The 245,000-nt window shown below is 40.5% G+C and overlaps 1 protein-coding gene across 1 annotated transcript; it reads right to left on the bottom strand.

Annotated features, from left to right (window-relative positions):
- Nucleotides 1-89,303: 89,303 nt before the first annotated feature.
- Nucleotides 89,304-215,651, bottom strand: antxr2a (ANTXR cell adhesion molecule 2a). The gene is made up of 17 exons (XM_074671183.1): nt 215,174-215,651; nt 208,651-208,722; nt 201,702-201,773; nt 199,299-199,380; nt 199,104-199,211; nt 198,952-199,020; nt 195,284-195,364; nt 188,572-188,632; nt 188,235-188,330; nt 183,644-183,713; nt 172,527-172,605; nt 168,937-169,032; nt 158,958-159,008; nt 155,945-156,034; nt 151,880-152,050; nt 151,464-151,544; nt 89,304-91,527 (listed from the first exon to the last, which is right to left on the bottom strand). The coding sequence occupies exons 1-17, from the start codon at nt 215,338-215,340 to the stop codon at nt 91,489-91,491; spliced, it is 1,485 nt and encodes a 494-aa protein (XP_074527284.1). The 5' UTR covers nt 215,341-215,651; the 3' UTR covers nt 89,304-91,488.
- Nucleotides 215,652-245,000: the final 29,349 nt, after the last annotated feature.

The following is a 245,000-nucleotide window of genomic DNA, read 5'->3' as shown; positions in this document are numbered from 1 at the left end:
GTGCGTGCGGGGTAAATACCTCAGCACCTGCATGTTGCACTGATTTCACCCAGCCCTGACAGATGGTCCTCACCCTCCACTGCACACACACTCCGGCACCTGGGACGCTGGGGAAATCCTCGGCGCTCTCGCCGCGCCGTCAGCCAGCACATGCACACGTTACAAACACAGATGCATCGGCATGTTGTGCAGGCGTGCGCGGGAACGCATACATGTGAGGAGGAGGAAGAGGAGGAGGAGTGGGCGTGAAGAGGCAAGCGGTGATCGCTTCCACGTTTGGACACAGACTCAGTCAGGTGTGAAGATAAATTTAATGTGATGAGGAGACGCTTTGCACACGCTCAGAGACGATTCAGGAAGAGAAACTTCTATGTTTACAGATCAAACAGCTCCCTCCATAACCAGAGCAGGAGGAGTTTAATCTCAACACATCTCATCAAGTGTTTTTGTCTTTTTTTTGAGTAAAATCTTTCCTTTGTTACTTGATATGAGCCTCATTTAACTGCTCAGTCCAGAAAATGTCTTGTGTTACAGGTGGAGGTGTTTGTTGACCTCCTGCTCTCCTAACGAGCTCTCACTCAGCTCACCTGTGCTCGTTGCTCCCAGCTGCTCCTCATCAGCCTGAGGAGTCTATAAAAGGAGGCTCTGTCCCTCAGTTGGTGTGTGACACCAGAGAGCCAACACCTTCAGTTTGTTTCTCTTGGTTTGTGTGATGAGTGTTTGGGAGTGTGTGTGTGTTGAGGGGAAGAGGCCACCAAGCGACCCCACTTTTCTTTAAGACCTTTTTTTTTGTTAAGGCCTTGTTTTTGTTTTGTACTAAGGTGCAGTTTTTTATTTAAGACCAAAATGAGGTCTGAAGTGATTGTAATAAGTAAAGAGAAATCTGCCAATGGAAAAGGGGAAAAAAAAAAAAGAAAGAAAGAATTTGCGTGAAACTAGAGAAATGTTTTTTATAAAAGTAACTTTCTCTCATCTTCTCTTACAAGCAGTTCAGACCTCATTTTGTCTTAAAAAAAACTTGAAACCAGATGATTTTCTAGACTTTTCAGTTGAATGTGGCTCATATTGGCTCCTATTTATCAAATGGGTGTATGCACAGATTGTATAAAACATGGACGAAGCTTCTGCGACGTCACCCTGAAACCGTGAAATGAAGCAAATCCACAAACGCAGCCACATCTGATATGACGAGTTTACTTTCAAGCAGCTACAGGGCGCTCATCAGTCACATGACCTGAGCTTGTGCCTCTGATTGGAAAATCAAACAATCCTAATAACTTCTAAACCACAGAGATAGAAAAAAATTCACTCACCGTACAGTGTGTGAAGATGGTGAAATCAGTGTTTTAGACCCAAACTGTTTTTGAACCAGGCTGTGAATATGTTTCTTACGCCATAAAGTCCATTTTAATGACTGGGTGTGTACGTGACTTCCTGTCTTTCTGCAGCCAGACTCGAGCAGATTCTAAATGAACAGCGACTTTTAGCATTTCAGCATAGGCTTCATTTTTACTGACCGGATGTTGCCCCTTGGTGTACGCTCCTTTCCAACCACAGCTCTGCATTTATTAATCTGAGCGTGGGCGTCAGCTACGCTCAAATCCCACGCCAGGTCTAAGTTCGTGTACGCAAGTTTCATATCAGTGGGGAGCGAGATGCAGCGAAGGAAATACGTCTGTGGAGGAGAATTATTAGATCATATGAATGCAAAAAATGTTCAAACGGTAAAACTGATTTTCCTAGATTAATATTTAGATTGTTAAATTAGATTTGAAACCAAGAATGTTTCTAACGTTTCACTCGTCTTCCACTTATCTGTAAAAAACGTTGCTATGAAAGAGCAGCAGCGTGAGCTGATTTCTCCGTATGACAAGCATGTTTCCTTTATTGATTTACTTAAAAAAAGAAAAAAAAAAGAGAAAAATAGAGAGACTGTTTTCAGTTTTTAAGACACTCGTGTCCATGATTAAGGGCGTATTCAGACCTGGACTGTTTGGTCCACTTTAAACGGACCAGGGTTCGTTTCCCACGCTGGTGCGGACTTTTCATGCAGGTGTGAATAGACACAAACGAACCCTGGTGCGGACCAAACAACCGGACCCAGACCCACTTTTTGAGGTGGTCTTGGTCCGCTTCCAAACGAACTCTGGTGCGGTTCTTGGTTCTCCGGTGCAGGTCTGAATACAAACCAAGGTCCATCCGAACTAACTACAGGATACATGCTCCTTTTGGGCCTATAAAGCCACCGTAACCTAACCGTCTTTGGTTCATACCTGATCCTCCGTCTTCTGTTTAGCCACGCTGTAGCTAGCATGTTGTGGGTCAGGACACGCAGAGCATAGCGCCTCCTTGCTGCGATCATTGGTCTTCCTGTTCCTAAATTGTAAACGGTGTTGTTAAGCTGCTTTGAAGGAGCTGCTCTTGAAACTGAAAATGATTTAGCAGCTCTAATAAGAGCACAAACACACATGTTTACCTCCATTTCCAGGTCTGTACTCTGTGTGCCGCCCTTTGTCAGTGCTGTCCAATGACAGTGGACCAGATGACTTTTCTGCTCTGAATACAGACTAAGTCTCTGCAGAGAACATTCAGAGGACACTGGATCAAACTTTTAGTACAGATTTTTTTTTAAAGGAGCTGTATTGATTACAGGATTTACTGTGAAGATGATTTTTTTTACAAAAGATGTTCATTTAACCTACGTGATCGTCTCGTGGTACGTATTATCATACAACTCTGGTCTACCCGTGTGTAATTGCACAAGAGCACCTCACAGCTTGTCCAGGCACCAAAACAATCCCATTAACTTCATTTGTGCTCTGACACATCACAGGTTGGTCTGTCCCTACATCACTTCTGCCTGAAACTGACGCAGACGCAGTGGGACCCACTCCCTCCTCAGTCTGTGACAGGTTCAGGTTCAGGCTGGAGTCTGCAGCTTCCTTCAGAGCTCAAACACATTTTTGAAAAACAACTTTCCATGTTTCTGGACCTGAACAGAAACGATAATATTGTGACTTCTAATAGTCAGACATCACAGATTAATTAATGTGGGTAGAAACGAAGGATGTGTAATACCAGGCGGACACTGTACAATTTCGAGGAGGATTTCATCACGATTTTGCTGTCGCAGACCACACTGTGTCATCGTGGAAACATCGTAGCGTCGTGATGTCCAGTCAGGAGGTCGTAAGCCGTACAGTGTGAGAACACTCACGAGGAAGGATTAATTGCTGCTACGTTGTAACGATAATGCTGCAACCTCCCGATCAAACTTCTGGCATGTCAGAAATTTTCGCCGTACCTTGAACGTGTGTGGACACGATTCTACGTTCGCACCTGCGCTGAAGACACCGGTGGAGCTCTAAGCAATGGCGGGCAACCCCAACTTCAGATATGGGCAGTGGACACAGCTGCTAGAAGAGAGATTAGTAGAGCTGTGGAGAGAACACAAAAATCTTTCACCATTCACCTACCCAAATCCTTTTCTTCTTTTTTTAGTTTCAGCGCACACAACTGCAACAACTTGCTGCCATCTTGTTGTCAGGCACGCTGTGGTTGTCATAGGAGCTAGGAACCTTTGTTTTTCGTTAACACTCGAGCACGTCGTGCCGTCCCACGCCGACAAGTAGTTGAGGTTGCCTATAATCGTGGCTGACAGCAGTCGTACAGTATGAGTACACGTCGTAGAGTCAGAGTACGAGTGACAAACCCGGTTGTGCAGTGGGAGCATTTCCCTGACAGTCAGATTTCTAAAATCGCACAGTGTCCGCCCGGCATAAATCAAATCTTTAAAACCCTGTTGTGGTTTATTTTGTCACGTCCACGCTGCTGAATCTTGCAGACTAGTTTTTTCTGACGCGCTTCAACGCCACTTTTCCGGCTGAAATAACCGAGACGAGCCGTCCCACTTTTTGGGACCCTTCCGTATGGGTGACAGACTGAACCGATCCACTCTCAGAAGGTGGAGCTACAACACTGCAGACCGTTGATTGGTCAAAAGAATCATCACTTACCCCGACAGAGGCTGCATTTCTCCTGCTGGCACACAGACTACTGATGGAAACTCAATTCTTTTTACTGAATCGGGTTTAAATGAGTCACTCACCGAAGTGAATCAGGTTTTTGAGTCACTCGAGTCAGTTACCCAGAAAGTGCATAGAAATCTATATTTCACAGAGATTCATAGGTGGCAGCGGTGCTGTTTTAATGAGATCAGCATAGACAGGAGAATAAAATGCGAGATGACAGCGATATGGCGAGACATTGCAAGTCGGAAAAGTTTGCGAACTCAAGTGTCTGCGCCAGCGGGAGGTGAGTGAGATTATGTGCTGTGAGTCGAGCCGTGCAACGTGTTAAGCTATTGAGTGATTCGTAACTCACGGGGAGGAAGGAGGTGCGTGAGTGACCTGTACGTGCTTTGAGTCATTCTGTGAGTGAGTTAGTGCGACCTGTACATGCTAAGATTCGAGTAATGCTAAGTTCGAGCTGGCGAGTGACTCGTATGTGCTTTGAGTCATTCTGTGAGTGTATTAGTGATCCATATGTACTGTGGGTGAGTTAATGACCCGTATACACTGAGTTGAGCCAGTCTAGGTACCGGCCATTCTCCCGTGATGTGAGTGAGGGGCTGAGCTACCGTGAGCTTTGGACTGAGTCAGTAAATGAGTCTTTTGGCGCGAAGAATCATGATTCTCGAGTCAGTAAAGTGATTCTCGAGTATTGAACGATTCGTTCATGATTTGCACAACACTAACAGACTTCTCTGAAACAAAGCTTGATTGTTCTTTGTGTCAAAGAGCTACATGCCAATCACAGAGAGGACGAAATGCTGCCTGTCTTCCATCGTTGCTTTTTGTTTACTGTGTTGCGTTTTTCTTCTTCGTTGGATTTATTAGCGGGATAAACTGTGTTGCGCTGCTACGGCGTCACGCTGTTGTTTAACTGCTGCGGCTTTAGGCACAGTTTGATGTGGAAATGCGAACAGGATCAGGCTTAACTGGACCAAACCGTGCTTGGTGGAAACGCGGCTTTAGAAAAGGGTTGTGACACATTTTTCATCAGCGGGTTTTTTACTGATATTTAAAGACTAGCTAACACAGTAATGGTATGTTTATAGATTCTTAACACGATCATTTAAAAAACAAAATTAAAGAAATATTTATCATTTTCCTGATGAGTTACGGCCACTACTCATAACAAACTCTGGAAATCATCTCTTAAATCCTGGATTTATTTTTTCACTGAGACACAGAAACCTTTTGTTTGACTAATTTAATCCCACCCTGCTGTCTTTCGTCATCCCTCTCCATTATATTATGTTCAAACAGATGATCTCTGTGACTCCTCCGACCTTTGACCTTTCCTTTGACTTAGCGATGAGAGAAACTGTCACAAACACTTTCTATTCCTGCCCCCAAAAATAAAACAAAGAGCTCTGTGTGTCAGACCTGACCCCCCCCCTCCTCAGGATGATGATGATGATGATGATGGTGCAGATTGAGGAGGAGGGGCAGCAGATTAAAATCCTAATCTATTGACCCATAACTGGAGTGATGTTTGAGCTGATAATCTGCTGCTCTCGTGGTAAGTGAAACCCGCTTTGTTGGATTCAGAGCGTCAGCAGACAAAAGAGGGGATCGCTTTAACACGGCTCCATGCTGGGCAGGTGGGAGGGAGGAGGAGGAGGAGGAGGAGGGGGAAGGAGAAGGAGGAGAGGAGGAGGGAGGCAGCAGGAGAGACCAGACCTCGCTAAACTGAGTCCTGAGTTTTGGCGTGTTCATGTAATCTGAAGTATTTCCTCTGAGGCACAGCGATGGAGCTTCGTCTTCTTCACCATCTTCTCCGACTCCTCCTCATTTCTCCTGCAGCTCCTTTGTGGAGCAGAGAGGAGGAGGAGGAGGAGACGCTTGGGATTGAGGCGGTTTCATTACAGCGAGTCAAGCTGTTTGAGTTCAGATCCAGGCCTGAGAGCTGAAACATGGTGAGATGTGTTAGAGCGACTCCTCTCCACGCCGTGTGATGCGTCCATCTGCTGTGACCAGTGTTGCAGAGCGCGCTGATGTCCCTGCCTCCCCGCCTGCTCCCTCGCCTCCTCCTCGCCTCCTCGCTCTGACGCTCTGCAGGTTGTTTGAGCGTTCAGACGCTCGGCGAAATCATTCTGGTCAGAACAAGAGGACAGTTTGTTTCTGTGAGGAGGGAAAGACGGCGAGCTCTGAAGTAAAAACTCAGAGTGAAACAGAAACTTTTGTGTTCGTATCTCAAGGCCCAAACTTTTCTTTCACTTTGTTTTTCTTCGAAGAAGTTTTCTTTTTGTGTTTTCTATCCAAAAAGTAGAAACAAACTTCATGACAGGCGACTAAACGAGGATCTTTTTGACCTCATTCTGTTCAAATGTCTCTGAAATCACCTCCTGAACTCTGCAGCTTGTCTTCTGTTGACGTCGTCGTTACGTGTCTGTTTGTTGTTTATGATCTCTGATTAACTTACATTTCTATTGTGCATTGTACAAATGTGCGTTGGCGACAGAAGTTGTTGCAATCTGGCCAACAGAAACTGATTGTTTTTAAGATCCTGTAAAAAAAAGTTTGTTTGAAAGAATTTGTTTGATCTTCAGGAACTTTCCCGACCTGCAGGTCAAACAGATTTGAGTCGTGAGGCGTTCAGGGAACAACGTCTCAGTTAGTAAAGAGATAAAAACTGGAGGTCCCTGACTCATGCAACCTGTTTTGTTTTCTGTGTTTGTCGCAGTAAAGGGACATTTCAGAGTTTTGAAAGAGGGCTGGTGTGAGTTACAGTCAGGAGTCCCCCAAAAACCAGTCACACTAACACTTTCAGTGAGTAAACATCTCTGCTAACATAGAAAAACTTATTCAAGTCTCTCCGAACAGTTTCTGGACTGTTTCTCGCTTGATGGAGCCCAGAAACCTGATCGTTTACTGATCGTCAACGTGAACTTCCTTTACAGCTCCCAGAGCAAACCTGATAAACAGCATCTGGTTAGCATCAGCATCTCTGACAACAAGACAGAGGATCAGTGTTGGTCAGGACCAAGGGTCTTCGACCTGTGACTCTGGAGCCTCATGTGGTCTTTGACTCCTTTGCAGTGGCTCCTTTCAGCTTTGAAAAAATATTAAGATAAGGAATTTTTGTTTTTCTAACAGAGGAAAGTGATAATTGAAGACACTGAAAAACATGTGTTGACATTTTGCTAAACTAAGTTTGCATCAGATTTTGCAACAAAGTTGTATTTTTTTTATTTTTTGCAGAATTTTTTTTTTTTTAAAACCTTTGGCCAATATTTTGGATTCAATTTTTTTTGACATTTTTGCAATATTAGAAAAAAAATCAATTGTTTAGTATTTTGCAAATTTTTAGAATATTTGCAAATTTCCCGTTTTTTATAATTTCTGCAAGTTTTTGCAAATTTTTAAAATTCCACTTTTTAAAAAATTTATGAAATATTATAATTTTTTATTTTTTTTTAAAAAGCAAATTTTTGGAATTACTTTTTTTTTTAATTGATGAGACCATGGCAAATTCTTGAAATATCAATACTTTTGAAATTCTTACACATTTTTGCACATTGTTAATCACATATTTTTTTAAACTTTCACGAATAAAAAAAATGGAAATATTTGAAAAATGTGCACATTGCTAAATTACATTAATTTTGCAAATTTATGAAATTACAAATTTTCTACTTTTTTTTAAATATTTGCGGAAACACTAAAAAAATCTGTGTTAATATAGAAACACTGAGGGACTGAAAAAACTGTAGTAAGCATGCCAGGCCTGTAGGTGGAGCTATAACTGTCTTGTCCAGATGCAGCTTTTGGTAGATCTCCTCTGAAGTAAAGTTGGCTTGATCTTCTAATGTGTTGGTGAATACTAATGCCACATTTCCACTAAAAACATGCAACGGTGTCTGAAGCATTTTAGAAATACTCCAGTCTGGGGGCCGTTTTCAAAAGTTAGCATTTGAGGTCGCCAAAACGCTGTTTCCATGTAAAGGACAAAAAGAAACAATACTTCCACATCACTTAGCCATGCTTTGAAAGTGTTAGTCTTTTAAAAAGACTCAGAGGAAAAGTAGAACGTTTCCAACTCTTCAGGTTTTGACCTGTGACCTTTGACCTGAGGCTGTGCAGACTGTTTAAACTTTAAACAGCTCTGTTAAAAGTAATGACGTTGATCTGTAGCCTCACGTTCTGCTGTTCTGCTGTAAACATGTGGAGCTCTGCCGGCCTCATTTCCCATGCAGCGTCTAAAGGGTTAAACTAAAAGACGTGACCCACTTTCACTTCCCCTCAAACTGGCGTGGATCCACGGCTTTAAGACGACACGTACCGCCTCATGTGTGATCCTCCTCACTCTCCCAGCACCAGAACACACACTGCCCAAAAGCAGAGCGTGCGTCCCGCCTCCCAAGCTGTCGTCAGGAGCGGGAACAGACTGGATGTCACCTTCAGACGGGGACTGATTCACGTCCTTCACACAGATCACCGCAGCAGGAGCATATTGATGCTCTTTAAACGAGACGCCTGATCCTTTAAACCCTAAAAACAAGACCGTCATATTTCATATCTACATCCATCACTGAGGATCTGTGGCGGGAGGGGGCGGGCCTGGCCCCGCCGAGGTTTGGGGGTCGAGCTGCAGCGTCTTACGGGCTAAGCTCATACTGAGACATATTGAGACACATTTTCATCTCCAGGATTACTCTGCTCTCAGGATGGACGCACAGACGACGGAGGACAGATGATATTTGGGTTTATAAATAAACAAACACATGTCACTGGGTGGAGGGGTGAGGACTGGAGGAGGGAGGAGAGCAGGAGGAGGAGAGGGGGAGGACCCTGAAGAGCCTCCAGCAGAAAAACGAGAGAAGAGACGAGTTTCAGTCTGGACTCATCAGAGAGGATAAAACCAGCAGAGATCAGAGGATCAGAGGGTTTCTGTTACAAAAACTGAAGAAGAACCTCTCCTTCACTTCCTCCTCCTCCTCTTCTTCTTCTCTGTACGATAAACTGGGAGCAGTGATGTGGAAATAATCTCCTTTATGGAGGAGCTGATGAGACAAAGAGCAGAATAATGACGTTAAATCAGCCGGAATAAAAACAGGAAACACCAAATGGTTCAATCTACAGTTAGTCAAACAGCCCAGATCAGATCTGCCTCCTCTGTCTGAGCTCTTTGAAGCTCCATCTTCCTCTTCATCACTCTGTTACGTCGATGTAGTCTCTGTGACATCACCTATTTGCTATAAATTCAGAGTTTCAAACACTATCCTTGACTTCTTTTAAGTTAAACTCCAGGAACTGCAGTTTAAAACCCTTCATCACAGGTTTTCACATCTTCAGACCAGAGGCTGTCCTCTCTGTTTCCTAAAATGTTGAGGATTATCTGTCGTTATTTGATTTTGACCAATCAGAAGCATTCTTGTCATAATTTTCAGTCATGTGACAGCACAGAATCCAAAGGGCGAGTAGACAGAGGTGTGGATTCACAATTTTGATGACTTTGGACTCGACTTGACAGTATCATCAAATACTTGCAACTGGACTCGGACTTTGACGTCAATGACTCTGGACTGGACTCAGACTTTAGTCTAAATCAGGGGTCTCCAACCTTTACCTTCATAGAAGCCATTTTTCCTCAGCTCAGCTGGATTAAAGTCATTCAGGAGCCACAAAATCTACTTTCACTTCACAATAAAGACAAATGTATAAAATTCTAAACATAGCAAAAATCAGGTGATTAATTATCTAAACAAGAAGTTTTTGGGTTTATAGATTCTACATTTGATGTCTTTGTGTTTAATTTTTGATAAATTTGCAAATATTATAGAAGTAGGAAAATTTGTAATGTCATGCATTTAATAAATTTGCAAAATCAATGTAATTTAGCAATGTGCAAAATTTTAAACATTTGCAAAAAAATGTCTTGTTAAATGTAATTTAACAATGTGCAAAAATGTCCAATAAATCCAAAGTTTTGCAATCAAATAAATAAAACTAATTAAAAAATCTCCCAAATTTTTGAAAAAAAAAAACAAAAATTTGCAAAATAGTTCAAAAAGTGGACTTTAGTGCATAAAATTTTAGTTAAAAGTTATCCAAATGAGAAGCTTTTTGGATTTATAAAATTGTAAAAGTGATGTTTTTAGTTTAGCTTTTTAAGTAAATAAATTTGCAAATGTTTTGAATTTTTTGAGAATTAAAAAAAATGCATACATATATGTTACAAAAATATTTTGTTAAGAAAATTTTTAAAATATTTGTTACAAAATTTTTAAATTTAAAACATTTTCAATTTAATTTAAATTTTTTTATAAGAATAAAAATTTTAAATTTTTAAATTTTAAAAATTTAAAAAATTCATTAATTTGCAAAAATAAAGAGAAAAATCTTCAAACTTAATCAAAACCTGCCAAAACTTCTAACAATTTTGAAATTTTTAAATAAACAAAAAATATTTCAGATTTAATTAATTTAATTTATACTTTTTGAAAAAATACTCAAATGTATAACTTACATTGATACTATTGCTCAACAAATCATATTTAGTTGTTTGCCTACTTTTTACATTTAGTATTTCAATAATATTCTTGAAAGCTACAAGGAGCCACTGCAAAGGAGTCAGTGATACGCATGAGGCTCCAGAGCCACAGGTTGAAGACCTTTGGTCCAATGTCTTAAAAATACTTGTTTTCTTAAGAATAGAATCTGCTCCTATTCAAAGTATTTGCGACGGTAATTTTGTCATTTCAGGATGACAAATTTTCCCAAAGAATTTGCCTCATTGAACGCATCTATTAACATCCAATCTCGTTTGAGAACAAAAACAATGAGTGTTTGGATTACGTTTCTGTGGGCGCCAGACTGCTCGAGTGGCAGTTACCCACACCGGGATGCTACCATTTCACTTTGACACATAACTTACTGCATGAAAATAGTGGGGGGGGGGTTTAAAGAGTAATCCTGACTGAATTTAGATATGTGTGGATGCACTGAAAGTTTTGGGTGACACTTCTTTATCAACAACATCATTCCCATGATGTTAGTGTTTGGGCTGAGACCTTTCCCTCAAACTGTTTCTGGGATAAAACTCATTCTTTTAACACTAGTTATCAGCCAACAGAGTCCGGACTCTGAATCTCTGATCCCTCTTTCTCCATCAGCTGAGCGCCTTATGTCACAAAGTGAGACAGGAGAGCGCCACGTTTCATTGGCTGCTGTAACGACACAAACATCAATCAGTGTGAACTGCTGCTTAAACGAGTGTGTAACCTTTATGGCCGTGTTAAAGAGAGACGGATCACTCCTTCATGAGGAGGAGAGGATAAAGGACAAGTCTTCCTCTCCCTCGTTTTTCCCTGTTCAACGTGCAGACAGAGAGTTCATGTTTGTGTTAAAAACAGGAAACTGATGAAGACTTTGAGTCTAAAAACTCTGAACCTCAGCCTGAGAGCTGTAAAGATTGATCTTTATGAAGCTCTGACTGCTCCACATAATGGGAACATTTAACAGAGTCTCCTTTATGGCGCTGGAGCCTCTGTAAAGGATGTGATTCAGGAGCAGCATCACGTATACAAGAGTTCAACTCCTTCATGAAACATCTTAATGAACACTGCTGGAAATAACAGTGTCAAAATAACAGCATTTCTTAAACCGTTACTGTTCTAAGCCAATCAGAGCCAGAGTTCAGGTTGGAGGCTGTTAAAGAGAGAAAACACCCCTCCACTCACTCAGACAAACAATGAACAATTAGTTACAGGCGCTATTTCTCAGGCTGCTGTTGATGATTTTTGGATACAGAAAGATCACAGATCATCTTTCAGTCACCAAAAGTCTCTTAAGTCCACACTAGGAGGATGTGTGAATCATTTTATTGTTCAGAAGATCGATAAAAAGCTTCAGTTACAGACTAAACAGCATCTGGTTAGCGTCAGCATCTTAGACAACAAGATAGAGTTTCAGCATTGGTCAGGACCAAGGGTCTTCAAAATATCATTGGAAATAAAGACTTTTTTTTTTCTAACAGACAGAAGTGACAAAGACACCGACGCTAAAAAGTATCGTGTTAACATTTTGAGAACGAAATATGCATCATGTTTTGCAATAAAGCTTTCAGTTTTAGGGGGATTTTTGCAGATTTTTGAAAAACATTTTGCCAGTATTTTGAATTTCTTTTTTTTCTTTTACATTTTTCCAATATTAGAAAATATGTTCCCAAATTTTAAGGTTTTGCAATTATTAGATATTTGCAAGATTTACAATTTTCTGAATTTCTGCAAGAATTAACAAATTATTTAAATTTCACTTGAAAAATTTTGCTTTTTTTTTTTTTTAATTTTTAATGAAAAACAGCACATTTTTGTAAATACAATTTCTACTACTTTTTGCTAATTTATGAATTTATGGCAAATTCTTGAAATTTTAAAATTTGGGGGTTTCTTGCACATTTCTGTACATTGTTAAAAGACATTACTTCAGAAACCTTGTGCATTTTTTTAATTGAAAAATTTTGCACTTTATTGATTTTTTTTTTTAATTATTTTTGATATTACACATTTTCTTGTTTTTTTTTTTATTTGCGGATTTATCAAAAATAAAAAAATAAAAAATCAACAATTTTGTAAACACTAAAAAAATCTTGATTAATAGTTATTTACTAGATTTTTCACTGTTTAGACAGTTTTTTTGTCTGTTTATGAAGATAAAGTAGATTTTGTGGCTCCAGAATAACTTTAATCTTGGTGAGTTTAGGGAAAATGGCTCCTATGAAAGTAAAGGTTGCATAAATATATCCCCTGTTTTACCATCTTTACCAAGAGTGTCTGTTAGTTTGGAGCTACAGTATTTACACATCATTCAGGACTTTTGATAATCTTTGTTATCTCAGCTGTTACTGATAAGCTAATATAGCTAAGCTCTTGAAGCTAACGTTAGCTTAACTAGAGCCCTTTGGACAACAGCTAACAATGATGTACGATCACCAGAGAACAAAACAGGCCAATGAACTCCCAACAAACAAAGAGACATGATGAACAATGCAGCTAGGAGCTAACGCTAGGCTAGGCTAGAAAATCCCAAAGCGTCCATCAGACTGCAGTGGTGGTTCTAGTGGTAAAGATAACTTTATTTTTCTCTACAGTAAACACAATGCCAGTTTATCTTAGAGCAGATGGAGACATCCTTCTTTATTTGATTCACACAGAGCTGATGTTGTTCTACTGCAAAACTTTATCCAAAGAAGAGACTTTTCTCTGTTGAGACTTTGACCAGTCTCTCAGGACAGCTTGTGTCAGAGTTGCATGTGCACTTATGAACACAGTTTGACCATTTTTAAACTTAAAACCTCAGAAAAATTTCATCAAACTGCAGAAAAACTGACTTTCTGAAATGCAATTTAATGGACGTCCATTGTATGGGAATGGTGGTATTGATTTATGAAACCACTGTGTTTAAAAACTCATCCAGGAACCAGTTTGTGACCTTAGTCAAGGTTCTGCTGAAGCTAACAGCAGCAGCAGCAGTACGGCCAGCCCGCGGCGTGTGTGTGAATATGCAGAGCTCCTGTGTTTTTATCTGTCCTGGTTTCTCGTGCAGGTTTGGACATGAAAACATGAAATCGTTTGGAAACCTTTCGCCCGCTGGCGTCTTCACGCAGAGGAGCCGCAGAGAGCTGAGCTCTGCAAGAATGTTTGATGCTGCAGCCCAAGCCGAGCATATGCCACATTCTGTTTCCAGGAGCCTGTGTGTGTGTGTGTGTGACTGTGTGACCATGTGTGTGTGTGCTTACAGCAGGCCGGTCAGGGACAGCAGCTGTCCAGCCCTCTGTGAGCATTATGACACGCATGACCTGACCACAAACACAAGGTAAGCAGAAACACGCCAACAACACGGCTACACACACAGATTTTACCTCATGTTACTGTGTGTGCTGCACCAAGCCTCCACACACGCACACACACAAACACACACGCACCTCCAGGTCTTCATCACACCGTCTGAATAATGGACGATGCTACGCTGGTTTTTGGAGCCAGAAATGACCATATTTGGAAAAGAGGGAGGAGCTAGCTCATGCTAAGATATCAAAGCTCAGCGGTAGCCTGTGGCTAACTCATTAGCTGCTAATGAGCTCCTTGGTGCTTCCTGTAAACTGAGACTCAGTTTGTTGTTGTGGAGAGAAGCTTTTTTATTTATTTTTGAGAAAAAAAGAAACTCAGAGAGCTCATCTTTATGTTTTTTGAGTCATTTTCTGTTTTTGTTGCTCCTGAAAAAATGATTTCAGTCGTTTTACTGAAAGTCTCAGGAGGAACAGGAACACCAGCCAAATTTTAAAACCAGACTGTGACATCAAACTCTTTAAATATGTTTTAAAATGAGGCTCTATGGGGACTGATTACCTCTAAGACAGCCTCTAGTGGACACTGGAGGAACTGCAGCTTTGATCCCCTCCACTCTGGCTCCTCTTTCCGTGAGGGTCAGCGGGGTCACAGAGAAATATCCCAGCAGCCAGGAGGAGGAGGAGGAGGAGGAGGAGGAGGTTTAATGGAGAGATCAAGAGAGAAAGCGGCAGCTCATGGAGGGAGGAAGACGCAGAGGGGAGGAAGAGGAGGAGGAGGGAGGGTCTGGGGGGCAGCTGGTGGTCATGGGCAGGGGTATGCTGGTGCGTCCGCCTGTGGCGGTGGTATTGATGGACATATTTCCCACAGCTCCGTGTCACGGCGGGATCATGGCACATGATTACGGGGGGGATCAGCGTGATCGGCTGTCGCTGATTTGGCTGACATCTGTCGCTGAGGTGATATGAGCCGTGACGACGATCGGCCCAGACATGAAGTCTGCAGCGGCGGTTGAAGCACGGAGAGCGAGGACACTTACTGTCTGAGCTGTGAGGACGAGATGTCCTCGTGAAGAGACTCAGATCCAGGATGAAACCACAAAGTGAGTCCACAGACACAGGAAGGAGTCACCACGTCGGTCTACACACCTCAGAAAACCCTCTCTGTATGAACGTTAATGCACAGGACTCACGAAATCATGGGAGCTTTAAGTTATCAGCAGACCTCACCATGACCGCAATTTGTAGCTCAATAAGATACCTCAAGCTCAGGGGTCAGGGATTTTACCTCAACTCACCTGAATAAAAGTCATTCAAGAGCCACAAAATTTACTTTATCTTCACAATAAAAAGAAAAAAAAAAGTGTTTTAAATTCTAAGCACAGCTCCACATTGTCATGTATCCTCTGTTTCCTCATTATTATTATCATTTTTTTATAAATAATCTTAATTTTTTCCCCTATATTTTTAGTATATTTGTATATTTCAAATCTTAAATTTCTCTATATTCTATTTTATTATACAGAATGTACAGCAGGTAATTCTGTATTATTTTCTTGTTAATTGTTGGCGCCAACGAACCAAGTAAAATTCATTGTATGTGCAAATGTACTTGGCAATAAAACTCAATTCTGATTTTAATTCTGAAATCTTGTAAGTAATTATTTAAACAGGGAGTTTTTTGTGTTTATGAAATTGTATATATGATGTCTTAATTCCATAATCTTTAATAAAGTTTCAATTTTTAAAAAAAGAAAATTAAAAACTGTCATTTATTTCATTAATTTGCAAACTTTATGACATTTCAATAAGTTGAAATTAAAAAGAAGAACAAGTGAAATCTGGGGAAAAAAAAAAAAAAATCAGAAAAAAACTTGAAAATGTACCAAAACCCCCCAATTTTTATATTTCAAAAATTGCTAAATAAAAAAATTGCAATTTTAAAAATTTGGTTAATTAAAAAAAAGCTGTATTTATATTTTTTAAAAACTGCTAAATTAAAAAAAAAAAAAAAGGAATTTAGAACATTAAAAAAAATTGCAGAAATTAAAAAAAAAAAAAAAAATTAAAAATGTACTAAAATCCCCAGTTTCTTAAATTTCAAAAAATTGCAAAGTAAAAAATTGTAAGTTCCAAAATTTGCTTAATTTAAAAAGTTTTACTTGTATCTAAAAAAAAAATGCTAAATTAAAAAAAGGAATTAAGATAATTCTCAAAAATTTGCAGAAACTTAGAAAACTTTAAAATATGAAAAAGAGTCAAAGAGCCACGTGAGGCTCCAGAGCCACAGGTTGAAGAGCCTTGCTCATGTTAATCACTTGTGTTCACCATCTCAGCCCTGACCTCATCACATTTGACAATATATGAATTTTTGATTCTGCAAGGTCACAGATTAGTAAAGAAAGGGGGATGAAAATGTGCTTAATGAACTACCAAAAAGTTAAAATGACCTTAAAGACCTTGTGCGTGAAATATGATGAATCTCGATCTCTGGATTTAAAAAAGGTTAATAAATAGTAGAAAATAACCTCAGAAAAATGTAAAAATGAAAAGATGTGAAGCAGATTTCCATCCTTTCTTGCTTCTGTCTGAGCTAAGGTTAAGGTGCAAAAAGCTCTTAAAGTTACTGAACATGTTTACTTCCTTTCTGAGCTTCAGAAAGTCTTTCAGCTCCATCCTGGGACATAGATTTTGTCCAGGTGTTACCTCAGACTGATTCACCCTCATCTTGAGCAGATGAGAAACTACAGACTGAGACAGTTAGCATGTTAGGATGAGGAGGATATCCACCAAAATATACACCTGAAGAAATACAGTAAAGTAAATTGGAGGCTGTCGTGCATCATGGGAAATGTAGGCATGGTCTGACTCCTGGAGGTCCAACATGAGCAGCACACCTGACCTGCTGCAGAAACACACTCTGACCTCACAGAGACACACACAATAAACACACACACACACAGATATGTAATCCAGTGATGGAGCATCCACTCCCCTGAGCGCCCAGGGCCTGCAGCCTGCAGAGGTGGATTACTGTTCCCGGGTTAAGTAATTGCATGGTTCATAACAATGACTCTGGGATTAAGGAATTCATTATGGTTTGAAGCAGAGCACAGCTTGTCTACAATTACCTCTAAGTCCATCCTGAGAGATCAGAATCATTTCCTCAATATGGAGCTCTGGACCGCTTTGATGTGACCTCAAAGCCGCTCAATCCTTCCTTCATTTCATCCACATTCAGGGAAATTCTTAAACATATGGCTCAGATTGCTGCAACGGCTGACGGTCATCTGGGGCACAGGCCTGAGCCCTTTCTCATTTTTTTTGAAGCCAGGTCCCTCTCTGATTAAATGTCAGACGTTCAGCCTCACATATGCTGAAGGAAAATCCATTTTCTCCAGGGAGGAACCTGACGATCTGTTCTGAGAAATCCAGATCTGAGCAGACGAATGCTGGAGGGAACCGCTGCGTGCGTCCACATTCAGGCTGCTGCTGCTGGTGTAATGGAATGGGGGGTATTTTCTTGGCTCACTTTGGGCCCCTTGGTACCAACTGAGCATGGTTTAAAGTCCACAGCCTAGCTGAGTATTGTTGCTGACCATGTCCATCCCTTTATGAGCACAGTGTACCCATGTTCTGATGGCTACTTCCAGCAGGATAACGCTCCATGTCATAAAGCTGGAATCATCTCAGACTGCTTTCTTCAACATGACAATGAGTTCCCTGTACTCAAATGTCCTCCACAGTCCCCAGATCTCAATCCAATAGAGCACCTTTGGGATGTGGTGGAACGGGAGATTCTCATCATGGATGTTCAGACCACAAATCTGCAGCAACTGTGTGATGCTATCATGTCAATATGGACCAAACTCTCTGAGGAATGTTTCCAGGACCTTGTTGAATCTATGACACCAAGGTTTAAGGCAGTTCTGAAGGCAAAAGGGGGTCCAACCCGATACTAGCAAGGTCTATTTAAACAGATGGACTATGGATATCACACAGAGCAGTACCACGAGACACAATGGGGGCAGTGTTGTTGTTACTACCCAGTATGTAGCTCTGGTGAGACCCGAAGAAGAAATAACAATGGTGGAACTTTTTGAAGAAAAACTTCATGAGTCTGCTTCTGTTTTTGTCTTTTATGCAAGAAGTTCATCAGCAGCACCTCCTCCACAGTCACCATGTTTGTTTTTGAGTTTTTTGCTGTCGTAAACTTTTGACTCTGGGGCTCTCCCCCTAGTGGATGTATTGGTTAACAGCAATGCCAATGTGAAAGACATGGAATTGAATTGAAAAAACTTATCCCAGAGGGGCAATTAAGATGTGTAGAGCAGTCAACAACAAGAACAGACAGCAAACAGGCAGACCATACTGCACATCAAACTCAAATCTATTGTTTAAAATGCAAAAATACTAACTTCAAGTCGTCTTCAGTGATATTTTTACTTTTTTTGCTCCTGTGTTTGTCTGGAGATCCTACATGTAACCATGGCTGCATTGTTTACATGTGAAATCAGCTGTTAGCAGCCTGTAGCATGTCAGTGCTAACCGGTGCTAGGCCAGATGTTTCCTCACAAGGTGAGGAGAAGGAGGTGAGGACGACGTGCTGGTTCTCAGGTGTGAGCTAAGAAGTGACGACATGGACCTGTCCTTCCATCCATCGTTATTGGGAACGTAAGATCTATCTCCAATAAGATGGACGAGCTAGCTGTGCTAACCCAGCAACAAAGAGAATATCAGAAGGCTATTCTATGCCGCAGAGCCTTTGACTGACAAAAGCCTGGTTCAGATTAGCGAATTCATTCATTTTAAAACCAAAAAACACCCAAGAATACGTCAGTTTATCAGGGCAACTTAAAAAAATAAAAAGAAAATAAAGTTGAAAATTTGTGACTTTAAAAACTTAACTTAAAAATTTCTATTTCTTTTTCGAAAATTTATTTAATCATTAACTTTTTTTAGTGGCCCTAATATGCTGTCATTCATGATAAAAACAAGGGATCTAATCCAGCCATTGTTCTCTGCTGAAAAAACAAAAGTTTAGTGGAATTATGTGAATGATTAAATTAAAGAATTATTATTTTTTATGTGGTGACATTATCATTAGACAGAGGTTGAAATAAAGTCCTCTGAGTCTTTGTTTTATTTATTCAGCAGAGAATCTTTAAGGCAACAGTCTGATTTCTATCTTCAAACATTTTTCTGACGTTAATTGATCGTCTTATTTCTAAAAAAAAAAAAAAAGCTGTATACCTCTGCAGTTATCATAACAATATTTAACAGTGAATCTGAAGTTTAATCCGCTCTGCAGGAAGGTTTAACAGATTAATGTCTTCATTTAACGGCTCGTTTGAACAAATGATTGGATTTAATTATTATTCATGGCTGAACAACAAACGGGGAGCTGAACTGTGAGGAAACAACATAAACTGAGGATAAACACGGTTTGATAAATAAGGTTTGATAAACGAAGTAAAGAGCGACGCTGACATTAAGTGAGAATAAAAGCTTTTATTTCGCGTATTTACAGACTGATCTGACTGACTTCCTGCTCCGTGAGGACTTCAGAGCGTCATCTGTGTGCGGCTCTCCTTTGTGTTGTTTACGGCGTCTCTCTGACCCGTCGTTTACATGAATAATGTCCGCTCGCTCCAGCAGCAGGACTGTTTATGACAGATTAGAGGCCGGCATCCAACTGCATTTTCATCCCAGTTATTTTTGCTTTAATGCATGTGTGAATCAATTAATTCTGTCATAAAAGGCCACCATAAACTGTGTGCACAAGTTAATGAGTCCACACATTAGCACATCATTACACCAGCTGGCAGGACGGAGCATGTGTTGTTTGTCATAATATATGCTGCCAATGCTTAACACACATAAATCGTTGGATTGGGAAGTTTGGGTTGTGTTTGATGACAGAGACTGAGAGGTTGGAGCGCCGAGAGCACAGCAGGTGTGTTCACGTGTACACCTGGACGGACAGGTGATGTCAGGTAGATCAGAAACATCTAGATATCTCAGCATCCTCAGACTGATCGAACTCCTGATCAGACATTTAGACATTTGATTCTGTGATCATCCAGAGGTGGGACTATAGTTTGGACACAACCTCCCCTGATACATACTGCAGGGTCCTGTTTCAAGTCCTCTTAAAGTTTCTATGAGGTTGATCTGTTTTAATTGCACTCCCTCGCCACCTTGTGGCCCGGAGTGTCACGTACAGTGTCGTGAATTACTTCCAGCGAGATGTGTGTGTGTTTTGGAATTAAATGGAGATTGGATCAAAACAATTTTTTTTGTTCAAGACAACTTTTTACTGGATATGACCATAGACTGTAAAAAAATGGACATCATCTCGCTCAGCTTGAAGTGAGGTCTCCACAAAAACTGCTCCCCCTTGTGGCTGGCTGCAGTATAGGTAAAGAAAATCCATCTCCCCAGTCATTCCAGATGGGCTGTGGTCAAACTTTAAAAAAAGTTAATACACCTGGTAGAAATGTTTCTCACGTCTGATTGTTGTGGTGATTTGAAGATATCATTTGACTGTCTTGAATTCAAGTCCTATTTTCTGAAAAGTTTTATTTTCATTAACTATTAGAGGTTAAAAACAAGGCTTTTACGTCATGTTTAAAAATGATTTACAGCTAATGTTCTTGGGAAGAGTTGAGAAGTGATTAGACCCTTTAGAGAAAAAACAAAAAATATCTTTGTCACCCAGCTCCTCTCAGATTCTCCCAGAATCTCTCACAGTCTCTGCTGCGCAGACTCTGGCTGCCAATGGCTGCGCCTGTGATGGGGGAACTTAATGGTGGAGCCATGTTGTCCACTCTATATACAGTCTGTGGATACTACGTGCCATGGTGAGGTATTTATCAGTACAGTTACGTAGCTCTACGGTTTGAAACGTGACATCAAGCTAACGTTGTAGTAGCTGGCTATTTGAGCGCTATCGGCAGCCCGGTGCTCCGACGTATCTCTAGGCTAACGTGACAACAAGTAAACACTTTCAGTTTGCATATAGTTTTGGTAGCTGTTTATATTTAGCTCAGCTGACAGCCCGGTGCTCTAAAACGTGTCTGTAATGTGTAACGTTAGTGAATTCTGGTTCTGTCCTGCCAGTCATCGACCAATCAGAGCTAACGTAACCTCACTCTTCATTTTATTGATAGACTCTCAAGTTTGAACAGACCACTGCAGAATAACTGCTGACTGTGGGTTGGAGCCAACATTAGCACAAACAGATTAGCCCTTTTAGCCTTTAGCTCATGCTCAGCATCTTCACAGTCCACCCTTCACAATAAAAGCACGTTTCTAAAACCCTCACAGTGAGTTCCTGCTTCTCTCTGACTCCATCCATCCATCCTCTCATAAGCAGTCTGCAGCACAGCAAGGGGGCGGAGCCTGGCCCATCTCAAGGTCACCGGGCCCTTCACCACAGAGGCATGATGGGTAGCTGCTGCCAGTGCCAGCCAGGCACACAGTCAGAGTTACCTGACTGAAAAGAGGGAGGGGAGGGGGAGACCTGGGGCCCCCCCACAGCTCCGTAACTGGTACCAAATGGTGCCTCCCCCCTCGGGTCCTGACCTGAGAGCGGGCAGAGTCCCAGGACGCCTCAGAGCCGGCGTGCAGGACGGGCAGACAGCTGTCTCCTGTCAGAGGAGCGGTGGACCTCAGGATCATCTCTGTCTGCACACACACACGCACACACACGCACACACTCACACACACACACACACAGAGCAGAGCAGCTGTAAAGCCAGAACTGTACTGAAGAGCCCAGAGTTAGTTCTCTACAAGGTGTGCTTTCAAATATTTACATAAAAAATAAATAAATGGATAAAACACATGAAATATACAGTTTAGCTTTCAAAACCCAGAATTTGACACATTAGCCTCAAATCTGCAGTTCCCTGACTGTCCACTAGAGTCTGTCTCCAGCAGTGAGCCAGTCCCCATAGAGCTCTATGTAAACAGTGCTGTGTCTGAGCTGAAGGATGTCAAAGAGGCGTCGTGTTGTCAGACTCAGGATGAGTTTCATAAAGTAATAATCCGTCGCTCCTCTCTTTCTGTTATTCTCTTTAAAGACGTTTGAAATCCACTCAGAGGAATAAATCCTCTCTAATTTCCCGCCGACTCGTCTCAGATCTTTGTAAAGAAACAGAATATGAAGTCCCTGTCCTGTCCCGTCCTCTCTCTGGTCCCTCAGAGGAGCTCCGTCCTGCATACGCTGACGGGGAGAAGCTGCATAATTAATTTGTATATTCTAGCGTGACAGATGTTTGATTTTGGCCGTAAAAGTAATTAATAAGAGAGTGGAGGGAGAGGCAGATTGCTGGAAGATTATTTATGAAGACTCCTCACAGAGCACAGGGCTCTGTCTCCGTCTCTCTGTTTCTCTGTGTGTGTGTGTGTGTGTGTGTGTGTGTGTGTGTGTGTGTGTGTGTGTGTGTGTGTGTGTGTGTGTGTTTGGTGTGTGTGTGTTGCTCCTGCCCTAACATCACCTGCTCCCTCTGATGTCCCAGCTGTTAGCTTAGCTGCTGCCTCCGTCCCCTCAAACATTTGTTTTATCGTCTCCCTGTGACGCTACAACAAGTCACCTCTTTGTTTACCTTCCCCAAACCTGAACATGGATCTGAAGTGAGAACGCTGGATGTTCAGACTGAGCATGTGCAGATTTCCAGACCTCCCTAAATCTGTAAACTGGTCAAATCACTCCATTCTAAAAATAACACCAGATCTCATAACACGCTGAAAGGGCAGGGCCTCAAACACCAAGGTCTGAAAATAGATGCTGACAGCTTGTCCATCATTGTCCAGTTCAGCCAGCCTCCACCTCCACAGGGTCCAGGACTGAGCTTCTTCAGCAGTCTGTTCAGTCTCTGTCTCCTGGATCCTGTCTGCTCACAGCAGGTGAAGCTCTTCACATGTGGCCTTGGTGTCTGTTGTTAGCTCTGTTAGCCATGTCTGTGAATAGCATGATGCTACTCTGCCCTCTGGTATTCCCTCTGTTGCTGGGTTAGCACAGCTAGCTCGTCCATCTTATTGGAGATAGATCTTACGTTCCCAATAACGATGGATGGAAGGACAGGTCCATGTTGTCACTTCTTAGTTTGCCTCACCTCCTTCTCCACACCTTGTGGGGAAACATCCGGCCTTGCACCAGTTAGCATTGACATGCTACAGGCTGCTAACAGCTGATTTCACATGTAAACAATGCAGCCATGGTTACATGTAGGATCTCCAGACAAACACAGGAGGAAAAATAATAAAAATATCACTGAAGACAAAACCAGTTTGGAGTCCACGACCAACAAATGAGCCAAACAAAGTAATGATCCACTCCAAGAAGATTCATCCCATCTTCTAAACTTAAAGTGCTGTACTTTCAGGTTGAAATACTGATATCTCCAGTCAGTCTGACTGTATCAGGTCAGTCAGGAAGTAAAAATCGCTGATGAACTGTTTTGTTATACAGTGTCTTGAAGTGGTTCTTGTAGTAGTTTAAGTTGTTCGGAACCTTGCCATCCATGAGCCTGTATGCAACGTTTCTTTAGTTTGCCTGCAAGTTTACAAAGACTTAGCATAAAATATTTCTGTGATGAAAGTTAAAAATTCTATTGTGAACCAAAGTTATATGGATGTATGCTAACTGCTAGCATATGAATGCAATTTCCCATATATGTTAGCATCAAGCTAGCACTTTTTTTTTGTACTGTTTTTGGTAAATAAGGAGATTTATGTCATGTTGAATGTCTTGAAAAGAAATTTCCCACAAAGGAGAGTTTCCTTATGAGTTCAGTAAAACTTCAATCTGAAAATCCTGAACAAAAGTTTTCTTGGGAAACGTCAGCTAACTGCTAAGCTAAGAAAGCTGTGGCAGAGTGGTTGACATAAGGTCTGGCAGCTCTGGCATAATGTAAAGAATTGATAAGGGAAACGTAGCATAAAAGCTAACGATATCCATGGATTGGAAAGGAAACCACATTTTTCTTACAAATGGACGTGTTTCAGTCAGAACCTGGGGACCAGGATGTGGATTCTGTCTGATGAAGAAGCTGAGAGTCTGAATATCTGGCGCTGTGTTTTTCTGCCGTGTTGCTCGGAGTAAACCCTCACATGCTCGGCGCGTCGGAGCGGCTGAGGAGGAGAAAGAAAATAATTAGAAGCAGCTGAGTGTTTGCAACAGCAGGGACGGACAATTTATGCCTCAATCTCTGCACAAACTTGGTCTTTCCTTTTTTCAGTTTTATTACCGAGCTGCACGGCTTCAGCGGATAATAATGAAGTGTAATGGATGCCAAACAGTGAGGACAGGGAGTGAATGTAATTTTCTCAATGAGGACATAAATCTCTGACGGAGGCTGCTGCTGGAGAGGCCGGCTGAAATTTAAATCTGCTGCTGTGATTGAAGCAGTCACGCTCCATCTCGGGCTCTGTGCGCCGACAGAAGGTGAGCACAGGTGATCTGACACCGTGTGAGCGTGCTCAGTGCGCTCCTAATGCTGTGATTAGTCAGCGCGGGTTAAAGAAATAAAGCTGCGATAGGAGTGCTGAGGAAAGGGGCAGTTTAATCACCTCCTCCTCCTCCTCCTCCTCCTCCTGTCCGACAACAGCTCCTCATTCACTCAGCTGTGGAGACAGGGTTTACACTCACCCACAGCAAAGGATTATGGGAATAAAACATGATCTGAATGAAGCTGGAGGTGGAGAGGAAGGTGGTCTCTGTGGTGATCATTTCTCTGGCTGCAGCTGCAGGTCTGACTGTACAGGTGATACACACACTCACCTGCAGCTCTGCACCTCTGATAGACTTTTATTGATACTTCTTCCTGACATGCAATCCATTTTTCTTGCATTTGCACAAAATAAATTTGCACAAATAAAATGTGGAGAAAAGCACAAGGAATGCTGAGAACAATCATGTTGACACGTCTGTAACAAAGAGCTGATGCTAAAATCAACTTTTCATCAACAAATCTCACACAGCTTCCTGTGTGTGTCTGTGTAACCTCAGTCAGAGAGGATCTCATGTAGCGTCTTTGGATCAAACCAACTCCAGGGAGAGGGGGGGATGCTTTTCCAGGTTTGAATGTAAGGCACAAGTAGCCAACTTGTTTCAACTTGAAAAATATCAGCGATGACAGAACCAGACTTAAGAAAAAGGGGTCAATCTAGTGAATTTACAAGTCGGGAGTGAAGCCAGAGACAGGGTTAAAAAGTGGGAGAATCCCTCTTAAATCAGGAGGACCTGGATCGCTCAGCCAGACACGGGACAGGAGCTGCAGATTTAACATGAGCGAGTGCCGAGCGGTCTGTTGGGTTAAAACTGGGGTTTTCAGGATGGGAGTAAAGAGACACCACTTCAACGTCAGAGATGGAAAAGACAAAAACAGACATGAACATTATGTCTCGGAGAAAAACCTGCTAAAAATCTGACTTCTTTTAAAATTAAAGGTTTCTCAAAAAAGTAGCACAATAATTACGTTCCCTGGTAACTCACACACGGCCGAGCGCGGCTGTTTCGCTGTGAGTCTATTATGGCTGGAGTGCGCTGCAGAAATGCGTCAATCTTTGCAGAGCAGAACGTACCAAACAGGAAAAAACGAGGCACAATAAATTAGGCAATATGTTTATCAAAACTGTCCGTCTGGCACATGGCCAGAAGTATCCAGCTGGTCAGATCCATATGATATACAACCTTTTGGATGATTAAAAATTAAATCTTGGAGGTGAAAAACTTCATAATTCTATAAGACACAAAACAATCTTTCTATAAGGACACAAAAGCAAAGGAAAAGGCATGGACTGAAGGCGCAGAAGTTTAAGGAGGACCAGATGAGTTCAACATGCTAACTAATCACCATGAAAGTACGTTGTCATGGATGGGAACATGTGGTTCTCCTGTGATCTTGCGATCTTGGGTACCTAGCTGCTTTTGGCGCGGACCTGTGCTGTGTGGCGCAGCGCTCACGCTTTATGGGTAAATGCACATGAAAAACTTTCTCATGGAACACAGATGGCCTAGTGGTTAAGGTCGTGCTCCATGTTCACCCTTGCGCATTATTTTGCCCTTGTTCAGATCCAGTCTGGGGTCTCTTCCCTGCATGTCACTCCCCACTCTAACCCTGTTTCCTGCTTTGCCCACTGTTCTCTTTACTGTCTAGATAAAGGCATAGAAGCCCCCAAAAAATAACTTTGAAAAAAAAGACAAACTTTCTCATGAGTATGCAACTGCAACAAGTTCTCATAATAATGAGAAATTTCCTCCTGGGTAAGAGTTGCAACCTGAAGTGCATGAGCACCATATTTTTTCTGCCTTTTTTCTGCCGCCTGTGTCTCTTTAGGACTCCATAGATGACAATATTTAACCGTGAATTCATGCAGTTAAATTTGTGAAATCCATGTGGGGATCTAAAATGTAAACTTCAGCTGTTTACTGTGTCTGTCCTTATTTCACAGTGATGAGTTTACAGTTCTACACTTTCATTTAGCAGATTCTTTTGTCCAAAGCAATGTACAACACAAGCAAGAATTTAGACAGAAGGAAAACCTAGTTAGTGCGACAACAGCACTACGAGTAATTTTGGCTACAAGTGCTGCCAGAAATTGACTTAGTGTTGAGTCTTAGACCTTCTGGATCATTCTCCCCCTGAGGACAAAGAGGAGAAGGCTCAGATTAAGGGTCTAAGTGTTCCCTGAACAGATGAGTCTTCAGACATCTCTTAAAGTAGAAAGAGACTCTGTGGATCGTATAGAGTTAGGTCATTCATTCACCATTTGGGAACAACAGAGGAGAAGAGTCTGGCTCGAGATTTGGAGCCGCGCTGGCCTGGGAGCACCAGGCGTCTTTCACAAGCAGAGACCTGGATGAGAAATATGTAAATTGTGAGTTCAAACAAAGACAAACTTTGTATTTTAATGTTAAATCTACAAAGCTCTGACGCTTTTCACTGAGCAGAGATCAGAGCGACCTCGTCCATCCGTCCGTCGCTCTTTGAAAGTTTCCTCTCTAATCTGCTGCGTCTGCTTGTTTTTCAGTCCCACATTTTTTAAAGAGCTGCATAAATGTTGGAGTCAGGAAGTTCTGTGTTCACATAAAAACATTAGATCAGGTGTTAAATCTCCTCAAACACTAGTTTGACCTCGTCTGAAGCGCCTCTCTGGCCGTCCTTGATGCTGAATGGGCGATAATGCAGGATGGACGGCTCGTAAGCGTACAGATGTGTCTGATTAATGGCTAATGTATCTGAGATTAATTACACAGCCATAACTCAGCGCTCAAAAAGGAGACAAAGTAAATTGAATCTTTCTCTTTCTTGAAGGATAAATAGAGAGATGAGATATAATGAAGAACCATCATAAAGAAATACATTTGCATACTAATTACAGCGCTGTAATAATCCCCAACTCTGTGGACTCAAAGAAGTCATTCCCACTCCCAACTTTCTGAGTTATCGTCCTGCAGCGAGCTTTCCTCCTGCTCCACGCTCACTCATTAGCATTCCTCTCACAGACTCAACACAGGGTTAAACGTCCTCTCAATCTGTTAATTGCAAGACTTTATAATTCAAAGGAAGAGATCCAAGAGCGGTGATAAATCAGGCCACTCCTCTCAGGGAGGTAATGAATTCCTCCCCGTGACATTGCAGGTAGTTTCATCTAACCTGCAGAGTTTCACTCAGAGAGCCACACAGCTCACCTGCACGCTCAGGTGTGTGTGTGTGTGTGAGAGTGTGTGTGTGTGTTTTCAGGAAGCTTTAACGTCTCAAACGGAGCAGCTGCAGAGCTACATTCAGCCTCGCCGAGGAACATATGCTCCCGCTGACAGTTTCCCAAACACAACCTGTCGCCTCCTCACGCTCACACTCGGGGAATACACACCTGCAGGAGACAACACCTCACCTGTTTAAAAGCTGCAGAGGAGGAGGATGCTAAAGATACTCCTGTGATCAGTAAACAGTGTGAAGAGCAGCGCTGCAGCAGGAGGAGGCAGAGATTTAACCTGATGCTGGCCGAGCAGGAGCAGATCTTCAAACTCTGTTTCTGCAGTAGCGAAGGAGCAAATGATGTAAATAATAATCAGCTGGAGTTTGACTCACACACATCTAGACTTTTGAGAAAATTTCAGGACAACCTGCCCTGGATATTTTCTCAACATGTTCAAACAGATTCTTACAGAAGTCGTTTGGGACCAGAGTCTCAGGAGGAAGGATTTTATAGAAATATGAGGATAGAAAGGATGCTTCTGAAGTCAACCAGTGTTTGTCCTTGTTTTCTTCTTCTTCTCTTTTTTTATTTTCTCAGAGATTTTTTTACCTCTTGCATTCTCACATCATCTCACCTGACTTCCTGCTCAAATAGTGGCTTTTAATACTAGTTGAGCAAGACATCCATGATTTTACCTTTTTTTCTATTTATTATGGGGTCCTCTTTTGCTATTTATTGTCTTTTGTTGTTTTTACTGTTTTTTATTCTCTTTTAACACATTTTTTTATTTCTATTTTTTTTATTTTATTTTATTTTTTAAAACTTGCTTTTATTTGACTGTGTTCTAAGACTGTGCAGCACTTTGGTCAACCTTGGTTGTTTTTAAATGTGCTATATAAATAACGTGATTGATTGATTGATTTATGGAAACAAATAAGGGACATTATTATTTGAACTTAAACAGCCACTGAATGTTAAAAACTGAAATAAAAACACCACTGACATTGAATTATTTTGCTTTTAAAACTGTGTATCTGAATTTATTTTTATTTTATTTTAACTTACAGAATGTAAATTTTGGGATCTGTATTTTTAATAACTCAACAACAAAAAGATCTGGGTTGCTCAAACTCAGTTTGTCAAATTTAGATCTGAAAAGTCAAGTTGGAAAAATTCACATCGCAGCATCTGGGCTCCCCAATATATATGATATGATAATTGTTTTTTTCTCTCTTTTATTACAGTCATAACAGTAAGATCTGTGTTTCAGATGTAATTCTGATGACAGCTCTGGTAATGGTCAAGCCTTTGTTTTGTTTCTCAGTTAACTCACACACCCTCCTGTCGGTCTCTTGGAAACAGTCTCTTTGAGGACAAACTTTTCTTTTATGGTTCAGATTTTTTAGGTGAACTTTTTGGACGTGTGATCTTCAGACATTACACTACAAAACTCACCGTGCCTCTCCATTTCTCTTCTCCTGTTCATAGCTCTGATAGTTCCTGTCACTGCGTCTCTACTGACAGGTCACTGCAACCGCTGTGAGGTCACTGGCTCAACAAAAAGTTGGAGTATTCTGCTGTTGCAGTCGTGTGGGGACCCTGAACAACAACCAGCATGTGTCAATGGTTAGACCTTGATTAAACCAACCCCATTATTCTACATTATTTTCAACAACAACAACAATAACAACAAAAACGTTTCTTATATTCATGTCAACATGGTATATTGCCTTTCATGTCCTGTGTAGCCTGGATAGAATAGAATAGAACTTTATTGTCATTGTAACAAGTACAAGGAAATTGAAGTCACAGCAGCAATCAAGAAAACCAAAGTAAGAAAGTGTATAGAAAGTGTAAAAAGCTCCATAAGAAAATAGACGCTAACAGCTTGTCCATCATTGTCCAGTCAGCCAGCCTCCACCTCCACAGGGTCCAGGACTGAGCTTCTTCAGCAGTCTGTTCAGTCTCTGTCTCCTGGATCCTGTCTGCTCACAGCAGGTGAAGCTCTTCACATGTGGCCTTGGTGTCTGGTGTTAGCTCTGTTAGCCATGTCTGTGATAAGCATGATGCTACTCTGCCTTCTGGTATTCCCTCTGTTGCTGGGTTAGCACAGCTAGCTCATCCATCTTATTGGAGATAGATCTTACGTTCCCAATAACGATGGATGGAAGGACAGGTCCATGTCCTCACTTCTTGGTTCACTTTGTGGGAAACATCCGGCCTTGCACCAGTTAGCACTGACATGCTACAGGCTGCTAACAGCTGATTTCACATGTAAACAATGCAGTTGTAGTTACATGTAGGATCTCCAGACAAACACAGGAGAAAAAGTAGTAAAAATATCACTGAAGACACAAAACCAGTTTGGTGTCCACGACCAACAAATGAGCCATACAAAGTAATGACCCACTCCAAATACAAAGATTACAAAAGCTGATAGAGAAATGATCTATTCAGACTGAAATCTTGTTTTAAACCAGGCTGTAAACATCTTTATTTCTGCTGTTAGATCAACTTTTTGAATGGGTGTGTATGTGGTTTCTGCTGTTTCTACACACAGCCTCTAGTGGACACTCCAGGTACTGCAGCTTTAAACATCATCTTTTTTTTTTTTTTTTTTAGTATCTGAGGTTTCTGCTTGCCTTAAAGTTGTCTTCCACAAAGTAAGCCATCTTTTTCTGCTCTGTTTCTACAGTAGCCTTGAATGGACAAACAAGTAAAACATGAACTTTACTTTTCAAAGACTATTCAAACATCTCTGGAGCTTCTTGTCCTCACAGGCTTCCATACTTTCAGCTTTTAGCTTTACATATAACCCTGACAGGAGCAGCGTGTGCGTGTGAAACAGGAAGTAGGTGTGTGTTTATGTTTGTCAGGCTTTATAAGATCTACACTCACCTCTCTCCCTCCTCCTCTTCCTCCCTGAGTCCACATGTCGGTGAACGTGGCTTCACTGACGCTCAGAAACTTTCACTAGTTCAGATTAAATAAATCCTTCTGTTAATTTCCCGGCCGTCTGTCCCTCATCTGTGGCCGCCTGGAGCGGCGCAGCGCCCTGGGTCCCAGCGGGTAAACCTCTCAGAAGCAATATGTAATTAAACTCAGAGAGCATATTCTTTAATCCTAAAGGCTATTATGGATTTATGGTCAGTGCATTGTCTGAGCTGCACTCTGGAGGATCCTGTGAGCTCATATATGTTCTTAACTGGGTAGATAAAGGTTTTGTAACCCTTTTAAAGCGCCTGCTGTAATGGGAGTGCTACAATGGCTCCCTGCCCTCAGCACTAATACGGCGGCTTTGGGTGGAGAGCTTTAAAGGATGGAGGAATCTGTGATTATAATGCACCCGGCGTCATCAATGACATATTTCTGAACCCAGCAGCAGAAAGAGTAATTATTCTGTATTCATTTTAAGCAGAAAGAGTAATTATTCTGTGTTTGTCTGAGCTCTCAGGGATTAAAGCGTGGCCTGTGTTTAATTGTAAGTGTTCTGTGTTTGAGAAGAGCGCAGCCCGATAAAGAGCGACCGATCCCCACGGTGCACGCTGCTCTGAAACCACGTTAATACTTTACTTAATTGCTACTTTTATTTGGACTCAATCTACTAATGAGGGCTGTAGGAAGTGAGGGGTTTGTCCCCCAGGGTTTCATCTCCTCAGTCAGGATGAGACTGGGTTAAACTCACATGTGTTGTGTGTATTGTGTCCAGTTTCTTGAAGTAGTTCAGACCTGGAAGCTTTTGGACAAATGAAAAGCTCCAACTTGGAGTAAAACTGTTGTGATGAGCTACATTTGTTCCCAAAAAACACTCTCTTAGATAACTCTTTAAAGAAAAACTGAACCAAAACCTCACCAACCCAACAGGATCAGCCTTTGAGTTTCAGCTATGACCCACCAACCCTTGAAACTCACTGAGTCGGGCCAGACCAGATAGATCGGTCTAGTGAAAGGGGCTGTGAGGAGTTTGAAAGTGGTCTTGAAAAAGTCTACTTTCTAGATAAATGCCCGAAACGTAACCCACACTTTAAAATGAGATTATCAGCGCCAATGTAAGTTATTCTGAAATGCTACTTCGTAGATTCTTCTTCTTAGCTTCACAGGGCTGATGATAGCGCTACATATAGCTAGCTACTATAACGTTCACTTGTTGACACATTTCAATTTGTAGCGCTACATAACTGCACTGTTAAATACCTTACCTCGATGCGTTGTATCCAGTAAAAAGTTGACTTTAACAAAGAAAATGTTTCCATCTGATCTCCAAAACAAACACACACCTCACTCAAGTTTTACGATAGTGTATGTGAGACTCCAGGCCAGAAGGTGGCGCTGCAGTCCAGTTAGAACACATCCTCCTCACAGCATCTTTAATCCTACATCCCTGTGAACAAGATAACGACATATAAATGACCTAAAAGAAAAATAATGAAACAGAAAAAAAAATACAAAGAAACACTGCAACTACATATAGCTGGCTACTGAAGTACAGTACAAACTTACAATGTTTGCCTGCTGTCACATTTCAAACAACAGCGCTACATAACTGTACTGATAAATACCTTACCTTGTCGGGTTGTATCTGGTAAAAAGTTGACTTTAACAAAGAAATTTTGTTCCAAAACAAAAACGCTGGGTTACAAGTCAAATTTTATGACAGTGTGTGTAAGACTCTGGGCCAAAAGGTGGCGCTGCAGTCCAATTAGAACCCATCCTCCTCACAGCATCTTTAATCCTACATCCCTGCTAACAAAATAACAACAAATAAATGACCTAAAAGTAAAATAATCAGACAAACAACAACAACAAAAAAAACAACAACATAGAAACGCTTCAACTACATATAGCTGGCTACTGAAGTACGATACAAACTTACATTTGTTGTTGTTATGTTTCAAACAACAGCGCTACTTAACTGTACTGATGAATACCTCACCTTGTGGCATTGTATCTGGTAAAAAGTTGACTCGAACAAAATTTGTGCCAAAACAAACACATGCCTGGTTAAAAGTAAAGTTTTTACGACGGTGTGTGTTAGACTCTGGGCCAGAAGGTGGCACTGCAGGCACATTAAAGCAGATCCTCCTCACAGCATCTTTAATCCTACATCCCTGTGAACAGAACAACAACAAATAAATGACCTAAGAGTAAAATAATCAAACAAACAAGCAAAAAACAAAGAAACAGTTCAACTACATTGAGTGGGCAACTGAAATAGGGTACAAACTTACAACGAATGCATGTTGTCATGTTTCTAACAACAGAGCTATGTAACTGTACTGATAAATACCTTACCTTGTCATGTTGTTTTTAGTAAGAAGTTGACTTTAACAAAGTCAATTTGTTCCAAAACAAACACACACCTTCTTAAAAGTCGAATTTTTATGACAGTGTGCTTGAGACTCGGGACCAGAAGGTGGCGCTGCAGTCACATTAGAACAGATCCTCCTCACAGCATCTTTAACCTGTTTAATCTAAGCGCATTTCCTTGCAGGAAATGTTGGTTGCTGAAATGTCGAGCCCTAACCCTAACCACACCAGTCCTATTTATAACCTTTGAAACTCTATTACATCATCAGTTGTGTGGTTTCCATGGTGAAAGATCATCTGCATTCACTTTAATGAGTCAAAAATTAACGGAAAATGCTGAATAATTTCAAAAGTACAAGGGTTAGGAATGTGAAGTTTACACAGATACTTCACCTGGATTTGCTGAATGTTTTAAAGTTCAAACGGAGAAAATTGGTGAAACTTTGCCAAAGGAGTTGCGAGCCAAAAACATACGGATAAGAATGAGTTTAATAATCCATGTCCTGAGGTGTCTGTGACATTTTAGCTTCCTGAAGTTGTGTTTCTTAACTCATTCATGTAAAGAAGTTGCTTAATGTTGAAGTTATTTGAAGTGCCGTGCCGGTCAGGAAATGCTGTGGAGAGTTTTCTGTTAATAAAACACCACGAGGCCAGAGAAGCTATGATTCAAACGTTCAGTCTGTAACGAGTGTCCTGGTTTTGGTCTGCTAGAGGCCTATTGGTGAGCAGAATCAGCACCGATGCCTGGCCCTCCTCTGAAGGTACGGGGCTCCTCTGAGCCGTCTGGATCTGAGGATTGGTGCCGGTGAACGGGTCCTGTGTGAGCTGTGAACAGAAACATGAGCAGGTGTGATCACACCCTTTAAGAGCCACAAACACTCACCGAGACTCTGCGCGGACTCTGGGACTCGTCGTCCTTCTCTGTCACGGCTCGGGCCGTCAGCTCTGCTGCCTCAATGATAATGTATTCTGTGTATTTGACTTTTTAATGGGTCTGAGCTAATTATCCTCACATGTTTCCTCAGATGTTGGCGGAGAGGAGGCTCGGGAACAAAAGGAGGTCAGATCGGGAGGTGTTGGCACATGGCCTGCTCCGCTCCGTACCCCCCTCCGCCCGCCCCCGCCTCCTGATACGTTTTCCCCTTGAACACGGTGTCAATATGTTGATGTGCCTTCCTTTATTAAGACACCATCCAACTGATAACAGGTCCTGCTGCGTGTTAGCAACATAAATAATTAGGAGCGAGCGCGAGGAACGGCAGGTGGCTTTTGGCACAAAGAAATAATCATAGTTGATGTGGAAAATAAAGTAAAAGGCCCCATCTGTTCACGGCGGGGGGAGCAGAACAAACAGGCTAACATATTGTCAGAAACATTATGAAGTACACAGATAATAACTCAGTCATGGCACACGCCTCGCACACGCCTCGCACACGGCTCGGGACACTTGTTTGAAATCAGAGAACAGAAGTGAGCCGGGCGCAGCTTCAAGGCGGCAAATTAACCGCAGATCTGCGCGCCGTGACTCGACCAGCAGCCATTTTCCCTCACGCTCTGCCAACGATTCGCCCGCCGATGATGATGAAGATGGAGGAAGCAGAGCCAGACAGGATGAAAGGATCACCTCAGAGACCAGATCAGGAGAGAAGACGGAGCAGGAGGAAACAGGTGAGACCTGAAGTCTGCATCTGACAGAGAGTCTCAGTCAGGACTGGATCAAACCAGGACACAGACCAGGAATAAGAAATGAAAACAAAGACCAAGAACGCACACCTGGAAGACAGACTAAGAACACAGAGTAAGGAAGATCAGGAACGCAGACCAGGAACCGAGGAACACAGAGAAGAGACACAGAAAAGGGGCACCGAATGGAAACAAAGATCAGGAACACAGACCAAGAATATGAACCAGGAACAAAGATTGGAATCCGAGACCAGGAACAAAAACCAGAAATGCAGACCAGGTACACAGACAATGGACACAGACCAGGTACAGAGAGTAAGGATCCAGATCAGAGCCAAAGACCAGGAACACAAACCAAGACCACAGACCAGGAACACAGAAAAGGAACATGGAACTAAAACAAAAAACAAGAACACAATGAACACAGACCAGAAACACACAATATAGACCAGGAACACAAAAAATAGAACAGGAACATAGATCAGAACCACAAAAAACACGGACCAGGACCCCAATGGACACAAACTAGAAATTCAGACTAGGAACACAACAAACACAGACCAGAAACACACATCAGGAACACAGACAAAGAACATAGACCAGGACTTGATCAGACCAGGAACACAAAGAACACAGACCAGGAACCTAATCCAGGAACACAGCAAAGAATATAGACCAGGATTTAAAAAAAGGAGATCAGGAACATAGAACAGGAACACAGATCACAAACACAGACCAGGAACACCAAGGAGGTACACATACCAGGAACAAAGACCAGGAACACAAAGAACACAGACCAGGAACGAGGACCAAGAACACAGACCAGGAACACAGCAAAGCATACAGACCAGGAACACAGCACAGGAACCCAGACCATGAACCCAGACCAGGAACACAACAAACACATACCAGGAACACAGACCAGGAACATAGCAAAGCACATAGACCAGGAACACAAAAAGACAAACCAGGAACAAAAAGAACTCACACCAGAAACACATAGAACACATCCCAGGATCACAAAGAACAAAGACCAGGAACATAAAAAAAACACAGACCAGAAACACAGACTAGGAACATAGACTAGGTACATATACCAGGAACACAATAGACCAGGATCACAAAACCCAGACCAGGAACAAAGACCTGGAGACAAAAAACAAAGACTATGAACACGAAGAACACAGACCAGTAACACAGACTAGGAACACATACCAGAAACACAAACAACACAGACCAGGAACACAAACAACACAGACCAGGAACAAAGACCAGGAACACATATCAGGAACACATATCAGGAACACAGACAAAGAACCTAGACCAGAAACATAGAGCAGGAACACAGAGAAACCTGGCTGATCTGTTTCCTGTTAGAAATCACATAAAGCAGGTCTTAGTTTGAAGAAGTGACTCTCCAAACATCCTCAGGGAACTTTTGTCAAGGTTAAGGGGCTTTGGTGGACCATCATCTTCAGATGAGAGCCACAATGAGAGGAGAGTCATGTGACTATCTATGGTATCTGATGGTGTCAGCATTTCCGTGGTGTGACTCAGGGACCCAAACAAGCTTTGGGGTCATTGTGAGATCTTACCCTCAAACACAGCGGTGGAGAGATGTCTGTTACAGTCAGAATGAAGGAGGGCTACACGCTCTGTCTGCTGCCCCCTCACAGGCCTCTGTGGAAACAGGAAGTCTTTAATGACTGAGATGAAGAGGCAGTCCAGGACCTCCTCTCAGCCAATCAGAGCTGAGGAGGCCTCCCGTGCAGAGCTCATTGACTGTAATGAAGAAGCATTAGAGGCTCCACAGGAGCTGCTCTGATCTGATGTCCTGTCAGTGTTTGTACCGACGGGCCCGCGCTCTGTAACGAGGCGTATTTACCGTCAGATGATCGGGCTGACGTCTGCTGCTGCGTGGATCATCCTCTGGGTGGAGATGAGGTCATTAAGGCTGCAGGGTTTCCCCCCAATCACAGCGGAGCGTCCACAGAGAGACCAGGCTCAGAGCACGCCATCAGCTGAGAGCCGGTCTCTGTGAGTCTGCATCGCCTCAGCTTCATTTAGGAGAGGAGAAACTGCAGCACGGAGCTGAAACTGATACAGATCTACAGCATGTGTGTCTGTCGTCTTTATTTCCAGTCATAAAACTCTGACATGAAAATCTTTTCTTGAGCATCGTCTGATTTGTTTGGATCACAGGATGGCTCGTTTATTTATGTTTCCAGTGTTCATCAATTAGTCGAACGTGTCTCCTGATAAGCTAAAGTCCAGATGCTGAAGGAAAACAATAATCCTGACAGATTAAGGGACATCATTAGAATATTTCCAGAGTGACAGTGAAGCGGTTTTAAAAACAGAGAGCTGTCAGATGAAAATGTTTTAATGTTGGGCCAGATGGCTGAATGTCTGACAGAAACACTGATGGATCCTCTGAATCTGAGCGATAGAAAACTCAAAGCTAATGATGCTTCACTCTCCAAACGTTAACGCAAAACAATCTCCTCCATGGCGTTGTTGTAAAGCTTTTTCTTGCGTCTCGGGGAGTGACAGGAGCCGCGTATTTGACGAGTCATGTTTTTAGCATGAGGATAACTCAGGTAAAACAGCAGCCAGCGACACAAACACAAATAGCAAAGAGTGGAGGAGAGAGATGCTTGTTTTCTAGCTGGAAACAAAGTCGCTGTTTGGAGTTTGTGTCAACTAAAGATGACAGTATTAAGGTTTGTAAGTGAAAAAAAATGTGTGCTCAAAAAAAGAAAAAAAACATCATTGATTAAATTATAAACTGTCATTGATAAAACAGTGACATCAAATAAATAAAATATGTTTTTATTCTAAAACATCAAAATGCAAAAATTTACAATATTGAAATCAAAATAAAACATTTGATTTCTGTGTTTTTAACTTCAGCAGAACTTTATCAAGGCCATTTTAAAATCTCAAAATTCTCAAATGTCTCAAAATATCTTCAAAATTTGCCATTGTGTTACAGAAGCTCTCTCCTCTCTTTCCGTGTCTTGTTCTTGTTATTTTTTGTCTCTTTTTCGTAATCTTTGTATTTGGAGTGGATCATTACTTTGTATGGTTCATTTGTTGGTCACAGACACCAAACTTTTTGTGTCTTCAGTGATATTTTTACTACTTTTGCTCCTGTGTTTGTCTGGAGATCCTACATTTAACCATGGCTGCATTGTTTACGTGTAAAATCAGCTGTTAGCAGGCTGTAGCATGTTAATGCTAACTGGTGCTAGGCCGGATGTTTCCCACAAGGTGAGGAGAAGGAGGTGAGGACGATGTGCTGGTTCCCAGGTGTGAGCTAAGAAGTGACGACATGGACCTGTCCTTCCATCCATCGTTATTGGGAACGTAAGATCTATCTCCAATAAGATGGACGAGCTAGCTCTGCTAACCCAGCAACAGAGGGAATACCAGAAGGCAGCCCCCAGTCTCAAAAAGGTTGATGATCTCTAGTTTAAAGTTGATCTTTATTATGAAAACACTGTTGATGTCTGAGCTCTTTTCATCGTGTCTGTCTCTGACATGGCTTGAGCTTCTGTTAGCTTCACACATCTCCACCCTCTGCCTGCTGCAGACTGTGGTATTAAAATAACTGTTATTAAACCTTTGAGCGTGCAGACTGAAGACCTTCTTCCCCCTGCAGTCACAGATCTGTACGACGTGTTTAACATCTCCTCCATTAAAGCTCCTGTGTTCTCTCTGCTCCTCCTTTAATTCACTTCTTTAACTCTCCTCTAATGAAACATCCAACTGCCGGCTCTTTCCATTTGTGTTTCAATTACCAGAGACATGTAGAGATGGGACGCGCGGCCGGGCTGCAGAGCGGCCGCAGAGCCGCGCAGCCCCACATGTGTAATGAAAAGTGTGCTGCTGGATGGCTGGCAGGGAAACATTATTCCTAATAAAAGTCTTTAATAAATACTCCAGGTCCTTGGAGAGTTCCTTGAACCTGAAAGGAAACACAGTCTATCCCCAGGAGCAAAGAAGGCCATTACAGCTCGTACTGAAGATTTAATAGGTGTCATAATTTATCATGTAAACCCAAAAGTGCTTCTTAATTAAGTGCGTGCCTTAATGAATTTTTTAATTTGATCCCTGTAAGTACTTTGCCATGCTAATTGCAATATTCCACACATTAGTTATCGGCTGTTGCCCTTGGCTATTTGCTGTGGTGAGGAAGGAGCTCCTCTTCCCCTCAGCACAACGTCATTATCAGTCTGAGCCGGCAGCACGCGCTGCAGAGACACGGACTGCAGAGGCCAGGGCTGAGGAAGACGGGGAAACATGCATCCGTCAGATATTAACTCTGTCAAAGATCACGTCCTCTGTGACTTCTGTAACCAATCATATTAACCCTTTAGACCCCGCTGAGGAACACTCTTTATCCCAGAATGATCCTGTACTTACTACATATAACTGTGATTTTGTGTTTGTATGCAAACCGCACCACAGGAGGAGGGTGAGCAGATGTGGTGAAGAGAGATCTGTGTTTTTCTCTGCTGAAAACGATTTCTGTGATTAATTTTGTAGTGATGGTGGACACTGGAGCCTAACTGTCAGACAGAAAAAGGACAGAAAAGCAGAAGAAAGAGAAACAGGAGAGAGATAGAGCACAAACTAAAGGCTAAAAGGGCTAATCTGTTTGTGCTAATGTTGCCTCCAACCCACAGTCAGCAGTTATTCTGCAGTGGTCTGTTCAAACTTGAGAGTCTATCAATAAAATGAAGAGTGAGGTTACGTTAGCTCTGATTGGTAGATGACTGGCAGGACATAACCAGGATTCACTAACGTTACACATTACAGACATGTCTTAAAGCACTGGGCTGCTAGCAGTGCTAAATATAGATGGCTACAAAACTACTTAGCCTACTGATATGTCTGAGCACCTGGCTGCCGATAGCGCTCAAATAGCTGGCGGCTGTAATGTTAGCTTGATGTCATGTTTCAGACTATAGCGCTACAAAAATGCACTGTTAAATACCTTACCTTGGCACATTATATCCAGTAAAAAGTCTTGAAAAAAGGAAATTTGTTTCCATCCGATCCCCATTTAATTCCAAAACAAACACACGCCTCGCTAAAAGTCATTTACGACAGTGTGAGGAGACTCCAGGCCACAAGCTGGCAAGGGAGTGCAGTTAACACAGATCCTCCTCATAGCATCTTTAAAGAGACTTTCAGGTACATTGTGCTTTCAGAAGTGTTAATTTCTCTTACTTTTACCCGGTTACATTTTCAACATGAATATCGTCACTAAGCCTATATATTTTTTATTTTCTGCTGCCACGACACCAATGCATGTCAACTGTTTTGGGTTTTGAAAAACACAGGACGAAAGATGTGTCAGAGCAGATCTGCTACTCAATCCACACCTGTTACACCATGAACGTTCGCCACACAGTCACAGGAGCAGCACCCACGGCCTTATTTAAAGAGATTTTTGAGTTTAGGGTGCCAGGCAGATAATGTTTGTTCAAACAATAACATCGCTAAAGCAGATACCAGATAAAGTATCCTGTGTTTATCAGCTTTGAATAGAATAAAATAGAAAATACTTATTTATCCCTGAGGGGAAATTCAGGAGGAGTTACAGCAGCAATCAAGAAAACCAAAGTAAGAAAGTGTATAGAAAGTGCAAAAAGCTCCATAAGAAAATAGATGCTGACAGCTTGTCCATCATTGTCCAGTCAGCCAGCCTCCACCTCCACAGGGTCCAGGACTGAGCTTCTTCAGCAGCCTGTTCAGTCTCTGTCTCCTGGATCCTGTCTGCTCACAGCAGGTGAAGCTCTTCACATGTGGCCTTGGTGTCTGGTGTTAGCTCTGTTAGCCATGTCTGTGAATAGCATGATGCTACTCTGCCTTCTGGTATTCCCTCTGTTGCTGGGTTAGCACAGCTAGCTCGTTCATTTTATTGGAGATAGATCTTACGTTCCCAATAACGATGGATGGAAGGACAGGTCCATGTCGTCACTTCTTAGCTCACACCTGAGAACCAGCACGTCGTCCTCACCTCCTTCTCCTCACCTTGTGGGGAAACATCCGGCCTAGCACCAGTTAGCATTGACATGCTACAGGCTGCTAACAGCTGAGTTTACATGTAAACAATGCAGTCATGGTTACATGTAGGATCTCCAGACAAACACAGGAACAAAAATAGTAAAAATATCACTGAAGACAAAACCAGTTTGGTGTCCATGACCAACAAATGAGCCAAACAAAGTAATGATCCACTCCAAGATATTTGGATCAGTACTTTTTGCTTTTACTCAAGTTGTTTTTTTTTCACATAGACCCTATAATGACAGTTTTTACAAAGTAAGACAGGGATTTCTTTATCTATCCCATTAGGGAGGTGCTTTTGTTCATAAGGCATCAGAAAGATGCAGGAAAAAATGACATGTTTGCAATTTGCCGCGGATAAAATGATTGTTGGGAAAATATGCACTCTGTATCTGTGCAGAGGTCAGTTATTGCACAGAGTGAACAAAGCATGATCAGGAAACAATAGAGGAGCAGTTAGCTCCCCTGTTAGCCTGTATCTGCTCCTGTTAGCTCCTGTTAGCTCCTCAGCGTGTCGTGGAGCCTGTCGTGGAGCGGCAGTAATCACTCTCGGAGCTCTTTAACGTGAATAATGTGATGGTGTTCCTCTCCTGATGACTGCCTTTGTGTCCACAGTCTCACTATCAGCGCTGGCAGCTTCATATTGTTCTCTGCAATTAATCTGTTTGAGAAACAGAATAATGGAGACGCCAACTGCTGCCTGTGCTGCTATTTTATTAATCAGCTGCAATTAGGCAGCGCCGCCGCCGCCGCCGCGTCCTTAGGATGACTTTTCCTTCAGTCACACAAACTGATAACAGCTCAGAGAGAGGAGGGAATGATCACTGCTGCAGGGATCACAGATGGACACACACACACACACACACACACACACACACACACACACACACACACACACACACACACACACACACAGTGACAGCAGATAATCATCACACACAGATGAAGCTGCAGTTTGGATCCACAGTTTGTCTCTTTTATTCTACAGATAAACTCCACAGAGACGCCGAGCTGCTCCATAAGTGTCCAGCAGGATAAAGAGCATGTCCATGCATCCTCCACCAGGGGGCGCTCCACCTGGGTGTTCACTCCTGTGGTGGGGTGGGGTGGCGTATGCTATGTGCTCAAATCATAAATCATCATAAACTGGTTTCATTTATCTAACAAAGCTCCTACATGTCCAACCTCCGACAGAAGGAAATTAAGCTGCAGTTCCCGGAGTGTCCACTAGAGGCTGCCTGCAGAAACAGCAGAAACCACATACACACCCATTTATTTCATGCTGTTTTTATATTTTTATGTTGTCCTCTGGTAGTTATGTGGTGTGTTTTCTGGTCCTCACGTCTAGGGATGGGTACCTTTCATATCTGAAACTATACGATACTGACACCCAGTACCTGGTAATCAAAATCAGTACTCAGTGGTACCAATTTTTGGTACTGTTTGTGTTTTTTAGTGGTAAAAATATTGATTTGTTCAATAATAAAATGTTTTTTTTTTTTTTTCAATTTAACAAACTTATTCTCCAACATATAAACTTGTAATGCTGTGTTCATGTCCAGCATGGAAAATCTCCTACTATTCCACTCCCTCACAGTCACAAGGATGCATTCAGGTACCTAAACATGGTATCTTTTGATTTTACATGAATCGGTACCTGGTACTTTGGCAGAATTCAGTCAGTACCTATCAAAGTACCTAATTTGGTTTTCATGTTCTTATTTCATTAATTTCTTTGTAACACTGTTTTAATATGGGGCGCTGATTGTAAAGTTGCACACACTACAAATAATAACACATTTAGCTCTAAAACATCAGTTTTTCTGCAGATTTAAAGAAAAATTTGTGAAAAATATTTGTCAAATATTTTATATAAATGTTAAATGTTTTATTTATATGTTAAATAATACAAATAAATGTTCTGATTCTGAATATTTAACTATGTTTGTAAACATTTAGTTGTCATTCCCCCAAAAAATGATGAGGTTTCTAAATATTGGCCAAAGATTTCCAGATACTTGCCCAAACATTTCTAAATATTTGCTCAAGATTTGTAAGTATTAAGTCAAATTTTCTCAATGTTCAGTCAAGATTATTAAATATCTAGTCAAAATTTCAAAATCATTGGTAAAGATTTCTGAATATTTAGAATCAGAATACTTTATTGATTCCCCGAGGGGAAAATTTCATTACAGTTACATCCCTTCCTAGATATATAAGAAAACAAACTTGGGGAAAAACAGAAATGAGATGAAACCTAGGAGCTGCCAGCTGCCCAGTGTCCCTTTGCAATAGGTAAGAAATGACAACATTGGGAGAGGAGAGGGGGGAAAAAAGGTCAATTTCAGGGTTTGTCCCAGAGGGGGCGTAGTTTGAGATCAAGAAAAAAAACACCTGAGCATGAAGCACATGATAACTACAGACAAAAAAACCTGAAGACTGGCACAAGTTTAGCCAGAATTTCTAAATCTTGCCCAAAGATTTCTAAACATTTGCTTAATATTTCTAAATCTTGAGGTATGGTTTCTAGATTTATTGCTAACATGCAAATTCACACTCCCATCCAGCGGAAGTAGTAGGGATGGGTGGCGAATAAGGTCCTTTTATAGGTACCGACCAAATCCTGTCAAAAGGTACCAATTCACGCAAAATCAAAAGGTACCATGTTTAGGTACCTAAACGCATCCTTGTGACTGTGAGGGAGTGGGAAAGTAGGTGATTTTCCATGCTGGACATGAACACAGCATTACAACACCACATAAACACAAAAAAAGTACCGAAAAATTGGTACCGTTGAGTACCAGTACTAATCGCCAGGTACCAGGCATCAGTACCGCATCGTTTCAAATGTGAAAGGTACCCATCCCTAGGAAGTACCAAAATAAAAGTTGGAGGAAGCGATCCAGCCAAGCAGGTTTAGAGAAAGTCAAACACAGTCGGTTAAATCAGACGTTAGAAAATAAACGTACCAAGTGCTGAGATGGTGCTGTTGAAGATCCTGTAGCCGACATCAAAGATGTAGAGCTTGACATTTTTTAAAAGTCTTAGCTGAATATTAAGCAATCTTACCTAAATATTTAAAATGGTAACTAACTAAAAAAACGAATGTTTCTCTAAATCTGCAGAAAAAGTGATGTTTTAGAGCTAAATGTGGAGAAATGTTGTTGTTTTTACAATTTGCGCCCCATGTTTTAAAAGTGTGTGATACATAAAGTTTATATTAACCAGTTTATTACAAGGAGGATCTCCTAAAGTCTCAAACTAAAATAAACTGGATCAAACCGGTCAGTCTGGATGTGTTTGCTTCCTCAGAAACAGAGTTTTACTCATGTGAATGAATCCTCTGTCTGTAGTTTTTCTTTTTTTGGTCACATCAGTCTAAATCGTTTTTTTCTGCTTAAAATCAAAGTTTGCATGTGAAGCTGTGAGCGTGCTGCGTGCCGCCTCAGAGCAACCACATGTCGATGGTTCTGCAGAGCTCTGCATTCAGCGAGTCTCTCCTCTGTTCACCTCTCTGCAGCTCTTTAATTTAACCTCAGAGAACACAAGGCCATTAACACGACTTTATCCCTAAGCCCCGCCCCCTCGCCGTCCTGACTTTCAGGCCTAATGGAGCCGCAGCGCCCATTAATGTTTCAGGAAGTAATTCCCCCCATATGAAGAAACTCTGGAAAAATCTGTTGACATTACGCGGGCGCTGCAGAGATGTATTTAATATTGGGAGACTCTGAGTCTGCTCTGTGACATTAGCCCGGCAGATAATCCCTCAGATTAAATAAAGTAGGCTGTGTGCAGTGTGCTGTGTGCAGTGAGCGGAGCTGCTATTGTTTCATTAGAGCACAAAGGAGGATATTAAAGCCAGCTCCCTCCTGATGAAACATAATGTCATTCAGGGTGCCTAATCTCCCAGCAGCAGGTTAGCATTACACTTTTTAACTACACTTAGCTTTAACTCAATCTGCGTTTGTGGCATTAAAACAAATCTCCTGGTGAGATTAAAGCAGAAGGTGCACTTCACTCCCAGGCTGCTTCAGCCATTTGTTCCTCTGCACGTCTCCCCGGATCATACGGGAGCGTTTTGCCATCATCCCGCTGTCACGAGCGCAGAGAAAAGGCTTTTTGGGGAAATGTCAACAGGTTGCAGGAAAGTAACATCTGTGAATTTAGATAATTATAGTTTGACAGATGTTAGAGTCTCAGGATTACATGTTTGAAGAGTTTCAGTCAGATCTGTTCGTCATAACCAACAGGGCGGTGAACAAACGAGGACACGGACGAGTCACTGAAGGTCTGAGTTTATCTATGAGGACAGAAACTCACCAAGCTAACTCAAACTCCACCTGAAAAAAAAACTGTATTAACAGATTTTATCTATCTTTCAAAATAAAAGCTATGTGGTGTATTGTTGGCGGTCATTTGGGGTTTACAGGAAGTGATTTATTGATCTAAGTCTTTGAGCCGTTGAGTGATCGGCAGGAAGGAGCCTCAGAGTAAAAACCTAAACTCTTCATTTCAGTTTCAACATTAAATCACAGCTTCAAGCTGAAACAAAGAAACTAAGAACAAGAGAAAATCACAGCAAGGCTGGAAAATAAAAACTCACAGATTAACAGAAAATCTGAGCTAAACTGGAAAACTAAGTGAACAAAGTATCAGGAAAATCTAACCTGGCAAATAACTTAACTTAAGTCAAGGTCTTCAGAATCAGGATCAGGATCAGAATAACAGCCTTTGTTTTCAAACATCTTCCAAAGAACACCAAGAATTGGACTTCATTCAACAAAAAAAAGGTAATAAATAAGTAAAAAAGTAAACTTTGTAAAGTATAGAAATATCAAAGTTAAATAGTTCAGTTTAATAAAGGCAATAAAAGACTTCACATATAAGCTGTGAGGCAGGACAGCACAGATTATACAAGACCGTCTGACACAGGACAAGGATAGACTGAGACTTGATACAGGAAACAGTGAGGGACAGGGATCACAATCACCTAAAACAAGAGGAGAGAGGCGACTACAAAAGAAAACTAGAAAAATAAACATGAAAGACGAGCATTAAACCTGGCTACAGAAAAGGAAAGGAAAGAAAGTGAAAGGAAAGGAAAGGAAAGGAAAGGAAAGGAAAGGAAAGGAAAGGAAAGAAAGTGAAAGGAAAGGAAAGGAAATGAAAGGAAAGGAAAGGAAAGGAAAGGAGAAGATAGGAAAGGAAAGAAAGGAAAGGAGGAGATAGTAAAGGAAGGAAAGGATAGAAAAAGAGAAGACAGGAAAGGAAAGGAAATGAAAGGAAAGGAAAGGAAAGGAAAGGAAAAGGAAAGGAAAGGAAAGGAAAGGAAAGGAAAGGAAAGGAAAGGAAAGGAAAGGAAAGAAAGTGAAAGGAAAGGAAAGGAAAGGAAAGAAAAGGAAAGGAAAGGAGAAGATAGGAAAGGAAAGAAAGGAAAGGAGGAGATAGTAAAGGAAGGAAAAGGAAAGGGAAAGTAGAAGATAGTAAAGGAAAGGAAATGAAAGGGGAACATAGAAAAGGAAAGGAAAGGAAAGGAAAGGAAAGGAAAGGAAAGGAAAAGATAATAATAATGATAATGATAATAATAATAATAATAATAATAAAGTAATAATAATAAAAACTTCATCAGACTGAAATGATGAGGTCATCACATAAGGATTTCAAACATGTAAGTCTGCCTTTAGCTCCACCCCCTAACAGGCTGCCAGAGAGCTGGCCAATCAGAGTGAAAGGGGTTTGTGGAGCCTTAAAGAGACAGCAGCTACAAGAAAATAATTCAGAGGCTTAAATTAAAGTTTACTAACTCATTAAAGAGAGAGAAAAAAATAGATTTATGGAGCTGTAAATAATGTAAAGATACTACGGGGGCTCCAGAGGGACAGAATAAAGAGTTAAATCAGAAACTGGTATGGGTCTCCTCCTCCTCCTCTTCCTCCTGTCTGATGAAGAGCAGAGTCTTTACTGTCTCAGAGGTGAGAGGTTTCATGTCCTCCTTCTCCCAGAGGCCTGTTCACCTGTCCCCCCTCCTCCCCGTCTCCTGGTTTCCGTCCTCCTCCTGCTGTCGTCTTATCAAACGTGACTGATTGCTGTAATCTGGACGGGAGCCATTAAGCAAATTACCTGAATCATTGCGAGGATTAGTCTCATTAACACATGATTAGCATCAAATTAAAATAATGAGTGTTTAACTTCTGATGTCTTCCAGTTGTTGGAACAGCTTGATCAGCCACGCCGTGCTGATGGAGGTGAGGGGGAGGGGCTTAGAGGCTGACCCCTGAGAGCAGGTGGACCATCCAGAGACTCACCTGGACTCTGAGCCTGAAGTCAGCGCTCCTATTCTCACTAAAACTCCCTGACCTGCTGAGGTTTCTGAGACTAACTCTGATTTCAGGTGTTTTCCTGATCGGGGACCAGCTGTGAGAGCGCTCTCTGTGAATCACCTTGAACACGCCGCCTTGAGCTTTCTCTCAGACGTCAATCACGACGCTCTGAGTCCCGAGGAAATACCTGCAGAGCTGATTTTCAGGTAGAAAGGAAAGGACGTGATCAGGACGGGTTTAAAGTGCTAATTTGTCCCCGATGTTGTTCTGTGTCTTTTCATGACATCCTGAGGGAACTTTTCACACTTACAACCTCCGAAACAAGTTTTCTCCTTCAGGATCTTAAACATTAGCAGGAAAATCAGGAACGTCTGTGTTCATGAAGTTTTAAGATACTGTACTTTAGATTCTCTGCACTATAAACAGTAAACTCTGTCCTCTTTTTATTTTCATGCCTCTGACTACACCGAGTTCCTGTAAACGTCTTAGTTAGCTCTCAACTCCTTTAAAAATATAAACTTGTTGTGCTTTGTTCTTGTTCCTATTTAAAGTTTTATTTGAAGACCCTGTGGGGAACTCATCAATGATCTTAAAACCGTCTCACTTTACATATCTACCTGTTTGTTAACGTCTTTTTAACATAAGATGATCATGCCAAACACTGTGTATAAAGGCTGATTTTGTCACTTTTCAAACTAGAAATAAATATATTATCTTTTTGCTTTGCATCCTGGTAAAAGTTGTCTTTGGCAAAAAGAAGTTGTTGAAAAGAAACGCACATGTCTGTAACACAGAGCGTCATCGTGGGAAATGGAGTCTTTGGAAAACCAGTCCTGATTCTGACCAGACAGACTGTGAGGACAGACTTTACACGATGCTCAGTGCTAAAAACCTCAGTTGAGGCAACCTTCAACAGCTTTAAGGACAAATGTTGCTCCTTTACTGAATATTTCTGGTTCATACTTCTCTTCTCTTGTAGTAAAGTAGTATAGTTCAGTGGCAGCTGCTGGTCAGTCAAGGAGGGAAAGCTCATTTTCTCTCAACACTTGTTGTTTTTAAGAAAAGTAAACACACTGGGGATCGATATAACCTCCGGATCAGTCCAGAACAACTGAGAAGCTGCTCCAGTGGAGGGTTATACTTCAAGATCTCTGACTGGCTCATTTCACTGTCAATCAAAAAGGGATTCAGCCTCAGACAGATCATCCAATCATCATGCAGAAGCCCAGCATCCAGGCCAGCCCACTGCCTCATAGACCCCCAGAGACGCTGAGCGTCCGATGGGCGGGACAAACACACAGCCAGAGGCCAAAGAAGCATTAATCAGTGCCAGCAAAACAGGCCCAACAGAATCAAAAACCTCTTTGAGTAATTTTGGAGGTAGACAGTCAGATGGACAAGAGGAGGGTCTCAAGCAAGAAACTATCTTAGCTAGCTCCTTAAGAGTTACAGGCTCCAAACCACCCAAAATGAAAGGGCACACAGAAGTGACCTCAGTGAGTGAAGTAGACGCAGCTTAAGCATATCTCCACATTTTCAAGGAAGCATGCAGTCTGTCCTTTTTCCATCTTCTCTCAGTGCGTCTACATTGACGCTTGTGAGCGCACGGGGATTCGTTCATCCAAGGTTCAGAGTCACGTTTCGCTTTCTTCACGTTAGCGGTGCGATTGAGTCCGAGATGCTCCAACAAGTAGAATCAAGAAACCAATGTAACTCCTCAACGCTTTCCCAACAACAGTCTGACAGGCCCGAGTGAAGAAAAGCGGTGGAGAACTGAGCCGTGGTAGCTGGTTTTATGTCATGCAGTGGATGCTTTGGCACGAGGTTGTGTAAGAGGACAGGAAAATGGTCGGAAATGCGGATGTCACAGATTTCATTTAAGCAAACATCCAAACCATGGGACAGGACCAAGTCCAGCATGTGGCCTTTTTCATGGGTTGAGCCATTAAATCATTGTGTGAGATTAAAAGAGTCAATCACATTTTTATAAAGAATATTTGTAAAGATATTTATAATATTTATAAAGAACTATAACAGTAAATACCAACACTTTGCTGATGGCACCCATCCCTACATCTCCAACATCCTGTGGCAATGACTTTGCATCTCACTTTTCTTCATTTTTCATCAGTTCAGCTTTCAGGTGACGTTTCAGTCCAGCTCGGGCTTTTAGAGACAGGAAGCTTGTTATTTTAATCTCTCTCTTCCTTTTGTTGGAATAATGAAATCTTTTGTTTTCATTTGCTGTCAAAGAGTGTATTTATTTGAGCTCTAACGGTTTGTTTTCTATGAATGTTTCTGTTTGATTGACAAGTGTCTCATCCAGTTGACTTATGGCTAAGTCCCGCCCACACAGGATGAGCCAATCACAGTGCGTACAACCTTACAGCACACTAAGGCTGTGTCCGAAATGGCATACTAACGTTCTACTCATACTAAGTGTGACGTCAAAAATAGTATGTAGTGCGTTCACATTAAATAGTATGAAAAGATTGTGTGTGCGAGAAATACCCGGATGTATACTATATCGGTAAAAATTTTAAGTATGGGAGGTGGGCATACTAGTCGCACTGACACGCCCCATAATGCATTGCGAGCCCCGTATTTATAAACGTAAATACAGAATGAGATGACAAGATGAGAAGCAACTGAAATGGACTTAGCTCTACAGGGAAACCTAAACGTAAAAGAAATACGACGGACGGATGGTCTTCGGTGTCTGCGAGCAGTAAACATTTTTTAATTTTCTGAAGAGAGATGAATTCGTCTTGAGACCGGTGTTAGCTAAAAATCATCCACTAGCAAACTTCCAGTTTTCAAAATAAAAGCACCCGTTTATTATCTACTTTAGGTTCTTTAACGCTTTTGTAAATTGGGCTCTTGTTTTGGAGCGGTCCGGAAGTTTCTCCAATAGCATATTGGCGCTCTTAACAGAATGTCCGAAATGTCGAAATTAAATTTGTATCCGTGCGTTTTGTGGCCCAAATGACCACATTTTGGTTTTCTACGTGATGACTTTCTCGCCTAAAATGTTCTTAAAACTTTCAAATGTGGCGAATCAACAGAGATATTTGATAGCCTGGTGTGCTTCCATAGACTTATGTGTGCTTCCAATTTTTGTCGTCTGAGGTTTTGAAATGCATTATGGGAAACTGAGTAGTATACTACAGTGTAAACGGTTGGCACTCTAATCATACTTATAGTATGTAGTATACAGTATATACACAACGACCATGTAGTATGTAGTATGTTAGTATGCCATTTCGGACACAGCCTAAGACATTCTCTGCCCAGACGTCCATTGAAATACAAGACAGAGGTTTGGTTTTCATTGGGTTTTATAAGGATTTTCAGAGATTTTTCAGAGATTTTAAGTTTGAAAATTGTTAAACTGTACTTTTTACCCTTTCATAAGGATGTCTCCATCCGTCTTAAGGTAAGCTGACATCGTATTTGTTGTAAAGTCTGACGGATGCTTTGGGATTTTCTCTGACGTTAGCTAAAGTTAGCCTAGCGTTAGCTCCTAGCTGTGTTGTCCATCATGTCTTTTTGTTTATTGGGAGTTCATTCAAGTTTTTGTTCTTTGGTGATCGTACATCATTGTTAGCTGTTGTCCAAAGGGCTCTGGTTAAGCTAACGTTAGCTTCTGGAGCTTAGCTTCATTAGCTTATCTGTTATAGCTGAGATTACAAAGGTTGTCAAACTTTATGCTGGATGATTCAGTGTAAATACTGTAGCTCCAAACTAACAGAGACACACTCAGTGGGTGGAGGGGGCGGGGCTTAGCCATAGGTCAATGGCAGTTGGCTGTTGTTGCTCAAACTTATCCCTAAACTTCAGATTTCGGTCATTATCAGTCAAATACCCACAAACATCTTTAAATTCAGACTTTTTTTTTATTATTGAAGGTGATTTGAGTTTAAGAAGTGTGCCTGTCAGTGATCATTTGATTGACAGCGCCCTCAGCCAATCACAGCCTTCGAAATCTATAAAGTTTACAACTCCAAAACTTTTATCTGTAATGGAAACAAAGATGCACAAAGCTTCTTAAAAATAGAAAAAAAAAGAAGAAGAAGAGTTGAAAACATACACATTTAAGGTCTACTGACAGTAATTTATATTTAATAGTGCACAAAGAAATATAGACTGAGGTCAAAGTGAGCGTCTCTGTGGGGTAAAAATCATCCTCCAGAGTGAAAGGATGAACTTTGAGTGTGTGGCCGTCCTGCTGAGCGGACACACCCCTCCGTCCATCTCCTCCACCTCCTCCTCCTCCTCCTCCTCCTCCTCCTTTGAGATGCAGCTGCAGACGCTCCTCCCTGACAGATCTGTGCGGCGTAATGACCTGTGAGAGCTAACAAATATAAATGGCGTTCTCTTACATTTTTACTGTCGTCAAAACAAATGCTCATTAGCCTTTTATGAGGGCTGTGTGAATAATAAATAGCTGCTAATTACCTCCTATCACAAATGCTAATGTGTGGATCCAAAGCAGCGGGTAGTAAAACACCGAGCCGCTCCGAGCTGCTGTCCCTGCTTCAGCCCGTCCCGCCAACGCTCTCTGACTTATTGAGCGATTAATGCCTTAAATTCATTTCTCTGCTCGTTTGCACAACGTTAACGTCTTTAATCTTTAATCCACGCTGCCTTCTTTACTGCCTCTGATTGTAATTATTCTAAAATGTTTGTTTTATCAGCTCCCTGATTATTAAAGCCTTTGTTATGGCTCTGACCTTTGACCCCGCCTGAAACCAACGCGGGGAGGTTTGTGAACACACCTCATCATCCAGGAGAGAGAGGAGACGTACAAACAGCTTTAAAACAAGGGCACTTAGACACACACACACACACACACACACATAGTCCTAAATCAGACACTAACCTATATTTCCTCTAATCTGAGCGTGGTCGCTGCGTCACGCCGTCAGTGGGCGGAGCTCATTAGATCGTGTTTCACAATCCACTTATAAGCTGTGTGTTCATGTTCACACAACTTCTGCTCAGGCCTTGTTACACTCGTTACGCATCACACACACACACACACACACACACACACACACACACACACACACACACACACACACACACACACACACACACACACACACACACACACACACACACACACGCGGGGTGTGAGAAAAAAAATGTTTTGTTTAAGTATTGGGATTTTTTGTTTTACAATTTTATATTGGGATTCAAGCTGGGTTGGGAAAAAGTTGAACAGTCACATCTACGGTGGCCCTGAAGTGCAGAAAATACAACTGCAGGTTAAAAGCACAACAGAGAAAAATAAACACAACAGCAAATTAACAAAAAAATACACAACCACAAAAACCTAACCGTAACAGCAAATTAAAAAAAAAAAAAAAACACCACCGCAAAAAACTGAACTCAACAGCAAATTTAAAAAAAACACCTCTGCAGAAACTAAACCCAAAAACAAAACAAAAAGATGCGACAAACTAAACATAACAGCGAAGTTAAAAAAAAAAAAAATGCAAAAAGCTTAAAACAACAGCATATGAAAATGCACAACCCCAAAAAACCTAACACAACAAATTATAAAAAACACAACTGCAAAAACAAAACACAAAAGCATATTTAATAAAAAGTAAAAAACTGAACACAACAGCTATTTTTTGAAAAACGCAAAAAACTAAACACAACAGCAAATTTAAAAAAAAGACTACTCCAAAAAACAAACACAACCACAAAACACAAATTCAACAGCAAATTAAAAAAAAATCCAACTGCAAAAAAACAAACAAATCAGCATTTTAGAAAAAAAGCCATCCCCAAAAAGCTTAAATCAACAGTAAATTTAAGAGAAAAAAAAACAACCGCAAAAAATGAAACGCATTTGCCTTTTTTTAAAAAGAAAAAAATTCGCAAAAAACTACAAACAGCAGCAAAATTTCAGAAAAAAAAACACATCTGCAAAAAACTAAATACAACAACAAATTACAAAAAACAACACAGCAGCACATTCAAAAAACAAGCAAAACACAACACACAACAGTAATTTTTTCCAAGAAACACAAAAAAAACTAAAAACAACAGCAAATTTAAGAAAAATCTCCACTGCAAAAACTAAACACAACATCAGATTACTTCACAACAACATTAAGCTTCTGAGAGAGGTAGGTGCTGGTGGGCGACATGAGTCATTGCTGACTGGATGAGAGTGAGGACTTGATTGGACGAGGGCACTTATCATCACAAGAAGTTTTTCCGCATTTAGAGCTTTTTTCAAACCTGAGCGCTACCAGAGAAACGTTTCTTGTTTTGAGACATTTTTCTAGTTTCAAGCAATTTTCCCTCGTTCGTTTGGCAGATTTTTTTTGTACTTGTTACATCAATTCAGACCTCACTTTGTCTTTAAATAACTAAACGAGACATTTTTCTGGACTGATCAGTTAAATGTGGCTCGTATCGAGTGAAACAAGACAATTTTACTTAAAATAAGACAAAAACACTTGATAAGATTTCAGTTTTTGCAGTGAAGAAAGGATGTTTTCATACACATCTGGCGTATGTACATGGTGTCAGTGAGTTTAACAGACTGACTGTGGTTTAAATCAGGACGTGGGTGAGTTTCCTGCTCCTCTAAATGTGATGAAGACGTGTCCCGCTCAGAGTCAGAGCTCAGTGTTAGAGATTAAATCTGCTCCAGATTATATTCTGTCATACAACAAAAAGCTCTCAGCAACACTTGAACTCATCAGCAGGATTACACAGAGAGGTTCATTTCTCTTATTGTCTGTGCTTCTGTGTGTGTGTGTGTGTGTGTGGGGATTAAACCCGATCCATTAGATGGATTATGATGACCGCTTCCTCCAAACATGCTCCACAGTCACACCCTGATACTCTGCGCTCACACAGGAGAGATACTCCTGATGAGAGGGACACACACACACACACACACACACACACCAAAACCTCAGATCTAATCCAGTGCTTGTGTTTTATTTTAGTGAAAATTATCTTATCGGATTTAATCTGAGCCACGTTCTCTGACTGGTCCAGAAACATGTTGGATTTTAAGATATTAAGGAAAAGAAAGGAAGGAGTGATGTCATGGTGATGAAACTTGTTGTGTGTTAAAGTCAACATTTTCTGAAACTTACATCATGGTTTATTTTTCGATTGCTTTTGCATCGGCGTGCAGTGACATGGGCATTTCCTGTTACTGAAAGAAGCAGTAGAATCTGATGTATGCTAGCAGTTAGCATGCAACAACTGTAACAACTTTGTTACAGTCTCACACAAGAGATTCATTTTTAATCCATTCAACATGTAACATAGCTCTGAGTCAACCAAGAATGATATAGAGCACTTAGCGCTAGCTTGATGCTAACGTACATGGGGACTTCCATTAATATGCTAGTGGTTAGCATACATCAATAAAACTTTTTCCAGCATAATATCAACTTTCATCACTGAACACACCAACTAATGTTCATAACTTCCTCACAAGAAATTTGTTTTCAATCCATTCAGCATGTTTCATGACGGCAATGACGATAACACACCGTTTTGGATGATCCAACGACAAATATTTAATTTTTTATCATTCGGTAGCACGGTGCTCTACAGTAACCAGAAGCTTACATGCCACCCAGTTTTTTATCAGATGTATGTTATGCTCGCTTTTGCACAAGGCCTATAGACAACAACCTCTCCAACAAGGACAACATACAAGAGGAGAGAGGAGGGGGCGGAGCTCAAAAATAAAGAATGAAAAATAGATAAAGCAGCTCAAAAAAACTGAAAACCTCCTAATGGAGATAAAAGTTTGAAAAAAAGGCCTCAGTGATGTAGAGCTCCAACGTTCTTGTTGACGCCTTGATGCGAGTGTTTCCAGGAAGCTGGTGGTGAAGATGTCTCCATGGAGGATCATCCACTGTCTGAACCTGTGATTTAGATCAGGGGAACAAGCAGGATGGTCCCATAGAGTAGGGATGCACGATATATCGGTATCAATATCCGTATCGGCCAATATTTTCTCATTAGCTGCTGGCTATTGTCAGAGCATCTTGAACGATCTTTCAAGACCCAGATAATCTTGTTTTCTCTGACTATGTTAACACCAAACTACCTAAGAAGAGTGGACTCTCTTCTTTTATGCCTCTCTTCATGTTTTTGATCCAAAAAAAGGACAAAATAAACTTTTTTTTGTCACATTCATCGCGGGCGCTACATCCTCTGATCCTTTGCGTGATCTCCGTTGTCTTTTCTCACCACTGTGCCGCTCTTTCTCTCTAAACTACCTCGACACATCATCTCAGATTTCAGATTGTTTATCTGCCATGACAGCAATATCTGATACCGGTATTGGCCATAATTTTCAATTAAGAGCATTTCTACCAAAGAGTGAGCTGATTCTTCTGGAGGAAGTCCAAAACCTGGTCATTAGAATAGAATAGAACTTTAATGTCATTGTAACAAGTACAACAAAATTGAAGTCACAGCAGCAATCAAGAAAACCAAAGTAAGAAAGTGTATAGAAAGTGCAAAAAGCTCCATAAGAAAATAGATGCTGACAGCTTGTCCATCATTGTCCAGTCAGCCAGCCTCCACCTCCACAGGGTCCAGGACTGAGCTTCTTCAGCAGTCTGTTCAGTCTCTGTCTCCTGGATCCTGTCTGCTCACAGCAGGTGAAGCTCTTCACATGTGGCCTTGGTGTTTGCTCTGTTAGCTCTGTTAGCCATGTCTGTGAATAGCATGATGCTACTCTGTCCTCTGGTACTCCCTCTGTTGCTGGGTTAGCACAGCTAGCTCGTCCATCTTATTGGAGATAGATCTTACGTTCCCAATAACGATGGATGGAAGGACAGGTCCATGTCGTCACTTCTTAGCTCACACCTGAGAACCAGCACGTCGTCCTCACCTCCTTCTCCTCACCTTGTGGGGAACATCCGGCCTAGCACCAGTTAGCATTGACATGCTACATGCTGCTAACAGCTGATTTCACATTTGAACAATGCTGCCATGATTACATGTAGGATCTCCAGACAAACACAGGAGCAAAAGTAGTAAAAATATCACTGAAGACAAAAACAGTTTGGTGTCCATGACCAACAAATGAGCCATACAAAGTAATGATCCACTCCAAATACAAACATTACGAAAAACAGATGAAAAAATTACAAAAAAAAACGGTCAAAAAAGAGAGAGCTGCTGCAAAAAGCACCCACAGCCAACAGGGCGGAGCCTAGCAGCAACAACATTACCACTAAGGATTTTTTGACCTATACTGCAGCCAGCCACCAGGGGGAGCAGTTTTTGTGGGGACTTCACTTCGAGCCTAGCAAGATGACATCCATTTTTTTTTTTTTTTTTTAACGTTTTTTTTAAAGCGCTTCTCTCTTGGATGGCGTCTGGTGGTTGTTGGGCTGCTGTCGGCTCCAGTAACGGCCTTTATCTGGGTCCAGGATCGTCCTTCGTCTCGACAGACAGTCAATCGAAACCTCTTTGTGTTTACTGTTTGACTTTTTTGATCCATAACCCTCAGGATCTTTGAAGAAATTCAAAATGGCTTTCTTACCACGTCCAACCTCTGCACCGTCCTGATTTAAGCCAGACTGCTTGGTGGAAATGGGGACAAAGTGTCTCTGCAGAGGTCTCACTGAGCTCAGACTTCTGAGTATAATCTGAGCAGAGAGACGGACCTCTAAAAAGGTTTTCCTCTTTCAGATGAAGTCCTCAGATGACGGCTGGTTACCTTTAGCTGCTCGGCGCTGACGCTAACCCCCGCAGATAAACGAGGCGGCGGAGCAGCAGATAAATATCCTGCTCCTGCTGCAGCTCCCCCCTCTCTGATCACTGGCCTGATTAATAGGACTCTGAATTGGAAATTTAATTGGATGTGGTTACAATTATAAAGCCGTGCTCTCCCCGGAGCTGTGGCTCTGACGGTGGGACGGCGCCGAGGGGGGAACAGGATGTCAGCGGGGGGAACGTGTTCTGTCACACACGCCGCCTCCACGCACGCTCCTCCAATACAGGAGGAGGCCAGGTGTGTCGGAGCGCTGTCGCCCACAGGAGAGCCGTTAAAAGCAAGAGAGGCCGACCTCTGTGATCCTAAAGATGATTATTACTTTATTATTATTCACCTCTAAAACTGACAACCCGCCAAAATAAGAGCCTCAGACTAAAAGGTGTTTGGAGAAGTCTTTTTCTTGTGTCTTATTTTGATGATTTTTTACCCTTCTTGTTAATGTTTTTGCATCTCTACATTTCTTTTTTTTACTGTTTCCTGCACCTTCCATTTCCTCTAAATGTCTTATTTTGAAAACCTCTGCTTGAGTATGTTTTACTGTCTATCTGTATAATCATCCTCACACATTCCCACCTGGTAAACCTCTGATCCACCTCCCTCTGGGGCCTCAGGAGGCTGATGGAGCCCTCTTTTGGCTGGAGTTGGTACTGCAGCTGGGTGAGCTGTCATCAGTGAAATGAAAAGGTCTCTGTCACAACCCGGCGCTCCCTCCTCCTGCTGTTGGTCCAGCATACATTATAATCCGGGACATATGTAGGATCCGTGTCATGCTTTTATTTCCTCCATAAGCTCAAAACTTACAGAGGAAGCCTGCAGCCCCCCCTCCTCCTCCTCCTCCTCCTCCTCCTCCTCCTGCTGTAAGCTGCTTTCAGGCTGCAGCAGCTGACGGATGAAAATGGAGCAATTATTAGATTGAGGACAAGGAGCAGGATTGTGTTTTATTGTCTGTGTTTAGATCAGAGAGTGAAAGGACTCAGCTGGACCAGTCTGAGTGTTTGAGAGGAGTCCAGTCTGTATTCTGTCTTATATCATGTGCTTCCTTTGACTATCTTCAGGTTCATGATGGCGTGCTGCTTTGGAAGTGTTTCTGCAGGGTTAGGGTTTGGGTTAGGAGTGTGTGTTTATTAAATTAACAGAAATAATTTAAATCTCTCCTTTAATTGTACTGTATGAATCTGTTTCATGTTTATGTGCAGGGTCCATCAACACCAGGCTGCAGGAACAGTGTGTGTGTGAGCCTGTGTGTGTGTTTACATGCATGTGTGCACATATGTGCGTCCCCCTCCTCTCTGACGTCCTGTTGATAGAGCACGTTTATTTTCACGCCCAACATCAGCAGAAGATGGAGGAGTGAGATCCTGGAGAGAGCATGAATCAAACATATGTATGTGTGTGTGTGTATGTGTGTGTGTGTGTGTGTGTGTGTGTGTGTGTGTGTGTGTTGGAAAGTCATGTCCCATTTAAGTGACTATTATTAGAGTGGGTCACCATCTGCAGGTCCAGATAAAGCTAAAGGGGGGGAGGCAGACATGTTAACATGTGCTAATGCTAGCATGTTTGCAGACAGGCTGGATTCAAACAGATGTCCCTCAGAGGATGCAGCAGAGGATGCAGCAGAGGATGCAGCAGCAGAGGATGCAGCAGCAGAGGATGCTCTGCTCCGAAACTCTGGACCTCACTTCCACCTCATATTCGAAACATCAACTCCCTTGCTTCATTTAACTTAAAACTCAAAACCTGTCTGTTTCAATCTGCATTTTCCAATCTCTCTGATTCTTTTTCACTCCATGTCACTCCTGTTTGTCTGTTGGTTTTATTTATTTCTATTCAGATTGTCTTTTTAATGTGTATTTAATTAATTGTAAAGTATCCTTGAGCATTAAAAAAGCTGCTTTCAAATATGATTATTATTATTATTATTATTATTATTATTATTATTATTATGTTTGTTATTATTATTATTATTATTATTATTATTATTATTATTATTATTATTATTATTATTATTATCATAATTATGTATGTTAACAATTATTAAAGCTGGGGGGGCATGTAAACATGTGCTAATGCTAGCATGTTTGCAGAAAGACTGGATTTAAACAGATGTCCCTCAGAGGATGCAACAAAGGATGCAGCAGAGGATACAGCAGAGGATGCAGCAGTAGATGCATTTTCAAATCTCTCTGATTCTTTTTCACTTCATATCACTCCTGTTTGTCTGCTGGTTTTATTTATTTTATTGTGATTATCTTTTTAGTTGTGTGTTTTTTTTTATTAACTGTAATGTGTCCTTGCATTTTTAAATAAAATTATCACTGCTATTATTATTATTATTATTATTATTATTATTATTATTATTATTATTATTAATATTATCATTATTAATAATAATTATAATAATATAAATATTGGTAGTAGTAGTAGTAGTAGTAGTAGTAGTAGTAGTGGTAGTAGTATTTTTATTATTATAGTTATTATGTATAATAATAATAATCAATAATAATTGTCATAATTTTATTGTGATTTTTATTCGTTTGTATATTTTTAATTATTAATTTTAATTGTTTTCATCATTTTTTTATTCTTACTATTAATATTATAGTTATTTACAGAGGATGCAGGTGATGCCGAAAACTTAACATCTGGAGCTCCTTGTATCAGTCCATTAGGCTGAGTCCCCTTGATGGAGGAGTTAGAAACCTCCTGTCTGTTGTTAAATCACTGTTTTTGTTTCAAGGGTTTGGTTGCTTCAGAGCAGGGATTGGCAACCTGCAGCTCTTTATCATTCTTCTTCATTCTCAAGTATCTACCAATGTTTCAAACCAAGAGAAAGAGAAAACTGAGTGAGGCGAGACATGTTTCTTCAGTATAAATCAAAAAAAGTTAGTGTAGCATGTTTGGACTCCATAGATGAGAGGGACCAAGATCTGCAGCTTAACGTCCACCCATAAGTCAGACTGAACTCCCTCCCTCAGCCTCTGCTGCTGCAGAAACAAAGATGGCGGCAGCTCCCATCTCTCTGACTGACAGAATAACCGTGTGGTGATGGCGATGGCAATGGTGATGGTGGCGAGGACGAACAGACAGAGAGGATGAGAGTGGGAGGAAGAGCCTGAGGGCTTTAGAGTCAGTTTGTCAGAGGAACTCAACGACCACCAGAGATCCAACCTGCGTCACTTTAAATCCCTGATCCCTCCACATGATGCACCCCCTCCTCCAAAATCACCCCGTGCTCCTCATGCTCCTCACGCTCCTCACGCTCCTCACACTCCCCACCCGACAGACCCTTCCTGCTGCCTGCAGAGACCAGAGCTACTCTGGCTGTGAAGTGATTGATCCCCTCCTAATTCTTTCAAATAGGACGACGATGAGGAGGAGGAGGGTGTGGAGACTAAGTGGTGGTGATGGAGCTGGATTTGAAGGGTGGGGCCGGAGTAGAAGAAGAAGAAAGAGGAGGCGAGAGACGGTAAGTAGGCCACCCTGTGTCAGGTAAACTCTGGAGCTAAGCCGACGTGTCAGCACGGCTAAATGTTGAGCTGTCACCTCTGAAAAACACGAAGGGTTAAAGATGTGACCTCAAAATGTTAGCAAAGAAAAAGAGGGGGAGGATACTGTTCCCAAATTTGGCTGTGAGATTTTAGGATTTAATTTTAATGCTTTAAGACATCCAGACATTCAGCAACCAGCACCTGCAGTTCCCTGAGTGTCCACTAGGGTCTGTCTGTATCACAGGTGGTTTCTGTGTGAGCTCTGTCGTCCTGTGACCAATGAGACTTTTGAGTCCACAGACTCTCTGATCAATTATTTCCACTCCTCCATGATTAATACACCTACATGTCACCGCTCAGAGTCAGTGGGAGGAGCCTTCACGGGATGATTTGTAGTTCTTTATGCTTTCAAACACCAACAGGACTCAAAGAGTGTGTTAACACACACTCCCAGCGACCTGGCGATCAATTATTCACACACACTCTCTTTGAATCCGTCACCGACACGCCGCAGAAGCCACACGAGCTCGTACAGCGGCGAGGAGAGCAGCAGGGGGTCCGGGCCCCAGCGGAGCGTCAGGTTCAGACTCACTCTCAGCCTGTCACAAAGACTCACACATGACCTTTAATAACCCCCTCCACCCCCCCTCCACCCCCTCCACCCCCCTCCAGAGGCTGCAGTAAATTAGCATGTGTCTCTGAGGAGAACACGCAGAGTCTTTAGGAACAGCGTGTCAGACCAACCAGGGGTGTGAGTGAGCCACAACGCTGACGGGAGGATGGGGAGAGAGAGAGTGGAGGAACAAGGACTCTACACCAACTGTGGAATGAAGGTACCCAAATGCACCATCAGCTGTAGAACGTAAAAAAAAATAAATAAATAACAAGCTGCAGAATGGAGGAACCTGAACGCACCATCAATCAAAGGAAGAAGAAGCTTGAACACACCATCAGCTGCTAAAAGGAGTAACTTAAACACAGCATAAATCACAGAAAGAAGGAAATTAAATGCACCATCAGATACAGGATGAAGGAACCTGAATGCACCATCAACCGCAGAATAGAGGAACCTAAACTAGCAGCAGAATGAAGAAACACGAAAGCACCATCGGCTTCATGATAGAGGACGAACCTAAATGTAACTCCAGCTGCAGGATGAAGGAGCCTGACAGCACCATTAGCAGCAGGAGATTAAACAACTTGATGCACCATCGATCACAGAAAGGAGGAACCTGAACGCACCATCAGCAACAAAAAGGACGGGCCTAAACGCACCATCAGCTGCAGGATGGAGGAACCAAAACGCACCATCAGCTGCAGGATTTTAATAAAAAATTAACACGCTACAGTATGAAGGAATCCAAGGCACCATTAGCTGCAGAATGTAGAAAGCTTAATGCACCATCAATCACAGAAAAGAGGAGCATGAACACACCATCAGCTACAAAAAAAAGCAACTTAAATGCACCATAAGCTGCAGGAAGAAGGAACTTGAACACACCATCAGCTGCATGAAAGAAGAACCTGAACGCACCATTAGCTGCAGAATGAAGGGACCTGAACGCACCATCAGCTGCAGGGTTAAGGAACTTGAACGCACCATCAGCTACAAAAAAGAGGAACCTAAAAGCACCATCAGCTAAAGGACAAAGGAACCTGAAAGCACCATCAGCTGCAGGAAGAAGGAACTTGAACACACCATCAGCTGCATGAAAGAAGAACCTGAACGCACCATTAGCTGCAGAATGAAGGGACCTGAACGCACCATCAGCTGCAGGGTTAAGGAACTTGAACGCACCATCACCCACAAAAAAGAGGAACCTAAAAGCACCATCAGCTGCAGGGTCGGGGAACCTGAACGCACCATCAGCTGCATGATGAAGGAACTTGAACACACAATCAGCTACATGAAAGAGGAATTTGAACTCAACATCAGCTGCAATACGGAGAAAACTTAACGCACCATTAGCTGAAGGATAAAGGAACCTGAAGGCACCATCAGCTGAGGGATGAAGGAACATGAATGCACCATCAGCTGCAGGGTCGGGGAACCTGAACGCACCATTAGCTGCAAATAGAGCAACCTGAACGCACCATCAGCTGCAGCATGGAGGAACCTGAATGCACCATCAGCTACAAAAAGGAGGAACTTCAACGCACCATGGGCTGCAGGAAGTACAATCTTAAATCTGTTTATGGATAGTGGAACCTAAATGCAACACCAAATTCTGTATGGAGGAACTTAAAGCTCTGTCAGCTGCAGGATGGAGTAACACAAATGCACCATTAGCTTCATAACAGAGGAGGAACCTGAACGCAACTCCCGCTGCAGGATGGAGGAGCCTAAACACACCATCAGATGCTGGACAGAGGAACATCAATGCACCATCAGCAACAGGATGCAGGAGGAATCACCTCCTGCTGCAGGATGGTCAGGTGAGGATGTGAGCAGGTAAAACAGGAGCGATGCAGGTGATGAGGGTAAACACATGATGCGTGTTTAGGTCAGAGATTTGCGGATCATTGTTAAATGTCAGGACTTCATAAACGGTGATGATCGTCTTTGACACCAGCTGAGACTCTGCGTTGTCTCGGTCTAACAAACCCCGGTCTGTCTGAACTCCTCGTCTTTCTCCTCTCCTCCATAACGCTCCCTGTGTCGTCTCCTTGTGTCTCCTCACAGAGCGGCTTTGAAAGCACTTTCCCCGTCCAGATGTTGGTGACATCTCCCGGGCCGTCCTCGCCTCTCTCAGACAGGCGGCGGCGCCCGCAGACGTCAGACGGGGACCAGCAGCGGCAGGAATAAGAGCGGGTTTGTGTGTTTGGCGTGCAGGCTGCAGGGAGCAGAGGGGAGGGCGTTTTTACAGACACAGAGAGGCGGCGCGATGGCTCTGGATCCATGGCAGCTGTTTCCTTCAATGTTTCATGCTCACAGCCACAGCTGCTCTCCAAATGAGAGTTAATATTGCAGGGGGGCCGTCCACCCTGGGTCGAGCCCTGTCGCATGGTCTGAATGTCAAACGGGGCCCAGCAGGGTGACGCCGGCTCAAAGGACACTCTGTGTGAGGCCTTTCCTCCCTGTTTGTGTCTTTCTGCCTCAGCGCCTCGCCCTCCCCGACCGGACACAGGGTGAAATCTCTATTTTTCATGGACACGGCAGAAGGGATGAAAAATAAATGAGGAAATAAAAGACGGGGGTCTGCTGGGAGCTGGAGGACTCTGTGAGGATGTTGGGATCAGACTGAAATGTGTTTCTGTCACCGGGGACCGGGTTTCAAAGAGGAGCAGGGACGAGCCGTGGATCAGATTCAGATTCCGACACGAGGCAGCACGGGGGAGGCAGATATTCACACACTTTATGAGTTCATTCACACTCCAAGGTTTTTATTTCTGAACATTTAAAGACACAAAAAACTTTTACACTCTGGATTTGTCTTTGTCTCCACCTCCACAGGGTCCAGGACTGAGCTTCTTCAGCAGTCTGTTCAGTCTCTGTCTCCTGGATCCTGTCTGCTCACAGCAGGTGAAGCTCTTCCAATGTGGCGTTGGTATCTGGTGTTAGCTCTGTTAGCCATGTCTGTGAATAGCATGATGCTACTCTGCCTTCTGGTATTCCCTCTGTTGCTGGGTTAGCACAGCTAGCTCGTCCATCTTATTGGAGATAGATCTTATGTTCCCAATAACGATGGATGGAAGGACAGGTCCATGTCGTCACTTCTTGGTTCACTTTGTGGGAAACATCTGGCCTTGCACCAGTTAGCATTGTCATGCTACAGGCTGCTAACAGCTGATTTCACATGTAAACAATGCAGCCATGGTTACATGTAGGATCTCCAGACAAACACAGGAGCTGGCGTGGTGTTGCCATAGAGACTTAGACGTGATGTAAATTTATCCAGTCCTGGTCGACCCAATCCAGAAACTATGAAGCTATGACGTAAATTTTGTAATCACCTATATTGGTGCTGATAATGTTAGTTTAAAGCTAGAATTGTTATCAAGCAGATATCTAGAGGGGAGACTGTTGCTGGATCACTCAGAAACTCCTCAGAGGAACTTTAAAGATTGTTAAACCCGACCAGGACGGAGCCCTGAGACTTTCTCAGAATCCACTTCGAGAGATTTTCCTTCATGCTCTGGACTCCTTATAAAACAACAACATCCTTAAATTCAACATTCAGCATACCTCTACTCTCTTTAACACACACACACACACACACACACACACACGCACACACACACACACACACACACACACACACACACACACACACACACACACACACACACACACACACACACACACACACACACACAGTGGTGGCCGTGCTGAGCCTGATCTGAAGTGTCCTGTCTGCGCTGGTTCAGCTGCATGAAGGAAACAGCTGCTGAAATATCACAGACAGCCTCCTGTGTCTCCTGGTATCCATCACACACACACACACACACACACACACACACACACACACACACACACACACACACACACACAGATGCCTGGAGAGAGAGGACAGGACAAAGACATCTGCAAGATGGCCTCGGACACGCCGCCGCTCTGATGTTTCCTTGCTGTGAAGTCGTCCTGGCCGGCTGGATGGCGAGCTGTGATGTGTCTTCTTCCCTCTGTCCTGCTGCTTTCTGTGTGTGTGTGTGTGTGTGTGTGTGTGTGTGTGTGTGTGTGTGTGTGTGTGTGTGTGTGTGTGTGTGTGTGTGTGTGTGTGTGTGTTAAAGAGAGGCTGTTCACAGACTCAGCCTGAGACAGACTCGGCCTGTAAGAAGCTGCAGCTCGGTCTAGACCTTGGATGGTCACTCTCACGTCTATCTCAGCCTCTGACTCTCCGGTCCAGGTCCTGAGGAGGACTCTGAGCCGACCCCAACCCTCAGACTGGACCATAAAGATCATAAAGAGAGGAACTCAGACTCCAGGAGGATTCCTCTCAGACCGTCAGCTGTTAAACTCCCAGCAGGACTCTCAGCTTTCTGGATCCTTCCAGTTTTATGACGGACCAGAACGAAAGCATCTCACACACCATTCTTTACACACTGAGCACATGTTTCTGTGAGTGAACGTGGTGAAAGATGGAGCGTGTGTTTGACAGATGACACTAAGAGCTCTGAAAACTCCATGTTTCAGCCCCCTCACAAACTGAGCTCAGTCCAACATCAGTCCAGATCAGAACCGAGCCTGTTTCAGCTTTGTTGTTCACAGAGTGAGGCCTTTGTCAGGAAGTTTTGAGCCAATTTAGCTTTTTAGCTCTCAGAGAGGCATTAAAGGCAACATCACTACACCACAAGACCGGCAGGGGGCAGTAAGAAAGAGACAAAGGCCTTTCATGTCTGTGAATAGCATGATGCTACTCTGCCCTCTGGTATTCCCTCTGTTGCTGGGTTAGCACAGCTAGCTCGTCCATCTTATTGGAGATAGATCTTATGTTCCCAATAACGATGGATGGAAGGACAGGTCCATGTCGTCACTTCTTAGCTCACACCTGAGAACCAGCACGTCATCCTCACCTCCTTCTCCTCACCTTGTGGGGAAACATCCGGCCTAGCACCAGTTAGCATTGTCATGCTACAGGCTGCTAACAGCTGATTTCACATGTAAACAATGCAGCCATGGTTACATGTAGGATCTCCAGACAAACACAGGAGAAAAAGTAGTCAAAATATCACTGAAGACAAATACAAAGATGACAAAAAAATGACGAAAAAATGACAAGAAAAAACGGAAACATCGAGAACTTTCAGAGACACATTCACACTGTCAGACTTAAAGAAGGAACTAAACCAAGTCCATCAGAGCGGGGATCATCTTATTGTGGATGGAGGGAGGAGGAGAAATAAAAACACTGTGGCTGCTCCACCAATCAGAATCCTTCAGCTTCCCAAGTCTCCTCAGGTAAACCCTCACAGGTGACTCTGAGCTGGATCAACAGTGACAAAAGTCCTTTGAATAATTATCTTTGGAATTAATACATTAGAGCGGACTAAAGCAAATGTCAGCAGATCAGAGTGTGTGTGTGTGTGTGTGTGTGTTAGCGAGAGGAGAGTCTGGGGATGGTGAAGGACGCTGCGCTTCATTAATCACGTCCTGATAACTGATGTAGGCAGATGAAATGGTTCTTACAGAGAGCTGTCATTACAGTCACAGCGCTCATTTTACATCTAATCCACCATCACAGCCTCATCATCATCTTCATCATCATCTTCGTCCTCCCTGCTCCTTGTCTTCTTCATCAGAGCACAGCACACGTTAACCCTTTCACTGCTCGGGCTGGTCGTGTGTCAGCTCAGGTTGTAGCAGAATATTTGCAGAGTTAACTAAAGAGTTTTTCTGCAGATCTGCTGGATTTCTGGATTTTATCTGGACCCTTTTTTGGACGACACTTCAAAGGTCAAAGTTCAACCCTTAACGAGAGTGGTGTCGTCTCCATGTGCTGCTCTCATCCAGAGATAACCCCTCAGAGGAGCGTGACTGATATCTGCTGTGACGTGAACATCAGTTGGTTTGGTGACACACACACACTCTCACACACACTCTCACACACACTCTGCTCTCTAAAAGTGTGTTTCCATTATTCACAGGCCTGAATAAATCACTCGGGCTCCTGATCGTGCAGCAGCATATGTGAGGCCTAAGTTGTCTTCATCTTCCATTCCAGACATCTGTTCATCCTCTGCCTCTGTGGAGCGCGCTCAGTAGTGACCCAGCCATCAAAGAAACACGACGAGGAGAGTCAGAGCGGCTCGTCTTCTGTTTCGCAGAACTTCTTGGTGTCTCCTGGTCTTGTTTCTGGGGCTCAGGTCTTAAAGCCGCTCACAGATGAGGAGTGTGTGAAGGATCAGGAGTGTGTGAGTCGTCCCGTCTCCCTGTGAACACTTCATTTATCTACATTAAGTCGTCTGGGCGTGACCTCCTCCTCTCAGCAGCAGGTGAAGAGGCCTCGTGTGATTGATGCCTTTTCAATTAGTCCCAATGTGAGACCTTCACATGTCAGTCTGCAGCTTATTAATGACACGCTGTGTTAGACTCAGAGGCTTTCAGGAGCCTCAGACTGAGCTCTGTAATTACTGACGGATCAGACGGAGAGAGGGGTCTCTACCTCACCTGGAACGTCTTCATTTTACACCTGTGGGCTGAATTATCTGCACGCTCTGGTTGATACACAAAGCTTCCTGCCTCCACTAAACTCACAGACATGTACGATGGATGTTACGCTCATATCATAACAACATGATGGAAAAACCAAACCACATTAATGTGTCTGCAGTGAGCAGGTCCACAGATAGTTATATCATTATAATATATGTTATTATATGTCAGTCTAAGAGTTCAATATTACGCCCTTTTTCAGAGCCTCAAAGTAGTTAATCATTTTTCAGGTCTTACAGTAGATTGTAGGCACATTTCTCCTGCTTCATGTATCATACTATTCCAATGTGTTTTCAACAGTAAAAACTGAAGCTTGTATCTAATTAAATACACTAAATAAAGTTCATGTGTGACAAGAAACAACTCCAAATCTCAAGCAGCTGACTAAAAAAAAAGAAAAAAAAAAGAAAAAAAAGATAGTCATTTCAGTCTTTAAGATGCTTCTACAAGCTACTGTCTCTTTAAGAAACATAAAGTCACTAAGAAACTGTCTCTTTAAGAAACTACACCAATATGGGAGTCTATTCTGAAAAACTGTAAAACACTAAGGAACTGTCTCTTTAAGAAACATCAAGGCACCAGTGCACTGTCTGTTTAAAAATCGCCACAGCACTCGAGAACTGTCTCTTCAAGAAACTACAAAACCTTGGAACTGTCTCTTTAAGAAACTTTACATCACACGAGAACTGTCTCTTTAAGAAACATAAAAGTACTAAAGAACTGTCTCTTTCTTCTTGGAACTGTCTCTTTTAGAAACATCAAAGTACTAAAGAACTGTCTCTTTAAGAAACTACAAAACCAAGGAACTGTCTCTTTAAGAAACTTTACATCACACGAGAACTGTCTCTTTAAGAAACATAAAAGTACTAAAGAACTGTCTCTTTCTTCTTGGAACTGTCTCTTTTAGAAACATCAAAGTACTAAAGAACTGTCTCTTTAAGAAACTACAAAACCAAGGAACTGTCTCTTTAAGAAACTTTACATCACACGAGAACTGTCTCTTTAAGAAACATAAAGGCACTTTGGAACTGTCTCTTTAAGAAGCATCAAAGAACTAAAGAACTGTCTCTTTAAGAAACTACAAAACCAAGGAACTGTCTCTTTAAGAAACTTTACATCACATGAGAACTGTCTCTTTAAGAAACATAAAAGTACTAAAGAACTGTCTCTTTAAGAAACATAAAGGCACTTTGGAACTGTCTCTTTAAGAAACACAAAAGTACTAAAGAAGTGTCTCTTTAAGAAACATAAAGGCACCAAGGAACTGTCTCTTTAAGAAGCATCAAAGTACTAAAGAACTGTCCCTTTAAAAAACATGAAGGTATTAAAGAAGTGTCTCTTTAAGAAACATAAAGGCACCATTGAACTGTCACTTTAAGAAACATAAAGGCACCATTGAACTGTCACTTTAAGAAACTCGACTGCACTTTGGACCTGTCTCGTTAAGTAACATAAATGCACTTAGGAACTGTCTCTTTAATAGAGATCAAGGCACTATTAATATAAAGTACTAAAGAACTGTCTCTTTAAGAAACATAAAGGTACTAAAGAACTGTCTCTTTAAGAGACATCAAGGCTTTACTTACATAAAGGCACTATGGAACTGTCTCTTTAAGAAACTCTATGTCGCAACCAAAAATGTCTAACTGAATTTATGGTCTTGTTTGCTTTGTTTAATGTCTTCACCTCAGTAGAAACTATCAAACCGCAGCCTTACATGGAGCGGTCAGGTGATGGCAACATCTTCCATTCTACAAAAGTGAAGCCAAAACAAAGCCCCACTGCTGCTCCTCTTTGGCCTCTTACAGAAACATGTAACTCAGGCATTAATCTGTGTTTTCTGTCTGTTTTCAGACTCTGGTGTCTCTGAATCTATAGACGGAGGACAGTCTGTCGTGACTTCCTGTCTGAGCTAAGCTGTGTAATATGTCAGCAGCAGATTTTCATTTAGAAACATGACAACAGGGCTGACCTGACCGTCATCGATCCTAATGAAGAAGTTTGGAGGTCATCAGTTTGGTCACGCTACCATCAGAGATTAGAGAAAAATAAGATCTGCTGGATTACAGAGTCCATACTCTGCTGATGAAAATACATATGTGTTCATATGGACTTATAGATTATATCCCATAAGTCTCTGCTGATCTTTAAACAACAGCCGGCTGGGCTCTGAGGAGCAGACTTCAGCAGAATGTGAGGAGGACTTTTCAGACCTTCTCTCTCATGGAAACAGTGACGAGGAAGGCCAACACTAACAGGGCCGAGTCAGAAAAAAACCACACATAAACACTCATTACAGTAGCCCTGCAGTTCCCTGAGTGTCCACTAGAGTCTGGTAATGACTGAAACGGCTCCTTTCTGTGTTTCTGGTTGAATGCTACACTGTTAAAAAACTGGAATCTTATCCAGTGTTTTTGTCTTACTTGAAGTAAAAATTGTCTTATTATACTTGAATTGAGCCACATTCAACAGACCAGCCTAGAAAAATGTTTTGTTTCAAGTTATTTAAAGACAAAAATGAGGTCTGAATTGTACGGTGGCGTTTTGCATTCATGAAAAAAAACAAAACTTTTCTCAGTTTCAGTTTTTTATGACATAACTGTCACAAACAAACAGGAATTTATTTATTTTAGAGTTTCCTGTTTTTATGAGATACTATCTTGTAAAAACAGGATTTCCCATGATTCCCTGCTGCATGACTCGTTGCTGCATGTTTTGCTAATGCTAATAGGTGCAGGTAAGGTAGGCTTTTTACCTTGTTTTTGTGAACAGTGACATGTTTCATGTTTCTTCATTGGGATAATTAAAGATTTTCAGGAATTTCTTTACTTTTCAGATTCCTGTTTTTATGAGATAGCATCTCATAAAATAAAAAAAATAAAAAATAAAAAATAAAACTGTTTTTATGAGATAGTTATATTGTAAAAACAGGAGGATTAAATAAAATCCACCAATGGAACAAGAGAAATTTTATTTATATTCAATAAAAGTTTTAAGATTATTTTTTTCTTTCAATTTTTTTTTATATAATACTTGTTTTTATTTTCAAGGCAAAGTATTATATATTTTTATGTTTTAGGTTAAAAAGAAGAAAACAACAGAATATTAAATGTTCCAATTGAGAAGATACAAAAAGGGTTTTCATTCACTACTCACCATTTACCACAGTATGCAAAACAAGCCTCTTCTCTGTCTTTTTTTAAAATCTCTTCTTAAAACCCACCTCTGTTTTTTCTCTTGCTTTAACACACAGTAACCCCCAATTTGATTTATTTTATTTATTCTATTATTTTATTTGATTGTTTTTTTTGCACTTTTCAATGGTGTTTTGATTAGGTTTTATGTTTTCAGCTGTTTTTTTTAAATTTATTTTTATTTATTTATTTATTTTTTTGGTATTTGACATCAAGTGTTTATTTTGTCTCATAATAGCCAATTGTTATTATTATTATTATTATTATTATTATTATTATTATTATTATTATTATTATTATTATTAAATTTAATTGAATTTAATCTAATTTAATTTTTTTGTCTTATTTTATTTCATTTTATTTTAATTATTTAATCATTTAATTTCTCTGTACAGCACTTGGGTCAACAGTTTCTGTTTTTAAGTGCTTATCAAATAAAGTTAGATTGGATTGGTGTTGTGTTTCGTTCTACTTTTGAAGAATTGTCAACACGCAAGAGTGACATGGTAGTCATGGCAACAATTCAGACCAAAACGAAATGTTTTTCTGGACTGGTCAGGTGAATGTGGCTCAGATTAAGTCAAAAAAGACATTTCTACTGAAAATAAGACAAAAACACTTTCTTGTGATGTACATATTTTCTCTTCAATAGATAAAATCTTTGAGACGTGTATGAAACCTTGGCTTGTGTCTAAAGGGTTAATTCACTCTAACAGCTGCTTGAAGCTCAGAGACGTGGTGACACAGCTGCTGTCAGATCTGAGCTCAGGCCTGCAGAGGAGCTTCACATCACTGAGAAGAGGAGGCCTGGTGCTGAGACGGTGGAGGATGGTGGTGGAGGATGAAGGAGGAGGTGGTGTCTGAGGTCAAAGTGAGCCCGGGGGCTTCCTCAGGTGAGAGGGTGTCAGGGGAATCGGTAGCTGGAGATGGATTTCCTCTCTGCAGAGCCATCTCTGCCCCCCGGGGGGCCACTCTCACTTTATCTTAATGTCATTCCCTCTCATCCAGCCGGGCGGAGGAGATGATGGAGGCTGTCCCTGCCAATAGAGCAGAGAGGATTTGATAGAGGAGCGAGTCAATGAGGAGGAGAAATGTGCTGAGACACAGAGCCAGAGGAAAGTCTCCAGAGTCGGGACGGGACAGAGGTTCAGAGACGCAGAGAGAAGAGGCTGACAGTTCATCCTCTGATTCACTTTTTGTTTCATACAGAATCAAAAAAATCTTACAATATCACCTTTTTGTCTCATAATTTTGACTTATTTCATGATTTCACCTTTTTAACTCAAAGATTTAACTTTTCATCTCATAATTTAACCCTTTTGTCACATAATTTTACGTTTTTATCTCCTCATTTTGACATTTTATCTCATAGTTTTGGCTACTTATCTCTTAATTTCAACTTGATTACCTCATTTTGACTTTTTATCTCATACTTATGACTCTTTTATGATTTCAACTTGTAATCTCATGATTTTAACCTTTTTATCTCATCATTTCAACATTTTATCTCATCATTTTGATGTTTTATCTTATAATTTTGACTTTTTATTTTATAAATTCAACTATTATCTCATAATTTTGACTTTATTATCCCATTATTTCCACTTTTATCTCATATAATGACTTTTAATTTTATAATTATGGCTTGATTATTTCAAAGTTTAGACTTTTTATATCATAATTAAATTCGACCTTCTTATCTCATTATTTTCACTTCTATTTTATATTTTTTACTTGATTATTTCATAATTTTGACTTTTTTGTCTTTATTCTATTTATTTTATTTTATTTTTATTTTTATTTTTTTACTGGCCAAAATTGGCTTACATATAAAACTTACACTTAGTGGTTAAAAAGATATTTTAATTGGTTGATTTGCTCAGATCTGTATAAACACATGTTCAAGAGAGTCCATATGAACCTCAGTGAAATAAGACCAAATAGTTGAAATATATATATATATATATATATATATATATATATATATATATATATATATATATATATATATATATTTTAACTTGATTAATGAAAAAAAGGAAATTGAATTTTTATACACATTCATTGGGCTTTTAGAAGTATTTTAATCTCAAATTAGACATTTTTTTCCTTGTTTTAACCTCTGGGAGTACTTCTCTAGACCCGCTAATGTGTAGATTTCTTATCAGGTAAAACAACTTTCTTCATGGACAGATAATTTTGCACCTTTCAAGACATTTCCTCATCAAATTGAGTGTTTTTATGTTGCATTTTAGCTCTACTTTTCTGCAGTGAGGCTGTAAACTGAGGTGAGTGTTTGGGTCAGACTCTCTTAAAATGAGCTAAATCATGTGACAGTGTGAAGGGAGATTTACATGGGCCTGCTGCCCTCTTTGTCTGCTTCTCCTCTCATACATAAACATACACATTTATGTATTATTTTTTCTGTTATGTTGAGTTGAGGGGATTTCAGAGGACACCTGTAACTTAGTTTAATCATCACACTCGCACTGTTCTGTTTATAACGTTTATCTGTCATTGAATCCTTATCAATAAAGTTCCTTTAAGTAACAGTATGTTAGAGAGGGATTTGGTTACAGGTGTGTTGTTCTGTCTAAAGAGTGGGGGTAATCAGTGACACCTGGCATCTACACAAAACCATGAAACCAGAGTTTTCCACAATCTTCACTTTGGCCGGAGTTACACCGTGGTCCGTCTGGTCCGTCAATGTCTCACTGAAGGGCTCAGCTGACCGACATGTAGCTTCTACAACCCAGCTTAAAAACAGTGAAATACCCCTTTAAAATGTCAGATTTTCAAGTTCTCAGCATCACTCAGAGACTAACCAGAATAAAAATCAGTCTGTAAAATGAAAAGAGCCTCAGTGTATGAAGGACTGAAGTAGGATAAAGTCGTCATCATCAGCATAAAGACGAAGTTTAACATTTGTAACGTCTCTCAAACGTCGTGGACGTGGAGAGGAAAGACAAACTGTCAGAGGATGGACATCATCTCTGTGAAACAAATATTTATCTTCATCCATGAACTAATTTAAAACTCATCTGAGTCTGCAGGCGGTCCCGTGTTAAACCGTGTTAAACCTGACCCCCCACCTGAGGATCAACTTGTTTTTATCCCTCTGTGGGAGAATCAGAGGGATGTTTGTGTCCAAGGTGTAAAAAGTTGATTAAAATTTGTTTATGCGTACCTTAAATCCTGTTTCTCTCACTAATCATGTTTTTAACATCAGACCTTTGTGAAAGTTAATCTGTCGTCTGCAGCTTTCCTCCCAAACAGGATAATCTGACTACTTAACCGGACGGCGCAAACAGGATTCAGGGAGCTAATGTTTGAACACAGGACGGAGGAAAAAGGGAAAACAAAGGCTGAGCGACGGGTCGAAGGAGGATTTATCTGACGTGGAGGATGCGGTCTCTTGTTCCCGGTGTTGATCAGACTTTGAGGTATTTTCTGGATTTAAAAAAACAAAACAAAGTGAACACACGGAGCGTGAACACACACTTCAGATGTTGTCCTCCGCACGCTGCCAGCCTCATGAATTAATGATGCGTCTCCTCGCTGCCAAACTCTGCAACAATGAGCGAGACTGTATTTTCACCATTTCAGCTCCTGAAGCCATTCTCATGCAAATGTGAAATTTATTGTGACAGAGTGTGTAACGCTGGCAGTAACACCTTATCTTAATGAATATCGAGTGCTCTCTAATCAACTTTTAGTTGGAGTGTGCTTCATAAAGAGACGATTCATGGCCTCTCCTCTTTAAACACTCGGCCGCCGCTGTCGCTCCGATTGATGAAGTCGTCCGTCAGATTGATCGCCGGCGTTTCACCAAATGAAAATGATTATTGAATGACTGTGGCCGAGCCGTTAAAAGAGCCGGGCACATAAAAGTGTGAAGTCGGAGCTCGCGTGAACCCACTCAATTAAAAAGTACGAGGTAATCGCTCCGACATGCTGTTAGCCTGAGTTATGGCGGTTAGCCGGGCTTCAGCCGCAGTCTGAGCTGCAATCACTTAAGAAATGAGAGATTGAAGCTGTGAGGAGCAGCGCAGGTGGAGGCAGAGGTCACCTTCACTAAGTTACAGAGAAAGTTCAGCTGCAGGGTTTCTGCTGAGCCGCTGCCCAGGATTATAATCCTTAATCTTCATCCTCGCTCAGAGCGTGACACCAAGGCTTCGTCTGTAATCTGAATATTAGTTTGAATCAAAGCCTGGGAATGAATTAATCCTCTTTACGTGTTTATTTGTTTTTGACCTTTCACACCAGGACCAGCTAGCTCTGTTAGCCATGTCTGTGAATAGCATGATGCTACTCTGCCTTCTGGTATTTCCTCTGTTGCTGGGTTAGCACAGCTAGCTCGTCCATCTTATTGGAGATAAATCTTACGTTCCCAATAACGATGGATGGAAGGACAGGTCCAGGCTCACACCTGAGAACCAGCACGTCATCCTCACCTCCTTCTCCTCACCTTGTGGGGAAACATCCGGCCTTGCACCAGTTAGCATTGACATGCTACAGGCTGCTAACAGCTGATTTCACATGTAAACAATGCAGCCATGGTTACATGTAGGATCTCCAGACAAACACAGGAGAAAAAATAGTAAAAATATCACTGAAGACAATAAAGTTTGGTGTCCATGACCAAAATAGTTATAAATGTCCAAACTTTGAGTAGATCTTAACATTTTAGTTACTTTGTAAATCATATCACGGCAGAATGATCATATTTGATTTTTAATCTTACACCAAAAGTTTCATTGCTTACTGAAAATAAATCTGGAAGGGATTTTTATTTTTACAGCTGATGGAAAAACTACTTCCATATAATGTACGCATTGTTTAGAAAATTAAACTAGAGGTTTATTTGGGCTTTAATTAATTAGTAGAAGTAAACATATCTTATAACTAAAAGCAACAAGATTTACTTGTGTTTCTTTCTCAGCAATTCACTTCTATGTCATGGAGCGTCTAACGTTAGTGTTGTTGTATTGTAGTTGTAATGCTGACTCAGTCCAGTAGATGGCGGTAATTCACCAAAACCAGTCACCAGCTTAGACAAACAGCATTAGTGCCATGCAAAAACATTTTGTGGACAAGAAAATTATGAAATAAAAATTGACTGATTTGATTTTTAATCTTACACCAAAAGTTTCATTTTTTACTGAAAATAAATCTGATAGGAATTCTTATTTTTACAGCTAATGGAAAAACCACGTCTTTATAATACACATATGGTTTAAAAAGTAAACTATTGGTTTATACGGACTTCAATGAATTTGTAGAAGTAAAAACACCTCTTTAATAACTAAAAATGACAAGATTTACTTGTGTTCCTTTTTCAGCAATTCACTCCTATTTCACGGAGCGTCTGATGACATGAGTGTTGTTGTATTGTGGTTGTAATGCCGACTCAATCCACTAGATGGTGGTAATTCACCAAAACCTGCCACCTGCTTAAAAAATAGCCTTAGCACTGTGCAACACATCATGAAATAAAAAGTGACTATGTAAAAAAAATAAAAAAATAAAAAAAATTATAAAAGCTTTGAAAATTAATAGAAAGTCATAATTTAAAAAGTATAAAACTGTTAAAATAATAATTATAAAATATTTACTCATATTAATTCAATATAAAAGAATAATAAAACATATCTCACAATTTAATGTTCATATTATTTCTTTACTGCTATTTATCAAAATGGTATATATTTTAAATTGTTGTTTTTTATTTATTTAATTATGAATCTTTTGGGTTCCATACAGAACGATTTTTAGGAATTTTTAGCATACTGCAGATTTTGCGAGTTTTTTGCATACTGACCTCTACAGACTGACTTTAGGCCAGAATATTAGGAACTGCTAGTGTAGTAGGTAGTTTGGAAAACAGCTTTAGTGTCTGAAGAACTTTTTATCATGCCTGATGCTAACAGGCTAAATCATTTTACAGTTTCACTAAAAATGTCAGAAATTAAAAACTCTGACCTAAAAAGCTTCACACAGAATAATATATCTTTTTTTTTGGAGGCCCGGAGCGGCTCAGAGTTTTTCTCTCAGTCAGGTTTTGATGCACACAGTCTGTGTCTGTGGTGAAATCCTTTAAGTGGTGATGCTGGTTAACATTCAGGAGGATCTCACCTTCAGTCACAAACATGCAGCTTTAAACAGGAGCTTAGAGCAAACACACACACACAGATGATGATGGTGATGATGATGATGGTGATGATGATGAAGTGTGGTGTAACACTGGTAGAGATGAACAACAACAGCAGCAGCTGAAGCTCCTGGAGGATTTCCTGCCTGTTTTCTTCGTTCGGAGCGTCAGGACCTCAGAGACCGGCCCACAAACATGTTGTTCTCTCTGAGCTCGCCGTGTTTGTTTGCCGTCACAAAGCACCTGCTTCAGCTAATTCCTCACAGCCTTTCCTGGATTACACGCTGTGGGCGGGGCTCATGTGAAGCCACGCCCCCTACCTTTCCTCTCACTGACCTGTGGACCAATAGGAGAGCGGCGCTCCCTCCTCCACCTTTCTCCCCCTCTTCACTCTCTCCTCTGAGGATCAAGCCTCCGTAATCCCAGGATTTTATACCCTCCAAAACAGCTTGGGCCCATCAGCAAATTGCTGCGGCATATGGTCCAGGTTTATGATTCATCTGGCACACGCCGAGCGGCGAGGGACGCTCGTCCCCGCACAAACACCAGGAAGACAAGCTAACGTTCAGCCCTGCCAGAGGAGAGGAGGGAGAGGAGGGAGAGGAGGACGTGACTCTGGACCAGAGAGATCCAGATCCAGCTGAGGCCACACAGAGGGACAGAGAGAGACGACAGACTTGAATCAGATTCTGCTTCCTGATCCTTATTTCAGAGCAATGAGTTAATCTTTATAACGTCTGCATTAACAACAGTTACAGAGAAGCTTTCAGAGCCAAAGTCACTGACGTATGATTTTAAAGACCATGTTTGAGATTCCTACTCCTGTTTGGGAGTTTCAGCAAAGTTTTGTGTTCTTTAAATCTCATCCTGCACATTCTGTAGTTCAACACTTCCCAGATTTGTTGCTGATGTTTGAACAAACCTGATGCTGTTTTCTCAGATGTGATCCTGAGGCCTGCCGTCCTGGAATAAATCCTGGTGGTTTGTTGGAGCTGAGGGTTGTGACGCTTCTCAGAGCTCCTCTCCATCTAAAAAACCCACCCTCAGACCAACTGTATATCTGATTATCTGATTTTTTTTTTCTATTTACAACCAGTTTCAGCCTGTTTGTGGCCTTCTTCAGCCTTTCCCAGTCAGCATTAAGCCTGTCATGGCCTGTTTCATCCTATTTCAGCTGGTTTGTGGCCTTCTTTGGCCTTTCTCAAAAAGCTTTTAGCCTGTTTCAGCTTCTTTCAGTCATTTTTAACCCATTTTTAGCCTGTTCTGGCCCCTTTACAGACTGTTTGTGGCCTTTTTCAGCCTTCTAATGGTACGGCCACACCAAACGCGAATTTGCGGCGCAATTACATACAAAGTCAATGCAAAGACGCGTTTAGCCGCCGACTCGCGCCTCAGGCGGCGCGATTCGCGCATTTGGCGCGGCGAGTTTGGAGCGGCGAGTTTGGAGCGGCGAGTTTGGAGCGTTCACGCGTTTGGGCGGTAGACGCGAATTCGCTCGAGTTCAAAATATTCCCCCACGACGTTATTGTTTTGACGACGTTGGGGGGCAACTGCCGCCTGCTCCGGCTCCAATTCCGCCGGAGGATGGAGGAGAAAACAATCTGTGCGGTGTGTCATCATCCAGAGTTATACGATACGACGTGTGTACTCTACAGAGACCGGAAAAACAGGAGCAGGCTTGGTTGAAAGTCTCTGAGGAGACAGGTTTTGAATGTAAGTTCTGAAAACATTCGTTCCCAGCTGGATCTGCCTGCACGGGTCATCACTGAGTCCGACTGTGTTTTCCTCAGCGGAGTTTTGAGCCTGATAGAGAGGAGGAAAGTGCGGGGCAGGGGCAGAGCCAGGGAAAAGATGGAAGTTCTCTGTGCTCCTCTCTTTCCTCCACCCCTTCATTATCCCCAGGGAGACCTCCGGGAACATGGGTCGGGGGTTCGGGTGGTCGGGGGTACGGGGGGTCGGAGGTTCGGGGGATCGAGGATGAGATCGCAGGGAACAGCCAAGCAGGGCTGGTGGATTACCGGTGGCAGCAGGCATTGATTGTGATCTCCAAAGCTTTCACACACTCTCCTGTCATGCTTTGGAAACCACAGCTCATTGTTTTTCAGATACTCTTTTGGACTTTCAGTCTTTAAATGAACGAGCTCTCTACTCCGCATGCGCATTGCCGCGCATTCGCGTGTTCGCGCCTCAGCTTGTCAAAATAGTCCAGCGGCGAGACTCGGGCGTTCACGCGGCGCGTGACAGGCCATTCGCGCGAGTAAATTCGCGTGTTCGCGTTTGGTGTGGCCGCGGCATAATAGCCAGCATTAAGCCTGCTTTGGCCTGTTTTGGCTATTTACAACCTGTCTGTAGCCTGTTTTAGTCTGTATGTGGCCAATTTTACCCTATTTTATCCTATTACAGCCTATTTTAGCCTGTTTCAGCCTGTTTTTTTTTCTTTTTCATACTGTTCCTAGCCTATCTCATCAGGTGTCATCCTGTTTCAGCCTGTTTGTAGCCTTTTTGTCTCTTCCAGCTCTTTTGAGCCTGTTTGTAGCCTGTTTCTTTATGTTTCAGCTATGTTCAGCCTGTTCGTGGCCTTCTCCGGCCTTCTTCAGTCAGCTTTCAGCCTGTTTCAGTCTGTTCCAGTTACTTTAACCTGTCTTTAGCCTGTTCCGGCCCTTTTACTGCCTGTTTCAGCCTGTTTGTGTCCTTCTTCAGCCTTTTTATAGCCTATTTTTGGCCAGCTTTCAGCCTGTATGTGGCCAGTTTAAGCTTTTTTCAACCTGTTTCAACCCGTTATAGCCTATATTAGCCTGTTATTGACTGTTTTGTTCTTTTTTTGTACATTTCATAGCATATCTCATCGGGTGCCATCCTGTTTCAGCCTGTTTCTTTCTGTTTCAGCTATATAAAGCCTGTTTCAGACTTTTTGTTCCCTGTTTTCAGCCTATTTTATTCTGTCGCAGCCATTTCAAACTTTTTGCAGCCTGTTCCATACTTTTTAAGCCTGTTTCAACCTGTTTGTAGCCTTTTCTGGCCTTCTATAGTCAGCTTTTAGCCAGTTTCAGCCTGTTCCAGTCATTTTTAACCTGTTTTTAGCCTGTTCTGGCCCTTTTACTGCCTGTTTCAGCCTGTTTATGACCTTCTTCAGCTCTTTTGAACCAGCTTTAGCCTTGTTCAGCCTTTTCATTCTGTTTTGGCCTGTTTGTAGCCTGTTTCGGCCTGTATGTGGCCCATTTAAGCTTTTTTTCCATCCTTTTTTATTCTGTTTCAGCTTCTTACAGCCTGTTTGACTCTCTTTCATGCTGTTTATAGCCTATCTCACCCTGGGTCATCCTGTTTCAGCCTGTTTGTAGCCTGTTTCTTTCTGTTTCATCATATTGCAGCCTGTTTGTAGCCTCTTTTTTGACTGTTTCCAGCCTGTTTTATTTTGTTCCAGCTATTTTAAACCTGTTTGTAGCCTGTTTCATCCTTTTCAAGACTGTTTCAGCCTGTTTGTGGCCTTCTTCAGCCTTCCTCAGCCAGCTTTAAGCCTGTTTTGGCCTGTTTCAGCCATTTTTTACCTGTTTCCTATTTCTTCCTGTATGTGACCCATTTAAGCTTTTTAAAAAAAAATCCCATTTCAGCTTGTTACAGCCTGTTTCATTCTGTTTGCAGCCTATCTCATCCTGTGACATCCTGTTTTCGGCCTGTGTCTTTCTGTACCAGCTATTTTTAGCCTGTTCCAGCCTTTTTGTGGCCTGTTTCAGCCCGTTTTATTCTGTTCAGCCAGTGCAGACTAGATGAGATTTGAAGACACAAAAAACTTTGAGCAAATTCCCAAACAGGAGGATAGGATCACAAATATGGTCTTTAAAATCATTCATACAGTGACTTCAGATCTGGAAGCTTCTACATCATAGTTTTTAATACAAACGCTATAAAAAATACTCTCCATGTAAAGTCAGCCTGTTTGCAGCCTGTTTTAACCTGTTTGCATCCTGTTTCAGCCTGTTTGCAGCCTGTTTTGACCTGTTTTGGTCTGTTTCTGCCTGTTTCAGCCTGTTTTGGCCTGTTTTGGTCTGTTTCTGCCTGTTTCAGCCTGTTTTGGCCTGTTTGCAGCCTGTTTTAACCTGTTTGTATCCTGTTTCAGCCTGTTTGCAGCCTGTTTTGACCTGTTTTGGTCTGTTTCTGCCTGTTTCAGCCTGTTTTGGCCTGTTTGCAGCCTGTTTTGGCCTGTTTGCAGCTCATTGTCAGCCTGTTTTGGCCTGTTTGCAGCCTGTTTTAACCTGTTTGTATCCTGTTTCAGCCTGTTTGCAGCCTGTTTTGACCTGTTTTGGTCTGTTTCTGCCTGTTTCAGCCTGTTTTGGCCTGTTTGCAGCTCATTGTCAGCCTGTTTTGGCCTGTTTGCAGCTCATTGTCAGCCTGTTTTGGCCTGTTTGCAGCTCATCGTCAGCCTGTTTTGGCCTGTTTTGGCCTGTTTTGGTCCGTTTCTGCCTGTTTCAGCCTGTTTTGGCCTGTTTGCAGCCTGTTTTGGCCTGTTTGCAGCTCATTGTCAGCCTGTTTTGGCCTGTTTGCAGCTCAATGTCAGCCTGTTTTGGCCTGTTTGCAGCTCATTGTCAGCCTGTTTTGGCCTGTTTTGGTCCGTTTCAGCCTGTTTCAGCCTGTTTAGGCTTGTTTGCAGCCTGTTTTGGCCTGTTTGCAGCCTGTTTCGGCCTGTTTGCAGCCTGTTTTCTGCTCGTCTTCAGCCTGTTTCCCTCTGCTCTGGTTAGCGTCAGAGTGTTTCAGAGATAAATTTGAACATTAGCACATTTCCAAACATCTGCTGCAGGAGTCAGGGAGGATCTGCTCCTCTGCTCCTCTCTGAATGTGACAAACACCTCCGGCTAACGCTGCCTCCGCCTTCATTACAGCGTGAAGCAGAGCGCCAACGGCAAGGTGACTCCACCCCCTCCACCCGGCCTGTCTGCAGCTCCGCCCACAGCCAGCCCTGCAGTGTGGGCTTCTCTGATTGGCTGAGAGGACTGGGGCTAAAATGTTAGCTTCTGCTGTTAAATCAAGTCTGTCTTTATTTCATCCGGTCTTTGTGCGTCTCACCGACCTGTCTGTGTGGATCTGCAGCTGCTGACAGTCAGCATGTTGGAGCGCCATCATTAGCAGCTTCCCTCCGGCCTCTCAGGTCTTCTCGTCGGCCGTCGGACTCGGCGTTGTCCCTGCAGAGCTTCAGCTCACATATTGAGCCATCATTATTTCGTACCTCGCAGGAGCAGCTCTGAGCAGGTGGAGGTGCAAACGCAGGATGACGGAGAGAGCTCTGGTCACGTTTGAGGAAGTAAAAATGGCATCTGCACCTTTTCCTGTGTGCTGTGTTCAGATAGAAGGGAGACAGTCAGAGGACATGTCAGTGAAATTCATAAAAATGTCAGTTTGAGAGTCTATATGAAATCCTATAACTATAAAGATATGTAAAATGTGTGCTCCAGATACTATCTTGCATATATTGCAATAAATTTATTTACTTGTGTGCAGAATAAAAAAATGTTTGCATCTTCTAACTTTGTGCACAACAACTCGTTCCTCACGCTCATATTTTGCACGAACAAAATAAAACATTTGACTTTTTGGGCCTTCAAGGCCTCCGTAGAGAACCCTGGATGTTCTTTGAACTTGTTGTTCTGTGCAGCTCACAGTGGTGTCGGAAAAAAGGTTTGGTTTAATTTTCTGATTTTGTTCATAAAGTTACAGACATGTCAATCAATCAACATCAACTTCTTTAAGAATATTTAAAACATTGTTTTTGGCAATTAAAAAAATAATTGAACACATTTTCATGCATTGTAATTTTGTATATTCCATAGTTGATAAGCTTTTTTTTTTTAAAGTTAGAAACTCAGGACACAGTCTTTCATATTTCATGAACCAGAGTTTTAATAGTTTTAAAAATTCAGATTGAATTTGTCAGTTTGTTCCGGTGGCCGGTAGGTTCCAGCAGATTTGCAAAACAACAACACAACAGAAGTTAAGAGCACAGTTTTCTTTACTGACACAGAAAAGTTGTTAAAATTAGTGAATGATTGTTTTCTTTTTTTTTTTTTTTTTTTTTTTTTTTACCTCCAGCTATGATAAATGCAGCTCTTATGCTAAAGTTATTGGTTCATTGAGCCAAATATAAGATGATGTACTTTTTCTGTTAAATAATCATAAGAACTTTGAAGGATGTTACAAGGTGAGAACCGCTATGATGTTTTATTTACCACAGATAAAGTTAACAAAGATGACAATAAATCACTTAATTTCACAACTTTTCTGTGTTTGTTGGGATGACTGACCTCTTTAGATTCCGTTGTGTTACAGCTTTTGCAAATTGTAGCTTTTGCATTTATGATGTAGGTTTTGCATTTTGGTTTGCTCTTGTATTTGTGTTGTGAGTTTTGCATATGTGTTGCGATTTTTGCATTCATGTTGTGGCTTTTGCATTTGTGTCGCAGCTTTTAATTTTGTGTTACAGATTTTGCATGCTTGTAGCTTTATCGTTCTTGTTGCAGCTTTTGCATTCATATTGTAGCTTTTGCATTTTGTTTTTCTCTTGTATTTGTGTTGTAAGTTTTGCATATGTGTTGCAACTTTTGAATTCTTGTTGCAGCTTTTGCACATCTGTGTGGCTTTTGCATTCATGTAGCAGCTTTTGCATTTGTGTAGCAGCTTTTGCATTTGTGTCGCAGCTTTTGCATTCATTTTGCAGTTTTTGCATTTGTGTTGTGGCTTTTCCATTCTTGTTGCAGCTTTTGAGTTTGTGTTGAAGCTTTTGCATTCGTGTTGGAGTTTTTGCATTCTTGTTGCAGCTTTTTCACATCTGTGTGGCTTTTGCATTCATGTTGGGGCTTTTGCATTCATGTAGCAGCTCTTGCATTTGTGTAGCATTTTTTGCATTTGTGTTGGAGTTTTTGCATTCTTGTTGCAGCTTTTTCACATCTGTGTGGCTTTTGCATTCATGTTGGGGCTTTTGCATTCATGTAGCAGCTCTTGCATTTGTGTAGCATTTTTTGCATTTGTGTTGGAGTTTTTGCATTCTTGTTGCAGCTTTTGCACATCTGTGTGGCTTTTGTATTCATGTTGCAGCTTTTGCACCTGTATTGTAGCTTTTGCATTTTGGTTGTAGCTCTTGCATTTATGTTGTAGCTTTTGCATTTTGTTTTGCTCTTGTATTTGTGTTGCGACTTTTTCATTCTTGTTGTGGCTTTTGCATTTATGATGCAGTTTTTGCATTTGTGTTGTGGTTTTTGCATTCTTGTTGTGGCCTTTGTATTCATATAGCAGCTTTTGCACATCTGTGTGGCTTTTGCATTCATGTAGCAGCTTTTGCATTTGTGTTGTAGCTTTTGCATTAGTGTTGTAGTTTTTGCATTTGTATTGTGGTTTTTGCATTAGTGTTGCAGCTGTTGCATTCTTGTTGCAGCTTTTGCATGTGTGTTGTAGCTTTTGCATTAGTGTTGCAGCTTTTGCATTTATGTTTTTTTTCCATTTGTGTTGTGACTTTTGCATTTGTATACTTGATTTTTGTATTTGTTTTGCAGCTTTTGCATTTATATTTTTATTTTTATTTTTTCAATTGGGTTTTTGCTCTTGTATTTGTATTTTGGCTTTTGCTAATTGTCTGGCACCCACAGGCCACCGTAGTTTGTTGTGTTTTGCTGCTGATAAATGAAAGTGTGAGCCTGAGAGATGGATTGTTATCTCTTGGACAGAGAACTCTTCACAGAGCTTCCTTCAAACTTTTTTGTTACCGTTCGTCTCTTTCTGCTAAATGTTGATCCTGATTCTGTCAGAGAACTTTGTCAACATTTGATTTTTAAAGGTTTTTTATGAATAAAGGTGAAATTATCATCAGTATTATTTGAAATTAAAAGCTGAGGAGCTGAGAGGAGCGTTGGTCCAGTTTCAGTTTCTCTGTAGTCTTGTTGAAATAATGAGTCTATAAACCCTGATGCACCTGTTTCTGTGTGTTTTACTGACTTCCTGTGTGGTTTATGACTTCCTGTTCCCCCTCAGAGAGGAGGTCCAGGTTCTCCTCCTCCGGTTTAACCCATCACCGCGTCACGCTGCATCATGATCATGTTTTACTGTCCGGCTCGTAATCTGGCGTGTTACGTGACGGCCTTCGATCACGTATACATTTGTCTGTTCCCTCTTCCTGTGAGCGGCGTTGGAGCGGCGCTCCGTCAGCGACACGTACAGAATAATCATCTTACAGCTGTCAGTAATCTCTATCAGCGTGTACAGTACACCGGGCTTTAAACTCACAGGCCGCTCACAGAAAAGAGCATCAAGATAAAGCTCGGAAATCCCGAACCCTCCAGCTCTCCTAATCCCTCCACCTGCATCTCCCGCCGCCGCCACCGCCGCACAGCAGCCGTCCACATCGCCTGAGAAGGGATTTAGCCGTAAAGCTCTCAGAAATACAATGCATAAAACCGAGTGTCAACTCTAACAAGCTGTTCTCAGGCGGACGCCGTGCCCCCAGAGTCCGCCGGAGTCTGGGAGAGGTTAGCGGCCGTACCAGCCGCCGCGTTTGATCCCTAATTTCAGAGACAACTGTGCAAATGGGGATAACCTGCAGAGCCAGACGGGCTGCGGCGGGGCAACAGCTGCTTAAGTCGGCTCGCTGGCTGCCAGAGAAACTTTATCAGCGGAAGTGGAGGGTGAGATTTTACGGCGCCTAAGCCCCTCCATCAAATTGCGAAAACAGAACCTTGTGGCAGAGCTCAGGGCGGATTTGGGAGTTTGCTCCGTGTTTCTCTCCTGTGAGCGTTAATATAAAAATAGAGGAACGCAGACAGCTTCAGCGCTGCTGTCCTCGTGTGTCGCCTTTATTCCATCAGCCTGTTCCACTTTGGATCAACAGGGAACTAAAGTGAATTATTCTCCTCCTGAAAGCGCAGAAACTCTTCTTTAAACCCTGGGAGCGCTGCGACATGCCGCGCGATGTGGGCTCATTAAGTTCACTCAGAGGAAGGAGACTCCCCGACAAATCGATCCTCTTGTTTCTCTTCTGTTTCCTTTTCCTCTGCAGCTGAAAGCAGAATATTTACAGCGTCTAATCTTCTTTAAACACCCGACATCTTTTGGGTAAATCAGCTGCTTTTTCCTCTCCAAACTATTCTGTTTGTGCAAACACGGCAGCATATTTCTGTGTGCTGAGCCCGTTTACATTTCACACCATGTATAAGCTGGATGCAGTATGCTATAAGAGCAGAGAGACACAGACTGTTTAGAGATCAGTTAAAGCATCAGCTCTGAGTCTGATCCACCGACAGCTTCTTCTTCTCTTTCTTTACAGTCATGGTCACTTCCTGTTACATCCTCCTCCCCCTTCACGTCTTTACTTTGTGCAAAAATTCACCCTCAACGCCCCAGACTTCATTCTGAGTGCCCTGTCTCACATTATATCTGAGCTCCTGTCTCTTTAAGAGTTTTAAAAACATTCCGGAATGTTCCAATGTTCCAAAGATCACAGAAGAAAACAGGATCTTTCTCATTGGATGTTCATCAATCAGTGATGTCACAGATTGAGTGACTGAGCGCGTTTTGAAGAAATGTGGCTTTAGCATTCGTGTTGGAGCTTTTGCATTCACTTTGTGGCTTTTGCAAACAATAATCTGTACATAGAGTGGACAACGTGTCTTCACCATTTCCATTTGCACGGTTTTGAAGCCAAAATACCCAATCACAGGCACAGCCATTGGTGACAAAAATACATTTTTTTTGACAGTCTGATCTCTGCTTGGCTCTCCTCCTGACATATTTTACAGTCCCCGAAAAAAAAAAACCATAAGAACGTCAGCTGTCAATCATTGTTAAACAGGACGTAGGCGCAGCAGCTCTCTCTTTGTCCATTTCTTGTAATTTTTCGCTATCTCTGCATTTGGAGTGTTTCATTACTTTGTTTGGCTCATTTGTTGGTTGTGGTCACCAAACTGGTTTTGTCTTCAGTGATATTTTTACTACTTTTTCTCCTGTGTTTGTCTGGAGATCCTACATGTAACCATGGCTGCATTGTTTACATGTGAAATCAGCTGTTAGCAGCCTGTAGCATGTCAATGCTAACTGGTGCAAGGCCTGATGTTTCCCCACAAGGTGAGGAGAAGGAGGTGAGGATAACGTGCTGGTTCTCAGGTGTGAGCTAAGAAGTGACAACATGGACCTGTCCTTCCATCCATCGTTATTGGGAACGTAAGATCTATCTCCAATAAGATGGACGAGCTAGCTGTGCTAACCCAGCAACAGAGGGAATACCAGAAGACCTGACTAACACTTCACCTGCTGTGAGCAGACAGGATCCAGGAGACAGAGACTGAACAGACTGCTGAAGAAGCTCAGTCCTGGACCCTGTGGAGGTGGAGACTGGCTGACTGGACAATGATGGACAAGCTGTCAGCATCTATTTTCTTATGGAGCTTTTTGCACTTTCTATACACTTTCTTACTTTGGTTTTCTTGATTGCTGCTGTGACTTCAGTTTTGTTGTACTTGTTACAATGACAGTAAAGTTTTATTCGTATCCTACTCACCTCCATGAGCGGTGGAGAAATACTGGATCAAGTTCCCAAAACACTCAATGAGAATGGCCCTGCAAAATAAACATGTCCCCAGCTCCTCTTTGAAGAATTTCATGTTTTTTTAACCAAATTCTGCATTTTGGTGTTTTAGGGTGTATTCAGACCTGGACTGTTTGGTCCACTTTAAACGGACCAGGGTTTGTTTCCCATGCTGGTGCGGACTTTTCATGCAGGTGTGAACAGACACAAACAAACCCTGGTGCGGACCAAACAACCGGACCCAGACCCACTTTTTGAGGTGGTCTCGGTCCGCTTCCAAACGAACTCTGGTGCGGTTTGTGGTTCTCTGGTGCAGGTCTGAATACAAACCAAGGTCCATCCAAACTAACTACAGGATTCATGCGCCTTTTGGGCCTATAAAGCCACCGTAACCTAACCGTCTTTGGTTCATACCTGATCCTCCGTCTTCTGTTTAGCCACGCTGTTGCTAGCATGTTGTGGGTCAGGACACGCAGAGCATAGCGCCTCCTTGCTGCGATCATTGGTCTTCCTGTTCCTAAATTGTAAACGGTGTTGTTAAGCTGCTTTGAAGGAGCTGCTCTTGAAACTGAAAATGATTTAGCAGCTCTAATAAGAGCACAAACACACATGTTTACCTCCATTTCCAGGTCTGTACTCTGTGTGCCGCCCTTTGTCAGTGCTGTCCAATGAGAGCACTGATCCTCACACACCTGGATGTGTTTACAGAATATAGTTCACTTACAAAAAGTACAATCTGAATACGAACCGCACCAAACGAAAAAAATAAAGTCTGCATTTGGTCCAAACAAGTGGACCAAAAGACTTTTCTGGTCTGAATACAGCCTAAGGCTTTGACCTTTGTTTTTCATGTCAGTGGTTGAAGGTAGATGACAGGTCGATGAACTCGCCACATGTACATTGATATAATGTAATGATGATGTCCATCTTTCAGCTACTTGCATGACGTTAAAATTATTTATATTTAACATAATTTTTGATGTCAATATCATGTCTCCTGAAGGTGCAGAATGAAAGTTTTTATTACGTCTTTTTTCAGACGTTGTATGGAGGTCAGATTAGCGTCTAAAAAAGTTTGTCTGAATGTTTGGATCCACTTTGAACGTCTCATTTGGTCTGCAAATCACGTCCGAGTGCTGAACGTTATTACAATGTCCAAAAATGGTCAGATTTAGACACCAGACAATCGGCCTTTGCTGGATTTGTTCGTAAGGAGGAGATCAGGAGAAAAATCAGGTGAGGGAAGCAGAGAAATGGTCAATAGAGGGCGCTCTCTGGGTGATGTCAGAGTGACGTTTGCTGCTCGTCCTCTTCTGTCGATGGAGGAAACTCTTTCTAAAACATGTGTGTCTGAACCAGCTGAACAGATATTTAATGTTTTAAATACCTTAGACTCACTTCTTTACACAAGCACAGAGGAAATGTGTGTGTGTGTGTGAGTGTGTGAGTGTTTGTTAGCGCTCACACACTCTACACACTCACAGCTCCACGGGTTTGAATCTGGATCTCTGCGAGCAGAACGACAAAAACAAAGAGGCGTCACTTTCTCTTATTCCAACATGGAGGAGGAGTTAGAGCTCACACACTTACACATGAACACACACACACACACACACACACATGGCTCAGCTGGTATCCTGTCACAGCGTGCAAACATGGAGGAAGCAGAAGGTGTACGAGCGCATATTTTTACTAAATGCAAGACCTCTTTTTTGGGGCGATAAAGACCTGCGAGGGATGCTGACTCCGTGTGTGTGTGTGTGTGTGTGTGTGTGTGTGTGTGTGTGTGTGTGTGTGTGTGTGTGTGTGTGTGTGATGCCTCCGGTGACTGACTTCACAGGGGGAGAGGCTGCACACTGTCCACTCTCTGTCCACACACACTCTGAATAATCACGTTCCCTGTCGGGCCCCATAAATCTGTGAGGGGCCAATTAAAGACGGCCTTCAGCGAGCCGCACACACACACACTTCCACACACACACTCTGAGGAGGACTCACAGAAAACACACACACACACTGAGGCTTTGACTGGATGTTTATTGGACACACAGTGTGGAACAATCAGGGATAAAAACAGTGTCAGACTGGTGAGCCAGGCGCTTCAGGTGCTGCAGGTGTCGGCGTGCCCTGAGCCTCGTCTGAAAGGTGCGTCGTATAAAAAAAGAGACAAAAACTGTACAATTCTTAAAGAAACAAAGATAAATTATGATGTGCACGCTGAAGGAGCCGCAGAAAGAGAGGAAAACATGCAGAGCGGATCAAATCCAGAGATCGAAAATGTGTTTACAGGAACCGAACACAGATTTATGCTAACGTGGAGGGAGTAACATGACTGTGATGACGAGTTTAAAGCTCAGAGACCAACGTTTTGTGAATAAAAGTTTAAATCTAGGAGGATAAACCTCGTCTCCTCTGACCCTGAAAGTCTGAAACCCAGACGTGTTTTTGTGTCTTTGGTGAATAAACGACTTTAAGTCGACGTTTTCAACAAGTGCAGGAATAAAAAAAATACTTCTCATCATCAAAAAGGCGCCAAATGTACAAGAAGCGTCAAAAAATCAGGAAGGAAGCGACTGTACAGAGGGAGAGGTTTGGTGATAGAGTCGTTCTCCTGTGTGGTCGGATGTTTAACGTCAGGTTTGATGTTTGAGGACCGACGGGAACACCAGCGCCGCCCGAGGATGTGACGCGACGCAGCTCGGTTTGTCCCAACCGACGGGAAACAAAGGAATAATTAGCACGCCCATGTGTGTGTGAGTGTGTGTGTGTGTGTGCTCAAACTTGACGGTTGTTGAACTTATTTTTAGTGTCATGTGATAAGCTTCCCCGCCCGCACACAGACATCCCACTGACCCAGCCACTGGTCATTGTCTATACCGCTCTCCGTCAAAGCCGGCGCGCTTTGTCAGGTTTCCACTCCAATATCCATTTCACATGTGAAGGCGCGGATCCGAAGTGACTGGATCATTCGAGCCTTTTTCTTCAGCTGTGCCCCCGTTCCTCCCCCTCAGTGCTTCCGCTCGCGCTGACATCATTTGGGGCCGGCGTCGTGACAGCGCGGCGCAGAATCCTCCACGTAAACAAATATAGATCAGCTTTTTGGGGGCGGCGGAGGAGGAGGAGGAGGAAAGGAGGGCGGAGGGGGGGCATCATTTCTGGAAATGAACAATACTTATCCGTCCGTCGCATCCGCTCCTTTGGGTTTGCGTTTCGGAGGTGGCGCGGCGTCACCGTGGCGCCGTGCCCTCTTTTTGAGCAGTAATAGGTCATCGAATGTCAGGAGGCGTAAAAAACAGACAGCCAGGTCTTCACAGGCGGCTGCTTCATGTTGCCTTTAATTATTTTAATTAAACTTTGATATTCTGGTGCCCAGAGAGCGGCGAGAGGGCGGTGGGCGGGCGGCGAGAGGGTGGGCGGCGAGCTGTGAGGCGTTCAGGGACCCTCAGAGGATGGTGTGTGCAGGGGAAAGTGTGTGTGTGTGCTACGCCCTGCTGAGCAGGGAGCAGACTGCGCCGTGTCAAGCTCTTAAAGGCATCAATCCCTCAAACGGCGCCGGGATCGGCGTGGTCAGGAGGCTGTCCTGCGGTCCGATAACGCTCTATTAACTCCTGTCCCGGGTGCATCGTGACGGGAAGGTGTCTCTGGAATCAAACTACCAGCACCTGGGGGCGTCCTGTCTCCAGTTCGTCATGCGTGTGCACTTCTGCGTGTTGAAGTGACAGGACGAGGCGGTCAGAGGGCGGCCGGCGGGCACCGGCTCTGCTGAAGTTACAGCGTCTTTGTGATGAGACGTCGCCACGAGGCAGCCCACTTCTGCAGCGAGGGGCCCACTGTGGCCACGCCCACCACACACGACACGCCTCCTCAGTCTGAGCGCAGGAACCGAGGTTTTATCACCGACGTGACGACACGAGCACGAGGAGACGACCTGCTGAGGGAGGTCAGAGGTCAACGGCGGAAATTAAACTGAAAAGTTGGAAATAAGTTAAGAGACGTCAGAGTGTGTGGAGCAGAGTGTGTGTGCTGCAGAGTGTGTGTAACAGAGTGTGTGAGCTGCAGAGTGTGTGTAACAGAGTGTGTGAGCTGCAGAAAAAGAGATAAGAAGAAGAGCGTTTTATCTACAGGCGTTGAGTCTTTCTAAGGAAACTTGTTTCTTCTTCTCCTCTCTGCAGCCGTCAGCTCCTCCTCCTCCTCGTTGCTCTTCTCTTCTACTGATGCTGCACGCGGCTGAAGTTTATACAGCGACCCTGAAACACAGAGGGAGAAAGAAAAAAAGGAGGGTCAGGACTTTTATTCTGAAAGGGTGTCTAAATTATTATTTCTTTTCCAGTCTGACTCAGATTTCAAAACGACTTTTTTTTAGAGGAAACAAAACTTGAAGAAAAAGTGTGCAGAATGAAAACACACCCCAGACTCAAACACCAAAACCCTGATGTAATTTAATTTCATACGAATCCTTTCAAACTAAATATTCAATAAAAAAACTTCCTGCAATAAAGATTTTGTAAAAATAAAATTTAAAGTAATTATTCATTATTAAAAAATAATAATAAATATAATAATAGTAATTAATTATATTGAATTAATATAATAATTATTATAATTAAAATGTGATAAATTCATATTTTACTCAGGAAATTTTTAATAATAAATAAATTTTTATAATTTTTATAAATAAAAATTTCAATCAAGATTCAATTTTTTAGGCTCAGCTTTAAAGCTTGTAAAATAAATTTCCTCTGTTTTTGAAAATATAAAATCTAAAATGTTTTTCTTTATTTCTATTATTGAGACGTCAGAGCAGGAAAAAAAGAAATCATGCATTTAGAATAAAGAGTTTTTAACAAACACACCCTCATCATATTATTTAAAATGTTCATAATTATGACTTTACTTCATAAATAAAGAAGATTAAACACATTTAACAAACAGAGGATGGATTAAAAAAAATCAATAAAATTGAAATAAAAAAAATAAATAAATGTACATTTCAAGCGATTAATTCCATTCCCTGAACAAGTTTCTGACAAAACTGATCAAAAAAAGACATTAGTGTGAGTGTGAGTGTGTGTGTGTGTGTGTGTGTGTGTGTGTGTGTGTGTGTGTGTGTGTGTGTGTGTGTGTGTGTGTGTGTGCAGCAGCCTGTTCACCAACAGTAGAGCGAGCTGCACCAAGAGGGAGCTCTCACACAACGAATCTCTGACCTCTCAGCCAGTGTGTCTGACACACACACACACACACACACACACACACACACACACACACACACACACTCACACTCACACACACACACACACACACACACACACACACACACACACACACACACACACACACACACACACACACTACTCTGATGAATCTGATGTTGAGGAGTTACAGAAACACACAGTGTGTTCAGCAGCATCACCTCACACACACGGACAACGCTCTGCAGGATTAATCCAGCACTACACTCTCAGATTATCACCCAGATTAAACAATTAAAATCAAATTAATAAACAATAATACAGATTATTTTCTTTAATAAAAGCCGTTTGATCATTCAGTCTATCAGAGGAAACAACAACAACAACAACAACAACAACAACAACAAAAAGCAACCCAGTGCTTAACTTCTTAAGATGAACTTCAGGTTAAAACTACATCTTTCAGCAGGAATGTCCAAAGTGTTTTCAAAGAAGGTCAACAGCTCTGACTGACACATTTATTAACCCTGAGAGAACCACAGGGGGCGCTATGCAGAAAATATATATCAGGTTGGTTTACGGTGTGGCAGGATCTGGACTTCATCAGGATTTTTTATATTCAGATTATTCTTGACTGGCAGACACAGCATAAGGTGGGAAAGGAGAGATAGGAAGGAAGAAGGAAATTAAAGAAGGTAGGAAGGTCAAAGGAAAGAAAGGGAAAATGAGGGAAAATGAGGTAGCTAGGTAAGGAGAAAAGAGGAAAAGGAAAGAAAGAGGAAAAGGAAGGAAGAGATGAATGGTCAAAGGAAGGAGGGAAGGAGGAAGGAAATTAAAGGAAGGCAAAAGGAGAAATAAGGAGATGTAGGAAAGGAGGACACTAAGTAAGGAGGAAAGAAGAAGGGTATGAAGGAAGGAAGAAAGGAGGAAGAAGAAAGGAAGGGAGGAAGGAAGGGACAAAAGCGGGAAAAGGAAAGGAAGCAAGAGATGAATGGAGGCAGGAAGGGGGGAAGGAGGAAAGGAAAGTAGAAAAGGTAGGAAGGTCAAAGGGAAGAAAGCAGGAATGATTGAAAGAAGGACGCTGCGTAAAGAGGAAGGAAGGTAGGAAGGAAGGAAGGTAGGTAATAAAGGAAGTTAGGATAGTCCAATGAAAGAAAGGGAAAATAAAGGAAAAGAAGGAAGCTAGGTAAGGAGGAAAGAGGAAAAGGAAGGAAAGAGATGAATGGTCGAAGGAATGAAGGAAGAAGGGAAGAAAAGGGAAAGTAAGGAAGGTAGGAAGGTCAAAGTAAAATAAGAGAAAATGGAGGATAGGAGGAAAGACGAAAGGAAGGTAGGAATGAAGGAACAAAAACGAGAAGACGGAAAGGAAGGAAGAGATAAATGGAGGCAGGAAGGAGGGAAGGAGGAAAGGAAACTAGGAAAGGTAGGAAGGTCAAAGGGAAGAAAGCAGGAATGATGGAAAGAAGGACGCTGAGTAAAGAGGAAGGAAGGTAGGAAGGAAGGAAGGTAGGTAATAAAGGAAGTTAAGATAGTCCAATGAAACAAAGGGAAAATAAAGGAAAAGAAGGAAGCTAGGTAAGGAGGAAATAGGAAAAGGAAGAAAGAGATGAATGGTGGAAGGAAGGAGGGAAGGAGGGAAGTAGAAAAGGAAAGTAAGGAAGGTAGGAAGGTCAAACGAAAGAAAGAGGCCATGATGGAAAGGAGGACACTGTGTAGGGAGGAAGAAAGGGGGGAAGGAAGGAAGGAATGAAGGGACAAAGGAAAAAAGATGAAAAGGAAAGAAGAGATGAATGGAGGAAGGGAATTAAGGAAGGTAGGATGGTCAAAGGCAAGAAAGGGAAATGAAGGAAAAGGAGGAAGCTAGGTAATGAGGAAAGAGGAAAAAGATATAAAGAGGACAAGGCAGGAAGAAAATTAAAAAAAGGAAAATAAAAAAGGAAAGGAGGAAGAAAAAAGATGAGAGGAAAGGAAAGAAATTAAGGAAATCAGAATTAGAAATTGAGGAAGGAGGAATGGAAGGAAAGGAAAGGAAATTAAGAAAAGGGGAAAGGGGAATTAAGGGAGTAAGAAAGAGAAGAAGAAAGGAAGTAAAGGGAGGAAGCAGGCGATAAAATTAAGAGAAAAGGCAGCAAGGAAGGAAGAGAGGAAAGGAGGAATGAGATCAGGTAGTTAAGGGAGGAAATTAGGAAAGGAAGGGAGGATTGTTTTGAGAGCTTATCTCAGGTAAAGTCACCTGTAGAGAAAAGTTTGAGCTGCTCTGACAGAAAACCTGTAGCTATCAGCTTCATGGAGCTGAAACAAAGCTGCTGCTGCTGCTGCTGCATGTGTAAGACTTCCTGTCAGGTGTTCCTCTTTCTCAGGTATCACGTCAGTGTCTCAGAGTGTGTGTGTCTCAGTGTGTGTCTCAGAGTGTGTGTGTGTTCCTGATCTGGCGTCTGACAGCAGCAGCAGCAGCAGCAGCTCGTACAGTAAACTCTCTACAGTCTGGCTCGGGAGCAGCAGCGTGCACGGACCGACTGTGACGGGGGCTTTAGACAAGCTGCAGAATCTTCCTGCTCATTATTTGGCAGGGTGGAGGCTGTGTGGAGGCTGTGTGGAGGAGTCTGTGTGGAGGAAGCTGTGTGCTGGAGGGTGGAGGGTGGGGGCTTTGCTCCATCTCTGCATGCTAAGCCCCTCGACGTGTACCCTCTGCAGCTAATCTCTCACAGTCAACAAATAAGGCACATCAGATGCTGTTTTGGCCGCGGCCATCAGAGCGCCTAAGTTCAGTGGATTTTACGGGTTTTACGAGCGGGAGGGTGGGTGGAGGGGGGTGGGATGGCGGGCGGAGCAGGAGGAGCAGGAGGAGCGGGGGGATCTGCGGTGAGGGCGAAGCAGGTGCAGCACAATACGGTCAAACCCATTCCAGCTCCCCTGTTCCCGGATGAGCGGGGCCCGATTTGGCAGCGAGTGGGGCCTTGTAACGGGGCCATGATGGAGAGACAGGGCCCACCTGTGCCCCCCCCCAACACACACACACACACACACACACACACACACACACACACACACACACTTACACACACAGCTCAGAACAATACTCTGAATATGTCAGCAGGAGGACGTCTCATCAGACGGAGGATGACTCAGGTTAGACCAACGGTCTTCAACCTGCGGCTCTTTAAATCCTCTGCAGTTGCTCCTTGTAGTTTTGAAAAATATTATTGAAATACATTTTTAAAATATTTTTCTTCCAGAAGATATTAATGATTAAAGACACTGACACTAAATAAAATCCTGCGTTAACATTTAGTTGAACTAAATCTTCATCCCATCTGTCAATAAAGCCTGCCACCGCTCTACTTCACCTCCTACAACATCAACAGCCCACCAACTTTCCATGCACCTGTGGCTAACCTCAAGTTTTACAGCCCTGGGAAGATAACTACATCTACAAAAAGACTAATCTGGAAGAAAATAAAGATTTTAATTCTGTGTGGATGGATTCATTTAACTGACAATGTGCCGAAATAATATAAACAATTGATATGTGGCAAGACGTTAACAAACAACAAACTGATGAGACAATATTATCAATAAATGGTATCAAATTAAAGAAGTCTTTCATTTTAAGGATAAGAATTTGAAAATTGTGCAATATTTTAGCAAATTTTTAAAATTTCTGATTTTTTTTGACATTTTTGCACATTTTGTATTTCCATTCTTTTATTTTTGTATTACTTTAATCAAATGTTTTTTCTTATTTGTTCAGTTTCAGAAAATTCAGCTAATTACATTAAAAACTTTTTCTACATTTTTGCAATTTTTAAAAGTTTGAGATTTTTCTAATGTCTGCATATTTTTGCAGTTTTGATAATTTCTGAAATGTTTATAATTTTTTGCATTTTTTTAATTTTGAGATTTTTTCCATTTTTGTGTATTTTGTATTATTTTTTTTTGTTTTGATTTTTTTAAATTAAATGTTTTTCTAATTTGTTCAGTTTCAGAAACTTTTGCTAACTTATTACATTTCAAACTTTTGTGATATTTTTGCACGTCTTTTACATTCTGAAATTTTTCTGAACTCAAAAGTTTTTGAATTTTTTTTAAGTTTCTGAAATTGTTGCAGTTCTTTAAATTTTTTATTTTTTCATTCTTCACTTTTTGCTAATTTATTGAAATAAAATCCGTAAGACATAATTAGCAATTTAATTAATTCAAAAAAAAATCCAGTTTAAATAATTATTCACCAGATTCAATGTTCAGAATTATTTCCACTTTTTTTCTTTATTGTGAAGATAAAGTAGATTTTGTGGCTTTTTGGCTTTATTTTTTTTCTGTTGTTTCACACAATGAAGCAACAGACACGCCACAGTCAACAGAAAGATTTCATGGCACAAAACTGAACTGGGTCAGAGGACTGGAAAAAGAGATGGTTTTACTGGTGCAAGATCCCAGTTTGTTGATAAGATTTTCAATGATCTTGAATTATCCTGTGGTACTCCCAAGCTTTGGTTCGAGGATCCTTAAGGGCCCCCTAGACCCCACTTTGAGTCTGAGGTTTCAAGCTTAAACAAAGTCCTTTTCTTTTGATGTCTCTTCAGTTTGATGAAAAAACATCATGATGCATATCAATCCGACCTTTTTCAGGTCTGTCCTCAGGAGGAGGACTTTACAGATGTTTGCTGGACTGGGGTCTACAAAAGAGAAGGGGTAGGATCAGGATCAGTGGTCTAAAACTCTGAGTCTCTGATGTCAGAAATCTGCCATTGATCTCATGATTTTACAAAGTAACCACTTCCTGAGATCAAGGATCAATGAGGGACTGATTTGTCTCAACTCTAGATGTCCAGCTGTTTGTCCCGCTGACGCCTGATTGGTGGATTTCACAGAGTAAATGTTGAAATGCAGTAATCAAAGCTGTGTCTCCTGGTCCCTCTGGTTTTTAATGAACCCCAGTCTGATATCTGTCAGAGTAGCTCTGAGCAGAGGATGAGGACAGCCTGACAAACGTTTGGCATTTCACTCCCGGCCCTCCTCGAGATGATGAATCAGATCTTAAAGCTGCAGATTTATCTCCTCATCAATTCTTTGGCAGCTCTCTGTCTCGGTGAGACACTTTGAACAAAGCGGAGCGCTGGCTGCAGAGCCAGATCCCCAGGACTGTGTCTCTGATTAGTCAGAGTGGTTTCCAGTCAGCTCTGCGTGTTGTGGATCTGTGCTCCCCGTCAGAGTCTGAATCTCTGCCTCTCTGTCAGCGGTCCTCTCCTCGTGTTGACAGGAGCTGCTGAGGTCCACGTTTGTCCTCAGAAACATGTTTGTCACTCGGACTGTTGGCTTGTAAGAGGAGGCAGGACTCCAGGAGGGAAGCAGGGAGTGTGTGAGTGTGTTTGAGTTCATCCTCTCCTCTTTCTCTCCGTGTGGCACCCCGAAAAAGATCAAATCGTCCTGGACACGCAGCTCTCTGAGGAGCTCAAACCCCCTGTGTCTTCTTTACTGGGGTCAAACGGCGGTTGGGTTAAAGGAAATGTGGATTTGTTCTAAACAGACTGTGAAGAACTTTTTTTTTTTGAACGGCTTCATTAACAAAGGGTTGTTCTGCTGCATTAGCTTAAGTTGCATGAGAAAGCAATAAAATTATTTAAAAAAGATGTCATTATCTATGTGGTATAAGTTTAAGCTGGCTGTGTTTGTCTGTGGTGGTGACTGAGATGAAGATCAGGACACATTTTATCATCAATTGATGCAAAAATCCAGCTGAATCCAGTCTTCACATACTTTTTTCGGAAACAGTAAACCTGCACACAAAGGATGAGTTTGTTTGTTGAGCCCATGTACATGTGATGTCTAAGTTTTATTTTTGGATTAAATAAATTTGCAAACATTGCAAAAAGTTTTGAAGTTTTGAAAAAAAAAAAAACTTTCTTTTTTTTTTTAATTGTTAGAATTTTAAAACTTTGCAAAAATTTCAAAAAGTTGCAATAATTCAAAAACTTTTGTGATTTCAAAATGAAAAAAATAATAATAATAAAATAAAAAATGAATAACATTTTTTTTAATCTAAAACTAAAATGTTTTTAATTATGAAATATTTTAAAAAATGTAAGGTTCAAAAATCTGCAAAAACTAAAAAAAAAAAAAATACAAAACTGCAAAAATTTCAAAAAGTTGCAATACTTCAAACTCTTGTGATTTACAAAAAAATCAAAAATGAATAACTTTTTAAAAAAAATCTAAAACTAAAATGTTATTAATTACGAAATATCTTCAAAATTTAGGGTTCAAAAATCTGCAAAAACTAAAAAAAAAATATAAATAAATACAAAACTTTGCAAAAATTTCAAAAAATTTCAATTATTCAAAAACTTGTGTGATTTCAAAATTTAAAAAAATAAATTAATTAAAAAAAAGAATGGCATTCAAAAAATATTCCTAAAATAAAATGTTTTAAATTATCAAATGTAACAAAAATGTAAGCTTCAAAAATTTGCAAAAACTAAAAAATAAATACAAATGTATACAAAAAAATCCCCTAAATTTGAAATAATATTTAAATTTGAGAATATATACTATTTCATAATTTTGCTTCACTCAAAATTACTCATGATTTTTTGTTGTTTACTAATGTGTTGCCACATATTTAATCATGTATTTTGAGCTGGCACCTTGGCAGTTCCATTAATTCGTCTTCAGAGAAATAAAGTCAGTATTTTCTTCCAGCTTTCCCCCAATTTAGAAATTTAATAAGTTAGAAAAAAAATCTGAAATTTAACATATTAGCAAAAACTTGTGAATTTAAAAAAATGCTAAAATTGTGAAATTTAAAAAATATGCAAAAAAATTTTTGGAAAATTCTAAAAAAAAAATTGCAAACTTGTAAAACATTTTCTGAAATCTTAAAAACTTACAAAAATGTCACACAATTTTGAAATTTTACAAATTTGGGGAAAAAAATTAAAATTAGCCATGAAATGATGCAAATATCCAGTAGGGATCCAATCTTCCTCTTAAGTCTGTAAAGTTTACGGATGTCTTTCTGCTTCTGTGGCTCAGTGTGAGGCTAAAACAGGGCTCAGGTAACACTGGCTGGAGTTATTCAGTCAACACCAGTCAGGACAGTTTGATTTTAACCAAGCTGAAACTTTTCTTCTCCGATTTTGTTGCAAAGCGTTGACGTCTTGATGTTGACACACAGAAATGGGATGGTTCCCAGCCCTAACTTTGTCCTTCGTTACAGGTGCATGTTGAGTCTTTTTGCAGGTTTTTGATGTTTTCAGAGGAGCTGGCTGAGGATGCTGTAAATCTCTAACCCACCAAACGTGTCGGTCGTCTTGTAATCTGTGAGGATCTGAATCACAGCGTGACTCAGGCCTCGGTGGAAACAGTCACAGCGTTCCTGGCTGCGGCTGGAGCAGAGAACGAAGCAGAGAACGAAGCAGAGATCTTCACTAATCTATAAATTCAGCAGGAGAAGGAGTCAGTAAATATGTTTCCACGAGTCTGCTGCTGCTGCTGCTGCTGCTCCGAGTCAGAGAGAAACACTTTCTGGAGACAAAGAAGAGAAATAAACACAGCTGAGGAGGAGTCTTCTCCCTCCAAGCGCCTGAGCTGAAGGGGCTGTGGTATTAATCAAATCTATAGTTTGTCACATTAACAACTTTAACAGCAGACAGGAAGCAGGGAGGAAGCAGATCTCCGTTTAGGTTACAGAACCAAGCTCCCATCTGGGCCGCGGCGTGAAAACACTTGCAAGCATCAGAGTTGTAATCCAGTTGCAAGATGTTTATTTTGCAGTGATAAGCTGCAGGATTTGAAGCTTTTATTACCAGAACCAGACTCTTTCTTCTGTTCTACATCAGAGCTCTGCAGGCCCTACACCAGCTTAGCTAATCCCGGGATTACTTAATCCAACAGACACAGGACGCCTGCAGCGCTCACCAAACTACTCCAACAGGATTAATAAGAGGAGTTTCAGACGTCAGGAAGTTTGGGTTAATGTTTCATATTTCTGACTGTGAGAGATTCAGTCTGTTAGTGGAGCGAACACACAAACATGGGCTTTTATTAAACGTACGTACGACTTTCATATCACGGTTTTCTCTTAGGATTTCTGAGCTTTTATTTCTCTTAACACTAATGTTGTAAAACAGACGGCTGTGGCGCGACTTTTCCGCCATTATTGTGTTTTTTTCAGACAATAAACAGACAAACACAGAGATACTGACAGATCAGTGACTGAAGAACAGAGGGCGACAGTTCAGACTCAGAGGCTGAACCACGACCAGAAAAACAAAAACTTTTGAGGCAGTTGCTCGGTCTACAGCTTTATCAATCCAAAGTAGGATTCCTGAATCATTAAATGCTGTTTTTTTTTATTATTTATTTATTTATTTATTGATTTTTATTATTTTTTTTAATTTATTTAATAATCTTTTTTGTTTGTTTTTGTTTTGTTTTGGTTGTTTGTGCTGTTTTCATTACTATTATTACTTGAGACAATTTTATTTGATAAATAATGAGTTTTGACTGATTGAAAAAAATAAAGTATAAAAAAAAGAAAAGAAAAAGAAATGCTATTTAAATATATTTATCATCATCACTCACAAGGAGTAAAAACAACAACCTGTCCCAACAGAAAAACATGATGTGGAGCTGGACAGCGCTCAGGTTTCATCCTCAGAACAACAGTCTATCAAAGGTGTATTGGACAAAAAGAAGGGAAAACAAACTAGCAAACCAGCACAACGCTTGTTTCCTCTTTCTCATCAGAAGAAACACCTGCTGCAGGCTGGCTATTTATACCTTAACTCCACCAAAGCTCAGCACAACTCAGATTTTTTGTTGGCATATATTTTAATGATAACGAAAATACTTAGACCTTAAAAAAATATAATTTAGCCGCACTATTGTTTCAGCCGCAGGGTTCAAAGAGTACAAAAAATGTAGCGGCTCATAGTCGGCAAACTACGGTTTCAGTTTGCTTCAAAATGTTTATTTTGATGTCACTACTTTTGTTAAAGGGGACATATCCTGCTTGTTTCTCCTTTTCACTATGCCAGACTGGGATGCCTGTAAAGCATTTCTGCCCTCAGTACAAGTCATTTAGTTCCTTCATTGCCCCACAATAGCGTTCTCAACATCCTCATTTTAGGCCATTCTGAAGATCTCGTTGAAACGCTACGTTTGGAGAATGACCTCCAGTAACCTCGCAACATCACAGCCCTTTGTGCTCTGATTGGTCAGTTCTATCAGAGGGGCGGAGGGGGTAGAGCCAGGGGGCGGTTTTTGCAGCATGGCAGTGTTTACAAAATCGCCACATCGAATGGGGCAGACTGAGCGAGTTTGCTGTTTGCCAAAACTTCACCATAAGGCACTGATAGCACTAACAAAATGGCAGAGTGTAGGATACGTCCTTTTGTATTGGACCCCGAGTCAGACCCGGACGGTTCTGCAGCTCAGGAGGAAGAAAATCCACCTCGACACAGATCATCTCAGGACGCTTCAGTGTGGTGAGTCAAAGCGGTACTGTAACATGTAGAGTTCATACGTGGAAATATAGGCAGACTTCACCAATAAACTATTTCTATAACAGGGCTCCATCCTGCTCCTTCACTTTTCTCTGTCTGATTTATCCATCATGCTGAAAGTGTAGTCTAAAGATCGCCTCTACCGTCAGTTCCTCACTATGTTATTACCGCAGCATTGTTGTGGTCCAGGTTCACAGTGCATGTCAGAACAAGCATGCAAATATCACAGTCTCACAGATATTAAGACGTCTGCTAAAACTACAGTGTTTTATCTGCTAATTCACCATGTAAAGCCAAGCTGCTCAGCAGAGCAGAGTCCCTGCATCCAGCACTCAGTCAGTCGGCTCTTGGTGGGTGTATCCCTCGGTGGTGGTTGTGTGACTAACTGACATCACAGAGGAGGAGCTGCTTTATCAGATTACTCCAATAAAAAGAAAGGATCCTCGTGTCGTCACGAAGGTCGAAATCTCGTGGCCAAATGGCAATGACCTATTTTCAGAGGCATCAAACTCGTTCTAGGATATCAGATAAAATACAATATCTCATTTTTTGAAAATTCAGGGGGTGAAAGGTCTTGTTTTTAAATTTATTATATTATATGTAAGTATTAAATCAGGGATCAGCATGATATGTTCCATTTAAAAAAATGGTTGTATCACATTTTAGGTTTCGAGGTTTGACCATAGACTCTTACCTATTCATCCAGTGGCGATTGCTCTAAGACTGCAAGGGAAGCTCAGCGTCCCCTAAAATGTCCCTAATAAAAAGTGTTGATATGTTCTGCTGTGTGAACATTTCATTGATAAAATCTGAGCTAGAATTCCTTCATCTTTAGTTCAGAATCAGCTCCTATCACAGGTAACTGGCTCCACCTCCTTCTCATTCATCCCCGCAGCGTCTCAGTGCTTTAACACAGTCGGACGCTGAGCGTCTTCTGACTTCAGCGGGGAAGCGTAGAGTGGGTTGTTCCACTGTGGAAACTGGACGGTCATTGGATAAACGCTGGGCTTTGTCCCGCCCATCGGACGCTCAGCGTCTCTGGGGGTCTATGAGGCAGTGGGCTGGCCTGGACGCTGGGCTTCTGCATGATGATTGGATGATCTGTCTGAGGCTGAATCCCTTTTTGATTGACAGTAAAATGAGCCAGTCAGAGATCTTGAAGTATAACCCTCCACCGGAGCATCTTCTCAGTTTTACAGTCAGTTGTTCTGGACTGATACGGAGGATTTATTGATCCACAGCGAATTTACCTTTCCTAAAAACGGCGAGCGTTGAGAGGACACTGGTAAAATCTCTGGAAAAAACACCTGGTTGGTACGACAGGGTCACAGATCATTTTCTTGAAAAGGAACAGAGGGTAGAATTTACCTTTAAATAAATAAACAAATTTATGATGTAGGCCGGAAAAAAATGAGGAGTTAACCACCAAAAAACACATTTACAAACCAAATATGGCTCCCAGGTTTGTGAAATAGCAGCAAGTGGACAGATATTAGGTGGATAGCTCTGTTGTTTAGTATCGTTTCTAAAAACTGACCACAGAACAACTGAACATTTTTAAACTGGTAACAGGTTGAGTTTAATGTTCAAAAAATGCTAACTTGTCTGAATGAATAGAGCTAAACGCTGCTTCTGTGGTTAAGACGCATCTTTATGATGGCGTACACTGATAATCCCTCTATAGCGATGCGTAGCATGTGACCAAAACAGGGCAGCTATCATCCAAAAATCAAAGAAAGCAGCAGAAAAACTCAAACTCAGCGCTCTCTGAACTAAAACCTCCCCAGTAGACCGACTCCAACTTGCTCCACAGAGCAGGGAGGATGTGAAACCGACTCTCAGAGAGCAGCAAACAGACTGAAGAGTCCGTGTGTCCGTGGCGTCCGTCCCCAGAGCGGCGGTCAGCTGACATGTGCTCAGCTCGCTCCGAGTCCCGGTCCACATATTGAACACATTAAAAGTTCAAGTATGAGGGAGAAGCACAGCTGCACGGGGACAGAGGAGAGAGCCAGGGTGTGAGCAATCCTCCCTCCAACAGGCTGCAGGACACACACACACACACACACACACACACACTGCCCACACACACACTCTGCCATCTGGCCTGCTGGGAAATCAGAGCCACCTGAGACACGGCCAAATACACGATGGCCCCTGACAACTCGAACCTTTCTGCTCAATGTACAGAGACGAGGAGACGAGGAGACAAGAAGACAAGGAGACAAGGAGAGGAGGGGAGGAAACACAGGATAATCAAGAATAATAAGATAATATCTAAAACATCTTTTCCCTCAGGGTTAAAGTTCATCAGAGATCCTGGAGAGTCTGCAGAGAACTGATGCATTCTGGGAAAGATTGATTGATAAACTCCTCAGTAAGAAAAGCAGCTATTGGCTGCCCAAGAAGTCATGGAATGATGTCATCACCTGATTTGTATTATTTTCCATTTAAATGTATCATCATGGATGCCGCCGGAGAGGAACAACATGGTGGCAGAAACACAAAGTAGGTAAAGCACGTCAGAGTCTCCAGCTTCCAGAAGAAGGAGCTGGAGGTGTCTGAGACCTTCCTGAGTGAAGAGCGCTGTGATAAACCTCAGATATTTAAACTGAACACAGACAAAGGATAGATCAAACTTTCAGCAACAACAGGAAGTCAGAGTTCCTGCAGTGACATGAGGTTAGCTGCAGTAAACTGTTCGTTGATGCTGTAACGTTATTTCACAATAAGTTACATTAAATGACGTCAAATAATGTAAAGTAAGGCTACACTAAGATAAGTTATGTTACATTAGGTTAAGTAATGTTAAGTTTTGTGACATGTTAGTTTATGTTTTGTTTAGTAATGTTTTTTTTAAGAGTTGTATTTACTTTTCTTCTTAATTGTTTTGTAATGTCCTTTTCAAATGTGTAAAGGAGCCTGTCAAAGATGTCACCTGTGACAGACAATTAAGTTTCTACCTATCTATCAATGTTAAGTTACTTTAAGTTACATTAAGTTGGTTCAATACATAATTTTAAGTTACGTTAAGGTATGTTGAGTAAGTAACCTTAAACTATATTTATATAGGTTGCTTCATATGCTGTTAAGCAATGTTTAGTTATTTTATGTTAAATGAAGTTATGTTAAGTAATGTTTGGTTATGTTAAGCTTAGTCATGTTAAGTTATGTTAATTTAGGTCATGTTGTATACTGTTAAGTTACGTTAAGTTAGTTACATGAAGTCACTTTAAGTTAGGTTAAGTTATGTTCAATTATGTTTAGTTTGGTTACGTTAAGTTATGTTTAGTCACATTAAGTTAAGTTTGGTTATGTTAAGTTGTGATCATTTAGGTTAGGTTGTACTGTTAAGAAATGTTAAGTTGGTTACACTATATCACGTTAAGTTCGGTTAAACAATGTTAAGTCACGTTAAGTTGGTTACATTAAGTCATGTTAAGTTTAGGGATGTCACGATATCACATTTTCACTTCCGAGACGATACCGATACCGCAGCATTGAGTATTGGCCGATACCGATATTAATCCGATATGATATCAGCATTAAACATGCATACTTTTAGTACTTATTTTGTAGTATTTCATGTTAGAAAAGGCTTGATTAATTGATATTATTCAAACAAAGAACAGTAATCAGCAACAGCAGGTATGAGGAAAAACTGACCCATTTATTATTAACCAATGGATAACAGAAATTTTAACATTAAACATAAAAAATATTAGTAATTGAATAAAATAAAGAATAAATTAGAAGACCCAGAAAATAACCTAAATTAATCAAATAAAAACAGCAGGAGCGGGGTCTGGAATGGACTGCTTATATCAGAGATTTTAGATGCATTCCGATACGATACCAAATTTGTTTTTTTGCTGATATTGGACCGATATCCGATATCAATATCGGACTGGGACACCTCTAGTTAAGTTACATTGTTATCTTAAGTTCTGTTTAGTTATGCTGAGCTATAAACTGTTAAGGTATGTTGAGTTGATTAGTTGAAAAGTTACGTTAAGTCACGTTAAGTTGGTTAAATTAAGTTATGTTCAGTTACATTTAGTAATGTAAAGTTAGGCTAAGTTATTCACTGTTAAGTAAGGTTAAGTTAGGTTAAGTTAAGTCAGTTGTTTTGTTATTTTCAGTCATGTCAGGTCGTATTATCTTAAATTACATTAAGTTACAATAAGTTTTCTTAACTAAGTTAAGTTTCTTTATGACTGTGTTCTATAAAAGGTGCTATACTTACATAAAATTTACCTTCTTATGTCTGCTAAGTTGAGTTAACTACATTAAGTTACGATACATTTTTAAGGTTAGACTTTATAGATCCTCAGTGTGTGAACTGGTTTGTTTCAGTTTACAATATGAGCAAGTGAAATACAGTAAAATGACCTAAAGTTCACAAATTGTTAGGAAGAATCGTTTAGATTATAAAAGATGAAAATGAATTCAGGATGTATAAACAGGATTAAGCACAATTCTCTATGTGAATATATTTACTGTTTACTTTGAATTAATGTACGTGATACAGATGAAGTTCAGCTCAGCCTCAAACACGGACAAGCTTCACCCAGCAGGAAACGCCGCCCAAACTCAGGAGTGTTGGAGAAAGAAGAATATGGAGTGATGAAGAGTTTAAACACGTCAGGAGGAGGATCTGATATCTGAAACGGCTGAAAGTAGTCAGAGAGCAGAGAGCGGCTTTTTCCAGAGCTTCTTCAAGGTCAGCGTCAAGAGGAGGAGAGCTGCAGAAACTCTGGATCAATACTAACACAGTAAATCACCGTAAATCACTTTAAATCACCGTAAATCACCGTAAATCACTTTAAATCACCGTAAATCACCGTAAATCACTTTAAATCACCGTAAATCACCGTAAATCACCGTAAATCACCGTAAATCACTTTAAATCTCTAACTATCCATAAAAACTGCATGTTCAACAGACAGGATGAGTCGAGTGGTTTTGGGGTGAAAGTAGAGGTAACCACAGGTGTGTTTCTGTCTCCTGTACACCTGAACACTTCATCTGTGTGTGTCTCTGAGTATGTGTGATATGAAGCAGCTCCTCACTGCTCCTGAAGGAGGTCTCGCTGTGACTCCTGGAGCTCCATCATGGAGGCCTCAGAGCTGAAGGTGCAGCTGTTTCCTGCTCACCTCCTCCTTCCTGTCTCCTCTCCTCCCCCCTGTCTCCCCCTCAGCCTCCCCCCTGGTTTTGTCGGAGTAAGTGCACATCATTGGCAGCTAAGCGCTCTGGGCACGTCGCTCTGGTTGTTCCAGAGAAATGCCAATCGTTTTGGCGTGTTCGGGGCCTCACAGACGGCGCAGGAAGGCACAGATGGCACTAATGGACGAGCAGAATCCAACCGAGGGAGCGGGACAGAGCCACACCGGAGCGCCGTCCAAATAACTGTAGTGTGAATGTGCTGCGCGGCCAACGCGGCGCTCTGCTCGGGCGGGGACGCCGCCACGGCGCTGCAGCATAAAGAATTTAAAAGGATAAAATAATCATAGAGAGGGGGATCGTGGGAGGATCGTGGAGCGTGGAGCGGCGCCAGGAGGATCAGACAGAGGAGGGATTGTTGTGCGGTTAATGGAGTGACTGAGCCTCTGTCTGTCGGAGCAGAGACGCACGCTGCACCTTCCTCTGCCACAAAGCGTCTCTGTAAACGTGAGAGCCAGCTGATAGCCCGCTCCGCGACCTGCCAGGCGACAGACGTACATTCGGACTCCGTTTGTCGCCCAGATCTCTCCCTGCTTTCCCACGTGCTGCAGATCTGAACATTTGTTGTGTAAAGCCTTCACCGACACACGCTCGCCTCTTTATTAGCTCGTAGTGCCGAGCAGATGCTTGTAGGAAGGACTCGTCACAGCTTTCGGCGGTTGTTAAGAGTTCAGCGCAAACCTGTGAAGAGCGCCGTGTTCTTCGGAGAAAAGTTGAAATACTTCTGAAGGTCGAGCGCCTGAAGTTCGGCCGCGCTCAGCCGTCTGCCCGCTTTCTAAAAATGAGATCCTCCGAGAGAGCCGAGAGGAGAATCAGGAGGTGGGAAGAGGAGACGAACCGAGTGTGACTGGATCCTGCAAACCACACACACACACCACAGAAAACACACACACACACACACACACACACTCAGAGTCTGAACTTTATGCTCTTAAACAGTAAAAATAAAAGATTATGTAAGCGCTAAAACTAAACTACAGCACGCTGCAAGAGCTGAAACGCTACCAGAGGAGGAAGAGGAGGAAGAGGAGGAAGAGGAGGAAGAGGAGGAAGTGGTCCAGCGGCTCACAGCTGCTTCCTGTCCCAGAAGCTCAGATTGTTTGTTTTTCACTCAACCTGTTCCCCTCACGCGTCCCAAACCACAAACTAACGACGCTTCTTTATTTCAGCGTCTGCACGCCGCAGGCCTCATCTCCACTTCTACATCAACGTGTCAGAAACGACTCGAGAGACGCCACGAGAGCTGCAGAGTCCAGAAGAGGCGCTGACGCCGACAGAGGGAAGTAAAGAAAGAGGAAAGAGACGAAGAGTTTGAGTCCTGGAGCTGTCACTGCATCACAGATAGATGTATTACCCACAATCCCCTGCTGCAAACACCTAAAAACTATCCTCGACAGGAAACAGAATTAATAACAGGAGCATGGAAGTTTGGCTCAAAGATGATCAAAAATCTCTATCTATTTTTTCTTTATTATTTTTATTTTATTATTAAAATTATTATTAAATTATTGATATTTTACTAATATTTTTAATTGATATTATTTATTTATTATTTATTTTTTAAATTAATTAATTTATTATTATTATTATTATTATTTTACATTTATTAAACTGCAGAAATCTCTGACCTCTCTGAGATTCATGCACTATTTCAACATTTCCAACAGATAATTTTTACTTTTTTTACTTTTTTTTTTCAGGAAAGATGATAAACAATAATAACAATAAATGTCTTTAATATCTGAAATCTACTCTCGATTTAGATAATTAGGAGCATCTGTAATGCACATTTTGCATCCTCAGTATTTTTTTCGGACACATATTTTATAGTTTTTGTTCAAAAACTGCTCAAAGGAAATGACTGAAGCTGTAGAAAATAATAAATACATTTTAAAAAATAAATAAAAAAAATACTAAATTAAAATAATTAAATTAAATGTAAAAAATTATTCAATTCCCAGAGATTTGATTTAAATGCAGCATGATCCAGTCTGATATAGTTTGTATTTTTAGTCTGAGAGTTTGGCAGAAACAGAAAGAGAAAAAAAATGCATTAAAATACAAGATAATGCAACATAAAGATGCATGATTTTATTTTTTTTCTTAGAAATATTTTTGTGTTTTTTTTAGTGTGAGCTTGGAAACATATCCATGTCTTTGTTTTCCATAAACCTAAACACTTTCTAAGCCAGAAAACTAAATTTAATCAACAGAAAAAAGAGAGTTTGCAATTACTAAAATCACATTATATTAAAAAATAACATAAAAAAACTCAAAAAAATGTAGAAAAATGCACAAAATATCTGAGCTAAATTCATTTTTCCATACCAACTACCAACTTTATTTATAAAGCATTTAAAAAAAAAACAACCACAGCTGTAAACAAAGTAGACACATTAAAGAAGCTGCACTAAAAAACAACCAGGTTTCCCTCTATAAAGATTAAACTCTGTATTTATATTTATCCAGTTTTAATTTCTCTGAGGATGTGAAAACACAGATCATCAGATCAGATTAAACTGAAGGTCGGTGACTCTACAAACCAACGGGAGCCACAGACTGATGCTTTGAATCCGTGAGTCAGAAATAAAAAATCTGTTTCTGTGCCGACCTCTGAGTGACGTTAGAGCAGACACAGTTTGTCTGTTTACTGTTTTTAAAACCTCATGAATCATCTTCACTATTTTCAGCCCGAACACGACAGAGTGAGTCTCCAAACGGAGAATATGCTGCTGGTCTGTGAGGTCCAAACTCTGAGGATCTGAGCTCCTGGAGGGTTTTGATGAGTCAGCGCAGGAAACAGAAATCTGAGCGTGACTCAGTTTGGATCAAACTCTGTGATCGGACACCTGCTCCTGCAGCGTGTGTGTAAGTGTGTGTGTGTTTACGTCCTGTATGACTGCTGCAGGACGTAATCTCTGGTGTTGGGGTGAAAAGGTGAGCTGATCAGGGTCGACTCTGACCTCAGATCCTCCAGGATAAAGGAAGAAAGACGTTTCTTTATCTTCAGATTCTGATCTTAAAAAAGTCATTCTTGTTTTTCTGTGTGGTAAAAAAACTCACAGATCCCTGAACTCTGAGTTTACGTCTGAAACTCGCTGATTGAGCAGCTCACGCCTGATTTACGCCAGCTTCGTATTTTAGGCTGCGACCTGTCCTCGTCTCCAAACTGAAATCTGATTTTACAGCAGAAACCCGGGCCCTAAATCTCCTCAGGAGAAAAGTTTCAGATTTACGAGGCTGTAAACTAACAAGAGTGAACGGCGCCGGCGTGATGGCGGCAGCGGCGGTGACGTGGTCACTTCCTGCTCGGTGGTGCAGAAACACACGGTGATAAAACACGCCGTTAAGACGACGCAGGAAAATATGCTTATCAAGGCGCATTTAATACCAGCTGTAAATACTGATCAGACACAGAGGAACAGAGGAGGGTGTGTGTGTGTAACAACAAACTGTGACAACACACACACACACTGATACACACACACACACACACACAGCTGTGCAAAAGGAGGAACCGTGGATGTAAATAAATGTGAAACAGTGAATCAGATCTGAAGTCTGTGTTTTCAGCAGGTCTGATGAGATCAGCCGAGGTTAATGACTCAAGTTTAAATTTATATTTAACACTTTTTATAAATTCATATCATCACAGAATGAAACACAAAGACCAGATGTGAAAATAAAGAGATTTTCATAATCTGAGGACTAAAGCGTGTTTTGTTTTTGTGGATCAATCTGCAGATTTGTTTCAGTTCTAAACTAATTATTGAATAAATCTAATTATCTTTAAAAAAAAAAACTTAAAGGAAGCATCCTCACTTCCTGTTAGAGATGTGAAAAAATGTGTTGATACGGCAACATATCATGATACTTTTACATCAGATACAATATCGATATTTCAACTCTTTATATTCATATTTTTGTAACAATAAAAATGTATATTTTAGCCAAGTTGGAAGTAAAATATAACATCTGGACTTCCACTGCTGTAGATGGCGCTAGAGAGCAGCTACCCTAAACGTTGCCAATAGATGTTGTAATACGAGTGGTCTCAAAGTCTATTTAAAGAATCTTATTTCTTAACTTTTTTTTTTTTTTTAATTTAATTATGCAACAAGACAAGACAAGACAGTGACATTGACAGACAAATTGATAACAAAGAGTTGATTGCACAAATAGGTATAATAATAATAAAAATAATAATAGTAGAAATAATGATAATGATAATAATGCAAATTATAATAATAATAATAATAAGAAGAAGAAGAAGAAGAAAAAATAAAAATAAGAAATCATAAACATTATTATAAAAATTGGAGTTATAATAATTATAATCATAACATATCATATCATATCATATTGTATCATATCCCATCTAGTGTATCATATCATATCATATTGTATCGTATCATATATCATTTCGTACCAAACTGAATTGTATCAAATCGTATTGTATCAAATCGTATAGCATCGTATGGCATTGCATCGTATCATATCATATCCTGCAGTATTGTATTGTATCGCACTGTATCATATTGTGTCATGTAGTATCATATCTTATCGTATCATATTGTATTGTATCATATCATATTGTTTTGTATTGTATTGTATCATATAGTATCATGTTGTATTGTATCATATCATATCTTATCGTATCATATCATATCGTATCGTATCGTATTGTATCATATCGTATTGTATCATATCATATTGTATCATATCGTATTGTATCATATCATATTGTATTGTATCATATCATATAGTATCTTACATATCATATTGTATCATATCGTATTGAATTGTATCATATCATACTGTATAGTATTGTATTGTATCATGTTGTATCATGTTGCATTGTATCATATAGTTTCGTATCATATCATATTGTATCGTATCGTACCTCATTGTATTGTATCATAACTTATGGTTTCATATTGTATCATATCATATCATATTGCATTGTATCATATTGTATCATATTGTATCAAAATGTAGCATATTGTATCATATTGTATCGTATTGTAATGTATTGTATCGTATCGTATCATATCATAACTTATCATAACTCGTATCATAACTCGTATCATATCATACAAGACTTAAAACTTTCCTTTTTGATAAAGCTTACAGTTAGAGCTGGATCAGATCTGAACCAGCTCTTAGTCATGCTGCTATAGGTTTAGACTGCTGGGGGGAACTGACACACAGGGCTCCTGTTTCCCTCTTTTACTGTCAGTCTAACTTCTAGTCTTACTGTCCTGTTATAGTTACTGACCATACACCTCTCTGGGAGGCTCTGAGTTTGTCTTGTAGGTTCCTGGGGATCGGTGAAGAAGACGGCCTGCTGCTGTGCTCCTGTCCGACACCAGCTGCTACAGCTTTGGATTTGGCCTGCTGGTTTCACCTTAACTGTCGCCACAGCGCCAAACTTCAGACTCCGTCTGTTTCTCTCTCTCTCCCTTTCTGTGTGTGTGTGTGTGTGTGTGTATGTGTGTCTGTGTGTGTGTCTGTGTGCGTGTGTGTGTATCCCTACCCCCCCCCCCCTCCTTTTTTCTCTCCCCCCCCCCCCCCTCTCTCTCCCACTCTCTCTCCTCTATCTGTCTCTCTCTAACCCCAACACAGTCGAGACAGATGTCTGTCTAACATGAGTCTGGTTCTGTCCGAGGTTTCTGCCCGTTAAAGGGAAGTTTTTCCTTGCCATTGTAACTTGCTAAATGCTGCAAAGTCCTGTACTCATGGTGGATTAAGATAAGATAAGACTTCTTATCTTGTCTTGATGTTGGGTTTCTGCTAATAAAATTTTATTAACATTTACGGGTCTAGACCTGTAAATGTTTTTGTAAAGTGTCTTGAAATAACATTTGTTATGATTTGGCGCTATATAAATAAAGATTGATTGATTGATTGATTGATTGATTGATAACTTATAGCATAGTATTGTACCGTACCATTTTATATCATATCATATCATACTGTATCATATCCTACTTTACAGTATCTTATTGTATTGTATCATTTCATATTGTTTTGTATTGTATTGTATCATATAGTATCATATTGTATTGTATCATATCATATCTTATCGTATCATATCATATCGTATATTACATATCATATCATAATGTATCGTATCATATCGTATGGTATCGTATTGTATCATATCTTATCGTATCATATCATATCATATCGTATCGTATCGTATTGTATCATATCATATTGTATCATATCATATCGTATCGTATTGTATCATATCATATAGTATCTTACATATCATATTGTATAATATCGTATTGAATTGCATCATATCATACTGTATAGTATTGTATTGTATCATGTTGTATCATGTTGCATTGTATCATATAGTTTCGTATCATATCGTATTGTATCGTATCATACCTCATTGTATTGTATCATAACTTATGGTTTCATATTGTATCATATCATATCATATTGCATTGTATCATATTGTATCATATTGTATCAAATTGTATCATATTGTTTCGTATTATATTGTATCATATTGTATCATATTGTATCGTATCATATCATAACTTATAGCATAGTATTGTACCGTACCATTTTATATCATATCATATCATACTGTATCATATCCTAACTTATAGTATCTTATTGTATTGTATCATATCATATTGTAGACACTAGGAGCTCCTGTTCGTCAGGATGTCTCAATAAAAAAATAAGAAAACTTCAGAGAAGTGTAATGCAGAAATTTTTCTCCGTGAAAAGGAAAGCGCAAGGCTGCTAAAATGAAAAATATAAATTGATGAAATACATTGCTTTAGACAAAAGCGTCTGCTTAAAAAAATTGTACAACTGTAGAAAGACGTCAGTCATCCGCGCTAGGCCGCGCAGACCTCACGGACGGATCAAGCATTAACCACACTGCAAAAAAATGAGTTCTGATCAAGAGTTTTTGTCTTATTTTAAGCAACATTGTCTTATTATACTTGAAATAAGCCACATTCAACGTATTAAACCAGAAAAAAATCTTGTTTTAAGTTTTCAATTTTAATTCAGACCTCATTTTAGTCTTTAAATATCTCAAATCAGACATTTTTTTGTCATTTTCTCAGTTTCTCTCGCCATGTCCTCAATATGAGGGCTGCAGAGCTCAGAAGACGTTAGAAAACACAAAAACCTGCTAGCATCACAGCGTAATGTCACGCTAGCTTAAACTATATGATGATGTTATGGCAGAAGTTTCTGCTCAGATTGATAAAATCCTGGATAGAGGCTGAATACAAACTATCTGTGACTTTTTCCTCGCTCTGCTGAACTCTGACTGTCCACCGTCCAGTCTGACACAGGAAGCAGGTTTACTCTGCAGCGTGTGTGTGTGTGTGTGTGTCTCAGAGTGTGTGTGAGTGTGTGTCAGCGTTACAGATGGTCCGAGGAGCTGAATAAGGCCTGATCTCTGTTTCTTTAACCACACATGTCCCTGCTGGCACGGCAGGAAATCCTGCTCTTCAAACTTTCCCTCCTCAGTGTGTTTTTCATCTCGCCGTCAGCTCCTCGCAGATTTCCCTAAAGTCTCACTAAAGAGGAAAACCCACAAAGAGTGACAGAGAGAGGAACAGAAAACAAAGGAACAGACCGGAGCTCTTTAGTTTTCATTAAAACAAACCAACAGACAGAATACGGTAAGTAAATACTCGCTGGGAACAATCTGAGCTCCTTAAACGCTCCTCAAAGTGCTCACGGACAGTAAAGACACGCAGGTGCTCGGTCTGTGCGTCCACGAATCCACGCCAAGGGCTCAGAAGAAATTATTTTTATTTCTTCTGTTTCTGAGTCTGAGGCGACAACAGACGAGGGACCACGAATCCTCGACGACTACTCCTCGTTCACGAGCTGATATCTGATTTCTCCTCATGCATCCAGTCTCTTCAGGTTTAAAATAAGACTTTAGGTCAAACTCACATTTTTAATCACAGGAAGTTTTAAAGAAAAACACTTCAGAGTCTGATCTTTGGAGCTTTTGTGTTTTATAAAACAAATTTAAGCCTCTGGCCTTGAACCTGGCATTTTGCACTCACTTCACTTTCTTTTTTTTAACTGTTAAAGCTGCAGGGCTGACATTTTTCAAGGATCTATGTCACCATTCTCATTTTAATTTTTCAATATCAACACCTTTAAATATAACAAAAATAAATGGTTTATTTCAAACACTTCCTCTCTTAATAAAAGTGCCCCATCTACACCCATTCAAACCACATTCTTCCATCCTTTTTCATTTGCATTTTGCTTTTATTATAAACTCAACACTTGGAAATGGTAGTTTCTCATGTATTTCAACAGCTCATGCTATTAAAAAGTCAAGTTTAGGTGAAAGAAATATAATTAAATGATTGATTTTTACAGGATTTTCAGAAAGTAAACAAAAGGAGGCCATTTTTGGTCACTTTGATGAAGACAGAGAGTTTTGGTGTTTTTCAATCACTGCTCAAAATTTCAACATTGTAGAAAAACACCATCCAACACTTTGATACAATGATGGATAAAAAAACATCTTCAGAGAGTTTATTTTTTAAAATTTATTTTTGTTTTTAAAAAATGTGAAAAAAAAATAAAAATAATAATATTTAAAATATTTTTTATTTATTTATTTATTTATTTTTACAAACAGCTTAGTGTGATCTAGCAGGTTTAAAGGTTTAAAATATAAATTTAAATTAAATTACATTTTTTTAAATGACAAAGCCTGGAACAAATACAAAGAGTCAAAAGGTGAAAGTTAATAAATACATTTTATAATTTAAGACTTTTGCAGCATTTTCAGAATGAGAGGGAGATTTGATGTTTTTCCATCACTGCATAAAAATGTATTTTTGTGGATAAACAACGTCCAACACTTAGATACAATGATGGATAAAATGATGTTAAAAATAAAATAATAATTAAAAAAAAATCTTCTTTTTTATACAAACAGCTTAGTGTGATCTAATAGGTTTAAAGGGTTAAAATATAAATATATATATATATATATATATATATATATATATATATATATATATATATATATATATATATATATATATATATATATATATATATATATATATATATATATATATATATATATTTTTTTTTTTTTTTTTTTTTTTTCAATGACAAAGACTGGAACAAATATAAAGAGTCAAAAGGTGAAAGTTGATAAATAAATGTTGTAATTTAAGACTTTTATAGCATTCTCAGAATGAGATGAGATTTGATGTTTTCCAATAACTGCACAAAAAATTGATTAAATTTTATTGATCATTTCCCCTGAATTATCTGAGCTGGACAATAATTCATTTGAATTCTCACTGCTAAACTCTCTTTGAACACTTTACTCAAAAAGAAATACTGAACTACTGATGAAATGTAACATATGATCATGTAAGCCCTGATTTGTTTGTTTTGCTGAATAATTAATCAAATTAAAACTCGACACCCCAATGTAAAAGAATGCAATTTTTAAATCGTTAAGGCTGCAATTTAATCAAAAAGGTGGGATCTTTCTTTCTTAAATTGATCTCCATTTTTCATATTGTTGTTCACACCAGGCCTGTTGTTCTGCAGAGCTTTGTTCCTGTCTATGATTTTATTTAAGGAAATTAATGACAGTTATTTTACACACATCAACAAGACTTTCAGTTAAATCAATCAGTCAATAATTCACCGTGACTGATGTTAAATAAAGATCTTTTTTGTATCAATTCACGCATCAATTTATCTCATTTCATCACAGCATCTCGGCCTGGCCTACAGGAAAGACTTGTTTATATGTTGACAGTATTTATTGCTTGTTTTCAGTGAATAACACAGAAGATAAACGTCCCCCCACAAAATTCACAATTGCAATATTGGCCCAAAAAAATCGCAATTAGATTATTTTCCAAAATCATTCAGTCTGATATAAAAAAAATAAAAAATTATTAAAAAAAAAAATCTGGGTCACTCTGTAAATCAGCATTTTTTTTTGCCACAGTCATGAAGAAACAGTCGTGTTATTTTACAAGGCGAGGGTTAAAAAACAACAAAAGAGGAAATTTGACGATGAAACTGCAGGTAAATAGAGATTGATTCAGATAATTGCTATTTTAAAAAAGGTGCAAAAACAGAAGACAGAAATAGAAACAGGAAAGAGTGAATTTATGAAACATACAGTCCAGTTTGCAGACTGTTTGTTTTATCTTTGTTTTTTTCTCAGACATCCTTTCCTGCAGGGAACGCGTGCAAACTTTAAATCTCTCCCGCTTTTATTTAACATTTTAACATCTTATCTTTGCAGCTTTTCATTTTTGTGCAACTTTAAAAAATCCTCAAACACTAAAATGGAAGAAGTGGATTCTTAAAAAAGTGGATTTGAGTTTGCAGACAGCTGGAGCAGACTTTAAACTGATGGTGTACCTGGACGTGTTTTGCAGGGTGGTGATATTAATTAGCATCATTGGTTTTATGTTAACGACCCTCAGCGTCTTTTTATTTCACTCTTCCTGCTGAGAAAACACAGACTGAGTAAAGTTTTGCACGGAGAGAAATCCTTAAATCTGCAGCGAGCATCAGGATGAAGACGTGTCTGGGAGATGCTGAGAGGCCTCTCTCAGGCTGCAGCACAAAGTGGGCGGAGCCTCAGCCTCAGCCTGCAGGATGCAGGATGAGGACCGGTCTGAACCGTTCCCCGAGGCCCGGCGCTGAGATTAGCAGCCTTGGCAGGCCGGCTCTGTGCAGGAGGAGGGCGGGGACAAGGCTTTGTCTGGACGCGGCGGTGGCGGTGACGGCGCTGCTGCTGCTGGGCCGGCGGGCGGTTTGTTTGGGGACGGGTGTGAACGCAGCTCCAGTCCTTCAAATCAATTAGAGCTGGGAGCAGAGACGGCCTGGCTCGGCCCGGCTCAGGGAGCGCTGCCCGATCTGTGGCGAGGGGTGAAGTGAGTCAGAGCAGCACCACGGCCAACAGGCACGCCTGAGTGTGTGTGTGTGAGCGTGTGTGTGTGTGTGTGAGTGTGTGAGGGGTGAAAAGCCTGCATATGGCCGGAGCCGGCGTGTCACATTTGGGCTGGAGTTCACGAGGAGCTCAGACGCTCACACTGATGAACAGCGGCGTGTTTGAGGGCGAGATTTAGCAGCTTAGCGGCGGCGGAGGAGACGTGTTCAGCATGTTGGAGTCCAGGAAGACACATTTAGCCGCCATCTTGGTTTTAACCAGGGCTGCAGAGTGAGAATAATCAGAATTTATCTGAAGGAGGAGGAAAAACATCAGGTTTGACTCGAGCTTGATGAAAAAATAAAAGTTACGCTTCTGCAAAATCACACACACAAAAACACATTTCTCCAAACTTTGAGTATTTTCCGTTCACACTGATTTTTCTGCGGGACGGAAAACGCTCTGAGCAACAAACGCTCTGAGGAAAGGAATCAGACAGAAGTGAAGAGGAAATGATCCAAATCTCGGTGCATGAAAAACAAAAAGTGTAAATTTCTTGTGCGAACAACAAAAGCTGTGTGTTTACATCGTCTTTAAATCTCTCGAGGGTCACGGCGCTCTCACAGCTCCGCGCTGACGCCGATGAATGGAGGGACGCCGTCCTCCTGTCCGTCAACAACCACGCTGGATGTTTTCCACATCAGTGTCAGCCTGAGAGCTGCAGAGCATGCTGGGATTTCTCAGGTGAGCCGGCCTCTCGTCACCTGGACTCCTCGGTTTGGAATAAATTACTCCGTTCACACTTTTCTCACACATCGGGTTTTCTTTTTCTGCCTCTGAGAAAACAACAGAGGAGTGACATCATCTCGAGCGCTGGAGCCGTTTCCCTCCAAACGGCGAGGAGTCGGCTCTTTAAAGACGTCTTTGTGTTCCAGTAAACAACATTAAGATGCAGGAGAAACCTCCAGACGGCTTTTTCTGCTCACAGCAGCAGATACACACTCAGAGAGCTCATCTTTCTCTCTTTCCTCTGAGTCGTTTTCATGTTTTAATGAAACGATAAGTTTGAATTTAAAGGACAGAATCCTGCAGCTTTACACTCTACACCAAGGGTCTTCAACCTGTGGCTCTGGAGCCTCATGCAGCCCTTTGACTCCTTTACAGTGGCCCCTTGTAGCTTTAAAATAACATTATTGAAATCTCTTCATCCCATCTGTCAATAAAGCCTGCCACCGCTCTACTTCACCTCCTACAACATCAACAGCCCACCAACTTTCCATGCACCTGTGGCTAACCTCAAGTTTTACAGCCCTGGGAAGATAACTACATCTACAAAAAGACTAATCTGGAAGAAAATACTGGTTTTAATTCTGTGTGGATGGATTCATTTAACTGACAACGTGCTGGATTAATATACATGACTCAAATATGGCAAGACATTAGCAGTAAACATAAAAAATAGTAAGTTCAGCGATGTAAGAATCATATGTTATTAAATTGAACTATTGTTTTTTTTTTTTTTTTAATTGTTTTAATTTATTTTTTTTTTGCATTTTTGAATAAATTTCCAAAAGTGTTTAATTTTTTTTTGGCATATTTTAACATATCATTTTAAAAAAATGACTTTTTGCAATTCTTTGTCATTTCAAAAAATTTTATATTTTGCTCCTCAATTTTGTTAAAATTTTTACAAATTTTTGAAAATTCAAAAATCTTTTAAATCAATATTTAAAAATTTTGCCAGTTTTTTTAGTTACAAAAATTACTTCTTGTATTTTTCTTATTTTTAAATATTATTTTGAATTTTATTTTATTATTATTATTAATATTTCAAATTTTTATAAATTAAAAAATGGACATGTTTGCAAACAAATTAACACTTATTTATTTATTTTTATTTATCTTTTTACATTTTTTCAATTTTTTCTGAGTACAAAAAATAAATTCTCTGAATTTTTTTTCATTCAAAATTTTTGAGATATTTGAAAATTAATCAACATTTTAAAAATATTTTTTTGCACATTTTTTGCACATTTTTCAAGTTACAAAAGACACATGTTTGGAATTTTTTGAAAATTCAAATTCTTGAGTTATTTGCAAATATATTAAATATAAAAAGAACAAGACATTACATGAGCAGTTTTATAAATTAGGAAAAAAAATGTATGGTTTGGATATTTTTTCACTATTTTTTTTTTGTACTTTATAGAATTTTATGTAGTTTATTGTGAAGATTAAGTAGATTTTGTGGCTCCTGAATGACTTTAATCCAGATGAAATGAGACCAAATGGCTCTGATAAAAGTGAACTCTCATAAAATAAAAACACAAAGAGCTCAGGGAGATGTTTTCACACTGTCGAGCTTTGAATAAAACTAAAGAAACATGTTTTAGTTGCAGTTTGTTAATCTGTAAAGTGAAAACACGTCTGGATCTCTGCACACGTCTCAAACCAGCTCCCTCAGCGTCTGAATCTCGGCTCCTCGTGAGGAGCAGAAGTTCCCGTCGCTGCTCTTTTCCTGCAGAAACTCTGCTCTCGCTGTTTCTCTCAGCAGCTTTTTAACTCTCCCTCCTCTCGTGCAGACGTCTGCTGCTGCTGCTGCTGCTGCTGCCGTGACGCTGATCCGCTTCATGATAATTAATTTGCATATGTTTGTGAGTTCAGACGCCGGCCGTGGCCCGCAGCCTCGTCTCCAACACGGCGCCGCAGTCTGATTATTCTGCAGCATTAAAAAGGCTAATGTCTGCGCTCAGAGTCACACACACACACATATGATGTTCGTCTGAGCGGCCGGCAGCGCTCAGATCCCAGCTCTGAGTCTGCGAGGAGTCAAGCTGTACTGTTAGTTTTTACATACATGCTAACGAGCAGCGCCTCGTCCTCCATCAGTCCTCCTTTATTCCTCCTTTACTCCTGCACGGAAAGAGTGAGGAGATGATCTCCTCTGAAAGAAAACACCATGTGTCATCTTTTATTCCTGCTTCATGCTCCGTTTGGAGATCCAGTTTGACTCCGACTGCAGCGTTCAGACCACATAGGGACCCAGAGAACCAGATTTGAGACCAGGTTTCAGAGGATCAGGGAATCAGGCCTTGGTGCATGGCAGGAATCAAACACCAGAGTCAGGATCCAGCTCTCAGATGCTTCTCCAGAGAGAGACGACAGAGGAGACTCTGAAACTGAATCAAGGTCTAAATGTTCGAAACCAGATTCTCTGAATTCAGATCATCGTGATGCAAACTCTGCTCGAGCAGCTCCTCATTTCTCTGCAGACTGTTTTTGTTTCTGATGCAAACATTTGGATTCAGAGAGGAATAATTTATCTCCTGATTGTAAAACGTCTCCGATCATTTCTTCTTTTCTCTCATCTTTGCATCGGGCTCATAGTTTGGTCTGCAGAAATAAACGCTCTGAAGTGTGTGTGTGTTTCTTTTTTTTTAATTAATATGAAATGTATTCAGCTGTCCTTTTTTATCTTTTTGAACTGCCACAGTTTGCATTTCATGTTTTTGTTTTTTTGCACAAAAACAACCGTGAATATAAAGTTTTTTAATAACAATCAAAAAAGAAATCTTTTTTCTTCAGACTCACTCTTCAAACCTTTGTCTTTCAAACATTTTACACCTTCCTGATGAGATGAATCTCAAATAAAACCATCCGTACTCAGACATTGAAGCATTTCTTATCGTGAACTTTTCAAGCTGAAGATTTGTTAATTTGTAAAAAAAAAATTGCAGATTTTCGACAGCTTCTCCTTTTATTCCTGTATCAGACGTTATTTTTTTCTGCAGCTGAAGCTCCTCGATCATGAATCTAAACAACGTGCATTTATAAAAATGTTTAAACCAGGTGAACAGAAAACACCTGCACTCTGACTGATTAACGTAACCCGAACAGCGTTTTACCGTAATACCTGCAGGAGAGGAGCAGGAAAAGTCGTAACTGTGCATTAAAGTAAACAGGGACGGTGATAAGTCTTTACAGTGTGCAGGAGGCTTCGATCACTCTGGAGCTCAAATAAATTCAATAAAAGTTTTTAACTTTTGATGTTTCGCAGATTCAAACTCAAATTTGATTGGTCTGAGTGTTCCCCAGCACCGCGGAAAGTGTGCTGGAAAGACCCGGTAGCAGAGACGGTCAGAGCCGCTGTCCCTGCAGCAGGAGAATGGACAGCGGGGCGCATCGGAGGACATGAAGCGCGTCACCGTGTGGGCCAGCTCCCGGGACAGATGTAATCTGTTCCTTTGTCATTAATAGGAGTACAAAATGAAGAGACAGTAACACAGCTGGCTTATCCATTCAGAATACTTTTGATCCACCTGCACTCCTGGTTTGTCATCTCCAAGCAAAGCCTTTGGTGATATACTGTATACTCTCCCTGTGTCTCCACCTCATCCTCCTTACAATAATGTACTCCATCTTTTTAGATCACGTTAAAAATAAAGACTGAAACAGAGAAATATGGGAAACCACGGGTAAATCCTGAGTGACAAACATTTATTTTGTCTCTTTTTTCTTCGTCTTTTCTCTCCCTCTTTTCTTTGAATTAAATGAAATGAGAGAACCAGATATATACTCAGTATCAGATGTTAAGGCTGTTTATTGTTAAATTGTAAGATGTGCATCAAACTTCCAGCTGCCGTCAGGTTAACTTTCCATTATGACAAATGGCTTTAATCTGACATCAGATGTGATGGGACAGTTAATATAGATATAAATGTATATGCTGGTTCAGACAGTTACATTAAATAGCGATTGCTGTGATTGTTTACTGCATTAAAATGTGCCTGACACTCTGGAAACCTGCCTCTAAGGCTTTGGTGACATGTGCGCACATGTGCGCCTGTCACCAAATTGCAGCTGCGGAGGGTGCCCTCCGCTTTGTGCCGAGGATAGACCAGGTTGGAGCTGGCGAGCTTTCAGCGCACTTTCTGCACCGTTTTTGGCACGAAATTGTCAATGCGCCAACATGAATCTGCTGACACCTCCCCCTGGTGCGCCGTCACACCCATCTCTGCGAAGACGGTCTACCACATTGTCAAATTTGGTGCGCCGCACGAAATTAACACTGCGTGGGGTGCGCCAGGCTTGCGCCCCCTGTGCTGCACCACAAAATTAGAGCCCTTCACGTTTATGCTGCATTTCTGCAGGAAGAATTCATGTCGTTTTGGTGTCGTGCAGACTGCAAAACCAGCAAAATCAAACAAGACTTTCTGCTCAGACGTCAACATTATGCAGCACTTTCAGAGCTGCAGCGATGAGCAGATAAAACTTGTGCAACAACCTGCAGGAAAACCCTGAAACTGTCTGCAAGAACTCTTTCTGCATCTTTCAAAAACCTCTGAAACTTCACTCTGATGAACTTTTCTCAGCGACATCTTTTCCACACAGGAACCAGACAAACAATCAGCTGTTGATGCTCTGCAGCAGAAACTGTAAATAAACTTGTTTTAAAGCAGAGATCAAAGTGTTATCGCTCTGATTTAGACCAAACTCCACCTCTCAGCTTCGTTTCTGCATCTCCTCTAAACTTCAAAGATCAGGAGTTCATGAAACCTCAGTGTTCCCCGTGTTTCCATGATGCTGCTGCGTCTACCGCCTCACAGACAAAGTGCAGGGCAGCAACTCCCACGTGCTCGATCTGTCTGATGGACTCAAATCCTCTGCCCTGAAATCCCAACAGGCCTCTGGATCCACACACACACACACACACACACACACACACACACACACACAGAGGCCCCCCGTCCTCGGCTTCATTAGCAGCGGTTTGCATCATGGCGGTGGAGACGTCACATGTCATCAGAGGCTCCATTCGTTCTCACTTTGAGCGCGCAGACACAGTAACCTTCAGAAACCTGCTGCCCGCAGTTTTACGTCTTCATTAGGAGCTCTGTCAGGGGCACGCCGCGCCCCACGCCACGATACGAACCGACAGAGAGCGATGGGGATGACGAGGGACTGTGAAAGACGAGGAGGAGGGCAAAGTGAGGCAGCGAGGAGGCAGACAAAGGAGACAAGGGAGGAGGAGGAATCAGAGGCACCTGAAGGGTCACCTGGTCTGAGTCTCTAGGAGGGAGATCAGATCCTTCAGGAGTCACTCAGACCAGTTCATCTTTGAAAGAATATTTTTAATTCCACAACTTTTGACCCTTCTAGCACACCGTAGTCCATCTGCCTGAGTCTACCTGAAGTTATCCTCCATGTGCCTGGTGTCTTAAGTGTGTTTCTCCACCAGAGACAGTTTAATGGCTTTAATCGGCTCTAGAAATCGGTGGTAGAAAGTGAGAGTAGACGGTGTTATGATGCAGAGATTAAATAAATACGGTGTTTGCTGGAGTTGCCTAAAGTTTCTGTTAATGATCTACAGAGACTCATCCAGGTATCTAGAACAACACCATGTAGCAAGTCGGTTAAAGGCTTTAAAATGTTTTTTTTTCTTTGGGGCTTTGAAGCTAATTTGCTTAAACTAGCTAGCCTGAGCTAGAAGACTTACTTTCATGTTTAAAGTTGAGAGTTTCAGGTCAATCAGACTTTAAAGCAGAGGTCAACAACCAGTCGATCGCGATCGACTGGTCGATCTTGAAGATTCCCTGGTAGATCTTGAAAACAATAGAAAAATGAATCACTCCTCATCACGCATGATGGATTCCGTCCCAAAATATGCACATTATAGACAAATGCAGACTACGGCTTTATGACTCTATGGAAAAGTTGCTTGGGGAAATCAAATCGGCGCTTCCTACGATCATTTACCAGTGTTTACGGACGCACTATCATCGACCTCTGTGTTTTCTATGCAGCAATGATTCACGTCACAACCCTAGTATCCTGTGAGTCACAGAGAAAATCTTCCGTTCATTGCTGTGTCCAGATTTATAAGATTTAGCAGCAGAAGTTCCCTCTGTCACTCTTAGTGGGTTATATTTAATTGAACCGGCACTCGCGTGTATTTCCTCATACAGGAGTCACCTTCTGCTCACTTTGGGACGGAAGTTTTAGTTTGTACAGGGGCGTGTCCTGACTTTCAGACTGGGGTGGCTTAATGAGGGCAGAGGGTGGGGGGCAGGATGTGCACATTTACAAATTGTCAAATTACCATTTATCTTATTTAACTTCACTGTCTACTTTCAGGACTATGAATAACTATAATTGTATAGATATTAGGGCTGTCATTTTAACGCGTTAATTAGATTAATTAATTACACCGCAAATTAACGCGTCTTAAAAATTAACGCAGATTAATCTAGGTCTCAGACGCACTTATTTTCAAATGTCTAGCATTTACAAACCGTTTGTCCTTCATGAAAAAAGTGGTGTTCTCGTCAGATTTTCAAATTTCCGACGGTCCCTGAATGTATCACATCTAGCAACATGCTTTGAACCGGAGGAAGAGAGAGCGCTGCTAAAGGATAGGTTCGGTTAATACAGCTTTTACTTTGTTTATAGAATGAAGTAGAACAAAATACTCACCCAGAAGGTTTTCCTGATCCAAGCAGTGCTTCGGGAGATATTTAGATCCAAAATCGTGCAGCGGACGTTCGTATAATGGGATCCATCGGGGCATAGACAGCGCCGCTCCTAAAACTGCGCAGTACTCTCTGGAGCACTGACTCCTTTCTTTGAGGGGCAAGCGTAAACAAAGTCTTCGTCAGTTCAGAGGTCATTACAGCCGCACTGCGCTGTCTGGAGTGACACAGACTGCAGCAGAGGACTATCTCGGAGCCGACCATGATGGAATATTGGTGAAAAACACGAGTTTTTGGACGATTAATGCAGTTTTGAGGAGCGCCGCTGTCTATGCCCCGATGGATCCCATCATACGGACGTCCGCTGCACAATTTTGAGTATTTTGTTCTACTTCATTCTATAAACAATGTAAAAGCTGTATAAACTGAACTTATCCTTTAAGGGGACTGCCGTCCACATCTTGTTTATTCACACGTCCTTTTTGAAAATCCACAGAAAATCAACCGTTTGCTCAATTCTGTAAAAAAACAGGTAATTTTACACTCTTCACTGCATCAAACAAGCCCTGAATGATCGATATATGTCCTGTATTTAAATCTAAAGAATTATTTGAAAATTTGCTTCCATCTTCCTGGTGTCATGTTTCAGCTTGGGGCTGCTCTGCACCAATGAGCAACAGTTTGTGTGTTCAGAGCATGTTAAACTGAGAATACTTCACTTTTCTTTGATCCAAGACTTGAACAAAGTGTTTTGTACATAGTTCCTCACAGTTTTTAGCCTTTAGCCCTGGTTCTCCTGACCTCATAGAAGTATAGAAGTTCATATTACAGTGAAAATTGAGTCCACATCGAGTAAAAATGTGACAGAAGCAAAAACCGTACTAAAAATCAAATCAGCTTATCTTAGGTGCAGGACTGTGTAGATTTTGTAAAGATAGAACCATAACACTTTTTTCATTTGTTCTTTATGCCTCAGGGTACCTAAAAATGTGTTGTATATATTCCCACCTTATTTTTAAATGTTTTTAAATGTCTTTTAATGTAATTTCAATGTCCTGGAATTCAATTTTTTTTATTTTGGGACCTTAAGCAGATATGAGATTAAAATGCGATTAATTAGATTAATTAATTACAAATCCTGTAATTAATTAGATTAATTTTTTTAATCGCCTGACAGCACTAATAGATATTAAATCCCAGTTTGTGGTTTTAGTATAAAAACCGTATTATACATAATGTGCGTCAGCCAGCCTATTATTTTAAAGCAGAGCTTTTAAGACAAAATTGAAAAGATAAACCTTCAAATTACTCCAAAAGCGTCATTTCAAGGAGTAGAAAGAGAAAAAAAATATTTAATAAAAAATTCTGTGTGTGCCACATTCCATATTATTCAATTAATCACCATATTAATTTCATAGACACACAGTCACATGCAGACAAATCAAAAAACAGGAGTCATCTTATTTTCAGCCACCTTACTGAGTGTCTCTGACTGTTAATAGCTATGAGCCAGAATACAACACATGTTAAAGTTTAATCTTTTCATTATGTCAAAGGAAAAAGTTTTAACATTCAAAGAGTTACAGCAGGTAAGCAAAACAGCTTCTAACACTTAAATACACTTGAGTACTTGAGGACTTGAGTATAATTCAATCATCCAGGCTCGTTAAAACTGGAAATACATCTTGTGTTTTCCATTTTTCCTCAAGCCCTCAATAGGTAGATCTTTCATTCACGCTGGTTGGGTTTAGAGATCTTGGGCTCAAAAAGGTTGGTGACTCCTGCTTTAAAGTCAGTTTAATCATGTGTATAAACCTCTGACTTCATGTGTTTGTACTTTTATTGAAGTATAAGGGAAAAACGGGGCTACAAGAGATCTCCCTGAGAGCCACTGATACACAACTCTCTGACAAGATATATGCTAGCTGTTAGCATACATCGATAAGACTTTTTTTCCAGCAGAATATCAACTTTCATCACTGATCACACCAATAAATATTCATAACTTCCTCACAACAGATTCATTTTCAGTCCGTTCAACATGCTCTGTTCATCTCTCCTGCAGCAAACAGCAGGGGTTTGGAGACTAGCTACGATCACACGTAATCGCCTTTAGCATGTAAAAATCAGGCCACAATTACAAACATGATCATTACTATTAATGTTAACCATACAGCAACGATGGAAATAAACCTTTCTGGATGATTCAACAACAAACATTTAATATTATCATTTGGTAGCACGGTGCTCTATGGTAACAGGAAGTTTACCTGGCACCGGATTTTTAACCAACCAACCATGCTCGCTTGCACTGCAAAAAACTGAAATCTTATCAAGTGATTTTGTCTGATTTTCAGTAGAAAATGTCTTTTTTGACTCAATTTGAGCCACATTCACCTGATCAGTCCAAAAAAATGTCTGATTTCAAGTTCTTCAAAGACAAAAATGAGCTCTGAGTTTCTGTAACAAGTATAAAAAATCTGCCAAATAAGCAAGAAAAATTTGCAAGAAAATTTTACTTTTTACAGCAATTCAGACCTCATTTTGTCTTTAAATAACTGGAAACAAGACATTTTTCTGGACTGCTCAGGTGAATGTGGCTCAGATTAAGTCTAAAAAGACATTTTCTGCTGAAATTGAGACAAAAACACTTGATAAGATTTCAGGTTTTTGCAGTGTGAGCATAAGGCCCCTCTGCATTTACCACAGCGGCACTAAGGGTCAGAAATGACACATTTATTCTGAAGTTTAAATATTTTGACCTGTTGAATTAATCAGTGTATATTATTTTCTAATAATGTACAAGATTAATGTAACAAAGGAACATTTCCGTCTTTTGCCGACAGGAAGTGCAAGAAGTCTTTCTGCTCCAAATCAGAGGGAGGTCAGGTCAGGATTCCTCTGCTTCTGACTGAAAGAGCTCAGAGAGTCAGCAAGTTTTAAAACCAGCAAAAAAAAAAGATCTGATCAAACGAGTGCATCCCAAACAAACACGAAGAAGAAGAAGAAGAAGAAAAGGAGGAAGACGGAGAGGAAGAAGAGGAGCTGTAGCTGTTGGCTCGTCTCTCAGTGAGAAGCAGTGAAAATCCGTCTGCGCGGCGAGCTCACAGGAGACGCTTGTGTCCTCAGTTTGGGGACAGCTGACGGGTTAACACTATTAAGACTGCTGAGAACACACAGGACTGAGCGTGCATCTGTGCTCCACACACACACACACACACACACACACACACACACACACACACACACACACACACACACACTCGCTGACGGACAGACGGACGCATGAAGAGGCGAAAGAGAACACAGATTCTCTCTGTGTGATTTTTTTGTTTCTGCAGATTTAAAACAGTAAAAACTTAAAGGAGCTCTGAGCGTTTATCCTGAACGCACACGGAGGAAGAAGAACGTTACCGACGCCAGCTCAGCACGTTTCTGCAGGAACAAAGATGTCTGCAGAGTCTGGACTTTAGATTCAGGAGCCAGGCTACTGAGCCAGACGCCTCAAGAGGCTCATGCAGCTCTTTGACTCCTCTGCAGTGGCTCCTTGTAGTTTAGGGAAAATAATATTGAAATAAAGAATTTTTATTCTTCTTTCAGAGGGTATTGATGATTATAGACTCTGACACTAAATAGAAAATGCGTTTACATTTTGTTGAACTAAATATGCATAAACTCTTGTAAAATAGCTTTAATTTTTTTGTGGGGCTGGGTTGAAGGGGGTATTTTTGCATAACTTTTTTAATTTCTTTTTTTTTTTTTTTTTTAACCAATTTAGGAAAAAGGACACTTTTTGAAAGGATCAAGCAAAATTAAAAATCTTTGCTAATTTCGCATTTTTCAATTTCTGATACAATTTAAATTCCCTTTTTTTTTTAATTCTGCAAATTTTTGGATAATACACTCAATTATTCATTTATTTTTGAAATTGTAATTTTAAAATATTTTTTTATATATTTTTGATTTTTTTGAGGGTGTCTGTAATTTTTGCATTTTTTCAAACTTTTTTTTTACATTTTGACAAATTTTAAAGAAAATTAAGGATTTTTCAAGTTTTTAATTTTTTGGCAAATTTGAAAGTTTTGAAATTTCTGCAAAAAAAATTGGATTATTTTTTTTTAATTTTTCATTTTTTTCAAACTTTTACAAAAAAAAATGAAATTACAATTTTTGAATATTTTTTTCATATTTATGACATTTGGGATATTTAAAAAAAAATTCAAAGTTTTTGGATTTTTGTAAACTTGCACATTTTTTACATTTTTAAAAAAAACTTGTAATTTTTTTTAATTTTCAAAATTGTGGAAACATTTTTGCAACTTATTGAAATTTCATAAACTTTGCAAATTTGTAGGATTTAGATCAATAATTTGTTTTTTTAATACTTCAAAACATAAAATATATATATATATATATATATATATATATATATATATATATATATATATATATATATATATATATATATATATATATATATATATAAAAAACAAGACATTATATGTACAGTTTTATCAATTTAAAAAACTTATTGTCTAGAAATTATTTTACTAGATTCTGACTATTATAGAATTTGATACACTTAGTCTTTATTGTAAGGATAAAGTGGATTTTGTGGCTGCTGAATGACTTTAATCCAGGTGAGTTTGCAGAAAACTCCACTTTGCTTACAGTTATTTCACACATGCATGCAGCAAAATAAGAGTCTGAAGGATTTTATTCTGCATCCTTTCAAACAGGAGCATGCAAAAACTACTGCTGGATGTAAACACAGAAATAACATTATTAAACACAGACGCCTGCATGAAGAACTGTTAAACATCTGACGTCAAACAGAGTCTGGGTCTTTGCTTTCAGCGGGAGTTTGATTTTAAAGCATCTTCAACATGTACGACAAGTGTGTTTATGATGACTGTGTGTGTTTCCTGAAGGCCTCTGGGTAAATATGGACGGGTTAGCTTCACAAACACTCAGAGAAACAAACATCTGAGCGACAGAGAAGCTTCTTCAGGATGAATCACAGCTCAGCTGATCATCAGTCAGAGTAATGGAGGAGAGACGGCCTCTGAGAGCTGAACGAGCGCTCTGTCTCTGCGCTTAATAAACTGTTTTAGCAGCTCGTCATTAACCTCACACACATCAGTCAGAGTGATGGATCGATCAGAGAGGACGAGGGAACGAGGAGACAGGGGGAAAGGGAGAAAGGAGAGGAGGTGAAGATAGGAAAGCCCTGCACATCTGGAAGTCCTCGAAGGATTCCTCCAATCAGCCGCTGAGACGGCGTTTGCCAGCGATCGTCACATCTGCAGCTTTTCTCTCCATCAATAATGAATCTGTGTGATTTATTCATGTGAGGCTCGGCCCGCAGCTTCCTGCCTCCTGCGTCCTTAAAGGAGACATCTGTTTGGATCAGCAGACGCACGGACACAGGAGGAGCTCACAAGCCAGGAGAGGAGGAGAGGAGAAGATGCAGAAGTTTGCAGGTGTTGCTTGAACCTCTGCACCACCTGAGCTTCAGTCCAGGTCTGACAGGTCCCTGTTCAGGTCTCTGCCTGGTCCTGTTTCTCTCTGTGGAGTCTGTATGTGGATGATTCTTCAATTCGGGCACTTTTGGCTTTCAGAAATTTGACAAAAAAAAACGTCATTACCATCACAGTAACCTGTGTGTTTTCACTTTTTTTCAGAAAACGTGTTAGACTTGCTAAGCTAACAGGTTAGCAAGCATATAATGTACGCAAATACATGTAAATAAAGTAAAATTTCCTATATATTAGTTAAGATATTTAAATATGGTGGGGAGGGGTCTTAAATTTTTGCATAATTTCTTTACATTTTTTTTCCCTTTTAACAAATTAAAAAATAAAATGTTTAAGGATTTAGCAAATTTTGAAATTTTTGCTTATTTCACATTTTTTAACTTCTGCACATTATTTAGATTCCCTTTTTCAAATTTGGCAAATATTTGAAACTTACATTTTTCGGGATAATTAGGAATACTTTTCAAATTACAATTTTTAAAATATTTTTATATTTATCATTTATTTTTTATTTTATTGGGGATGCAATTTTTGCATACTTTTTTTTATTTTATTTTTTTTAACAATTTTACAAATTTAGAAAAAAAAATTTTTTTAAGGATTTTGCAAATTTAAATTTTTTTGCAAATTTCAAAGTTTTTAAATTTCTACAAATTATTTAAATTCCTTTTTTTGAATTTAACAAAATTTCCAAACTTACATTTTTTGAATAATTTAGAATACTTTTGAAATCACAATTTTTTAAAATATTTTTTTATTTATGATTTATTTTTTATTTTATGGGGGTGTATAATTTTATATATATATATTTTTTTTATTTTTACAAATAAAGAAAAAATCTATTTTTGAAGGATTTTGCAAATTTTTAATTTTTTTGCTACTTTCGGATTTTTTGTATTTCTGCAAATTATTTAAATTCCTTTTTTAAATCTTGCGAAATTTTGAAACTTTTACTTTTCTTTGGATAATTTAGACAATTTTTGAAATAATAAGTTTTTTCAAAATTTTGGAAAAAAAAGGGCATTACCATCACAGTCACCTGTGTGACCGTGATGACAAATTTCACTTTTTGCAGAAAATGTTGGCCAAGTTTTAGACTTGCTAAGCTAACAGGTTAGCTAGCATACGATGTACACTAAATACATGTAAATAAAGTGAAATGTCCTATTTATAAGGTAAAACATTTAACCAGTAGCTTGTTTGGTAATGAACCCAAAAAAAAAGCATGCTGTCATATCTGGGCGTATAAAAGAGTTTTCATAGCGTCTTCAGCCTAACTCTTACAAATACAATAATTTCCTTTTGTAAAAAAAATAAAATAAAATAAAATCTTGTATTGAAGAATTTCTCCTCATACACCCTCCGCCCTGCACAGAGTCTGGTTTCCCAGGTATGGGGTATCCAGGTCAGGACTCTCAGAGCCTGAACCTGAATCAGTCTCCTCAGCTCGCTGCTCCCTCGTTAGCCCGTTTGAGCTCATTAGCATAATTAAGCTCATGTTGGAGGAACGGCGCTGAAGGAGTAAACGAGGTGAAGCTCCTAATTAGACGAGGAGCGAGCCCCTGTCAGAGACCCCGCTAATTCACTTAAAGGATCACAACACACCCCAAGGAGGCCCCATGAAGACCCCGTGGAGACCCCGAGAGGACGAAGAGACGAGACCAGGTCACACTAACTGAGAGAAACTCAGATGGACATGTTTGAATCCTCTTTCACTTCAGTCTCTGGTTTTATTTTGGTTTTATTTTGCAGTAATATCTCCTCCTCACTTCCTGCCTTGGTGATCGTTGTCCCTGCCCTCACTGTTTCCACCTTTCTCCTCGGCCTGTTAGACGTAATAATTTACACCACACAAGTATTAGCTGAGGTCCATGATCCTCACACTTTGTGTAAACATCAGGCTGACCCCTTTCTGTGTCAATATCTCATGGTACAACCTGCAGCTTATATTCAAGTGTGGCCGATATATGAACACGTTTTCTTCTTTCTTTAGTGAGTGCAGCTCATATTCAGGTGCAACCAATTGTCCAGAAATTACAGTAGCTGGGTTCTCCTCTCTTGTTGTTGTATCTCGTGTATTTCCTGTAAATTTAGTTTTGGCGTAGATTTGATCCTCTCAGAGTTTGTTTACTGACTTTTTATCTTTGTTTTGTTTTGCCTCGACTTTTTGGGACTTAAATGTGGAAGAAAACTTTTAAGACAAATAGTTATCATTATTTTTATTATTGTGTCGTATCATTCAGCTGAAACTGAGCATGTGAAGATACTTAACTTTTCCACCTGATGAGGAGGGGTTTTCAACCTGTGGCTCTGGAGCCTCATGCGGCTCTTTGACTCCTCAGCAGTGGCTGCTCGTAGCTTTAAAAAAACTACTGATATAAAGAATTGTTATTTTTCTTACAGAGGGTATTGATGATTAAAGACACAGACATTAAATAAAATCATGCGTAAACATTATGTTAACCTTAACATGCATCAACTCTTGCGATATCATTTTTTTTTTTTTTTTGCAATTTTTTTTTTTTTTTTTTTGCAATTTTTTTGTTTAAATCTTTTGACATTTTTGCAAACTTTGAAAAAAAATTTGGAAAATTTTGCAATCTTTAGATTTTTCTTATTTCATTTTTTTTATTTCTGCTAATTATTTATATTCATTTTTGGAATTTTTTTTGCAAAGTTCAGATTTTTTTTTCTTTTTTTTTTTAAACGTAAAAAATCTTTGAAATAACATTTTTTTGCATATTCATGTTTTTTTTTTTGTTAATTTTTCCAAATTTTGTCATTCTTGGATTTTTTGCCAACTTGCACATTCTATTTTTTTTAAATGCAAATTTTTTGAACTTTCAAAATTTTTGAAAGATTTTGCAACTTATTGAAATTGTATGAATTTTGCAAATGTATAAAATTTATATTATTACATTTTTTAGTATTTTTAAATATCCGCAAGTTTAATAGAAATTTAAAAACTAGGACATCACATGTACAATTTTATAAACACAAAAAACTTCTTGTTTAGATAATAATTGACTAGATTTTTAGAATTTGATGGACTTTATAGTCTCTCATTGTGAAGATAAAGTAGATTTTGTGGCTTTTGAATGACTTTAATCCAGCTGAGCTGAGGATAATGCAATTTTTAATTTCGTTGCACTGGTTGCAATGACAAATGAAGTTCTATTATATAAACGTCTCTGATGAAAGTACAGGTTGCAGATCGCTGCTCAGGAGATTTTATCAGTGATGTTTAAAACTTTACTTTTACATTTTGCAAACTCTTTTCTGGGATGAAGGCGACGGATCAGATGATAGTTTGAGTTTGATAAATCAAAACACCAGCAACATCTACAATAACTTAAAGTGTGATATGAATGAAGCATCAGAAACAAAGAGAGGATCTGATCCACAGGACTGTAGAGAGCAACAGGAAGGAAGAGAGGAGGGTGTGTGTGCGTGTGTGCGTGTGTGTGTGTGTGTGTGAGTGTGTGTCAGAAGAAAAGACTGAGGCCTGTAAAGCCATGAATAGAGCCACATTAGTGACAGCTCACTGCTCTGCTCACAATGAAGCCGAGCCGCTCACAGGCTGAGAGGAGGGATGGTTTACCCTCTGACAAACACCCTTTCAAAATAAAAGACCTGTAATAAACACTGTTTGTGCAGCAGGAAGCAGATAATCTCCGTCCTCAGATTAAACAGAGTGCAGAGCTGCAGGATGGACGAAGAAGAAGAAGAAGAAGTGGAGAAGCTGTCAGGTGGTGTCTGAGTTTGAGGGTAATCAGCTGAGGTTGGGTGGCACATGTTTACATGTTTATTCATGGCGTGCGTCTGTTATCAGACGCAAACATTTTACACGGGATCAGATTACATGTGAGGGCCCTTCAGTGAAGATTAGCCCGCAGCGCCGCGGCGTCACATCCATGTAGAGGGAGCACGGAGAGGCTGATTGAATATTCACTGTGAACATATTCCCGACATAACATTAATGCTGCTGCTGCATCCTCCAAACATTCACATGAGCAGGGAGAGAATACATTACCGCCTCCTCCTCCTCCTCCTCCTCCTCCTCCTCTGCCTGAGCCTGTCAGGAGGTGAGCAGGCAGGAAGAGGAGGAGGAGGGCAGGGTGCACGCCACAGCGCGGCCCCGCTAACGCTGACGTTAACAATAATGTAATTTAATTAAAGCTCCGACTCGCCGCGCTCCTCGCCTTTGATTTTAATAGGTGATGAAGAAACGGCTCCGCACACGGCCACACCGCCACGCTCCAACCAGTCTGAGGGGTTCTGGGAAAAAAGGCACCGGCAGGACATCAGTTCACATCGTATCAGAGAGGGGAGGAGGAGGAGGAGGAGAGGAGGAGGAGGAGGAGGCAGGGAGGGGGCCGAGGGTGCAGGTACCAGCCCAGAGACCACCCAAATACAAGAAGAAGGATCAGCTGAAGGGGGGCAAGGAGAGACCGCTGTCCAGGAGGAGGAGGAGGAGGAGGAGGAGGAAAACACACACACAAACAGAGCAGAGCGTTGATTGATTTAAAGTGTTTTCCTCTGAGCGCGCTCAGACTGAGCAGGAAAATCAAAACAGGCTCATCCCCCGTCAGCTGATCGACGCTAAACCTGCAGAAAACATCCTGTTAGGATTTATTACGAGTGATTTATTACCCCTGATTTATTCTGCACTCCTCCTGTTTTCATGTTTCTGTAAATTCATCCGTAAGAAAATAATCTCCTCATGCTGCAAAGAGTCAGAAACAAAAGTGTTTTTCTCTGATTTCTCACAAACATCTCAGTGACGACTGTGAAGCTTCAACTCAACTGATTCAAAAATTATTCTAAGGCTTGACACAAAACATTTTTCTGGACTCAAAAAGATTATTTCAAGAGAAATATCAGACGTGCAGATGTGTTTGTTTTCATTCAAGACGCTCCAATCCTGCTTTTCAAAATAAAACATCTGTTTTTTTTTAAAGCTGCATTTAAAGATATTTTTTCCATCCTTTTAATCTGTTGATTCTTCTCTCAGATTATGTCTTTACATCTTTGTGTAGAAAGATGCTTCTTTTGTCAGATGCTGTTTTTCTGCGACGATAAAAACATAGAAAAGAAGAAGCTCAGATTTGAGATATTTCTACAAACGTACAGTTTTTGTTTTATATTAAAGTCTTTGATATTTTCAGAGAGCAGAAAATTTCTTTAATGTAACAGAAATAATTTCAAGCACATCAAACTGAGAAATGATTTTACGCCAAGGGAGAAGTTTTTGCAGCAAATTTCTTGTGCAAACGCATCAATTTCTGCACCTTAACTTTAACGTGTTTAAGAGGAGCTTTAAGGAGCAGAGATCTCAGCCTGACCTCCTCCTTTTTCCCACATTAGCTACTTTTCACTTTTCTCTCCCGACCAGTCGCCACCGACAACAATTAGCTTCCCTGAGACGGGAACACACACAGGCTGAAACACACACACACACACTCAGGGTGAGGGTTCCCGTGCTGGTAATCCTGTTACCAACCAGGTCCCGGCCTGGACTTGCCGTGCAGGAAGGATGGGGGGTGCGTTTGGAGAGGAGGAGGAGGAGGAGGGGGTCAGGGGGGATTAACATGGCGGTCATTATCAAATTTACAACCAGGCTCACAGACATCTGCCCTACTTTTCCTCGGTTAATGTAAAAAGAACTAATCTGGTTAAGAGAGCGCGGGCGAGGCTCATAAATCGCGACGCTCTGCCCGCCGCAGTTAAAGCTGTCACTTTTCCTCTGTGTGTGTGTGTGTGTGTGTGAGTGTGTGTGTGTGTGAGTGTGTGTGAGGGGGGCTGAATGGAGCTGTCAGCTGGCTACTTGTTAGGGCTAACAAGGCCGTCCACTGATAGGACTAATGAGGCCCAGGGCTCGCTGCACAGCCCACCGCTTCAGCCGCTTTCACCGCCACCGCCGCCGCCATGCTGCAAACGCTTCTGCTGCAAAGAGCGCTCAAACAGAAATAATAAAAAAACAATGCAACCAAGATTTTTAAAGTCAAATTAATCCAAACAAAAGAGGACAATGTGGATCAGAGATGAGACTCTGCAGGGTGTTTCTCTCAAGTTGGAAAAATGAAAAATCCAATTTTTTTCTGCTTGACTTAAACGCAAGAGCAATAAGAAATATTTGACCTTTTATTCTGCATCATAAACAGAAATAATCCAACTTTTTATCAGAGCAGTTTCCAAGAAAACAAAAATATGCACAAAAAAAAAATCACGAGCTGCAGATTTGCATTAAATCCTCTGCAAAACGAGACCCTTCAAAGACACAGTGACAGTTTTATTGCGAGTGTTTCTGCTTTTTTTAGCTCATGCAAACTAAAAACTTCAGTATGCATTAATAAAAATATCAAAAATATCTTTTTTTTTCTTTGCAGACCAAATAAAACAAAATAAAAAAAACAAAAACAGAATAAAAATGGATGAAAAAAAAGCTTAAATGGGCAACAAACAGGCTGAAACAGGCAAAAATCCTCTGCAAAACCAGACCTTTCAAAGAAACCGTGACAGTTTTATTGCGAGTGTTTCTGCTTTTGCCAGCTCATGCAAACTGAAAACTTTGGTTTGCATTAAGAAAAATATCAAAAATGTCTTCTTCTTCTTTGCAGAAGACAAAATAAAAACAAAAACATTAAAAAGTCGCTTAAATCTGCAGGAAAATCTGCAAACTACTGCACAAAACACACCTCTTTAAATGCACAATTTCAACTTATCTGTGCTTTATTTTTTGTGTTGCATTTATTTATTTGTCTGCAGGATTTCAGCTGTTCCTGATTTTACTTTTTTTTGAAAACATCCTAGAAACCCACGTGTTTTTAATCCTGCCTGTGTGGGAAAAGGCTGCTGATGCCCAAAGATGGATTCATGATTTGAGAGGATGTTAAGATATTTACATTTCTGCAGGTTAGTCTGATATTTAACTCTTTGTCTTCTCTTAAATCTGCAACACTACAAAAAGAAAACATCCTTTCAGATCACATTTCAGGGTCTAAATGTCAAGCCTGAGCAGCGTCTCCTCGTTACTCCGAGCTCACACTTGCTCGTCTCCTCTCCTGACGCTTCATTACGGGCGACGCTGCGCTTTAATTCCAATTAGCCCCGTTAATTAGGAGATCTCATGCTCTCTGATCTGGAGCTTCGTTTCAACTCCTCGTCATTTGCCAGGTTGTTTACTTTCCATTAAAGCGCTTACGCTGAGATCCAGTGTTGGGTTTGTTAGCAGCAGCAGCGCGGCGCTGAACATCCTGACTGATGTCAACATGTGTGCATTAGCCTGTGTTTATCCTCTCTCTGCAGGCATACATTATTACCACATTAGCATATTGTTTTATCAGACGTTTAGGTATAAAATTATTCCTCTCAGCGGCTGTGCGGAGGACAGCAACGTGGGCCTTCTGTGCGCGGAAACCTTAAAGGATGTGTCATCTTTTGGCTCGGCTCTGCTTTAACACTGAACAATGCAGTTTGACGGCTTTTATTAGCTTCAGGAAAGATGTTCTCACCATATTCAGCGTGGCATTGTAATGCGACGAGATAAGAGCAACAAACAGGAAGCGTGAAAGGATGAGTATGTGTGCATCTGTTTACGCTTTTTTCTAACAATACCCGGCAAATGTTTGCTCCGCTTTACATCCAGAGATCAGGAGAGTAAAGCTGCAGAGACGAGCTGCTGAATGTATGTATGAGAGGGGATAAACAGTCTGCTGAGCGGCTTCAGAGCGGCGGAGGATAGATTCTATAGCATCTTTCCTCACAGACTGAGCATTTGGAGCACGTTTCATCTCCTGCTTCCTCTAAACCGGACGCTTCATTTCTGTTTGACCAGTCTGCAGCACATTCAGACACTCATGCACCCTGCCGACAGATTCTGCACAGATTTGAGATCCTTAGCCGGAGATTTGGTGTATCAACCAATCAGGAGTCAGCAAGAAAAACAGTCAGTATGGAGAGCAAAAGCAGGAGGTCGAGAGTTTCATTACAGGTATCAGAAACGTGTCATATAGGATTGTTTTGCACCTGAATAAAAGTTGCACCAACTAAATTTAAAAAGGAAATGATTGTTTTCTTTTTTACTTTCAGCTATGATAAATATAGCTTCAATGCTAATGTTACTAATTTGTTAAGCTAAATATAAGATAACATATTTTTTCAGTAAATAAAAAATTAGAGTACTGTAAAGGATATTACAGGTGAGACCCCTAAAAAGCTTTATTCATCACGGAATGTGTTGTGGCTTTTGCATTTGTGTTGTACCTTTTGCTTCACTTTTGTAGCTTTTGCATCCGTGTTAAAGCTTTTGCATTTGTGTCTTTTTGCTCTCATATGATTTGTAGCCCTGTGATTTGTGTTGTAGTTTTTGCATCTGTGTTTAAGTTTTGCATGTGTTTTTGCTCTCTCATTTGTTTTGTAGCTTTCCTATTTGAGTTAAAGCGTTTGCATTTTTGTGAGACATTTTGCGCTCCTTTTGTAGCTTTTCCATTTGTGATGTAGCTTTTGCTTTCCTATTGTAGCTTTTGCTTTCTTATTGTACCTTTTGAATTTGACTTTTATCTTTTGCATTTGTGTTTTTGCTGTCTCATTTGTTTTGTAGCTTTTGCATTATTATTGTAGGTTTTGCATTTGTGCTGTAGCTTTTGCATCAATGTTAAAGTTTTTGCATTTGTGTTGTGGCTTTTGCATATGTGTTGTAGATTTTGCTTTCCTAGTATAGCTTTTGCATTTGTGTCTTTTGCTCTCATATGTTTTGTAGCCCTGTGATTTGTGTTGTAGGTTTTGCATTTGTATTGGAGGCTTAGCATTCAGGCTTTGGCTTTTGCTTTCTGATTGTAGTTTTTGCATCTGTGTTTAAGTTTTTTGTATGTGTTTTTGCTCTCTCATTGTTTTTCAGCTTTCCTATTTGAGTTGTAGCTTTTGCATTTGTGTTCTTGCTCTATCATTTGTGATGTAGCTTTTGCTTTCCTATTGTAGTTTTTGCATCCGTGTTGTGGCTTTTGCATTTGTGATTTTGCTCTCTCATTTGTTTTTCAGCTTTCCTATTTGAGTTGGAGCTTTTGCATTTGTGTTGTAGCTTTTGCTTTTGTGTTCTTTCTCTATCATTTGTGGTGTAGCTTTTGCATTAGGGTTGTATCTTTTGCATTTGTGTTTTTGCTCTCTCTCATTTGTTTTATAGCTTTTGGATTAGTGTTGTAGGATTTACATTTGTGTTGAAGGTTTTGCATTTATCTTGTGGCTTTTGCACGTGTGTTGTATCTTTTGTATTGTTTTGTGGCTTTTGCATTTATGTTGTAGGTTTTGCATTTGTGATTTTGCTCTCTGGTTTGTTTTATAACTTTGAGATTTGTGTTGCAGGTTTTGCATGTGTGTTGTAGGTTTTGCATTTAGGCTGTGAGTTTTGCTTTCTTATTGTAGCTTTTGCATCTATGTTAAAGTTTTGCATGTATTTTTGCTCTCTCATTTGTTTTGTAGCTTATAGATTTGTGTTGTAGTTTTTGCTTTCCTATTGTAGCTTTTACATCTTTTGTGTAGCTTTTGCATTATTGTTTTGCTCTTGCTAGGTGTTCAGGCTTTTGCATCTGTCTTATAGCTTTTGCATTTGTGTTTTTGCTCTTACAAAGTGCACAGGATTTTTTTTTTTTTGTGTTGTATTTTTTGCATTCCTGTTTTTGCTCTCACATTTGTGTTGTAGCTCTTGCATCCATGTGTTTTTGCCTTTGTATTTGTGTTGTATTTTTTGCATTAGTGTTGTAGCTTTTGCAACTTGTCTGACACCCACAGGCCACCGTAGTTGTATGTATTTATGTTCCTACTGTCAAGATTTTAGTTGTTATTTTGTTTGATTTCATATCTCAACACAGTATACCCCATCCTAATGTTATGTATCCCATAATGCCTCATTCTGTTGTAGATGCTAAAGTAACGCATCATTTTCTAACCCATCACAGCACATATCATCATTCTGCTGTGTGGTGTGGAGCCGTATCTAACTGTGTTTTTAGTATAACATCATAAACAAGACAGGCCTATTCCAAAACTGCTCCAAAAAGACTGCATTTCCCATAATCCTCCTCAGCTATAAAGAAGACTCACTAATCAGGGTTTCTGTGTGACTTTTCTGGAGACGATAAACATACTGGAAACCGTTTTTTTCCATCAACCATCTGCCATTGAGAGGAACTCAGAGAAACTTGAGCTGCCGAACATTTCCGACTAAACGTGACCCGATGTCAGGACGTAAAACTGCAGCGTAGAGGCCAGAGAGAGGCTGCCAATCGTCTGAGAGGCAGTCCTGTTTGTTTACACTAATTATACTCATGTCTGAAAATCAATGTGCTAATTACTGCTGACGTACTGCTGTTAAAAGCTGCATGGAGCGCGCTGACGGACGTGAAAACACACATTTCTGCTCACAGGCTCCTCTCACGTCCTACCTGAGCTCTGTGACAGCTTCAGGCGCTGCATCCAGCCGCTGAGGAGGACCAACACACCTGAGCGTGTTTTTCTGTGACCTCCAAGGACCGCTCTGCTCCACGCCAGGAAGCAGGCTGTCCCCTCTGCCCTCGCCGGCCCTCGCCGGCCCTCGGCTTATGCCGGGCTTGTCCTCTCCTCTGTTAACACTTCCCTCTCTACCATCCATTACTGAAAACTCCCCGAGCTGCTCTTCCTGTCCCTCTGCTCACAGCCGTTTAATTAGACGCTCCCACGGCAGCTCCACGCCGTGATCGACGGCTGCTAAATTAAGACGGTGTCGCAGTCCGGGCACCTAGGGATAAACCAGCGGAGGAGAGAGGAGACGTAGAGGTGAGAGGCTCAGTGTGTTTCTCTGTAAGAGAGGAATCACAGCCAGATTTCTCCGTCTGATACAGAGCTTAATTATCCTTCACTTCATCGGCATCTCAACAAACTCTGAAAGCCAACAAAGATTTACCATTTTCAGGAGGCTTAGGGTCAAAACATGCCAACTTTTCTGTGTTTTTCTTATTGGTACCAACTACTGAGATTACCCCAGAAATCCTAAAAACTAGGGGTAAGTATTGGCAAGACCCTTATGATACAATTCGCATCACGATACTTGGATCACGATACGATAATATCATGATATATTGCGATATTCTACCCAGTTAACAATTCGATTGAAACAGCTTTTCGATTTTATTGTGTTTGAAATAAAGACAGTCAGATGTAGTGTTTCATACAAACACTTAAAGGGGACATATCATGCTGATCCCTGATTTAATACTTACATATAAAATAATAAATTTGAAAACAAGACCTTTGAGATATTGTATTTTTTCTGATATCCTAGAACCAGATTTGATGCCTCTGAAAATTGGTCATTGACATTTGGTCGCGAGATTTCAAACCTCGTGACGACATGAGGATCCTTTCTTTTTATTGGAGTAATCTGATAAAGCAGCTCCTCCTCTGTGATGTCAGTTAGTCACACAACCGCCACCGAGGGATACACCCACCAAGAGCCGAGTATAAATACAGCTGGATGCAGGGACTCTGCTCTGCTGAGCAACTTTGCTTTACATGGTGAATTAGCAGTTAAAACACCCTAGTTTTAGCAGACGTCGTAATACTTGTGAGACTGTGATATTTGCATGCTTGTTCTGACATGCACTGTGAACCTGGACCACAATAATGCTGCGGTAATAACATAGTGAGGAACTGACGGTAGAGGCGATCTTTAGACGACACTTTCAGCATGATGGATAAAACAGACAGAGAAAAGTGAAGGAGCAGGATGGAGCCCTGTTATAGAAATAGTTTATTGGTGAAGTCTGCCTATATTTACACGTATAAACTATACATGTTACAGTACCGCTTTGACTCACCACACTGAAGCGGCCTGAGATGATCTGTGTCCAGGTGGATTTTCTTCTTCCTGAGCTGCGGAACCGTCTGGGTCTGACTCGGGGTCCAATACAAAAGGACGTATCCTACACTCTGCCATTTTATTAGTGCTATCAATGCCTTACGGTGAAGTTTTGGCAAACAGCAAACTCGCTCGGTCTGCTCCATCCAATATTGCGATTTTGTAAACACTGCCATGCTGCAAAAACCGCCCCCTGGCTCTACCCCCTCCGCACTTCTGTTAGAACTGACCAATCAGCGCACAAAGGGCTGTGACATTGCGAGGTTACTGGAGGTCATTCTCCAAACGGAGCGTTTCAACGAGATCTTCAGAATGGCCTAAAATGAGGATATTGAGAACGCTATTGTGGGGAAATGAAGGAACTAAATGACTTGTACTGAGGGCAGAAATGCTTTATCCTAGTCTGGCATAGTGAAAAGGAGAAACAAGCAGGATATGTCCCCTTTATAGGAAACAATTTCAGTTATTTGTAAGAATAACAAGTTTAAACTGTAGTTTAACTTTATTTAAATGTAAAGGTTTGATAGGAATCATGATTTTTCTTTCTTTAAAAATGCTTGAACCTGATGCTTACTTTGATGATTTACATGATTTCTTAACATTTCTGTATTTGGTCTGCTTACTTTAAAGATTTTTTTTAACCTTGAAACAAAATAAAAAGAGTTAAATCCAGTCTACTTTGGGCATTTAATTGTTCCTTTTCAATTTTACTGCACAGCTGGAAAGAAACACGACAGACACGTAACCTGATGCTAATCCGCAGTATTGCTTCATGACCTGGATTACCAAACGAGCATCCGCTTTAAGCCCACGCACTCCAGGAGAAAACAAAAAACTTGACTGAGTTTTTCAGATAAATTAGCAAAGCAATTTCTTTTCCTTTTTTTTTTTTTTGCTTTACAAATCTCTAAGCATTCTTATTTCTGATAATTCATCTGTTATCTTAATAAATATTTTCTCTTTCTGGCTAAGAAGCAATACGATTTCACAGCATAATTAATGACACAAGTTGTATTTGAGTCGATTTTGTGACGACATGCTGAAGTATATCATATCTAATAGAGAGGAAACCTGATGTCTTCCTCATGTTTTGCAGAAGTTGAAAATCCTCCACACGCTGGAAGAGGAAGGATTTCTACTTCTGTTTGGATGTTTGGAGGTTGAGGAGTATGAGTTCGTGGGAGGAGACGGCGTCTGACCCTGAGGGATCAGCACCACTTCATCACCTCTTTATAAGGAAAACTTCAGAGGGAGCTCTCCCCCACGTAACGACGCTGAAACGCTTTTTCTGAAAGTGAAATATGCTCGAGCAGAATGAAGGTCCATGTGATAGCAGCATTAACCTCCACATGCAGCACTCTCAGCCCACTCGTCCCCCCGCTGAGACGAGACTCAGAGGAGCTGTGACGGTTTGGCTGCCGTCCTCCTGAGTGTCTGTGTCTGTGGGAGGACGCAGAGGGTTTAATGTAAAGTGATGCATCATTCATCGCACACCTCGCCTGGACACTCGGCGCCTGGACAGCTGCTTTCAGGAAACAGTACCTGGAGTGTGAAGTCAGGGGGCGACGGATGAGAAAACAAGAGGAGCCTCTTCAAAGAGCGTCTGAGCCAGCTCCAGGACGAGGCCGCCGCCCCCCTCCGTCCCTCCCTCCCCCTCCCCGTCCGCCACCTTCCTCTACCTGCTGTCCCCAGCCGATCCCAGGAAAACTTGGCGGCAGATGTTGCTGTGCTAAGTTGGCTCTGAAGTGCCTCCCCGGCTACCCGCTCTCACCCACAACACAGTCAAAGCACATCAGATCTCTTTATTTGTGCCTGCGGCGAGTTCGGCGCTGCAGCTGTGTCCACCCCCGCTCTACCTTTGGTGTTGGAGGCCCTCGGGCGCTAAATGTGAGACCAGGAAAAAAAACTGTTTCACTCTCATTTTCTGTCTCTCTGTCTCTCTTCTGCATCTGCTGACAATCCAGCAGCTCTGCTCCGGGCGGCGGCGCTCAGGGAGGAGGGAGGAGGGAGGAGGAGAGGAGAGGAGGCTGCCTGAAGGGAGGCGAGGAGAGGAGAGGAAGGGAGGGTGGACACCAGGGTCCCCGTGCTGAACAGATGTCTGCGACAACCTGCTTCCTTACACCTGTACGAGTCCTTGTAACCCCGCGGATGAAGCTCACTGAAAAATTCATGACCCTGGAGGTTTCCTGTCCGCCATCAAAGACCGCTGCCCTCCCTCCTCCTCCTCCTCCTCCTCCTCCTCCTGCCTCTCTTTTCTCTGAGCCACCGCTGCCCGTTCCACCCGCGCTGCCATCTACACCTCACCTCCCACCGGACAGTTCAGACTCCTCCGGCTTTGATCCCGTCAGGTTGATCTGTGAGCCTGAAATAACTCTCCGTCTGACGGAGGCTGGAGGTGGAAACAACAGGAGCAGGGACTGACACCACGGAGCCCTGATAGCAACCAGCAACAAACCGAACGTGTTCAGAAAGCAGCTCATTCAGACTGCTCACACCTGTCTGCTGCTAAATAAAGAGCTTAAAGGAGCAGTGCCACAAATCAGCAGACAGGAAGTCAGGCCTCAACACGTTAAAGACAAAACAACTCCTCTGTGCATTAACCTGCCACTGTTTCTCCAACCAGTTATCAAAGGAAGGGTACAAAGACCAACACTTAATAGACACTTAAATGTATCTTGCAATTAATTTTTAAAGGAAGCCTGAAATGGTCCCTAAAAAGATCCAAAAAGATACTAAAAGACAGATATGCGAAGACGCCTTGAAGGACACTGAAAGGGGAGTACAAGGGTCTTCAACCTGTGGCTCTGATGCCTCATGTGGCCTTTTGACTCCTTTGCAGTGGGTCCTTGTAGCTTTAAAAAATATTATTAAAATAAAAAGTATTGCTTTTTTTCTTACAGAGGGTATTGATGATCAAAGGCACTGACACGAAATAAAATCGTGCATTAAAATTTAGTTAAACTAAATATCACCTCTGGCAATAAAGCTTTCAAATTTGCAATTGATTACTGCAGATTTCCTTTGAACTTTTTTTTTACCACTTTTTGAAATTTCAATTTTTGACAGTTTTTCGAATTGGGAAAAAAAAATCATTTCTTTTTTTTTAATTTTTCCAGCTTCATTTTATTTTCAACTTCTGCAATTTTTTGCAAATTCTTTAAAGCAATTTTTTCATTTTTATTTTTATTTTTTTAATTTTAACAATTGAAAAAAAATAGCAATTTTTTTTAAATTACAATTTCTAATCTGTTGTTAGCAAATTTATTTAATTTTAGAAATTTTTTGCAGATCATAAAATTCTTGGAATTATTTGCAAATTTTCCTTTTTTTCTTTTTTTTTCAAAATATTTTTTAAATTTTTCAAAATTCATTATGTATTAAATCTTTCTTTTTTATATTTATTTGCAATTTTTTATAATTATTCACCAGGTTTTTACTATGTTTATAATCCTTTGTCTTTGTTTGGAGTTTCAGTACATTTTGTGGCTCCTGAATGACTTTAATGAATGGATTTGAATTGAGGGAAAATGGCTCTTATGGATGTAAAGACTGCAGACCCCTGCTATAGTGGAATGGGTACTCCAAGCCAGATTCTTAAAGGTACCATGAGACAGATTATAAATGATTATGAAAAGGACACAAGTGTACTCATAAACAGTCGTCCAGGTCTACAACAAAGTGGATGTGTACTGTACTTTAAAGACTGGTACAAAAGGGTACACTGTAACAGACAATGGTACCCTGACGCAAAAGTTGAGTCCTGTATTTCCCTGAAACTCCCTCTAATCCACCAACTGAACCCTCCGTTCAGCATAAAACCATCCGTTGACGAGCAGAGCAACATAACGAACCAGCATCGAGAAACGCTCTGTCAAGCAGGGGCGGACCAGACTTTTTAGACTGGGGTGCCCCGACCAGGGCACTGACTTTTGCAGGGAGGTATGAAATTTGTGAGTCCGCACTGAAATAGATAGCATTTCATTTCGCTTATTTGTTTGTATTAAAATTACAGGATGAACAGGCTACAGCTTTCACAAAAAATAAAACCAGACTGAAACAAAGCGTTTTTTGTGAAGTTGTTGAAACAGAACAGCTGAAACTTCAATTCCAGGAGTCAAATAGAGGATGATTTAATAAGTTTTTAATAAAATTAAAACAAAATTGGTTTGAGTTGTCTCTGTCATTTGTACTTATCGTTCTCTTTAAAAGGTAGGAAAAAATTATCAAAAATTGTAAATTGATTTTTTGTGAAAAATCTGCGGCTTTTTAGGCCATATCGCCATATCCTAATGTAAAATATCAAAAACAGTCTTGCGTTGAATTGGTATATTTTAAAGAAAAAAGCTAACAGAGGTAAAGAGTTGAAACAACAGGAAAGGGCTTCATTAAAAACTGGACTGAAGACTTAAAGAAGTCTGTTAAACATGTTTCAGACTGATGATATCTGAACATGGAAACAACATTAGAGACTGAAACCTCTACAGACGTCTGACAGAGGGAACATGTGGAGAACACATGACGTCCACGGTGTCGTTAAACCTCAGTACGTCACCAAACAGATGAGTAAGGATTTATATTCAGCTGCTTTAAAGCTCCCAAAGTGGTCAATGAAACCTGAAGCTGAGGATCTGCGATGACGTAAACGGCCTACAGACTGTGGTGGTTCTTTACCGGTCTGATGTTCAGATACCCTCTGCTGGTTTTGATGCGTGAACACATGGAGTCTGTAGGAAACCAAAGGTTAGAGGACGATTTCTGATTCCCGCTCTGTTAAGACATGACTTCAAACGCTCCCTGGCCTCGTGTTTGATTCCCTCCATGTCCGCTGTGCCTGCTCCTGATCAAACACTCAAAGCGTGGTTCGGCATGTGAATGAAGCCAGGACTCCATCGACTGCTCCTCTTCCTCCTCAGAGCTTTGACACACGGCCTCCTCCCCGCTCACTTCCTGTTTCCAAACGGTTAGCTCGGAGCGACTGAGTGAACTCCTGATCAGCGACATCTCTCATCTTTTGCTCGGCGGGAGGAGCAGCCGGGATGTTTGTCTCCGGCTCAGACAGGTGGAGGAGGAGCGGTCGGGGGAGTGTTGTCATTCCAACATGAAACACACGAGGCCTCCCAGAGACCAAACAAGATGAGGTTTTGTTTCCTAATGAAACGCCTGGCGACACAAACAACAGCAGCACATTTAACACTTAACTATTCATCACGACACACACACACTCACACACACTCACTCCAAACTGCAGTCCCTTTAGGCCTCAGGTAAAAACAGCTCTGACACCAACCTGTGAAGGTACTGAGAGACAAAAAGACGACATAAACACTGATGTGCTTATTATCAAAAGTTATCAGCTGTTAGTTAAACCTGCTTTAACCTGGTTAATCCAGGGTTAGACTATTTTAAATCTGAACTGGATTTGAGCTGTGGGGTGAGTCATTTTCTGAATCATGATTAATCTGGTGATCATCCACAGTTAACTCGTGATTAATCCCACCAGTTGTTTCTCCTGTAACTGTGATTTAAAGGGGTGTTTTGAAAGTTTTAAATGTGCGTCCTTTATGCAAATCAAAGATTATGGTTATTATCTAAAGACTCCAAAAGTATGAAACAACTTCCAGAAAATTCTCCAGAATACAGTGAAGGTTGGTGTGACATGGGCCTGTACACACGTCCAGCCATTCGTAGAGCAGAGCGTTACATCTAATGTCAGCAGACCCTAACATTTCAGTCTCTAATGACAGGATCACCTGCCTAATACATCATTACATCACATTTTAGTAAAAAAAGACTTATTAGAGATATTTGTGGTTGAGAATCCTCCTCCTCTGTTACAAAAAGCTTTTGTTCCATAGGAATCATTCTGTGATGATGTCACACATTAAGAGGGCTATGGAATGTTTGGGAGTTCCACAGCAGCTTGACGTCTCTTAAAGAGACAGTTCCATAGCAGCTTGACGTCTCTTAAAGAGACAGTTCCTTGGTGCCTTGACAATCCTTAGAGGGGTCGGTTCCATACAACTCCTCTCAAAGAGATAGTTCTATCATGCCTCCATGTTTCTTAAAGAAACAGTTTCATAGTGCCTTGATGTTTCTTTAAAATACAGTTCCTTAGTGCCTCGACGTCTCTTAAAGAGACAGTTCTATAGTGCCTTTATGTTTCTTTAAGATACAGTTCCAAAGCAATTAGATGTCTCTTAAAGGGACAGATCCATAGCGCCTTGATGTTTCTTAAAGAGACAGTTGTATAGTGCCGTTATGTTTCTTAAAGGGACAGATCCATAGCGCCTTGATGTTTCTTAAAGAGACAGTTGTATAGTGCCGTTATGTTTCTTAAAGGGACAGTTCTATAGTGCCTTGACGTTTCTTAAAGAGACAGTTGTATAGTGCCGTTATGTTTCTTAAAGGGACAGTTCCATAGTTCCTTGACGTCTCTTAAAGGGACAGATACATAGAGCCTTGACGTCTCTTAAAGAGACAGAAACATAGAGCCTTGATGTCTGTTAAAGAGACAGATACATAGTGCTTTGATGTTCCTTATGGAGACAGTTCCATAGTGCCTCTGCATTTCTTAAAGAGACAGTTACATCTTGCCTTGACTTTTTTAAATAGAAAGTTCCTAAACAACTTTATGTTTCTTAAAGAGACAGTTTCATAGTGCCTTAATGTTTCTTAAAGGGGCAGTTACACAGTGCTTTCATTTTTTTTAAGGAGACAGTTTTATAGTGCCTTAATGTTTCTGACAAAGACAGTTCCATAGTGCCTTGATGTCTCTAAAAGGGACAGTTCCTAAGTGCCTTCATGTTTCTTTAAGGGGCTGTTCCATAGCCCCTTGACATTTCTTAAAGAGAAAGTTCTATAGTGCCCTGCATTTCTTAAAGAGAGAGCTACATAGCCTCTTTAAGTTTCTTAAAGAGATAGTACTATATTGCCTTGACATCTCTTAAAGAAACAGTCCTTTAGTGCCTTGAAATTTCTTAAAGTGACAGTTCCACAGTGCCTTCATGTTTCTTAAAGGGGCTGGTTCCATAGCCCCTTGACATTTCTTAAAGAGACAGTTCCATAGTGCCTTGACTTTTCTTAAAGAGACAGTTACGTAATGCCTTCATGTTTCTTAAAGAGACAGTTCTATAGAACCTTGCATTTCTTAAAGAGACAGATACATAGCGCCTTGACATATATCAAAGAGACAGTTCCATAGTGCCTTTATGTATCTTAAAGAGACAGTTCTATAGTGGCTTTATGTTTCTTGAAGACACTTTTTTGGTGCCTTCATGATTTTTTAAAGAGACATTTCAATAATGCCTTCATATCTCCTAAAGGGACAGCTCAATAGTGCCTTGACATCACCTAATGCGATAGTTATACGATGCCTTCATGTTTCTCAAAGAAACAGTACCATAGTGCCTTCACTAAATCAGAGTCTGTCAGGACAAAAAGAAGACCCTAAATGGACCCCAAAGAAATCAGATATTAGGCCCACTGATGAGTAAAATAAAAAACGGTCTGGTTTGAAATCCCATGAACAAAATTTGAATGATGTTTATTTCATTGTGTTCATCTTCGGTCGTTCTGATTTCACTACACAGCTCTGTGAGGAACAACTGGCCGGCTCACAGCTGGCTGACACACCGGGGTTTTCCATGTTCTTAAAAGCAGCAAACAGCGCTGGGATGAGACGTGTGCAGCCTGAATCACTCAGAGGTTTATGGTTCTTGTTCTCTGACCTCAGTCTCACCACAGAGGTCAGATCTGGCGAGGACAGAGAAATATTTCCCTCCACATGTTGCTGAACTGGTGCTGATCTGTGTCAGTCACCCTGATCTTCAGCCTGAGCCTGAGCCCTGCTTCTCTCTGATCTGGTGGCGGTTTGAGGGCAGGGTGTTCCTCTAACCGCCTGCAGGGCGTCAGGTTTCAGAGTAGTTTCAGAGCCGCGCTTTGTGGAGTCGATCGGTTTCCTCAGAGGTTGATAACCGTCCACAGCGTGACCATATTAGGTCGTCTCTGTCATGCTTCCTCCTGCGAGCCGCTGCAGCTGCACGGTTAGGTAACAACCACACGAAGAAGCCAGCAGCAGCTTCCTGTGCACAGATGTACTCTAACCCAGAGCTCCACACAACAGCAGCTCAGCTGTGACTCCAAAGATTCAACACAGAGACCGAAATAATCACTGGAAGTCACACGGAGGATCAGAGCTTCTATAAACAAACCTCTCCGTCTGACTCATACAACCAGTTCACTATTAATACCCAGCAGTGCCACAAACTGCCAGCAGACTTTGACTCACTCCCTGAAAGCCGCAAGTTTCTGCATCGAACAACCAAACGCTGACTTCCCGAGTCCCACACAGGCCTGGAGAGAAACCAGTCAGCGCTGCGTGGCTACGTCATCCAGGTCTCCATCAGGAGTGTGTAGAAAGAAAAGAGCTTTTCAGCCTCTTACCTTGTCCTCAGACGTGGGTCTCATGAGGGAAACTCTGTCGTACTGTCGGTTCAGCAGAGCCCAGAAAGCGTCCAGACGACCCTGATCAGACCGAGAAGATCGAGACATTTATTAATCTTATTAACCTGAGTTTAATGGTGTTTTGCTTTAGATCTTAAATACACTGTCTCAAGAAGTAGTTCCACCCAGTACCCAGTACCAGGAACCTTTAGAAACAGGAACTTAATTCTAAGACTTTTGTTTCCTACATTTTCTCAGAAGTCTGAAAAGCAAATTAATCTGACGTTTAAAACTCTTCACTGACTGAAAATGTTCAGGGCTTAAAGTCCCGAACTTCCGAGAGACTCACCTCACCTTGTTAAAAACAAAAAACAGATCAAAGCTCCGCCTCTCAGGTGAGAGGAAGCAGGCCTCACCTTGATGGGGGTGTACCACTTGTTCTGTGTCTGGTGGTAAGTGAGGGCGGGTTTGGGCTTGGGCCGTTTGATCATGGGCTCCTCCGTCTCCTCCGGTATGGACACCACGGCGTTCTTCGCCTTCTCCAGCCTGGCGCCCTCTTCAGTCGAGCCCTTCTCCCCCCAGCGTACCTGCACAGGTGAGCCGACACAGAGTGAGAAGTTAAGGCCCCGTTTACACGACAACATTTCATCAAAAAACGCTAAAACACAGTGAAAAAAAATCTGCGTTTACACGGAAACGCTGTAGTTAGCATGCCAGGCCTGTAGGTGGCGCTATAGCTGTCTTGTTCAGAAGCTGCTTTTGGTAGATTTCCACTGAAGTAGAGTTGAGCCGATCATCTAGTGTTTTGGTTAAAACTAAAAGCAGAAGTGGAGCAACAGATGCTCATTTTGTTAAAGACAGTCAGCTCGTCAGCTAACTGTTTACACGGCAACAGTGTCGGCAGCGTTTCAGAAAAATCCCACTCTGGAGGCCGTTTTCAAAAGTTTGCATTTTAGGCCGGCTGAAACGCCGTTTCTGTGTAAATACGAGGCTGAAACGCAATAAAACTTTTGGGTTTCACCCTAAAACCCTAAGAGATGAGGTGAGCTCATTCTGCTCTCCATCAAAGAGTTCGTTTAGGTCAGGGTTGTCAAACTCGTTTTCACTCAGGGCCACATTAGCATAATGGCTGCCCTCAAAGAACAAGATGTCACTGTAAGACAGTATCAAATGTAGCTAAAGTCAATTCCAGACTATTCCCAACAGGGCTTGTAGTTTTTTTCTCGATCTCAAACTACGCCCCCTGTTGGGGATAGTCTGTAATTAACTTTTTTTTCCCCTCTCTTCTCCCAATGTTGTTATTTCATATCTATTGCAAAGGGGCGCTGGGTAGGTTAATCCCATTTCTGTTTTCCCCATGTTTATTTTCTTATCTGTCTTAAAAGGGACGTAAGTGAAATGAAATTTCCCCTTAGGGATCAATAAAGATTGATTCTGATTTTGATTCTGATAAATGAAGCTAAACGTAATGTAAAAAAAAGCAGCTACTGTGCCCATTAAAGCTAGCTTTCACTGCCTACCACACTGTTTTTGGTTGTGGCTTTCTTGCACACAACCTGCTGCAATTGCAGTTTGCATTTTAAATCTTTCTCTATTTTTTGTTTTTCTTGGAGGCTCTTTTTAGCGTACTTAGCTCTGTGCTTGGTGTCACAATGCCGATGTAGATTGTACTTTTTGCCAACCGCCACGGCCTCATAACACAAAAGACATACTGGTTTTCTCTTTCTGGACATTTTGGGGCCATTGCTTTATTTTCCACTTCCTTTCTAGTTCGGAAAAGGGCACTGGTGTGAAAACACTGGGATCTAGTTGCAGGATGCCGTCACATTATGGGTGACATAATCTGTAGCTGTCATGGGAACAAGGACAATCAGACCCTTTAAGCTCTCACAGGCAACAAAAAATGGCGTCATGAGCATGTGGCAACATCTGGTTATACGGATGCGGAAGTGCTAAAAGTTGCCGTTCATTGAGAATGCACCTGAGGCTGGCTGCAGAAAGACTGGAAGTCATGTACACACCCAGTCATAAAAACTGGCTCTACAGCATTAAAGGTCCCATAATATGCAAAAATCACTTCATTAAGTCTTTTAGTGAAATTTGTGGGTCTTTGTCTTTCCTCCCAGCCCACAAAATGTGATATTTAATGACCAAACCTGTTCTTAGTAGAGCTTGTTAATGTAAAATCCTGACCTAAAACGAGCTGTTTGGATTTTGGGGATTTGCCGACGGCAGCGATTCCCTGTTTTGACCAATCAGGAGCAAGTCTGACCTGATTGGTTGGGAGGAGAATGCCAAAGTTGAAGAGCCATCACTGCTCTGTTTTTGGCTGTAAACAGCCTCATAGCTCCATGCTCAAGCTTCCCATCTCAGAAGAAGACAGACTAAGTGTCTAGAGTTCATTTATCAGGAAATGTTCCAGCTACACTCAGTAAAACTGAGCATGTGTGTGCTAGTCACTTCACGGCCGACTGCTTTTCCAACTTTGGACAGTCCAACAGAGGGCTAGCCAACAGACTGGTCCTGAATCCAGGGGCATTACCAACCATCCTCCAACAAACCTGGGACCCTGGAAATGTGAGTATTTTAAATGCTGTGTGCTGTGGAGCAGATGGAAGAGCTTTTCCTCAGTGTCCCCCCTGTCTCTGTGTTAGCTTCAGGATGCTAACTTTAGCTGCTGTTAGCCTGTTGTTTTAGCCTGTAATGTTCCGGTAAACGAGCTTCTCTGTTTTCTAAACATTGTGCACTCGGAGCTCGTGGCGCCGCTCTCAGTGACGTGGAAGAGCGGGGCGGTATCAGCAGTGGCTCATTTACATATGAAGGCCACGCCCACTAAATCAGAGCGTTCTGAACAGAGGGGCTATGAGAGCCTGGAAACAATGCTGCTGTGCTTGATTTATTGGCTTTTTGGACCAAAACATGTTACTACCATTTCATGAAGACATCAATGATCCAGATTAAACTGCAGGAAAGAAGCAGGATATGGGAGCTTTAAAAAGCACATTCACAGCCTGGTTCAAAAATTACTTGGGTCTAAAACACTGATTTCACTATCGGCACACACTGTAGGGTAAGTTGACTTTTTTCTGACGCAGCGGTTTTGGAGTTATTAGGATTGTTTGATTATCCAATCAGAGACTCAGCTTCAAAGAGAAACTCACAGCCGGCGTCACAGCAAATGTGGCTGCGTCCACGGATTGGCTTCATGTCACGGTTTCAGGAATGGCGTTGCGGCCCACCGTGGTTTACTCTGTGTGTGTGAGTGTGTGTGTGTGTGTGTGTGTGTGTGTGTGTGTGTTGGTTAAGCTGTCCTCTTTTTAATTGAATTCATCACATCTGTTGCAGGAGGAGATAAAGAATCCTCCGTCACATGAGCGGGGAGAGGTGATTAATTAGCGACACAGTTTTCAAGCTGTAGGTTAAGCCGTGACAATATAGAACAGCTTTTCAGAATCATCCCCGGATCCATCGCCGGCCCGCCGCTTCCCGAGGAGCGAGAGGCCCGCCATGAATAAAAGATAACGCTGTCACCTCGCTGTGCGTTTGAAATATTGGCAGCGGAGACGCGGCGGCGGAGAAGCGTTGGAGGTGGAGGTGGTTTTCTCTCAGCGTGATGTCGATTCGACCGACGACTCAGAGCGTCAGAAGTGTCGGCGGGAATCAACCTGCCGCAGGAAGACGAGAGCGGCGAGAGACCGGGCCTCACGCCTCACCGTCACTCCAGGAGATAGGATGTCCCAAAGGATGCTGGGAAATCCCAACATCGCCACTAACGTCCTCGGGGCTGAGGAGCAGCAGGGGGTACAACAAACAGCGAGGGGGGAGGAAGGCTTTAAACCTGGATCCCCTCAGAGGGGGAGGAGGATCAGAGGGACGCTGCCAAGGTTTGGGAGGAGGGGCGAGGACGAGGATGAGGAGGATGAGGAGGGTGAGGAGGGTGAGGAGGAGACGTCAAGTTGACAGCAGCACTCAATCCTTCATCTCAGCAACGACTTGATCCAATCAGAGACCGCACGGCCAAGGACGAGCTGGCAGGGCCTGTCATGTCAGAGGCATCAGGAGTGACGAGGACAGCGGCTCGGGTCTGTCCATCCGTCCATCACCCACTCCTCCTCCTCCTCCTCCTCCTCCTCCTCCTCCGCTCAGTCCAACAACTTCCAGCTCTGGAGCAAAGAGTGAGTGTCAGCAGGTTTTGCAAATCGTGCCCCACTTCACACTGTCTGTGGCTTTGATTTGATCAGATTTAACCCACTGAACTTCACTCAGCCTGAGAGAGACATGACTTTTACCTCCATCACAGTTCACTCCTCAAAGAGCTCCACAGATCTGGATCTGAATCATTTCACAAAAAAGTTTCTGAACTCTGTCATTTTTTAGAAATCATCACTCCTCCTGCTTCATGGAGGAACCTGGAGGACATGTTCCTGAGGTGTGTGATAAAAGTGTGTGAGCTCCTGAGAGCGGTTTCAGGTGACTCTGACCTCCATGCGTCTGATTCCTCCTGCTCCTCTTCCTCCGTAGTACGAGGCGTCCACAGTCGGCCACTTCTTCTTGGGCAGCGGCTCTGGCTCCTTCAGAAAGACGAGATCACAGAGTTAACACATGAACCGACCTCTCAGGACATCGACTTTAAACGTCGACCTGAGGATTTCTTTGTCTGGACTAACCCTCGTCTTTGACTGACTTCATCTCTGAGCGCTGAGAGAGCCACTCTCACAGAAGGAGCTTTTCAAACCCTGAGCTTATTAAAGACCAAAACCTGTCGGTGCATATTGTGATGACAGATACATGAGTCAGGTTTATATGATGAGCTGATATTATTTTCCTGGAATGATGAATAGCTTATGCAACACAAATAAAAGGTCATAAAAACAAAAAAACAGCTTAAATATCTCAGACACAAACCGGCAGCAGCTCAGAGACACATTTCAGAGGAAGAGTCCAGATATTTACATTTCTTTTCTGATGTTAAAGGAGCTGTGAGGAGGAGGAAAGTGATCTTAAAAAGTTACGCTAGTGCTACGTAACTGTGCTAATAAATACCTCGCTTTATGGTGTTGTATCTGGTAAAAAGTTGACTTGAACAAAGAAAATTTGTTCCAAAACAAACTCAAAAAACTAAAAATAGGGATGGGCACCTTTCAGATTTCAAACAATACTGTACCGATACCTGGTACCTGGCAATCGATACCGGTTCTCAACAGTACCAATTTTTGGTACTTTTTTGTGTTTATGCAGTAAAAAACTCATATTTGTTAAATAAAAAATATATATTTTCTTCAATATATAACCTTGCAATGCTGTAGACATGTCCAGCTTGAAAAATCACCTGCTCTTCCACTTCCTCACAGTCACAAGGATGCGTTTAGGTACCTAAACATGGCACCTTTTGATTTTATGTGTATTGGTACCTGGTACTTTTAACAGAATTCGGACAGTACCTTTGAAAGTATCTAACTCGGTACCCATCCCTAGTTAACCTAGTTAACAGTCACAATCTTAACGACTAGCTTAGCATCAGGAGTGAAATCAAAGAGAAACAGAAAATCTTTGAACTCAACCTTTCAACTGATCTTAGCTTGAAATCCAACACTTTTTATACTACGCTAAGCTAAGCTAGGCTAACTGCTGTTGTCTAAGACATGCTACAAGCTACAACCTGTCTTAAAGTGATACTCCGGGATGGAACAAGTTGGGTCCTATCACAAGGTTTAGGGCAGAAATTACCCCTACAGCAGTGTTTTTGTGCAGCAGAAGCTCAGAGCGCTCGCACCAAACACCCCCTCCCTGCTCCTCTGCAGGTTTCCTCTGCACTCAGACGGGGCCATATTTTACTTGACCAAAAACGCAACACATCGTGTCTCTTCGTCCTGGCAGACTACCTGCGTTTGTTTATATCTGGCACGCTGTGCACGCGGACTGATACACTAAGCGGCGAGCGCGTCGTAGCCAGCTGTGGCTCTGCAGCGGAGGTAGCACCATTTTATGACACCATGAGAACTAGAGCCTTATTTAGCTGTGTTTTTGTGTGAAAGTAATGCGCTGAAAATTCTCTAAATAAAGCGTGAATGCAGACCCATATCAAATTTTTTCAGTGGGAGTCCGTTTATTTGTGTTTTTGGTCAAGTAAAATATGTCCCATCTGAGTGCAGAGGAAACCTGCAGAGGAGCAGGGAGGGGGTGTTTGGTGCGAGCACTCTGGGCTTCTGCTGCACAAAAACACTGCTGTAGGGGTAATTTCTGCCCTAAACCTTGTGATAGGACCCAACTCGTTCCATCCCGGAGTATCACTTTGAGGTACCTTGAACAATCTGATTTCTTTTTCTCTTCAACCCAACCAGTACTGTTTAAGGTACCTTTAAACATTTAATAAGTCCTGCTTGAAGGCACCCTAAGAAGCTAGTCTTAAAATGTTGCCTCATTTAGGAGTAGTGTAGTCTAACGTTTGGGCTAGTTTACTCTTAGCTGATGTTTTTCTAAATCCTTCAGTTGTCATGAAGTCGTCTTTGGGTACCCTTACAGTTTTTATAACATGAGAAGGTTTGTTTTGATGTACCATTCAACCTATAAACCAACAACAGCTGGTTTTACTTCCTGACATGGATAATTGGACAAAGATGCGGTGTTGTTTGTTTTTAGGTACCCTTCAGTCAATGTTTGTTTTTGATTTCTCATTATTTAAAGTTTGTTTGAAGGCACCCTAAGAAGCTAGTCTTTAAATCTTTCATCATTTAGGATAAGTGTAGTCTAACGTTTGGGCTAGTCTACTCTTAGTTGATGTTTTTCTTAATCCTACAGTTTTTGTATAGTTGTCTTTGGGTACCCGTACAGTTTTTATAACATGAGGAGGTTTGTTTTGATGTACCATTCATCTTTTAAACCAACATTATATAAAGACTGTTTGGACAACAAAAGCTGGTTTTACTTCCTGACATGGATAACTGGACAAAGATGCGGTGTTGTCTGTTTTTAGGTACCCTTTAGTCAATGTTTGTTTTTGATTTCTCATTATTTCAAGTTCTGTTTGAAGGTACCCTATGAAGCTAGTCTTAAAATGTTGCGTCATTCAGGATAAGTGTAGCCTAACGTTTGGGCTAGTCTACTCCGAGTTGTTGTTTTTCTAAATCCTTCAGTTGTCATAAAGTCGTCTTTGGGTACCCGTACAGTTTTTATAACATGAGGAGATTTGTTTTGATGTACCATTAATCCAATAAACCAACAACAGCTGGTTTTACTTCCTGACATGGATAATTGAAGAAAAATGTGGGGCTGCCTGTTTTAGGTACCCTTCAGTCAATGTTTGTTTTTGATTTATCATTATTTAAAGTTTGTTTGAAGGTACCCATGAAAGTTGAATTCACAGGAAGTCAGGATTTTATTTCCAGACCGTATTCACCGTGTTAAGTGTTTCCCACACCCTGCTTTAAACATACAAACCTTTCCTTAGTGTAAATAAAGTATTCAGGTACCGTGACAGCACTCTGATGTACTCACAGGTGGAGGAGGACGTGTAGGCGGAGGGGGCGGCGGCGGGTCTTTGATGACCTGGATAAACAGAAAAAGGAACAAAGTGTCAGCACAAAGTCCATCAGGGGCTGTAAACACGCGCGCCGGCTGACGGAGCGGATTCCTGACAGGTGACTGAGTCAAACAGAGACGTCCCTGAGCTGGTGGCACCACGGAGACACCGCTGCCGCCGCTGGCAGGCTGCTCCGTGGCTGCAGCATGCCCCCCATCGCCCCGCTGACTACTGATTACAAGGATTCAGCTTGTAAACCAACATCAGGGGCCCCCAGTGCCAAATAAAGAAAAGCTGAAACAACCTGTTGACGGGGGAGTCTTTGGGGCGCGCGGCGCTGCCCGTTTAGCTCTTAATTAATTGGACGGGGTTCAGCGCTCCCGAGCAATCCCCCCAATCATAAAGTCCTGAGGAGTTAATTAGCTCCAATGAGATGCAGAGGAGGAGGCTCGGCTCGGCTCCAAGCCACGTCTGAGAGGAAGATGACTGACTGCACACACACACACACACATGGACACACACTTCTCCCTCTGCAGAGTGACCAGCCCGCCGGCGTCCTCCATGACACCAGACGATGACATGACACCTGAGGAGCAGGTTGTCCACAATGCGATCCCGCTCAAAGACAAGATGCCTCCACCGGGGTTTGCGATGTGCCGAGCGAGGCAGAGCCTGACAGCGACATTTGTCAGGTGTCAGTCAGACGCTGCACAGACTGATGTCCAACTTTTTACTGCGGGACAGATGAAGACAGCTGAAGACAGCGCTGACAGTCTGTGGGTCTGTGAGCAGGATCCGGACTGAACCAGTTCATCACCCTGAGTCTACACCGTCCACTCTGAAACACAGACCCTGCTGGATCAAAGCCTCCACTGTTCCTAAAACCTCAGCTATGGTACGGTCTGTTTTCATCCTTTATGATCTGTTAATGTTCTCTGGTCATGGTACCCTTTTGACCCCCTAAAGGGTCAAAGACGTTTTCACCTGTTTTCAATCCTTCTGATTCATAAACTCAGTTCAGTCGGATCAGCTCTGTTGGAAAGGGTCACTGTCTGATTTACACATGTTATAATCTGCTGAGGCTGTTTTGAGGTACCCTTTGTGGTACGCTCACTTCTTCTCTGACACAGTGAGGTCTGTGTAAAGAAAACCTGAACTTCTCTCTAAGACATGGCTCAGTCTGCCTCAGGTACCCTGAACTACTACATCTCCAAAGTTGTTTGACCTTTATTGAGGTGCTTTTAAAAGTGGCTCATTAGCCTTTGGGGTATGACGAGGTCTGTTTTATGGTTCCTCTTTAGCATCTTTTTCTTGGGTGTTGTAAACTCAACATGAAAAGAGACTGCCTATGTCTGCTTGATGAGGGATAAAGTTACCTGACACTGTCTGACACATCATCAGGTAAGTAAGTAAGTAAACTTTATTAATATAGCGTTTTTCACAGACAAACGTCACAAAGTGCTTCACAGTAATAAAAGAGTATAAGATGTATTAAAAGTATGTAAAACATTAAAAAGCAGAATTTTGGACAAACTGAAGATGAGTCAACTCCTTTTTATTCAGATAAGTGTTGAGGCTGTTGCAGTAATCCAGTCGTTAGGAGACAACAGATGAAAAGGTCTGTATCAGGGTACCCAGCAGATTATTTCCCGCCAATTTACAAGATACAGTCTCTTTTCAGGTGCTCTTGAGATTCTACTCTCTCACTTTCTCACTTACAGTACGATACATCCTGTGTTTAACACTCTCTAAGGTCAGTTTTAAGGTACCCCTAACTCTGAAATTAATTCTTTCACATATTCACTCTTTTGAAAAGAGTTCTTAACAGTCAGTATGCCAAACTTTCTTATAACTGATAAGGTCTTTTTTAAGACCTTAAGACCTTTAAGATCATCACGTCTTACTGAAAATAAGACAAAAACACTTGATAAGATTTCAGTTTTTTGCAGTGTTGTGTTGATTTCATAGTTGATGTAGTTATGATATGATTTTCAGGGTTAACAACAATGTTATTTTTAGTAAAGAATAAACTAAAATCAGTCTAGGACTGGGGGATATATCAAATATACTCCATGTATGGCGTGTTTTTGCACGTGAGATGTATAAAATGACTATATCGCGATCATCGAGTACAAACAGTAACCTAAATATTTTCAGACGTCAGAACGTAAATCTCTTCAGCGATTCACTCGTTTCTCTGCTGCTCAGCCGGTGCTCCTCTCACAGCGAGCACCACGCTCCCCCCGCCCACCCAGAAAAATCCTCCTGCGCATTAATGTTATGATGTCAGGAGAGGAGAGAAGAAAAGTCGCTTGCCCGTCTTATCAGTTGCGGGTTGTGGGTTCCTGGGGCTTGTTTTCTAGTTTCACTTTTGCTTTTCTGCACACTCTGCGAGTCTGAGACCAGGTTCTTAAAGAAAGAAGCAGAAACTACGTCCAGAATTAATTAATCACTCGCAGACGTCGCTGGTGTTTCAGAGTAAAGTGTGACCCTGTTAACTGGTGACTCTCGGCTGTTAATCACTGATACTGTCCGCTGAGAGTCACCAGTTAGCATGGTCGCTATCAACTCCAAAACACCGGTTGCTCTGTAACAGCCAAAACTTGATAGACGTTTCCTCTGCTGTAAAGTATTGTTTCTAAAAACTGACCACAGAACAACCGAACATTTTTAATGCTGATAACAGGTTGAAAAACGCTAACTCATTTCTATGGTCGAGATGTGTCTTTATAGGCTGATAATCCCTCCATCGCCTGGGTTCATATGAGTCAAATCTTTTCGTAAACTTCTGTTTTTAAAAAGTGATGTACAAATAAAGTTTTATTGTTTTTATTATTACTTTGTTTTTTTTTAGCTGCTGTCTCTTTAAGACTCCCTGCTTCTCAAACCCCCATCCCTCTGATTGGCTAGCCCTCTTTACAGTCAGTATGCCAAACTTTCTTATAACTGATAAGGTCTTTTTTAAGGTACCCATTCCAACTGCTGTTCTCCCTTTCTAACAGGGTTAACTTGAAAATGACTGATTAGTTTCTACAAGTTAAGGTACCTTTACTGTCTCCCCTCCAAAACACTCCACTCCCAAACATACTGTATCTGTATCAAGGTACCCCTTACACTCAGTTGTCTTTCTTTACATGCTATAGTCTTTATTTATAAGGATATAAATTTGTAATTATATAGTTATTTATAACTTTTTTCTTTATAACATACAGTGGAGTCTGTTTTAAGGTACCCGTCCCCACATGTGTTCACCCTGTCAGGGTCTGATGAAAGGAGTTTGATTTCGTGTTTCTAAAGGTACCCTTACCTGTCTCTCATCTTCTCTGACACAGACTTAGTTATGACCGTATTTAGGAACCCTGGACGGTGTGTTTTCTCACTCATATCTACGTTAATGATCTTTTATTAGATTTATTCTCTTTTTCTTACCCTTGATAAGACTTATCTTCATTTTTTTCAGTATTTTTGGATCCGTTTTAAGGTACCCATTACTGCCTTAATGCCAGTATTTCAAAAGCTGTGTTCTGAAGAAACGCCTACATATTTTACTTCCTGTCTGTAAGGTTAGAGTCGTCCATACACTGGTGTTTAAAGCTCACATGGTGGAAAGCTCTGAGCCTATAAATCCTGATCCTGTAGGGTCTGATTCTGCAGCTGAAGCAGCTCTTTGGACCCAACCCTCCGTCAGCTCTGCTCCTACATTTACTTAATTAGTTTGCAGGGTGGGAGCGATGTAATTAAAGCATATCATAGATCCTAACAGCTGTTTGAGGCGGTGTGAAGCGCGGGAGAGCCTCACACTCTGCACATACTGTCGTCATTAGAATAATGAAAAATAATCAATTAGGGTTAATTCAGGGCTCTCTGACTGACTCTGGCTCCAGAAAGGTCTGCGCTTAGCCTCTCCATACGCTGATTAACATCATTTCAGACACACCTTACGTTCACGGGATTATCCTCTTTTATTGAGTAATTACCGAGCAGATTTTCGGGACATATTGTGGGATAAATAAAGCATTAAACAAATGACGGGGCCCTGCTGCTCTTTCTCTCATACCTGATGGACAGATGTGAGGAGCGGCGACACGGCGGCGTGATTAAAAACTGAACTGCTGGTTATTTAACCGCCTGACATCACCCAGAGAGTCACAACACGACTGTGAGAAACAGACCAATCAGAGGCTCTTTGGACGTTTGACACGGGACTGGACTAAAGCTCAGACCGCAGATCTGTGAGTTTAAAAAAGGACGAGTGTTTGTGTTCATGGAAACAAGAAGATTAAAAATTCACATTTAAGAGTTTAACTGACAGAAACTAAAGAGTGCATGAAAAAGTGTCTAAAAGTAACAGAAGAAGAATCTCTCTCTAACTCTCTTTAGCTGAGTTTTAATCTATTTAAAAAAAATGTATTTATTTATTTATTTTATGTCTTATTTATTGTTAAGTTTTGGTTTGAGAACAGCTCTTTATTTTGACACCATAACAGAGCACTTTGAGTTGACAGTTTTATCTGTGTGCACAAATCTTTCCTTTCCAACACGTCTTTAGTCCACTGCAAAAAAAAATGAAATCTTACCAAGTGTTTTTGTCTTATTTTAAGTAAAAAGTGTTTTATTACACTAGATTTGAGCCACATTCAAGTGGTCAGTCATGAAAAATGTCTTGTTTCTAGTTATTTAAAGACTTAAAACAAAAATCTGCCAACAGAACAAAAAATAATTGCTTGAAAATTTGCTTGAGGCTTGAATAACGTCTGAAAACAACTAACCTTTCTCTTGTACAAGTGGCAGATTTTTTTTACTTGTTGAATGAAGGTGAATGTGGCTCATATTAAGTCTAAAAAGACATTTGCTACTGAAAATAAGACAAAAACACTTGATAAGATTTCAGTTTTTTGCAGTGTTGTGTTAATTTCATAGTTGATGTAGTTATGATGTGATTTTCAGGGTTAACAACAATGTTATTTTTAGTAAAGAATAAACCAAAATCAGTCTAGGACTGGGGGATATATCAAATATACTCCATGTATGGCGTGTTTTTGTACGTGAGATGTATAAAATGACTATATCGCGATCATCGAGTACAAACAGTAACCTAAATATTTTCAGACGTCAGAACGTAAATCTCTTTGGTGTCAGGAGAGGAGAGAAGAAAAGTCGCTTGCCCGTCTTATCAGTTGCGGGTTGTGGGTTCCTGGGGCTTGTTTTCTAGTTTCACTTTTGCTTTTCTGCACACTCAGCGAGTCTGAGACCAGGTTCTTAAAGAAAGAAGCAGAAACTACGTCCAGAATTAATTAATCACTCGCAGATGTCACTGGTGTTTCAGAGTAAAGTGTGACCCTCTTAACTGGTGACTCTCGGCCGTTAATCACTGATACTGTCCGCTGAGAGTCACCATTTAGCATGGTCGCTATTAACTCCAAAACACTGGTTGCTCTGTAACAGCCAAAACTTGATAGACGTTTCCTCTGCTGTAAAGTATCGTTTCTAAAAACTGACCACAGAACAACCAAACATTTTTAATGCTGATAACAGGTTGAAAAACGCTAACTCATTTCTATGGTCGAGATGCGTCTTTATGATGACGTAGGCTGATAATCCCTCCATCGCCTGGGTTCATATGAGTCAAAGCTTTTCAAAAACTCCTGTTTTTTAAAAAGTGATGCACAAATAAAGTTTTTATTGTTTTTCTTATTGCTTTGTTTTTTAGCTGCTGTCTCTTTAAGACTCCCTGCTTCTCAAACCCCCATCCCTCTGATTGGCTAGCCCTCTGGAGACCTGTCAGGGGGCGGAGCTATGAGCAGACCTTGGTGTTTGAGGTTCACAGTACAGTCACTGAACTACAGTATTATCAAAGCTTTTCCAGAAATTTCCAGGTTTATTAATTGTTTTAAAATTTCTTGAGGCTTTAAATTTTTTTTTTTTCCAAAGCTAAATAAGATTTTGTTTCCTGTCTCAGAGTTTAATTTGGTCTGAGATCAGCAGCTCACTTTAATAATGATTTGATCTCTGTGTTTTTATGGCTCTTATTTGTTTTTATGTGTCATTTTCATTTATTTTATTTATTTATTTATTTATTTATTCTTAATTTTCTTTTGCTGTGCAGCACTTTGGTAAATTTAACTGTTTTGAAAACCTGCCTTCAGTGTGTTTGGATTTTCAGCATTTAAAAAAGAAAACACTGAATAGAAAGTTCAGCTTTCATGTGCAACGCTGACAACTCTGCTGTGAAATATTCAGAGATTATCAAAAAATTAAAAACAAACTGAGTCTGAAAAATGTCCAGAAGAGCTTCCAAACAGGCAGAGAAACATTTGTCATCGGGATAAACTGGAGATGTAACTCCCAGCACATCTCAGATCTCAATCCCTGGATTTGAAACAAGTTTTCTGATGTTTGAAGAAAGCGGGAATGTTTATTACATTATTTCTGTTATTTTAGAGGATTTAGTTTTCGAGTGTTAGAGATGCTTCTGTCGGATTTTAAAGGTTTGATCCTCGATAACGAACTGAAACCAGGAGCTGGAGGTTGGACCTGCTCTGCTCAGAGTTTCATTTACAAACAAAGAAATCAGCTCCACTGACCTCTGAGCTGGAGGGAGTCCACCAGGACGCGCGACAGACAGGCAGGCAGAGAGACGGAGAGCGGGGGATTGTGGGAATGAGGTTGTGTGTGTGTGTGTGAGTGTGTGTGTGTGCATGGCCTCATCCCGGCTCTGAAACCTGGCAGACTGGGGGTTTAAATATTAACAAGCCACACATGGCCCTCCTCTTGTGCCTCGTCCCTGGATGGAAGGCAACAGCAGCTCCCTCCACCAAGACAAACACGTCCGCAGCCAGACATGCTGCAGGGGGTTTACATTTTAATGCCTTTGTTGGTTTTCCAAAATATGCTTCCATCTCATCCTGGACGGGCTCCCTTCAGGTCCACAAAGCCAGGTGACGTCTATCATTTAAGGGGCGGTGCGCAGGGAGGCAGGGAGGAGGAAGAGGAGGAGGAGGAGGAGGAGGAGGAGGAGGGCGAGCCTGCCTTCATCAGATCTCAGAGTAAAAAAGGCAGAGACACAGAAAAAGAGCAGAGAGCACCATCTGTGGCCCCTCGCTCCTCGCCCCAAACCAGAATCTGTTGTGGATTTTTGTAAACGCTGGAAAGGGAGGCGAGGGGACGAGGAGGGGGACGAGGAGAGGAAGGAAGGGAGGGTTTCAGATTTCACTAAAGTGAAAGTTAAACAAAGATTAAAAGAATAAAACCAGTCAGAGGCTGGGGGAGAGGAGCAGAGTCAGGACGGAGCTGCAAATTTAACACGTTAACCTCCGTCACAGAATCAGCTAAAACTGCAAAAAACTGAACTCTTATCAAGTGATTTTGTCTTTTTTTTAAGTAAATTTCCTCGATATGAGGCACAGTCACCTGACCAGTCCAGAAAAATGTCTTGTTTTAAGTTAATCAAAGACAAAAATAAGGTCTAAATTGCTGTAACAAGAAAAAAAATCTTACATCAGAACAAGAAAAAGTTTGCTCAAAAATTTACTTAGAGCTAGAATAATTTCTTAATACCAGAACTTTACTGAGGTGACTTCTTGGGAGCCAAAACATGTCTGAAGGTGCCCACTTGGGTGGCAAAACACACACTACATAAACCTTCTTTTCCTGCTTTTTGCGCCTGTCCTTTGAAAAGTCTGTGCACACCACTTCAAGGTGTTTTTTGGTTGTGAGTTTTTTTTTTTTATCATATAAGAATTGATCTCAGGGTGCAAAACCAGCCCAGAAAAACATTTATTTTTCTAGTTATTTACAGAACAGGAGAGTTCTTCGCACATCTAATTTAGGAGACAGGTGCGTCGGAGAAAAAAGACGGTTTGAACAAGAAGGTGGACTCCCGCACACTAACTAGCATGAAAATTATTTATTTACAACGATTCAGTCTCAGACCTTCATCAGGCAAATAGTTTAATCAAAGGGGACGTCTTAAAAAAAGAGGTGGTGATCCTGTGGCACCTGTGGACAATCGTCATCATGACGTAACATCTGCACCAGAAAAACAAATACACAGGACAACAAACATACATTTACTTCCTGACGCATGATGAAAGACTATTTAAAGCCTACAAATACGGCTAAAAGTAGAAACATCAATCACAAAACATGCTGTTTAGGGGGCATTAAAGGTCCATAAGACAAGAAACACGAGAAACACGAGAAACATTACATTAGACTTTTAGTTGACACAGTCCGTTGTTAACTACATCACTTAATTCCCCGAGAGATAAAAAGTCTACAATGCCGTACAACCTAATGACATCAATACATACAAACAGACACATATAATAGGTCACCTGGTCATTAAAAGTGGGCCTAGAAATGTGTGAAATTCATATGCATCACACATTAGTTAGCCAGAAGGAGGGAGGACATGCTGTAAAGTCAATTATAGAAACACATTTTTATCTCTCGGTGAATTAAGTGATGTAATCAACAATGTACTGTGTCAACTAAAAGTCTGATGTAATGTTTCTCATGTTTCTCATGTTTCTCATCTTCTACCCGGACGCTGCACTGATGATTCGTGAGCATTTTCACTGGTCAAACTATCTGTTGTAGACTTGTATGAGGGACTTTTGGGAGAGGATGGTGGCCGAGGAGGAAAGGGTTGTTATGACAACGTGAAGTGTTTTCACCAAAAAAGGTGTTTCCTTTGACTTCAATATCCAAACTTGTGAAAAACAACCTCATGAGAGAGTCAAAACTTTTTCATCCAAATTTGAAAGTTTTTCCAAATTCTGGTGTTTCTCAGCGAAACACTCTGAGCTGCTGCTCTGATGTCTGCTGCTGAATGAAACACTCTGCAGATTCTCAGTTTCATGACTAATTTCTACAAACATGTGTCTGTTATCAGCTCAGGGCTCCTCCAGACTCTCATGTCACCTCTACACTGCAAAAACTCAAACCTCATCAAGTGTTTGTGTCTTATTTTTAGGAAAAACGGCTTATTAGAATTAATCAGATCAAATTCCTGAAAAATAAAAGTCTTATTTCAGGATATTAAAAGATAAAAATGAGTCTGAATTTTTTGTGAAGAGTAGGCTGCAGCTCAGGGCCTCATTTCTGCTTCCTCCACCTGTCTCAGCTCAGTGTTTTGGGTTTGTTTTCTGTCCTCTGATTGGTCGGTCTGTCACGGATCAGACTTTAGTTTGACGCAGCTGAAAGTCTTCACGAAGAGTAGTAACATTCGTTTTTTATAGATTTTCCTCACTCGAAGCTTTAAATCTGTCAGAAACACCACATGGAGAGTCTGTCTGCTCTGTTTCTGCTTTAATGGAAAACCTCCTCCACCAGACCCAGACCCAGACCCAGACCCAGACCCAGACCCAGACCCAGACCCAGACTGATGAGGATAATAAGAGGAGGAAAACAAAGTTCAGCTGAAAGAAACTGTCAGGATTAAAAGTGGAGAGTTAGTGCTAAAACACAGAGTAAGTATTTTAATCTGCAGAGCGCGCTGAGATTAAACCATCAGCTCTCTATGGATTATTATTAATCCCCCTTCTCCCCAGGTAGGACTAAAGTTAGTCCTGATCAAACACTGACTCACTTCTCTCACAATCTGTCCCTCACTTTGAGTTCACTCTAAACTAAACTCGCTGAATGACCTCACTTCACAAACAGGAAGTGGGCTCTGCACTTCCTGTTTCAGGCTCTTCCTCTGTGGTGCTGCTCAACCGACACAGCGGTGAAGTGGTGTGCAGATCTTCAAAGCTCTGCATCGTAGACTTACTGATCTAAGACCCATTGGAGGGGCAGGGCCTCAAACACCAAGGTCTTCCCATAGCCCTGCCCCCCAACAAGGGGTTCTGTATGGAAGAAAATACTACGGGGGCACCACAGGGACAAAATAAAGACTACAAAAAGAACAACACCCCCTCTTTCAGTCTTTGGCTGTGCAGGATCACTCACCACTTTGCAGCACAGAGGCCAGAACCACCACATCAGGGCCAGAGCCACCAGGACCAACAGAACCAGGAAGACGATGACCACAGCGAGGCCGTCCGACTGCAGGAGGAGGAGCGAGGAGGAGGTGATCAGTAAAAATCATGAGGAGATGGAGGAATCAGAGCTTTATGAAACAGACAGACTGATCAGGAAAATACAAAGTGTGCAATTCTTTGACATTTACCATTTATAATTTTTTTAGTTTGATTTTTACTTTTACTTTTTTGCATTAATGGGGTAAAAATATTCATTTATTTCATTATAAAACTTTTTTTTTTTCAATTTAACATATTTATTCTTTAATATATAACCCTGAAATGCTGCGTTCAAGTCCAGCATGGAAAATTCCCTACTCTTCCGTCACAGTCACAATGATGTGTTTAGGTACCTAAACGTAGTACCTTTTGGGTTTACATGAATTGGCACCCGACACTTTTGACAGAATTTGGTCAGTACCTCTAAAAGCACCTGATTCAGTGCCCATCCCTAATCACGTGAGTCAGAGAGAAACATTTTGTCCTCTGCTGGAAAAAAGTGGGACATTTTTTCCAATCCAGTTTATCAACAAAGACTGAAATGAAGATTTTGAATTGAAAAAAAAATAATAAACAAAAAAAAAATGACAAAGAATCCTGATTTTGATATTGGCAAAATAAAAGTCCTAATATATTAATTTTCATTTTTTCCCCGAACCGAATATGTATATGTATAAATAACAAACAGCGAGAGCAGTGTAAAGGAATGAAGTGATCTCTGTTCACACAACGGTCGTAGAGGAAGGTGGAGACAGTTCTGCTTCTTGGATCACGTAGAAAAACCACAACGTGAGCAATACCAAGAAACCAGGTTGTGTAAGAGAGCTGAGGAGCTGAGGAGGTGAGGAGGTGATAAACAAACCACAGAGGGTTAGAGACAAGCTACTCTGAGTGTTTGTTATTCAATTTATCACAGTGGTTGTTTTCATCAGTCATGGATCCTATCATAGGGTTTTGTTTAGTATCAGAACCTGGATCCTGGTATCCTGTATTATGCCTTATTCAATCACACTGTATTAGGGATGGATACTGAATTAGATACTTTTATAGGTACCCACTGAATTCTGTCAAAAGTAAACCCAAAAGGTACCATGTTTTTGGTACGCATCCTTGTGACAGTGACGGAAGAGTAGTTGATTTTCCACACTGGACATGAACACAGCATTGCAAGGTTATATACTGAAGAATAAATATGTCAAATTGAAAAGTTTTTATATTTTATTATTAAACAAATTAACATTTTTTACCACATAAACACAAAAAAAGTCCTGAAAATTGGTACCGTTGAGTGCCGGTACCGATAGCCAGGTACCGGGCATTGGTACCGTATCATTTCAAATGTGAAAGGTACCCATCCCTACACTGTATTGTATCACACTGAAACACATCACACCCTGTTGTACCTTTTCCTATTGTCTGTATCATACTGCCCTACATTAAGAATTGTATCATATCACACCACATCCTTTCATACCATAGAGTACTGTAGTGTAAGGATGGGTATTGTTGTTTTTACGTTTTTTTTTATAGGTACAGACCGAACACTGTCAAAAATACTGGGTACCGCTTCATGTTCAATCAAGAAGGCACTATGTTTACGTACCTAAACACATATTTGTGACTGTGAGGGAGTGGAAGAGTAGGGGATTTTTCCACGCTGGACATGAACACAGCATTTCAAGGTTACATACTGAAGAATAAATATGTCAAATTGAAAAGTTTTTCTATTCTATCATTAAACAAAATGATATTTTTTAACCACATAAACACAAAAAAGTACCGAAAATTGGTACCATTGAGTACCGATACCAAGTGACAGGTATTGGGTATCGGTACCGTGTCGTTTCAATGTGAAAGGTTCCCATCCCTACACTGTATGTATCGAACTGAAACATATCACACCCTATTGTACATTATCCTATTGTCTGTATTATACTGCTCGACATTTAGTATCATGTCATAGAAATGTAAAGCACTGTATTGTAGGGATGGGTATCGAATTAAGTAATTTTATAGGTATGGACTGAATTCTGTCAAAAGTACTGGGTACTGCTTCATGTTAAACCAAAAGGTACCATGTTTAGGTACCTGAATGCATCCTTGTGACTGTGAGGGAGTGAAAGAGTAGTTGATTTTCCATGCTGGACATGAACACAGCATTACAAGGTTATATACTGAAGAATAAATATGTTAAATTGAAAAGGTTTTGTACTCTATTATTAAACATGTTGATATTTTTCACCACATAAACACAAAAAAGTACAGAAAATTGGTACTGATACTTATTGTCATCTGTACCGTTAAGTTTCAAATGTGAAAGGTTCCCATCCCTACACTGTATGTATCGAACTGAAACGTATCACACTCTATTGTACATTATCCTATTGTCTGCATCACACTGCTCTACATTTAGTATTGTGTCATATCACACCACATCCTATCATATTATTGAAATGTAAAGCACTGTATTGTAGGGATGGGTATCCAATTAGGTATTTTTATAGGTACCGACTGAATTCTGTCAAAAGTACCAGGTACCAAATCACATAAAACCAAAGGTAACATGTTTAGGTACCTTAACACATCGTTGTGATTGTGAGGGAGTGGAAGAGAAGGGGATTTTCCATGCTGGACATGAACACAGCATTACAAGGTTAGATACTGAAGAATAAATATGTTAAATTAAAGCTAAAAAAATCTTATTTTTTACTACATAAACACAAAAAGTACCAAAAATTGGTACCAATACTGATTGCTATCAGTACTGTATTGTTTCAAATGTTAAAGGAACCCATCCCTACTGTATTGTCTCTTTTATTGCTTTGTATTGTAACTAGGGACGCACAATGTAATTGGCATGTTCTCGGTATCAGCCAATGTGGGCTTGAAAATGAAATATTGGATGCTAGTATTTTTCATATTTTTCACTTTTTTGCACTTGACCTCTTTGTTACACAGTGTTAGTAGCTCATAGAATCGTGTAGTGTAGATAGAGCCCACCATTTCATTTATGTTCTGATCAGGAACTGAAGCTACACATTTTTCTTTTCCCTTTTTGTGATTTCATTTCTTCACATATTTGGCTCCTGTTTCAAGTTTACTTTAAGTTTTTAGCAGCAGTCTGTACGGTAAGGATGGGAATTAATGAGATCAGTTCCTCCTGTGAATTCTCTGTACAAAAAGTAGCTTCACAGGTTTTCAGAGTCAACAACATTTAAATGAGTTTATAAGCAAAAAAATATGAAATCAGTCACTGGATTGGGATATCTTTGGAGTTAAATGTATATGTAAAAGTAAAAATTGCACCATCTAGTGTCTTGAATTGGTCATAGTAATATTTTAAGTTGTTTGGAACCTTGCCGTAGTTATGAAGCCAGCCAAAACAAAAAAAAGGAAAGCAAAGCCTCAATTCTAATCATTAAATCAATAAATCATTGCTGCTTTTAGTGAACTAATGAATGTTTTAGAGTGTTTCTGTGATGTACAGATGATTTAAAGATGGAGGACGCTCAGACTCACACAGGTGGAGGCGTGGATGGTGTAGGCGCTGGAGATGAAGGACTTCCCGTGGTTCAGGCTGATCAGGACGTCCATCTTCCTGTGGAGACAAAACCAGGAAACAAACTATGTTTAAAGAGTTCCCAAACTGCAGAGAGAGGTTTTAACGTCAGAGAACAGGCGCCGTCTGAACGCCATGAAGGAACAAAAGGAGCCGAGGCATCAACAAGTGAGCCTGCGTGTCAGAGAGCGCCGTGTTTCAAACTTCCTGCTTAGCGTTTGAAATATTAATGCAGAGTAAATCAGAGAGGTGCAGAGGAGTCAGCTCAGAATAATCAGAATCCTCTGCAGAGAATCGGACACACGGTCTGCTCGTTCATCTGTTCTGAGCCGCGGGAGGACCGGCGGCCCACGGCGCTGCCTCGGGCTACATCCACAGCACGGCAAAGAGCGCCACGCTTATTATTCTGCTGCAGCGCCTCTTTATTCAGGCCTCCTGTACACCGCCACACACTCACAGCTGGCCTCCTCACACACACACACACACACACACACACACACACACACACACGCCCGGACTTGTGTCTCCTCTTCCTCTCCGTCGGAGGATTTCAGGCGTTTCACTCGTTCCATTTCCTGCATTCTCATTAAAGCCGCAGTAATTGGATGGGGTGTAATAGACATATGGAAATTGCGGTGCCGTTCATCATTAGGGTTTTAATTGCGCCCGTTTTGGCCTCAGATTCCTCCGTCTAAATAAGTCGTAGGAGTTCAGGAGCCTCGTTATTCTGCCAGTCAGCTGGGTTCATGCACACACTCTGACAGCGGGATAATGAGAGGACACGCTCAGTGTGAACCCATTGTTTCAATAATCTCAGGTTTGTTTCTGGTTTTTCAACTGGACTCCAAGAGGAACGCTCCATAAAAGGTTTTCAGGTTCTTTTAGTGAGAATTATCACAAAGTCAGAACACTGGGACGCGACCTGAATGAGTCAGGGTTTTAGGTTTCACATTTTCAGACTGGATTCACAGATTTAGAGTAAAAGTCTTTAAATGTGTTTGGATTTTCTGTCTCCAAACATACAAACTCTCCTTTTCACAGTTTTTCCACAGTCACGGTTAAACCGTGGTTAGTTATCAGCTGAAGAACAGAAATCAGCTCATCACAACTTTACATTGAAGGTTAGGCCGGAAACAATAGTCAATAAATCAATCAATCGTAGGATGAATTAAATTTACTTGATAATTTTGCCGGACTCAATTTACTCACCGGCCATTTTATTAGGCACTCCTGTCCAACTGCCCGTGAAAAATGTTAAAAAGAAAAATTTAAAAAAAAAAAAAAAACATGAAAAAAAAACTAAAATCATTTTCAAATCTTTAAATTTTGCAACATGACAAAGGTAATGAAATTTTGAAATATATTGAAAAGTTAAAAAAAAAAGAAAAGAATTAACGCATAAATAATTTGGAAAAACTCTAAGAAGTTTTGAAATTTCAAAAAATTTGCAAAATTAAGACACACGGGCACACCTGTCCAACTGCTCGTTAACACAAATTTCTAATCAGCCAATCACATGGCAGCAATGCATTAAGACATGTAGACCTGGTCAAGATGATCTGCTGCAGTTCAAAGCGAGCATCAGAATGGAGAAGAAAGGTTTTTAATACATTTGCCAAAAAAAAAAAGGACAAATTTGAATCCTTAAAAAAATCTACTAAATTTGAAAGAAATTTTTTAAAAAATGGAAATAAAAATGCAGATAAAATTGTAAAAAAAATAAAAATAACATTTTTTTTAAAAAAAAAAAAAAGAAAAAAAACTCAGTTATTTACAAATCTTGAAATTTTGCAACATGTCAAAATAAATGAAATTTTGAAATATTTTGAAAATTTAAAAAAATAGAATGCAAAAGAAGAAGGTTTGAAATGTCAAAAATTTGCAAAATTAACCTCTTAAGCCCTTGTGTCCACATGTGTGGACATTACATTTCTGCCTCTCAGACCCATGATACTTCATTTTTTTTAACTTTGACCTACTGGCAACATCTGAGGACACTGCCCATATCATCTTTTGGTGATATCACAACATTTCACCAATTTAAGTAAAAAAATATATATATATATATTGAAGTTTAATAGCACTTAAAGTTCGGGCCTTAAGAGGTTAAGACACATAGGCACACCAGTCCAACACCTTGTCAAGGCTAATTTCTAATCAGCCAATCACATGGCAGCAACTCAATACATTTATTCATGTAGACATGGTTAAGACGATCTGCTGCAGTTCAAAGCGAGCATCAGAACGGGGAAGAAAGGTGATTTAAGGGACTTTGAACATGGCATGGTTGTTGGTCTGAGTATTTCAGAAACTGCTGATCTACTGGGATTTTAACCCACAACCATCTCTAGGGTTTACAGAGAATGGTCCCAAAAAGAGAAAATATCCAGTGAGCAGCAGTTCTGTGGGACAAAATGCCTTGTTGATGCCAGAGGTCAGAGGAGAATGGACAGACTGGTTGGAGCTGATAGAAAGGCAACAGTAACTCAAATAACCACTGGTTACAACCGAGGTCTGCAGAAGAGCATCTCTGAACACACAACACGTCCAACCTTGAGGCAGATGGGCTACAGCAGCAGAAGACCACACCGGGTGACCCTCCTGTCAGCTAAGAACAGGAAACTGAGGCTACAATTCACACAGCAACACCAAAACTGGACCATAGACTCCTACTTCCTGTCTCTCTGATGGATACTGACACGTATCTCTGACTTTTCGGAGCTTGTTGCTCTAACTTTTCTCTCCCTGTGAATCCTGACAGAAGAGCCCAAACAGGAGGCCGAGCAGAGACAAAGAGAATAAAAACAGAGACATTAAAAGGATGTGGATGAATGATTTAGAGCGTGTCTCTCTGTCATTTAACTTTTTATCCTGCTGAAAGCTGCTGAGTGACAGCTCGGAGCGGCGTGCAGCTGCTCGCCGGGCGGATGCTGATGTTTGAATAAATGGGAGATGAGAGGGCAGATTGTCACGGGGCTCGGGGATCAGTCAGAGAGCAGCAGAAAGCGGCTCGGCCTCTCAGGGACACCAGTTGAATGGCTGAAGGCTCCTTCTCACGGCGGATCGGCGAGTCCTCCGAGGAGAAACTTCGTCCCCTTCCACTCGCGGAGGAATCCATCAGAAAGGAAGAAGCGGCGTGACGCTAAGCGTGGCTGATGTGATGCAGCTGGAGCGGCTGACAATGGTGACGCTAATGGCTTTCAAAGTTCTCTTAAAGATGTGAAGATTGAGGAGGCTGAATAATTCACAGCTCAGCATATGTGAGGGCTGTCACTCGGCATCCAGGAGTCATCGCTCTGCAGAGTCCGTGTGGACGAAGTTCTGACGACGGGGTCGCTGCAGGAAGTCTGGGGACCAGAGGAAGTTCTGCTCCAGCGTTTGTAAAGACGTGACAGGCACTTTAAGAAATGGAGGACCAGCTCTTCAGAGACTGAGGGAGACACCACAGGGGGTAGGACACAGTCGGTGTTACTGAGACTCTGAAAACACTCAGAGCTTCGTCTGAGGGGGCAACGGGACAAAGGTTCAACAGAAAACATCTTTAAATGAGGTTAACAGACTCAATCTATTCACAGATGACACCAATCTATCTAACCACAACTGTGACTTAAGCTCAAAGGTCCAGGATCCACCCTTCAGGGTCCAAAGAGCTGTTGCCAAAGGGCTCTAGTTAAACTAACATTAGCTTCTGGAGCTTAGCCTCATTAGCTTATCTGTTATAGCTGAGATAACACAGGTTGTCAAACCTTGTGTTGAATGATTCAGTGTAAATACTGTAGCTCCAAACTAACAGACACACACTCTTGGTAAAGATGGTAAAAAGAGGTTATATTTTTGTCCTGACCAGGGCAGCGGTCTGCAACCTTTACTTTCATAGGAGCCATTTAGCCTCAGCTCACCTGGATTACAGTCACTCTGGTGCCACATAATCTACTTTATTTTCACAGAAAAGACAAAAAAAGTGTGTAAAATTCAAAACATAGCAAAAATCTTGTGAATAACTATTCTAAACAAGAGGTTTTTTTGTGTTCATAGAATTGTACATGTAATGTCTTAGTTTCTAAATTGGATAAATTTGCAAATATTAAAAAAGTAGAAAAAAAATTTTATATCATGGATTTCATAAATTTGCAAAATTAATGTCATTTAACCACGTGCAAAAAAAAAAAAAAAAAAAAAAACTAAGATTTGCAAAACTTTAAAAACATGTGATTTAAGTGTGCAAAAATGTATAAGAAATCCCCAAAATTTGACAGTTCAAGAATTTGCCAAAATGTCAATAATTAGCAAAAAAAGAGATATGATATTTTTAAATTTGCAAAATGTTTACAAATTTTTCAAAAATTGCCAAAAAATTCCAAAAAGTGGAATTTAATAATTTGCACAATTTGAGAAATTCAAAAAATGTGAATCTTGCAAATATTTAAAAAAAATTGCAAAATCTAAAAAATATTTGATTTTTTTTCTCATGTTTGAAAAATGTCAAAAAATTAAAATCCAAAAAAATCCTCAAAAAGTTAAAAAAAAAAAAAAAAAAAATCTTCAAAAATTCCCCAAAATTGAAAGCTTTACTGCACAATATGAACACATCTTTTTTAATGCTAATGTCTTTAATTGTCACTTCCTTTTGTTAGACAAACAAAAATTCTTTATTTTTAATAATATTTTTTAAAGCTACAAAGAACCACTGCAAAGGAGTCAAAAAGCCGCATGAGGCCCCAGAGCCACAGGTTGAAGACCCTGGTCCTGACCAATGCTGATTCTCTATCTTGTTGCCTGAGATGCTGATGCTAACCAGATGCTGTTTATCAGGTTTGCTCTGGGAGCTGGAAATTTAGTCTGAAGCTTTTTATCGAGCTTCAACAGTAAAATGATTCATATCTCCCTCCAATGTGGACTTGATGTCATGTTTTGTTTTGTTTTTGTTGTGTTTCTGTTTTTTGGGGTTTGGATTTTGAAGTTCTGTGATTCTTGTATTGTGTTTATCTTAGTTATTCTTGTCGAGTGTTCTGTGTTTCCTGTTTTTGACTTTATATTTTATTTCTTTGAGATTTTGATTTGCTATTTATCGTGTGTATCTCTGTGATAATTCTTAGTGTTTCTGTTTTAAATGTATTCCCTGTGTTTGGTTCAGGCCGCGTTTACACGACGCCAGAAATGGTCAAATCGGATAACATTTTGTTGCGTTTTGTCCAAAAATGGAAACTTTTGAAAACACTCTCCAGAGTGGAGAGTTTTCAAAACACTCCTCCATCCAGCCTCGTATAAACACAGAGCAGAGAGTTTCAGGGTGAAACGCTGACGTCACCACATGCGCACTTCAAGTTTCAGGTGAAGGTTGCAAGCGCAGCCACAACTTCCAGTTAAGCCATTCCGGTCCAGTTGGTGGCGGTAATGCGCCTCAAGGTTGGATTGCCAACTGTCTTTACACAATAAAATGGCAGAAAAAGAAAGAACAACCACAACAAAGATGGCTGATTTCCCAGTAGCATATATATCTTTGTAAATTCCTCTCTATCTCCATCTCATTTGCTTCCTGTGCTTCTTGGTTCCTTGTGCATTTTTTGTGTTTTTGGATTTTGTTTCTTTTGTGAGAGTTTTGGTTGGAACTTTGGATTTTGGATCTATCTGTCCCCAAAAATCATCAACCTCAGTGAAGGGGGTGTGGCTTAGCCATAGGTCACTTGGAGAGGACAGGACAGGACAGTGGATAGAGCAGGAAACAGGGCGACAGGTCAGGTTGGATTCAAACCCGGGACCCCTAATGGAGCACGCAATCACTGGCAGTTGATTGTTTGGTAGGAAAACTTTTTTTGTGGAAACACCAGAGAAATTACATTTTTTAGATGAACATTTGTGATTTGGTTGATCCTGTGTTTGGGTCTTTCTCTCATCCAACAGGTCGTAGCGTCACTGCTTCTGAGGAAGATTTCACGTCAAGCTTCACTGATAGGAGGCGTACCACAGGGCTCAGTCCTCGGGCCTCGACTTTACTCTGAACAAGCTTCCTCTGAGGGCAGATTTTAACAGCTTTAATATGATTAATAAGTCGTCCATATGCAGAAGCTTCACAGCTACATTTTCTTTTATACGTCAAGAGGCTTTATGATAAATAAACTGCCCGACTACTGAAAAAAACAGACAAAAATCAGAAGAAAAAAAAGGAAGTGTCCATCCTGTCTCCACCCTCCTCACATGCTGCTCTCCTCCATCACGTCTTCATCAGACCGCAGAGGGACCGCTCCATCAGGAGCATCTTCATCCCCCGCTGGAGCAGATGGAGCCATGTCCCTGGGACAGCTTGTTTAATTATTGACTAGCATTAGCATTAGCTACTGTACCTGCGATGTAAAGCAGGTGTCGCCCCCCCCTCAGTTATCTTTTCTCCTCCACCGTTATTGTGAAAACACCAGGTGAGGACACGCTGCTGCACGGGCGCAGCCACTTAACCTCCTGATCGGGCCCCAGCAGGGTGTGTGGGGCCCCTGACGGGATGTACGGAGAGGGGGAGGAGGAGGAGGAGGGGGAGGAAGGGCGTCAGCAGATGCCAGAGTTTCAGGCCTGATGCCGCAGCTGTCGGCACAGATGATGCCTCTGCTGTGAGTGCTCCTACACGAGCGAGAGGACGCGGCGATTCCTGCACGTCCAGGCTGGATGTGGAGCCCCCGCCGGGACGCCGAGCTGCAGCTGAGCTCTTCTCCTGCTGCTCAAACTGAAATATGCTCCCCAGCAACACATCTCTGAGAGGTCAGGGCACAAACCGAGGCGGGAGCGGCGAGGAGGAGGAGGAGGAGGAGGCCTCACGTGTAACAGAACACGCTCAGAGATGTGCAGCGAAACGGCGATTCTTCTCCGGCTGAGTAGAGCCGTGTTAGCGGAGCGCCCTGTGCGCCGGGAGCGGTGATGGAGCAGAAGCAGACAGATGGACGGAGACGGAAGTTTCCGGGGCTCCTCGTTCCATGCAGGTGGTCCTGGGTGCAGGGATTGTCAGCGCGTGGTGAATTATTTAAATGGGGAGCGTGGAAAAGGGAATGGCTGCATCTGTCGCACATCCTTTTAGAGCCCCTCCAGCAGATGTGTTTACTCACCGCCCGTAGCAGCTAACTACTTAATGGGTCACCATCGGCAGCCAAGAGTTAATTAAGCAGGCCGTCTGCAAACGGCAGCGCCGAGCGTCACAGCTCCGGGCCCCGGTTTACAGATGTAGACGCTCGCATTAACCTTTTTACTGCGTCCTCAGCGAGACGCGCTCTCAAGGTCTCAGATTCTCAAACTCTGCTTTTTCTGCTGCTTCAAATATGAGTTTAAAACATCTCAAGATCCTCATTTATCACAGAGAGCAGATTAAAGAAACAGGAGGAGAAAAGACACACCTCTGCAGACCAAACATGTCACTGAGCTCAGACGTTTTTCCTCACTGATGGATGTTTATGTCTGAATGTTTGGATGATATTTCACTTTCATTTAATACAGAAGATTAACAGGTTCATCATTTACCAAGTGCAGTCTGATTTCTCAAATGTTAAGTTTGCTCAACAAATTAAAACTTTTGTTTATTATTTTCAGTATTATTTCTTCAAAATAATCATCAAACACAGAAAAGGTGTTTTAAAAAATATTTTAATAATCTATATAAGTAAAATAATTCATTTTATATGTGTCAGAGAAATCTGTATCAACTGTGTAAACCAACAATGGTTTACTCCAAAGTCACATGACTTAAATCAATTGAGGTCCAATCCTTTTTGGTGGGAACCAAAAGTTTGACATGTTTCAGCTCCTCCAATATTTCATCAGAATAATTGTCTGTGTTTTTAAAATCTAGAGATTAATTATCTAATCAATAACTTTTCTGAATTTATAAAATTATACATGTGATGAATTATTTTTAATAATTTTTTACAAATTTAGAAAAATTTTGAAACTTGAATAAATTGCAAAACAAAATAAAAATTAGAAATTTAAAAAATTTGAGAAACATTTATTATTTTAAAATTTCCAAAATTTGAAAAATTTTGCAACATTTCTAAAAACATTTTTGGGGGAATTTTCCAAAAAAGAAAACTAAATTTAAAAAAAATCAAAAAATTTAAGGAAGTTCATAAAATTTGGGAAAAAAAAACAAAAATACAAAAATTTCAAAATAATAACAATAATTATAAAAAGAAAATTTCAAATATTTGAATTAAATTTAAAGAAGTTTATAAAATTTGGAAAAAAATCTAGAATAAATAGCTAAATTAAAAAAAAAAATAAAATAATAATAATAATAAAATTCAAAAATATGAATTAGATGTAATGAAGTTTATAAAATTTGACAAAAAAAGCTAAATTTTTAAAGTCAAAATAATAATAATAAAATTCAAAAAAATTAATTTAATTTAAAGAAGTTCATAAAATTTTGAAAGAAAAATAAAAAAATAACTCAACTACAAAATAATTATGCAATGTCAAATTTTTGATTTGTCTTTTTTTTTAATTTGAGGAATTTTGCCACACACTAAGTCTCTATATCAGTCTGGCACATTGTCAGTGAAATGAATCCATCCACACAGAATTAAAATCAGTATTTTCTTCCAGATTAGTCTTTTTGTAGATGTAGTTATCTTCCCAGGGCTGTAAAACTTGAGGTTAGCCACAAGTGCATGGAAAGTTGGTGGGCTGTTGATGTTGTAGGAGGTGAAGTAGAGCGGTGGCAGGCTTTATTGACAGATGGGATGAAGATTTAGTTCAACTAAATGTTAACACAGGATTTTATTTAGTGTCAGTGTCTTTAATCATCAATACCCTCTGCGAGAAAAATAACAATTCTTTGTTTTGATAATATTTTTTATGGCTGCAAAGGAGTCATGTGATATAAATGTCGAGGGACATTTCTAGGGATATCTGTGTCTTATTACAAATGCAAAATCTCACATGCATCAAAATAAAAACAAAGATTTGTTCAACTTCCTGCCTGCAGCATGTTTTATCTTCATTATGTGAGGTGTAGCTGCATCACTTTTGGATCATTTTGCAGAAGATCTGCAGAGAAACCTGAATGAATTCACCAAACAAGACATCAATCATCGGTTTAAAATAAAACATCACATTTATCGTGACGGGTTTCAGCTCAGACTTTATTTTATAGTTGGAAAAATAGGCTTGCTCTCGTAATCTTTCCTCTCATGTTAATTATTTAATTTATTTTCACATCCTTTAAAAAAGAAAAGACGGGCCAGTATTTTACACCCACTCATTTTTATTTTATTTTTTTATTTATCTTTTTATTAAATTTAACAGTTTTTGTATTTTTATATCTTTAATTTGGGAGTTTTATAATCCTGTCTCCATTTTTAATTAACCTTTTATTAGTCCATCACCACACTTCTTCAATTGTTGTCTTATTTATTAGGATTTAATTTTGTTCATATTTTTTATTACATGAAAAAAAAAACTTGGAGTTGTGTTGGTTTATGCGAAAAAGAGCTGGATGAATTTTTCTTTTATTGTTCACTTGATGTTTTGGACTTCAGAGTGAAGGATTTAAAGAGGGAAACGTGTGTTAGAGGTTGAATAAATGTGTGTATACGTCCTTTATCCTGTGTCTGATGTTTTTGATTTGTGTATCAGAGGATCTTTAAAAAGATGTCTCGTTTCCTGCTGGAGTAAAAGTACAAAGTCCCGTCTGATGTATGTTTTTATCCCCTGTAAATAAACCTCTCCTCCTCCTCTGTGTGTGCGTCTCATAAACATGTTGTGCTGCGCGGCGTGGGGCGGCGCCGGGCGGCGAGTGAAGGATTATCTGAGGTGAGCTCAGGTTGATCTCTGCAGCTACAGCTTCGTATGAAACCTAATCTGTCAGCGAGGCAGGGGACGCGCAGGAGCTCCTAATCATACATTTTTGATTGGATTGTGTTAAATCTGGGACATTAAAATCTGTTGTTCCATCTAGAAGGCCTTAGCGATCATCTGTTACGCTCTGGATTAAAGAAGAGATGACGTTAAAGTCAAACAATAGCTCTGCTCCCAGGATTCAGCTCGTATTTACAGTTTCACTTAAATCTTCGCGGGTGGATGTATGGAGTGTTTTTCTACACTGTTTACTCCTCTCCTCACCCGCTCACACACTCCTCAACATACAGATGATTTATAGATTTAGGAGTGTTTATCTGCAGCATCAAAAAGGAGCACGACGGGATAAATCTGTGTGTGTAAAACAGAAAAAGACGAGGTGGAAACTTCTCCGGCAAATAAGAGACGCGGCTGAGTCAGGGAAACAAAACGACGCGGATAACAGGCAGCACACGAGGGTTTAGAAATAGTCTGAGTTTAAATATATAAGAGAGGAAGTGTGTGTGAGTGTGTGTGCTCTTATTTCAGTCGCTTCCAACCAAACAGCTGCTACTTCCTCATTTTACTAAAACATCAACAAAGGTTGGATTTTATTTATGAAAATATTTTGATTTAATTCATAAAATCTTACTTTTCAACAGCAGACATAAATAAAGATGTTGTCTGTCATAAAAAGGTCTGTCATTAAAAATTCACCCGTCCATATGGGGAACATATCAGATATGACAGGAAACTAGCATCATAATAACTTTATATTTTTTTAATTTTTTTTAAATTATTTATTTATTTATTTTTTCCAAAAAAAAATTGCAAAAATATTTAAATAAAATATAAGAAGAAAAAAAATATTTATCTATTATGGCTGAGCTCCCCTTAAGAAAAAAATGAAATGAAAAAACTAAAAAAAAATAAAAAAACATTAAATCTCATTCATAAAGTCTCTAACCGATACCTGAACTCCAACATAGGGGGCGCTCTCTGACATCCTTTAACTTTGATTAATTTCTTTTCAGCCCTTATTATTGCTACTTTTTCTTTTCCTTTTACTAATTTATCTTATTTGTTTATTTATTCATCACTTTCAAGTCTGACTCCTCTCCTCACTTATCTCTGTTTTTTATCGTCTCTGTTCCTTGTGAGGCTCCATGAGCTGCAGGTTTTAATGTATGAAAGCAGCTTTATAAATAAAGATGAGTTTGATTCATTAATGATCATTAATCAGAAAACAACAGCGCCCACTTACTGTCCAACTTCGTAGAGCTTTGGCGCGGGACACAGCAGGTAGTCGTTACGCACCACACTGGGCTTGTTATCTGCAGGAGAAGAGAGAAGAAGGTAAGGATCAAACTCAATAGCGTTTCCTCCATTTCCCACAATTCTTTGGTCAGAATGTACTTTCAGTAAACACAACATTAAAACAGCAGAAAGACAAATATTACTCTCTGTTATATAAAATAAAGCAAAGTTAAGATAAAATATCTAAATTTACAAAATAAAATATAAAGAAAAAATAAAAGAAAATAGAAAAAATAAAATACTGAGAATATTGATAGAAATTTTAAAAAAATGTATAAATAACAATAATAAAAATACACAATAACACATTAAATACAAACCCAAAATATTAGTTTGTAGATCAAAATCTGTGGTTATAATGTTTTGTATTGTTTACAAATAATAAAATATTACTATAATACAAACTCGATAGCATCCAACAAAACTTTGGTCAAAATGTACTTTCAGTAAACATACCATTAAAACAGAAGAGATATTAATATATTTCCCAACTTTCAAGCATTGTTTTGTTTTGAGTTGTTTTTTACAGAATAACTGGTGATTCAGAATCAAGTTTTAAAACCAAGTACATTTGCACATACAAGGATTTGACTTGGTGTGTTGGTGCAACAATTAACAAGAAAATAATAATAATAATAATAATAATAGCTGTACACTCTGTAAAAAAGAAAATAGAAAAAATTAAGAAATGAAATAAAAAATATACAACAATACATAGAGAGAAAAAAATGAAATAAAATAAAATAAACAATTAAGAATAATTTTAGAAAAACATAATAATAATAATTATAATTACTAACCTTAATAATAATAATAATAATAATAATAATAATAATAATAATAATAATAATAATAATAATAATATGCAATAACACATAAAAATACAAACCCAAAATTTAAGTTTGTCGAACAAAATCTGTGCTTATTTTGTAATATGTTCAACAATACTAAAACAATAAAAAGGTTATCTCAAGCGCAAAGGAATTTCACTAAAACTTGAATTGTGCAGTCCCCTAAGTGTCCACTAGAGGCTGTCTCCAGCAGTGAGTCGGTCCCCATAAAGCTTCATGTTAAACTGCAGTTCCCTGAGTGTCCACTAGAGTCAAATTCTTTAGCATTCTTTAGCAAAGGTTAATCTGTGGGAGGATAAGGGGCGTGGCCTATTTGAAAGACATGTGGGAGCTTCTGATTAATTATCAACCCATATTATGAGATAAGGCTGTGTTTAATTCAGTGGTTAACGAGCTCGTTAGGAGCTTCTCAATCAGCCTCAGGCTCCAACTGTAAACTGTAAAATTGTTTGGTGTTTTAAGCTCCGCCCTCTCCTCAAAATATGGTTCTTCTTAACTTTAATATGAAGACGATCCAAAGTGAAGCTCTGAACAGGAAGAGCAGAGACCTATGTGAGTTTTATAATGTTTTCATCAGTGAGTCATTAAGTATTAAATCATTGTTTTGATGCAGATTTTGGAGTAAAGGACTTTTTACTTCCTGAGCGTAGTGACCCAAACATCCGATCTCTGAGTCGTCAGTTTGATGTGAGCTGTCTTTAAAAAGCTGAGTTTCATAAGAGTAAAAAAGGAACAGATGACAGATTGGACTGTGTGTGTGTGTGTGTGTGTGGCTGTGAATGTAAATGTGTGTGTGTGTGGCTGTGAATGTGTGTGTGCTGGTGGTCAGGTTAGACAGAGGCCTGGTCGTCCTCAGCCGCGGCGCTGGGTTGTGGTGTTCTGTGTTTTTTTGCTGCTTGTCTGCTCGCAGACCGAAGCATCTGCTCCACATATGTGCTGTGTGTTCAGCATGATGCCTGTCCATAATTATAAACTGCCCCCCCTGTTCCAAAGGTCTGCACTGAACACATGCAGGAGCCAATAAGGGAATAAATAGCCCCAAGTGGGCGAATGTGAGACGGTCTAAACTGAGAAAGGACTAACAGGAAGACATCTGCTAACGGCCACTTCCTGAATCACATGAAGTTCTTTTTTAAAAAGGAATAAAATAAATATGCTCCAGTGTTTCAGTCAAGTGGCAAAAATCAAAAATAACTCGTCAAGGAGGGAAGTGTTGTCATTGGCAGCCGTCGATCCCGCGGATCCCGCCGCCAAATGAGAGCTTTAAAAGATTGGCTTTGGGTGCCAAATCCTGTTAGCTTCCTGAAAAAGGATTTCTCTGCAGAACAGACTGAGAGCTCAAAATAAGGAGCACAGTGACCTACATAGCCTCCTTTCTTCTCTCCAATTTAGATCATAAAGATACAGACAGGGAGCTGTTATCAGAGAGGAGATTATTACGGCGCCACGGTTTGTTTTCCTCCATCGTTTCCATCAGGGCCAGCTCCACCAGGCAGGTTACAGAACGAGCAGCTAGCAGAGGAAGTCCTCCTGAAAGCTGCTTCACACATTAATATCCGACTAGAACAGATACAATTACCAGAAAATGTGATCAAAATAAATCAATAAATATCTCTGTGTAAGACAAGCCTCAGTCTGGATAGAAGCAAATGTAACCATGATGATCTAAAAGCTAAATTTTAGAGGCTAAGTGGTTAGCTGATAGGTGAGCACAGGTACAGGTAGCGGCTAATCCATGCTACAGTATTAGTTAAATAATGTTGGAGCTTTAAGGTACAGACAAAAAAATATTTATCTGATATTTAAAACCTTATAATAAAAGTTTTAACACAGGGCGCTATGGGGAAAACTCACTTTATGACACAGCATCTAGTGGACACTTAAGGTACTGCATGTGTTTGACAGACTGCACAGTTTCAATCAGTTTCTCAGCAGGAAGTGGTCTGTGTTGGTTCGGCATAAGCTATAAATGTGAAAATATGTTTTCAAAATAAAAGCCTGATACATTCTTTTCTGTGGGGAACTCCCTTTGTTTTCAAACAATGCTTTTATTTTGAAAAGAAAAAGTTGTACTGAAACCCACCGGCTGCAATGAAGCTGTGTAAAGTGAGGGAGGAGGTAGTAGCAGGTAGTTACTAAAGAGGGTCTACCCTTTGTTTAATTATCATTTTAATGTTTTCTTAACATTCAACAGTTACCCAGCTGCTTACCCAAAAAAAACAACCGCTAACCTAAAGTTTCCTTCAACTGCTCAGCTGCAGCATGGATCTCTGGATATACTGATAAACAGTCATATAGAGATGGGTATAGATATGTAAACAAATATAAATGATGCTAACAGAAGCCAACAGTGTTAGCCACAATGTTTACCAATATAATGATAACAAAAGCTAACAGTTTTAGCCACATTGTACCTCAATATGATGCTAAAAGACACTAACAGCTTTAGCCACACTGTTTTTCAATATAATGCTACAGAAGCTATCAATTTTAGCCAAATTGTTTGTCACTATAATGCTAACAGACACTCACAGTTTTAAGCACATTGACTGTCAATACAATGCTTACAGTTTTAGCTACATTGTTTGTCAACATAATGCTAACAGACACTTAAAGATTTAGCCACATTGTTTGTCATTATGATACTAACAGGCCCTTAAAGATTTAGCCATGATGTTTGCAATTATAATGCTAACAGATACAAACAGTTTTAGCTACATTGTTTGTCAGTATGATGCCAAAAGACGCTAACAGTTTTAGCCACATTGTTTGTCAACATAATGCTAACAGACGCTTAAAGATTTAGCCGCATTGTTTGTCACTACGATGCTAACAGAAGCTAGCAGTTTTAGCAACAATTTTCGCAAATATAATGCTAACAGATGCAAATAGTTTTAGCCACATTGTTTGTCACTATGATGCTAACAGAAGCTTAAAGTTTAACCCCACCTTTTTTTCACTATGGCGTTAACAGACACTTCTAGTTTCAGCTATAATGTTTGTCAATATGATGCCAAGAGATGCAAACAGTTTTAGCTTTATTGTTCGTCACTATGATGCTAACATAGGCTAGCAGTTTTAGCCACAATGTTTGTCAAAATAATGCTAACAGACACTTTCAGTTTTAGCCACATTGTTTTTCAATATGATGCTAACAGACAGTTAAAGTATTAGCCACGTTGTTTTTCAATATGATGCTATCAGAGGCTAACAGTTTTAGCCACACTGTTAATTAATGTGGTGCTAACAGAAGATAACAGTTTAGGCTTTTTTTGTGTTAATATGTTGCTAACATAAGCTAACAGTTTCAGCTACATTGTTTGTTACTTTGATACTAACAGAATCTACCAGTTTTAGCCACATTGTTTTTCACTATGATGCTAGCAGACGCTAACAGTCTTAGCTCTCCTTACACTCTCAGGTGTTTGGGTTGATTTGATCTGATCTATGATCAGTTTGTCTCTGGGGGAAAGTTATTAACCATCATCAAGGGATTTGGACCAATCAGCATCGAGCATGTTACACAGTTGGAGGATTGTTTAGAAATCAGGGTAATGTTTACTGAATAACATCAGGTAACAGGACATTTGTGTTCGTGTGATCTCTTTATAATGGGTCCATCCCTGTGCTGTTTACCCCCTGTTTGTTAACCACCACCCTGTGTTTCCGGCTGTTTCCATCACTTACTGAAGGTTTGCTGATCAACGATGAAGCTGCAGATGACGCCTTCGTTACTGGAGCCGATGGAGAAGCCATTTCCTCTGAGGACGATGTCGAAGGTTTCTGCAGAGAGAAAAAACTTTCAGAGATTCCAGCCAAACATTTCAGAGTTTATCTCCTCCTGCGTCACAGCTTCAGACTCCTGACATCATCAAACATCAGGAGAGAAAGTTTCATGGGCCGATCTGACTGAGAGGAAAAACTTTAATGGACTGAAAAGTTTGGAAGCAGTGTGACCTCTGAGGTACGCAGTGTCAGTGTTTGGTGTTTTCTGCAACACCAACCTGCAGGAGGATCAACTCACCGTTCACGCAGACGCTGGACGGCTCCACCGTCAGGATCTCTGTGCACGATCGCTTTAATATCTGAGAGGAGCAGAGGAAAAATGAAATGAGGACATTATCACTGAGGGTGGAGGATAAATACATCACGTCCCGGGCGTTATCGCCTCTGTCAACTTTGGAAAACAGATTAGGGAGCAACACCTGAGAAACGTCTCGCTCCTGAACGCAGCCCCGCCGCCTGAAGGAGAGCTGCCGAATATCAGGAGGGAGGAACGGCAGCTGTGTCGGCCTTTATGGGAAAATTATGCAAGACCATTACATTTCTGAGTTCTATTAAAAGCCGTGCGAAGCTGCATTATCATATAAAGAGGCCTGAGTGAGCCCACTGTCAGCGCGGCCAACCAGACGCACACATTCAATAAATCAACAGAGGACAAACTATGCAAATCCCAGAACACAGGCTGTAAAAAGAAGCATATTAACGCAGATACGGGACACTTGAAGCTTTCATTTGATGTTGGGAGGAACTTCAATCTGAGCGGAGGAAGAGGGAGTGTTTATGGAGGACTTATTACATCTGATGGTTTGATATGAGATCATTAAAGAGGAGAGGGGAGAGCTGACAGCTGAGCCAGACAGAGCGCGCTGCGGCTGCTTGGCTCTGCAGAGGGTCTGCGCTGCAGGATAAAGAGGAAACGGCTCTTTCTAACAGAGAACACCGCACTTTAAAACCGTATATTTACACATTTACATACAGAGAAGTCAATGTGCTGTTAGAAGGAGATTTCAGTCTCTAATGGAGCAGAACGCTGCAGGTTTTCAAGGTTTAGAGAGGTCTACATGTCTCCTGAGGACAAACCAAACCCTGATTCTGATAAAAAATAACAGATAAAAGTAACAAACATCCTTTTACCACACAGTAACTCATGAGCATGTTTTCAAAGATCCACTTTCTGACTGACTTTATTTCCTTATTTGTACGTTCAGAGCAGAAACTTTATTTCAAATGCCTTCACACCATTCTGGAGAGACCGATCCTCCTGATAAAGAATAGTTTTTGAAGCAACCAAAGGGAAAACATCCATCCTCCACAAAGAGAGACACCAGAGATTAAAACCAGGAACCTTCTCACTGTGGGGCAACATCCCCAACCATGGCACCAACACCAGCCACTAAAGACTCAATGGTTCCCTGTTTGTCCTCGTTGAGGCCTGAGGTACGGTGGCTGGTAAGGGTCAGCCGAAGGTAAACACAACAACACAAATGCAAAGAGCCAAAACACCTTTTAAACTTCCAAGGTGTAGAAGCTTTTGAATTTGTGTAGTAGCTTTTGCACTTGTCTTTTTACTTTTGCATTTCAGTCAGTTGTAGCTTTTGCATTTCTCTTTTTGCTCTCCCATTAATGTTGTCACTTTTGCATGTCTTTTTGATCTTGAATTCATGTTGTCACTTTTGGATTTGTGTTTAAGCTTTTGCGTTTCTCTAGTAACTTTTGCAATTGTGTTGAAGCTTTTTGCATTTGTATTTTTCCCCTTGCATTTGTGTTGAAGCTTTTGCATTTGTGTTGTAGCTTTGAATTTGTGTTGTAGCTTTTGCATATGTCTTTTTGCTTTCACATTTCTGTTGTAACTTTTTGCAAATGTCTTTTCACTCTTGGATTTGTGTCATCGCTTTTGAATTTGTGTTTTTGCTCTAGCATTTGTGTTTTAAGCTTTTGCATTCCTGTTGTCACTTTTACAAATGTCTTTTTTGCTCTTGCAATTCTGTTGTAGCTTTTTGCATTTGTCTTTTTGCTCTTGCATTTTTGTTTTAGCTTTTGCATTTTTCTTTTTGCTTTTACATTTCTGTTGTATCTTTTGCATTTGCTTCTTGTTGCTCCTGCATTTCTGTTGTAGCTTTTTGCATTTGTGTTTTAGCTTTCACATTTGTCTTTTTGCTCTTGCTTTCACGTTTTGGCTTTTGCATTTGTTTTTGTTTTTTGCTATTGCATTTGTGTTGGAGCTTTTGCATTTGTCTTTCTGTTCTTGCTTTCATGTTTTTGCTTTTGCATTTGTCTCCTTTGCTCTTGCACTTGTTTTGCAACTTCTGCATTTTTTATTTTGCTTTTGCTTTTGTTTTGTAGCTCTTGCTATTGTGTTTTAGCTTTTTCTATTGTCTTTTTGCTTTTGCTTTCAAGTTCCAGCTTTAGCATTTGTGTTGTTGCTGTTGCACTTGTCGCTTTTGCAAATCTTATCACATCCACATGCCACTGACTCAAGTCTTTTGAAGGATACACCAATCAGACCTGTGACGTCTGAAGAGATATTAAAAATGACTGCACTGCACCTCCAGTCCAGTAGGGGGCAGTACCATAACAAAAAGGCCTTTCAGTAAAAAATGACACCATAGAAGAAGTGGTCTCAAGTTGAAGCTGTCATCAATCATTAACCATCATTACATCCTGAACTGATGAGGAGATTGTGATGCGTACATAGAGTAATATAAAATTAACGCGCCATCTCTGCCATGGTTAGCATCTCTGAGTCCTTTTTTTAACAGCTTTGATTTCGTTTTGGGGGATTTTCTGTTTTTTCTTTTGCTCTTAAACTGTTGATCAGCTGATGAACAGACTGTTTCTCCTTAGGGTGACAGAAACACAAGTCGAACAGCAGCTCTGTGCTTCTCTGAGATCTTATGACTGACGTTATGTTCAGCCTGCAGAGAGGAGGAGGAGGAGGAGGAGGAGGAAGGGTGATCCAAGCTCTTCTGCTGTGTGGTCAGTAATGGACTCTGAGAGGAGGAGGCTGTGAGGCTGCTTCAGTCAAACTAACGGGTGGATGTTAACACGGTCTCTGCCTGTTGAACAGAAACACATGAGGAGGAGGTGAGAGCTGATAACCTGAGCGTCGGGGGTTGACGTGTGTTCAGGAGCTGATGATAACATGTGGGGATGAGTAACTCGGGGTTTTCCCAGGAAGATCAGTTTAAGGGAGGGTAAAAAAGAGAGAAAGAGGAGGAGGAGTCTGCAGATCTCTGCCTCTGTTTGGGTCACAGCGAGGGCCCTGATGTGAAATCCTTCAAACCCAGCAGAGGATCCAGATTACTCAGCACAGAGGAATGTTTGGCGTTTCTCTCTGCACGCTGAGAGCAGAGCCTCTTCAGAGAGCGTTGTTGTGGAATAAACCACAGGAAACACATCACACGACTGTTCCTCAGCGATCAGCTCGGACACATTAACTCATCATTCTCACACGCTGGGTCTGCAGAGAGGACGTTATCCCGCCTGAGTTTGTTTTTCATGCCTCACATTCTGCAAACTTTTAACAAACTGCAGCAAAATAAATGAAAGATGCATCAGATAGACTCACCAAAACAACTTTTTGCATGTGCAAACTTTCTTTGCAATGAACCATATCGAGGAAACGTGCAGTTATTGAATCTAAAAACATAAAATTGTCTGTTTGGTGGTGGTGTCAGATGCATATGAGCTGAAGAGGGTTAAAAAAGAAAAGTGGGGCGTCTGAGATATTTTGCACATTTGGTCTGCACCCTCTTTTGTCCTCGAGCTGTGAGACTCAGCACTTCATAGTTTTTGCACTTTGCATCACACAACAGATCCACGACACACCCTTTGGCTGCTGGTCGGTCCAGCTGCAGGACTCGCTCCACCTTCTGAAGCACGGCTGCTCCACGGTCTCTGAGGACTCTACGATCTCTGTGGACTCTGACAAATCTGACGAATCTGACACTGGCGTCAGGTCACAAAGCTCCTGCAGAACTCGCACTTGTACAAATGTTGCTACACAAACCAACACACCCCCCCACGCTTTGGCTGACAGCGTTCCTGCTAAAAGCTGCAGCTAATGGAAAGTATCGCTAATTGTCTGGCAGAGGACGAGGAGCTGCAGGAAACTTCACATAAAAGCTGTTTAAGAGACTCTTTGCTGTGACACAGACTCGCTGAGGACAGATCCGCTCTCTAACTCTGCTTTTCCTCTCCGATACAGAATCAAGCGTCTCCTTTCAGGAGCTCTGACTCTGGGAGCAAGGAGCAGAGACGTCATGAGGACGGGGACTAAGGCTCAGTGTGATTTTTTACAAACCTTTCCTCCTCCGTCTGCGCTCTGAGCACTTCTTTCCAAACACTTTTTTCCATGCAGCTCTGCAGGAAGTTCACTCAGGTTGTGGGACAAAGTCAGTGACGCCAACGCAGGACATCATCCTGTCCTCTTACCCAACAGCCTGCACCAAGAAAACTGACCCATTAGGCCACACAACGCCTTCTGCAATAAGACTTCTTCCTTTACCATCAAGTGCAACAATGCTTTTATTGTGAAAGTTCAGTTTTCTGAAGTCTCACACACTTTATTTCAGGTGGAACTTTACCTGGAACTGCATAAACTACATTGGTACTTGTCCTTTATGAGTACTTTTTCCCAGAGTCTAATTTTACTCATACTTGAGTACAATTTACACCATGTAATCTACTTCACTATTTTTAAAATCACAAGTCGGCAATGACTCTGTTGGAGCATCATGTAAACAGCAAAAGGTCACAAATTGCAAATGGTCGCAGATTTTTCTGCAACACTGAAAAGTTTTTTTTTTTGTTTTTTTTTTTAAGTCAGTGTTTTATTTTTTTTATCTATTTATCCATAAATGTTTTAATTTATATATATATATATTTTTTTTATTTATTTATTAATAAATTTGTTTACTTATTTATTTTATTTTATTTTATGTATTTATTAATGTATTTTATCTATTCATTTGACTTCTTTAGTTATTTATTTACTTCTGTAATTTTTTTATTTACTTCTTTATTTTTTATTTAACTTATTTATCCTTTAATTTTATTTTTTTATTTTTTTATTTATTAATTTATTTATTTGTATGAATTGTTGTTCATTTATTCATCTATTTTATGTATTTTTTATTTATTAACTTATTTCAGTATTTTATTTATTTATCTATTTAATTTATTTATTATTTATGTACTGATTTATTTTATTTATTTAAATATTTTATCTATTTATTTATATATTTTTTATGTATTTTTTTAATTATTTACTTATTTCAGCATTTTAGCCATTTATTTATTTATTTATTTATTTATTTATTTATTTATTTATTTACTCTATTTATCTTCTTCTTTCTTTATTTTTATCTATTTTTCAATTATATTGATTTATTTTTTACAAAGATATACAGAATTTAGAATGTGTAGTGAAGTAGATTTTTCTGCAATGACCTAAAAATATTTTCTCCCTTTAAATTAATACAGCAATACATCTGCAAAGTGTAACTAACTGTACCTCCAACTCATACGATACTAAATGATAGCTTTAATTATTTCCCTGATTGAATGAGTTTTTTAAAAACATGTTTTTCCTTTAGTTTTGATGTTTTTATGATGTTAGTGATGTGATGAAGTAATGTTTGAACACGGTGTGTGACAGTTTACTGATCTCTACAGAGGAAACATTATCACAGACTGAGTGACACCATGACATCACTGTGACATCAACATCTCCTCAAACCAATCTGAATTTCTGCTGCTGACACCACGATAAAACATCTTTTGCTTAGAAAGTAATTAATCCTCTGAAAAAAATTTCAATCTTTCAGTATTTTAGCATTTCAGACTGTTTCTATCAGGATAACTTTATATATCAAAGCGTGTTTATGTTTATATGTTGCTCATAGTTTTCTGCAGGGGTTTTAGCGGTCTGCACCAAAACATCCCTCAGGTGTCACCCAGTTCAGCCCTCTGTCTTTAAAGCTTGATAACATCTCTATGTTTGCATTTTTGCACAAATCCTCCAAAATAAAATCAGAAATAAAAAAGATCATGTTCAATTCTTGATGCTTTCTGCATCTTTGTGGCTTTTAGGAGCATTTTTTCTGTTATCTTTAGCATATGAACTTATATTCTCTTTCTGTTTCCAAACTTTTAAACTGATCCTCTGCAGAAACTGACTAAAGACAGACCTGAAGGAGACTGTGCGAGCTCATTGGGTGGATTAAAAGTCTGACATCATCTAATCTCTGTCAGGGGCCACGTGCAGACAGCTGAACCAACAGCATCCTACAGCATTTCAGATCAGAGATATTTAGATTTATCACAGAATGACTTTGGCCTCTGTGTGCATGCATGAAAACATTTAGATTTGGTTCATTTTTCTTTACGTGATATAAAATCAGAAGTAAGAATCCATCCTCTGCTCTAATGCTTTTCTATTTTTGCACAAATTTCCTTGCATTCAGCCTTTAAATTTCTTACACATTTTACACTTTATTACACTTAAGGATTTAGTCTGTCACTTATATTTGATGCATGTTTGTGTTTCTCGTATTTTTCTGCAGAAATTTGCTGAATTCTTCAGATTTTCTTTGCAGGATGTAAAATTTAGACGGTCATGATCACTTTTCTGTTTCTTTTCTGAACCTGGACTTATTTTTCTTTCTGTTTTTTATGTTTACAACTTACAAACTCTTCCTCTGCATCCTTCAAAATAAAGGCAGAAATAAAGAAGAATATGCATCATTTAGACATTTCTGAGCATTTCATCTTTCCCTGAGTGCATGTGAGCTTTTTTCTTTCCAAACTTTCAGACTGATCCTCTGCAGCCTCCAGCTTTAAAGCAGAAATAAAGGACAAACTCTGCATGCTCTCTGACTGGATCAGAGCTGAAAACCTTCAGGTAGACGCTCGGTGGAGACAGATTTCAGCAGAAAGAAAGTCAAACTTACAGAATTGACGATGCCTTTGAGCGCGTGGAAGCCATCTTTGACAGGAAACACTTGGTCCTTGGTGTCGGCGATGTCGGCGAGCTGTCAGAGAACAGGAGAGAGTTTTTAGCAGAGGAGGACCAGCGCGGATTAAACGCTGCTTTCTGTTTTCCTCTTTCTGACTGAGCTGTGTCTCTTCCTTCTTTGATTCACGGGCAGGAGGAGACGCAGCAGATGGCATGACTGTGGCAAACACTTTGCTCAACCATCAAAAAAAAAAATCACAAACTGGAGGCAATAATTCCTTTGTTTTTGACTTAATGCGAGGCGCTGAGGATGGCTGCGGGGACGGGACGGCGTGATCGAGGAGGGACACTCAGCTCAGTGACACGAGGAGGAGAAAGTCTGACCTTAGAGGAAAAACTAACTCCACATTCAGGGGACAGAAAATATTTAAAGAGGGGACAATCCGAGCTTAAAGATCCTCAGAAACAAGAAACTGAAACCTTTAAAGAAGCTGCTTAAAGTGTTTCGTCAGACACAGAAAACAGAAACAACCTTTTATTTTTAAAATTCATCATCACAAAATATTTCTTAGAGTCTTTATCAAATATTTCTTTGAATCTGAAGAGTCTTAATGACGTTGTTCTTCACATTCCAACAGTAGGGGGCGATATGTGAGCTGTCATTACGTTCACAAAAGAAGATCAAGACGTCACAAGACGCCACAACACGCTTGACAAAAGAGTAAAGATGATGTTTTCAAGCCAAAACCGCTGGTCGAAAAATACTGATGAAAGTTCTATCAACTGCAGTTCCTGGAGTGTCCACTAGAGGCTGTGTGCAGAAACAGTAGAAACCACACACACACCCATCCAAAAAGCCGATCTTTACAGCAGACATTAACATGTTTACAGCCTGATTCAAAGCATGTTTCACCCTGAATAGGTCATTTCTCTTTAAGCACATGCTGAAAAGGGGAGGAGCTAGCTAAGATGTTAAATTTGCATGTTTCGCGTAATTAGCTAGCTTGATTGACAGCCGGACACTCTGTTGCTGTTGGTGTGGAGGTTAAAGGCCTCAGCTCCACCTTTGAAACTTGCTCTAACTTTTGACTTAAGTTTGGCTGAGTCAGCATTTCTAAAATTTAGCATTACACGGTCTTTTGGTGTTAGCGCTGTGGACGTTTGTCGCTGTTTCTTCTTGTCAGAGAAAATTCTTTGAGTTTTGTGTTCATGACTCAGTGAATCACCTGAAAAGTCTCTGCTGCTCTGAAAAAGTGTTAGAGCATAGACTCCAAACAGTCCACTAGCACAACTAGTCACACATTATAAGTTATCTAGTGCTAGTAACCCCAAATTTTGATAAACTAGTAAAGGTTTTTTGCACTAGCAAAGCAAAGTCGTCTATTAGTTAGGGCTGGGGCGATATGCTATTCTCGTGATTCGGTTCTATTACGATTTTTGGGGTGCCAATTCCATCTCAATTACAATTCTTCAATATTCTCAATTTTTGTGATTTTTAGTTTGCTTTTTTTAACGCCAGACCATGAGTGAAAGTTAAAAGATAATGTCTGCAGACTGTATCGGGAGCCATATTTTCTCATAAAATGCACATCACTTGAGTCAGAGAGAAACATTTTGCTCTCTGCTGGAGAAGAGTGGGAACTTTTTTCAATCCAGTTTATAAACAAAGACTAAAACGAAGAATTTGAAATTGAAAAAAACAAGGTTTTTTGACAAAGAATCCCAATTTTGATACCATCAAACAAAAAATCCTGATACATTGATTCTCAATTTTCTCTCCCAACCGGAGTACTAGTTCACAGTTTTGTGTTACTTGTAGTACTAGTAGACTTAGAAAATGTTACAAGTAAAAACCCCCATTCCTCCCCAACTCTTTTTATTTATTTTTTTGTTTAAGTATTATATTCTTAGTAATGATCATATTTATATTTCATAGTTACATTCAATTTGCGATTACGCTTCTATTTTTCCACTTCTTATACCGGTAATTTCTTACAACTTTAATTTTATAACTTCTTATGTTGGCATATTTTGTAATTATGTCTCAAATCTTGTAATTCCTTTTTTGTACTTTATTTTTTCAACTTTTTGAAGAAGAAGCTGTAACTTAGAAGCTATTTCCCCTCTGCGATAAATAAAGTACTTCTGATTCTGATTCTGATTCAGATTTACCACTAAGGTCTACTCACACACTAATGCACCAAAACCTTTTACTAATTAAACAAAATTTTAGTTTACTAGTGCAACTAGTTAACTTAAAATGTCTGTCTAGTATCTGTAGTCAAGAGGGTCGATAACTGATATTTGAAGCCAATATTCATCTGCAGTCAAAGTACAAATATTGGTGTCAAAATTTTGAACAATACAAACTCCAACACTTAACGTCATTCAAAAAACCTTTAAGCATGAGTTTATTAAACAGCTCCCAGGCTCAGAAACATGTTTTATAAAGTTAAAGTAAAACTTGAAAAATAAATAGCTAAAGTTTTCTACAGTAAATCAAGTTTTCCTAAAATTTCAATGTAACTGCAATAACTGTACTAACTGCACTGCTGATTGGCTGTTACCTGAGCCATTGCTCTGCTTGTAACCAATCAAATGGGACTGTGGGTGGGACAGTGCTGGAGACTAAGTCGTGACTGCAGACAGGTGAGCGGCTGCAACAATGCAGTTTTTAATTTGTTTCTTAACGGCCGTAGGATTAAAAAAAAAAAAAAAAGCAGATGCCGATATGCTTCAAAATGCCAAATATTGGCGATGATACCCTAATGCAAATGAAGTAAGAGGGATAATAAACAAATACAGCTCCCTGATTTGTTGTTATATTTTTAAAAGCCAATAAGAAGGCTGAATTATTTTTTTTCCACCCCCTTATTAGCATATAAGATGGATACCTTACACATTTAATACCTTTGCCCAGTACCTAGCAACCAATATCGGTACTCAACGGTACATATTTTTGGTACTTTTTTTTGTTAATGTGGTAAAAAATATCAATTTGTTTCATGATAGAATGCAATTTTTTTCAATTTTTACAAATTTATTCTTCAATATTTCCCCTTAAAATGCTGCGTTCATGCCCAGTATGGAAAATCTCCTACTCTTTCACTCCCTCACTGTTATAAGGATGCGTTCAGGTACCTAAATATGGTACCTTTTGATTTTTTGTGAAGCAGTTCCTGGTACTTTTGACTGAATTCAGTACCTGTAAAAGCACCTAATTCAGAGCCCATCCCTACTAGTGACACTTTTTGCTTTACTAGTAAAGTCTACATGTGCACTAGTAAACCCAAACTGAGTACATGTCCTCTAAGAAGGTAATGGGAGGCCATCAGGAGGAGTTAGAGACCCTTTAAAGCATCAGTGACGCTCCCACCCAGCCCCTCCTGCAGACTCTGACGCCGTGTTGAAGCTGTTAGAGAATTAAATCCACCTGACGGAGACGTCGCTCTCTGTTTGCAGACGACACAGATACCTGTTCCTGGATTTTTAGGAGGAATATCCCTTTAAGACCTGGATTTTGCCGACAGGTAACAGCTCTCATACGACATGTTTACCTTTCTTGTCTGTCTTCCAGCGTGGCAGCGCGTCTCCTGCTTTAATGTGGCAGCATACGTTCAGAGACAGACGCGTGTGTTCACATTAAGACGGCGGCTCTCTTACCTGCTGCTCGTCAAAGTCTTTGATTCCCACACAGTAAACACGGGCGCCGTATCGCCTCGCCTCGGCAGCCTGCGGAGGAAACAGGCGTGGAGACGATGAGCAACAGGTTAGCGACAGAAAGAGGGTTTGTATTTAAACAGATCCAGCATCACCTCCGCCACGGTCAGCTCGTGGACGTAAACCTCCAGCTTGCCGTCCGTCAGGGCCAGGATGATGCTGGAGGAGGATTTGACCCCCTGGGTCTGGATCTGAGCCGAGGCCTGTGGGGTTTGAAACACCTGATGAGCTCTCAGATCATCAGAAACATCACTGACACGAGAAAGGAGAGCAGGAAGCGACTCACTGACCTGTCTGAGCCCCTCGTGCATGTACGTCTCTCCTGCAGGTTTCACTTCACGCAGACGCTTCAGACCTTCTTCAATCTCATATCTGGAAACAAAAAACACATTCAACTCTGCTTCATGGAGAAATATCTGTGTTACAAACTGAGAGTGAACATTTCTTCTCGTGTTAAAACGTAAATAAGACGCCGTCCATTCAGAGGTTTCCAGAATCAAATCTCTGACCCAAACTGTAACAAATCAGCTACGGTGGCTCTGCAAACTCTTTTACGTCAAAACTTTTTCAGAAGTTTATAAAAACACCAGAAAGAAAAAAGTAGTTGCACCACACCTCCAAACCAGGAGGGGGCAGTGAGAAAGAGATGAAGCAAAGATGACACTAGAGCTGAAACAAGAAGATCATATGATTTTTCATAAGATAAGAGCAAGTTTGGAGACTGACGTGATTCTAAACACACTAACAGTGGGATTTTAAACACTTTCTGTCCCTCATACGATGTTACTCCTCTCTCCTTCAGCATCTACGACCGTTACAAGCAAATGTTTTGTTATGCAAATTAGTTGATTACTCATTTAGTGTTGTAGATAATCTGTAAAACACAGCACTGAAGAGTGAAGAAGATAAAAACAAAAACACAACAGAGCTAACTGGGCAGGTGTCAAATTTATCTCACAGGTCAGTGAAGGATAAAACATCAAGTAGTGATCATGATTTTAGTCTGAACGCTGCAAAGACTCAAAACCTTGACAGTAAAAATGTCTCATATCTGGGCAGATCGGATTGAACTCAAAATTTATCACCCAAAGTCACTTGATTTTACATTGCTTAAACTAATTTTCATTTTCTATTCAACAGAACAAAAATGTGTTTTATCCAATCACTCAATTAATCGATGGAATTTTCAGCAGAATACTCGAATACTAAAATATTCGGTTGCTGCAGCCCCAGGTGACACCATACATGCTTTGCAACCCCAGGAACTGGGGACTCTTTGAGGAACTGTTTGCTGTCTGACTGCAAGAACTAGGGTCTAAATTCAGTTCTGGGGATTAAGCTGTGATGGACTTGGTTTAGTTCCTCCAAACCAATGGTCTTCTTCGAGCCGGATAGTGTGAATGTGTCTCTGTCAGCTCCCAGTGTTCCAATTTATTCATTTTTTATTTATTTATTTATTTTTTTTAAACAAATTTCTTTTTAAATTCTCTTTTTAATGAAATACTGCATCATTATATCACTTATTCGATACATCTTAGATACAATTTTTCCTTTTATTTTTCTCTCTCTTCCTCTGTCCGTTCATTTTAAACAGTCAAAACATGGATAAGATATAAAAAAAGGAAAAAAAAAAATTTAAAAAAATAAATCAAGTAAAAACGAATTAATTAAAACAATAAATAAAAATAATAATATATTTTTTTCCTTTGTCAATTTAGAAATTTCTCATGTGGTCATGTGGTTCCACTAGAGTCTAGACTTTCAGCTAAATATCCTTTTGGTAAACACCTGAAATAAAAATTAAAGAGGGCCCAGGGGGAAAAAATAATAGGTTCAAAAAAAAGGATAAGTAGAGAAATAATAATAATAAAAGTAGTAAAATAATAGTAATTTTGAGCCACTGGGCCACTGGGAAAAAAAAATAAAAATTTCAGGGTTCTGACTTTAATTTAAGATTTTTTTTTTTCTTAAAAAAAATAAAAATCTTAAAGAAAAAAAATCTGAATTTAGAGGAAAAAAAGGCAGAATCTGACAGTAAATAGTAAAAAAAATATTAGTTTTTTTTTTTTTTTTATTCCAGCCTTTGGGATTTGAAAATTGTATTCATTCTGCGATATCGGTTTCAATTGGATTAATTGTTCAGCCCTCGTTCAAACACAGAGGAAGTCCTGGGGAGATCATCCTGGTTCAGTTTAATATACGTGTCATTATCTGCTCATCAGATCAGGGTTTAATGAGGATCTAAAGCTGTTAGCGAAGGATGCATCCCCAAAACTAAACCTGGACCCTCGGTCCTGTGGTCAAAGTGCACCTCATTTCCTTAAAAAGTTCCTTTGGGAAATGTCTGCAGTGGAAAAGCTCCTCAACATAAGCGTCTTTTCTGACAGCTGATCACATGATCAACACATCCTGCAAAACAGGAAGTTTAAAGGAGCAACCTCACTGAGCACGAGCAGCTCAGTAGAAATAGGATGTAGCATTAATAAATCTGTTGATATAAGTGTTAAAGCTCGTCCCATGCTGTTTCCTCTTTCTAATCCACTGAGCGCAGGGAAGGGCAGGGAGTTCCCAGGACGGATCCACACCTCCAAATATACGTTACTGAATGATAATTAATGATAAATCCTGACTCAGGAGAGTTTCCTGTCAGGGTTTAACACAGGAAGCTGATGTTCTCAGAGGTCGGGGGTTACCTGTCTCCGGTCAGTGGCAGCAGGACGGTGGCTCGAGCCGAGAAGACGATGAAGGAGACCCTCATCCTGGGACTGCAGAGAGAAACACACACATCAGGAGTCAGACAGACGGAGTGTTTCAGCCTTTATCAAAACCATCTTTAACCCAGCCCTCAGATCGTCCTCAAGACTCAGACTCTGAGGACTCAGACTCTGAAGACTCAGACTCTGAAGACTCAGACTCTGAAGACTCAGACTCTGAGGGTTCAGACTCTAAGGACTCAGACTCTGAGGTTTTAGTGATGCAGAGGTTTTATCTGATCCGGCTCAGCTTAAAGAGGACATAACAAACATTTAATGTCACTAATATTAGCCCATGAAGCACCTGAAGCAGCTGGAGGAAGTGATTCATGTTTCCTCCGACAGGAAACATGTTGAGCTGGTGACTCACACACACACACACACACACACACACACAGAGGCAGACGGGGGGCCTGTGTACCTGTAAATGTTTGATGGTGTGAACTGGAGCTGGACTCTGACGTGTTTATGGCTGCAGACACCTTTATGTACATTAAGCAGCATCATAAACAGGATTTTACAAACACAGCTGCTGCTCAGTAAATATCTGCTCATCAAACTGTGAACGCAGCGATCTGGAGGACAACATTTCTCTTTAAAGACGCTGCAAAAAAAAGCTTTACCTCAAAGACTGAAACTGTCTCTATCAGCTCACTGCAGCTCTGAATGAAGAAAAATTTATATTAATTTCCTTTTTTAAACTTCTCTTATTTATTTATTTATTTATTTTGTTTTATTTTTTATTTGATTTTATGTTTGTTTATTATCTATACCTTTTAATTTTTTTTAAATTGACCTATTTATTTGTTAAGGTGTTTATGAGTTCATTTTACTTCTCTCTTCATTCATTCATCTTCTTCATCTTCATTCAGGTTTCTTTCTGGTTTTAACAGACAACACCTCATCACTCCTGTCCTTTCATCTCTTTACTGGCTCACTGTACATTTTAGATTTGATCTTATGATTTTATCAATCACTTTTGAACAAGCTGTCAGCCTTAGATCCTTATTATGATCATGTAATCTTACCCTTTTAATTGTTTTTTAATTTCTACTTAATCTGACCTTAATTTCCACTTCTCTGTAGGAGTTTTTCCTTTGTTCTGCTGATCGGTATGTGTGGTTACTTTTGGTTGGATGCACAAGTTTGGGTCACGTGGGCACTTGGGTGGACACCCAGTAAAGTAAATTTTAGTTGACCGTGCACACTTTTATTTGCTTTGATTAACCTCTGGTACAGGTATACACAAACAGCATCATATGTGTGTTATAATGACTTTTAAAGCACAGATGAATCAGAAAAAAACAAGCAACAGATCTAAACTCTGACCTTTACCTGTGTACAGACATTATTTTTGTTCCTATGCTTGTAACTGTTGCTTGGTTGATAAATATTTTGTTTCTTTATATCTCTCAGAATCATTTCATTTTTCCACCTGATGTAGTGTTGTCATTTTCCACTCTTTCTTTCTTTATTTTATTTTCTTTTCTTTTTTATGTTTTTTTTTTGTTTTGTTTTTTGATTTGTTTCTTTTATTTTGTTCTCTTCTTAATATTTCACTCATTTCTAACCTCCCTCAGCCTGATATTCTATTCTCGGATCCTCTGCCATGTTTTTACACCTCAAAGCAATATATGTAAACAATTTCATTATTAAGGTGTCATACAAATAAAGATTTTCAAAATTATTATTATTATTATTATTATTGAACGATATATAAATAATAATATCTCTATATTATTATCACACATCTATTTGTCATTCTTTATTAATGAATATATCAATCAATTAATTCATTCATTTTTTAATTATTTATTTTTAATTTTTCTTTTTTGCTTGATTTATTTATTTATTTATCGAGTAAGCTATAAATAATAAAGATATAAATAATAAAAACTCAACATTATTTTTACACATCTATTGGTCATATTTATTTATTCTTTACTTATTGATTTATCTTCACAGTTACAAACCAAAAGGAACAAACAGCTTGAGTCATTGTTTCATTTAACTTATCTTTAAAGGGACATTTACAATATTAATGTTTCCATCTCAGACTTCCCACCAGATTTATCCTAAAGACACTTTAAAAAGATTTTATCCACCAGCTCCTGCAGCGAAAACTTCATCCTGAGGCTCAAAGAAGAACTCTGCAGAAAACAGGACTGTTTTTACACTTTGGTTTGAAACACTGAAACTACGTACTGATTGTCTGAGAAACGTACAGACACACATCTATCATCCGCAAAACGAGGTAAAACTCCTCCCTTCTCTCCTCCCTCCTTCTCTCCTCCCTCCTTCTCTCCTTCTCTCCTTCCTCCTTCCCTCCTTCTCTCCTTTCTCCTTCCCTCCTTCTCTCCCTCAGAGATCTGAAGCCGCGGCAGCATACGGAGAGGTGCTGATATTTCTCACCCACATGACACAGCCGCCATCCTCCCCCGCAAACACACCGCCATCTTTACCGCCACACGGCCCAAGATGCGTCCACATCCTGTCTGCCGTCATATGTGGACGAGGAACTCAGAGAGGAACTCACGGCGTGTCGGCGAGGAGAGACGTGGGCGCTGCCTCCAAACTTTATTATTTATATCAGAGACCTGATTGGGTAGAAGCTGAGAGTTAAAGCTGACAGCTGCAGACTCTGCTCATCTTTAAACCGAGAGTTTGAAGCTGTTTCGCTGATGATGACGTGATTTATTTATCAGGTTCGGTTAAAGTGAGGAACAGGTTTCTCAGAAAAACTTCTGCTTAAACTGCTCTGAAATAAAAACCATCAGAGCTACAGACTTCAAACTTTCTGCAGGAGACAGCACTGATCCAGTTTTTAGAGTTAGTTCCTGCATTAAACCTTTTTTCTGCTGTGTTTGCAGACGAGGAAAGAAAATACTTGAATAATGTCTTGATATAAGAAACTTTTCTCTTCTTCCACTGGCAGATTCAGACCTCATTTTGTCTTTAAATAACTTAAAATCAGACTTTTTTTCTGGACTGGTCAGGTGAATGTGGCTCATGTTAAGGCTAAAAAAGCATTTTCTACTGAAAACAAGACAAAAACACTTGATAAGATTTCAATTTTCTTATCTCGGTCGGGTGTCAGGCTCAGACTGCTCAGGGTACTTTTTTTTGTTTATGTGGTAATAAATATTAATTTGTTTAATAATAAAATCTTAGAGTTCTTAAATTTAACATATTTATCCTTCAATTTATAACCTTGCAATGTTGTGTTTGTGTCCAGTAGGAAAATCCCCTACTCTTCTACTCCCTCACAGAAACAAGGATGCATTTAGGTACCTAAACATGATACCTTTTACTTCTATGTGAATCGGTACCCGGTATTTTTGACAGACTTCGGTTGGTACCTATAAAAGTACCTGATTCGGTACCTCTCTCTGTACTTTTTACATTTGAAATTGTACGGTCAGTGGCGGACTGGGACTAAAAAAAAACAGTCTGGGACTTAGGTATTCTCCAGAGCGTCAAGATGGCCAGTCCGCCCCTGACACGCTTCGACCACTGGCCAGTTAGGGTCTGAAATAGACCAACGGTTCGGGGATAAGTCCCGAATCTCCCGATGGCCAGGCCGCCCGTGGGGTATGGTACCTGGCAATCAGGACCTTACTGACTTTGGCCTTTTCAAAGCCCAGCTTAAAACATACTTGTTCTGATTGGCTTTTAATACACAGTTATGTGGGGTCATGTTATTTTATTTTGTCTTGTTTTATCTGGTTTTATCTGGTTTTATTTTCCTGACATGTTCCATTGTTGCTTTCTTTTAATCTGCTTTTCTTATCTTAATATTCATTTTATCTGGAAAGCACTTTGGTCACCTCCAGTGTTGTAAAGTGCTCCATAAATAAATTTTGAGTGATTGATTGATTGATATATGTGGTAAAAAAATATCATTTATTTCATAATAAAATCTTATCTCCTAACCCATTTTTTCAACTTCAAATAAGGGCCGAACAAATTTGTAATCTGATTGTGATGTTTTTTTGACCAATATTGTAATTGCAATTTTATTTATTTATTTATTTATTTATTTATTTATTTATTTATTTATTTGGGGGGGGGGGGGGGGGCATCTTTTATCTTCTGCATTATTGACAAAACAAAACCCCTAAGTCATTGTATAGTATGACCAACACGTCAAACAATACTGTCTCCACATAAACAAGTCTTTCCTGCACTTTTTAATTGAAAAGAAAAAAGGAACATTGCAACATTTAACTGGCTTTCAGATCAGACTAACAAACCATACAGAATAAAGTGAGCAAGCAGCAGATTGACTTTTGCTGGTGTTAAGGAAGACTGAGTTCAGCTTACCATATTCCCTCCAGCTCTGCGTACATGAAACTTTTTTTCCTTAAATGCAGTTTTTGCAATTGAAAACTGCATTTTATTATACTGCGATGCCAATTTTAATTCGATTGATTTTTCAGCTTAACTTAATGTATTTATTCTTCAATAAATATATCCTTTAAATGCTGTGTTCATGTCCAGCATGGAAAATCTCCTACTCTTCCACTTTGTTACAGTCACAAGGATGCGTTCAGGTACCTAAGGTACCGTTTTGTGAATTGGTACTTGGTACTACAGACAGAATTTGGTCGGTACCTTTAAAAGTACCCAAGATGGTACCTATCCTTACGTCAGAGCATATCTGTGTGTGTGTGTGTGTGTGTGTGTGTGTGTGTGTGTGTGTGTGTGTGTGTGTGTGTGTGTGTGTGTGTGTGTGTGTGTGTGTGTGTATCTTTGATAACAGAGCTCTAAATTTCAGATCTTATCGACTTCATCTTCCTCTTTGTTTCCAGTTTGGAGCTTCTTCCTGTCTTTGTTTAAAGACCCGACTGTGGATGGAGACCGAGATGATGATAGCGTCCAGCAGTTTGATTTTTCTGACACAGTTTAGATTATTCTCTCTTCAGACTCTAGAAGTAAAAACCGTCACAACATCCTCAAAGAAAAAGACGTCACAATGAGGAGCCGAGCTTCTTTTGCAGATTTTTCATATACATAGCTCTCCTACACTGGCCTTTAAATTCAGCGATGGGTCTCCACCTGTGAGGGTTGAAGGGTTTAAATATCTGAGACTCTGGATCAATCCAGAGCTCTCCTTTAAACCACACATCCATTATATTTGCAAACGAACTGATTATATTGTGGGTATGTTTTATCCTTCAGTTTATTCTGTTTTTCATTTCAAGTAAAGAAAAAATTAATTTCACAGATTATTTTCTCTATTCTAGATTATATTGACATTGTTTATCAGAATACCTCAGAGAATATCCTCAAACCTTTAAACACCTTACATATTTTCCTAATGGGAGAGCGGTGTTTCTGTTTTTGTTTTGTTTGTGTTCTGTTTTTTTTTGTTTTCTGTTTTGCAGCTCAAGGGGCTATCCCTTAATAAATTAAAACTGTGTTTTTTTGCACCGACATGCTTTGCAAAATTATTTCCTGCAACTTAACAAAGATGGAAGACAGATTTAATAATTCTTTTAAAACTTTTAGACGGGGATGTTTCCCTTCTCTTTGGATTTTAAAACAGAGACTTAAATAAAAAACAAAAAGAAGACGTCACAACGAGAAGAACTACAACTGCAGGATTCATGTTTCATGATTGTGTCTCTTACAACTTTCCTGTTTTTCCAAACTCAGGCTCTAGAAATAAAACCCATCTGGAGATCCTCGAAGAAAAGACGTCAGGATGAGTAAAAACACAACAGCAGGAGCCGAGTTTCAGTCACAGATTCATGTTTTTTAGTTTTTCATGAATGAAGGGAAAAGTTTTCTCAACATAGTTTCTACGTTTTAATTTTGTTGTTTTTACAGTTTTTGCATTTACACGTTTTGTGTGTTCACTTAGTTTCAAAGCGTCTGAAGCGTGCGGAAATATTTCGTTTGGTTTTCTTTATTCTGTTTTATTTTGGGCTCAGATACTTTGTTGACGGATTTGGTGAATTATGCAGAAGATGCACACTGAATTATGGTTTTCTCTCTAGCTTTGATGAGTTGTTATGGTTTAATAATCCCTCCTGAGTGGGGTTTTTATTTTGGGAGGGGTTAAGATGCTAAATCGGTGGTTAACCTGACAGGAAGGACCTGAAACAGAGCGGACAGCGTGCTCGTGCAGACTCCTTTGTCTCAGTTCAGAGGGTTCACGGCGTGCAGATATCTCGTCTTCCTGGAGTCTGCTGCAGAGAAGGACGCAGGGTGCCAGGGACATATCAGAGGGGGGCTCCTGCAGGAGGAGGGGGTCCAGCTCGGTCCACATGGCGGAACAGAAGAGCTCTTGGTGAGCGAGCATTGTTTAGCAGATTGTCGTGTGTTCTCGGTCTTTACTGTACATTGTCTGCGCGCTCGCCGGCCGCTCGCTCCGTGCCGGAGGCGGGGGGTGGGGGGTGGGGGGAGGACGTGTGGAGCCGGACCCCCCCGGTGCAAATGGCCGTTCTCACAGCCCAGAAGACTGCTCCTCTCTGCCACCCACTCCCACCTGGTGCCTTTGCTATTTTCTTCAACCAACCACTTCATTCTGGCTAGGTCGCCGCCGTCTGTACTGTGCTGGCAGGAAGCGTTTGACTCAAACGTTATGCAAGCTCAACGTTCAAGACGCTTTAATGAATTATGTGCAAAAAAAAGGATGTGCTGCTTTTGCAGTTTGAGAATTTGTAAAACAGGTGTGAAGTGAAATCTGAGCGAAGACTGGAGGATGGAAGCAACGACGGAGATCTTTAATTTTAGAGATCAACAAAACCAAATAAACAAGGACAACGACTCTGCTACATTAAACTACAAACAGTTCACACACTTCTCACCTGCGTGCATGTTTCTCTTCAAAAACCCTAACCCTGAATAAAACCCATGTTCTGTCACGTCTGCGTGCACTCACCTCACGAATCTGTCCGTCAGGTTCTTGACGAAGGAGTAAATCTCATGCCAGTTGGTGGCGACACTTCCGGACCTGAGAGGAGAAAACAACAGTTTGTCAGTTTGTCGACTGGTCGGTTTGTGGGTCTGCAGCTCGTCGGCCGCTCGCAGCAGATTGTGTGCTGGGGAGTAAAACACTAACTGTACAGTGTGTGTGCTTTGTCACACAGCCACAGTTGGACATTAACACCAGCCACATGCTGCAGAATGGAGCTGAGAAGTCTGTGATCTATAGCAGCCACTAAAGCTGTTAGGAAGCTCAAATGTTCACAGGAGCTCCGTCTCTCTGCAGCTCGCTGGCTCTGGACGACAAGTTCAGGCCCAGAAATACAGAAGAGGAATTAATCGCACTCTGTCTCATGAAGAGACCGAGAGACCAGGACAGAGAACAGGACAGAGAACAGGACAGACAGGGACAGACAGGGACAGACAGGGACAGACAGGGACAGACAGGGACAGACAGGGACAGACAGGGCTGTTAGCCAACAGAAGAGAGGGTCCAGACCTGATCCTGGTCTCCGAGACGACACAGGAAGACACCAACCAGGTGAGCAACAGGTAACAGACAGATGGCTCACTCAGCAAGACCACAGTTAGCTAACAGTTAGCCCACGGTTAGCCTACAGTAAATTCACTCTTAGCCCTTAGCTAGCCCTGAGTTAGCTCCCAGTTAGACCACTGCAGGAGTCTGCAACCTTTACTCTCATAGGAGCCATTTTTCCTCAGCTCACCTGGATTAAAGTCATTCAGGAGCCACAAAATCTACTCTATCTTCACAATGAAGCCCATAAAGTATATAAAATTCAATAAATCAAGTGAAGAATTATCTAAAAGAGGGTATTTTTGATTTTATAAAATTGTACATATGATTTCTTAGTTTTCTATTCTAAAACGTTTCCAAATATTTCAAAATTTTCACAATCTAAAACAACTGTAAAAATCCACAATTTTTGAAATTTAAAAAATTTGAGAAAATGTTTTATGGAGTGAAAATAAAAGTGAACTTTGCCAAAAGTTTAACATAAAAAAATGAAAATAAAGAAATGGAAAATTTGAAAAAAAAAAAATAAAAAAAAAGAAAGAAAAAATGTTTTAAAAAAATGCAAAAATATTTTTGTAGTTAAAAAAAATTATGAACTTTTCAGAATGTAAAAAAAAAGAAAGAAAAAAAAACAGAAAAGAAAAAATGGGGGGGGGGGAATGAAATTAAAAATTATACAAAAAAATAAAACATTTTTGAAATTTCAAAAAATTGCCAAAATGTTTTTTAGAGTCAAAAAAAAAATGTGAACTCTGCCAAAATTTATAAATAAACAAAAAAATAGAATAAAATAAAAAATGGGAAAATTAAAAAAAAAATGAAATGAAAAATTGTCCAAAAAATTAAAACATTTTTGAAATTTCAAAAAATTGCAAAAATTTAAAAAATATGCTAAATGACAAAAAAAGAAATTTCAAAAATTTGTTAAATAATAAGGGACCAATAAATTTTTTAAAAAATCAAAATTTTGAAAGGATACTTAAATTGGATGAACACACTGAAAATATTGCACAATAGTTTTTTTTTGTTGTTAGCTAAAGGCTTGCCACAGATCAAGCATGTATTTTGAGCAGGCATGTTGGCAGTCAAATAATTTAATCCACACAGAATTAAAATCAGTATTTTCTTCCAGATGAGTCTTTTTTAGATGTAGTTATCTTCCCAGGGCTGTAAAACTTGAGGTTAGCCACAGGTGCATGGAAAGTTGGTGGGCTGTTGATGTTGTAGGAGGTGAAGTAGAGCGGTGGCAGGCTTTATTGACAGATGGGATGAAGATTTAGTTCAACTAAATGTTAACGCAGGATTTTATTTAGTGTCAGTGTCTTTAATCATCAATAACCTTTTCATTCATTCATTCATTTTCTATACCGCTTATCCTGTGTAGGGTCGCGGGTGGCTGGAGCCTATCCCAGCAATCATTGGGCGAGAGGCAGGGTACACCCTGGACTGGCCGCCAGTCAATCGCAGGGCTGACACATAGACAGACAACCATGCACGCACACCTAGGGACAATTTGGTGTGACCAATTAACCTGGTAAGCATGTTTTTGGACTGTGGGAGGAAGCCGGAGTACCCGGAGAGAACCCACGCATGCACGGGGAGAACATGCAAACTCCGCACAGAAAGGCCCACCGGCCGAGGTGGGGATTTGAACCGGTGACCTTCTTGCTGTGAGGCTGCAGCGCTAACCGTTGCACCACCGTGCAGCCCTCATCAATAACCTCTGTAAGAAAAATAAAAAATCTTTATTTCAACAATATTTTTTCATGAGGCTCCAGAGTCGCGGGTTGAAGACCTCTGGCCCACTGTTAGCCTAATTGAATAATTGATTAAATAATTTAAACTGTATGTGCTGTAGCATCATCTTTGCTCAGCTCTCTGCAGAGATAGTAAAAATGTGAGACGTCTCACTCCTCAGATATTCCTCTGCAGGAAATGTTGGATCAGCACGGCGTGAAAAACAGAAGATGACGTAACCTTGTTTTACTAAATTCACTCCGTTAGTCGTCTTTCTCTGCCAACAATGTGGACCACATGTTGCGCCCCTGATCCCTGGACTGGGCTGAAGTGTTGTTTGAGTTCAGGGTGGAGCACAATGAGCTAAGTTTTGTTTTCATGTGGTCATAAAAAGTTATCAATCAGCCTTAAAATCATGGTTTGGAAAGCGCAGAGGGTTTGGTTGCTTTCCTCAGAAAATGAAGAAAGGAATTTACCCAAACTAAACTTCTCTATTTTCCTCCTTCTGAGGTGATTTCCTGCAATCTGATGGAGACCTAGGGGAGTTAAAGAAGGAACAATGCAGAGGGACTTTTTTATTACAGCTCGGCGTGATGAGCAGAAACCTCAAACAGAGGAGTCTGAGAGTTCAGAGGCTGGCTCTCCTCCATCTGTTGCAGAAACTGCTGACATAAGACCGCTGTCTTATCAGAGCCAGCAGGAAATCTGACCAAGGAAGTTTTTTATCTGCACGGACAAACACGACAACGAAGAAAGCTGCAACTTCTGACTCAAACACCAGAAACACAGAGAAATCTCAGAAACCAGGGCTTCATATTTACCTGAACATGCATGAGAAAACCCAGAAATTTACACCTGAACATCTCTGAAGAAATCAACGAAAAACCCTGATCAGGATCTTTGGTGGAACTGGGTTCAGTAATCTGTTTCATCATCCGGTCATTTAGTAATTAGCTGAGGGTGGGGTGGGCTGGAAATGGGTTAGGGGAGCAGAGTTTGGACTCCCTGGCCCTGAGAGATGGATCCTCTCCAACACAGAGGGAGGAGCAGATCAAAAACAGTCACTATCAGAGCCACTAACTCCCAGGATGCACTGCAGGGCTGTGTGCATGGTGCTGCTGCAAAGTTCTGGTGAATGCGCCGAATGTGTGTGTGCAGGATCTGTGTTTTTGATGCTTGAAGCAGAACTGAAAGAGTCAGGAAGTGAAATAAAAACAGATTTTCTGCCACAATATTCAGGAATTTTCTGCAGAAAATCAAAGTGTTGGTTTTGGTGAGTCGACTTGGAAATATCCATCTTTTTCAGGCTACTAAAAGCAAAAAAAAATGCAATAATAAATAATAAAGTTTTTACTGTAAGCGCAGAAAATTTAGGTTTCTAAAAGGTCTCAGGTTTCATCTGTTGAGCAGACCTCAAGACGCTATAAACAGCAGCATCCTCATGACCTCACGACAGGCTGCACAGTTCACAAACTAAAACTCAATCCTCTCTGAAACAAACTGAAAAAGATCAAAGCTTCACATGTGAAAAATCTGAGTTTCTGACAATCTATGGTGGAAAGAGAATCAGGAGGGGCTTTGAGCTGAGCTGCAGCTAGCCTGGTTGTTAGTCCTCAGGTTTCTTTATGCTCAGATAGCACAGAGTCATCCTCCCATCCAGAGAAACAGAGTAGATGAGAAAATGTGGTTAAACCACTGGATGCTCAGGGGGGCTGTGCACTGAACTACCTGCTGTCTATAGCTTGTTTAAGGGTTTGGATTCCTTCAGGGTCTTTTCCTTTAAAACATACTGACACTATGATAAAGACCAGTAAAAACAGACTTACTGACAGACTGAAACAATTGAATATGAATAAATCTGTTCAGAAGGGGCTGCGAGCCAAGCTGCAGCTAGCCTGGTTGTTAATCCTAAAGTTTCTTTATGTCAGGATGGTTAAGTGTAAGTTAAAAGTTGTAGATTTATGAACAGAGTCATGCTCCCATCCAGAAAAACAGAGTAGATGAGACAATGCAGTGAAACCACTGGATGCTCAGAGGGGCCATGCACTGAGCTGTCTGCTATCAAAAGCTTGTCAGTTTGGATTCCTCCATGGTCTTCCCCTTCTAAACAATCTGATACCACTATAAAGATTGTAAAAAAAAAAAAAAAAACTGACTTACAGTAATATATATTAAATCTGTTCAGTTACTCTGGTGAATAAAGCTTCAGGAGGGGCTGCAAGCTGAGCTGCAGCTGGCCTGGTTGTTAGTCCTCAGGTGTCTTTATGCTAGGATGGTTCAGTGTAAAGTTGTAGATTTATGCACAGTCATCATCCTATCTAGAGAAACAGTGCTGATTAAACCACTGGATGACCAGAGGGGCTGTGCACTGAGCTGCCTGCTATCAATTGCTTTTAGGTTTGGATTCCTTCAGGGTCTTCCCCTTCAAAACATAAAAACACTTTGATAAAGACCAGTAAAAACTGACTTACTGACAGACTGAAACATTCATTTTATTTAAATAAATCTGTTCAGAAGGGGCTGCAAGCCAAGCTGCAGCAAGCCTTGTTGTTAGTCCTCAGGTTTCTTTATGCTAGAATGGTTCAGTGCAAGTCTAAAGTTCCATGCATAGACTCATCCTCCCATCCAGAAAAACAGAGCAGATGAGAAAATGCGGTTCAACTGCTGGATGCTCAGAGGGGCTGTGCACTGAGCTGCCTGCTGTCTATAGCTTGTTTAAGGGTTCACATTCCTGCAGGGTCTTTCTCTTTAAAACATACTGACACTATGATAAAGATCAGTAAAAACTGACTTACTGATAGACTAAAACAGTTGATTATTAAGGAGGATATCAGGAGGGGCTGCGAGCTGAGCTGCATCCTCAGTGTCTACTCCTTCAGTGTCTGCAGGGTCACAAAGGTTCCAGGTCTACTCACATCAAAAACAAGCAGACCTGATGCTTACAACAGGTAAATTCACCATAAACCACCTGACTCTAGGAGGGGCTGCCAGCTGAGCTGTCACAGGTTTGTTAGCCAGTCTGCAGCTTGTATTTGGATCCTTTTAGTATTTAGGGTTAGTTTTATTTTCTGGAGCTGAAACACGAAAGACAGCTGTTTGAGAAGCTTGTCAGGGGCTTTGGAGGCTGTGAGCTGAGCTGCACTTTGCTTTTTGTTAGTTACCTAAAGTCATTTTCAGGGACTTTACTGACACTGCTGTTGGGCAAAATGAGAAAGACCCCTGCATCCTTCAGACTTAATATGAGAACAACAAAGGAGACTGAAACTACGAGGTCAGAGTAAGAGGAGGCCGTGGTTGAGGGTTGAGGTTTCTCTGTTGAGGCTCCGTAAAACTCAGAAACCACTTCTCATTACACCGATTCAGACAGAGCACACTATCAGATCTGACACTAAGGATCAGTAACAACAAGTTTCTGTCTTTAACAAAACCAAAATTCAGACTGTGAACTCCTGAAAACTTTCCCATGGCTTTGCTAAATCATCCTCACCAAGTCAAGTCTGCTTCAGTTTATCAGAGTGTGCTGACTCTGCAGACACATTCAGAGGCTCTGCAGTAAAACAGCAGCTCAGCATCACACAGCACTGATGTTTGTCATGTTAGGATGAAATGAACTGAGTCCTGTGGTTTCAGGAATCACTGTGGGGGGAAGCTATTAGCCTGTTTTTGTGCTGTGTTGCATGCAAGTCATCACTTTTATTGTTTTGGTATTATTGTTTTGGCTGCAACACGCTGCTTTCATCTGTGTTCCTGTGAATTTTGCAAGAAAAGGAGTGGCAGAAGTTTAAAAATAAATAAATGAGGGGGAAAAAATCTGCAGTTGAATGTTTTCTGCAACAAATAAATTTAACATTAAGGTCTAGGCCCTGGTGGAGGCTGAGGGAACTGCAGTACCAGCCGAGCAGATGTTGCTGGTCTGTGGGCTCTGGACTCTGTTCACATGTGGGTGTCCACAGACTTTTGTCCACACTCTGACCCAGCTGAAAGTTATGGCGACACAGTTTTTGGTAACACCGGAAGTTACCATGAATGTCCAAATCAGGTCACAGAATCGCGGACACACACACACACACACAAATACACACACAGAGGAAACATCAACACTTTATAAACAGGGGAAAAGCAGCATTGCAAAACTCCACAGCTCTGTTTCCGCTTCAGTTAGAGGTCACAAAAGTTTGATCCAACAGGTGAGAAACTTTTTACTCACTTGTCCAGAACAAAGTAGAGGTCGTAAGCTCCGTGACATGAAGCTTCTTCAGCCCAGCAGGACGACGCAAACAGCCCGAGCAGGAGCACGCCAACCACCGCAGAGCTCCACCGACTCCTCCCGGGGCAGAGCTCCCCCTCCGCGGGGCAGGAAAACTTCTCCACCATGTTCACACAAAACCACAGAGTCAAACAGTCCGGTGATTTAAAAAAAATGAGGCTGATTAAAAGTTTCAAAAAGTTTCACAGAGTTCAGGGAGAGCTGCAGACTTGATGCGCATCTCTGAGTGTGAGCAGCTTCATGACAAAGTTCCTCAAGTTTAACTGATCGAGTTGAGAAATGAAGGAAATCACGCGAGACGTCATCAGCTGTGGAGTTTGATCATCCTCCTGACTCACTGATCGCTCACACACATCCTCAACAAAACCACACACACCCTGAGAAACACACACACATACTCTGATCAGATGGACGTGAAATCTCTGCTAACCCCAAACTCCAAACTTCAGGCAGCGAGAGGAAAAGTTCTGCTGCTTTCAGGGGCTCTGAGGAGGCTCGGACATCCCAGCTCTGCAGGCCTCACCTTTATTAAACTGAGGTTAATGAGCAAAAACAGCTGTGAACACATTTATTACTGCTGGGATTACATTTTAAAGATCAACAAGGAGCATAGGCAAATATTTTACTGAACACTCAACCTTTCATTCATTTTTTTGTCAAGTTTAAAAGAATAAAACATTATTTTCAACACTACCTTTGCAAGGCAGATGATTATTAGGTGAATGTTTCATTAAAACTTAATTAATTAATTTAAAAAAGGCAAACATGAAATGAAACTTGTTAAAGAAACAATGATATTTGTCATGATACAGCCCATTAGAGTAAGAAACTAGTACACCTTAAAAGTTATATAGAGAGAATCTGACACTTTGAGGTATTTGCCTCAGCTGATATGACATATTTAGACTAAAATGATGTTAATGTTGAACAGGGAAAAATATTATTAAAGTTAGAAGTTTAGAAGACTGACTTAAGTTTATTAAAAATATCATCCCCCAAAAAATTATTTTGATTGTTCATTTGTTTTGCTTGTTTTTGTTTGTTTGTTTTTTGGTTTACGTGTACTGTTTTGTTTGTTTGTTTGTTTTTGTTGAGTTTTTTTCCTTCTTTTTTTGTTTTATTAGTTACTTTCCTTATTGTTTCTCTCTTTTATTTTTGTTGTTCTCTTTTTGTTTTATCCTTTTTTTGTTTTGTTTTTCATTTGTTTGTGTTTTGGCTTAATGTTTTTTGTTGTTTTATTGTTTGCTTTTGTTTTTTGTTTTTGTTTGTTTTTGATTGTTTTGTGTTTGGGATTTTTTGTTTGTTTTTATGAAGTGTTTTTCGTCTTGTTTTGTTTACTTTTGTTTGGTTTGTTTTGAAAATTTGTTTTGTTTGTTTTTTTGTTTTTTGGTGTTTTGTTTGTTTTTGTTTTGTTTTTTGTATTTATTTTTCATTTTGAGTTTTTCTTTTGAGTTTTTTGTTTGATTGTTCTATGATGTGTTTTGGGATCCTTTTGTTTATTTTTATTTTTTTTTGTTTTATTGTTTCATTTTGTTTTGCTTTTTGGTTAAGTTTTTTTTTGTTTTTTGTTTTTTGTTTGTTTTGCTTTGCTTTATGTTTTGATTCTTGTTTGATTTTTGTTTTTTTTGTTGTTTTGTTTTTGTTTGTTTTGTTTTGTTTGTTTTTTCTTTTACTTTTTTTTTTCTTTTTGTTTTTGTTGTTGTTTGGTTTGTTTTGGTTTGTTTTGTTTCCAAATTAAGAAACATAAAGAGGTACATTTCTTTTTAAAAGTCAATGCAACACAAAGAGTTTCCCAGACGAACTCTGGTACCTGAATGCACCACCATATTCCTCCACTGCGCATGCTCGAGGCAGATCCAGCTGTTGCTCCTCGGCAGAGCTGGAGGTCTCAGAGCACACACCCAACAACATCTGTATCATCTTTGGAAACAGAGCTACTTCATGATGTTACGTAAACAAAACGCACTGAGGTCAGATCACGGCCCGTCACCACGCTGCACTTTACACTGAGGATACACGCTGCTGAGTTAGGCACCGAGTCAGAGGTTTGATTCCCAAAAGGCCTGACAACAAATAATGACTTTTCTTTTTTTCTCTGTATTTTTAGTTTCAGACTTTTATGCTTTTATTTCGAAGAGAGGAGACATCCAGCAATTAAAAATCTGAAGATTTTTAGTAATAAAAATGGACAAGTTTCATTTTTTTAGGTAGATTTCTGCAGAGATGTTTAGAAATATAAGAACTTCTGACAGAAAAAGAATGAACACTTTATTTTGTGCATTTTGCAGAAGAAAAATTTGTTCCCATGAATAAAATTAGCATCTGTAATTCCCCTAAACATGTGGTTCTGGTTAGATCCCCGCCTGCATGCTAACACAGAGGGGTAGTCTTTGATAACGACTGATTTTCATTTCTCCAAACTCAAACTGTGTTCACTGATTACTTTCTGCACCAACCTCCAAAGCTGCTCATTTTAGGGAACGTTCACTCTCTGTAATTCGACGAATTCTCAGACTGTTCAGGAGGCTGACGGGTTGAGACGCCTTCATCGAACAGCAGAAATAAGCTTGGTTTTCTCTACATCTGCAGCACACTTTATCTAACGAACACGTGGCACACACAGAAGACATCAGAAGCAGTTTTCCTGACTCAGGGATCCGTCAGTCTGCAGGAAACAGAGCTGGAAAAAGAGGCTGCAGATGTGAAACTGAAATCAAAGATGTGTCAGAGAGGACGTCGTGTGAGGACAGTCTGGAGTTCAGAAATATTTCAGTTAGGGTGAGATGTGTTTTTGTAACTCCCTCGTTGTTTTCTCTCCTAACTCAGTTTGTCTCTAGCTTTCATGAGTCAGGGTGAAGACCCTTGTGTGGGCCTCAGAATAACTTTGGCCTCTTCTGCTGTGAAAACACCAAACACTAACACAGAGCAGAGCTCAGATACACAGAGAGCATGTTACAGCATGCAGGGCGTGCACAAGTGTTGCCTCAACTTAAAGAAAAAAACCCTGTCCATTGATTTCACTCCAGTAATCTGAAACTGATAAATTTACCCGATCAAAGCTCAAACATCTGCTTTTCATGAGTACACACAGATTCAAAAAGTGTAAAAAAAAAAAAAAGTGATTTGCATACAAGAAGCAAACTTCCCTGAGAAATGGAGTCAAATGCTGCAGTTCCCTGAGTGTCCACTAGAGTCTGTGTCCAGCAGTGAGTCAGTTTCCATAAAGCTCCATGTCTTTACAGCAGAAATAAACATGTGGAAAATAGCTGTAAACATGTGTGTGTGAGTGTGTGTAAAACATAGCATTTTCCCTCCTTTATTGAGTCACATGACCAGCTGCACAGAACTCTTAATCAGAGTGTGACATCATCAACTGCTGCCTGCTTATGCATAACATTCATAGAAGTTTAAGAAATAACTGCTCAAAGATGCCACAATTTTACCCAAATGTCTGTAAAAATAGAAACTTTTGTAGGAAATTTTGTCAGGAATCCATTCACATCATTTTTAAAGCTTCACCACTGATACTTTTTAGTGTACAAGGCAAAATGCAGCAGCTTGTGAAGAACTGTATTATCCGCTCCCATTCATTCTTAATTGGTGGAGCTTCTTACGGGTTCACCAACTTTGAGGCCTCGTCATTCGAAAACCGTTTCCAGAACAAGAAATTCCCGCACAAATTTTGTAAAGCAGGGTCCACTCTGTCATCTGAGCGAATTTCAAGCTGATACCATTTATGGTGTTGGAGGAGATAGTTTTCGAAAAAGGGGCAAAAATGTGGCAAAATCTTATTTTAAAAGGCAAATAGCTGGCTTCCTGTTTGAGATTGGTCAGGGGTGTCAGTTTATAATTTTTCATCTCAAGGAGACAAATATTTTAACATTTGTTTGATCTCTGTACAACACTTCCGCTGCCCGCTAGAGCCATTTTAGTGTGCCTAGGTGGCACTAAAGAGGAATAATGGGATGTTGGGAGTCATATATGTATTATATAGTACATATATAGTGTCTGTGTGTGAGATAAACATAGAATTTTTCTTTACTCAGTGAGTCACATGACCAGTTGCACTTAGCTATCAATAAGTTTATGACATCATCACAGAACTGCTGCAGAGGGAGAACAACTCACAGCAGTTTTATGAACAACTCCTCGTAGGTGGCACAGTTTTTACCGAATGTGTGTAAAAATATGATATTTTTGAAGGGAATTTTGTCAGAAATCCATTCATGTCCTTTTTAAAGCTGTAGCACTTTTACTTTTTTGTGTAGAAGCCAAAATGCTGCACGTTGGTCTTCGGCTCCCATTCATTCTAAATGGAGGAGCTGAGAGGGCTTTTAAAGAATTCACCGCATTTGAGGGCTTGTCATTCAAAAACCGTGTCCAAAACAACAAAATCCCACACAGGTTTTGTAAAGCAGGGTCCACTTTATCATCTGAGAAAATTTCAAGCTGATACCATATATGGTGTTGGAGGAGATAGTATTTGAAAAAGGCCCAAAAATGTGGCGAAATCTTAATTTGAAAGGCAAATTGCTGGCTTCCTGTTTGAAATAGGTCAGGGGTGTCAGTATAATAAATTTTCTTCTCGATGAGACAAACATTTTGACGTTAGTTTGATCTCTGTACAACATTCCTACTGGCCACTAGAGCCATTTCACTGTGCCTAGGTGGCGCTTAAGGGGAAATTATGGTTTTCGCGCAGACAGAGTAATAAGAGAGAAGCAGAAACAATAGTGTCCTTGGGCAATTTTTGCGAGAAAAACATAAGTGCATGAGCATTTTTGTAAAACAATGACCCAGTAGGAACTTGATGTTGTGTTTGCACACACACAGACCTTAAACTGGTCGATCATGACAGATCTGACATGTCTGAGTAGGGGAGCATGGGGGGATTTTCTGTTGAACATTCAATTAAATGTGCCTTTCCTTTCAGAGCACATTATGGAGCTGCAGGTGCCTCCATCTTCAGCCGGCACGGCTCATTGTGTGTTTAAATCCCAGCCCTGGCAGCCTGGCTGCATTTCTCCGCTCATTGATCCGTGCAGGGAGCTGAACCTCCAAACCTGGCAGAGCCCCACGGAGCTGTATGCCTTCCTCATCCTCTCCTCCTCCTCCCCCGTCTCTGAGCTCCACTCTCTGAATGCACGGGGAACATGTGGCCGAGCTGCAATCCAAAACCTGGAGTCTGCAGCGAGGATGATGCAAATGTTCCCACAGTTGTATCTGTTGACTCGAGATGAGTAATTATGTTTCTTAACTCCCGAGTATCTGACGAACGTCCCCGCAGGCTACAATAAACGCTACCTGTGTTCAGGTGTGTGTCTCTTTTCAGGACATTCAGGAAATTCCAGCGTTGGTTGTATCTGACAGCTCCTGCCTCCTGTTTGAACAAGGTGTGTGTGTGTGTGTAAGTGTGTGTGTGTGTCAGAGGATGTGACTTCAGGCTGTGGAATTAGAGGAAATCTCTGACAGCAGCTGCTGCAGAGCTTCACCTGCAGGAAGTTTGATCACCAGAGGAGTCAAGGCTGATTTTGTTTTTCTCAAGTTACTTCTTATTTTTTGAGAAACACAGAGAAAGAAGAATAAAACCTCTACTGATCAGGTTCATTTATTCATTTGAGACTTTGGCGTTTTGTGCAGAATCCTGGCCCAATGACAGCTGCTGCAGACGAATTGTTGTTTCTGTGCAAAGCATTCTGGAAATGCAATTAACAGGAGAACCACTTCTATTCCATATCAAGTCAAAATCATCCAAACTTTACTTCTGCAGGCTTCACACTGCAAAAAACTGAAAACTTATCTAGTGTTCTTGTCTTATTTCAGCAGAAAATGTCTTTTTAAATTTAATATGAGCCATGTTTACCTGAACAGTCCAGAAAAATGTTTTATTTCAAGTTATCTAAAGACAAAATGAGCTCTGAATTGGTTGTAAAATGTAAAATAAATCTGCCAATTTAACAAGAGAAAAGTAACTTGTATTCAGACATTATTCTAGTTTAATCCAAATAATCAAGGACATTTTTCTTACATCATTGGCAGATTTTCTTTTACATGTTAGACTTCATTTTTGTCTGTAAACAACTTAAAAAAGACATTTTTCTAGACTGATAAATTAAATGAGGCTCATGTCAATTATAATAAGACACAAACACTTGATTTCAGGGTTTGTTTGTTTGTTTGTTTGTTTTTGTTTTTTGCAGTGTGAAGAGACAAAAATACAACCAAATCAAAGGTCTCAGGCCCAATTTTAACTTTTCTTTCTTTAATAAATATTATATATATATACATATATATATATATATATATATATATATATATATATATATATATATATATATATATATATATATATATATATATATATATATATATAATCATCATTATTATTGTTATTATTATTATTATTATTATTATTTCTATATTTTTTATTTTAAAAAAACTTTTAAAAAATTGTGGTTTTAGTCTGCTGGGTTTTTTTTTTTTTTTTTTTTTAAGTTATGAAACATTCAGCTTCATGTGAATGGGATCAGACCATTATTTATGCATAGGCTGATTTTTATTTATTTAATTATCTGTGGTTTCCGTCCTTGCTCTTACAGTTTATAATGCAAAAATGCAAATTAAAGATGAAAAAAGCAGCCAAATCAGCCAGTCATTTCTTTATTAATAAAAATAATGATCTACAAACTTTTGTAATGTAAGGTCTTGGCCAAAATAAGTCTGACCCACCCTGAGCTGAAATCCTGGCTCCGCCCCTGCTGTAGGAGGAACCAATGACTGATGTCCTGATTGTGTCCGTGGGGTAAATTTACCTGCAGGAGCGCCCATCGTTATCCATCTTCTTCTGGTTCCGGTTTATCGTGGTTAGCCGATGTAACATTTCTAGCTTTATTTGTTTAGTCCCAGAACCACGCTCCGCACTCCTCTGCAAGTTTAAAATGCCGACGCGTCATGATTGAAGAGATTACAGACAGAGTACAGGTGCGGTGAGGTCAAACAGCCAAGGTAAGGACTTTTTCCTGCAGCATTTATCATGACTGCTGAGTGTTTGGCTGCCATTGACGCTTCAGACGTCAGTTCGATCGCAGCAGTTTTCTGCGTCTATAGAAGTAGATGGTGTTTTTCAGCAGGGGGAGCTGGGAGAGCTGTCAATCAAAATCCTGCTGTAAACTGCTGTAGGTGAAATCAAAAACATGAAGAGAGTCCACTCTTCTCAGGTAGTTTTTGTGTTTACAGAGTCAGAGACAACAATACGTTTCTTAAAGGGTGTCAGTGGCTGTCAGGTTGTGCCTTGTCCGTTCTTTCTGTTTGGTATTTTTGGTTGTTTTCTCTGTCTGTGGTTACGATCTTAAGTGTTCATCCCCTTCGTTAAGATTATTTTTCATTATTGTTTGGTAAAATCCTGTTTTGTTACAGTGAAACCGAGTTTCACTTTGCACAGAGATGCTGCTTGGTTACATTTTGCAAAAAAAGATGCTTCTTGGCAAATTTAGTAAAAGACTCTGCTTGGTTACATTTTGCAGGTTGGGTTGCATGGTAACGCATTGCATAGAGATGCTGGCTGCTTGGTAAAAATTTTGCACAGGGATGCTGCTTGGTAACATTTTGCAAAACGACACTGCTTGCTAACATTTTGACAGATGCTGCTTTGTAACATTTTGCAAAAAGACACTGCTTGGTAAAATTTTGTGCAAAGAAGCTAATCTGTAATATGTTGCACAAAGACACTGCTTTGTAACATTTTGCACGGAGAAATGCTCAGTTACATTTTGCACAGAGACTCTGCTTGGTAACACTTTGCACAAAAACACTGCTTGCTCACATTTTGCACAGGCGCTGCTTGGTATAATTTTGCACAAATACGCTGCTTGGTAAAGCTTTGCAAAAGACGCTGCTTGGTATAATTTTGCATTGAGATGCTGCTTGGTAACATTTTGTGCAAAGAAGCTAATCTGTAACATCTTGCACAAAGACACTGCTTTGTAACATTTTGCACGGAGAAATGCTCAGTTACATTTTGCACAGAGATGCTGCTTGGTAACACTTTGCAAAAAAAATGCTGCTCCATTACATTTTGCAAAAAGACGCTACTCGGTTACGTTTTGCATTGAGACGCTGCTTGGTATCATTTTGCACAGAGATGCTGCTCATTAAGATTTTGCTAAAAAAAAAAAAAAATTGTTTCATTTTGCTTGGTAAGATTTTGCACAGAGATGCTGCTCTGAAACATTTGCATAAAGACACTGTTTGCTCACATTTTGCAAAAAGACGCTGCTTGGTGACATTTCAAAAGATGCTGCTTGGTAACATTTTGCAAAAAGACACTGCTTGGTTACATTTTGCACAGAGATGCTGCTCATTTTGAAGCCCGAAAACCCTCAATTACATTTTGCTTGGTATTATTTTGCACTGTGCTCCATATCATTTTTTGCAAAAAGACGCTGCTCCATAACATTTTGTGCAAAGAAGCTGCTTTGTTACGTTTTGCTTGGTATTACTTTGCAAAGAGCCGCTGCTAGGTAACATTTTGCACAGAGATGCTGCTCATCTAGATGCCCAGAAACACTTTGTTACATTTTGTTTGGTATTATTTTGCAAAGAACCACTTCCTGGTAAGATTTTGCACAGAAACGGTGCTTGACTCATGATACAGAAGAAGAAAGTGGAGAAACTTTGATCTCCTCTGCAGCTTAGCGTCTGCAGAAAGTTTAAAGATGAGATCTTTGACTCTGATGAGGGAATAAAGAAAACAGAGATCGCTGTTTGTTTCCATTTGTCTTTTTTAACCCAGATTTCTTCAGGTGTGGCATCAAACCCTGATTTCTTAAAGCTTTCATTTCGCTCTTCTTCAGAAAACAGCGTCCTCCTTAATGAGCGTGAAAGCTATTTCCTCACCCACGGCGTCGTCTTTAACAGAAATTAAATTCTTTTGTTTTGCACGGTGTAAAAACTGCGCTGTCACACAACTCCATATCAGCGAGGTAATTAGCGCTAACACACCTCATCAAATCCAAATAGTCCAGAGAACAGCCACACACGAGTATAATTATCTGCCAAATCAAAGTCTAATTAGCTTTTAATTAGAATGTTAATTCTTTTGCACGCCGCTTTGGTTTCAGTGGATTCTTCCCGAGCCGGCCGCGCCGCGCACAAAGGGAGGAGGAGAGACAAACAGGCGTGGAGGAGGCTTTGTTTGCTAAATTCATGTGTTTGTGAGAATCCAGCGGCTCGAGGAGATAGTGGCGGCGCAGGGATTCGTCACGGGGCTTTTACTGTGAAAGGAAAATCAGAAGTGACATTAAAAACAAGCAAACTCATTTAGAGGAGCAGCCGAGTGAGGAGGCTCAGCACGAGACCGTGAGGAGGTGCAACAAAGAGAAGACTAACGCCAGGAGAAGGTTTCTGATACTCCCAGGTGGATCAGGAGGAGCCAGAGCCTGACAGCTGATTAACCTTTGACCCCTGACTTTAAAGACATTAACTGAGAGGTCCTAATAACGTCTCCTCTCTGCAGAAACATGATCAGATCTTCACAAGAAGGTAAAGATCTGACAGCGATGTGTCAGAGACGTAACAGTCTAATCTGAAGTTTGTTTCTGCAGATCTGTAAACCTTCCTCCAAATATCAGAGGAAGATCCTGAAAGATGCACAAAGACATCGGAGTCCAGAATCTGACTTTTATTTCAGATTTCACGAAGAAACTTAGATTCATATCCCTTAATTTGTCATTTCATACTCAATAAATGAGCAAAACTGTCCCAGAATAAAACAAAATAAGTGGAATTTAGAATTTTTAAACCTCTACATGTTTATGTGTTGTAGAAATCTCTGAATCTGTAAAAAAAGGTGTTTTGTGGGGCAACGAGGAGAGACTATGAGCAGCACCACGAGCCGACATGCCTCTACCTCTCGCACAGAGCATGCCCGATCTCTGAAGTCGGTCTAAAACTGGATGAAGTTAGTCTAAAATTCAATTTAGCTGTCTCTGCGTTACTCCTGTGGTCACAAGAACTGAGAGACTGTACTACCGTTCATCCACGTCTTCTCCTTCTTTTTCTCCTTTTTCTTTTCTTCTTCTTCTTCTTCTTTGTTGTTGTCTCTTCACATTGAATGGCACAAACTGCCGAGGCAGCGCGTTTGTTTTTGTTGCCCATCTTTGGTGTGCATCTCCCACTTCTGGGTTTTTTCTCGTCCTTTTGACGCTGCAGAGCTGGATACAAGAGTCAAGCTCCTAAACACCACAGAAGAAGAAGGACACAGAGTCCAAAACTTGGATGTGAGCAGTGAAATCGCATCAGAGCATCGGGTCATATAGCCTGAGAAAATTATTCTTGGGCTGCAAACTTTTGAACTCAGCTGTTTGAGATGAAGCTGAGTCAGACGATTTAAAAAAACGCACAATTTCTGCCCCGCTTTAAGCATCTCCTAACAGGCCTCAAACATCAAGGTCTGCCTTTGGCTCCGCCCCCTACAGGCCTTCCAGAGGGCTGGCCTATCAGAGTGGAGAGGTTTGTGGAGAAGGGAATCTGACACCTCAACTTTTTTCAACCCAGCTTTGAAATAGGTAGATAAAACAAAACAAAAAAAATCATGATTTTGAAGTGTATTAATAAAGTAGTAAAGACTTTTTTTAAAAAAAACCTCTTTAAATAATAAAAATGTGTCCACATTTATTAAAAAAAAAAAAATCACAATTTTTCCGTCAAAATTGTTAACAAACAAAATAAACAAATGAATAAAGTATAGTAATAAAGTAGTATGGACTGAAAGAAAAAATTACCCCCTCTTTAAATAATAAGAATGCATCCATATTTATAAAAAAAAATTAAAAAGAATCATGATTTACCTGTCAAAACCGTTAACAAACAAAAATAAATAAATTAAAAAAAGTTTATTAATAAAGTAGTATGGACTTAAAAAAAAAAACCTCTTTAAATAATAAAAATGCATCCACATTTATTAAAAAAAAAAAAAAAATCATGATTTACCTGTCAAAATTTTTAAACAAAAAAAAAATTCTGATACAGTGATACTTCTGTGTTTTCTCCTACCCCTTGAACAGGGGCACCAGAGGGACAGAATAAAGACTAAATAAAGAGCAATACCCCCTCTTTAAATAACCAAAATGCGTCCACATTTATTCCACTTCAACATGTGAATAAAGTCTGGAGCTTTGGAAAAATCTTCATTCGACACTTGATTTAAAAAAGAAAATCACCGAAAAGCATTCAGGCTTTAAAAAGTTGTAAAAACTACAGCGACAGGCTCAGAGACGCTGCCTCAGCTTTACTCATCCCAACATTTCATTGTAGCTGAAGCTGGTGACAGGAAGTGAACAGACTCTTCTGTTTGAACCAAAACATGAACGCCTGAGCGACCAGACTGTTTTGGCTCTGCGGGGTTTGTGGGAGCTGAAGTGGAGTGGTTTTCAGGAGCAGAGAGGCTGGCTGAGGCCTAATGGCATCAATAAGTCATGATTATCGTCTTCAGTGTTGTTCTAACTCCGCTCCTCCTCTGAGGAGGCCCCGCTCCTCACTAATGGCTCCTTAAGTTGAAATTAAGCAGCTTGCCTGCAGATAAACAGCATCTATCAATCTTCAGATAGATACAGGCCCACAGTCCAACACCACACACACACACACACACACACACACACACACACACACACACACACACACACACAAGCAGGAATCTGTGTGTGTGTGTGTGTGTGTGTGTGTGTGTGTGTGTGTGTGTGTGTGTGTGTGTGTGTGTATGTGTGTGTGTGTGTGTGTGGACTCCTCAAACACCTGCCCAGTGTTTGCGCTGTCACAGGATGTGTGTGTGTTTTGAGGCAACTACAGGAGAGAGCTGTAAACTGCAATGACGTCAGGTAAACAATGGTTTTATTTGTCTCACCTGTGCCAGGTAAGCCCCACCTTCCTCAGGTATTCACCCCGTCACCCTGTTTCTGTACCAGCCTATCATAGCCTTTAACTACTCTGTCTGTTTCATATTCTATTCTATCGGAATCAGGGCCTGATATGGCAGTTTTTGGAGGATGGGTTAGCGTCCAATTTTGTTACGCAGTCAGGACTGATCCAGTTTCCATGTGTTTTCAGCACCGTCACACTTTACGGCTGCTGTAAATCAAACCACGTTGCAAACATGTCCGCTGTGTGGGACGACTTCTCTTTGGAAAGCAACAATAGGAGAACAACGTCTTGCAACATTTTTAAAGTGAGTGTTCCTCCAAGACAGGGGTTTTCAACCTGTGGCTCTGGACCTTCATGCGGCACGCTGACTCCTCTGCAGTGGCTCCTTGTAGCTTTAAAAAATATTATTAAAATAAAGAATTTTTATTTTTCTTACAGAGGGTATTGATGATTAAAGACTCTGACTCTAAATAAAAATCACGCTTTAACATTTTGTTGAACCAAATATGCACCACCTCTGCCAATAAAACTTTCAAATGGCAAAAAAGATTTTTGCATTTTTTTCAATCTTTAAAATTTTTTTAGAATTTCAATTGGTTGACATTTTGTCAAATTTAGAAAAAATATTTTTTTTGTTTCTTGTTATTTTTACTAATTATTTGATTTTTCTTTTAATTTGCAAATTTTTGTGAATTTTTTTTTTGCAAACCCATGATATTTTGGCAATTTTTTTGAAATTTTAAAAATTGATCATAATTTTGCACATTCTTAATTTTTTTAGTTACTTTGTTTAGAAAGTTTTTGAAACTTCATTTTAAAAAAAATAACTTAAGGTTTTTTTTTATCTTAATTTGTTGACATTTTTTCAAATAAAAAAAATGGTTGAATTTTTAACATTTTTTTAATTATTTCAATTTTTTTTAATTTTATTTTTTCTTGCAAACCTGTGATATTTTGGCAAAGTTTTAGAAATTTCAAAAGTTTGGCAAAATTTGGGGTAGATTTTTAATTTTTTTGGCAAGTTTTGAAAGTTTTTGAATTTTTTTAAAAATCTACTTATCAAAATTCAATTTGCCTTAATTTGCAAATTTACTCAATTTATGATTTTATTTATTTTTAAAAATATTTGTCTCAAAATTTTTATTCATATTTTTTATATTCGCAAATTTATTAAAAACAAAAAACTAAGATATCACGTGTATATTTTTGCTTAATAAATGATGAACCTGTTAACTTTATGTATTAAATAAAAGAGAAATACCAGCCAAACCACCCACTGAAAAAATTGCTTATTGCTTGAAATTAATTATTCGTAAAATTGATAAGTTTACCCCATGGACTTGAGGTGATCCCTCACCATCACCATCCTTACTGTAAAAAGGTCGCTGTAAATTTTACAGTAAATTACTGTAAAATTATTGTGTCATTACGGTATCTTCATTCACAGTATGGTAGCTGTATTTTTTCCACACAATCCTTTGCTGTTTACATTAATATACTGAAAAGGCCATTCTTTTCAAGTTCCTGCAGATTTTAAGGTAAAGTAATGATAAAATTACGATAAAAAACCTCCGTTACTGTCTCTGCTTCTCATATCAAATGCAGAAAGTTGATGCTGAAGCTTTGAGGATCATCCCTCCAGAGGAGCACGGTGTTAAACACACGGCGCCTCCTCCTGAGGAAGCAGATGTGAGGCTGAAGCGAGGCCCGTCGTGGCGGCGTACAGCTCAGTCTGAAGTCCTCTGAAGCCGGTCTGAGACGTGTGTGTCAGCCCATAGACTCCCGTCATAAAGACGTTTCTCTGAGCTGACTTGTTTTGGTTCTCCCTCCTCTCCACGTCTGCACGCCGGGTCTCTCCTCAGCCTCACATCTGCAGCGGCTCTGCTTCCTGGGAGGCAGACGTTGAGGAGGCGTCGTCCACATAATGAAATGAATCCACGTTTGATCCTCTCCCCGTCTCCCGGTAATTGTTCCTGATTCCTCCTTTGTGTTTCACGCTTCACTCGCCTCTCATATCAGGGCCGGCTATGAAGACGTGCTCGTCCTGCGACCGCTGACAGCAGAGTTCAGTGATTAACAAATTAAGGATCTTCTTCGCCTTAATCTGTCTTGAGGCTTTTTTTCCGTTGGCTCGTGGAGGAGCATGTTTGGCGCTGACAGCACCTCTGCCTCCGTGTTTAATTGGATTAGAGAGGAATTGGGATGGATACGCTCTCAGACGGGCCGCGCCGGGAAAAACAGGTGATGAAGTCGTTTCAGAATCAGGCCTTCATCTCCCCTCAGAGCGCCAAAGAGACGTCAGAGATTCTTTTGGCGTGGAGGATCATGGGAGGAAGTGGAGATTGCGTGAGAGCGTGTGGATTAATTTCAGGAAACATTAGGCTGAGAGCATTAATGTCAGCGGAGGGACGTTCAGTGCTTTCCTGATGCTCAGCGGAGAGGATGGGCCGCGTTAGGATCTCTTTATTCAGACTGAACGAGCTTTAAACTTTCATTAGCCTCAAAAATCTGAACAGAGCGCTGATTTACACGTTTACCGTCAAACATTAGTGTTTTCAGTTTACGGAGCTAGCTGTTCCATGTAAAGAGGGGGTATGGTGCTCTTTAGTCTTAATTTTGTCCCTCTGGTGCCCCCGTACTGTCTTAACATGATTAACATTTTCCTCTCTCTGTGGTTTTAGAAAACTCTTTTTTCAGCCTGACTTCGTTTAGCTTCTGTCTCTTTAAGACTCCCTGCTCCACAAACCCTCTTGACTCTGATTGGTCAGCTCTCTGGAGGCAGACTTTGGTGTTTGAGGCCCCTCCCCTCTAACCGAGGGGTGTCATGGAGATCCTAATGTGACGACCTCATGATTTCAGCAAGTCTGATAAAGATCTGCTGAAATCCCTGAACCTGGGGCGGTACAGATCTGGATCTCAGGCTTGTGTGTGGGGCTCTTGGTCTTGGTCTCGGTCTGTTTAAAGAACTCTATCTTGGTCTTGGTCTCGTGTATAAAGACGTCAGTCATGGTCTTGGTCTCAGTCTCTAGTGTGAAGGGCTTAGTCTCAGTATCTTGGTCCTGGTCTCAGTCTTGTGAGTGAAGATCTTGGTCTATGTCTTAGTCTCTTGTGTGAAGATCTCGGTCTTGGTCTCCTGTATGAAGATTTCAGTCTTGGTCTCAGTCGTGTGATGATCATGGTCTTGGTCCTGTGTGTAAAGATCTTGGTCTTGGTCTCTTGTATGAAGATCTTGGTATCGGTCTTGGTCTACTGTGCAAAAGGCTCGGTCGAGGTCCCGTGTGTGGTGATCTTGGTCTTGGTCCCTTGTGTGACTATCTTGGTCCTGGTCTCAGTCTTGAGTGTAAAGATCTTGGTCTAAGTCTCAGTCTCTTGTGTCAATATCTCAGTCCTGGTCCCAAGTGTGACGATCGTGGTCTTAGTCTTGTGTGTGAAGATCTTGGTCTTGGTCTGGTATGGGATGATCTTGGTCTCGAACATGTGTGTGTAGATCTTAGTCTTGGTTCCTTTTGTGAATATCTTGGCCCTGGTCTCAGTCTTGACTATAAAGATCTTGATCCATTTCTCAGTCCCTTGTGTGTAGATCACGATCTTGGTCTTAGTCTTGTGTATGAAGATCTTGGTCTAAGTCTCAGTCTCTTGTATGTAGATCTCGGTCTTGGTCCCATGTGTGACGATCTGGGTCTTAATCTTGTATGTGAAGATCTTGGTCTTGGTCTCAGTCTTGTGTTTAAAGAGCTTGGTCTTGGTCTGATACGGGATGATCTTGGTCTTGGTTTCTGTACCATGAGTTAAGAGCTTGGTCTTAGTCTTGTGTGAAGATTTTGGTCTTGTTCTCGTGTGTTGAGATCTTGGTGTTAGTCCTGGTCCACTGTGCGAAGAGCTCGGTCTTGGTCTTGTGTGTGATGATCTTGGTCTTGGTTCCCTTTTGTGAATATCTTGGTTCCGGTCTCTGTCTCGTGTGTAAAGATCTTGATCCATTTCTTAGTCTCTTGTGTGAAAACCTCAGTCTTGGTCCCATGTGTGTAGATCTTGGTCTTGGTCCCATGTGTGATGATCACAGTCTTGGTCTCACTCTTGTGTGTGTCGGTCTTGGTCCTGGTCCCTGACTCTTGCATGAAGAGCTTGATCCTGGTCCCAAGTGTGAAGAGCCCAGTCTTGGTCTTGTGTGTGATGATCTTGGTCTTGGTCCCTCGAGTGAATATCTTGGTCCTGGTCTCAGTCTTGTGTGTAAAGATCTTGATCTATCCCTTAGTCTCTTGTGTGAAGATCTCAGTCTTGGCCCCATGTGTGTAAACCACGGTCTTGGTCTCAGTCTTGTGTGTCGGCCTTGGTCTTGGTCCCTGACTCTTGCATGAAGAGCTTGGTCTTGGTCTTGTGTGTGATAATCTTGGTTTTGGTCTTGTGTGTGATAATCTTGGTCTTGGTACCTGACTCTTGTGTGAAGATCCCAGTCTTGGTCCCATGTGTGTAGATCTTGGTCCTGGTCTCATGTGTGAAGATCCCGGTCTTGTGTTTGATAATTTTGAAGTTGGTCTTGGTCTCGTTTGTGAAGATCTTGGTCTCTGTCTCTTGTATGAACATCTTGGTATCGGTTTTGGTCTACTGTGCGAAGAGCCGGGTCTTGGTCCCGTGTCCGATGATCTAGGTCTAGGTCTCAGTTTTTTGTGCGACGATCTTGACCTTGGTCTCTTGTGCGACTATCTCAGTCTTGGTCCCAACTGTAAAGATCTGGGTCTTTGTCTTGTGTGCGAAGAGCTTGGTCTAGTGTGTGATGATCTCAGCCTTGGTCTCTGTCTCTTGTGTGAAGAATTTGGTAAAGGTCTTGGTCCACTTTGCGGAGAGCTCAGTCTTGGTCCCTTGTGATAATATCTTGGTCCTGGTCTCAGTCTCATGTGTGAGGATCTTAAGATTGGTCTAGCGAGTGAAGGTCTTGGTCCATGTCTCAGTCTCTTGGGTGAAGATCTCTGTCTTGGTCTCAGTCGTGTGTGACGATAGGGTCTTGGTCTTTTGTATGTAGACCTTGGTCTTGGTCTCTGTCATTTTTTCACATCCTTGTTTCAGAGACAGGAAAGGACAGAGACTCCCGCAAGTGCAACCAACAAATGTTTCCCCCTTTTCCCACCATAGATCCCCCTCTCATGGTTCAACATGTCCCCAAAAACTCACTTCCCCCAGACTCAGACTGTTGAAGATCTGTTGCGTTAAGGTAAGGGCCTGTTTCCACTACCAGCATCTTTTAGTGTTAAAGCCTTTTTAATGTTGAAGTTGGTCTTATCAGGCCTTTGATTGGACACTGAAACTGTGAGGCCAACACCCCCTGGAAACCACTTATCAGTCTTAGTTTGAGTTAGTAGTTTGGATTGTTTTTTCTCTGACTGTTTGATCCTGTTTTTGTTTTTGATGACAGATATTTGTCTTTCTGGATCAGCTGTTTTGAAACGTCTGAATATCTGGAAACAGAGCTTCCTGTTTGCTCTGTCGGTTCAGTCACAGCAGCTACTGTTAAAAACACAACCATCAGATTTCCTCCATGTCTCTCTGTGTCTCACACTCCCCCCATCCTCCCCCGCCCTCCCCCGTCCTCCCCGTCCTCCCCCGTCCTCCCCCCTCAGTGTGTGTTTTATTTACTTGGCTGACACGCAGCCTTAGCGCTGGCAGCTCCGTCCATCAAAAGGCACCTGCTCCTGGTGATTGTTTGTTCACCTTCCTGTCCAGAGCGCTGCAGATGAGTGTCAGCTGTGTTTCTCTCTGCACCTCTCTGAGTGTGTGTGTGTGTGTGTGAGTGTGTGTGTGTGTGTGTGTGATGAAATGTCTCCCAGGCTGACAGCCGTCTCTGCAAGCATCAGGTCAGAGCGGCGTCCTCAGGCGTGTTCGTCTCTGCGTTTCATCTCAGCTTTACGTTCTCTACATTTTTCTCTGAGTGTGTTTGGAGACATTTCTCTCTCCTTCTGTGTGTGTGTGTGTGTGTGTGTGTTAGTTTGAACCTCCGAGCGTTGCTCAATGATGTTTCTCAACCTGTGACTGTTGAGTGACACACTACTCATCATTGCAGAGCTGCTGCAGTAAAATTCCACCCTAAAGTTCACCTGTCAGTGTTAAACACAGATCTATGGATGAGGCAGCCGTCTACAGCCGCAGAAACATACACACACACACACACACACACACACCCCAAGGTTGGTAGTAGGGTGTTCAACCTGTGGCTCTAGAGCCTCATGCGGCCCTTTGACTCCTTTGCAGTGGCTCCTTTTAGCTTTAAAAAAATGTATAATTGAAATAAAGAATTTTTGATTTTCTAACTTTGATGATTAAAGACACTGACACTAAATAAAATCACGTGCTAAGATTTTGTTGAACTAAATATCACACCTGGCAAAAAAAAAAAAAAAAATTCAGATTTGTGAAATATTACTGCAGATTTCTTAGAAATTTTTGCCATTTTTTAAAAATTCAGTTTTTCACATTTTTTTTTGAATTGAGAAAAAGAAAATCAAAAAATTTGTAAAGGTTTTTTTTTTTTTTTTTCCAGTTTCATTTATTTAATTTTTGCAAATTTTGGCAAATTCTTTAAATTTATTTATTTTTTTTATTTTTTTTTTTAATTATTATTTTTAATTTATTTTTTTCCAGTTTCTATTTTTTTTATTTCTGCAATGTTTGGCAAATTCTTTAAATTCCTTTTTTAAATTTTTCCAATTATTGAATTTTTTTTCAATTTCTAAAATTGTTAAGCAAAATTTTTAGAATTACAAATTTTAAACCGTTGTGAACAAATTTATTTAATTTTGGCTATTTTTTTTTTTGTTTGTTTTTTTGTAAATTATAAAATTCTTGGAATTTTTGGGGTTTTATTTTTCCAATTATTTTTTCAAAATAATTTGCAAATTTTTGAAATTTATGATGTAATAAATCTTTCTTTTTTATATATATTTGCAAATGTATTAAGAATAAAGAACTGAGACATTATATGTGCAACATATAAACACAAAAACTTTTAGTTTAGCTAATTATTTACTAGGTTTTTACAATGTTTAGAATTTTTTGGTCTTTGTTTGGAGATCAAGTACATTTTGTGGCTCCTGAATGACTTTAATCCCGCTGAACTGAGGCAAAATGGCTCTTAAAGAAGTAAAGGTTGCAGACCTCTGGTCTAGATAATAGAGTTTTGATAGTGTTTATAGTTTGAAACAGTTGAGAAACTGTTGTTTCTGAATGGAAATAAGTAAAATCTCCCCTGTACTGTATATTCCCCATATAAGCTGAAAACAAAAAAAAAATTAGACATCAAATTCCATGAAACACACATTATGTGGTTAAGATATAACTGCCTTTGATTATACACCTGACCAGCAGGCGGCTTCATGTACAAATGTAACTCCAAGAGATAAAACCTTTCTTCAACAACTTGGTTCAAATGGTTCGATGCCTCATGAGGCTTCATCTCACCACCACTAAGCACGGGTACCGCTACAGCAACACAACATACAATGAACTGACAAAGAGCTCAAGCAACACAGAGACTAAACAGACCAGGGGAGTCATCAAGCACAGGTGCGAAACACGACACAGGTGAAACACATGAGGAGCGATCAACCAGGAGGAAACACAGAGAGACTCAAGAAAAATATATCTGAAACACAGAAACACTGAGAATAATCACAAAAAGACACACACGTGACAAGAACCAAACCAGAACCACAAGGAACAAGAACCAAAGACAAACACAGATAACACACAAGAGCCACCAAGATAAACAAAAGTTACATGAGACCAGAATCACAAATATTAAGTTTGAACACAGCCTGAGAAACTCTGAGTTTCATTTCTGCATTTTCATCATCTCACCGAGTGTGGACGATGTCCAACAGTGATGACATCTCTTCCTCTTACGTGACCTGATCACCATCCGCTCTGGGAACACGGTGAGAAAACAAACCAGAAATACTCTTCTGCAGAAACACCAGTTCAGCTTTTAGGTTCCTCTTTTTTCAGATGTTTTGGTGTGAATTTGTCGCTATGCAGACGATGAGTTAGTGTTCCTCTGTGATTCATTCAGAGACTCTGATCCTCTGACGAAAAGAGGGCAGTCATTTCCAAAGAAACCTGATTATGTGACGGGAGTTTGGTAGTCAGATGTTTTCTTTTTAACCCTTTTTATGCCTCATTGATCCAGGTGTTTCTCGTACAGGAGTCGCATCATTTCAACCCTGAAAAAGCTCATGATAAATGTTTTAACTCTCAGAATCCAATAACTTTAACTCTGATCCTGGAAGCAGTGCAAAGCCTGTTTCATTGTCAGTGATGCCATAGTTATCCTAAATAAAAAAAAGTAATCTGATTACTGATAACTCCTTTAAAAAGTTACTCCACTAATTACTTTATTTTAAAAGTAACTAAGTCAGATTACAAGTCACTTTATTAGTAAAATTCAGCAGCTGCTGACAACACCTGCAGCTGCATGATTTGGCAAAATTGCGCGATTGCAATTAAATTTAATAATAATATGAGTCTACATGTTTTGTTTTAAAGGAACACACAGACTGAAAACAACTAAATAATATGAAGTAATTTTGTCTTATTTCATTGCAGATGTCTTTTTAGACATAACATTCACCTGACCGGTCTAGAAAAATGTCTTGTTTTAAATTATATAAAGACAAAATGAGGTTAAAATTGCTGCCAATGCAACAAGAGAAACGTTTCTTGTATTAAGTTTCAAGCAAATTCTTCTTTTTGCATGGGCAGATTTTTGTTCTTATTACAGCATTTCAGACCTCATTTTTCTCTTTAGAAATTAAAAAAAACAAACAAACAAAATTTCTCTGAACTGGTCAGGTGAATGTGGCTCATATCAAGTAAAACAAGACGATTTTTACTTGAAATAAGACAAAAACATTTGATAGGGTTTCAGTTTTTTGCAGTGTAATAGTTGTGAAATGTTTTCTGTACAAATAAAAACAAAAATATTCATTTTATAATGAATTTTATAATGCAGCTAAAGAAAGCTATTATTTCATTTATTCTTTTAGTTAATTTGGATCTTATTTAAAAGTATACCAAGCAAAGTGACACCATTGAACACCAGGTTGACTCAGGCCATATTCACGTACATGTGCTTTTTTTCTTTCTCCTTTTATTATTATTTTTTTACCTCCTCTTCTCCCTTCCCCTTTCTGTTTTTTTTCCTTTTTTCTTTTCCTTTCCCCATTTTTTTTCTTTTTTTTCCCCTCTTCCTTCTTTTCTTCCTTCCCTTCCCTTTCTTCCTTTCCTTTCTTCTCCCTTTTTCCATCCCCTTCCTTCTTCTTCTCCCCTCCCCTTCTCTTGTCTTCCTCTTCTTTTCCCTTTCTCTCTCCCGTCTCTTCCTTTTTCTCCCATTTTCAGTCTTTTTCTTTGTCTCTTCCCTTTTAGTCCCTTCTCCTTTCCTTTCCTTCACTCAACCCTTTTAAAGTTTTATTTTTAGTACACTGCAGCACTGTTCAGTTCAATTTTAGATTTTTTGACACTTTTTTTTAGCTTAGTTTGGTTTTTATCCGTTTCTTTTCTTCTTCTTTTTTTTTTTTTTTTTGTTGCCAAAGCTGTAGCCCGTTGATCCTTGTGAAACAATAAGCAAAAATAAATGTTACTGGAGTGTGGCCTCACATAATCATCAGTGTTCTACATCCTTTACTTATGTATACATTTTTTATTTTTGTTTTTATTTTCACTCCTATTTATTTTAAATTTTAGCAGTTTTGGTCCTCCATACACTCGGGGCACCCCAGTCTAAAAAGTCTGTGCACGCCCCTGCTTGTTACCAGGTCCCTCGTTGTAGCTTACGTTATGTTGTTCGGCTCCTTAACGATGGATTAATGATAAATAGAGGAATCAGCTCTTGGACTCACTTTTCCCCAGGTAAAAATTAAACAACTTTTCCAGCGTTTATGTCTGCAGTTCGCTGATCTCTCTCTGATTGATTCATAAATGTTTCAACGTGTTAGATTACTCGTTACTAAAAAAAAAGTGGTCGAATCAGAGTAATGCGTTACTGGCATCACTATCATTACTGAGCTCTACTGCCAACTACAGGCCTGGCATGCATACTGCATCGTCTTATCCCAGTCAAATGCTCGGCAGCAGAGGTTGAGTTGCGGTAAACGATGGTGTCGTCAGCATATCGAGGAACAGTGAGCCAGAAACTGGGTCTTGAGTTGCGGACACCCCGAGCTCTCCTGCAGAGCCGTTTGGATCTTCTAGAGAAGTTTCAAACCACCCAGAGAGGAAGTCAGTAAGTGATACTCAAGATTTACCAACCCCTGGTGGCAAACTGACGTAACTGCAGCCTCCCAGAGAGTCTCATTCACAGATTACTGAAAGCAAACAGGCTTTAGCTGCGTATCTGGATCACCAGGTGGGGAAAGTTTCCTCCATCTTCCTTCAGATGAAGTTTCAGCTTCTCTGGGTGAGTTCAGAGTGAATGGGTGAGCGGAGAATCGGGGTTAGGGTTACGTCACCAACACGAGTGTGTGTTTGACTGAATGAGTACATAAGAGGAGCAGTGAGGGGAACGCAGAGCGACACAGAGGACCAGCAGAGAGGCTGCAGCCGCTGAAGTGGATCCAAAGCGGGCCAGTCTTTCCATTAGCTGTTGCTTCACATGTCAGGCTGCGGCGCGGCTGAGCGCTGACGGGGGCTGATTGGTGAAGGCCACCCCGTTACAGCTTAATGACCGCCCCATCGCGCCCTGTCCCCTCGGGGGAAAACACTTTTTAAAGAAGAAGGAGAAGTCCACGAGCCTTGCTGTCTGCTAAGTTGGCAGCAGATAACGCACCCAGCCTCGTCACCTCCAGTACGACCCACAATCCTCTCCCCCCTCGGTCCACCAGCCTGGTTCAAACCGCCGCGGGCGCTCCCACAGAGACGGCGAGGAGCCATTTCCCTGCTTCATCTTGCCGATGTTTTCTCCAGCCTGTCATGGGAGGCGCTGCACTTTTGCAGTGTCAGGAGGAAACTTGTCGGCACACTGTTGTTTCCTGTGGGCTCAGGAGAGTCTGACCCGGGGTGACCCTGCAGGAGCACGGGAGGACAGGTGTTCCTGAACGCACCGCCAGCTGCATCAAACTTTAACACCATGCACGGACAAAACACGGCGTCTTGATCCTTTTTTTGATGATTTTGAACAGTTTGTTAAATTAGAAATGTAAGATTAACACCCGTCTTTGCTCAGAGATTATGTTTTCACTTCCATTTGTTTGTTTGGCAGCGGCAGAATGAGAGTAACAGATTTCTGTGAAGTTAGAGAAATGTTCCCCTGTTTGCCAAGTAACAAGTGAACAGTTTCTGGTGCTGGTCCAGGAGTTTCCTCAAGATCTTCATCTTATTCTCAACATTTCTATTATTACCTTCTGCACTTACTGGGATTAAAGCAAACATCTGCAACTTGTAACCCAATTTCCATGGCTCCATTTCAGCAGACATGGATCTGGATTGTTTGAATAGTTCCCGATAGAGAAAACTACTCTTCATTGGTTTTTATTTGGATTAATGTAAGTCTGTTTCTTTTTCTGAAAGAAGAATCAAAGGTCAGGTTAAGATGCACTTTACTCCCACGTAGGTCTTCATAAACCAACCTGAAACTCTGGAGTAGCAAATATTACCATAACACTTCTTTTGGTTGAATTGGGCTTTAAAATACCCAAAGAAACAAAGAAGGGGCCATTTACACTGATGAAAAGCTAAAGTATTGTTGCATTTGGGCCTCTCATGTACACAGAAACAGCCTCCACTACAGCCAACATTGGCAGTTGATAAATCGGCCACTTCCTGTATGCCGTTTCAACAGCTCCGTTATTAAGAGCTTCGTGGTGTACCATGTTTAGCATTCACCAATACACCAGATGATTGGCTCAACTCTACTTCAGAGGAGGGCTGTTTCCCAAAGCTCAGGTACCTTGCCTTGCCTTGGTCTGATGTGGGCGTGGGCAGACATCCACATCATCAGTCGCTGCCTAAGTGCTGCTCCAATGTTCATGTCCTCCGTTTGGTTAGCATGTGGCTAATTGACCAAGGATACACAGGTGTATCCCTCGCTGCCTTGCTATGGCTATAAATACCCAACATGCAACGCGTGAATCTACAAAAAAGGAAAAAAATGGAAGGAAAAGACGCACCAGAGAGAGACGCTGCAGCGGAGGTGCTCGGTAAATTCCAATGTAAATGTAAGCAACAAAATACACCTCTGAAAATAACAACTTATATCATGTCCAACACTTAACTCTTTTGTGTGTCACTCACGTAACGATAATTACTGAGAAGCTGCACCTGCAGAGTGTTAATGATGTGACAATAAAAAAGCAAAAAGTGTACAAAAGTGGCAAGCTATGACAATATTTGTGGCCGTCTGAGCTCCCCCCAAAATATGCCTTTGTAGGCTGTTCCATTAGCGTCTCCTTTTGAGCAGAGGCAGGACACTTGCCTTGGATTGGAAGGAAGTGGCTTCAGAGGCACTGCCTTCAAAGGCAAGGCAAGGCAAGGTACCTGGGCTTTGGGAAACAGCCATGATCTACCAACAGCTGCTTCTGGACAAGACAGTTACAGCGCCAACTACAGGCCTGGCGTGCTTACCACAGCGTTTTCAGTCCCTCAGGTTTTTTCACTGCACTTTTGCATTTTGGGGTGAAACGTTGTTGTTGTGTAAACGGGTCCTAAATATCTACTAAGTCCTCATGATTCCCTATGAACCACAGGGTAGAGCCACCATAAGCAGTTTTAGGTCATTGAACTTAAAAAGAGGAAGACTGAAAATTAGGGATAGACCTATTATCAGCCAGGCCGATGTTCAGCATTTTGAGGCATATCAGCATCAGCCTTTTTTAAGAAATAATCCGGCAGCTGATGAGAAACTAAATTTAGGACTGTGTTATTTTGGCTCCAATACAGCCGCGCTACTCTGTCTTTAGCGTTGTCCTGGAGCTGTTTAATAAACATGTGCTTAAAGGCCTTCAAACAAAGGGTTGGAGTTCTTTTTTTGCCAAATTTTGATGTCTATATTGTCACTTTACTACAAAGGAATATCGGCCCCAAATATCAGTTATCGGCCCTGACTACTGATTTTCAGTATTGGCTCAGAAAAATAACATATCGGTCTCTTTCTACTGAAAATGATGGCCCGGTCCCCCTCATGTGCAGACCTCAACCCTGTCCAGCAGATTTGGTTGAGTTATAAAATTAAGTAGACAGATCTGCTAAGCATTCAAAGGTCATCCTTTGTCGAAGCTCTCAGGAAATATATTGACACTATGTAAGATCCGTGCTGCTGTTGCTGCTGCAAAAAGAGGACAAACCACATATTTAAATTCAAAGTAGATAAAAATAGATGGACTTACTCTATCTGATATTTGTTGAGCTCAGAGAGACTCTGCATTTTTCAGGATCAGGATATGGGCGCAAACAAAAGTTCATCACTTCATCTACAAAGTTAAGTCAACTCAAACTTTATTAAAAAACGACCAAAGTTAAAAGCTGTTTTTGATGACAGAGCTAAGCTGTTTTTGATGACAGAATTTCAGCCTGTCGTCAACTCCAGACGATGGAGTGAGGGGCCCCGAAAACAAGGTGGAAAATCTGCTGGACCACATCCAACATAAGACTTCAGTCTTTTCTTCATTCAAGTAAAGAAAGTTTGCGCACATCCAGGACCTAACATCCTTTAGGCAGTCAAGAAACGTCCTTACATGATCAGTGGATTTTGAAGTCAAAGGCAGGTAGATCTGAGCATCATCAGCATAACCATGAAAGGAAATGTTGTGTTTCTTGAAAATCAACCCCAGTGGCAGTATACAGAGCAAGAAGAGCGTCGGCCTGAGGATGGAGCCTTGGGGGACTCCGGAGGTGGTCCCCCAAGTCTGCTGCAAATTTGCTGTTTCTTGAGTGCCCCCTTGAGGCTGGCTCTGGAAGTACAGGTAGTCACAAACACACCAAGTGAAAAAAAGCTGTTTTCAAAGCAGAAATCAACCTTTTTACAGCCTGGTTCAAAAAATGTCTCCTGTCTGAGTCGCTAATTTTACTATCGGCTCCCGCTGTACAGGGGGTGAATTTTTTTCTAACCCAGCTGTTCAGAGGTTATTGAGATCGCGAGCTCGCCCAATCAGAGACACAGCTCAGTTCATGTGACCGACAGTCGGCTTTCAGCTGTACCCGAACCCCTTGCCACTACCAATATGGCTTCGATCGCCAATCTGCTTCACTTTCCGTTTCAGAAACAGACGGGTGACGTCGGCGAGACTACGTCCATGTTTTACACAGTCTATGGCCTGTACCCTAAAGAGGAAACCAGATGTAAACATGATCTAGATCCAGACTCCTCTGGACCTGAACCTGTTTAAGTTGTACCGAGGGGATACCATCAGAGTCCCATTTCCCAAGCGCTCTTTAAACATTTCAAACAGATCCTAAAGGAAGAGAAGATGAGCTTTCTGGGGATGATCTCTGACTCTTTACGGACAAAATATTGAAAAAAAGTCCAGCTGGCCGAGGTGGCGGTTGGAGGATAAAGGGTTAAAGCATCATTTTGTTAAAGTTGAGACTCTAGCGTCAGTTCCTGGGTGTCCCTCCATGCCGTGACGTCTCTTTAAGGATATATTTCCGAGCTGTACCTCAGATACCCTCCTCCTCTCTGAGCTCCTCTCTCAGTCTCCTCTTTCATGTTTATTTGTGAAGCTGATGATCCCAAACCCCTGGGACAGAAAGTGATGTGCTCTGTGATGAGGTTTCCTGATGGTCTGCTGGCCCGGCCCGAGCAGACGGGATGAAGAAATCCTCCTCTTCTCCTCCTGTAATGGATTTACCTAAGCAGTCACACTCCACTTCACACACCCTCAGACCTCCTCACTCAACTTGACAAGCTTGCCGCTCCGCATTTACTCTGACGACCTGGAGGATCTAACGCATGTGACAAAGTGCTCAGACAGACCTGGGCGGCTGTGGAGACAGGAAGGCGGGGGAGGCGGGGGAGGCGGGGGTCGCTCCCCGCCTATCCCCCCCTCCCTCAGCGTCACATCTCTTGACAGCTGCCATTTTCAGCACCGTGCTTCGCCCTGGTAGTCCACATCAACGCTCCTCCTCTCCACCTTTTCCTGCTCAGGTTTCCAGAGACGGCGCTCGGAGCTGCCGCCGTGTCGCAGAGTATTAGCAGAGCGGGTTTGAGGGGCAGCGGGCCTCGGCTCGACCCGGGTGACAGAAAACTGACGTGAAAAACATCCTGGAGTTTGCAAAGAGAAGTGGAGAGCATGGTCTCTGTGACGCTAAGTAAAAGCTGAAAACAAATCTGGAAAACAAATTAGCTTCAAGAGAGGGCGCCATGTTAGCATTGGATGCTAAACGAAGATATTTCAAAGACAGTTTCTTTGCTCTCAGGCAATGACGCCACAGATCCAAAACTTCCAGAGACAACGAGAAGTTTTGAGGCGTTTGTAACAGAGTCCATCATCATCAGCGTCTCTCCTCGTATGAGCTCAGATCCTGAACCTCTGCCCCCCCGCACGTCTCATAAACCTCATCAATAAACTCAGCACCTGAGCTCCTCGCCAAGCCGCGCTGAGAGGAAACACATGTTCACGAGTCAAATCACCAAGAATCATCGAACACTTAACCGAACTCAGATGTTTCTGAGCGCGCTCAATGTTCAGAGAGGAGTGAGCACAGAGTCATCCAACGTCAGCTCCCTGGTTTCCAAAACAAACACAAACACAAAGACAGAACGAGTCTGACATACACTCACCAGCCACTTTATCAGGCACACCTGTCTAACTGCTCGCTAACACAAATTTCTAATCAGCCAATCACATGGCAGCAATGTATTTAGTCGTGTAGACATGGTGAAGAGGATCTGCTGCAGCTCAAAGCGAGCATCAGAATGGGGAAGAAAGGTGATTTAAGGGACTTTGAACGTGGCATGGTTGTTGGTCTGAGTATTTCAGAAACTGCTGATCTACTGGGATTTTAACCCACAACCATCTCTAGGGTTTACAGAGAATGGTCCCAAAAAGAGAAAATATCCAGAGAGCAGCACTTCTGTGGGACAAAATGCCTTGTTGATGCCAGAGGTCAGAGGAGAATGGACAGACTGGTTGGAGCTGATAGAAAGGCAACAGTAACTCAAATAACCACTGGTTACAACCGAGGTCTGCAGAAGAGCATCTCTGAACACACAACACGTCCAACCTTGAGGCAGATGGGCTACAGCAGCAGAAGACCACACCGGGTGACCCTCCTGTCAGCTAAGAACAGGAAACTGAGGCTACAATTCACACAGCAACACCAAAACTGGACAATAGAAGATTGGAGAAACGTTGCCTGGTCTGATGAGTCTGGATTTCTGCTCCACATTCAGATGGTAGGGTCAGAATTTGGCCTCAACAACATGAAAGCATGGATCCATCCTGCCTTGTATCAACGGTTCAGGCTGCTGCTGCTGGTGTAATGGTGTGGGGGAGATTTTCTTGGCTCACTTTGGGCCCCTTAGTACCAACTGAGCATGGTTTAAAGTCCACAGGAAAAAAAAGAAAAAAAAGAAAAACAGAAAAACACGGGGGGGACAAAAGAAAAAAAGAAAGAAAAAAAAGGAAAAAGTAAACAAAGAGAAAAAAAGAGGTACAAAGAAAAAAAGAAAGAATAAGGAAATAAGAAAAAAGAAGAAAAAAGAGAAAAAAGAAAAAAGAAAAAAAAGAAAAACACGGGGGGCAAAAAGAAAAAAATGAAAGAAAATGAAAAAAGAGGAAAAAAAGAAAAAAGAAAGAAAAAAGGGAAAAAGAAGAAAAAAGAAAAAAAGAAAAAAGAGGAAAAAAAGGGAAAAAGAACAAAAAAGAAAAAAAGCAAAAAAAGAAGAAAAAGAAAAAAGGAAAAGAGAAAAAAGAAACAAGAAAAAAATGAGGAAAAGGGGAAAATGAGAAAAAAAAGAGAAACAAGAAAATAAGAAGGAGAAAAAGAAAAAAAATTTTTTAAAAAATAAGAGAAAAAGAAGGGAAAAAAATAAAGAAAAACGAAAAAGAAAAAAAGAGAAAAAGAAAGAAGAAAAAAAAAGAGAAAAAAAAAGAGAAAAAAGAAAAGAAAAAAAAGTCAACAGTCTACCTGAGTATTGTTGTCGACCATGTTCATCCCTTCATGAGCACAGTGTATTTCAATCAATCTTTATTTGTATAGCGCCAAATCATAACAAATGTCATTTCAAGACACTTTACAAAAACATTTACAGGTCTTAACCCGTAAATGTTAAAACAATTTTTCCCAGGTGTTCCCATCTTCTGATGGCTACTTCCAGCAGGATAACGCTCCATGTCATAAAGCTGGAATCATCTCAGACTGCTTTCTTCAACATGACAATGAGTTCCCTGTACTCAAATGTCCTCCACAGTCCCCAGATCTCAATCCAATAGAGCACCTTTGGGATGTGGTGGAACGGGAGATTCTCATCATGGATGTTCAGACCACAAATCTGCAGCAACTGTGTGATGCTATCATGTCAATATGGACCAAACTCTCTGAGGAAGGTTTCCAGGACCTTGTTGAATCTATGACACCAAGGATTAAGGCAGACCCTAGTGTTTCCTTGTCCTTGTTTACTGTGTCATATTTTTCTTCTTTGTTGGTTTTATTAGCGGGGTACACTGTGTTGTGCTGCTATAACGCTAAGCTAGCACATTGCTGGCACGGCTGTTGGACTGCTTGGTGGAAACGGGGCTTTAGAGCCAGTCAAGGTCTTAAAAGAGCTGGTCTGACTGGTTAAAGTACATTTTAGCCAAAGAGTATTTTTTAAACTTATTCTACTTGAATTTGTTTGAAGAAAGTTCGAGCTCTTCTCAAACTTTGCTGCAGTCTG

The sequence above is a fragment of the Halichoeres trimaculatus genome, unplaced genomic scaffold (genome assembly GCF_033239565.1).
Source record: "Halichoeres trimaculatus isolate MK-OKI-2021-1 unplaced genomic scaffold, fHalTri1.1 fHalTri1_scaffold_5, whole genome shotgun sequence".
NCBI lineage: Eukaryota > Metazoa > Chordata > Actinopteri > Labriformes > Labridae > Halichoeres > Halichoeres trimaculatus.
This window is presented reverse-complemented; position numbering and strand designations above follow the sequence as displayed.

What these genes read in the sequence shown, in the direction of transcription:
- antxr2a (XM_074671183.1), bottom strand. Translation starts at nt 215,340, where the DNA reads ATGGTGGAGAAGTTTTCCTGCCCCGCGGAGGGGGAGCTCTGCCCCGGG. An exon ending in CTGACGGACAGATTCGTGAG is followed by an intron (nt 201,774 to 208,650) that starts GTGAGTGCACGC and finishes TTCTCTCTGCAG; the next exon opens with TCCCAGGATGAGGGTCTCCT. An exon ending in CTGCCACTGACCGGAGACAG is followed by an intron (nt 199,381 to 201,701) that starts GTAACCCCCGAC and finishes TTTTGTTTCCAG; the next exon opens with ATATGAGATTGAAGAAGGTC.